Genomic DNA, 288358 nt, shown 5'->3' on the forward strand with positions numbered 1-288358 from the left:
AGGGTTAGAGACCTGCGAGGTGCAGGGTATGGAGGTGGCCATGCTGCCCGGAGGCCGTGCTTTTTCCAGCTCTTCCTACACTTGTTCTTGAATGAGAGAGAGAGATACATAGAGAGAAAGAGAGAGAGAAAACCCAGGCTGGTAACCATAAACCCACAAGTGGTTTTATGAGCCCCTTTTGTGTCTGATCCACATGCCAACTTTTGCAAAACAAAGGTGCCAGTCCTCGGGCACTTACTCTCCTAGAACATCTTTATAGAAATCACTCATCAATACGCAATGACGCAGGTTCAAACCCCTGGCCCCCACCTGCAGGGGGAAAGCTTTGCGAGTGGTGAAGCAGTGCTGCAGGTGTCTCTCTCCTTCACTGTCACCTCCTTCCCTCTTGGTTTCTGGCTGTCTCTATCCAATAGAGCGGGGGGAACTTCCAGACAAAACTGGAAGTGATTTTCATATTAAAAAGAAAGATCACCCAGCTGGTGAGCTGCTCTTCTGCACATCAAAGCATCTACCTGCGCTTCAAATCACAAATTCAGTAGCAGCCACCTCCCCAGAGCCCTGGCCCCACTAGGGAAAGATAGAAACAGGCTGTGGGTATGGATCTACCTGCCAACGCCCATGTCCAGCGGAGAACTAACTACAGAAATCAGAACTCCCACTTTCCGCACCCCATAAAGATCTTTGGTCCATATTCCCAGAAGGGCAGAAATGATAGGGAAGATGACCAGAGGGCTCTGAACTCCAACTTCATCAGGACACAGAGAGAGAAGAGAAAAAAAAAAAAAAGGAAGAACATTCGGAAGTAGAAATAGTTGTAGATGTGACTGAGAAAAAAAAAAAAGACGGCAGCACCATGGGGGGGAGGGCAAACATACATATAAATATAGACAGGTAGTTATAGAAGTAATAGTCAACCCATATCTGGAGAAGGAGGGGAGAGGGAGAGGGACTTGCAGCACTGCTTCAGGGCTCCTGAAGCTTGGTGGATGGGGACTTGAACTGGGGTCTCTGTCCACATTGTGTGTGCTCAACTGAGTATGACACCTCCTGACCCCAGGGCATGCACTTCTCATCCAGGCTGGGTTTGGGTTGTTTTATTTTATTATTTTTCTGCTTTGTAATCAAGCTGAATTTTTACCTTCACCTACAGATTAAAGAGTGTTCTCCTATCACTTTCAGCCACATATCAGCCTCCAGAAGCCCAGTCTTGCAAAACCTCTCCCCCAGCAAAGAGTCCACAAGAGTCAGGTTAAAGTCAGAATAGTGAAAAAAAAGTAACAGTTAAAAGGTTAAATCAAAGCAAAAAGAAGAAGAAGAAGGAGAAGGAGAAGGTGAAGGAGAAAGGAAGAAAGAAAAAAGAAAAAAAGAAAGAAAAGGTTAAAGCAGAAATACTGCTGGCTGGGCCCGGGTGGTGGCACACCTGTTTGAGTGCACATGTTACAATGTATAAGGACCCAGGTTCGAGCCCTCGTCCCCACCTGTAGGAGGAAAGCTTTGCAGGTGGTGAAGCAGGGCTGCAGGTGTCTCTCTGTCTCTTCCCTCCCTATCTCCCCCTTCCTCTCAACTTCTGGCTGTCTCTATCCAAGAAATAAAGATAATAAAAATTTTTTTAAAAACAAATGCTGCTGGAAATATAAACAGAACACTGAATTTAAAATGCCAGCAATAGAACTATTAAAAATAAAGTGAAAGGAAATATATCCAGCTAATTCATTTCAGGATGATGATGGGAGGGGTAGGAATTACTAAGTATCTACTGGGGCTTACAAAGTTGTATTCTGAGCTATTAGGCTCCCACCCTAACTCCTCACTCCAACAACCTAGTTAGCAACTGGACAAGAGAACTTTTCTGATATGTTTTAATTAACTAATTAATTGACTGATTAATAGGACAGAGAGAAATTGAGAAGGGAAGGAGAGAAAGAGGGAGGGAGAGAGAGAGCCCCCACATGCAGAGGGGTTGCTTTGCAAGCAGTGAAGCAGGTCTGCAGGTTTCTATCTTTCTCTCCCCCCTATCTTCCCCTCCTCTCTCAATTTCTCTCTGTCCTATCCAACAACAACAACAAAAAAAGGGGGGGAGCTACTAGGAGCAGTGGATTCATAGTGCCAGCACCGAGCCCCATCAATAACACTGGAGACAAAAAAAAAAAAAAGAAAAGGGGGAGGTGGTGGCACACCTGGTTGAGAGCACATGTTACAATGTGCAAGGACCTGGGTTTAAGCCCCTAGTTTCTACCTTCAGGGGAAAAGCTTTGCAAGTGATGAAGCAGTGTTGCAGGTGTCTCTCTTCCTCTCTATAATCCCTGGGGAAGGAAGGAAGGAAGGAAGGAAGGAAGGAAGGAAGGAAGGAAGGAAGGAAGAAAGAAAGGGAGGAAGGAAGGAAAGAAGGAAGGAAACAAGACTTCTTTCAATGTGGTGGAGGCCAGGAGTGAACCTGGTTCACACATGTGGCAAAGCAGCACACTATCCAAGTGAGCTATTTCACCGACCTCCAGGGACCTACTCTGTGGCACTGTTTTTTCCTTTACCTCCCACCTGCAGGCAAATCCCTTTTGATTTCTGGCTGTCTCTATCCAATAAATAAATAAAGATAATTTAAAAAACATTAGAGAGAGATAGACCTGTAGCACCGCTCCACTGCCAATGGAGCTTTACCCCTGCAAGTGGAGAAAGCTGGGGTCTTGAACCTGGGTCCTTGTGCATTATAATGTGTGCACTCAGTTGAATGTGCCTCTTCCTAGTCCTTCTGATACGATATTTTTAATTGAACTACTTGAAATACCTCTGGTTACCGTGGAAGGAGGGAGGAGTGGCCCTGGCATCCAGCCGATGGGAGGATACCCTTGAAGGACTATGAGGAAACTGTGTGATCTCGCTGATGAGAACAGTAGGTCCAAGGCCTGGAGTGAAGAACTCTGAGTACAGTGGAGGAATGATTAGTACCTAGGACCTAATGAGGACAGCCAGCCTCGGAGAGCTCAGACATACAATCCAACAATGCCAACAGCAGGAGCCCCTCTCCAGACAGTACCATGAGTCCAGTTTCTGGAGGATCTCAGAAAGGACCAGCCAACGAGGTGCTCTGAGTGGTGCACCCAGTTAAGCACACATAGTATTACATGCAAGGTCCTGAGTTTCAGCCTCTGCTTCCCACTGGCGGGGGAGAATCTTCACAAGCAGTGGAACAGCGCCTCTCTGTTTCTCTCCACCACTATCTCTCATCCATTGCCCTCTTAGTTTCTCTCTGTCCTATCAAAAGAAGGAGAGGATAAGGAGAAGAAGCGGAAAGAGAAGGAGAAATGATGAGGAAGGGGAGAAGAGAAAAAAAGAAACTGAAGAACTGGGTTAGAGGGAGCCAGGTGGTGGCGCACCTGATTGAGGGCACACACTACAGTGTGCAAGGACCCAGGTTCAAGCTCCTGGCCCCCACCCGTGGGGGGAAAGCTTGACAAGAGGTGAAGCAGGGCTGCAGGTGTCTCTCTGTCCCTCTCCCTCTCTTCCTCCCCTTTCAATTTCTGTCTCTATGCAAAAATAAATAATACTAAAAAAAAAAGAATTGGGTTGGGGAAGTGGCACAGTAGTGTTGGAGGGTCCTGGTCCCATTTTTGGAAGCTGGTCTTTTTTTTAATATTTATTTATTTATTCCCTTTTTGTTGCCCTTGTTTTTTTATTGTTGTAGTTATTATTGTTCTTACTGATATTATCCTTGTTGGATAGGACAAAGAGAAATGGAGAGAGGAAGGGAAGACAGAGGGGGGAGAGAAAGATAGACACCTGCAGACCTGCTTCATGGCCTGTGAAGTGACTCCCCTGTATGTGGGGAGCCGGGGGTTGGAACCAGGATCCTTAAGCTGGTCCTTGCGCTGGTCCTTGCACTTTGTGCCACTTGTGCTTAAGCCTCTGCTCTTTGGGAGCTGGTCTTGTTTTTGTTTTTGTTTTTAGATAGGGATAGGGGAGAAATGGGGAGGAAGGAAGGAAGGAGAAGGAGGAAAAAACAAAATTTTCTTCAACGTGGTGCAGACCAGGATCAAACCTGGGTCACACACCTGGCAAAGCAGCACCATCCAAGTGAGCTATTTCACCTGCCTCCTGGAAGCTGGTCTATGGCACTGTTTGTTCCTTCACCTCCCACCTGCAGACAGAGATCAAATACTTGCAGTTCTAACCCTGCTCTGTTTCTTGCACTCACCACCTTCTCTTTAACACTCTCCACCCCTGCAAACTGGTCTTCCTATCACCTCTGCCCTTCTCTTTATTATTCACTCTCCTCCATGCTGTAGGCAGAACAGTCTTTAGTCTTCTACAGACACCTATCTCCTCCTGCCCAGAAGGACCCTCTCCTAGATCTTCCCTTGGGCTTTAGGATCAAGTGCAAAGTGCTCAATGAGCCCTCTAGCCTCCTGCCTGCAGAAGGAAGTAACCACCCAGTCCAGCTACAGTGGCCTCTCCCAGGGAATTACAATGACTCCCTTGGTAGCTTGACCTGCTCTTTATTATTGAAGGAACTGATTAAATGTCACTTCCTCCAAGAGACCTTTTTTCACTCCCTTAAACCAAACATGTTCCTTTGTTACACAATCTCCCAATTCCCAGCACGCATCACAATAGAGCCTTAGTACATATCTTCAATTCTAAACTGTTTGCATCATATTGAAAGCTATCAGAAAGTGACATCGGCATTGTTATTGCCCTTGCCTGAATGCACCCAGACTTAGTTTCTCAGAACAGGACATCTTTCCGCTCAGTTTCACTTTGAGCTTTTTTTTTTTTTTTTAATATTTATTTATTTATTTATTTTCCCTTTTGTTGCCCTTGTTTTTCATTGTTGTTGTTATTGATGTCATCATTCTAAGATAGGACAGAGAGAAATGGAGAGAGGAGGGGAAGACAGAGAGAGGGAGAGAAAAAGAGACCCCTGCAGACCTGCTTCACCACCTGTGAAGCAACTCCCCTGCAGGTGGGGAGCCAGGGGCTTGAACCGGGATCATTACGCCAGTCCTTACACTTTGCGCCACATGCGCTTAACCCGCTGTGCTACCGCCTGACTCCTGAGCTTTTTTTTTTTTTTCACGGTTGGAGTGGAATTTAGGTTTGCAGCCCAACTGGAAGTTGTTAAGAGCGCAGATGTGCACATTATGTTGTGGGAGACAGAATGCAGAGCAAGTGAATTCATAAAAAGATGCCCACTGCTTGGTGACCCATGACGTGTAGTTGTTGAGACCATCATTAAAAAAAAAGTGGAGGGTTTGGGCAGTGGTGTACCTGGTAGAGTGTATACATTACTGTTTGCAGGGGTCAAGGTTCAAGCCCCATCTCCACCTTTGGGGGGAAGCCTCACTAGCTGTGGAGCAGAGCTGCAGGAGTCTCTCTTTTCCTTTCTCTTTACTTTTGTCTCTTTTTACAAAAAGAGGAAGACTGGAGGCATGGGGAGGTCATGGAAATGATGACGTTGTCCAACCGCACCCAGCCCCAGCAATAAAATGGTTGGAAACACACACACACACACACACACACACACACACACACACACACACACACACACACACACCCCAAATTCAAAAGGCCTGGAGAGGATAAGCTCTTGTCGATATACTTTGAGCAGAAGTCTGAACACATCACATGACCCAGGAGAGTCACATTTACCTGGGGAAAACTTCATTTCTAGTAAACTATCAGATGCTGCTAATTACCTTCCAGATAAATGTAATTAAAAAGAGCAGAACAAAAACCACTCAGAGATGCTGTCAAAATGCTCTTTCTTTTCTTTTTTTCTATTTATTTATTTTCCATTTTGTTGCCCTTGTTGTTTTTTATTGTAGTTATTATTGTTGTTATTGATGTCATCATTGTTGGATAAGACAGAGAGAAATGGAGAGAGATGGGGAAGACAGGGGAAGAGACCTACTTCACCGCCTGTGAAGTGACTCCCCTGTAGGTGGGGAGCTGGGGGCTTGAACCAGGATCCTTACGCTGTCCTTGCACTTTGTGCCATGTGCACTACTGCCGGACTCCCCAAATGCTTTTTCTTAGTAGCCTTGCAATGGCTACAAAGTAGCATGAGGGACTGGGCTGCCTGTGGGAGGGTGGGCAAAGGAGGAGCTCAACTGGTAGAGCATCTGACTTGCTTGCTTGTGGTTTCCAGGTTTAATCCCAGCACCACATGTAGTGGAGTGTGCTCTGGCTTCTCTCTCTTTCTCTCTCTCTCTCCTCTCTCTCTTTCTGATTTCTGTGAAACTGTCATTCATATGCAACAGATTAAAAAAAAAAAAAAACAGTCTTCTGAAGGTGCCCTTGCTGATACTGTTTTGTCCAAGGATCCAACAGTTACTATCATTCCTTTAGACAGATATTCACATAGCACTGGGAAATGAGGCTGTGGATAAAGCGCTGGAGACCCTGTCATTTCATATGCCAGTGATTGTCTGGTCCTTTCTTTAGATAGATAGACAGGCAGACAGACAGACGGACAGATAGGGGCCAGACAGTAGTGAATCTGGTTAAGCACACAAGGTACCATGCACAAATACCAGATTTGAGTCCTGCTCTCCACCTGGGACGGGGGATAAACTTCACAAGTTGTAAAGGAGATCTGCAGGTGTCTCTGTCTCTCTCCCTCTCTGTCTCCCCCTCCCCCTCTTAATTTATATTTCCTATCAAAGAAAGAAAGAAAGACCAATGAGATGGTGGATTTGTCCTGCAGGCACCAAGCCCCAGTGATAACCCTGAGGCAATTAATAAATAAACATACATAAATATGTAAATGGGTGCTCACCCTTCCCCCCCAAAAAAAAAAAAAAGACTAGATGAAGACCATAAACTCTTCATAGCAGCTTTTTAATAGTAGGTCCAGAACCAGAAATAATCTAAATATTCAGCAACAGGAGAATACAGATAATTGTGACCATTAAAAATAACGTGAGACAAATCATGGATATCCTCAACAAAATGAATTAACCTTACAGGCACTGGGCTGAAAGAGCCCTGACAGAAAGTGTGTGTGTGTGTGTGCATGTGTGTGTGTGTTGTGTGTGTGTGTGTGTTTTGTGTGTGTGTGTGTGTGTTTCACTGATGTGCTCACAAAGTTCCACAAACATGGTGGCTCAAGCTAAAGCATCTGTAATCTTAGCTCCGTGGGTTAGGAGTCCTATGAGTCTCACCCAATAGCAGTGAAGGAGTCAGCAGGTACACTCTTTCTGGAAGCTGCAGGACAGCCTCTTTTCCCAGCTTCTAGAAGCTAACCATTGCCTGACCATGGTCTATATTGGCTTTAGTGGGGAGAAGCGTATCATACTGACCCTCCTTCCTTCCTCTTACTGCTTTGACTTGCTTCAGATGTGATTTTTCATTTTTTAAAAAATATTTATTTATTCCCTTTTGTTGCCCTTGTTGTTTTATTGTTGTATTTATTACTGAGGCCGTCATTGTTGGATAGGACAGAGAGAAATGGAGAGAGGAGGGGAAGACAAAGAGGGGGAGAGAAAGACAGACACCTGCAGAACTGCTTCACCACCTGTGAAGCGACCCCCCTGCAGGTAGGGAGCCAGGGGCTCGAACTGGGATCCTTACACCAGTCCTTGCACTTTGTGCCACCTGCGCTTAGTGATTTTTCATTTTTAAAATGAATCTTTTTTTTAAAGATTTATTTATGAGAAAGATAGGAGGATTGGAGGAGACAATGTCTTGCGGACACCTATCTTAGGGAGATAAGAAATTGTACCTATGTGTCCTCTATCTCCCCCCCCCATATATATAATATATTACATATATTATTGGATAGATACAGAGAGAAATTGAGAGGGGAGGGGAAATAGAGAGGGAAACAGAGAGACACCTGCAGTCCTACTTCACCACTTGTGAAGCTTTCCCTCTGCAGGTGGGGACCAGGGGCTTGAACCTGGGTCCTTGAACACTGTAGTCAGTGTGCTTAACCAGGTGCGCCACCATCTGGCCCCCCCATATGTACTCTTTAGCAATGGCCTGGGTGAGGTGGGAAAGGGGGTTTTGTTTTGCCTGAGTAAAGAAAAGAAAAAGCGGGGCCAGGGAGATAATACTGTGATTTTGCACTGGACTTTCATGCCTGAGGCTCTGAGATCTCAGGTTTAATCCTCAGCACCACCATAAGCCAGAGCTGAGCAGCGCTCTGGCTTCTATCTCTTTCATTAAAATAAAACAATTTTTATATAAAAAAAGAAAAGGTAAGGTAAGAAGTGTAAATTAGCTCAATTGGATAATGTGTTGCTTTGCCATGTGTGCAACTCAGTTGGATTTAGATCCCCACTGTATTGGAGGGAGCTTCTCTTGTCCAATCTATCAGAAAGAAGAAAGAGGGAGAGAGAGAGAGAGACACAGAGAGAGAGGAGATAATGGTTATGCAAACAGACTCTCATGCCTGAGACTCCAAAGTCTCAAATTCAATCCCCACCACCCCTACCACCCCAAGTTAGAGCTGAGCAGTATTCTGGTAAAGGGGTGGGGTGGGGTGCGTTGAGCATTAGTGCAGTGGGTTAAGCGCATGTGGCGCCAAATGCAAGGACCAGCATAAGGATCCCAGTTCAAGCCCCTGGCTCCCCACCTGCAGGGGATTAGCTTCACAGGCGATGAAGCAGGTCTGCAGGTGTCTATCTTCCTCTCCCCCTGTCTTCCCCTCCTCTCTCCATTTCTCTCTGTCCTATCCAACAACGAACGACATCAACAATGATAATCATAACCACCACCACAACAAGAAAAATAATAATAATAACCACAACAAGGCTACAACAACAAGGGCAACAAAAGGGGGGGGGGAATGGCTTCCAGGAGCAGTGGATTCATGGTGCAGGCACTGAGCCCCAGCAATAACCCTGGAGGCAAAAAAAGAGAGAAAGAGAGAGAAAGAGGGAGAGAGAAAAGAAGGAAGACAGAGAAGAGAGAAAGAGAGGAAGAAAGAAGCAGGTCTGCAGGCGTCACTCTCTCTCTCCTGACCCTCTCAATTTCAATTTCTCTCTGTCCTATCCAATAAAATGGGAAAAAATGGCTGCCAGGAGCAGCAGATTCATAGTGCTGGCACAGAGCCCCAGCAATAACCACGGAGGTGGGGGGGGGAAAGTATGAATCAGGTATCTTAGGTGGAAACTCTTTATATTAATGTTCCCTACCTCTCCTTTTCCTAGTTTCCTGGTCACCTTTACTAATTTTCCCTTAAGATAGAGACAGAGAGGGAGAGGGAGGGAGTGTGGGATATAGAATGAGAGGGAGAAAGAGGGAGAGAGAATGGACACAACACTGAAGTTTCCCTCAGTGAGGTAGGGGCTGGGCTTGAACCTGGGTCACACAATGGCAAAGCAGCACATGATACAAGTGAGTTATTTCATCGGCCCCTTTACTATGTCTAATAACTTTTTTTTTTGCCTCCAGGGTTATTGCTGGAGCTCATTGCCTGCACTACAAATTCACTGTTCCTGGTGGCCATCATTTTTCCATTGTTGTTGTAGCTAATAATTTTTATTAGTAATTTATGACACATTGATGAGAACTACTAACCCTTAGAAACCTTGATTTCTAGTGAAAAAATGAGAAGTAAGCAAATGCAAATTTTCTGTTATACCAGCAGCCTCTGGTCAAAAGATCCAACCACCTTTGTTTCCTCTATAATGAGAAACCAAGTGCATATTTAATATTCAGTGTCAGTATTTTCTCTAACTTGGCAATGATCTAGATAGTCAATGAACTGTCCTCACTTGACGTAGCTTAGCAAAAACTCTGTGTGCGTGCATAATGAAAAAAAAAAAAAGGAAAGATCTTTTGCAGACTATTTTTAAGACTATTAACATAACTACCACTGGAACATTTACCTTAAAATTTTCATCCCATTTGCATCTACTTAACGTTGAAGCTAGTTTTCTCTCTGAGTACTGCTGGACCTTATGGTATTTCATATCCAACATGCATATAAGCATTCTGGAGTTTAGTTTTTTTTTTTTTTTTTAATGAATCTCCTTAACATTTCCCACAGAGGCTGCACACTTTGCATTCCCACCAGCAGTGCACAAGAGGGAACTCTTACTTTCAATTGCACTCTTTAAATCAACAATCTTGCCTAATTGGAGTGTTCCCTATAGTGGTCATAGTGAAGTTATTTTCTACCCAGTGATGCCAGTTCTAGTGAGCTACAGCTTCCAGGAGTAAGGTTCTTTTTTTTTATTGCTACTAGGCAATTATAACTGGGGTTCAGTGCCAGCAGTATGAATCCTCCACTCCTGGTGGCCATCCCCCCCCCCCCCCCGCTTTCTACCTTTCTGTTTTATTTGATAGGACATAGAGAAATTGAAAGAGGAGGGGGGAGATAGGGAGAAAGATGGACATCTGCTGCCCCCCCCATCGCCCAGCAGGTGGAGAGCGGGTGGGGGGTGGCTCAGACCCATGTCCTTGTGCATGGTAATATGTGTGCTTAACTGGGTGTGCCACCACCTCCCCCTACCCCCAGGACAGCAGTTCTTACAAAGCCCAATCCACTCGTCAAACAGACAGGATTTCATTCCTTTAGGTAGGCCTGTAGTTTTCTCAGGGACCAGATAATCATGGAAGTCCTACTTCAGCACTTTGGTGTCGAAGCAGTTGCCTTTACCTTTTGTGCCCAGGCTTCAACAATATGCAGAGAAGGGCACAGTGGAGTCTAGCAGTGACTAACCAGCAAGGGAATGGGAACAGGGTGGAAGCAGCAAGCCCCCAAGGCTGGGCCCTGCAGACTGCATCCAAACACACTGTGAGCTGCAGTGCTCCCACAACTTCCAGCATAGAACCTGGGGAGAGATTCCACACGGACAACTGCTGCCCTCCTCCATGGTGTTCACGTAGAATCCAGAACCAAGCCAAGGGCTGGGGGCTATCTGTTACTGCTAACTCAGTCAGACCCAGTCAGCTCAAGAATATTCTAATTTGAAAGGGCATATGCACCCCTATGCTCATAGCTACAATATTTACAATAACCTCAAAGAGCAGCAGCAGCCTTAGCATATGCCCATTGATAGATGACTGGCTACAGAAGCTATGGCATACATACTCCATGGAATACTACTCTACAATTTAAAAAGACAATATTGTGGGGGTCAGGCAGTAGCGCAGAGGGTTACGCGCAGGTGGCACGAAGCACAAGGACCTGTGTAAGGATCCTGGCTCCCTACTTGCAGGGGGTGTTGCTTCACAAGCGGTGAAGCAGGTCTGCAGGTGTCTGTCTTTCTCTCCCCCTCTGTCTTCCCCGTCTCTCTCCATTTCTCCCTGTCCTATCCAACAATGACGACATCAATAACAACAGCATAATAACTACAACAATAAAACAAGGGCAACAAAAGGGAAAATAAATAATTTTAAAAAATTTTAAAAAAAAGACAATATGGTGTCCTTTGGGAGAAAAGGGGTGGAACTGGAGGTGACAGTGCTTAGAGAAATAAGTAAAGAGACAACTAATGCATGGTTTTGCTCATATGGAATCTAGAAAACTACATATAAACTTGAAAACCAAGAAATAAACAAGAAAAATCCCGGAAGCAAATTAACTGTTTCTAAAACTTCGGGAGAACTGTGGTGGTTATCTTTGGGAGGTAGGAGGGTAGGGACACAGAACTTTGGTAGTGGGTATAGTGTGGAACTATAATCTTATAATCTTTTATTTATTTATTTTTTAACATCTATTAATTTTTATTTATTTTCCCTTTTGTTGCCTTTGTTGTCTTTTTACTGTTGTAGTTATTATTGTCATTGTTATTGATGTTATCGTTGTTGGATAGGACAGAGAGAAATGGAGAGAGGAGGGGAAGACAGAGAGGGGGAGAGGAAGATAGACACCTGCCGACCTGCTTCATCGCCTATGAAGCGACTCCCCTGCAGGTGGGGAGCTGGGGGCTCGAACCAGAATCTTTGAACCGATTCTTGTACTTTGTGCCACGTGTGCTTAACCCGCTTCGCTATCGCTGGACTCCCTATAATATTATAATCTTTTAAGTATTAGTCACAAATGAAAAAAAACAACAGAAAAAAAATACTGTGTCCTTGGGGAAAGAAGGGTTGAAACTGCAGGTGATTATGCTTAGTGAAGTTAGGAGGTGAAAGACAACTAAAAGATGGTCTCATATGTGGAATCTAGAGAACTGAAATACATGAACTTGTGAAAAGGGAAAGAAAAGGAAAGAAAAAAATACAGAAGTAAGCAAGCTGTTTCTGAGTCTTTGTGAGAATTGTGGTGGTTTATCACTGGAAGGGTGGTGGCACAGAGCTTTGGTGACAGGTGAGATATGGAATTATATCCTGTAATCTTATAATCTTGTACATCACTAATAAATCACTAATAAAATTTAAAAAGAGGTCCAGGTGGGTGGTGGCACACCTAGTTGAGCACACATGTTACAGTGCGCAAGGACCTGGGTTCAAGCCTCTGGTCCCCACCTGCTGGGGGAAAGCTTCACAAGTGGTGAAGTAGTGCTGCAGGTGTGTGTGTGTCTCTTCCTCTCAATCTCTCTCTCCCTTTCCCTATCCCTATCCCTCTCTCCCCCTTCCTCCTCAATTCCTTTCTCTATCCAATCAATAACAAATTAATTAATTAATTAAAAGGAGTCACTGAATTTGGAGTTTAATCCCTGGCATTCCATGACCCAGAGTGATACTCTAGTTCTATCTTCCCCACCCCCATCTTGTGTCAATAAATACATCATATCTGTAAAGAAAATATATCAGGGGTGATAGCTTAATGGCTACATAAAAAGACTTCTTTTATGCCTAAGGATCCCAGAGTCTAGGTTCAGTTCTCAGCACCATAATATGCCATAGCTGAGGGATTCTCTGGCCTTTCTCTCTATAGCATATATATACTGTTAACCCTGGACTTGGTGTCAAAGATCTCAGACTTGACTGCCTTGGTAGATTGCCCAGGTTGACTGCCTTGGTAGATACCTCCAATAGTTCACGAATGGACTAACTCAACAAACCCCAAGACTTCAAACCAGAAATGAGGACAGGAACTCCACCATGAAACTGGAAACTAAAGCAAGGGGGAGGATCTCCCAGTTAAACCTGGGATAGAAAAACCATTTAGCTCAGGAACTCCAAGCAAAGATTTAGTACAAACCCAGGGAAGCTTACTCCTGGTCCTCACAAACAGGGAAGAAGACAGAAAACAGAAAGCTGAGACCAAATCCTCAGGTGCCATGCCTGTGTGACTCTCTGTCCCCAGATGTCACAGGAAATTCACCTCAAATCTCACCTCTGCCACCAGGCTTATTTATTTATTTATTTATTTGTCACCTGGGTTACTGCCGGGGCTCAGTGCCAGCACTATGCTCCCAGTGGCTCTTTTTCTCTCCCCCCATCTCTCTCTCTCTCTCTCTTAGTTGATAGAACAGAGAGAAATTGAGAGGGAAAAGGAGACAGAGAAAGAGAGAGGATAGACACCTGCAGACCTGCTTCACCGCTCCTAAGCTTCCCCCACTGCAGGTGGGGAGCATGTGTTGGAACCCTGGTCCTTGCACGTGGTGATATGTGCACTTAACTAGGTGTGCAGCCGATCACCCCTGCCCCCAACCAAACTTTTAAAGAACAAAACTCACCAATGTAGAGGTCTAAGTGACTTTGTGAGATGATGCCAGAACTGAGGAGCGTTTCCTCTGACAAGTGGTTGGTCCTGCAAAATGCAATAGCAGGTGGAAGGTGTAAAGCAAGTCAGGCCAAGGTGGGTAACAGAAAAGAAAATTACCTCACCTAAAGTTACCTTCTCTGAGGAAGGCAGGCAGGGCCTAGCATGCAAATCACCTCAGGGACTCCAAATTAAGACTGGTTTAAGATTAGCCTTTGGGGAGAAATATTAGGGGAAGATGACTAGAAGGCTCTGAATTCCAATTCCATCAGGACCCATAGAGAGAAGAGGAAAAAAGGAAGGACATCCGAAAATAGTAATAGGTGCAGGTGTGAATCAGAAACGAAAGAGGGAAGGACCACAGAAAAAAATCCACAAATGTATATAAATATAAATAGATAATTATAGAAATAATAGTCAACACATATTGTGACTTTGGGAGAACTACTGCAGTTTCCAAAGGAGGGAATGGGGACACAGAACTCTGGGTGGTGGGAACGGTGTGGATTGTACCCCTTTTATCTCATAATTTTGTAAATCAATATTAAACCACTAATAATTTTTTTAGAAAAATGCTATGAAGATTACCTTTACTTCTTTCTAAGTAGCAATGGCCTCGCATTTCCGCTAGGAGTCGCCCTCCTGACGTCCCAGTCATAGCCCCGCCCACAAATAATTTTCCCCAATGGCAGCGCTGGACCCGCCTCCTGCAGGAGCCTTGTTCCTGCATCCGGGCCCGCTGGGCGGGATTTGAAACCTGGCGGATGCTAACATGGAGGTCCGCGGCGAGCCGCCGGCCAGCGCGAGCTGTCCTCCCCCTGCCCAGGAGTGCCCGGGGATCCCGGTGTCGCAGGAGCTGCTGACTGCAGGGAGCGGCGGCCGTGGAGGTGACGGGCGGGCAGCGTGCACGGGCGGCCCAGGGCGTGGGGCCCGAGCAGCCTGGGGTGGAGGCTCCAGGTCTGGGGCGGGGGGTGGTGGTTCCCGGCTGCAGCCGCGGGGTCACAGGGTCGCGGGCCCAGGTTGCGGCTCTGCTGCTCCGCAGCTTGCAGAGCTCCGCACGGAGACCACTGCCCTGATGGAAGGTTGGTGAGATGAGCCTTGGCACCATCACACCCCAAATGTGCGGGGAATCACCCCCTGATTATGGCTTGCTCCTAAGGGGTGACAGAGATCCTGGGAATGCAGACAGGATTTCAGACACTAGTTATTTATTTTATTATTATTATTTTTTACCAGAGCACTGATCAACTCTGGTTTATGGTGGTGCAGGGGATTGAACCTGGGACTCTGAAGCCTCAGGCATGACAGTCTGTTTGCATAACCATTATGCTATCTACCCCTGCCCTCAGACACTAGTTATAAGAGAGGATTTCAAAGCATGGGCTGGAATGCCAGCTCCACGAAGAGTGAACACTTAGCTTTGGGACTTGAGAGTTGCTCTGTCCTCAAAACCTGAATATTCACATTTGGAAAAGGCATTTCCTAAGGAATTTGTGTGTGCAGGGACAAATTGTAGTCTAAGGGCCTGGATATAGTCTCTTTAGGTAGGAAAAAAAAAAAAGCTTCTTGAAAGAGCTCAGACCTTGCAAAGTTGGTATAGTAATAATAGCTAAAGCTTATGTAGGGCTTAAGATGCACTAGGAATTAATTAAATGAATTGATTTAAAGCCTCATAATTCTGTCTAGAAGACCGATATCTCCAGTTTATTTATGAGCAGGCTTAAGTCTTGATCTATCATTACAGATAAATAACTTGTTGGACATCATGGTTGGGAAGTAGCAAAACTAGAATATGAAGCAAATTGCTCTGGCTCCAGAGATCTGGGAGTAGTAAGCAAGTGATGTTTACTGCATTCTCAATTGTGAGTGAACAGGATTTTTATATCAAAATGAGTGTTGGCCCATTTAGGAAGACAGGGTGTACAAGACTTTGAGCTTTGCAAGTCAAGTCCAGGTTGTCTACCTAATAGCTGCTATATCTAGGTTGGGAACTAACTGGGCAAATAGTTTGTAAATGAAGACATCAGTGCCAAACAGGTTGGGTCGTTTGTCCAATATTAACACAACTAACAGCCATTTTTGGCTTCGCCTAAGTATTATTGTACTCTATGCTGCTTCTTCCCTCTGTCCCTGAAGACTTGCATTTGTCACTGCTGGATTTCTTCTGATCAGAAGGTTGCGATCTAGTGTGCACTTACTACTTAGCATTGATGACACAGAGATGTGTCGGACAGACTAGCAGAAGGGTTAGGGGATACATACATAGAATTTTTTTATTATTATTTTCCTTTTGTTGCCCTTGTTTTTTTTAATCATTGTTGTGGTTATTATTGTTGTTATTGATGTTGTTGTTGTTGGATAGGACAGAGAGAAATGGAGAGAGGAGGGGAAGACAGGGAGAGAGAAAGACACCTGCAGACCTGCGTCACTGCTTGTGAAGCAACACCCCCCCCCCCATGCAGGTGGGGAGCCAGGGGCTCGAACCGGGACCTCTCTCTGGTCCTTGCGCTGTGTACCATGTGTGCTTAACCCGCTGTGCTCCTGCCTGACTCCCCACATACATAGAATTTAATATTGTCATAGAACCTGGAGATCCTCTTTTTGTAAAAAAAAAAAAAAAATGTCCCCAGGAGAACGTGCACTGGTCAAGACTTAAGAATCATTAAAAGAAGTTTGCTGATGGGCTCCTGTTTCTTTATGTGATAGTAACTTAAGTGTGTTTTCAGGCATATTGGACAGACTCCTCATCACCTCCAAGCCTAACTGCGGAGAGAATTCCACTCTTCAGACAGTTCGCATAGAAAGGAGTCCCTGTAAGTACCTCTCTCTCCTTCTCTCTCTCTCTAGGACTCTCAAATGTTATATTTGCCCAATTAAACATTTGCCTGGTTGGGGTAGTTTCTGCTTTTGGGATCCATGATCAAACCACAGAAAAGTAAGCTCAGCAAGTCTTGCTTGGGACTCACCTTATGAGGTCAGCGCACAAAAAATAGAATTTGGGGGGAGGTAGGGCTCAGAGCTCAGGTGATTCAGTGCTCAGGGTCCAGAGATCAAGGTCCAGCACCCATGGGAGCACCATGGATAGCACCACAGGATCTTGGTGGCCACAGCTATGGAATATGTAGGCACTAAAAAGGTGAGGAGTAAGAGAGACTAAGAGTGACAGAGCTTTAAAAGGAAAGTCAGGGGTATGTTACTAGAAAGAAAAGGAAAAGACGGGAGTAGCTTATCGGGTTAAGCGCATGTGGTGCAAAGTGCAAGGACAGCATAAGAATCCCGGTTTGAGCCCCATCCCCACCAAGTGGTGAAGCAGGTCTGCAGGTGTCTATCTTTCTCTCCCCCTCTCTGTCTTCCCCATCTCTCTCCATTTCTCTCTGTCCTATCCAACAACAACGACATCAATAGCAACAATAAAACAAGGGCAACAAAAGAGAATAAATAAATATTTAAAAAGAAGAAGAGGAAAAGATGTTAGGTAAAAAGAACAAATAACTCACATGTCCAGGGTAAGTCCCAATAGAAAGAGGTGGGATTGGGATTCTACTAGTTATCTTGTTAGTCTGACCCTACAGCCTATTGTTCTGAGCTATTAAGTCATATAAGTTCCTTCTTCAGGGCTTTTGTTGTTGTTGTTGTTCAGTGCCAGCTTTCTAGGAAATTCGAGTTCTGGGGATATTTGGAAATATTGAGGAACACTTACTGAATTGCAACTGTCATCCTGCGCTTTATGGATTCAGAAGAGGATGTAGTTTTCTTGTGGAAAGAATTTGGAAATCGTTATTATTATTATTATTATTATTTTTGCCTCCAGGGTTATCACTAGGGCTCAGTGCCTACACTGTGAATCCACTGCTTCTGGAGGCCATTTTCTCCATTTTGTTGCCCTTGTTGTTGTTGTTGTTATTGCATAGGACAGAGAGAAATCAAGAGAGATGGGGAAGCCAGCGGGAGGGTGAGAAAGATAGATACTTGCAGACCTGCTTCACGCTTGGGAAGAGAACTCCTCCCCCCACAGGTGGGGAGCTGAGGGCTCGAACCAGGATCCTTATGCCAGTCCTTGCGCTTCACACTATGTGTGCTTAATCTGCTGCACTACCTGGCCCCCGGAAATATTTTTAAATTATAATTATTGCTACTTTAAAATCTAGAAGTGTCACAGGAACTACTCTGGAATTTAAAAGGTGAAGTTTGGCAGGGGGGCAGATGGTGGTGCACCAAGTTAAGTGCACATAGTACAAAGCACAAGGAACCCTGTGAGGATTCCAGTTTGAGGCCCTGGCTCCCCACCTGTAGGGTGATCACTTCACAAGTGGTGAAGCAAATCTGCAGTTATCTACCTGTTCCCCCCACCCCATCTTCCTCTTCTCTCTCAGTTTCTCTTCTAGCCAACAACAAAATCAAAAAAATGGCTGCTAGCAACAGTGGATTTGTAGTGCAGGCATCAAGTTCCAGCAATAACCCTAGAGGCAAAATACAGAGATACTGATGAACTGTGTTCTCTCTCCTTAGTACTAGACCAAGTGCAGGCCTTCCTCCCACAGATGGCTCAGGCCAATGAAAAGCTACGAAGAGAAATAGCAGCAGCAGCACCTGGTCGTTTCAACATTGAAAAGCTTGACGGGACTGTTGGAGATGTTATACAAATGGTGACTATGCTTTATTTTCGTTTCCTTTCATAAAGTAAAAAAGAGGGACTTCTCCATTGTAATTCCGAGGTGTTTTTGTTTTGCTTTGTTTTGTTTTCCTTCCTGGAAAAGCAGCTTCTGTTTCTAGGACCATGTAGGCACTTGACCATGTTATGATTAAGTGAGCTATCAAGAATTAGTAATACAGACTCAGAGGGGGTTGTTTTCAAGTCACGTGTTATGTCTGTTGTCTTGAAGCATCAGTTTACTAGCTGTCTTACCCATGTTCCCTCCACCTCCCATCCAAGGCCTTAAAAATGTTTCTTATCATCTGATTCATTAAGAAATCAAAAGTAGGTGAGTCGGGTGGTAGCACAGCAGGTTAAGCGCAGGTGGTGCAAAGTGCAAGGACCAGTGGAAGGATCCTGGTTCGAGCCCCCAGCTCCCCACCTGCAGGGGAGTCGCTTCACAGGCGGTGAAGCAGGTCTGCAGGTATCTGTCTTTCTCTCCCTCTCTCTGTCTTCCCCTCCTCTCTCCCATTTCTCTCTGTCCTATCCAACAACAATGACATCAGTAACAGCAACAATAATAACTACAACAATAAAACAACAAGGGCAACAAAAGGGAATAAAGTAAATATTAAAAATAAATAAATAAAAAGTGAGGCTGGGGAGACAGCATAATGGTTTCCATAAAGATTTCCATGCTTGAGGCTCCAACATCCCAGGTTCAATCTCTAGCACTACCATAAGCCAGAGCTGAGCAGTGCTCTGGTAAAATAATAATAATAACAACAAAAAATAACAATAATAAATAAAAAGTCCAAAAATATGTTTTGTTTCAAAAATAGCAGAATTATTGATTAGCTAAGCGTCTTGTAAAAATTGTCAGTTGGGGTGCATGTCTTCTTCTGCACTGGAATTCCCTTGGTAACCTTTGTTCCTCATCAGAGCAGCCATTGCTGTTAACACTAATATCTAGCTCCTCAGCAGATCTGATCAACCTGTTTCCTTAATATTCCTGAGATCCAGCTACTTCACACAGCTTCCACAACTGCCACCACTGGTGAAGTGATACATGCGTCCTTGAGGCCATCTCAATCCAGCAGGTCCACTTGCTTCTGCACTTTCTACCCCCAAGTCTGCTCTTTACACAGTGCTCATACAATATGGCCTATGAGCTGGGAACCAGTTTTTTTTTTTTCTCCACCAAATACATATATATGTACATTCATTCATTTCTGTGCAGACAGAATTATTTTTAAACCTTTTTGAGGAGCAATGAAGGATTACATATAGTTATGGTGTTAGAATGTGATAGTTTAATAGACACATAGAGTATGAAATGACTGCCACGGTAGTGGCCATTACCTCTCACAGTTTCTAGTGTTCTGTGCTCGAAACACTTAGATTAAAAGCATGCAATATGTGTGGGGCCAGGTGGTGGTGCACCTGTTTGAGCACACATGTACACACATGTACAACAATCTGGGTTCAAACCCCCGCTCCTCACCTGCAGGGGGACACATCACAAACTGAAGCAGGTCTGTAAGTGTCTCTCTCCCTATCTCCTTTTCCCCTCTCAATTTCTCTCTGTCTTATCTAATATAAGAAAAACAAAATAAAATAGAGCATACAGTATGGCATTATTAACACCCTCTATGCTCCATGTTAGATTCCCCCAGAATTTATTTATTTATATGTACTTGAAAGTTTACCAAGTGACCCCAAACATTCCATTGTACTTAATCCCCCCAATTTCTGGCACCCTTCATTCTCCCCTCATCTTTCCTAAGTGCTTGGTCCCAGTTTTGTTTCATTACACCTTTTTAGGGAACTCACTGAAATGCATTTCCCATTTGGTGTTCTTCCTAGGATGTGGCCTTGTTCGAAATGAATGAGTCTAATCACAAAGGAGCAGCTGGCTCAGAAGAACATTCGCAAGATAGTGCAGAGGACAGTTCTGGATCTGAGGATGAAGGTGACAGCACCTCTTCTGAAGTCACCATAGATAACTTTAAGCTCCCTCATTCAGAAGACGCAAAAGGCAAGATAGAAGTTTTGGACACTCCTGCCAGTATAAAAAAGAAATAGTGAAAATAAACGCTCTGAGAACCAGGTGACAGATTCCTGCTAACGCTTTTGGAAAGAAGGTGGCTTACTGGTTATTTTGCATTTCACGTCTCTGTGATAGCCTAATGTAGTGCTAGAGCTATTTTGTTTCTCAGACACAATAACAGACTTTGAAAGAGTTGGACTGAGTAACATCTGGAGATCTTTGATGACTAGACTACCTTTGATTTCATGCTAAAGAGAATTAGAAAATATAACTACATACTGATACACACTACACACTGTGGTGGCACCTTCTTTCTTCAGCATAGCAAAGGCTTCAGAAACAGCAAATGTAGGGCAAGGAGGTAGCCCACCTGGTAGAGCACTTGCTATATGTGAGGGCACCATGGATGATGGATTGGTATGAAGGCTATTTCTTTCTCTCTTTGTCTAGAAAAAAAATGAAAGGAAAAAAAAGAAATACTGAGCCCAGGAGGCCACTGTGGTGGCACACGTGGGAGGACCTGAGTTCAGTTCCCAGTGTCTCATTAAATAAATAAAACTTATTTCGCTGTTTAGATTACCTGTTCATTTTTATTTGAAATCATTCTCTTGGATAAAACATCCTAGATTGTTTTTCATTTATAGTAAAGTCAAATTTTGTCACCATCAAAATGGGTTCACTGGGGGAATTTTTTTCTTTTCTTTTGATGGAGAATTATTCATACATAGCTGCTTCAGGCACACCTGCTTTTAGAGGGAAAAGTATCCCAGGTGGTTTAATCACTGTCCACACCTGCAGTTTTCCAGCACTCATTCCTTCTCTATCTCCTCTTTCCATTTCTTTATGTCTGTATCCAAAATAAATGAAACAAAGCTATTAAAAGGAAATAAATTATTTTTCTCTACTCACATTGCCTCAAAATGCTGGAGATCTCCATGCTTCTTTCTGGTATTTTTCTGCTGGAAACTGGAAACAGCTCTTCAGAGCTGCACTTTACTAAGAGTATGAAGAAATGGGCAGACTAAAGGAGATCTCTCAGTTGGAGAGGCTCTTATGCAACAGTCTGTAATGGCAACACAACTGTGATGAATTATTGGGTTAAATATTTATAGATTGACTCCTGTCAGATCTGCTCTGCCTTGTGGAAAAAGCTGTATTTGTTTAGTTCACTACTTAGCATGGTGCATGGCATAGAGCAGATACTACATAGTGTAAAAGTGAGTCAACTGGTATGTGAGGGTGTAGAACACATTTTAAGCCATGTAGACTGTTCTAGGTGGGCTGTGAAGGTGTAACTTTACAGGAAATCAACATCCAGGTAAAAATAACACTGGTCAGTGAAGGACTGGCTAGTCTAGAGAGATTAATATAGAGGATTTTAATATTACTTTCTTGATGTGACTATCCCATATTATACAACTAGGCTTGCTACAGTTTAGGAAGCCAATGAAATTTAGGTCTTGGGGATATGCTGACATGGAAGGGGGAAAAAAGAAACCCCAGTCTAAATACATGAGAAGTATATAATTGTAAGCAAAATATATGAATCATTTAATCTGTCAGGACAGTTTCAAACAAGGTTAAAGTCCAGTCTCAGACCATATCGTAAGCTAAAAGTTTAAATATAAACACATGAAATGATAAAAGAGTTCCATACATCAGATATGTATTTTGTGAAACAGTAAGTCTAGTTAACATCCATCACATTCCATAGTTACAAATTCTTTTTTCTTTTAAGATTTTTGATATTTTAGTTTTTTTTAATTGATTTAATAATGATTGACAAGACCATAGGATAGAAGGGGTACAATTCCACATAATTTCCACCACCAGAGTTCCGTATCCCATCCCCTCCATTGGAAGCTTTCCTGTTTTTTATCCCTCTGGGAGCATGGACCCAAGGATGGAGCTAGAAGGAATTATGTTAAGTGAGATAAGTCAGAAAGACAACGATTGAGTATGGGATGATCCCACTCATAAACAGAAGTTGAGAAAGAAGATCAAAAAGGAAAACAAAGAATTTGACTGAGTTTGGAGTATTGCACTAAAATAAAAAACTCTGGGTGGAGGATGAGGGTAGATTTTCAGATTTACTATAGGAGGTGGGGGTACAGACACAGACCTTTGGTGGTGGAAATGATGTTAATATACACTCCTATTAACCTATAGTCTTATAAATCACTATTTAATCAATCTGAGAGGGGAAAACATAGATTGACTGCCTCAAACTGTTTGATGTGTAGACCCCAGTTCTGAGTATATATTCCTTTACTCTAAGCACTTACAGCTTAAAATTGGTAACCTGATTGAACTTTAACAGTGGGCTTAAATTGTTAATTCATTTCGAATAATGGAATTTTCTTTGAAATATTAAATCACCTATTATCTTAGACCAGAGAGATCAGAAGCAACTGGCTGTGTCACTATATTAGCTACAGCTACATATAAATAGTATTAAACAACATAAATCATGATGAGGTCTTGTATGATACAGAAAATCCTAACAATGGGATTTTCAAAGTCAACCAGATTTCCAAATAACTTTAGTAATAACTATCTATTGCCTTAAACTCTAAGACAGCAGAAACTCTCCCCATTCTCTATAAAACAAATTCTCTTGTGATGAGAACTTTCAAGATTTGTTCTCTTAGTTCCTTGGCATCTCCCTTCCCATCACCACACTAAGAGCACTTCTATCTTCAGTCATGTCATAGATAGGTGCTTAGCAGATTCCCCAAAACCCCATGTAGGTAAGTGATGGAGCTAAGTTCTAAGTTTGGGCAGCCCCTCTTAGCCATCACGGGCCTGCTAGACCAGAAGCACACCCTTTGATGCTAAGCAGATAAGCTCCCAGCCCAGCCACCTACTTCAATTTCTCTGAAATGGGATTACACAGCCTCCCTCAGGGGGACTGGGTTCGTGATTGTACAGGGAGTTCATGTGCGTCAAGTGCTTAGTACTGTGCTCAGTGTTGGGAAGGACTAGACTGCTAGAGAAGTTAGACGTGCAGACCCAGAGGGTCTATGCAGAGTGCCTGCAGTGCCTTGTGCATGCCTCAGGTGTGAGCCTCTGCACTGCATGGGGGGGGGGGTGCTATTGCAACAGAGGAAGCTTTGATACTGTGGTGTCTCCCTGTCAGTTGCTCTCTGAATGAAAAAGGTGACCAGGAGCAGTGAAATAGTGCAAATGTGAGGCCCCAGTCCCATACATACACAAGAAAAAAAAAAAGTTAGACAAAACAATGGCAGATTTTGGTCATAAACCAGGTTGCTGTATTCTAGGAGTCCTTTACTAGGATTTATCCTAATAAATGAGCACCACTGTGTTCATAAATTTTTGTATGATTTATTGCAATGTTTAAAATAGCAAAAAGCAAGTATAAATGTCCAACAACTAAGATCAATGAACATCTGCTGATGCCTGTTGACACAAATGACTATAAAGCAATTGAAAAAAGCAATGTAACAGTTATGTACGGAATTAACTTTTTAAAAAAATATTTATTTATTCATTTTCCCTTTGTTTTTGCCCTTGTTGTTTTATTGTTGTAGTTATTATTGTTGTTATTGATGTCTTCGTTGTAGGATAGGACAGAGAGAAATGGAGAGAGGAGGGGGAGATAGAGAGGGAAGAGAAAGACAGACACCTGTAGACCTGCTTCACCGCTTGTGAAACGACTCCCCTGCAGGTGGGGAGCCAGGGGCTTGAACCGGGATCCTCTCGCCGGTCATTGTGCTTTGCGCCACCTGCGCTTAACCACTGTGCTACCGCCCGACTCCCCGGTATTAACTTTTTAAGTGTAGGTGTTTATTTAAAAAAAAAAAAAAAGAAAAGTCTAGAGCAAAACCCAAAAGATAATGCCTGTGGTTATTTCCATGGAGGGAGTTTATGGTTGAGTCTTCCTGTTTTGTGTGTCTTGTTTTATGTAGTTTGTTATTGAATCATTAAAATGGGAGCTTGGGGGGTATTATTTGCATATTGCAATGCTAATCTAGCCAGCCATTGTGTGCCATGTATGATAAACTTCTAGTCCAGGACTGACTTGACAGCTCTGATTTCCTGGGAGGCAGGTATGAAAGAACCCTGTTTGGTTCCTCACCTTGGCTCTAGCCCTTCTCAAAATGTTCTTGTAGGTAATGTCCATACTGCATAGTTCTTCAGTCTAGCACATCTAGTATGAATATTTGTTCATCACCCAGGGTCTGATATCGACATTGGCTGACAAAACTAGCTCAGCTTGGTGAAGAATGCTGGCCTCACTGCCTCAGTGCCACTTCATCATTGTGAGAGTTGGGCAAGTGCTTTGATTTGAAAACATTTATCAAGCTCCTGTGTAGTAGCCACTGGAGAGAAAGTAGCACCTGTTTGTAAAGTTGACCTGTTAGGGAGAGAGAAATGGAGGCATCCATTTCTGATAAGTCCTGTGAGAATTATCCAAGATACACAGAATAATGATAGAATAAATGAGATCTGGAGGTGGGAGATGCTTGTACTATTTGATATTTTTAAACATGGTGCCAAGGTTTGAACCCAGGTTCTCATGCATGCACAATCCCACTGCTTCCTTGGCTCAATCTTTTCTTTTTTGAGAGGAGAGACATCACAGGATTACACCACCTTCCGTGGAGTTTCCTATTGCTTCCCCTCCCCCTGCACTATCCATGGTGCTCCAGGTAGTGCCAGGGCTCAAACCCAAGACCTCATGCACAGCAAGGCCTGCACTCTACTGGTGGAATTATCTCCCACTCATGTGTGTTGGGACAGTTTCAGGAAGAGGCAGTGGCTGCTGGTGCTGATTTTCACATGCTACAACCATGCATGTCCTTCCCCATGTTCAGTGAAGTCCAGTTGGCACCGTGAGTTCAGTCTTGAGAACATTTTTATGCAGAAACCACCAATGATGCAAATTAGGGTCATTTCTTCCCTCAGAGAGTTGTCACTGGAAAGATGGAAGTGCAAAGGCCTTGGGTATGAAGAAGTGTGTTTGGCCCATATGGGTAACATCAAGGCTATGCAGAAGGAGAAGGAGCTTGCTGGGTGATGAGATCGGAGGTGACTTGGCATGCGTTGCGTACATACTTTATTCTAAGTGAGATGGGGGCTTTCAGAAGGTTCTGAGCAAAACAATGGTACCTTCTGACTTAAGCTGTTAACCCAGGAGGAGTCAGGCAGATCAGCTGGCAGGCTCTGGTGGGAATCAAGGTAAGACCTGACGGCATGATAGTGAAGGCATCTAGATTGATCCCTTCAATGAGCCATTGAAACCATTCGATTCATTCTTCTAGGCATTGTAATGACTCAAGATGGCTTTTTTTTTTTTTTTTTTTTTTTGCCTCCAGGGTTATAGCTGGGGCTCGGTGCCTGCACTACGAATCCACTGTTCCTGGAGGCTATTTTATCCATTTTGTTGCCCTTGTTGTTTATCTTTGTTGTTGTTATTATTATTATTATTGGTTTCATTGTTGTTGGAAAGGACAAAGAAGTTGAGAGAGGATAGGAAGACAGAGAAGGGAGAGATAGACACCTGCAGATTTGCTTCACCACCCGTGAAGCGACCCCTCTGCAGGTGGGGAGCCAGGGGCTTGAACCAGGATCCTTACACCGGTCCATGCTTTGTGCTATGTGCACTTAACCCACAGCATTACCATCCGGCCCCTTTGAGATGGCATTTTAAAGTGTCCTGCCTCAATAAATGACAGCAGAGTGTTTATCCTGAGTGAGGAAGGGATGCTCATGTCTAGTTAGGAAGGCAAATAACCTTCCTATAACCTTTAGCAACAAATGGCAAGCACGAGGCTCATGGCAAGTGAGAGCACAAAGGAGAAATACTTAAACCAAGTATTTGGCAGTAAGAGAGAGAGAGACCAGGGAAGTAGCTCAGCTGGTAGAGCTTAAGACTTCCATGCCTGAGGTTTCCAGTTTGATCCCTGGCACTGCATGTACCTGAGTGATGGTCTGGTTTTTCTCCACATAATTCACATGGAATAGATACAGTGACAGAAAAACAAAGGCCAGGGAGCTGGCTTGAGTCAAGGAGTCAGCTTTAGCAAAGGCAAGGGGATTAGAAGGCACATGGATCTGCCTGAAGTGTGCACGCTTCCCCAGCTTGCGTTACAATCAGACTGTACTTCATTGTTTGCTTGTTGGTTTCACCATCAGGATTATTACTGGGCTCAGTGCCTGCATGACTCTACCATTACCGTCACTTCCCCCCCTTCTTTCTTTTTGATAAAGGGAAGGGGGGAGACCAAGAGGAGAGATACTTGCAGTATGATCCACTGTTTGTGAAGCTTGCCCCTTGCAGGTGGAGACTGGGGTCTTGAACCCAGATCCTTGCACTTGGTAACCTGCGTGCTCTACTAGGTGTGCCACTGCCTGGCACCCAGCCTTTGTTCTTTCATAATTCAGTGATCCAAAGGAACAGAGAGCATTCCATAGCTCACTGTGTTAATCAGATCACTTAATGGACTATAGACCATTCCATCCCAATTTCAGTTCACTGGTAATTTCATTTTTTCTAATCAATGCTCACTTACAATAACTCAAGCCTTTATGATCCTTAACCTGGGGCCTAGGCACTGGATTTAGGTTTGACTCTCTAGAAGGTATTTGCAGAATGGGTGTGTGCGTGTGACCTTGACAGTTCAAGAGGGGTGGTGGTGTTGTGTCATGGGAACCACCAGGACCTGGATTGATCTGGATGGAGAAGACAAAAGCAACTTGGCATTTGAAAAATTCAGATGATCTGCAATGTGATCAAAATCCAACAATGACGAATCATTCAAAGGTATAAAAGGGTTAGAAATGCTGGTGTGTACACACTGCACACACATCCTGACCTCCCTCCTGGGCTCAGCGTGAGTGTTCTGGCACCTTGTTCCTCTTCAGGCTGAATAGTGCTGGGTCCCCAGGGTCTCCTGTTGGTCGCATGACTCTAATATTCCAGCGTCACCGTCTTGGTTTTGAGGTATTCATTAAGTGCTTCCTCACCTGGGGAAGAGCAAAGCAGGTAGATTTTATTTATTTGATAGTAAATTGAGAGGGGGTACATAAAAGGGGGGGAGAGAGAGAGACACCTGCAGCACTGCTCCACTGCTCATGAAGCTTCCCCTTGTGGGTGGGGACTGAGGGGCTTGAACATGGGTCCTTTCTCATAATAACATGTATGCTCTACCAGATGTACCACCACCTCAGTCTCTGAAGTTCATGTCCATTACCTGGAGCATGTATGAAACTAGTTTCTGGTTCTATACAGTGCAACACAGGCCTCAAGTGTGACAAGACTTTTAAAGAGATAGAAGAAACTGAAACAGACATCACAGCACAGCTCCATCACCCCTAGTGCCATCCATGGTGATCCCAGTGTGGTGATGGGGATCAAATCCAGGGCCTCGGTGCATGATAACTTGCCTTCCCTACCAGGGGAACTAACTCCTGATGCTGAATGCTGAATGAGGATTTCTGATCTCAGTCCTGGTGCTCACGGTCAGAGGACCACATTGTGAGGAATAAGGACTGAGATTAGCCAGCAGGCTAAAGACCAGAGTGCTAACTCAGGCCCTCTCCAGCCAACACCTTTTTCCTCTATTTCCTTTTTGATGACAAACTCCATTTCGACCCTTTACCCATTTAAGTTGAACGAAATGGCCAGGATACTACCTTTCAGATTATATTGATGAATAGTAGCTATATCATATTAACAGACAGTATAGACAAATATCTATGAAGCAGAAGTGAGCAAAGAATCACAAAGCAGTTTTTTTCTAGGTTTATTTATTTGGTAGGACAGAGAGAAACTGAGAGGGAAAGGGGTTAGTGATATATATATATATATCACCTCGGTACTTATTCACTACTTGTGAAGCTACCCCCCTATGGGGACCAGGGGTTCTTAAAACCAGGTCCCTGGGGGCCTGGCGGTAGCGCAGTGGTTGGGTGCACATGGCGCAAATTTAAAATGAGAGCTACTTTTAATTGCTGCAACTACGTTACCAAAAGTCATCATGAAAGGGGAAAGATAAAAAGAAAAAAAAAACTAGTCAGACATGTATTAGCAAACCACAGTCTCTCAAAAAAGTCATGGAAGCCAGGCAGTGGTACATCTGCTTAAGCACACACATGACCATGCTCAGAGATCCCAGGTTCAAGCCCTGCTCCCCAGCTGAGGCAGCAGGGAAGCTTCACAAGTGGTGAAGCAGATCTGCAGGTGTCTTTCTCCTTCTCTGTCTACCCAACCCCTCTCTATTTTGATCTACCAAACTAAAAAAAAAAAAAAAGCTACTAACAGTGGTGGATTTATTGTGTAGGCAACAGCCCCCAGCAATAACTATGATGGAAAATATATATATAAAAGGAAAAGAAAAGTCACAACCCTTTTAACTTTGGAAACAACATACCAGAATGGACCTGGGAATGACTATGGACTCCTGGTCTGGCTTTGAATACTCTCCATTTGAATTTCTCTCCATTTTCCTCCTTTGGAAGACAAGGCTGTTAACAGCACTTATGTCTCAGGGCTGCTGTAACAAATGCTTGTACACATACTGGTAAAGCAGAATAGTCCTGGTCTATACTTGGTGTTCAAATTCAGCTATTATTTGGGCACCGAGTGGTGGCGCACACAGTTGAATGCACACATTGCCATGTGCAAGAACCCGGGTTCCAGCCCCTACCCCCCCCTTCAGGGGGATGCTTCACAAATAGTGTCTTTCTGCAGGTGTCTTTCTCTTCCTCTACCTCCCCCAACCCCAATTTCTCTGTGTCCTATCAAAGAAAAGGGAAGGGAAAACAAACAAACTAAACAAACAAAAAAAGGCTGCTGAGAGCAGTCTATTCTTAGTGTAGGCACCCAGCCCCAACAATAACCCTAGTGGCAATTAGGAAAAAAAAAGTTAGCTATTATTCAAAACATGACCCCGCCACCCACTCCCCCATCCCCCATTAATTACATTTTGGGCTTTCTACAAACTCTAACTCTTGAGTTCCCAGACCCCTAGAAAGCCCTGCCAGTTCCAGTGTTGGCTCTGAAAGACTGTCAAGCAGCTCTGAGATGGGTTTACTCTTGGAGCTAACTGGTCATTCTTATTTCCACTTAGTTCCACACATTGTTCACATTAAATGTCAGGTTATCAAAACATAATTGAGCTAAAAGATGATAATCTTATTTTGTTATTTTAAAATTCATTTATTTTTTTTCTTCTTCCTCGTCTTCTCCTCCTCCTCTTTAGATAGAGACAGGCAAAAAGATAGTGAAAGAGACCACAGTACCGAAGCTTCCTTCAATGCAATGGGGGCCAGGTTTGAGCCTGGATCACATATGTGGCAAAGCAGTCCACTATCCAAGCGAGCTATTTCCCTTGCCCCGGATTTTTTTTTTTTTCTAAGAGATAAGAGAGAATTTGAGAGCAGAGCTCAGTTCTGGCATATGAGGTTCTGAGGATGGAAACAGACCTCAGACTTGGAAGCCATGGGAATCTACTCCTTTTGTTATCTTCCTGGCCCAGTCTTTAAAAACATTTTCGGCATAAACTTTATTTTAAACAACAACGTTTGACATTATGCTGGAGAGAAAGTTCAACCTATTAGAGTACAAGCTTGTGTGCCTGAGGTCCCAGATTCAATCCCCAGCACCACCTTATGCCAGGGCTGAGAAGTTTATTAAACAATTTGTCCTCCTTTATATCTTAATGCCTTTCAGCCAGTAAGTTGCAGATGCTATTATGATACCATTCTGACTTCCCTGGGCAGATGAACTCACCAATGTGTCCCAAAGTCTCACCTCTCCAGAGCCCTACCCACTAGGGAAAGGCAACGCCAACATCCATGTCCAGTGGAGAAGCCATTACAGAAGCCATTCCTTCCACCTTCTGTACCCCATAAAACTTTTGGTCAGGGGGTTGGGCAGTGGCACACCAGGTTAAGCGCACATAGCATAAAATATAAGGACCTGAGCAAGGATCCCAGTTTGAGCCCCTGGCTTCCTACCTACAGTGGCATCACTTCACAAGCAGTGAAGCAGGTCTGTAGGTGTCTCTCTTCCTATTGGTATCCCCTTCCCCTCTCATTTTTTCTCTGTTCTATCCTATAAAACAGAAAAAAAAAAAAAAAAAAGGCCACCAGAAGCAGTGGATTTGTAGTGCAGGCACCAAGCCCCAACAATAACCCTGGAGGCAAAAAAAAAAAAGAATTTTGGTCCATACTCCCAGAGAGGTATAAGAATAGGGAAGTGTCCAATGGAGGTGATGGGACACAGGACTCTGGTGGTAGGAACTGTATGGAATTGTACCCCTGTTATCTTACAATATTGTCAGTCACTATTAAATCACTAATAAAAAATTTTTTAAAATTAAACTAAGATAAAAGGTGTTTAAGATTAAAAAGAAAAGAAAGGAATGCCCTTATAAAACCCAGTTAGGAGAGCCTGTCTATAGCGCTGTGGGTTAAGCACACATGGTGTAAAGCACAAGTACTGGCCTAAGGATCCTGGTGTGTTTCGAGCCCTCGGCTCCTCCCCTATAGTGGGGTCACCTCACAAGCGGTGAAGCAGGTCTGCAGTCTATCTCGGGTTGGGCAGTAGTGCAGCAGGTTAAGCACACATGGCGAAGTGCAAGGACCAACGTAAGGATCCCGGTTCGAGCCCTCAGTTCCCCACGTTCAGGGGGAGTCGCTTCACAAGCAGTGGAGCAGGTCTGCAGGCGTCTTTCTCTCCTTCTCTCTGTCTTCCCCTCCTCTCTCCATTTCTCTCTGTCCTATCCAACAATGACAGCAACAATAACAACAACAATAAAACAACAAGGGCAACAAATGAACTAAAAAAAAAACCAAAAAACTTTAAATTAAAAAACAAAACAAAACAGTGGTCCAGGAGGTAGCGCAGTGGATAAAGCACTGGATTCTCAAGCAGCAGGTCCTGAGTTCAGTCCCCTGCAGCACATATACCTGAGTGATGTCTAGTTATTTCTCTCTCTCCTCCTATCTTTCTCATTAATGGATAAATAAAATCTTTTAAAAAATTTTAAAAAAAAACAGTTCAAACCAGTATGTAAGAAATACCCTTCAAAACACCTGTTGGAGCAGACTCAGCTGTGACAATGGTGGGGACCGGGTCCAGGAAAGAGAAACATACCTAAGTCCTTTCCAAAGCCAGACTGCTTCACTCCACCAAAAGGCGCTGCCACGTCTGTCTTGTTGTATGTGTTAATAAAAACAGTGCCTGCTTCCAGCTTTTCACTCACGTACATGGCTTTATTTATGTCTCTTGTGAAAACTCCTGAGGCCAGGCCGTACTCGGTGTTATTAGCTCTCTGCAGCACTCCTTCAATGTCTCTACAGGATGATTTTAAGGAGACAAAAAGTTTGGTTTATGTAAAGCAAAGACACATTTGTTGTTCTGATGGTTTGTGTTTGAAAACACCTTTGTGTTTTCACCTTTGTGTTTGAAAACAGTCCTGACAACCTCCTAAAGATTTTTTAATTTTTTTTTGGGGGGGCAGTTATAATTGGAGGTTGGTTTTCATAGACATTTTTCCTTTTTTTTTTAATTTCTATTTGATTTGATAGTACAGAGAGAAATTGAGGGTATGAGGAGGGGATTGAGAGGAAGAAAGAAGGCAGGGGGTAGATAGCATAATGGTTCTGCAAATAAACTCTCTTACCTGAGACTGCAAAGTCTCAGGTTCAATCCTCCACACCACCATAAACCAGAGCTGAGCAGTGCTCTGATTAAAGAAGAAGAAGGAGGAGGAGGAGGAGGAGGAGGAGGAGAAGGAGAAGAAGGAGAAAAGAAAGAAAGAGAGAAAGACTTGCAGACCTGCTTCACCACTTATGATGCTCCCCTCCTCTCTCAAGTGGGGATCTGGGCTTGAACCCAGATCCCTGAGCATAGTAACTGGATGCAAACCTTGTTGGGCTGAATTTCCTTTTGAGAGTCAGCACAACCTTCCACATGTCACTTTCTAAAGGGCTTTACAATGATAACCTTGCTTCTATAACATTTAAATTTTTTTAAATATCTATTTATTTCCTGTTGTTGCCCTTGTTTTATTGTTGTAGTTGTTATTGTTGATGTTATTGTTGTTGTCATTGTTGGATAGCACAGAGAGAAATGGAGAGAGGTGGGGAAGATAGAGAGGGGGAGAGAAAGATAGACACCTGGAGACTTGCTTCACCACCTGTGAAGTGACTCCCCTGCAGGTGGGGATCCAGGGGCTCGAACCGGGATCCTTATGCCGGTCCTTGAGCTTCGCACTTCTACAACATTTTAAACTTACACTGGAGATCTCAAAGCTGACTAGGAAGGAACAAAGGCTATGCTAAAACTTTCCTGGTCTTGGTGCAGTGAACACAGTAGGGATAAGAATATTGACTGGCTGGACTGAGGCAGGAAGATGACTTAATGCTGATGGTCCTGGAGGGTAGTCAGGGCTGTGCAGCTTCATGGCACATCTTGCCTGCTTTTGGAAATGTAACTAGTGTAATAATGGCCTCAGCAATAGCATCCAACAGTTAATTACCAGTCCTTAGGATGACTCACAAAGGATGACCCAAAACACAATTGGCAGTGAATAATCATGAGGGATATCTTTGGCTGAGCTTCAACCATATGGTTATTCTATGAAACTGTTAAAGAGTGAAAAGAACAAAAAACCTGTTAAAGAGTGTATTGTAATATAGTTTTCATAATAACCCTGCTTTATTTTTGTTTGTTTGTTTTTCCTCCAGGGTTATCACTGGGTTTGGTGCCGGGACTATAAATGTACCACACCCGGTCGCCATTTTTTCCATTTTCTTGGATAGGAGAGAGAGAGAAATTGAGAGAGGAAGAGGAGGTAGAGAGGGAGAGAGAAAGAGAGAGACATCTGAAGACCTGTTTTGCCACTTGTGAAGCATCCCCCATGCAGCTCAAAAGCCGGGGGTTCGAACCCAGATACTTGTGCAGGTCCTTGTGCTTTGTTCATAATACGTGTGCTGCACCCAGTGACCCACCACCCAGCCCCCATAACTCTGCTTAACAAAGCGAGCAAGAATCACTGGATGATTAGGTTCATTCCACAGCCATATGCAAACTCAGCCCACTGCACTTTATTCCCGGCTTTCTATGGTTATGCCACTGCTTCCTTGCCAATCTGTCCCATTTGACAATGAAATCAGTGTCTGAAAAATCTTACCCATTTTGGAACTTAGAAATGACCATAATAGGCCCAAAGGACTCCTCTTTGGCGAGGTACATGTGGTCTTCCACGTTAGTGAAGACAGTTGGTTCCATAAAGAAGCCTGTTTCAAAAACCAAAGAAAAGAACATCAGTTTAGGGTAAATACTTGTCTTATTTGGGTTCTAGTTCTCCTAACTGTCCTTTTTTTGTTGTTGTTGTTGGATAGAGACAGAGAGGAAGGAAGAAATAGAAGGAGAAACACAGAGAGACACCTGCAATACTGCTTCATCATTCATGAAGCTTTCCCCTTGCCGGGCTAGCGTGGGGGTGCCTCTTCCCAGGTGCATACTTTCTGGGTTGGAGAGAACACGACCAGAGCCAGCCTGGGCTGCTACTCACTCAGTGAAGCGAGGGAGATGACTCATGAACAGAGCTCGTGGTGGTGAGGCCATTCAATTCTTTACTGATCCGAGAGCCCAGGCTTTTAAGAGTCGGAACTGGAAGTGGCAAGTCAGAAACAGAAATGGCTTGACATGGTTTGGAAAGGGGAGGAGAAAGGCAAAAGGGGCTGGGAAAGGTAAGAACTTCCTTAGCAACTGTTGGGAGGGTTTTAACTGGTAGGATTAATAATACCCTGCAGGCAGGGAGGGTCTTGAGGATAGAAAGAAGATAGATCAAAGGAATGGAATGGGTGGGGATCTTTCAGGCAAAAGATTATGCAGATAATAAGGGAGCAGGCCATAGTATCAGGAATGCAGGGTGCTTTGTGAGGCAGGGAGTCTGATAAGATGAGGCAAACCTTGGGGGGTTGTGTCCCTGCTTGCTCAACCTCTCAGTAGAGAGAGAGAGAGACTGACAGGATGGATGTCCCCTCAAGTCAAACCCTGCCAAGCTCAACCACATTCTCACAATTTCCCAACATCCCCCTGCAGATGGGGATTAGGGGTTTGAACCTGCGCCCCTGTGTACTTAACCAGGTGCACATTGCCTGCCTCCCTAACTGTCCTTAATGTAGAATATTTTCCTTCTTTATTGATACCCCATTTCTTATGCCATCAACTTGTTAAAGACACCCAGTGTGCCACCCTGTTAAATATCTTGCTTCTTTCTTGGGATTCTACTTCTGTTCTTATCAATCATTTAAATTTAATTTTTATTTTGACATGTCAGAGAGAAATTGAAAGGGGAAGGGAAAATAGGGAGAGAGAGATGTATTCTACACTGCTTCACCAATTGTGAAGCTTCTTTCCTGCAAGTTGGGGACTAGGGAACCTGGACCCCTGAGCATGGTAACATATGCATTCAACTGGGAGTGCCATTTCTTAGCTCCAATTGTATTTCTCATTAATGGAGATTTTGACCTGCAGGCCTAATCAAAATCAGGTCAAATATTTTGGGCACTAAGACTTCACAGGTGATGCTGTATGGCACAAAGCATCCCACACACCTCTACCTGACTTCCCTGGGCAGACGACCTCACCAATGTTGTCATTGTTGTATAGGACAGAGAGAAATGGAGAGAGGAGGGTAAGACAGAGAGGGGGAGAGAAAGACAGATAACTGCAGACCTGCTTCACCCTTTGTGAAGTGACTCTCCTGCAGGTAAGGGAGCCGGGGGCAGGATCCTTAAGCCGGCCCTTGCACTTGGTGCCATGTGTACTTAACCTGCTGCGCTACAGCCTGACTCCCAATTACCTGTCCTTTTAACAAGTACTGCTTTAGACAGCAGAATGAAATCCATCCAGGATTATAACAGCAAAGATGAATTCTTTGAATGACAGCTTGAATGACAGTTGTCTACTATTAAGTTAACCTGATATGAATAACACATCCAAGTGCTACCTATGGAACTATTTGATGTATAGTTCAGGGCCCATCACATTCATTTTGTTTTTCACAGCTTTGTAAAACAGCAGTCCACATTCCATACCATTTTACATAGCAAGACTTACCCCAAATTGCCCACAGGAGATGAAAATATTAGTTCTTGAGGGCTGGGCAGTATTGCGGAGGGTTAAGCCACATGGTGCAAAGTTCAAGGGCCAGCTTAAGGATCCCTATTGGCACCCCAAGCTCCCCACCTGCATAGGGGGTTTGCTTCGCAAGTGGTGAAGCACGTCTGCAGGTGTCTGTCTTTCTCTCCCCCTCTCTGTCCTCCCCTCCTCTCTCAATTTCTCTCTTTCCTATCCAACAATAACAAGAGCTGTAACAACAATAACAACTACAACAAGGGCAACAAAGTGGGGAAAATGGCCTCTAAGAGCAGTGGATTAGTAGTGCAGGCATCAAGCCCCAGTAATATAACCTTGGAGGCAGAATAAAAATAAAAATAACTTAAAAATTATTAGTTCTTCTGTTCATAAAAATAAATGCTGCTATTGATGCCACAAGAACAATAGCTACCATCCATTATGACTTAAGAAGTCAGGTGCAGAGGCCAGGTAGTGTTGCACCTGGTTAAGTGCACATACTAAGAAGTGCAAGGACCCATGAAAGGATGCAGGCTCAAGCCGCTGGCTCCCCACCTATAGGGGTAAAGCTTCATGAGTGGTGAAGCAGGTCTGCAGGTCCCTCTCTGTCTCTCTTCCTCTCTCTCTCTCCCCCACCCCTCTCAATTTCTCTCTGTCCTGTCCAATAAAAAATGGGGGGGAGGGGTAATGGCTGGCAGGAGCAGTGGATTCATAGTGCAGGCACCGAGCAAAAAAAAGAGAGGGTTGGGCGGTAGCGCAGTGGGTTAAGCAGACGGGGCATGAAGTGCAAGGACCGGCATAAGGATCCAGGTTTGAGCCCCCAGCTCCCCACCTGCAGGGGAGTCCCTTCACAGGCAGTGAAGCAGGTCTGCATGTGTCTTATCTTTCTCTCCCCATCTCTGTCTTCCCCTCCTCTCTCAGTTTCTCTTTCTCTCTGTCCTATCCAACAACAACATCAACAACAACAATAATGACCACAACAAGGCTACAACAACAAGGGCAACAAAAGGGAAAATAAATAAATAAAATTAAAAAAAAGAAAAAAGAGAAAAGAAAATAAAAAAAGCATGGGTTGGTGTTGGTATGCTTCTAGTTCTGCTTCTGGGATCTAGTTCTGCTTCTGTTACATTGCTTGACATTGTGGTCTATTTACATAATCTTTTCTGTTACATTGGTTTGGTCTCACCCCCTCCCTGCCTCCGGGAGATTTGGTTTAGCCCTTGCTAGTTTTGCGCTTCTCCCTTCTCCCTGCCCCTTATCCTACATACTTCCTGAGTTCCTGACTCTGCTGCTGGAGGAGAAAGATGGAGGAGCACATGGTGTGGTGATTAGGTTGTTTGCCCGCTCGTGGATAAAGATTAAACTGCGTTCTCAGCTCAGCCATGAGTTTCTGGTCATCTGTTACCTGCCTGTGAAGCCAGCCGGGAGAAAACAACATATGGTGCTACAACGTGGGACCTGACCTGCGCATCTCTCAGATAAGTGAAGATTTGGCTACCTATCCATTATGGGATGCTTTTCTGCTTGTGAAGAGGTTTCCAAAGGCCTCTGCCCTTTCTTCATGAGACTGTTTTTCTGCTTCTGGAACATTTCTCTCTGGGCCATACACTGCTTTCTGCCCGCCGCCCACCTGCAGGAGCCGGCTCACCGCGGCATGGTGCAGGGCATTCAGCGTGGGCTCCCTCCACACTGCTCAGCCACTGGGAGCAGGGCGGCAGACATGGCGGGCAGGGGTGCAGCCCATCCTGGCCGCCACCCCGGGCCACCTTGGTCCATGCCTTCTGCACAGCCGGCCCGCCTGCCCTCCTGCTATGAAGTCTGGGCAGATCCTGGACCATCTGGAGACCGCGGGCTCCCTGCTGGGACTGGGCCCCCTGGCCGAGATACCCAGCTCGGCTCTGAAGGCAGAGGAGCTAGAATACGCAGAGATCCCTGCAGAGATGGCAACCTGCAATTCCTGGAGCTGAAGTTGGGCAAGAAGCCACTGCCAGACAACACACTCCCCAAATGGCTAAGACAGTATAGATCTAAACTCGTGTTTAAAATGACATGTCTTCATAACAAAAGTTTTTCTCCTTGTGTATTGAAGACCATGTTTATGTTTGTGTTTAAAGTTTGGTAAACATTCACTTTAAGGTTAAAAATGTAACTTTAAGGGGAGTTGGGCTGTAGCGCAGCGGGTTAAGCGCAGGTGGTGCAAAGCACAAGGACCGGCATAAGGATCCCGGTTCGAACCCCGGCTCCCCACCTGCAGGGGAGTCGCTTCACAGGCGGTGAAGCATGTCTGCAGGTGTCTATCTTTCTCTCCTCCTCTCTGTCTTCCCCTCATCTCTCCATTTCTCTCTGTCCTATCCAACAACGACAACAACAACAATAACTACAACAATAAAACAACAAGGGCAACAAAAGGGAATAAATAAATAAAATAAATATTAAAAAAAATTTTTTTAAATGTAACTTTAAGGCTACATTCTTACCAGGCAAAGTTAAGTGAAAAAGGTTTTCAACGTAGTTCTCATAAAGGTAAAATTAACTTACATTTAAAGTCTGAGGTAAAAATTAGTTAAAAATCAATATATTTTAACTAAGTTGGTCTAAAAAACCTGCGCACACCTAGGGTGTGTCTCCATCTTGAATGGGTGTAACAAAAGGTTAAATAAGACGTTATTGATATGTAAAGCTCTCAGATTCCTTCTCAATTAGAAACGGTGGATTGCACAATGGTTATGCTAATGATTCTCATGCCTGAGGCTCTAGCAGTGGTTCTTTGACTTACCACATTTTATTGTGCTTAGATTGGTTAGGAGTCTTAAAATAAAATGAAGAAGACGAAGACCTTCCAAATTTATAAAGATACCTAAACCAGTTATAATAATCGAGTTATCAATTGTGGTAAACTTCTAACCTGCTACAAGTTTTGTTTCATAAGTAAGTGAATTGCAGCTGTCAAGTTATCTACAGAAAAGCAAAATTCCAGCAGCTGACCTTCCTCATACATCTGTGGACATCTGCTTTGAACTGGCACTTCCATCGGACTTACTGGTACACAACACTACAGTGGCTTCCCTTTATGGTGCTGGGTTTCTCAAAGACTGACGGCAGCCAGCTGCCATGGGACTCTATAGGCCATACCCCCCCCATGCTAGGTAATGCCCACAGAGCCAAGAAATGCCCGTTGAGGCAAGAAACGCCCCCCAGAGGCAAGAGAAGCCCACAGAGGCAGGAAAGGTCCTTTATCTTGATAAAGCCTTGCCCACAGAGGCAAGAAACACCTCCCCTCAAGCCTTCCCTTGGCAGCACACTGGTTCTTGTTGCTCGCTTACTTGTTCCTCCATGTTTGTGCCAGTTTCTTTTTTGAAAATGCCTGTACGATATAGGTTTCTGTTCACCCCACACTCCTGATACTATGGTCAATTAGTTAAAAAGGAAAGGGGGAATTGTTGGTATGCTTCTAGTTCTACTTCTGGGATCTAGTTCTGCTTCTGTTACATTGCTTGACATTGTGGTCTATTTACATGGTCTTTTCTGTTACATTGGTTTGGTCTCACCCCCCCCCCCCGCCTCCGGGTGATTTGGTTTACCCCTTGCTAGTTTCGAGCTTCTCCCTTCTCCCCGCCCCTTATCCTACATATTTCCTGAGTTCCTCTCTGCTGCTGGAGGAGAAAGATGGAGGAGCACATGGTGTGGTGATTAGGTTGTTTGCCCGCTCATGAATAAAGATTAAACTGCATTCTCAGCTCAGCCACAAGTTTCTGGTCATCAGTTAACTGCCCGTGAAGCCAGCCCGAAGAAAACAACAGGTTGGGTGGTAGCATAGAGGGTTAAATGCACATGGCACAAAGCGCAAGGACTGGCATAAGGATCCCAGTTTGAGCCCCTGCTCCCCACCTGCAGGGGGGTTGCTTCACAAGCAGTGAAGCAGGTCTGCAGGTGTCTATCTTTCTCTCCCCCTCTGTCTTCCCCTCCTCTCTCTATTTCTCTCTGTCCTATCCAACAACAATGACAGCAATAACAACAACAACAATAATAACAACAACAATAAACAACAAGGGCAGCAAGAGGGAAAAGGTGGCCTCCAGGAGCAGTGTATTCGTAGTGCAGGCACTGAGCCCCAGCAATAACCCTGGAGGAAAAAAAGAAAGAAAGGAAGAAAGAAAGAAAGAAAGAAAGAAAGAAAGAAAGAAAGAAAGAAAGAAAGAAAGAAAACCTGAAGGCAGAAAAAAAAAAAGGTCAGGTGCCCTGTTTCCAGGTCCCCCTCCCACCTGCAGAACTTACCTGGCCTCTGGACTTGCCTTCCCCCGTACACCAAGGTGGCCCCTTCCTTCACCCCGGCTTCACAGTACTGCAGGAGCTTCTCCAGGTGGGCCTGATGGTTCTGGGGCCCGTGATCTGTAGATCTGTCAAGTGGATCACCAATTTTCATCTTTTTAATTTCTTCCACCTGTATGCCATCCAGTTCACAAAACATAAATGGCTGTTAATAATCACGAGGGAGACAGTCTGGTCTGAGCTTCTACTAGGTGGTGACTTTGTGAAACTGGTAAAGGGGAGGTGCTGGTGTAGCATGTGGTGTGGAACTATATATACCCTGCGCTCTACAAGCTTGTAAACCACTGTGATTCAGATAAGAAAATGGCTTGAAAAAAAGGGCCTCCAGTGTGCTACCACATACAGGGTAGACTGTTATTTAGTCTTCATGGTAGGTACTTAATATTTTTGTCTTACAGATGAAAAAACTGAGGCTTGGGAGTCGGGTGGTAGCGCGGGTTAAGCACACGTGGTGCAAAGTGGAAGGACCGGCAGAAGGATCCCGGTTGGAGCCCCCGGCTCCCCACCTGCAGGGAAGTCACTTCACAGGCGGTGAAGAAGGACTGCAGGTGTCTATCTTTCTCTCCCCCTCTCTGTCTTCCCCTCCTCTCTCCATTTCTCTCTGTCCTATCCAACAATGATGACATTAATAACAACAACTAACAACTAAAACAATAAGACAAGGGCAACAAAAAGGAAAATAGGGAGTCAGGCGGTAGCGCAACGGGGTAAGTGCACGTGGCGCAAAGCGCAGGGACCACCATAAGGATCCCAGTTCGACCCCTGGTTCCCCACCTACCAGGTAGTCACTTCACAGGCAGTGAAGCAGGTCTGCAGGTGTCTATCTTTCTCTCCTCCTGTCTTCCCCTCCTCTCTCCATTTCTCTCTGTCCTATCCAACAACGACGACGACAACAACAACAGTAAAAACAAGGGCAACAAAAAGGAAATAAATATTTTTTTAAAAGGGAAGATAAATAAATATTTTTAAAAGCTTAGGCTCAGGAAGTTTATGTATGCAGGACAAAATATAGGTAATAGTTATTTATTTTCCTTTATTAGTTTCTTTCTTTCTTTTCTTTCTTTTTTAACCAGAGCACTGCTCAGCTCTGGCTTATTGTGGTGTGGGGGATTGAACCTGGGACTTTGGAGCCTCAGGCAGGAGAGTCTTTTTGCATAACCATTATGCTATCTACACTCCATCCCTATTAGTTTCTTTTATATAGACGTGTAGTTTTTTTTTTTGCCATGAAAAGTTATAAATACACATAAAAGTTGACAAATAGGGGCTGGGTGGTGGCACACTGGGTTAAGCACACATAGTGCAAGGCTCAAGGATCCTGGTTTGAGCCCCTGGCTCCCCCACCTGCAGGGGACAGCTTCACAAGTGGTGGAGCAGGTTTGCAGTGTCTCTCTTTCCCTCTCTATCTACCCTTCCTCAATTTCTCTCTGTCCTATCCAACAACAAAGTGGAAAAAAATGGCCTCCAGGAGCAGTGGATTCGTAGTGCAGGCACTGAGCCCCAGCAATGACCCTGGAGGCAAAAAAAGTAGACAAATAGCATCATAAAATTTCAGATCTACTACCTGGGCTCAGTAAGTACCATGTGAGGTTTATTTATTTCCCTACGTGTCACTCTGTACTTTCTCCCCTCTTGGTTGATTTTGAAATAAATTCTAGATGTCATATTATTTAATCTGTAACTATGTCAGAAAGTAGTTCTAAAATATAAGGACTGTGTTGTTTTTTTTAATATTGCCATAACATGAAAACACAAATTCAAAAAGATATTGCACCCCTATGTACATGAAATATGGAAGCAAACTAAATGCCCAACAGCAAACAATTAGATAGAGAAGTTCTGGGAGATGGCAGAGGGTAGATAGCATAATAGGCATGCAAAGAGACTCTAATGACTGAGGCTCCAAAGTCCCAGGTTCAATCCCATGCACCAGTCATAAACCAGAGCTGATCAGTTCTCTGGTAAAAAAAAAAAAAAAAAAAAAAAAAAGTTCTGGGGGATATATTCAATGTAATACTATTATGTAATTCTAAAAGATGAGACTGTATAAGTTAGAACAAAATAAACTGGAGGTGATCATGCTAAGTGAAATAAGTCAAGAGTACACCTTACACAGGCTCTTGTGCTATGAATATATATGGGCCCTAGGTTAGATTGATGGGATAAACAACTTATTGCATTTATTTATTTTCTTTAAGTTTGGTAGCTCCTCTCTGTCCTTATCCAGCTTTCTAGCCCTATTCTCAACTCTGAGGCCTTCTTCCCAGATAATATTTTTTAGGTCATCTGCATGTTAACTATCAAGCTCAAGCAAAAATTACTAGTTTTGAGTCCCTAGGAACATACCTAAAATAGGCTTCCCAGCTTCTATCCATCCTAGGATCCCTATTGTCATCTGCTTTATTCCTACTTTATGGTTCCTGTTCATCAATCACTCTGTACTGCTCTATATCTTACTTCATTTTGGCCACCAAGTTGCAGATGCTACTATAATTCCATCCTGACCTCCCTGGGCAGACAACCTCACCAATGTGTCCTAGAACCTCACCTCCCCAGAGCCCTGTCCCACTAGAGAAAGATAGAAACAGGCTGGGGGTACGGATTAACCTGCCAACGTCCATGTCCAGTGGAGACAGAATCTGGACCTCCCACCTTCTGTACCCCATAAAGAATTTTGGTCCTTGCTTCCATAGGGGGAGAAATGTTAAGGGAAGATGACCAGAGGGCTCTGAACTCCAATTCCATCAGGACCCGAAGAGAGAAGAATAAAAAGAGGAAGAAAATTCAGAAGTAGTTAGTAACAGGTATAAATGTGATTTATAAAGGAAGAGAAGGCAGGGCTACAGAAAACAAAAGGGCAATACATATAAATATAGATAGCTAGTTACAGAAATAGTAGTCAATCCGTATTTGTGACCTTGGGAGAATTTTTGCAGTTTGTGGTGGGAACAGTGGGGAATTATACCCCTGTTATCTCAAAATTTTGTAAATCAATTAAGTCACTAATAAAAATTTCAAAAGATTTTTAAAAATATTTTATTTTATTTATTTATTCCCTTTTGTTGCCCTTGTTGTTTTATTGTTGTAGTTATTATTGTTGTTGTCGTCGTTGTTGGATAGGACAGAGAGAAATGGAGAGAGGAGGGGAAGACAGAGAGGAGGAGAGAAAGATAGACACCTGCAGACCTGCTTCACCGCCTGTGAAGCGACTCCCCTGCAGGTGGGGAGCCGGGGTTCGAACCGGGATCCTTATGCCGGTCCTTGTGCTTTGCGCCACCTGCGCTTAACCCGCTGCGCTACAGCCCGACTCCCTCAAAAGATTTTTAAAAAAGAAGTATATTAAGAAGCAAAAGACAACTACCAAATGACTTCACTCATGTAGGATGTAGAAAACTAAAACAAAGAACTTACAGGGGGTTGGGTAGTAGCACAGCGGGTTAAGAGCACATGGCAGAAAGCACAAGGACTGGCTTAAAGATCCCAGTTCGAGCCCCAGGCTCCCCACCTGCAGGGGGTTCTCTTCACAAGCGGTGAAGCAGGTCTGCAGGTGTCTTTCTCTCCCCCTCTGTCTTCCCTTCCTCTCTCAGTTTTTCTCTGTCCTATCCAACAACAATGACAGCAGTGACAATAATAACAATCACAACAACAACGATAAAACAACAAGGGCAACAAAAGGGGAAAAATAGCCTCCAGGAGCAGTGGATTCATGGTGCAGGCACCGAGCCCCAGCGATAACCCTGGAGGCAAAATAAATAAGTAAAATAAATTTAAAAATTTAAAAAAAGAACAGAAAACAATGGTAACTCATAGAACAGAAGGGAAAACACAAAGCAGAACTTGGACTGGGTTTGGTGTATTGCACCAAAGTAAAAGACTCTGGGGTGTGGGGAAGGGTTCAGGTCCTAGAGAATGATGACAGAGGAGGACCTAGTGGGGGTTGTGTTGTTATGTGGAGAACTGAGAAAGATTACATATGTATAAACTATTGTATTTTACTGTGGACTGTAAACCATTAATCCTCCAATAAAGAAATAAATAAAAGTGGGGGAAAAAGCACTGCTAACTCAACTGTTAGATTTTGTGAGAACTATGGTGGTTATCAGGAATTGGGGACAGTTACACAGAACATCTGTGGAGGATCTGGTGACCTACACACTACTGTATAAAATTATACACTTGAAACCTTTTAATTCTGTAAAACACTGTTAAACCACTAATAATTGTTACAGTGACTAGAGAAATGGCTCAACTAACTGGTAAAGTGATGGACTCACCTGCCTGAGGTTCCTGGTTTAATCCTCAGCACTAAATGTGCCATAGTTTCCTTCTCTCTCTCTTTTTCTCTCACATATGTAATCAATCAAATACTTAAAATAACATTGTTATTGTGCTTTTTAAAAAAAAATTATCAGAGTACTTCTCAGCTCTGGCTTACAGGAGTGCTAGGGATTGAACTTGGGACTTAAAGTCATAGTCCTTACACCACACCTAAAGACTCATTACAAATGTCAGGAGTACACTTTGGGTCAAAGCACTTTCTCTGCAAGTCCAAGGGCAAATCTGAAGCTGCCTTACCACTCTTGTCACAAATTCATCGTGGATAGATTCTTCTACAAACAAGCGACCAGCTGCAATGCAATTCTCTCCTTTGTTGAAAAACACGGCTCCCATACCCTTTGACAGCAGAAGAGGAAAATATGTAAGTCAGGACTGTCATGAAATTGCAAAACACAGAGATGAAGTCACAGAAGGAATTGGCCTACTTAGCAATGGCCTAGTTAGTGATGAGAACTGCTCAGAGATAGTTGATTATTGATTATACTGGGAAATAGGAATCTAGCTTTGATCTCTTTCTTTTTATTTTATGTTTTAAAGATTTTAAAAAATATTTATTTAGTTCCTTTTTGTTGCCTTTGTTGTTTTGTTGTTGTAGTTATTACTGCTGTTAATGTCATCATCGTTGGATAGGGCAGAGAAATGGAGAGAGGAGGGGAAGACAAAGAAGGGGAGAGAAAGATAGAAACCTGCAGACCTGTTTCACTGCCTGTTAAGCGACTCCCCTGCAGGTGGGCAGCCAGGGGCTCAAACCGGGATCCTCACGCCAGTCCTTGCGCTTTGCGCCACGTGCACTTAACCTGCTGCACTACCACCCGACTCCCGATCTCTCTCTTTCAAGGGATTTTGTTTTTCCTTTATTCCTTTTGTATAATGAGCACTGTTTAAAAGAGTACAATAGGAAAAAAAATTAAATGTCTAACAATAAGGACATACCTCCAAGGACAAAGTTGGTGCTGCAAGTCTATCTTACCCTATCCATTTCAAAGTAACAGATATCTACCAAACTCTGCTTTTTCTGCATTTGTTTTTAAAGATTATTTATTTATTTATTTATTTATTTATTTATTTATTTATTTATTTACAAGAGAAAAATAAAACCAGAGCACCACTCTGCCACATGCAATGAATGCCAAGGATAGAACTCAGAATCTCATCTTGAGAATCCAATGCCTACATAGAAGAATACATTGGTGAAACATTTCAGGAACTTCATATTAAAGATATATTTAGAGATTCCACCCCATGGGCAAGCAAAACAAAAACAAGAATGAATAAATGGGACTATATCAAATTGAAAAACTTCTACACATCAAAAGAAAATTCCATAAGGATAAACCGTAAATGTAGCAAATGGGAAAAGATATTTGCACAGTACACTTCAGACAAGTGGGTGATATCAAACATGTAGAAAGAACTCATAACATCTCACTCTGAAGAAAAAGAACAGCCCAATTAAAATATGGGCAGAAGATATGAATAGACAGTTCTCTAAAAAAAAAAAGGGGGGGTGTCGGGCGGTAGGTTAAGCGCACAGCAGGTTAAGCGCACATAGCGCAAAGCGCAAGGACCAGTATAAGGATCCCAGTTTGAGCCCACAGCTCCCCACCTGCAGGGGAGTCGCTTGACAGACGGTGAAGCAGGTCTGCAGGTGTCTGTCTTTTCTCTCCCCTTCTCTGTCTTCCCCTCCTCTCTCCATTTCTCTCTGTCCTATCCAACAACGATGACATCAAGAACAACAATAATAACTACAACAATAAAACAAGGGCAACAAAAGGGAAAATAAATAAATATTTTAAAAAATAGAAAAAAAAAGATACACACATTCCACAGACATATGTGGAAATGCTCCAATTCATTCATCATTGAGAAATGCAAATCAAAACCACAATGAGATTCCACCTCACACCTGTGAGAATGGGCTCTATCAATACAACAAGAGAAGATAAGTGTTGGAGAGGGTGTAGAGGGAGAGGAATTCTACTACACTGTTGGTGGGGGTGTAAATTGATGCATCCATTATGGAGAACAGTATAGAGAATCTTGGGGGCCCAACGGTAGCACAGTGGGTTAAGCACACATGGCACAAAGTGCAAGGACTGGTATAAGAATCCCAGTTTGAGCCCCTAGCTCCCCACCTGCAGAGGAGTCACCTCACAGGCAGTGAAGCAGGTCTGCAGGTGTCTATCTTTCTCTCCCCCTCTTTGTCTTTCCCTCCTCTCTCAATTTCTCTCTGTTGTATCCAACAACAATAACAACAAGGGCAATAAAATGGGGGAAATGGCCTCCAGGAGCAGTGGATTCGTAGTGCAGGCACCGAGCCCCAGCGACAACCCTGGAGGCAAATAAAAAAAAAGAGAGAGAGAGAGAGAATCCTTAAACAAATACAAATGGAAACACCTTATGAGTCAGCAATTCTACTACTAGGCATATACCCCAAAAGCATAATAACACTGATTCAAAGGGATATATGCACCCTCATGTTCATAGTGACTTTATGAACAATAGCAAAAACCTGGAAAACAACCAAAATGCCCTTCGACAAATGACTGGATAAAAAATATATATGGGACATATACTTAATGGAATATTATTCAGCAATAAAAAAAGATGATATTGTGTCCTTTGGAGTGGATGGAATTGGGGAAGATTATGCTCAGTGAAGCAAGTAAGGAGGGGAAGGACAACTACAGAATAGTTTCAATCGTATGCAGAATATAGAGACTTGAATATACGAACGTGGGGGGGGAAAGTCAACCTATATTTAAGACTGTGGGAGAACTATAGTGGCTATCTATGGGGCTGGGGATGAAGACACAGACCTTTGGTGACAGAAGTGATGAGAGAGGGGGAAAAAAGACTATATTGTAAACCATTAACCTCTCAATAAAAAAATAAGTAAGTTGGGGGGTAGATAGCATAATGATTATACAAAGAGACTGTCTCATGCCTGAGGCTTCAAAGACCCAGGTTCAACCCCTCATACCACCATAAGCCAGAGCTGAACAGTGCTCTGATAAAAATAATTAATTAAAAAGAGAGAAAATCCAATGTCCCATTCATTGTGCTACCTTGGCATCAATTTTCTGTAAATCATGATGCTTAGAGAGACTCTCCCTTAGCCACTACCCTGATCCATTTTTAAAAAACAATTTAAAGAGGTAAATTGTGAAGGTGTTATTTAAAAAATTAAGTTCTCAGGGTATTCTCTCTAAGCATATAGAGGATAGTTTCTAATTATGTATTTTTAAATGAAGTCTCATTTGGAGATTTCTGATAAGGAAGTGATCTGTGTTTTAGAAGCAGGCACCTAGTTTGTGGCTTAGACTGACTCTTACCATTCTCACAGCCTTGTCAAGTTCACAATCATTGAATATGATAAGTGGGGATTTGCCACCAAGTTCAAGGGAAACTTTCTTCAAGTTGCTCACAGCACAGCTAAAGAAAAATAAATTGGAAATGAACATTTAGTCTGTCGTTTTTTTTAACTGGGGATTAATGTTTTACAGTTGACAGTAGATACAATAATTGATACATGCATAACATTTCCCAGTTTTCCACATAACAATTCAACCCCCCACTAGGTCCTCTGCAATCATGTTCCAGGACCTAAACCCTCCCTCCTCACCCACTCCAGAGTCTTTTACTTTGGTGTAATACACCAACTCCAGTCCAAGTTCTACTTAGTGTTTTCCCTTCTGATCTTGTTTTTTGACTTCTGCCTGAGAGTGAGATCATCCCATAGTCATCCTTCTGTTTCTGACTTATTTCACTTAACATGATTCCTTCAAGCTTCAACCAAGATGGGCTGAAAAAGGTGAAATCACTATTTTTAATAGCTAAGTAGTTTTCCATTGTGTATATGTACCACAACTTGCTCAGCTACTCATCTTTTGTTGGACACCTGGGTTGCTTCCAGGTTTTGGCTATTACAAAGTGTGCTGCTATGAACATAGGTATACAAAGATCTTTTTGGATGGGTATGTTGGATTCCTTAGGATATATCTCCAGGAGAATTGTAGGATCATAGGGTAGGTCCACTTTCTAGCCTTCTAAGAGTTCTCCAGACTATTCTCCACAGTGGTTGGACCAATTTACATTCCCATCAGCAGTGCAGGAGGGTTCCTTTGACCCCACAACCACTCCAGCATTTGTTGCTGCTACCTTTCCTGATGTATGACATTCTCTCAGGAGTGATGTGGTATCTCATTGTTGTCTTAATTTGTCTGTCTTTTTTTTTTTTCTTTTAAAGATTTGTTTACTTATGAGAGAAAGAGAGAAAGGAAGAAAGGAAGGGAGAGAAAGAGAGAGAGAGAGAGATTGAGAGACCAGAGCATCACTCTGGTACATAAGATGGCAGAAATCAAACTTGGGACCTCATACTTGAAAAATCCAACACTTTGCCCACTTGTGTTGCTCTCTTGTGTTTTTATATTTTTTTGTAGGTGCTTGGCAAATTCAATTTTTTTAAATTTTTATTTATAAAATGGAAATACTGACAAGGCCATAGGATAAGAGGGGTACAATTCCACACAATTCCCACCACCAGAGCTCCATATCCCATCTCCTCCCCTGATAGCTTCCCTATTCTTTATCTCTCTGGGAGTATGGACCCAGGGTCATTATGTGGTGCAGAAGGTGGAAAGTCTGGCTTCTGTAATTGCTTCCCTGCTGAACATGGGCATTGACAGCTTGTGTTTTTATTTTATCTTATCTTATTTTATTTTATTTTTCTCTTGTGTTTTTAAATAACCACTTGGAATGGGAAACAAATCTCAAAGATGTTAAACCAATTCAAGACAAAGTATGAATGATAGATATTTGTCAAAAGTGAATTGTGAACACAATAGAGTTTATATTATTCTGAGTGTCTCATATATATTAGAAAATGTTTTGTAGCTGGGTGGTGGTGCACTGAATTGAACACACATATGGCTAAGTGCAAAGACCCGGGTTCAAGACCTTGGTCTCCACCTGTAGTGAGAAACCTTCGAGCAGTGAAGCAGGGCTGTAGGTCTCTTTTCCTCTCTCCCTATCTATGTCTCCTTCCCCTCTCAATTTCTCTGTCCTATCAAGAAATAAGTAACTTTAAACAATATTTTTAAAAGATTTATAAAACAGAGGCTGGGTGGTGGTGCACCTGGTTGAGTGCACATGTTACAGTGCGCAAGGACCCAGGTTCAAGTCCCTGGTCCCCACCTAAAGCAGGTCTGCAGGTGTCTCTCTGTCTCTCTCCCTTTCTGTCTTCCCCTCCCCTCTTGATTTCTGGCTGTCTCTATCAAATAAATAAAGACAATAAAAATATTTTTAAAAATAAAGATTTATAAAACAGAAAATGCGTGTAACAACAGTGTTGGTTTTTTTTTTTTTTTTTAATGTTGTGGTCACATAGTTAAAGATCCTCATAATTAAATTTAGGGGGTTGGGTGGTGGTGCATGCAGTTAAGTGCACATATTACCAAGTGCAAGGTCCTGGGTTTGACTCCCCCACTCCCTACTGTGGGGAATGGGCCCTCTGTCCAGGAAGTCCAGACCATTGTCTCCATGAGAGTCTGAGTGGATTCACCTCAAATTCACCCCCTCTCCTGGGGGAGAAGTTAGGCAGGTTCCTTCTGAGCTCATGAACTTGTGATGGATGGGCTTCCCCGGACAGGGTACCTTTCTATACATGCTACTCCATCCCCTTAAAACAAAGGCCATGAATTATTGTGTATGGCTGACTTGAAACCCACTGCAAATATCCTGATTTTACTCAAGTGCTCTCTTCCCCCCCTGCCCTCAAGTGCCTGTAATTTACCCTCAGAGAAAAATGCATTGTGAGCTCATGGCCAAGCCTTATGTGGTAACTTTACAGTTGTGATCAAATACTTTGTAGGTCAAGATGTAACTATATATTGTGTTTGGGTTAATGATTATCTCAACTTTCTCTCTGGACTATGGGTATGTCTGCTTGCTTGTATCCCTTAATAAGTAAGTCGACCCTCAGAGGCTTCTCCCGGAGCTGGCCAAGTCTGGTATGACTTTCCTCTCCGCACACATCACCCTCCACACTAGAGCCACCCTGTGACCCCCAGGGGCCGCTCTGATCCCCAGCCACTGCTGGCCAGGGAGGCAGGGGACCTGGAGTGACCCACACCCTACCTTTAGTATGTCCACTTCACAAGTGGTAAAACATTTCTACAGGTCTCTACCTTTTTCTCCCTCCCTCTATCTCCCTGTCCTCTCTCAATTTCTCTCTGTCTTATCTAATAAAACATAGAAAGAAAAAAAATTGGGAAAAATGGCCACCAGGAATGGTGGGTTCATAGCACTGGCACAGAACCACAGTGATAACCCTGGTGGCAATTAAAAATAATAATAAATACTTAAAAAGTAAATTTAGATCTCTTGGGTTCAAGGATTCTGTCTTAACACAAAGACTTGGCAAGGGATTGAGACTCCAACCAGATTACCAAAGCACTGAAACATTTAACAACTTCTGGAAGCACATTGTTTATTTTTTTCTTTCAAAAATATTATTATTAAAAATATTTTTGGGACAGGGCAAGGTTACATGCATTGCCATGACTAAGGACCTAAGTTCAAGCTACTTATTCCTACCTGCCAGAGAGAAGCTTCCTGAGTCATGAAGCAGGGCTTATGACTTATTCTCTCTCTGGTGCCTCCCTCAAGTTCTCTCCTCTATTCAATAAATAAATAACATCAAAAAATAAAACTTTAAAAAAATATGTCCAAACATGCAAATAGAAGAAAAAAGCAGCAAAACTTCATTTTACAGCTCAATGACCATTGTTTGTTTTGGATCATTTTAATATATATGTGTTTCTGGCTTGTGTGCTGCCATTCTTCCTGCCTTATCTGACAAAGTTGGACTCACTCAGCAGAGACATGAACATGACTATACTGCTATGCTGATGTTTTATCTACTGCCTTATGTTAACATCTAGAATGCTTGCAATTTTTAAGAACTAATGTATTATTGGTTTTTAGGAATTTGCTTTACAAATAACTCAGATTTCTCACTTATCTGTTGTTTTTGGGACTTACCCTCCCAAAACATCTATATCTATGACAAGTCTAGAAATTACTTTGTGCTACATTATCCTGGCTATGAGGAGGGTATAGCATTTCAGTATCTAGTGCTACTTTTCTTTTATTATTTATTTATTTTGGTTTCAAAAGTATTTGGCTTTGGAAAAGTATTTCATTACATGCAAAGATCATGACTAGCATATTCCTCTTTTTTTTTTAATCTATAGGGTTCTCTTTTTTTCTTTTTTTAATATTTTATTTATTTATTTATTTATTCATTTATGAGAAAGACAGGAGGAGAGAAAAATAACCAGACATCACTTTGGCACATGTGCTGCTGGTAATCAAACTCCAGACCACATGCTTGAGAGTCCAAAGCCTCATTACTGCGCCACCTCCCAGACCACCCTGGTTATCTTTCTATTGTTGTTGTTGTTGCTGCTGCTGTTATTGGCTAGGACAGAGAGAAATTGAGAGAGAAGGGGAAGACAGAGAGGGAGAGAGAAATAAAGACACTTGCAGACCTGCTTCACCACTTGTGAAGCAACCCCCTGCAGGTGGGGAGCTGGGGGGCTCAAACAGACACCCTTGCGCATTTCACTATGTACACTTAACTCCTGTGCTACTGCCCGCCCCACCCTGCCCCCGCATATTCCTCTTCTGTCTTGGTTGTGGTTCTCCTCTCTTCAAAGTCACCCTTAATTTGAAAAATCAAAACACACACATTTAACAGGAGTAACACCCATACCTCTTCATGATCTGTTTACCAATAGGCGTAGAGCCTGTGAAACCAAGCTTGCGGATATCAGGGTGTTCAGAAAGACGTTGTCCTGCCACACCACCTGCAGCATCAAGGAATACAAGATTAATCAAGGTCAAGGAGACAGCACAGTGGTTATGCAAAAAACTTTCATGCCTGAGGCTCCGAGATCTCAGTTTTAATTCCAGCATCACCATAAACCAGATCTGAGCAGTGCTTTGGAAAGCAAACAAACAAATACCAAACACACAGACATGCAAAATGACCAGTCAAGTGGTACTCAAAATCTTGGGGCTAGGTGGTGGTGTGCCCAATTGAACACAAGAATCCAAGTTCCAGTCCTGGGTCCCCACCTGCAGGAGGGAAGCCTCAAAGTGGTGAAGCAGTGTTGCAGGTGTCTTTCCTGTCCCTCTTTATCTCTCCCTCTCTACCACTCCTCCTCCTCTCAATTTCTCTTCGTTTTATCAAAGACAAGAAAGAAAAAAAATAAATGAAAAGAAAAAAATAGCTACTAGGAGTGGCAGATTTGTTATAACAAAGCCCCAGCAATAGCCGAAGCAAAAAAAAAAAAAAAAATATATATATATATATATAGATAGATAGATAGAGAGATAGAGAGAGAGAGAGAGAGAGAGGGAGAGGCAGATTTCTTAGATCCAGTTAGCTAAGTTCAGCACTTCCTTTATGAATTATGAGCAGACAAAAATCTCAATAATAGCCCCCTAAAGGATGGGTAAATCAGGCTGGGAAGACAGCATAATGATGATGCAAAAAACATGCATGGGGGCTAGGTGGTGGCGCACCTGGTTGAGTGCACATGTTACAGTGCACAAGGAACTGGGTATGAGCCCCTGGTCCTACCTGCATGGGGAAAGCTTTTTGAGTGGTAAAGCAGTGCTACAGGTGTCTCTGTCTCTCTTCCTCTCTATCTCTCCCTTCCCTCTCAATTTCCGACTGTTTCTATCCAATAAATAAAAAAAGATAAAAAATTAAAAGAAAAAAAAAGACATTCATGCTTGAGGCTCTGAAGTCCCAGGTTCAATCCCCAGCACCAATATAAGCCAAAGCTGAGCAGTGCTGGGAAGTGGGGGGTGGCAGTAGCGGGGGGGAATGAATAAACCTTGGGATTAAAAAAAATTATTAAAACAAGGGCAGGAGTCAGGTAGTAGCACAGAGGGTTAAATGCACGTGGCATGAAGCACAAGGACTGGTTTAAGGATCTCGGTTCGAGCCTCCGGATCCCCATCTGCAGGGGAGTCGCTTCACAGGCGGTGAAGCAGGTCTGCAGGTGTCTATCTTTCTCTCCCTCTGTCTTCCCCTTCTCTCTCCATTTCTCTCTGTCCTATTCAACAAAGACGACATCAGTAACTACAACAATGAAAAACAACAAAAGCAACAAAAGAGAAAATAAATATAAAAAAACAAGGGCAACAAAAGGAATAAATAAATATTAAAATAGATAAATAAAAATAATTATCTTTATTTATTTTATATAGATAGCCAGAAATTGAGGAGGATATAGAGAGTGAGAGAGACAGAGAGACACCTGCAGCCTTGCTTTACCATCTTTTTTTTTTTTCCTCCAGGGTTATTGCTGGGGCCTAGTGCCTGCACTATGATCCACTGCTCCTGGAGGCCATTTTCTCCCATTTTGTTGCCATTATTGTTATTGTTGCCATTGATATTGTTGTTGTTGAATAGAACAGAGAGAAATTGAAAGAGGAGGGGAAGACAAAGAGGAGGGACAGATAGACACCTGCAGACCTGCTTCACTGCTTGTGAAATGACTCCCCTGCAGGTGGGGAGCCGGGGGCTCAAACCGGGGTCCTTACGCTGGTCCTTGCACTTTGCACCACCTGCACTTAACCCACTGCTCTACCACCAGACACCCACTTTTTACCACTTTTGAAGAAGCCTTTCTCCTGCAGGTGGGGGCTGGGGGCTTGAACCTGGGTCTTTGTGCATTGTAGCTAATGTGGTCAACTGGTGCACCAGTACCCAGCCCCTAAACCTTGATTTTTTTTCATTTTCCAAGATTTGGCATAGCAACATATGGTGAGTGCATTTATCACTAAGTGTTGTTTCATAAACTATCTTAAGTATTAACAGAGTTATAATTCAAGACAAGATAGCAGTGGGCAAACAGCCACTCAGCGGTCCCTGCCCCTCTCATTAGTGCTAGAAAGCAGGTCATCTGAGGGCTTACCTGAGCCTGGAATGATGTTGATGACGCCCTTTGGGAAGCCAGCTTGAACGGAGAGCTCTGCAAACTTCAAAGCCGTCAGGGGTGTGACCTGAAAGAGATCAGACAGCAATTATCTTCCAGGACTCTGCCCAGCCCTTTCCGTGGTGCCCAGCTTTCTCCTTGGGCTGCAATGGAGCTTGTTTTGGTTTGTTTTTCCCTTTAATTGTGTGTTATTTGGATTTTGATTTGTTTTCAGACTTAAAACAAAGTGGCAAAAATAGCTCAAGCATTTTTTCCCCCTTTTTCTTTGATAGAGGAGAGGAAGAAAGATAGAAAACAGCACAGTTCTACTTCTGGTGAAGCTTCCTCCTGCACATGGGGACTGAGGGATTGAACCCTGGTCCTCGAGTATGATGATATGTGCATACACATCATGGGTGTGCCAGTGCTCAGCCCCAACACAAAAACATTTTACCCTCAGTCTCCTGAACCATTTCCCTAGATCACACAAATAACTCTTAAATCATCCAGATTTCTCTGGAGTAACCACTTGGCTACATTTACTTTATCTTGCATATATAGCCAATATTAATTTAGGAAATATTATTTACAAGATTATTATTGTTAAGGTATATATATATATATACATATAGATAGATAGATAGATAGATCTTTTTTCTGAATATTTGAGTGAGATTCTTTCAAGCTCCCAGCACCGCCCCCCCATAGGGTGGAAGTTTCATGAATGGTGGACCAAGCTACAGGAACCTCTTTCTCCCTTTTTCACCCTATTTCTTATTTATCATAAAAATGATAATAATAGTAGTATAGGGCCAGGGGGGTAGTGCACCCAGTTAAGTGCATATTGTACTAAGCACAAGGACCCGAGCAAGGAAACAGGTTTGAACCCCTGCAGGGGGACACTTCACTAGTGGTGAAACATGTCTGCAGGTGCATGTCTCTCTCCCTCTCTATCTCTCCCTCCCCTCTCAATTTCTCTCTGTCCTATCCTATAAAATGGAAAAAAATGGCTGCAAGGAGCACTAGATTTTTAGTGCTGCACTGAGCCCTGGCGATAACCCTGGAGGCAAAAAAAGAAAAGAAAAAAGAGAAAAGAAATGAAAAAGTGACTGCTGGGAGTAGTAGACTGAATCCATCGTGCAGGCACAAAGCTCCATAAAAAACCCTTATGGCAGAGAGAAAGAAAGAAAGAGAAGAAAGAAAGAGGAGAAATAAAAAGAAAAGAGGGCACTGAGGCAGTGGCACAGCGGGTTAAGCACACATGGCGCCAAGCACAGGACTGTCGTAAGGATCCTAGTTTGAGCCCCCCAGCTCCCCACCTGCAGGGGGGTAGCTTCACAAGAGGTGAAGCAGGTCCGCAGGTGTCTATCTCTTCCTTTCTCTGTCTTTCCCTCCTCTCTCCATTTCTCTCTGTCCTATAGAACAATGACAACAATAACGACAACAGTAATAACAACAACAAAGGTAACAATAAGGGCAACAAAAGGGGAAAAAATGGCCTCCAGGAGCAGTGGATTCGTAGTGCAGGCACTAAGTGATAACCCAGGAGGCAAAAAAGAGAAAAGAAAAGATTCTTCTACATAAACACCGTACAATGATCAAATATCAGGAAATTAACAATTTTAGAATACCTAACCAGTAGACTTCATTCAGCTTCCATGACTTGTGCCAGTCATGTACTTTTTCTTTAAAAATAAAAAGATTCATTGCTTTATTTATTTCTGGTCTTTATTTTTTATTATATTGATTTATTTATTGGATAGAGACAGTCATAAATTGTGAGGGAAGTGGGAGACAGAGAGGGAGAGAGACAGAGAGACACCTGCAGCAAATGCTTCACCACTTGCAAAGCTCCCCCCCCCCTGCAGGTAGGGACTGGGGTCTCGAACCCAGGTCCTTGTGCATCGTAACATGTGTGCTCAACCAGGTGCATCACCACCTACCCCCCCAAGACATGTGCTTTTTATAGCCAAAGAACATCTGAAATTATGTACTACCTTTAGTATTAGCATGCCTGTAGTGCCCCCTTCATCTTGATGAGTTTTTGAATTTTCTATATAACAGCATTTTTTGTGGGTTTTGTGTGTGTGTGTGTGTGTGTGTGTGTGTGTGTGTGTGTGTGTGTTTGTAAATAGAGAAAGAGAGGCCACAGCACCAACACTTATTTCAACATGGTAGAGGCTAGACTCAAACCAGGATCATGCATATAGCAAAAACATATAGCACTGTCCAAGTGGGCTATTTCACCTGCCCACTACATTGTCACTTTTGCTAAGGTCTGGTCAGTTTTTCTTTCATGCAGTTCTCCTGCATCTGCGTTTTGGTGGCTACACCTGATGATTAACTATATACTTTTGGGAAGAATGTCATGGAAGTGATGCTGAGTTCTCTCAGTGTGAGAAGAAATACAAGGCATGTTTTTAAGTTAAGAGGAGAGGAAATTTGCACCTGGCCTCTTGAACTCACCTGTGCAGGCTTGAGCACTAAGGTGTTGCCAGCTGCCAAGCACGCGGCACTCTTCCATGCCAGCATCATCAGGGGGTAGTTCCAGGGGATGATGATGGCACACACCCTGTGGGGCAGAAAAGCGATATCCCAGTGGCCTCAAGCTAAGGACTCCTCCAAAGCTACCCAGACCCTTTCTCCCTTGTCTTACCCAAGTGGCTCCTTCTTGGTAAAGGTCAGATTGCGATTGGGACGGGCCTGGTTGATTGGAATGGTAGAGCCCTAAAGAAAATAGAAAAGAAAGGTTAATTCTTAATTTAACTCATTTGAATTAATGTGTTTAAAAGGGATGGAATTGGAGGTGATAGTGCCAAGTGAAGTAAGTAAGGAGGTGAAAGACAACTACTGAAAGGTTTCACTCATGTGGAATAATCTATAGAATTGAAACACATAAAATTGCAACAAAAAAAATGTAGCCAATCTGTCTCTATAACCTTGGGGGAATGATGGTGTTTATCTTTAGGGGCTTGGGGGCACAGAACTTTGGTGGTAGCAGTGAGTTTGAAACTATATCTCTATAATCTTATAAATCACTATTAACTCACCAATAAACAGATTTTTAAAGTGCAGTTAATCTCAAAGAATCTGTTTCTAGTCTGTCTCTCTTGCTTTTTCTTGCTGATATGCAAAGGTAGCATGTCAACTCCACTGGGTGAGTTATCTTCCAGTCCCACAGTTAGTCTGTCTAGATTAATCCTTGTTGGTCACTTTTCCTTTGTGGATTTGTTTTTCAGCTTCTTTGTTTGGTTTTATTTATTTATAGATTAGAGAGAGAAATTGAGAGGGGAAGGGAAGATAGAGGGGGAGAAAGACAGGGTGGAAGCAAAGCAGATTAAGCACACACAGCATGAAGCGCAAGAACCTCTGCAAAGATCTGGTTTCAGTCCCCCAGCTCCCCACCTGCAGGGGGGGCTGCCTTACAATCAGTGAAGCAGGTCTGCAGGGGTCTATCTTTCTCTCTCCCTCTCTGTCTTCCCCTCCTCTCTAGATTTTTCCCTTTCCTGTCCAATAAAGGAAAAAATGGCCACCAGAAGCAGTTGATTCATAGTGCTGGCACCAAGCCACAACAATAACCCCAGAGAGGGGGGAAAGAGGGAGAGAGACAGAGACCTGCAGACCTGCAGACCTGTTTCACTGCTTGCAAAACTTCCCTCCAGCAGGTATAGAATGAGGGCTTGAACCCAGGTCCTTGCACATGGTAACATGTGTGCTCAGCTAGGTGTACTACTACACAGCCATTGTGGATGAATTTGAACATTGGGATGTACCTGAATTTTGTCACACCAGCCAGCAAAGTATCTGAATGTCTGTACAGACATCCCGATGTGAGTCTTCAGAGCCAGGGTATAGACTGCCCCTGAGTCCAGGGCTTCGATGGTTGCCAGTTCTTCTTGGTTCTCTTCCAGCAGGTCTGCAAGTCTGCATGATCAGTGAAAGACATCCACTCAGCAAATAATGGTTGAGTTTCCACTATGGTGAAAGCACCATCCCAAGGACTCAGAATGTGATCCACAGACACTAAAGGAATAGCTTCATGAATAATTTGTTTCAAGAGAGCTACAGAGAAAAAGCAGAGGGTGTCATTGGGAGCCTGGAAAGTTTGCCTCCTAACTGTCTAAGAAGAACAGTGCTTGAGTCACAGTACTCCACAGCGATTGGTGATGGAGAACAGTGGATGTGGATGGGTCATAGGGTTTGCAAGATGTGAGAAAGCAGTCTACTCCACTTGGAAACCAAATAAACCTGTTTGTGACAGAAGAGAATTAAAACACAGGAACTCGGAGGGAAAAAAAGTTGGGGGCTGGGCACTGGCACTGGAGGTTAAATACACATAGCTCGAAGTGCAAAGAAGCTGGCATAAGGATCCTGGTTCAAGCCTCGGGTTCCTCACCTGCAGGGGGTCACTTCACAAGTGGTGAAGCACTTCTATAGGTGTCTTAATCTTTCTCTCCCCACCCCCCGTCTTCCCTTCCTCTCTCAATTTCTCTGTCCTATCCAACAACAACAGCAATAGCAACAATAACAACAACAATGGCAACAAAAATGGGGGGAGAAAGAAAAGAAAAAGTCAGCCCATCTCCAAGACCTTGGGAGGGTCACGGTGGTTATAGCTGAGAGAGTGAGGACACAGAACTTTGGTTGTGGGTGTGGTATAGGGAATCTAGTAAATCACTAATAAATAGTACCAAAAGAAAAGAAAGCCTAAAATGAGATTTGTTTTTGGAAACGATGGTGTGCTGGACAATCTCCATGTCATTACTGACTCCCTATCCTGCTTGATGATGGAAAGATGATCAGTATAGGAGACACCCTCTGGATCTCTGCCTCTTTTTATTTTCCTTTTTTAATGTTTATTTATTTATTTATTCCCTTTTGTCGTCCTTGTTATATTGTTGTAGTTATTGATGTCATTGTTGTTGGATAGGACAGAGAGAAATGGAGAGAGGAGGGAAGACAAAGAGGGAGAGAGTGCTTTGCACCACCTGCGCTTAACCCACTGCGCTACTGCCCGACTCCCTGTTTTCTTTTTTTTTAATACACACACACACACACACACACACACACACACATACACTTTTTTTTTTGCCTCCAAAGTTATCGCTGGGGTTCGGTGCCTGCACTACAAATCCACTGCTCCTGGCAGACATACACACTTTTAATAAGAGAGAAATATAAAGATAAAGAGGGGCCAGGTGGTGGCACACCTGGTTGAGCGCACATGTTACAATGTGCAAGGACCCAGGTTCTAGCCCCTGGTCCCCACCTGCAGGGGGAAAGCTTTGCAAGTGGTGAAGCAGGGTTGCAGGCGTCTCTCTCTCTCCCTCTCTATCTCCCCCTACCCTCTCAATTTCTGACTGTTTCTATCCAATAAATAAAGATAATTTTAAAAAAAAGATAAGGACACAGAGAGAAAGACCAGAGCACTGCTCAGCTCTGGTTTATGGTGGTTCTGGGGATTAAACCCAGGACCTCACAGCTTCAGGAATGAAAATCTTTGGCGTAACCATTATGTTGTCTCTCCAGCATGATCCCTGCCTTTTTCTTTTTCTTTCCTTCTTTCTTTCTTTCTTTCTTTCTTTCTTTCATTCTTCCTTCCTTCCTTCCTTCCTCCCTCCCTTCTTTCCTTCCTTCTTTCCTTCCTTCCTTTCTTTTTTTAGAATTTATTTATTTATGAGAAAGATAGGAGAGAAAGAACCAGTCATCACTCTGATACATGTGCTGCCAGGATCAAACTCAAGACCTCATGCTTGAGAGTCTAGTGCCTTAGCCACTGTGACACCTCTGGACCACGATCCCTGCCTTTTTCATGAGAGGCCAGTGGGGTCCACCCCCCAGGGGATGGAGAACCGAGGAGAAAGCAGCCAGGTTCTCCGTTCTTGTGGCTCCCTTGTTGATGAGCTGTGGTTCACAGCTGCTGTGCCCTTCCACCAGAACCCACTGCAGTGGGTGGGGTCTCCTCCTCCAGTACAGACCTCACCAGATCCCAGTAAGAGCACCTGTGGCCATGCAGGCCTTGTGTTATAGCGACTCTCCTCTTGGTCATCCCTGCCTAGGCACTTGGTTATTCTTTGTGGGATTCCCTTGACCTTATCCAAATCTTTGTAAATAGCCGTTAAGTAAACCTCTTTCTAGCAGGGACCCTAGTGGATGGAAGCCATGATACAGAAACACACACCTGCTGTGTGGTTTCCTATGTTGCACATGAGAATACATTATAATGGAGATGTGTACTAGAGATGAAAACTTGACAGGGCTAGCCAGTAGTGAAAGGTAGCAGATGTAAATCTTTAAAAGGCAGATCTGGGGAGTCAGGTGATAGTGCAGTGGGTTAAGCTTAGGTGGCAGAAAGTGCAAGGACCAGCGTAAGGATCCTGGTTCGAGCCCCCAGCTCCCCACCTGCAGGGGAGTCGCTTCACAGGTGGTGAAGCAGGTCTGCAGGTGTCTATCTTTCTCTCCCCCTCTCTGCCTTCCCCTCTTCTCTCCATTTCTCTTTGTCATATTCAGCAATGATGATATCAGTAACTACAACAATAAAACAACAAGGGCAACAAAAGGGAATAAATAAATAAATAAATATTTTTTTTAAAGGCAGATCTGGTGCCAGGTGCTGGTGCACCTGCTTGAGAGCACACATTACAATGCACAAGAACCCAGTCCCTACCTGCAGGAAGGAAAACTTCATGAGTAGTGAAACAAGGCTACAGGTGTCTGTCTGTCTCTCTACCTTTATATGTCCTCTTTCCTCTCAATCTCTTGCTGTCTTTATCAAATAAGTAAAAATAATAAAATTTTTTTTAAAAAGACAGACCTGGGGCCAGGTGATGGTACACTTGGTTGAGCACTTTTGGTTGTGCAAGGACCTGAGTTCAAGCCCCAGGACTCCACCTGCAGGGGGAGGCTTCACAAATGGTGAAACAGTGCTGCAGATGTCTCTTTTTCTTGACTCTCCTTCCCCTTTCTCTCTTTTTATTTTTTAAAATTTGTATTCATTTTTATTTAGTTCCTGCCACCAGGCTTATCACTGGAGCTCAGTACCTGTGCTGTGAATCCATCACTCCTGGAAGCCATTTTTCCCATTTCTTTCTTTTCTCTTTTTATTTGACAGGGCAGAGAGAAATTGAGAGGGGTGGGGGCAAGAAATTGGGAAAGACAGATACCTGCAGACCTGCTTCACCACTTGTGAAGCGTCCCTGCTGTAGCTGGGGAGTGGGTGCTTGAACCTGAGTCCTTGGACATGGTGATATCTGCATTTGACCAAGTGTGACTCCGCCCACCCACCCCATCCCTCTTAATTTCTGTCTTAAACCCTCCCCAATCACTTCCTCTCTGTTATTAAAAAAATAAAAATAAAAACATAGTTATATATTGAGTATGACCCAATAACCCCCAAGCATACCTGTACATCAATCTTCCTCTTTCTCTTGCATTCATTCTTCCCCATTCGCCATTCTCAAAAGCCTCTTTTGCTGCTGCTACAGCTTTGTCAACATCCGCCAAAGAAGCATAGGAAACTTTGCAGATTGTCTGTTTCAGAGAAATAAGAATAGGTTACAGATTGTTTATAAAGAGATAAGTATGCTTCTCAAAACTTAGTTGGTATGTTACTATACCCTGTAATCTTACAATCTTGTAGCCCACTATTAATCACAGATTTTAAAAAGGCTTGGCAAAAAAAAAAAAAAAAAAGGATGCTTTTTGAAATTACTAAGCCAGACAAAGTATTGCTTTAAAATTCAAATAATTTGGGGGTCGGGCAATAGCACAATGGGTTAAGAGCACATGACATGAAGCACAAGGGGACCAGTGTTAGGATCCCGGTTTGAGCCCCTGACTCCCCACCTGCAGGGGGTTCACCTCACAAGCGGTGAAGCAAGTCTGCAGGTGTCTGTATTTTTTAAATTTGTATATATATTTATTTTCCCTTTTGTTGCCCTGTTGTTTTTCATTGTTGTTGTAGTTACTGTTGTTGTTACTGATGTCATTGTTGTTAGATAAGACAGAGAGAAATGGAGAGAGAAGGGGGAGACAGAGGGGGAAAGACAGATACCTGCAGACCTGCTTCACCAATTGTGAAGTGACTCCCCTGCAGGTGGGGAGCCAGGGGCTCAAACCGGGATCCTTACACCAGTCCTTATGCTTTGCGCCACATGCGCTTAACCTGCTGCGTTACCGCCTGACTCCCGGTGTCTATCTTTCTCTCCCCCTTTCTGTCTCCCCTCCTCTCTCGACATCTCTCTGTCCTATCCAACAACAGCAATGACAACAACAATAATAACAACAAAGGTAACAAAGTCAACAAAATGGAAAAAATAGCCTCCAGGAGCTATTTGGATTCGTAGTGCAGGCACCAAGCTGCAGAAATAACCCTGGAGGCAAAATAAATAAATAAATAAAACTCAAATAATTTAATGATGTAAAGTAATATATCTGGTAACATCACTAAGAAAAGGAAAAGACTACCCTACAGCCCACCAATTCCTTACCTGGGGATACAGCCAAAGGAAACAGAGATACCTATCTAAAGAGACCTATGTACACCTATGCTCAGAGCAGCACTGTCTGTATCAGCCCAGACTCGGAAGCAAGATACCAGTGACAAATGAGAGTACAGGACAGTTGTGGTATATAGACACAATGAAATACTATACAGAGGTTAAAACAGATGAACTCATCTCCTTTGCCTCATCATGGATAGAACCTGAAGACATTGCATGACCACAGAATGTGAGCTCAGATCTACAGGGATGCAGAGATCACATAGGCTCCTAAGCTGAATATGGGCCCCAGATCACATCAAATTGATGGGGTTTCCAGTCAACAATATTTATACACTTTTCCCATATCTGGGAGCTACTCTCCTCCCTGATCCAGTTTTCCGGTCCTTTTTCCAGCCATGACATCATCTCCCCAGAAAATAACTTGGATCCACCTGCATATCAGATTTCAGGCTTGGGGGGGGGGGACTAGTATAGCCACAGGCCCTTTGGAATGTAACTAAAATATGCCTACTAGCTATCTACAGAACAGAGAGAAGCCCTTCCCCCCCCAACTCTTCATCTGCATTACTCCAGCCTTTAGGTTCATGATTAGTCAACAACTTGCTTGGCTTTATATGTTAATTCTCTTTTCAACCACCAGGTTCCAGATGCTAGCATGATACCAACCAGACTTTCCTGGACAGACAACCCCAACAATGTGTCCTGAAGCTCCGATTCCCCAGAACCTGGCCCCACTAGGGAAAGAGAGACAGGCTGGGAGGATCAACCTGTCAATGCCCATGTTCAATGGGGAAGCAATTAAGACCTTCCACCTTCTGCATCCCATAATGACCTTGGGTCCATACTCCCAGAGGGTTGAAGAATAGGAAAGCTCACAAAGTGCAAGGACAGGCATAAGGATCCTGGTTTGAGCCCCCGGCTCCCCACCTGCAGAGGAGTCGCTTCACAGGCAGTGAAGCAGGCGTGCAGGTGTCTATCTTTCTCTCCTCCTCTCTGTCTTCCCCTCATCTCTCCATTTCTCTCTGTCCTATCCAACAACGATGACATCAAGAACAATAATAATAACTACAACAACAATAAAAACAACAAGGGCAACGAAAAGAAAATAAATAAATAAATATTTTTTTTAAAGAATAGGAAAGCTATCAAGGTATCAAGGGAGGGGATGGGATATGGAGTTTTGGTGGTGGGAATTGTGTGGAGTTGTACCCCTCTTATCCTATGGTTTTGTCGGTGTTTCCTTTTTATAAATAAATTAAAATAAAATTTAAAAAAAGACAAATACCAGATCATCTCACTCATAGGCAGAATTTAAGAATCAAGGACAGAAAGGGAAAATACAAAGTAAAGCTTGGACTGGGTATGGTGTATTGCCCCAAACCGAAGGACTCTGGAGAAGGAGGGCAGGGAGAGGCGTGGTGAGGGCCTGAGGTGGGGGGCGGGTGCTGGTGCCTGAGGTGGAAAAGGACCCAAGTTGGGGTGAACATGTTGTGCTCACACCTATGATGGGGAAATGAGAAGTGGGACCCATGTGTCAACAACAGTACTGTAGACCATTAACCCTGCAACAAAGTCAGTAAATAAATAATGAAAATAAAGAAGGAAAATCGTTTAACATGATAGCTGTGAGTCTGAACCCTGGTATTTCTCAAGTCACACTGCACTGTTGGACACGTTTATACCTACTGCCCCTAAAAACTTAGGGAAACTGATTTTTTTTTTTTCTGCAAAAGCTTACAAAAGCAAAAGTTGAAAATATTTTTTCTTTTCTTTTTTTTGCCTCCAGGGTTTTATCACTGGGGCTCAATGCATGCACTATGAATCCACTGCTCCTAGAGGCCATTTCCCCCATTTTTTGCCTTTATTGTTACCCTTGTTGTCATTATTATTATTGTCATTGTCATGTATTTCTCCTCTCACAGAGAAATTCCTATCACCCGCCCAAGCTGGTTTCCGCCCAGGAAGATCTACCTGCGAACAAGCCCTGGCCCTCTCAACTTACACTGAAAATGGATTCCAGAAGAATTTAAAGAGGGGTGCTGTCTTTGTTGATCTCACAGCAGCCTATGACACAGTCTGGCACTGTGGTCTCCTAGTCAAGATCTCAAGATGCCTGCCTCCATGGGTGGCCAACACTATATCGTTTCTTCTCCAAAACAGAAGATTCCAGGTGCATCTGGGTGACAAGTCTAGCAGATGGAGACTTGTCTAAGTGGCCTCCCCCAGGGCTCTGTTCTGGCTCCTACGCTATTTAATATTTACATCAATGACCTCCCAGAAACTTCTTCAAGGAAGTTCATCTACGCCGATGACATCTGCTATGCAACTCAGGCATCCAAGTTTGACATCCTCGAGGAAACACTCACGAAAGACATGTCTCTGATATCTGATTACTGTAAAAAATGGCAACTAATCCCTAGCACTGCAAAAACGGTATCATCTGTTTTCCATCTACACCATGCCTCGGCCTCGCGTGAGCTTAATGTGCAGCTTGGCGATACGAGAATCCGGCGTGAAGCCCAGCCAGTCTATCTTGGCGTTACTCTCGATCGCACTCTGTCATTTCACGAACATCTCATAAAAACTGCAGCAAAGGTGAGCTCGAGGAATAACATCATTGCAAGACTGGCCAGCTCCTCATGGGGCGCGAGCGCTTCCACACTACGATCATCATCTCTGGCATTATGCTATTCCACTGCAGAATACTGTGCCCCAGTATGGTTCTGTAGCCCCCATGTCCACTTGGTCGATTCCAAATTATATTCCTCCATGAGGATAATTTCTGGAACCATCTGTTCCACCCTGGTTCCATGGCTGCCAGTTCTAAGCAACATCGCCCCGCCAGATATTCCTAGGGATGCGGCATCATCTAAGTTCATTTCCCACATCTACGCTCTGCCAATATACGCGGATATCTTCGCCCACCCTGTCCAACGCTTGATGTCTTGTCACCCAATCTGGTCCCCTATGCCTACACTGAACTTCTCTGTTCCAGACTCTTGGAAACAGAGTTGGCAGTCAGCTGAGGTAAAGAACAAACACCTCATCACAGACCCCTGCAAGCGTCAACCCGGCTTTGACCTAGCACGTTATGATTGGGCCCTCCTCAATCGCTATCACACAGGCCATGGCCGGTGCGCCGCTATGTTCCATCGCTGGGGAGCCAGAGACGACCCGAACTGCCCCTGCGGCTACAGACAGACTATGACCCACATAGTCAACGACTGCCACCTCTCCAGATTCAAAGGAGGTCTCGAAACTTTACATCAGGCTCAACCTGACGCTGTTGACTGGCTACAGAAGAAGGGCAAACGCTAGAAGAAGAAGAATTGTCATTGCTATTGTTGTTGGACAGGGCAGAGAGAAATTGAGAGAGGAGGGGAGACAGAGAGGGGGAGAGAAAAAGACACTGCTTCACTGTGGGTGAAGTGACCCCCCCTCCAGGGATCCTTACGCCAGTCCTTGAGCTTTGAGCCACGTGCACTTAACCCGGTAGCTGTGCTACCACCGGACTCCCTAAAAGTATTTTTTCATATGTATACATTTATTTATACACACACACACACACACACACACACACACACACACACACACGGTCACCAGGACTTTCTGGGGTTCCAAGCCTACATGATTCCACCAGAGGACTCAACTTTTTATCCCCACCCACCACCACTCCCATAGAAGGTAAGAGTCAGAGAGAGCAGAGACAACATAGCACAACTCTATTGTTTGTGATACATCCCCTTGCCACAATGCTCTAATGTCGTGATTGGGGATTTGAACCTGAATACGAGCAGGGCAAAGCTTGCACTCCACAAAGTAAGCTAATCCCCCCAGCCGCTCAGGTATAATTCTAAGTAGAGGCATGCCTCTAATGTGTTCAGGTATAACTATCTACCTAAAGTCACTCCAAATATCCACTCTATAAAAGAGTTTTCTGGGATTCAGGCGGTAGTGCAGCAGGTTAAGCGCAGGTGGCGCTAAGCGCAAGGACTGGCATAAGAATCCCGGTTCCAGCCCCAGCTCCCCACCTGCAGGAGGGTCGCTTCACAAGCAGTGAACCAAGTCTGCAGCTGTCTATCTTTCTCTCCCCCTCTCTGTCTTCCCCTCCTCTCTCCATTTCTCTCTGTCCTATCCAACAACGACGACAACAATAATAACTACAACAGTAAAACAACAAGGGCAACAAAAGGGAATAAATAAATAAATATTTTAAAAAGAATATTTAAAAAAAGAATTTACCATAGATCAGTACCAGAAACTGGTAGAAGAATTGAAGATTTGAAAGAAATGACTAGAGAAGATGTATGGTAAAATGCCCAAGGGCAGAGCAGGAGAAGAAAGCCACTTTTTAAGACCTTTAATTGTGTAAGTCTTGTTGTAAAGTGAGAGTCTGTAACGGTGGTCATTACACACACAAAGCGATTACTCACAGATCCGTCTGTTGGGTTGATAGTGTCATAGGTCTTTCCATCATCAGCATCAGAGAACTGCCCATTTATGAAACACTGATAGGGCATTTTGACCGTCATCTCGTTGACTTCCTTTGAAACCTGAAGCACATGAATAGATTCAAAAGAATGGAGACACCACCATCTAGTGGTAGCATCTATGAAACACAGTCATTTTCTTTTCAATGCTTGAAATCGTCTTTGCCAACAGGTTTCCTTTTACAGTGATGTCTCTTGATGTGTTCTTTAGCTTTGTTCCTCTCCCTTTTCACTTTCTTTCTCACAGAATTAAGTGTTCTTAACTGAATCCTCTACTACTAGCTAGCAAGGGACATGAGCCTCAGCTGTTGCTTTTTCAATAATAAACAGCTTCAAATAGTTACTGCAAGAAATAATTGAGATAATATATATTTTCACAGGACTCCATCGTTAAATGGTGCAAATTTTTTCAAAAACAGAAATTGATGATACTTTAAAAGAATAAAATAAAGGTGGGTGGGAAGGGGACTGGGTGGTAGTGCAGTGGGTTAAGCACACATGGCACAAAGCACAAGGACCAGAGCAAGGATTGGGGTTCAAGCCCCCGGCTCCCCACCTGCAGGGGAGTCGCTTCACAGGCAGTGAAGCAAATCTGCAGGTGTGTATCTTTCTCTCCCCCTCTCTGTCTTCCCCTCCTCTCTCGATTTCTCTCTGTCCTATCCAACAACAATAGCAATAGCAATAATAACAAATAATAACAGCAACAAAACAATGTGAAAAAAAATGGCCTCCAGGAGCAGTGGATTTGTAGTACAGGCACCAAGCCCCAGTGATAACCCTAACCCTGAAGTAGTTGAAAAATAAGGACAGAAGGGAAAACACAAAGTGGAACTTGGACTGGAGTCGGTATATTGCACCAAAGTAAAAGACTCTGGAGTGGCAGAGGAGGACCTAGTGGGGTTTGAATTGTTATGATGAGAACTGAGAAATGTTACACATGTACAAACCATTGTATTTTATTTTACTGTTGACTATAAACCATTAATTCCCCAATAAAAACATAAAGGAAAAGAATCTCAACAGACTTCAAAATATGATAAACTCAAAGAGGAAATCTTGAACCAAGCGGAAGAGAAGCAAATCATCACATAAAAGTTCAAAATAAAATGACTTAGTCTCAGGAACCCTGGAGGCAAGAGGCAGCAGGAAAGTATATTCAAAATTTGCCTCAAGAAGTAAGTGTCAACCCAAAATTCCATGTACCGTAAAGGCATCCTCCCAATTTTTTTTTAAAAAAATGATTAAGTCATTCCCAAGTAAAACCCAAGAGAACACACTGTTCTTTAAAAGTATTAAAAGTAATTAAAAGTATTAAAGTATCTAATACTTTAAAAGTATTAAAAGTGGTTGGGAATGCTGTCAATGTACACTCCTATTAGCTTATAGTCTCACAAATCACTAAATAAAACTTTTGTTTGTTTGTTTTTTGCTTCCAGGGTTATCACTGGGTCTGTGTGCACAACAAATCCATTGCTCCTGAAAGCCATTTTTCCCATTTTGTTGCCCTTGTTGTTACCCTTGTTGTTATCATTATTATTGTCATTGCTGTTGTTGTTGGATAGGACAGAGAGAAATAAAGAGAGGAGGGGAGACAGAGAGGGGGAGAAAAAGATGCCTGCAGACCTGCTTCACCGCTCATGAAGTGACTGCCTGCAGGTAGGGAGCCAGGGGTTTGAACAGGGGGATCCTTACACTGGTCCTTGCGCTTAGCACCATGTGTGCTTAACTCGCTGCACTACCACCCAATCCCCATGATTTAGGTTTTAAACACCAGTTACATAGTGATAGTTACATAGTCCACCACCAGCTCTTCTTCTTGGTCTTCCCCTCTCAATTTTCTCACGACCTTCTGGATGAAGTCTTCAAACTTGGTGGCCATATAGACATCTTCATTCTGTAACTGCAGCCCGCCACATTTCTGCCTGATCTCTTCAACCAGCCTTAAATTAAGAAACAGCTCTGATTACTTACATTCTAAAAAGGACCTGTTTCTAGTGCATTTGTCAAGTTGCTTTGAAGTCAGGCTTATGTTACATGCCTATTTATACCGTGTGAGATTTTTCAATGATAACAGGGGAATTGACAATAATAAAACTAAGGAAAATTGTCTTGGAGTACTGTGTCTTTTTTTGTTTGTCTGTTTTGTTTTCAATTTTACGTACAAGTGAAAAGAAAAGAAGGGCAAAAACAATCATTTGATTTCTTTTCTTTCTTTCTTTTTTTTATTATCACTAGGTTTAATCTGGAACTCAGTGCCTGCACAATGAATCCCCATGGTCACTTTTTTCTTTTCTTTTCTTTTCTTTTTTATTTGATGGGAGATACATTGAGAGGGCAAGGGGTGATAGAGGAAGAGAGAGAAAGACAGGCACATGAAACATTATTTTGCCACTCATGAAGCTTCTCTCCTCCGGGTGGGAGTAGGAGGCTAGAAGCCAGGTACTTGAACATAATGTATGCACTCAAGCAAGCGTACCATTGCCTGGTCCCAAGGCAAAAGCATCTTAATTACTTGTAAGCAAGATAAGAGGAGATTGCATTAGTTCTTTTTCTTTAAAGGCATTCAAGAAAATAAGAAACAAAGGAAATTTTCTAACTGTAAATATTATGAGAAATGAAAGTCATTTAATAGAATGTTTTCTCTAGATCATGCCTAAGAATAGTATCTAGTTGAGAGCCTGGAGGGGAAGCAGTGTTGAGGGTGTTTCTCTTCCTCTGCACTTCTCCCTCCCAACTTCTCTCTGTTATATCAAACAAAAAGATAGGAAAAATATATGTATCTGTATTACATCATTAATATAAGTGTCAACTAGATCCAAGCAGTCAATATAATTTGTGAACCCTTTTTCAATTCTTGGGTTTTTCTTTTTCTTTCTTTCTTTTTTTTTTTTTTTTTTTTTTTGCTGCACTACCAACCAACTTCCCCTCTTACTTTAAAAAAAAAATCTTTATTTTATTTTTGAGAGAGATGTAGAGACACACAGAGAGAAACACCAGAGCACTACTCAGCTCTAGCTTATTGTGGTGCAGGGGTTAAACCTGGGAATTCTTGGGTTTTTATTTATCAAAAGTTACAGTTGTTATCAGACATTTCTTGAATAGTAATGGTATGCCAGATAGAGGATAGAAAGTCTACCAAATGGTACAGTCAATCATTCGTTCTCTAAATGAAATTCGGTGACTCTGTAGTTAAAAATAACGTTACCATATGCTTATGGTAAGTTACACAGGAAATAGGTAATTCTTGTAGGAGTATCTTACTAGAAACAACAACAAAAAACGGCATTAATAGCACAGTACCAAATATTTATGTGAGCAAAAAAGTTACCAGGAACTTGTAAATCATAGTTGAGAAATCTGTAATCATAATTCAAACCAAATTCTTGAGTTCTGGTATTGTAATTTGTGTTTTAGATTATCACTTTTAGTTACTGGAATAAACACTGCATAAGTGAAAGGAGTCTATAGCCTCAGTGTCAAAACTGATATGTTCCTGATATGTAACAAGTGTTCAATAACTTTTGTCAAGTAGGTAAAAGGAAGAACCATCTGTTCTGCAAGAACATTCATTTGGTCAGCAAGAAGGTTTATGTCAAAGGAGTGAATTTTTTTTTTTTTACATTGTTTGGCTAGTGAATGGTCATAGTGTTACCACCAGAGGGGAAAAAATAATTGCTGGGCACTGAGGGAGGTTTCTACAACCCTGATCATACTTTTTTTTTTTTTTTTAAGTTTTTTGCTTGGTTTTATTATCTTTATTTATTGGATAGAGGCAACCAGAAGTTGAAAAGAAGAGGTATGTAGAAAGAGTGAAAGGCAGAGAGACACCTGCATCAGTGCTTCACCACTTATTATCCCCTTGCAGGTGGGGACCAGGGCCTAGAACCCTGGTCTTTGCACATTGTAACATATGCACTCAGTCAGCACCACCGCAACCTGGTACCCCAACTTTGATCTTTCAATCTCCCATGAGCCTCTGTAGAGAAATTCTGAAGATAGAGTGATTACCCTTCTTCTTGTAAACAACCAGGCAGTCCTCCTCCTAGATATAACTTAGGGATCAGTTTTCCATGTGGGGAAAGAGAGATAGGAAATCAAGATTTTGAGAGGAGTATAACCTGGATCACAGCATATAGAAAATTTTCAATGAACATTCTCACACAGAACTTCCCATTTCCAGTGTTTTGACAGCAGGAAATCAGTTAGAAAATGTTAGGATGTGTTTTATTTATTTATTTATTTATTTATTTATTTATTTATTTTTGCCTCCAGAGTTATTGCTGGGGCTCTGTGCCTACACTATGAAACCACTGGTCCTGGAGGCCATTTCCCCCCATTTTGTTGTCCTTGTTGTTACTGTTGCCATTGCTGTTATTGTTGTTGGGTAGGACAGAAAGAAATCAAGAGAGGAAGGAAGATGGGGAAGAAAAAGATAGACACCTACAGACCTACTTCACTGCTTGTGAAGCAACCCCCTTGCAGGTGGGGAGCCAGGAGCTTGAACCAGGATCCCTGAGCCAGTCCTTGTGCTTTGTACCATGTGCGCTTTTTGTACCATCTGCACTACCACCCAACCCTCATGAGGACATGTTTTAAAAGAAATAAATTTAGGGCCTGAATGGTGGTGCACCAGGTTGGGTGCACACTTTGCCATGCTCAAGGACCCAAGTTCAAGACTCTGGTCCTCACCTACAGGGGAGAAGCAGTATTTCACCTCTCTCTCTCTCTCTTTCTCTCTCTGTTTCCTCTTAATTTCTTTCTGTACTAACAAATAATAGAAAAATAAATAAAATGGGGGAAAAATGACTTTTGGCACAGAACCATAGTGATAACTCTGGTGACAAAGAGAGAGAAAGGAAGGAAAGAAGGTAGGAATTGAGAAAGATGTTTGACCATGGAAACAATAAAGAAAAAAAAAGAAAAGAAAAGGTAAAGTATGGCAAAGTACAGTTGATGGGTATGATATTATTATAGTGATAGTCAGGGAGCCGAGCGGTGGCCCAGCAGGTTAAGCACACATGGTGGAAAGTGCAGGGACCAGCATCCGAATCCTGATTTGAGCCCCCGGCTCCCCACCAGCAGGGGGTTCACTTTACAGTTGGTGAAGCAGGTCTGCAGGTGTCTATCTTTCTCTCCCCCTCTCTATCTTCCCCTCCTCTCTCCATTTCTCTCTGTCCTATCCAACAACGACAGCAATAACAACAACAATACTAACAACAATGACAAACAACAAGGTCAACAAAAGGGAAAAAAAAAGAATAATGATACTCAGAATGAAGGATTTGGGTTAAATTTTCAAAGTCCAATTCCCTGGTGGATGAATATGTGTCAGTGAGACTCTACTTTACCTGACAACATCCATTGAGCTTGCTCCAGATTTAAAGAAGTCCGTTGAGTCTTCAATAACAGGAACGTTGCTTAAAATTCCAGCCCAGATGACCTAAGTACACAAGGGAAACTCCCATGAGGGAAGTGCCCCATGGAATGAACACCAAGGTAAAAAGTGGCTGGTTCCTTAAGCAAAACTCTTTCTTTTTCATCATGGGTATATGAGTTGACAACATTTTTCTGTGTCTCTTTAAATAAGTTATAGCCACACAACTCCCTTCTTTTTTTTTTTTAATATTTATTTATTTATTATCTTTTGTTGCCCTTGTTTTATTGTTGTAGTTATTACTGATGTCGTTGTTGTTAGATAGGACAGAGAGAAATGGAGAGAGGAGGGGAAGACAGAGAGGGGAAGAGAAAGATAGAAACCTGCAGACCTGCTTCACCGCCTGTGAATCGACTCCCCTGCAGGTAGGGAGCCGGGGGCTCAAACCAGGATCCTTATGCCGGTCCTTGCGCTTTGCGCCACATGCACCTAACTCGCTGCACTACCGCCTGACTCCCCACACAGCTCCCTTCTAACCAGTGAATATGAGTGCAAGTGACTTTCACCTCCCATCTTGGTCCATGAAAAACCTCCCTGACATGATTCCCTGTGTCCTTTTGCTCTCTGGACAGTCTGCAATGAAGACCCTCAGATAAACTTGAATATGGCTGAGCCTGGGTCTCTGAATGACCCCATCCCTAACCTTCACACCCCAGTCTCTCCCTGGCCCCTAAACCAATTTAGAACTGCCTGGGATTATTTGTGTGGGTAGGCACAAGTTTTCATAGAAACCTGGGGTTGATTCTCAAGTGCAATTAATACAAACAGGAGAAGAGAAAGCCCCCAATCCCAGTACTTTTGGGCTGGTAGGGCCAGGTCCAGGACTGCTTCTGTTTTTCTTTCTATTATTAATGTTGTTGTTGTTATTGTAATTATTATTACTTGCCTCCAGGGTTATCGCTGGGGCTCAGTAATAACTACGAATCCACTGCTCTTGGAGGCCATTTTTTCCCCATTTTTTGTTATTATTTTTATTGTTGCTACGATGTTGTTGCTGGATAGGGCAGAAAGAAATCAAGAGAGGAGGGGAAGATAGAGAGGGGGAGAGAAAGACAGACACCTGCAGACCTGCTTCACTGCTTGTGAAGCAACTCCCCTGCAGGTGGGGAGCTGGGGGCTTGAACCGGGATCCTTACTCCTGTCCTTGCACTTTGTGCCATGAGCACTTAACCCACTGTGCTATTGCCCGGCCCTTATTATTGTTATTCTACCACAGTTATCACTGGGCTCAGTGCCAGCGATGAATCCACCTCTCCTGGCAGCCATTTCTCCTTTTTAAAATTTTTTTATTAGGTATGACAAATAGAAATTGAGAGGGGGAGGAGGAGAAAGCGAGGGAGAAAGAGAGATGCCAGTAGATCTGCTTCTCCGCTTGTGGTAACATGTGCACTCAACCAGGTGTGCACTGCCTGGCCCCATTATTTGTTTGTTTATTATTGCACTAGAATTATCTGTGGGCCGCAGTGCTTGCACAGTGAATCCATTACTCCTAGCAGTCATTTTTCCTTATTTGCTCTTTTGGCTTTTTTAAATATTTATTTATTTATTCCCTTTTGTTGCCCTTGATTTATTGTTGTAGTTATTGTTGCTGTTGTCATTGTTGGATAGGACAGAGAGAAATGGAGAGAGGAGGGAAGACAGGGGGAGAGAAAGAGAGACATCTGCAGACCTACTTCACTGCCTGTGAAGCGACTCCCCTGCAGATGAGGAGCCAGGGGCTCAAAGTAGGATCCTTACACTGGTCCTTGCGCTTTGCACCACGTGCGTTTAACCTGCTGCGCTACCACCTGACTCCCCTGCTCCTTTGTTTTTATTAGATAGGACAGAGAGGAGAGGAAGATAGAGAGGGAAAGAGAGAAAGACATCTGCAGCTCTGCTTCACTGTTCGTGAAGGATCCCTGTGCAGTTGGGAAGCAGGGTCTCAGACAGTTTCAGTTTTCTATGGTAACTGGGGAGGTGAGGCCGCCACACTCACCTTGATGGTCTCTGACACCTTCAGCTCTTCAGCTGTCAGCTCTACCACAGATGTCTCACCCGCTGAGAAGTACTGGGAGGCAGGGATCATTTTTCCATCTTCGAACTGCAGATTTCTCACCATCAGCTGCAGATCAGCCAGCAAACACAAATAAATGGGGGCTAGGTTTGCATGGGAAAAGTCTTGAATGTTATGTGGGGAAAAGAACCAACTTATTTGGGAATGGAGCCAAGATCATCAAAGAGAAGATCTTGGGCTCCCTCCTCTCAGGTCAAACAGGATGGCCACAAGAAGCCATGGAGAAAATCAACACAGCAGCAGAGGAAGGAAAGAACCCTTCCTCCAACCTGGGATGCAGATAACTCAGGCGTCACACACCGCCCCCCACCACCCCCCAAAAGCCAGAGCACCTTGTAGAAATATTCTCTTATTAGGGTGTGGAGCTAAAGAGCTTTCTAGTTAGCTGCATAAGTTATCTTTCAGCTTAACGGTAACCAAGATAACCAAGAAAATCATATAGCCCATAGGCAACTGCTTTGAACACTCACAGCTTTTCCATCATTACCAAAAAGAACAAGGCCATTTTTGGTAATGAGACCAGGCTTCGTGGCACCTTTGACTTCCAGTGGTTGCCCAGGAGGCACGGAGCTGTGCAGCAAGGACGAGCCGTAGAAAGTGACCACCTGGCAAAGAGATTGAGTCTGGGTTGTGGAATGAGCAAGTGGAGGTGCTTCACAGGGTGTGTGTGCAAGCAGCACCGAGTACAAAAAAAAACTGGGATTCAAATGATTGTTTAGAATAAAATCAGGATGCCCCAGCTGTCTGAGGAAATAGCACAAAGCAAGAGATGAGAGTCTGCAAGTGGCTGATGAACGAGTACAGGTGCTGACTAGCAAACAAGTTACAAAGCTTTCTCTGCTTTTAAAAATTACTCCCTATTTTTATGAGCGAGAGAGACCAGATTCTGCTCCAGCATATGTGGCCCCAGGAATTGAGCCCAGGCACATGAAAGTCCTGTGTACACCCTGCTGGGCCACCTCCCTGGCCACCAAGCTTTCTCCACTTACTACAGGATTATTCTGAGATTACAACCCCATTCTCTGGTGAAAATATCATAAGCCAAAACACATTTATTTGGTCAAGATTTTCACTAGAATTTCATGCCTGGAGAATTCTACCACTCCTGATAAACTCTTTTTATCTTTATAAGATATAAGGGGAGAAAAAGAGGGGAGAGATAAACTGAGAGATAGAGAGACACCACAGCACACTGCTCCACCATTTGTGAGGCTTCCTCTTCCCATGATGTTTTTATGTGGTGGCCAGAAGCTCAAATCCTGATTGCTGTGAATCGGAAAGTATGCTACCATGTGAGGTAGTCCCCAGCCCCCCAAAATGCATGTAGTACACTTAACCTACCAAATATCACAGTTTAGCCTACCTGAATTGAAAAATGCTTAGAACAGTTTACCTACATTTACCTAGAGCTGGGCAAAACATTTAGTATCACATACCAGGACCTGGATTCAAGCCCTCAGTCTCCACCTGCGGGGGGAAGCTTCATAAGAAGTGAAGCAGGGCTGCAGCTGTCTCTCTTCCTCTCCTCCTCTCTATTTCTCCCTTTTTAAAATGTTTTTAATTTTTTATATATACATATTTTTAGATTTTATTTATTTATTAATGAGGACGATAGGAGAGAGAGAAAGAACCAGACATCACTCTGGTACATGTGCTGCTGGGGATTGAACTCAGGACCTCACGCTTGAGAATCCAGTGCCTTAGCCACTGCGCCACCTCCCAGACCACTACTTTTTTTTTCTCTTTTTTAAAAAATATTTATTTATTTATTCCCTTTCGTTGCCCTTGTTGTTTTGTTGTTGTAGCTATTATTAATGTCATTGTTGTTGGATAGGACAGAGAAATGGAGAGAGGCGGGGAAGACAGAGGGGGGAAAGAAAGATAGACATCTGCAGACCTGCTTCACTGCTTGTGAAGCGACTCCTCTGCAGGTGGGGAGCTGGGGGCTCGAACCAGGATCCTTACACTGGTCCTTGCTTTGTGCCACCTGAACTTAACCCGCTGAGCTACCACCTGATAGCCTTTTTTAAAAATTAGCTTTTATTTATTGGATAGAAACAGCAAGAAATTGAGAGGGAGGGGGTGATAGAGAGGGAGAGAGACAGAGAGACACCTGCAGCACTGCTTCACCACTCCCATAGCTTTCCCCCTGCAGGTGGGGACCAGGGTCTCAAACTCAGGTCCTTGAGCATTATAATATATGTGCTCAACTACTCTCCCTTTCCATCTCAACTTCTCTCTGTCCAATCAAATAAAGAGAAGGGAAAAAAAATGTCTGCCAAGAGTAGTGAACTTGTCATGCAGGCACTGAGTCTCAATGATAATCCTGGTGGCAATAATTAAAAAAAAAAAAAGTTTCTTCCTGCTCCTCCCTCCCCTCCCTGTTCACCTACTCCTCATGCCTGTAGCTCAGGCTTCACTGAAGTCCTTAGAAAGTCCTTGACCAGGAGTTGGGTGGTAGCACAGCGGGTTAAGTGCATGTGGCGTGAAGCACAAGGACCAGCATAAGGATCTGGGTTTGAACCCCCCGCCCCCCCGCTTCCCACCTGCAGGGGAGTTGCTTCACAGGTGGTGAAGTAGGTCTACAGGTGTCTCTCTTTCTCTCCCCCTCTGTCTTCCCTTCCTCTCTCCGTTTCTCTCTGTCCTATCCAGTGATGACATCAGTAAGAACAACAATAATAACTACAACAACAAGGGCAACAAAAGGGAAAATAAATATTTTTTTAAAATTTAATGTTTTTTTTTTTTTTTAAAAAAAGGAAGTTCTTGACTATGGCTCTTGTGCACACTCCTGCCTTAGCAGCTTTGCCTCTTTACCTCAGTCTCCACTTGCTGGCTGCCTCCCCCAAGCCCAAGTACAAGCAGAGCACTCAGCCTTCCCCCTTTTTTGTTGCCCTTGTTGTTGTAGTTATTGTTATTGCTGTTGTTGTATAGGACAGAGAGAAATCAAGAGAAGACAGAGAGAAAGACACCTGCAGACCTGCTTCACCACCCATGAAGTAACCCCCTGCAGGTGGGGAGTCGGGGACTCGAACCAGGATCCTTACGCCAGTCCTTGAGCTTTGTACCTTGTGTGCTTAACTTTCTGCGCTACCACCCAGTCCCCAACAATCAGTCTTTCTAAGGAGCCTCCCTGAGCACACCTGTGTGTGGGCCTCAGTTCCAGCACTGCTACTGTGTCCTGTATATGCACCCACCGCTCTCCACCCAACAGTAGGCTCTGGGAGGCAGAGACTGATTTAGGATTATGGATAAGTGGGGGAGGTAGCATATTGGTTATGCAAAAAGACTTTAGGGGTGGGGGTAGATGGCATAATGGTTATGCAAACAGACTCTCAAGCCTAAGGCTCCAAAGTCCTAGATTCAATCCCCCACACCACCATAAGCCAGAGCTAAGCAGTGCTCTGGTTAAAAAAAATTAACTAATAAATAAAAAATAATATAATATAATAATAATTTTTTTTAAAAAGACTTTTAGGACAGAGGCTGCAAGGTCCCAGGTTCAATCCCCAGCACTACCATAAGCCAGAGCTGAATAATGCTCTGGCAAGAAAGAAAAAAAAGAAGCGAAGGAAGGAAGGAAGAAAGAAAGTCAGTCAGTCATGGATGCTAAGTGAAAAAAAGGGAAGCCTCCCCAGAGCTGGCCTCACATACCCAGAATCACACACCCTACTCAGGGCCCAGGAAAGAGGTTACACCGATGACATGGGAGGGTGTAACTGACCCCTGGCACTTGCCTGCCCGTTTATCTCTGCCCAAGCTCCAGGGACTTTATCGTGACCACGAATCCAGTTGTGTAAACCTTCAGCAGACTGATCCCAAGAAATCTAGAAAGGCAGAGAACACAGGCTGTGAGTCTGGAAGGCAAAAGAAGCATTTCTGTCCCTCAGGGATGGGACAGACCGACAACAGAGACCAAACTTTGGGGGAAGAGATGGTACAATGGTAATTACTTACACACAGGGAACCATGAATTTTGAGCTGTGTGACTGAGATGCCATAAATACCTTGGCATTTTCCTTCTTCTGGATCCCTTCATATGTTGCTCCTTCTTCTGACTGGGGAACTCGAGGAGCTTTGCCATCTGCTATAAGCTGGACTGCTTCCACCTACAGGCACAGATATGACCCATGTTACAGCCCAAATAGACTACAATGGTGAGGTCTGTTCCTGCTCTGCAGGAAGACTGTATGTAAGTGATAATAATGGCCATTTTATAGGCCCAGCTAAGTATCAGAAACTGGGAAGTTGCTTTCTGTAAAATAGCTCCTGCTGGGGACAGAAGGGTGAGGCACTAGGTTGAGCACATGTTACAATACCCAAGGGCCCAGGTTCAAGTCCCTGGGCCTCACCTGCAGAAGAATGCAGGCTTCAAGAGCAATGAAGCAGTGCAGTATGTTTCCCTCCATCTCTCTCTTTCTCTCTCTCTCTATATATTTATATTATATATATATTATATATATATATATATATATATATATATATATATATATATATCCTATATATATCCTTCCCTGTAATTTTCTCTCTGGCTCTATCCAACAAATAAGTAGTTTTTTTTAAAAAATAGCTCTTGTGTATAGCATGCCCATCCTGCCAGGTGAGTTTTATTATTCCACCTTTACAGATGAGGACATAGAGACTTAGAAATGTCAGACAACTAGCTCAAGACCCCAGAGAGAGCTTGTAGGCTTACATGCTTAACTACCTGCCCACAGCAAGCACAATATGCTTTACCATATTGTGGTAAATTATAATATTATATAATATTGGGTTTACCATATTGGCCTACTTTTTTCAGGCAGAAAGAGAGGCAGAAGGAGTGAAGGGAAAACCACACAGCACTGAAGCTTCCTCCAGTGCAGAGGGCCAAGCTCAAACCCGAGTCATGCACGTGACAAAGCAGCTCACTATCGAGGTAAAGAACAAACACCTCATCACAGACCCCTGCAAGCGTCAACCCGGCTTTGACCTAGCACGTTATGATTGGGCCCTCCTCAATCGCTATCGAACAGGCCATGGCCGGTGCGCCGCTATGTTCCATCGCTGGGGAGCCAGAGACGACCCGAACTGCCCCTGCGGCTACAGACAGACTATGACCCACATAGTCAACGACTGCCACCTCTCCAGATTCAAAGGAGGTCTCAAAACTTTACATCAGGCTCAACCTGACGCTGTTGACTGGCTACGGAAGAAGGGCAAACGCTAGAAGAAGAAGAACTATCCAGGTGAGCTTTCTTGCTTGCTTACCTGCTTGCTTCATTTATTGGACATAGACAGAGAAAAATCAAGAGCAAAAGGGGGAGAGAGAGAGAGAGAGAGAGATGCAGCACTGCTTCACTGCCCATGAAGCTTTCCCTCCACAGGTGGGGACTGGTGGCTTGAACCCAGGTCCTTGTGTGTTGTAACAATGTGCACTCTACCAGGTGTGGCACCGCCGGTCCCACAGGTGAGTTACTGAATATCTTGCAGGCCCTGACAGCCATGTTCAAATAAATGTCAAGCTCCCTCTTTGTGATTCACTGGAAATTTCAGAAGCAGAATTGAATAATGAGTCATTGTGGGCTATTTCTTCTATTCATTAGGATGATTCTAGAAAATGACACAGTGCTATATGGAAGGAATTCAACTTCCTTTCTAGTCTGGGGTACGTAGAATTTCTTTTGGAAGTCAAAATCTGTGAGCTTGATTGCCTTTGTGATGGATTCTGTATTCTCTCCTGTGCTAATGTTCTTGTCTGCCTTGAGCTAAAAAAGCCTCCCCTCTTCACTGGGAGGTCAATGTGAGCTCAAGTTATAAGATTTCTTCCTAAGCACTCATAGCTGCTAACCAGTCTCCCCAGGAGCGCGCATGCGCGTGTGCATGTGTGTGTGTGCGCGTGTGTGTATTTTGGGGTGGGACAGAGGGAACCTTCCGTGAACAGGGCCAAGTTCACTACTACTTCTTTCCACCTTCTTCTAGCTGTGGTGTTGTCAGATACAGGATTCATGCTTGAGCCAATGCCCAGAATACACACAATGCTATCTTGATGGCAATTATTTATTTTATTGTTTGTTTGTTCATGTTTTTTTTTCTGCCTCCAGGGTTATCACTGGGTTTGAGTGCCTGCACTATGAATCCACTGCTCCTGTGGCCATATTTTTCTGATAGGACAGAGAGAAATTGAGGGAGGGAGCAGGGAGAGAGGGAGAGAGACAGAGAGACACCTGCAGACCAGTTTCACCACTTGTGAAGTGACCTTCCTGCAGGTGGGGAGTCGGGTCCTCGTACCAGGATTCCTTGAGCGGGTCCTTGCCCTTTGTAGTATGTGGACTTAACCCAGTGTGCCACCGCCCAGCCTTAATGGCAATTATTTTTACTGAGTATATTTTATAATGCCAAGTTTGTTGGCTCTCTCTTGTGTAGCCTGCTTTCAAACATTTTTGAAGGAAGCCCCAGTTCTCTAGCACAGTTTCTTTCTTTCTTTCTCTCTTTCTTTCTTTCTTTTTTTTTGCCTCCAGAGTTATCACTGGGACTCAGTGCCTGCACTATGAATCCACTGTTCCTAGAGGCCTATTTTTATTGGCCTTGTTGCTGTTATTATTGTTTTGATTATTGTTATTATTGCTGGATAGGACAGATAGAAATCGAGAGAGGAGGAGAAGGCAGAGAGGGGAAGAGAAAGAAGACACTTGCAGACCTGCTTCACCACTTGTGAAGTGACTTCCCTGCAGGTGGGGAGCCAGGGGCTCAAACTGGGATCTTTAGGTTGATCCTTGCACTTCACACCATGTGAACTTAACCTGCTATGCTACTGGCCCCCCTCTAGCAAAGTTTCTTAAGCTTCAGTAGGTTTCTTCAGAATCATTACAAATAATGCTTGGAGGTTCAAGTGATTGACAAGGTCAGTGAAGCTGTTCGATTACTATTTCATCCAACTGATAGGTGTTCTGTGAAGAACAAGGCAGTTCATCTGTACACCCTAAGTATTTCACCTTGTTGGTGAATACAAAATTCAATTTTGCTTTTCAGTTATATATTTTCACTTAAAAAAAATATCTACGTGGGTAAAATTCTCAGTAAATGAAAACCACTTCCCAAAACTGTAAAGGTTTTCTTAGTTCCTTATAATGCATAACTATACTGACCATGGCCTTGATCCCTTCAGGAAAGAGAAATCGGTTGTAAAGGGCATCCACAGTGTCACTGGGCTCCACTTCACATGATCTCTGGAGAAGAATGGGGCCTGTGTCCAAACCATCATCAGCCCAGAAAACAGAAAGCCCGGCTTTCTTATCTCCCATAATCAAAGTCCTGTGAAAAGAAGAGCTTTGGTTTAAGATATTAGCTAACCGAATCATCTAGTGATGAATTAGAGATTAGTTAGAAGCAATGGAGCATAAATTAACAGTGAGAGTACATAATGGTTCTGCAAAAAACTTTTATGCCTGAGTCTTAGAAATTCCAGGTATTAATCCCCAGCATCACGATAAGCCAGAGCTGAACAGTGCTCTGGATAAAAAAATAGTAAGTCTGTAACTATCCATTGTCTTCTTGAACCCCAAGACAGCAGGAACCTCACATTTCCACTACAGAGCCTATATTTCCCCCAGTCCTGGAACCTTAGGGTGGGGATCACTTTCCTGCATGCTACCAAAGGATCAAGTTGAATTTGCTCACCTGTTCTAATTCCTGCCTCACACTTAACCCTATAGGACACAGAGTAAGATAATAGAAGGCAAAACACAGTGGACATTCAGTGGAATAGAAAAAGGGAAACTAGAAGTCGGGTAGTAGCGCAGTGGGTTAAGCGTACTTGGTGCAAAGCACAAGGACTGGCATAAGGATCCCTGTTCAAGCCCCCAGCTCCCCACCTGCAGTGGAGTCCCTTCACAGGCAATGAAGCAGGTCTGCAGGTGTCTGTCTTTCTCTCCCCCTCTCTGTCTTCCCCTCCTCTCTCCATTTCTCTCTGTCCTATCTAAAAAAAAAAAAATTAAAAGAGAGAAACTAATTCTTGACTTAGGTGTTATAATGCAGGAGAAATATCAGGGGTTGAATGAGCTCTAGTTGGTCTATGTTAACAGTGGTAAAAGATGATTGATTCCTTCAATTATTTACATTTGTGCTCCTTGAAGCTTGGCTTAAGAGGAAATACTAGCCTTACAGGAAGGAGCCCATCACACAAACAAAAAACTGTATACATGGGCATATGCAGATAGAGTCATATCAATCAGAGAGCAGGAGATTTGAAGTATGAAGTGCTCCGTCAATCATGTTCATATTCATTTTTACTTCTCCAGGCAACTGATAGAGCAAAAACTCAAATCAACCTGGTTGTCTTTCTTTTAAAAAATATTTTATGGGTGTCTAGCGGTAGTGAAGCGGGTTAAGCGCATGAGGCATAAAGCACAAGGACCGGCGTAAGGATCCTGGTTGGAGCCCCCAGGTCCCCACCTGCATGGGAGTCACTTCACAAGCAGTGAAGCAGGTCTGCAGGTGTCTATCTTTCTCTCCCCCTCTCTGTCTTCCTCTCCTCTCTCCATTTCTCTCTGTCCTCTCTAACAACGACATCAATAACAACAATAATAACTATAACAATAAAAAAACAAGGGCAACAAAAGGGAAAATAAATTTTTAAAAAATTTTATTTGTTTATTTAATTAATTAATTTTTACCAGAGCACTGCTTAGCTCAGGCTTATGGTGGTGCAGGGGATTGAAACTGGAACAATGGAGCCTCAGGCATGAGAGTCTCTGCATAACGATCATGCTATCTACCACCCTGTTATTTTTCTCATTCTTCCTCTCCCATTAATAAATAAAAAATATATTTTTTAAAAGACCTCAACCAGTCAATATTTAGAAAAATGGAGAAAAATGGGGGTATGATCAACCTGTCAATGCCCATGTCCAGCAGAGAAGCACTTACAAAAGCCAGACTTCCTACCTTCTGCATCCCATAAAGATTTTTGGTCCATACTCCCAGAGGGATAGAGAATAGGGAAGCTTTCAATGGAGGGAATAGGACACAGAACTCTGGTGATGGGAACTGAATGGAATTGTACCCCTCTTATCCCACAATCTTGTCAATCATTATTAAATCACAGAAAGGAAGGAAGGAAGGAAGGAAGGAAGGAAGGAAGGAAGGAAGGGAGGAAGGAAAGTTGATCTGATGTTATCCAGAGCCTTGGCCTAATGATTCTGCATGTGGGAACAAGCAATGTGAAACGAAGACAAATGAATATTTACTTGCAGCTATTGATAGGACTATTTCTTTTTTTTTCTTTTTTTTTGCCTCCAGTGTTATCACTGAGGGTTGGTGCCTGTACTACCAATCCACTGCCCCTGTGGCCATTCCTTCGATTTTTTTTTTTCTGGGGGGGGGGGAATAGGACAGAGAGAAACTGAGAGGGGAGGGGAAGATAGAAAGGAAGAGAGATAGACACCTGTAGACCTGCTTCACTGCTTGTGAAGCAACCCCCCTGCAGATGGGGAGCCGGGGGCTCGAACCAGAAACCTTGAGCCAGTCCTTATGCTTTGTACTATGTGCGCTTAACCCAGAACGCAAACGCCCTGGTCCTCGATGGGACTATTCCCATGAGCTGTTCATGTACTCAGCATAGGTTGCATGCCCCCAATACTGAGAGGAATTGGAAGGTGTACTGGCCAAGGAGAGAAAATGGGAATGCGTCTTTTTGGTATCTGGCACCTACATACACCAGGCACCATTCTGGACGGCAGGAAATGCAGCAGTAAAAATGTCTGCCCATAGCCCCATCCTCAAGAAGCTTAGCAGGGCAAGACAAGCAACAAAAAAGACAGTCTCAGACAATTCAACATTTCCTGAAATGTAGTTGATTTTATTTTTAAAAAAATTATTATTTTTTCAGTTTTTATTCCCTTTTGTTGCCCTCGTTTTATTGTTGTAGTCATTACTGTTGTTATTGATGCCGTTGTTGTTGGACAGGACAGAGAGAAATGAAGAGAGGAGGGGAAGACAGAGACACCTGCAGATCTACTTCACTTCCTGTGAAGTGACTCCCCCGCAGGTAGGGAGCCGGGGCTCGAACCAGGATCCTTATGCCGGTCCTTGCACTTTGTGCCACAAGCGCTTACCCAACTCCTGAAAGATTTAAAATAAAATTTAAAGAAAATTAAAAAAATAAAATAAAAATTTAAAATAATAAAGCAAGCTTTAAAAAAAAAGTGCAACCAGGGAGTCAGGCGGTAGCGCAGTGGGTTAAACACACACGGCACAAAGTGCAAGCGCCCCGATTAAGGATCCCCGTTTGAGCCCCGGCTCCCCACCTGCCAGGGGGGTTGCTTCACAAGCGGTGAAGCAGGTCTGCCAGTGTCTTTCTCTCCCCCTCCTCCTTCTATTTCTCTCTGTCCTATCCAACAACGATGACATCATCAACAACAATAATAACCACAACAATAAAACAACAAGGGCAACAAAAGGGAATAAATAAATATTTTTTAAAAGGCGCAACCAGTAAAGCACACAAGTTATCATGCACAAGGACCTGAGTTCAAGCCTCCAGTCCCTACCTACAGAGGGAAAGCTTCATGAGCAGTGAAGCAGGGCTGCCAGTGTCTCTCTTCTCTCTCCCTTCCTATCTCCCTCTCTCACTCTGTTGCACTCTGTCTCTCTCATAATAAAAAAATTAATTAATTTAAAATAAAATAAAGGGGACCCAGGTGGGGGTGCACCTGGTTGAATCCACAAGGCCCTGGGTCAAACCCCCAGTCCTCATCAGCAGGAGGGAAGCTTCCAGCTCGATGAAGCAGGGCTGCAATTGTCTCTCTGTCTCTTGCCCTCTGTCCCTCCTCTTTCCTCTCAATTTCTTTCTTTGCTGCTATCAAATAAATAAAATATTAAAAAATAATAAAATAAAGGTTAAAAAATTCAGAATAAACCAAACTTGTCTGGCCATAGAATGATCATTTGCTTTTTTTTTTTTTTTTTTTTTTACCAAAGCACTGTTCAGTTCTGGCTTATGGTGATGTGGGATTGAACCTGGGACTTGAGAGCCTCAAGCATGAAAGTCTTTTTGCATAACCATTATGCTATACCCCCACCCTGCTCAATGTTTATAGGACATAGAGCCAGTACTCCAAAATCTGTTCTTGGAAAACACTGTTTTAGCTTGCACGGTCTGTTTAGACTCCAGGAGGGTTCATGCAATGGTATCAATCAATCAGGATCTCAAAACTTCTCAAGCTTCTCTTCTCTGGCATGAAACACTATCTCACCAGTTGATAGCAGAGGCTCCCCTGTGCCGGGGGAGGAGGGACGGGTGATAAATGATGGAGCCGTGCTTTGGGCTGTCAATGACATCCATGGGGATGAACTGTGTGCAGAAGGGGAGAACATTCAGCTCTGCACCCACTGATCTGTAGGCCTCTGCCACCTCCTTTATGGTCTTGCCCTTGACTCTCCATCTGGGGAACTTGAACACGGGGGTCCCATCTTTCTCGGCAGCTAAAGCTGAGCAGAAAAAAAAAAAGATGATCTTTGTTGTGATGTTACAAATTCATGAAAAATTTAAAAATACAACATAGTGAAGAATAGTCTAGATGGTGACCAGAACTTGACTGGCTACAACTTTTCCTAATCTATAGAAATAGGGTATGCTATACTTGAACTCAAAAGTTAGTGGTAAGATAATGTTTGAAGATTTTAATTGAAGTCTGTTCTTGTTGTAGTTATTATTGTTGTTATTGATGTAGTCATTGTTGGATAGGACAGAGAGAAATGGAGAGAGGAGGGGAAGATGAGAGAGGGGGAGAGAAAGACTCCTGCAGACCTGCTTCACTGCCTGTGAAGCGACTCTCCTGCAGGAGGGGAGCCAGCGGCTCAAACTGGGATCCTTACACTGGTCCTTGCGCCTCATGCCATATGTGCTTAACCCGCTGTGCTATTGCCCGGCTCCCTGAAGTCTGTTCTTATATAGACAAAAGATAATAACTTTAAGGGGTTGAACAGTAGTGTACTTGGTAAAATGCATGCATTACCATGCTCAAAGGTCCACCAGGTTCAAGCTCTAGTCCCCACCTGTAGGAAGGAAGCTTTATGAGCAATGAAGCAGTGCTACAGGTATGCCTCTCTCTCTCTCTCTTCTTCTCTACCTTCTCCTTCCTTCTCAACTTCTCTCTGGCTCTATCCAAAAAAGAAGAAGGGGAGGAAAAAAAAAAAAAAGGCCACCAGGAGTGATGGATTGATCATGTAGGCACTGAGCCCCAGTGATAAGTCTGGTGGCAAAAAAGAAAAAGAAAAGGGAAAAAAAAATGCCTTTCTAAAACAGTCATTTGAAGATCATTTGCTCATTGGTTTCTTAGATTGGAACCAAGCACCAGTCAATCATTGGCCACACTCAGCTTCCAGCACAGACAGGAAATCTCAGATTCATTCCCACTTCTGTTTCCTGGAGTGTGTGCGTGTGTGTTGGGGGGGGGGTGTTCCCTTTCATCACAGGACAAACTGTAGAGAACTCATTATTCCTGGAAAATAGGCAGAATCCCAAAAAATAAAGTGAGAAAGCTGCTTAGCCAAGCTAAGCATTTTTAGTTCCTCCTTCAGTATTTAGATAAGCAAATAGGAGAAAGGTAAAAAAAAATGGAGAGGACACACTCTCGGTAAGTGCTTGCCAAATGCAACAGAGCTAAGGCTCTGTCTTGAAAAACATGTTGTCCTTTCCCAAAGGAAGGATTCTATCCTACCTCTGGGGAAAGAGACTGACCCTCCAGACTGTCTGAGCTCATTTTCTTCATAAAGAAAAATCATATGAAAAGCATTTGTAATGGGGTATGACCTTCTCTTTACTCCTATTGGCATTTCTGGATCAGATATTATTCCAGACGCTCTTTAGCACCTTTGGAAAGTCCCAGTGCAATGCAGGAAAAACCAGCTGCCTGGAGATTCCTCTGATGAACCTGATGATCACCAGGAGGAAGGTTCTGTTTTTGTTTGTTCTTTTGTTTGCTTTGCCACCAGGGTTATTGCTGAGGATTGGTGTCTGTATAAAGAATCCACTGCTCCTGGAGGGTTTGCTTTTTCCTTCTTATCTTTCTGTCTGAAGGACAAAGAGAAATTAAGAAGGAAGGAGAAGATAGTGAGGAAGACAGCTAGACACCTACAGCACTGCCTCCCCCTACAAGTGGGGACCAGGGGCTTTAATTCCAGTTCAAACACATAATGACATGTGCATTTTACTGGATATGCCACTACCAAAGTTCTGGTTTGGGGTTTTCTTTGTTTTTCCATTTTACTTATTTTATTTTATTTTTCCATTTCTGGGCTTTCACTGCTGACTTTTTTTTCAGAGAGAGGGAGAGGGAGAGGGAGTGGGAGAGAGGGAGAGAGGGAGAGAGAGAGAGAGAGAGGGACACCGACCCCATAGTGACAAACTTTCTTTAGTACAGTAGGGGCAAGGCTTGAATCTGGCTCACACGCATGGCTGAGCAGGCACTCTATCTACGTGAGCTATTTTGCTAGCTCAAGAATTAGATTTCTAATAAAAACAGGGGCTTGGGCTCTTGTCTTGGGGTCCACAGAGAAGGAAAGGTTGGGAAGCTTGTATACGATATGCAAATAGGTTTAACCAGTCTCTTCAAGTTTTCCCTTCTTATCTTCCCTTCCTTTCTTTTTCCTTTTTTTTTTTTTTATTATTTTTAAACTTATTTTCCCTTTTGTTGCCCTTACTGTCTTTTTATTGTTGTTGTATTTATTGTTGCTGTTATTGTTGTCGTTGTTGTTAGATAGGACAGAGAGAAATGGAGAGGGGAAGGGAAGACAGAGGGGGAGAGAAAGACAGACACCTGCAGACCTGCTTCACCGCCTGTGAAGCAACGCCCCTGCAGGTGGGGAGCCGGGGGCTTGAACCGGGACCCGTACTCCAGTCCCTGCGCTTTGCACCACGTGCACTTAACCCGCTGAGCTACCGCCAGACTCCCCTCTTTTATTTATTTATTTATTTTCCACATATGGCTCCAGGAACCAAACACAGGGTCTCATGCATGCAAAGCCTGTGCTCAAGCACCTTGTCAACTCTTGTCCCTGCAGCCACCCCAGGGAAAGCCTTCCAGAGGCAGAGTGAACATGCAGAGGCCAGAGGGGAGGTGTATAATCTGGGGCATCGGGGCCTCTTGCAAAGAAGCAGATATGTGAAATGCAGCTGGAAGGTGTGGGCTGGGCCCTAGCTGGAGAGGAGAAAGGACAGTGCAGTCTTTGACTCAGGCATCCCAAGGTGCACTCACCTAGTGGGTCAGCTTTCCCATCCTTGTCTGGAACTGTGAACACCCCCACGACCCTGTGGCCCTGTTTGCAGAGATGGCTGTAGACTTCCTGTCCAAAGAGGCTCTGGCCAATAAGAGCCAACTTCAGCTTGTTTGTGAAATCAACCTATGAAATGATTCAGTAATGGCGGATGTTAGCGTGCAGACACATGGGTAAGAAACAGCCCCGTTTCAATCAGGCAAGATAACATGACGACTACAGAAGGCTCAGAAATCTACCAAAGTAAACATGTTTGACAACGATCACACACAGCAGTAAGAATAATCTCACACCTAAGCATTCTTCATTTTTTTCCTTTAGTCCCCTCCGTTATTATAATAATTGCGGTTGCAATACAAACATACACACATATACTTTTATTAATGTGGCATTGGAGAATGAACTCAGAATGTCTCACATGTACGATGGCACTGAGTTGCCACCCTGGCCCAATTTTTTTCTTTCCATCATTTGGAGAAGGGTAGGGTGGGGAAATAGAGAGACAGACATAGAGGAGAGACACTGCAGCATCTCTCCACCCACCACCCATGGGGCTCCCCCCAGTGCTATCCTTAGTTCCCATGTTGTACCAGAGCTTGAATTCAAGGCCTTCTTGCACACTACAAGGCATGCGTTCTACCAGCTGAGCTATCTCCCAGCCCTGGAGTTGCATGATTGCATGTAAACCACGTCAACATTTCCATGGCATGAAACCAGATGTTAAAAAGAAATAACTCTACATTTTATAGTCGAAAGGAATTAAATATGAGATCTATTTTAATATGATGATGCTTTTATGCCCCCATAGTACAGAGATGAAAATTGGAATAATCTCTGAGCTCCAGATGCAGTTAGGAGCTAATATTTAGTGTCACAGAGGAATTAAAAGCAAAGAGTCCAGAGTTAGATGACTGAGTGCCATCAATCATTAGTTAAGTAGCCTTAAATTAGTACTTCTACTTGCTTTTTTTTCTCCTGAAAAAATGAAAATAATAATACCAACCTCACACAACTGATTGGCTTACATGACCTAATATGCAAGAAGCCTGGTGGAGTATCTAACACAAAGTACTGGACAGTACTTTGTGTTTTTTGGTGATTTTTGTTTTAAAAGGTCTTAATGTGTACTGGACACTTTTCTATATTTTTCTCACATAGTCTAGAATTTCAAAATCCTTGGCAAGTGCACTCAAATCTTAGATTGATCTAAGAGAATGTTCTTTATAGTTCTTACAGGTTTCTTATAAGTTTGGAGCAAAGTATTTCGGGTTAACTCTGACCTGAATTGACACAATCCTAAATATAATCTTTACCTGTAATATTTATAAAAACTATATGACTACCCATATGTTTGGTTACAGAAGAATCAATGTATTTGGCTAGAGATACTATCCTGGAACCTGCTGGGAATTTTATGTAATACACTGCCCATGTGCTTTCTATAATGTGGCTAAGTCTTTTAAATGTAATTTAATTTAGTTTTATTTTAATGAGATAATAGAGATCAAAACCAGAGCAGCACTCAGCTCTGGCTTATGGAGGGGCAGGGGACTGAGCCTGGGACCTTGGAGTCTCAGGCATGAGAGTCTTTTCCACAACCATTATACTGAATGTGACTAATTCTTAACCCCTAAACACACTTGAGACCAAAAGTTTTGGAAAAGGCATATACACCATTTCATTTCATTTAATCCAAGTATCCAACTTTATTTCCCATATTTTGCACTATTATCTGAGTGGAGAAGCCAAGGCTTAGAAACGTCAAGTATATCTCCATGGTCATACTGCCAGAGCAGGAAGAAGCGGGATTTCTCCAAAGCTGTCTGACTCCAAAGTTTTTAAAAAATATTTTATTTATTTATGAGAAAGATAGGAGGAGAGAGAAAGAAGCAGACATCACTCTGGCACATGTGCTGCCAGGGATCGAACTTGGGACCTCATGCTTGAGAGTCCAAAGCTTTACAATTGTGCCACCTCCCAGACCCCACAATAAGGTTTTTTTTTTTTTTTTTTTGCCTCCAGGGTTATTGCTGGGGTTCAGTGCCTGCACCATGAATCTACTGCTCCTCGAGGCCATTTTGTTGCCCTTGTTTGTAGCCTTGCTGTGGTTATTATTGTTATTGTTGATGTCGTTCGTTGTTGGGTAGGACAGAGAGAAATGAAGAGAGGAGGGGAAGATAGAGAGGGGGAGAGAAAGAGAGACACTTGCAGACCTGCTTCACCTCCTGTGAAGCAACTCCCCCTGCAGGTGGGGAGCCGAGGGGCTCTATGCCTGTCCTTGCGCTTTGCCCCACCTGTGCCGCTGCGCTACCGCCCAACCCCCGACTCCAAAGCTTTTATCTACTTGAAAAGAAAATAAGTGAGGGGGCCAGGCAGTGGCATACCCAGTTGAGCACACACATTACTATATGCAAGATAGTAATGGATTCAAATCCACCTTCCCCACCTATAGGGGGGAAGCTTCATGAGCAGTGAAGCAGGTCTGCAGGTCTATCTCTCTCACCCCTTCTTTATCTCCCCCCTGCTTAAGTTCTCTCTGTTCTATTCATTAAAATAGAAAGAAGAAAAAAGAAAAAGGGGGGCATTGGAGTTCAACTTTTTAAAATTATTTTATTTATTTTCCCTTTTATGTTGCCCTTGTTTTTTTAATTATTGTTGTTGTTGTCATTATTGTTGTTGTTATTGATGTCATTGTTGTTGGATAGGACAAGAGATAATTGGAGAGAGGAGGGGAAGACAGAGCAGAGAGAGGGAGAGAAAGATAGACACCTGCAGAGCTGCTTCACCGCTTGTGAAGTGACTCCCCTCCAGGTGGAGTTCAAGTTTTTAGGTACTGTCTTTAAGCATTCTATTTTCTATAAATCTCCCTCAGGTGGAGCCTTTCCGCAGTGCCAAAGATAACAAGTTTGGTGGCACGACTATTGAGATGCTGAAAAGCCATCAGTGAAGCAGGCTGGACACAGGAATCTGGGTGTAGAGTTCATGACTCTTTGCTTTCTAGGATCCCGGTTTGAGCCACCAGTTCCCCACCTGCAAGGGTTCGCTTCACAGGTGGTGAAGCAGGTCTGCAGGTGTCTCTCTTTCTCTCCCCATCTCTGTCTTCCCCTCCTCTCTCCATTTCTCTCTGTCCTATCCAACAACAACAACATCAATAACAACAATAATAACTACAACAATAAAACAAGGGCAACAAAAGGGAATAAATAAATAAATAAATAAATAAGGCATGGATAACATCCTTTTTAAGGCATGAGCTTGAGTTCACACCTTCCATGTAATTGAGCTGATACTTGTAAGCAAACAGACCAACTCTGTTACAGCAGTACAGTTTGCCCACAGATAATACATGACTATCACAACTATTTTACTTCTTCTCAGCAAAAAAAAAAAAAAAAAAAAACCCACAAGGGGCCAAGGAGGAGTAACTCTCCAGAGAGGGTGTGTGCCTTGCCAGGTACTCAGCTCAGGCTTGAACCCTAGGACCATAGAGAAATGCCACGGCACTGGGGTAGTGCTTTTTTTTTTTTTTAATTTTCCCTTTTGTTGCCCTTTTATTATTATTATTATTGTTGTAGTTATTGTTGTTGCCGTCATTATTAGATAGGACAGAGAGAAATGGAAAGAGGAGGGGAAGACAGAGAGGAGGAGAGAAAGATAGACACCTACAGACCTGCTTCACCGCCTATGAAGCGACTGCCCTGTAAGTGGGGAGTCAGGGGCTCGAACTGGGATCCTTATGCTGGTCCTTGCGCTTCGTGACATGTGTGCTTAACCCGCTGCGCTACCGCCCGACCCCCAAGCTCTAGTACTTTGTGTGTGTGTCTCTCTATCTGAATGAAAAAGCAGCCCAGAAATGGTAAAAATCAGGCATTCACAAGCCCAGCTTATTTAAAAAAAAAGGGGGGGGGGGAGTCTGGCGGTGCACATGGCACAAAGTACAAGGACCAGTGTAAGGATCCCAGTTCAAGCCCCGGGGTCTCCACCTGCAAGGGAGTTGCTTCACAAGCAGTGTCTATCTTTCTCTCCCCCTGTCTTTTTTCCCCTTCTCTTCGATTTCTCTCTGTCCTATCCAACAACAATGACATCAATAACAACAATAGTAATAACCACAACAATGATAAAAACAACAAGGGCAACAAAAGGAAAAAAGTAGCCTCCAGGAGCAGTGGACTCATGATGCAGGCACCGAGCCCCAGCAATAACCCTCGAGACAATAAATAAATAAATAAATATTTAAAAATATCTTGTCCACATCCTATCATACTGTCACTTAAGATATATATTTTCCCTTTTATATATTTTCCCTTTATTTATATATTTTCCCATTGTTATTTTTTATTGTTGTTGTAGTTATTATTGTTGTTATTGATATCTTCGTTGTTAGATAAGACAGAGAGAAATGGAGAGAGGAGGGGAAGACAGAGAGAGGGAGAGAAAGATAGACACCTGCAGACCTGCTTCACTGCCTGTGAAGCAACTGCCCCCTGCAGGTGGAGAGCTGGGGGCTCGAACCGGGATCCTTAAACCGGTCCTTGTGCTTCGTGCCATGTGAGCTTAACCTGTTGCGCTACCACCCGACTTCCGAAATATACCAATTTTTATATGGTATATAAGTGGTATGGGGGATTGAACCAGTGACCTCAGAGCCTCAGGCATGAGAGTTTGCATAACCATTATGCTATCTTCCCCACTCCCAACCTATAATTTTTTTTTAAAGGAAGGATGATTTATCATGACTAAGTGAAGTGTATCTTCAGAATGCAAAGTTATAAATCAGTGAATACAATTCACTAAATCAAAAAAGAACAAAGGAAAGCCATATGATGATCTCAGCACATGCAGAAAAAAGGTATTATTTAAAATTAACTGTGGCTGGTGGTAATGTAAAATAGGACAACCACTTTGGAAAACTATTGTGTAGTTTGTTTTTTTAATCAAGTTAAATATGTATCTACTACTATACTAAGTGATTTCAGCACTCCTGGGTTTGTTTTTTGGTTTTTGGTTTTTTTTTTTTTTGCTTCCAGGGTTATTGCTGCCCATGATTCTTAAAGAACACAGTCTAGAGGATGGATCTTCTTCCTCCTCCCCCTCCTCCTCCTCCTCCTCCTCCTCCTCCTCCTCCTCCTCCTCCTCTTCTTCTTCTTCTTCTTCTTCTTCTTCTTTTTGTCTCCAGGGTTATCACTGGGATTCGGTGCCTGCACTACAAATCCTCTGCTCCTGGAGGCTATTTTTTTTTCCACTTTTGTTGCCCTTGTTGTTTATCATCGTTGTTGTTGTTATTATTGTTGTTGTCATTGCTGTCATTGTTGTTGAATAGGACAGAGAGAAATGGAGAGAGGAGGGGAAGACAGAGAGGGGGAGAGAAAGATAGACAGACACCTGTAGACCTGCTTCACCGCTTGTGGAGTGACCCCTCTGCAGGTGGAGATCCTGGGGCTTGAACTGGGATCCTCATGCCAGTCCTTGTGCTTTGCGCCATGTGCGCTTAACCCGCTATACTACTGTCCAACCCCCTGATCTTCATTTTTTAAAAATTTTTATTAATGAGAGGGATAGGAGGAGAGAGAGAAAGAACCAGACATCACTCTGGTACATGTGTTCCCGGGGACTGAGCTCAGGACCTCATGCTTGAGAGTCCAACACTATATTCACTGCGTTACCTCCTGGACCACTGGATCTTCATTTTTCTATGGAATGAAATATCTCAAAATCTTCACTTGTCATTTAGTGTACTCCCTGGGGCTGTGGAAGAAACTTCCTTTCTGTTAGCCACATGCCACTGTCTTCCTGAGAACTGTCAGATTCAGATTCTGACTGCTGATCACACCTGACAATTTTCTGCATTTCTGTCACTTGTCATCTGGGATGGTAACCTTTAGTTAGGAAAAACCTCTGTAAACCCTGGACTGTAATCTATTTTATGCAAACTCTTCTGCTCTCAAAAAAAGAAAAAAAAAAAAGGAGGGGCAAGGGAGGCAGTCCAGTGAAAAGAAGTGACAAAGTAACCCAACAAAACAGGCAAGCTCTGTGCCATCCATCTCATGTGCCACGTGGCTGGGGGAAACTGAATTCAACAGGAGTTCAGAGCGTTGCTTAGGAGAACACTGCAACAACTCCAGGGGAAAAGGAAAAAAAAAAAAAAAAAGCCAGTCTTTTTGCTCCTTCTATTTTCCAAAAGATGAATGTGCCCTAAAGTAGCTAGAACTCACTGCATCATGTAAAGTGAATTCCCATACTTGGGACTGTCTAAGGGGATTTTTAAAAAGTTTCCATGTATGCAGCTTTAGGCCAGTTATTAGTGCTACTTAGGACTACTCTCTGCTTCCAAGTGTTTTTTATCTGGCTACTTCTTAGCCATCTATGCACATGTGACTCTGGCAGAGAAGAGAAGCCAAAAGGCAGTCTCTCTCCTAACCCAACAAACGTGAACTTCCGATAAAGGAGAAATGTACACGGTCTGGATTTTCCCCCCTCCCTAAACAGCCTGCCAATTTGGCATCTGCCAAATGCAGAGGCATTTCTCTTGAGGTCCCCCGAAATGCTGAAGGCAGCGCCCCTTGCAACGTGTCTGTTCTCGTTCCCTTGCTGGAGGAGCTGATGCAATTCCAAGAATCCCAGGCTGGGGTTGGCCAGGGTTGGCTTCTGGCGCTACAGTTTAATAATGTTCCAGGCTGGCTGCTGCTGCTGCAGCGCTTGATAATAATCCTAGAAACCGTGCCGCCTGCAGCTCAGGAATAAAAAGCTTGCAAGCCACCAGCTCCTAGTGTCTTCATTTATCCGAATGCGCTCACACCTCTCCCTGTTCCTTGCTTCTTGCTTAGCTCTGCCCTGAAAGGAGGCATCTCACAACGGGGGGGGGGGGGGGGTGGTGGTGGTGGGAAGTCCACTCTGTCTCCCTTCACCAAGCAGCTGCACACACCGTCAGTTCAGTCAGCCCTCAGGCAAACGCTAGAAGAAGAAGTCAGCCCTCAGATGCTCAAGGCCTTTTTTCCTCAGTTCCTCCCCAATAGAAGACAATGGTTTCTTTGACAAGTGCCATTCAAGACCCTCCTAGCACTCTCTGTGCAACCTCCCAATTTTCAAAAAACGCTGTCTTGGGTTTTTGCAAAAATCTAAGTCTCGCGCTCCCCACCCCCCCAGCCCCTACGCCTCAGCCTCGGGTTCTGGAGACCCGCCCTGAATGACAGCTGGGACCCTTGGTTCGGACTGGACTCACCCGGCCGGTGGAGAAGCGCCGGAGCGCCTGGCTGCCGCGCCACAGCATGCTGGCCTCACAGCAGAACCTGGGCGCGGCCTTCAGCCTGTGGTCCCGGAGATGCCTTGCTAGCTACTCAGCTTCGGTCCTTTGCAAGTCCGGAGATCTGCCCCCGCCCCGCCTCCTCAGAGGCCAGGGCCTCACCCCCTCCTCCCGGGCAGTGCTCTTTTAGCAGCCAAAGCCACACCCCCCAGTCCCAGTGGCCAATCGCGTGTGACGGGGCGTGTGGACAGTGGTGGTTGAAGCCAGGTTGGGGCCCAGAGGGGCAGCTTTTAGCAGCTGTTAGCGTCTAGTCATGGTCCAAAAGTAAAATGATTGGTTGTCAGGGATTTACAATGCTCCTGGCAGAAAGTAAAGGTAAAATATATGTTGCTATAATGTTTACCATCACTCTTGATATCTCCTTTACTATTTCCTAGTTATTCCAGGTTTCTACCTCACATTGTTAATCACAGGTTAATGGTATATTCATTTACATATCTGATGACCAGTACCTGAGGCTAGGAAAGGCAGGCCTTGAATTGGATGACCAAATAAATAGCCAACTGTGGACTGGTTATTTATTTATGTATTTATTTTATTGCCACCAGTGTTGTTGCTGGGGCTCGGTGCTAGCACTACAAATGCACTGCTCCCAGAAGCCATTTTCTGCGCGCGCGCACGCACACACACACACACACACACACCCACACACCCCTTTTCTTTCTATTTTATTTGATGGGAAAGAGAAACTGAGAGGGGAAAGGGTCATAGGGAGAGAGAAAGGGAGATACCTGCAGACCTACTTCACTGATTGGGATGCATCTCCCTTGCAGGTGAGGAAAAGGAGCTTGAACCCGGGTCCTTGTGCATAACAATGTGTATGCTCAACCGAGTGTGCCATCACCCACCCAATTTAAAAAATATTTTATTTATTTATTCTTTGATGTGAGAGATACACATAGATAGAGACCAGAACACTTCTCAGCTCTGGTTTATGGTGGTGCTGGGGACTGAACCTGGGACTTTCAAGTCTCAGGCAAGATAGCTTTTTGCATAAAGACTATGCTATCTCTTCAGCCCCACGGGCTGGTTTTTCTTAGAGGGATAAAAGAACTATCTATCTTGGGGAGTCGGGTGGGAGCACAGCAGGTTAAGCGCATGTGGCGCAAAGCGCAAGGACCAGCTTAAGGATCCCAGTTCGAGCCCCCGGCTCCCCACCTGCAGGAGAGTCGTTTCATAGGCAGTGAAGCAGGTCTGCAGGTGTCTATCTTTCTCTCCCCCTCTCTGTCTTCCACGCCTCTCTCTGTTTCTCTCTGTCCTGTGCAACAATGACGACATCAACAACAACAATAATAACAACAACAATAAAACAAGGGCAACAAAAGGGAATAAATAAATTAATTTTAAAAAAGAATTATCGAGTTGGCTTAGATTGTGCTGTGTTCCTCATGAATAAAGACTGATCTGAGTACCACTCAGCCATGAGTCCCTGGTCGTCTGTCTCCCACCCGCGAAGCTAGTCCAGCAAATATTATTTTTGTGTAAATCACAACCAGAAAGACATACAGATACAAACTTCAAATCTTATGACTCAGAGAACCAACTGAGAAACTCAATGCATGGGCAGGAGAGCAGGTCTTAGGAAAAGCCCATTTATCCATGCGTCTTTAGTAAGATTCTAAATAGAGAAACAAGTGACTGCAGTAGATGGTGTCTATAAAGATGTCGACCTCCTCCCACACGTGGGCGGCACAACCATTAAGAATGCTGCTGAGCTTGATTCTGACGCTGCAGCAACTCTTCAGACCTGTTTATGAAGCTGCTTTCCACTTTTTACTAGACAAGTCTCACTGATATGGGGAAATATACACCTCACTGAAAATATGCTAAAAGCTCCACTTATACATTGGCATGACTGACGTCAACAGTGAATCAGAAAAAAACTCCTAGTGTCTTCTTGACAATGGTCTGCTCACAGTTTCAAAGTCTGAAGAAGCCATTCATTAATCCTTCAATGTTTGCCAGAGCTACGTGTGAGTTTTCAGTCCTACAATACTTCTTTTTGAAGTCGTGGCATAACCAAGCCAACCAGGTCTTCACTTAAGCCTTTTATTTATTTATTTTTTTTGTATTCTGTGTGCACTCTGAAGGTGTTTTCTGTAGGCTTTAGATTTTATTCAGTTGTATAATTAAAGACTGAATTCTTTATTTGGAAAAAAAAAAGAATTATCTATCTTGCCCAGTATGGGAATATCACAGAAGACATAAGATCTGAATTTTAACAACACTATAGTTGGTAAGGGAGACCAGGTCTTTAAGGCAAACTCTTACTGAGAGATGGGTCTGCAGAAATTCAAGAGGCTGGGAGCTGGAGGAACTGTGTGAGAATCTGAAAACTGTTTGGTGTCCCAACAGAAGAGAGTGAGTGTAAGTTAGGGAGAGGGCAAGGTAGAACTTTTAGATAATAATCAAAGAGCAGACTAGAAGAAGCATTCTGTGAAGCATGAGGGTACCGACCAAGAAAAATGGGATTCTCCTAAGGGATTTAAAATGGGATATGAGCTGATCAGAAAGGACTTGAGAGGCTTTACTCAGAGAACAATATAGACCATGCAAAGAGATTTATAGTGTTTATATTACATATATACGTATATATACATATATACATATATATATACATATATATATATATATATATAGAGAGAGAGAGAGAGAGAGAGAGGGAGAGGGAGAGGGAGAGGGAGAGGGAGAGGGTGTGTGTGTAAGGTTGGGAGACAGCATAATGGTTATGCAAAAAAGATTGTCATGCCTGAGGCAATGAAGGCCCCAGGTTCAATCGCTAGCACCACCATAAACCAGAGCTGAACAGTGCACTGGAAAAAAAAAAAGGTACATAACTGTTTATAGTGATTGACCAGGTGAGATAATTCTCTACAGAAATGCATAAAAGGGAGTGAAGCAGTAGCGCAGCGGGTTAAGCGCAGGTGGCGCAAAGCACATGGACCAGCGTAAGGACCCCGATTCGAGCCCCCCGCAACCCACCTGCAGGGGAGTCGCTTCACAGGTAGTGAAGCAGGTCTGCAGGTGTCTTTCTCTCCCCCTGTCTTCCCTCCTCTCTCCATTTCTCTCTGTCCTATCCAACAATGACAACATCAATAACAATAATAACTACAACAATAAAACAAGGGCAACAAAAGGGAATAAATAAATATTTTTAAAAAAGAAATGCATCAAATAATGTACTAATCATCTTTTTGACAGGTAGACCCATGACCCTGACAAATTTCTAAATGGAATATCATTAGTGAGTTATTACCACAGATTTATAAGAATTTCTACCAGGGGGGCTGGGTGGTGGCGCACCTGGTTGAGCGCACATGTGCAAGGACCCAGGTTCAAGCCCCTCGATCCCCACCAGCAGGAGAAAAGCTTTGCAAGTGGTGAAGTAGTGCTGCAGGTGTCTCTCATTCTCTCTCCCTCTCTATCACCCTCTTGATTTCTGGCTGTCTCTGTCCAATAAATAAATATAATTAAAAAAATTTAAAAATTTTTTCTACCAGGATTATTGCTGGGGTTTGGAGCCAGTACTACAGAATCCACCAATCCTGGATGCCATTTTTCCTTTTCTTGTTTTCCCCTTTATATTTTATTTGATAATTAAGAGAGAAATTGAGGCGGGAGAACAGAGAGGGAGAGAGAAAGATAAACATCTGTAGACCTGCTCACTGTTCATGAAGCATCCCCCCTACAAGTGGGAAATGGGCTTGAATCTGAGTCTTTGTGCATGGTAATGCGTACACTCAATGAGGTGCCCCACCCCCCACCCCCAGTCCCCAGACTTTCTACGGTAAGAAGAATACTTTAAACATATATTTAAAATTAAAGGCATTAGGGGCCAGAGAAATAGTACACAGGTTATTATACACCAATCTTGATGACCCAAGGCCCCAAAGGTCACAGGTTCAATCCCCAGCACCACCTAACCAGAAGTGAGAAGTGCTCTGCTTGGTCTCTCCCTCACTAATCCTCCATTAAAGAGAAATAAATACTTTTTTTAAAAAATGAAATAAACAAGTATATAGAGAACTTAGATTTATGATATGCATAAAATGTTGGCATGTCAGCTAGGGAAGTGAGCACATGCTTTGCAAACCTGAAGTCCCAGGTTCGATTCCAGCAACCATATACACCAGTGTGAAGCTCTGATCTTGCTCTCTTTTTCTCTTTTTAAAGGATTCCTAGATGTTGGCAAGCAGTCATTTTCTGTGAACAGCTAATCTGTTCTTCCATGCTCTCAAAATAACATAATCTTGTCCACACAAATGTTTCTCTATTTCCAAGTTTTCTTTCAGAAAGTACTGTGAATACAGGGTAGTTCATTTCTTAAAACGATAGTCTTCCATAGGCCAGAGCTACAGAAGGTAAGGCCTTTATTGGAGCAAGCAACTTCCAGGTAGTGTCTGTCACCTTACTTGGAATGTGCTTTACAAGCAGTATCTAACTAGTGAAACTCTAGAATGTTCCATTTGGTTTAAAGATACATGAAATCAAGACAGGTAAACTCTGAAATGATTGTATGACACTGTCTCTTGTAGGCTCATTAACTTGAATAAATTTATATTAATAAATTAGTGACTTTGCTGATCCAAATTGCTCTGATCTGTAACTACAATTTAAAGATGTATTTTATTCCAATTTATCATCATAAACTGTTGGAAGATTAATGCAAATGGGAAGAATGCAGTAAAATTGAACTGGTGATCACAGTAAATGAAGGCATGAAGGGGGAGAAGTGATCAGCCTTAGGCACTAATGTTTCTGCTACTTTCAAGTTTTTTATCTTTCTTTCTAAAATATTCTCTTAATAGATACCATGGAGGCAGGCTGTGTGTGTGTGTACACACGTGTGTTAATGATTTTTGTCTCGAGCACAGTGCCTGGTATCCAATGAGCACTTAACTACAAAAAATTACGGATTTACTGGATTCAAAAAATGCTTTTCAGGGAATCTTTTCCTGTTTTAAGTGAGTTATCGTTAATCTTTCTTAAGATTACAGAGGCCTTGGGGGCCAGGAGGTGGCGCCCAGGTTAAGTGCACATGGCACTTATCAATGCAAGGATCAGTGCAAGGATCCTGATTTGAGCCCTTGGCTCCCCACCTGCAGGGGGGTCGCTTCATGGGCGGTGAAGCAGGTCTGCAGGTGTTTATTTTTCTCTCCCCCTCTCTGTCTTCCCCTCCTCTCTCTATTTCTCTCTGTTCTGTCCAACAACAACTGCAATAACAATAATAACAAGGGCAATAAAAATGGGAAAAAGATGGCCTCCAGGAGCAGTGGAATCATAGTTCCGGCATCCCAAGCCCCAGTGATAACCCTGGAAACAAAAACAGATAAATAAATAACACACAAATAAAGACTACAGAGGCCTTAATTTTTTTATTTATTCCCTTTTGTTGCCCTTGTTTTATTGTAGTTATTATTATTGTTGTTATTATTGATGTCGTCATTGTTAGCTAGGACAGAGAGAACTGGAGAGAGGAAAGGAAGACAGGGGGGGGGGGTAGAGAAAGATAGACACCTGCAGACCTGCTTCACCGCCTGTGAAGTGACTCCCCTGCAGGTGGAGAGCCGGGGGCTCGAACTGGGATCCTTACGCAGGTCCTGACTCTTTGCGCCACGTGCCCTTAACCCGCGGCGCCACAGCCTGACTCCCTCCAGAAGCCTTAATATGCTCTTTTTAAAGATTACGTAAATGCACTACAGCTTGAAAATTTACAATTTTTATCTTTTTAGTGCCCTCAGTATTACTGCTGTGGCTCAATACCAGCACAACAAATCCACTGCTCCCAGAGGCCTTTTTTCAGTCTTTCTATTTTATTTGGTAGGACAGACAGAAATTGAGAGGGGTAGGGGAGATAGGGAGAGAGAGAGACAGATAGACAGACAGACACCTGCAGGCCTGCTCCAGTGCTTGTGAAGTGTCCCTCCCCCCTTCAGGTGGAGAAGTGAGGGGCTCAAACCCAGTGTCTTTGTGCAACCAGGTGCGCCACTTCCCAGCCTGAAAATTCACTTTTATTTTTTGCCTCCAGAGTTATTGCTGGGAATCAGTGTCGGCACTGTGGATGTTTGATATTAGTGTCTGGTGTGTGATATGCAAATATCTTTTCCCACTTACTAGGTTGCTTGGTTATCCTTATGTGGTTTGCTTTCAATATGTAGAAGCTTTTAGTTTCATGTAGCCCCATTTACTTACTCTTGTTTCATTTCCCAGTCCCTTGGGGTTGAGTCTCCAAATGTCTTTGATATGAGGACCCTGCAAAGTTTCACCAGCATTTTCTTCTATAAATTTTTAGTTTCAGGAGTCGGGCGGTGGTGCAGCGTGTTAAGCACGCATGGGGCGAAGAGCAAGGACCAGTGTAAGGATTCCGGTTCAAGCCCCCGGCTCCCCACCTGCAGGAGAGTCGCTTCACAGGCGGTGTCTTTCTCTACCCCCTCTGTCTCCCCTCCTTTCTCCATTTCTCTCTGTCCTATCCAACGACGACATTAACAACAACAACAATAACTACAACAACAATAAAACTACAAGGGCAACAAAAGGGAAAATAAATATAAAAACATAAATAAAATGAATTTTTAGTTTCTGGTCTAATATCCACATCGTTCATCCATTTTGATTTGATTTTGGTGTTAGGTGGGGTGGTCTAGTTTCACTTTTCTACATGTGGTTGTCTAATATTCCCTCTATCATTTGTTGAGGAGACCTTTACTTCCTTAAAAGGGTTTTGTCTCATTTGCTATATGTTGTACATGTGTGGGCTCATTCTGCTTTTTTTCCCCTTCTTCTTTTTTTTAATCTTTATTTATTAGATAGAGACAGCCAGAAATGGAGAGGGAAGGGGGTGACAGAGAGGGGAGAGAGACAGAGACACCTGCAGCCCTGCTTCACCACTTGTGAAGCTGTCCCTCTACAAGTGGGGACTGGGGGCTCAAACCTAGGTCCTTGCGCACTGTAACATGTGCGCTCAACCAGGTGCGCCACCACCCGGCCCCTTTTTTCCCCTTCTTAAGAACAATCTGCTAGTGGCAGGAGTTCCAAAGGTGACGAGGAAGGACTTGGAAGATAGCTACACAGGGGCTTAGTCCTTTCCTGTTAAGCTTGACATACCACTTTTGCCTACTTTTAGGCCACACTGAGAGAGTTCATCCCTAGGCATTTTAAATGTCCTAGAAATAGCTAAGAGAAACTGAAGGTATAAGTGTGGCATAAAAAGTTGGTGAGGGTTGAGTTGGTGGAGCAGGATAAAGCACCATCGCCACCATCAAGGCACCATGGAGGCTGCCTTGCTCCACTGCAGAGAACTCGCTTTCCCAGCGTCCCCCGCGGCCCGGGGGTGTGTGTGTGAGAACGGGGCGACACCGGAAGTCACGTGTTGTCCCAGCGCCTGTGCTTAGGCAGTTGTAGTCACCTGGTCTGTTCACTTCTGTGACTGTGGGGCGCCAACGGGGTGATGGCGGTGGAGACGCTGTCCCCCGACTGGGAGTTCGACCGCGTTGACGACGGTTCGCAGAGTAAGGGCGTGTGGGGATCGGGTCAGGGCGGGGGCTGCGGGAGGGCTCTGCCCGGCCGCGTCTGCAGGGGCAGCGCTCTTGAGTCGCGGTGGTCGCGCGGCTGCCCGGGACACTCTGGAGCCCCCGGGGGTGCGGCAGGGTTGCGCGCGCTCTCCCGAGTTCCCGGGGAGCAGGCTGGCCCCGCAGATTGGCTGGGGTGCTGCGGCCCCAGTGGGGGGGGGCTGGGTGCTGCGGTCCCCGGGGGGGGCCACTCTGCAGCCCCAGGCAGGGGCGGGGCGGGGCGCGTCTGCAGAGCCCCAGTTTCTGGCCCTGGGTCTTGCGCCAGATCCTCGGAGCGTTCAGCTGTGGAAGAGGCTCAAGTCCGGGTTCCTGTTTCGTCTTCCTGTTTTTCATCTTATCCTCTCCTACCAACTTTTGGAGTTTTTTTTTTTCCTTTCGTCTTTTCTGCATTTCCCTTCCTATTCTTAGAACTACAAAAGAGAGTAAAAAAGGGACGTTTCCCATTTGAAAGAGAAAACACGTGGATTTCCCTTTATCTTCTTCCGTGCTTCTTCCCCACCTCCCAGGTGTACATGCTATTTCCCAGTGATGTCCCACAGTTTACATTGCTGCCTCTCATGCCTCCAAAGTCCCAGGTTCAATCCCCCACACTACCATAAGCCAGAGCTGAACAGTGCTCTGGTTAAAAAAAAAAAAAAAAAATGCATACACTACATTGCAGCTAGAAAGGTTGCAAAAGTTACAGCAAGACTGCCTCAGATTTTGGATTGCAAAATTGTGCAGCCTCATTTTAGAAGGCCACACGGAGACACTTTTAACACCTTCCCAGCAAACTTCAGAGTTCGACTTTTTTAGCGAAGTGCTCAAGATTAATAGAAGTTAGCAATCTGTTCTTTGGAGATATTAATCTGTGCAAGTGATTTGAGATAATGGGTGTGAGTTGCTGTTTTCAATGCAGTGTCCCCAAAGGGTGAATGTTAATTTTTTAAAACTTGCATGTGAATTTTGCTTATTTATACAAAGAGAGAGAAATGTGTACAATCATTGATGAGTTAGGTTGTTTTGCTCTTGTTAGTCTCTCAAGGCTCTGAATTTATACTCAGGATGGTTGCAGGTTTCCATAAAAGGTTTCATAAGGTACTGAGTCTTGCACAACAAAAAACAAAAACCCAGGTACAGACACAATCCTTTATTGCTCTTACTGTTTTTATTATTACTTTGGGCAGAAGCTTCTGTATTTACTGTTAAAAAGTGAAATGCACTTGGTCATACGTAAGTTTTTTTTTTTTAACTTTTATTTAATGTGACAGGACAGAGTAATTGAGAGGGAAGGGGTTAGGTAGGGAGGGGGAGAGCCGGGAAAGAGCAATTAAGGCACAGACACCTGCAGCAATGTTTCACTGCTTGTGAAGCTTTCTCCCTGCATGTGGGGATCAGGGTCTTGAACTTGGGTTCTTGCACATAGCAACATATGCACTTAGCCAGGTGCGCCACTACCTGGCCCCCCATGTGTAAGCTTTGTGGACAAAATTTTCCTCCTCTGGTATCTTAAGAAATGGGAATGAAATGCTAGTAGGTTTGAAAATAGCTCGGTTTTGAGTATAATGATCTAATTCACTTATCAGACGGTTTTCCTCATACTAGGCATTGTGCTAGGCACTAGGAATAGATAAAAATAGGAATGTGGTTTGTTGGAAGAGAAGCATGTACATAGGATTTTGGAAATTCACTTTTGAGGAATCAAACCATGTAATTCTTAAAATTTTTTATAATCACCAGGGTTGTCACTAGGGCTTAATGCCTGCATGACTAACGCACAGCTCCCATAGCTTTTCTTTGGTGGAGAGGGAAACAGAGAGACCTGCAGCAAACACAGCTCTGCCACTCATGAAGCCCACCCTCCCTTCCCCTCTAGGGGCCAGGGTTTTGAATCCAGGGTTTTGAATTTGGTTAACTTGTGCACTTTACCAGGTGTGTGATCTCAGACCTTAATTTAACTTTTTTTTTCTTTTTTTTCTGTCCGCGTTATTACTGGGGCTTCAAGCCTCCCCAAGTAGATTACAAATGCCGAGCTTTTCATTTCTTCTCTTCTTTCTTTTATGATAAAGGGTGAGAGACAGACAGAGTCACCTGCAGCACTGCTCCACTGCTGTGAAGCTTCTTCCTTGCAGGTTGGGATGGGGGTATTAGCACTCTAGTGGGTGCACCTTCTCCCAGTGTTTTTGTTAATATTTATTTTTTAATGAATCATTTTTTTTTGAAATTATTTATTATTGGGTAGAGACAGAGAGAAGTTGAGAGGGGAGGGTGAGGTAGAGAGGGAGAGAAACACCTGCAGTCCTTTTCACCACTCATGAAGCTTTCCCACTGCAAGTGGGGACCAGGAGCTTGAACCTGGGTCCTTGTACATTGTAATGTGTGCGTTTAACCAGGTGTGCCACTGCCTGGCCCCGTTTATTTATTTTTAAGCTAGTTTACCCCTTTTCTCTTCATCAAGGAACCTTAATGCTATTACAGGTTTTCTGTTGTGTGTTACTTTTGTGAATTTCAAAACAGACTAAATGAGTAGTTTGTTGGCATGCTTTTCTAGCATTGTCATTAGGAAATTGTTGGTTAACTGGAGCCTTGGCTGGTTGCTTTTTCTCTAGCTGAGAATAAGACATCAACTTGAGAATCTGTAAGGAAGAGAAAACATCTCACTTGTATGTGTCTGGTTTCATTAATTTCTTTTTTTTTAAATTTTCCCTTTTGCTGCCCTTGTTTTCGTATTGTTGTAGTTATTATTGTTGTTGTTATTAATGTCGTTGTTGGATAGGACAGAGGGGAAGAGAAAGATAGACACATACAGACCTGCTTCACTGCCTGTGAAGCGACTCCCCTGCAGGTGGGGAGCTGGGAGCTGGAACCAGGATCATTTTGCCGGTCCTTGCATTTCGCGCCACCAGAACTTAACCTGCTGTGCTACCGCCCGACTCCCTTAGTTAATTTCTGGACTACAAGTGATAGCTAGAATTACCGTTTTCCGAAATTACCTAACTTAATGCTGTAATGTGACAGGGACCTTAAGCCAAAGGGATCCACTTGATTGACAGCATCAGCTGCAGAATAAGGAGGAATGGAGAACTAGTCCTTTTGCAGGAGTGAATCAGAAAACATCTTTTGTTAAGACTTGTTTCCACGGCTAATTTAAAGAAAAACATTATCTCTCTTAGAGGATAAAGATCGAAAAATTTATTCATATCAACACAGGAAAAAGTTGGAGTTGAGTTTTCTGTCTCTGAAAATAATTAGTTATTATGTATCAGGTATTGTAATGTTTATTTTTATTAACTGATGAACAGGCACAATTTTATTTTTCATTTCATTTCAGTGATTCTTTAGAATGATCTGATAAATGTGTAAAATTGTGTAAATAGCAGCATAATGTTTTGTACTCAGTGTCTTTAATGATTTTTCCCAACTCTATTGTAATAGTTAAGTAATTAAAACAGGATATCTTGGTAAACTGTGGGCATTATTGAAATAGCTTTCATTATGAAAGATCTATTTAAAGCCATTTAAAAGTATTATTAAGTGCATTTTTAGGCACTTTTGTGTAAAGTTAAACTTAGAAAAAAAATTTTTTGGTTTTATTTTTTTACTTTGGATGGAGAGAGGAAAGTTGAGAGGGTAGTGAGGGAAGAAGGAGGGGGGTACCTGCTGCACTGCTTTACTATTAGTGTAGCTTCCCCCCTAAGTGGGGACTGGGGGGCTTGAACCTGGGTGCTTGTGCACTGTAATGTGTGAAGTCAGCTGGGCGCACCACTACCTGGCCTGTATATTTTTAAGTTTTATTTCTGTGATAATACAGATTTCTTTTTTAAAAAATATTGATTTATTCCCTTTTGTTGCCCTTGTTTTATTGTTGTAGTTATTATTGATGCTGTCGTTGTTGGATAGGACAGAGAGAAATGGTGAGAGGAGAGGAAGACAGATGGGGAGAGAAAGAGAGACACCTACAGACCTGCTTCACCGCCTGTGAAGCAGCTCCCCTGCAGGTGGGGAGCCGGGCACTAGAACCAGGATCCTTGCGCCATTCCTTGTGCTTTGCTCCATGTGCGCTTAACCAGCTGCGCTACCACCCGACTCCCAATAACACAGATTTCTGTACCCTCTTTAAGTCATGAGTTTTTCCTTTCTTTTCTTTTTCTAACTTATTCATGACTAAAACATAGAATCAGGACATTGGAATTGTATGAAACATTAGTCAGAGAGTGGTAAAAGCCACAGACCATGGGTAAATAAGATAGTGATATTTCTTAATAATTTAAAGTCTTTAAAGCTAAAGTCCTTAAAGTTAAAAATCTTTGTATTCTGTAGTAATGATAATTTTAAAATTAATTATTTTTTGATAGGACTGAGTGAAATTGAGAGGGGAGGGGGAGATAGGAAGGGAGAAAGAAAAAGACACCTGCAGTCCTGCTTCACTACTTGTGAAGCTTCCCCTCTGCAAGTGGGGACTGGGGGCTTGAACCAGGGTTCTTGTGCTCAACTGGGCATGCCACTGCTTAGTCCCACAATTTAATCTACTTTGAAAAAGATCGAAGACTCAGTTATTGTTGAACTTGGAAGGATGCTATTTTTGAGAAAGCTCAGACATTCCAAATTAATATAGTTAATAGTCTCTACTTAGTAATTTTTGAGATTATTCAATATAAAATTTCTGTTTTTCATTCTTGTACCTCTCACATACTGTTTTAAAATTTAACTTTAGAAATTCATGCTGAAGTCCAACTTAAGAATTATGGGAAATTTCTTGATGAGTATACATCTCAGTTGAGAAGAATTGAAGATGCACTGGATGATTCTATTGGAGATGTTTGGGATTTCAATCTTGATCCTATAGCATTAAAGGTTTGGTTTTTTACTTTTACATTTATGTCTATAATTTTAGAAGGTATTGTATCTTGAACATAACTTTTTAAAATTATATTTTTTAAATTTGGAATCTGGAGAAAAAATAAAGTTGGAGAAAAACTGTTAATTTCATTTTTCTCAAGCTGTATGCAGATGTCTTTGTTTAGCTTTCTTAAAGAATGATACTACCTGAGGGCCTTTTTCCTACCAGTAAGAAAATGGAAAAAAAAGAATATTTTTTAGTAGAATATTCAACTTTGATTTGTTAATGAGGTTATGTTACATGCAGTGAAATGCATAGATTTCAACATACTAATACTGTTTTGCCATGCTTGCCAGACATATGTATCCATATAACTCATGTCCGAGTCAAGAGAGAGAATTATATCAGTACCTGGGCCTTACCACATTGAGCCAACTGAGAGAGAGAGAGAATAGAAAAAGAGAACAGAACATAATGGTTATGCAAAGAGACTCTCATGCCTGAGGCTCCAAGGTCCTAGGTTCAATCCTCCACATCACCATTAAGCCACAACTGAGCAGTGCTCTGGTTAAAAAAGTCAGAGAGAGAGAGAGAGAGAGAGAACACACTAGAACTGTGTCCCCCCCCGTGCCTTAGAGCTCATATGTGATGTGTATTGTGGGGGTTTGAACCTGTGTTGTGTGCAAGGCAGGTGCTCTCCCAGCTGAGCTATCTTACCAGCCTACTGATTTTTTAATGTATAAAATCATTTGTTCTCTCTTTTTAAAAAATATTTATTTATTGTTGGATAAAGAAAGAAACTGAGAAGGGAGGGAAAGACAGAGAGACACCTACAGTGCTGCTTCACCACTTGTGAAGCTTCCCTCCTGCAGGTGGGAACCAGGTAGGGGCTTGAAACCAGGTCCTTGCACACTGTAATGTGCCACCACCTGGTTCTCTCTCTCTCTCTCTCTCTCTCTTTTTAAAATCATTTATTCTCTATTCCATTTTGAGGAAGGTCTGTCTTGTTTTTTGTTTGTAACTGTAGCCTGTTTACCACTTGAATAATAACTAGCACCTACTGAGCATTATTATAAAAGAGATTTATTATTAATAAATAACAGAACCAGGGAATCATTCTGGTACATGAGGTACTGGGTTCAAATTTGGAACCTCAGGTGTGAGGGCCCAGTGCTTTATATACTGCTCCACCGCCTAGGACCCTCTTGAACAGTATTTGATACTGTCCTGAGTGACATACTGACTCCTTCAGTAACAGCTTTCTTAGTCTCATTCACATGTCATAATTTCTTTTTACTTTCACAGAATTGTGCAGTCGTTTACCACAGTCAGTTAGAGAACATTTTACCACCCGGAAGAGAAATCCTGTACACAGCAGTAGTTAGTTACTCTCTGTCTGGTGTGGTGGTAGAACTGAGTAGAGGATTTAAATCTAAATGGAATGGAATTAGCCTCAGTTTGTGTAATTAACATGTCAATGATTTTAATGAAATTAAAAAAAGAAATGTTCTTTTTGTTTCTATAGCTTTTGCCTTACGAGCAGTCTTCCCTCTTGGAACTCATAAAGACTGAAAATAAGGTATAGACTCCCAAACTCCAAGATCTATTTTTACTGTTCATGCTCATGACTTTCAGAAAATCTAAGTTTAAAATATTTTAGTTTTATGCTGTGATTTATTCCTTCTATGTTTTTGCCCACGAACTTAGGTCCTAAACAAAGTCATCACTGTTTATGCTGCACTTTGTTGCGAAATCAAGAAGTTAAAATACGAGGTAATTACATGTACATTTTCCCCAAGAATCTAGAAATGTGACTTAAAAACAAATTTGTCCTTATATGTGTGCGATAGACAAACAATTGTTGACTGACTTATTTAAAATTATAGTATCAGTAGTGCCTCCATTAGTAGGTATTAAACATCAAGCTAATACTGTTAATACTTATAGCAACCCAAAGAGGTACATGAGTTGAAAAGTAGATGAGGAAACTGATTCAGAGTGAATATCACTTGCCTCACAATTTACTGATCATGTGAATGGGATCTGTAAACCTTCACAGTTTGTTACCAGTGTATATTTGTGCATGTATATTAGCTTTCTTGATGCAACTGGTTTTTAAAAAGATTTGTCTTTTTTTTTTTTTTTGCCTCCAGGGTTAACACTGGGGCTTGGTGCTGACGCTACAGATCCACTGCTCCTAGAAGCCATTTTTTTCATTTTATAGGATAGGACAGAGAGAGATTGAGAGGGGAGGGAAGATAGGGAGAGAGAAAGGTAGACACCTACAGACCTACTTGTGAAGCGACTCCCCTGCAGGGATCCTTGCACTTTGTACTATATGCACTTAACTCAGTGCACCACCGCCCAACCCCCCATTTGTGTCTCTAATAATGCATTTTGTCTTACATTTCTGTGTGCACAAACCTCTAAGATTCTGATAGAAACTGCTAAACTTCATTTTCTTCTTTTGATACTATGTAATGTGGGGCACTACAGTATCCAGATAAAACAAAGTAAAGGCTAAAGGAATAACGAATGTTTCCCCCAAAATAATTTCAATCCACACTCCCAGTGGAGGAGAAACATTTGGGGGAAGATGACCAGAGGGCTCTGAACTCCAATTCCATCAAGACCCGGAGAGAGAAAATTGTAATTTTGTAAATCAATATAAAATCATTAATAAAAAACATTAAAAAAGAAATAACTTTTCATTAGTCATATGTCCAGGGTTCTAAAATAAATTGAGCTTAAATGTGTTGTAAGTAGTTCATGAATTAAGTGAATTTGTCAGTGATGTAGTCAGTCCTCTGCTTAATAGTTTAGGGATTGAAGAAATAGTAGCAACCTTTAACCTTTATTTTGATTTTATTTTAAACAGGCTGAAACTAAATTTTATAATGGCCTCTTGTTTTATGGAGAAGGAGGTAAGTTTTAAAATTTTACATTGTAATGTGTGGTGCCTTCTTTTGAGACTGAAATGAACCAAAATAGTACTGTAGTTTGATGAGAAATTTACTTGAAATTCATTAGTGGCATAGATGGTGGATTTTGTGTGCTTAAGAATCGTCTTGTTTCTTTTCAGTGTCAAAATGTTTGTAATATAATACAGATTAGAAGATGTCCTTTTGAATAAAAATTACATTTTTTTCTCTTTTGATGTTGAGTCTAAATTACAAGATTAAACTGTCAATTTTTGTGTTCCTTTTTCAAGCTACAGATTCCAGCATGGTGGAAGGTGATTGTCAAATTCAAATGGGTAGATTTATTTCATTCTTACAGGTAACTTTTTTTTTCTCAAGTCACTTTATTCTGGGGAAATGGTGATTTGCAAGGCTGTTGTCACCTGTGTACTAGCACATGTCTCCCTGATAGTTGTCAGTGTAGCATAACCTTCCACAACTTGTTTTCTTCTTCTGGCATAGGACACTAGGTCTTCAACTTCCTTTTAATGCGAAATCCCGCCTTCCCTCCTTGAGAATCTTGAATCTGCCATAGCGTGTCATAGCTGATTCGATTTTTCACTCTGTAGTTTCCCTTTGTTTTTCTTAAGTCTTGCCTATGAATGAGGTCATCTAATATTCATCCTCTTTCTGTCTTATTTCACTGAATGTGATGTCTTCAGACTACTTTCAAGTTCTAGCAAAAGAAGTATCATTATTTTTTATAGTTGAATAGTATTTAGTTGTGTGCATACCACAACTTTTTTATTTCTTTATGTTGAATATATAGAGAGAAACTGAAGGGAGAAAATGGTTTAGAGAAGGAGAGAGAAAGAGAGACATCTACAGCACTGCTTCACCACTTGTGGAGCTGTCCCCTTACAGGTGGGGACCAGGGGTTTGAACACTTATCCTTGCATGCTGTGATGTGTGTGCTCAACCCAGCTTGCCGCCACCCAGCCCTATAATACAGCTTCTTTTTTATTATTATTACTTATTTTCTCTTTTTTTGCCCTTGTTTTTTATTGTTGTTGTTATTGATGTCGTCATTGTTAGGACAGAGAAATGGAGAGAGGAGGGGAAGACAAAGAGTGGTAGAGAAAGAGAGACACTTGCAGATCTACTTCACCACTTGTGAAACGACTCCCCTGTAGGTGGGGAGCCAGGGGCTCGAACCTGGATCCTTACACCGGTCCTTGGACTTTGCACCACATGCGCTTAACCTGCTGTGCTACCACCTGACTCCCTCTTCTTTTTTTTTTTTTTTTTTTTTTTTAATGGAAGCTTTATTTCTTTGTCTTTTTTAAATTTATTTTTATTTATTTATTTTTAGAGACCGAAATTGAGAGGTGAGGTGGGTAGAGTGGGAGAGAGACAAATACCTACAGTACTGCTTCATCACTCATGAAGCTTCCCCCCCTGCGTTTGGGGAATGGGGACTTGAACCCAGGTCCTTGCATATTGTAGCATGTGTGCTCAGCCAGGTGTGCCACCACCTAGTCCTTAACACAAGTTCTTATTATTATTTAAAAAATTTTTTAAACATTTTTTAAATTTTTATTTATTTATTTATTACTGGATAGAGACCAAGAGAAATTGAGAGAAGAGGAGAGGAGACACAGAGAGAAATCTGCAGCCCCTGCTTCACTTGTGAAGTTTCCCCCCTGCAGGTGGGGACCAGGGGCTTGAACCCAGGTCCTTGTGCACTGTAAGGTATGCACTTAACCAGGTGTGCCACCGCCTGGCTCCCAACAGAAGTTCTTTTTTTTTTTTTTGTACAGTTCCTTTTTTTTTTTTTTAATATTTATTTTATTTATTTATTCCCTTTTGTTGCCCTTCTTGTTTTATTGTCGTAGTTATTATTGTTGTTGTCGTTGTTGGATAGGACAGAGAGAAATGGAGAGAGGAGGGGAAGACAGAGAGGAGGAGAGAAAGATAGACACCTGCAGACCTGCTTCACCGCCTGTGAAACGACTTCTCTGCAGGTGGGGAGCCGGGGTTCGAACCGGGATCCTTATGCCGGTCCTTGTGCTTTGCACCACCTGCACTTAACCCGCTGTGCTACAGCCCGACTCCCCCAACACAAGTTCTTAAGCACTAATCTTGTTGTTGGACTTTGGGGTTGTTTCCAAATTTTGCCTATTAGGAATAGTGTTTTGATGAATGTAGGTATGCATAGAGGTCTTTGAATATATATTTTTCTTTTATTTGGATACATACTTAGGTTGCCAGATCATATGGTAGTTTCCATTTTAAGTATTTTGAGAAATCTCCAGACTGTTTTCTACAGGAAGTAGACCAATTTACCACCCCCACCAGCAGTGTAGAAGCATTCCTTAGCCCCCTGCATCCTCACCAGCACTTGTTCTGTCCTTTTTATTGTCTGGCATTCTCATAGGTATGAGTTGGTATTTTTGTCTTGATTTGCATTTCTCTGATAATCAGTGACTTAGAACATATGCCTGTTGGCCAGCTGAATGTCTTTGGTGATCAGTTTGTTCAAATATTTTTCACTTTTTTTTTTTTTAATTGGATAGGACAGAAATTGAGAGGGTTAGGGGAGATACAGAGGGAGAGAGAAAGAGAGACACCTGTAGACCTGCTTCATCTTTACCACTCCTGAAGTAGTCAGAAATGATAATCATTCCTGACAAATGAACTCTTATCATTATGTGATAATTGGTGAGGATTTTTTTTTAAGCTATGGTAGTTTCCATATATAGAATGTTTAATAAAATATAATTATGTAATAGTTAGAAATAGAATTGCCAATAAGGTATTTTGCCAATAAGGTAGTTTTTTTTTTTCATCTTAAAATTTTTTTTTCAACCTTTCAATGACGTTTTTGTTGTATTTCTGTAAAACTATATAAGTGTGTGTATATATTAATTTTTTGCTTTTTTGTACTCTGAAAATATCTTTTAATGAATTAACTTACTTCTGTCTTATATGTCTGGTCATACATACACACATATCCATGTGTCTGTGTATATAAAATCTGTTTTGGGGGAGTCAGGCGGTAGCACAGTGGGTTAAGTGCAGGTGGCGCCAAGCACAAGGACCAGCGAGTGTAAGGATCCCGGTTTGAGCCCACGGCTCCCCATCTGCAGGGGAGTAGCTTCACAAGCAGTGAAGCTGGTCTACAGGTGTGTCTGTCTTTCTCTCACCCTCTCTATCTTCCCCATCTCTCCATTTCTCTCTGTCCTACCCAACAACGATGACATCAATAACTACAACAATAAAACAACAAGGGCAACAAAAGGGAATAAATAAATGAATATTTTTTAAAAATCTGTTTTTGCCTTTTTGCTTTGTGCCTTTTTCTTGTCCTGCATTTTCTGTTCTGCGTCTGCTCTTATAAACCTTCCAAAAGCTTTAAAAACTAGAATTGGCTAAGTAAAATTGTAATGTATCATTTCATGTTCAGAAACTCTTCAGTCGGTTTTTTGATGTCACATTTATAAAATTCCCATCTTTACATAACCACAAGTGTCTTATTAACCTGGGATATGTTAGGAACTTTTCTTGGTGCAGTTGGGAATATGACAGTGTACAAAATTTATAGAAAAACTCCCTCTCATTGGAAGCTTAATACTTAAGACAGCTATAGGTTTAATCAGATCTCAGATATTTTATGATATGAGTCTTCTATAGGCTTAAAGACCCAGAGCTTCTTGAAATTCTCATAAGATGTAGAACATGGTAAGTTTAAGATAATTATTAATGACAGGCATTTCTGGGGAAATTGATACTTTACTTGCTGTGTGCCAAAGCTGTTTGTAAATAAGTTTGATGATGATAAACATTTGAAGTTCTTTCAGAGTGAATTTAAAGGCAGTTTCCCCTCATCAGCCTTGTTAACTATCATTAAATTGGCAGCTTTTGAACTTCTTTACTCACTCAAATGGTCATTCATTAAATAAGATGACCCTTTATTATTGAGAAGCAGGTGAGGGTTATCCACTTTGCTAGGTCAGGAATATTTTAAGAAGAAGTGATATACTCCCTGATATTTAGGAACATAAGATAAAATTGAAATTTTTATGAAATCACGTGGGTGCCAACAATTAAAAACGACCCTGAGCTGCAGGGGATAAGTTAATCTTGATGGAGATTTTACTGAAAAACTGTTTTGTTTAGTCTGGTGTTATTGCCATAAAATTCAATCAGAAGTGATGCTTTTTATAAAAAACAACTTTGTAACATAAACTCAACTTGTCATTTCAGGAACTGTCTTGTTTTGTTTCGAGGTGCTATGAAGTGGTGATGAATGTAGTCCATCAGTTGGCTGCCCTCTATATCAGTAACAAGTAATGGATTTTAGAAATATTTTTTGCACTTGGAGTACAGATGCAGGAAACGTTTTTCTGAAATTAGCTAATTACTTAAAAATAGTTTTCCCTTGTTCATTTACTCCTTCATTCGCTTAACATGCAACTGAACACTTATGATATCTTAAACACTGCTTAACATGTTGTAATATAGGTTCATAAGAGATGTAATGGTGAACAAACTCATTATCTATTTGGATAGGAATATTGGCAGAATAAATCTTAAAAATCTTTTTTTAAAGGGGTTGGGCGGTAGCGCAGCAGGTTAAGCGCACGTGGTACAAAGCACAAGGACCAGACCAAGGATCCCAGTTCAAGTCCCGGCTCCCCACCTGCAGAGGAGTCACTTCACAGGTGGTGAAGCAAGTCTGCAGGTGTCTATCTTTCTCTCCCCCTCTCTGTCTTCCCCTCCTCTCTTCATTTCTCTCTGTCCTATCCAACAACGAACGACATCAACAACAACAATAATAACCACAACAAGGGCAACAAAAGGGGGGAAAATGGCCTACAGGAGCAGTGGATTCATGGTGTAGGCACAGAGCCCCAGCAATAACTCTGGAGGCAAAAAAAAAAAAAATTACATAAAAGGCTAAGAAGTATATGTTGAAAAAATTTGTAATTCTGATAATATTCCAAGTTAGGAGAATACTAAAAAAAAATATCAAATTTTCATTGAACTTATTCTTAGCTACAGGGTAACACCTGGCATATAAGTAATACTAATACTTTACACTTAGAATTTTATTCCCTATGTACTTAAAACCTTATAGTAACTTAGATTAGGTTAGTGCCTAGGGATTCCCAGGTATAAGAAGAGATAACAGATCTAGCGGAATTATTTGCCTGTATTTTGTAGCAATTTTAGGTACTTTTAATTTAACCTCCAGGCTGTTCAGTGCTGTTACTATACCATATTGTATCTTAACTCTGTCTATAAAAAAAAAGAAGGACTTTGTTAACTGTTTCTTGTTGTGTTCCCCCTTCAGTTAGGTATTTATTTTATGTTCATCCTTTCGCTGAAACTTCTGGCCAAAGGGCATTGACACAGCTCCTCACCACTCTCACCCCTGTAGTATCTTATGTGTAATGCAGAGGACTCTGCACTGCCACACACTTCTAAGCAAGATAAAAATTATTTGTATTTTGTGTTTGAATTTTTAAAAAAGCTATTCTAATGGAATATCTATTTGTGCTTGACATACAAGTACTAAAATTATTTGCTGTAGAGTATATTGAATCTCTAGGAAGTAAAATTGATTTATCCAGAGTCTTTTGACCTCTCTACTATCCTAGTTACATGCATTTTCAGTAGGAACAAAAACTAGTCCCCAGATTCCATTTTCTTTTTCCTTTTTTTTTTTTTTTTTTTAACCAGAGCACTGCTCAGCTCTGCCTTATGGTGGTACGGGGGATTAAACCTGGGACTTTGGAGCCTCAAACACGAGAGACTCTTTACATAACCATTATGCTATCTACCCCCGCCCCCCCAAGTTCTATTTTGGAAAGAATAACAAAAATTCTACTTAAAAGTTGAGAAATTCTGATAGATTAAAAATGAGTAAGATTTACAAAAGAAATTACTATTAACAGGAGAGTTAAAGACAAAGAATCAGAGTATTACTTTTGTATTTATATTGCTGAGGACTGATCTCAGGACCTCATGCTTTCCAGACTTGCACATTAGCCATTGAGACACCTCCTAGACTGCAAAACATTGGTTTTATTTGTATCTGTACCCCATACTAGGTCCTCTGTGTGTCAATGACTATAGTTATTCATAGACTGTATATGGTCATAGTCATATCCTTACCCACTGACTTGAGTACAAGGCAGGGGTAACTCAAATTCTTTAAGCACAACTTAGTTCCATTCTTGGGAAAAGTGGAATATGGTTAGTAATTACTCAGAGCTCTTCAGTTTTAGTGAGTAAAACTTAAATACGTGTCAAAATTCAAAGAACGTCTACTGCTATTTAATATCCTTAAAGTAAAAATTGACTGACAGAAGTTTTTGTTTTGCTTTATTTTGTTTTGTTTTATTATAACCTGGTTGTTATTTTATTACAGGATTGCACCCAAAATTATAGAGACAACTGGAGTTCATTTTCAGGTAAAAGCAATTTAGCTTAACATGAAGTTAGAATTTTACTAAATTGTTTTTAGTTTTAGAAATTTTATTTATTAATTAGTGATAATGTTGAGAATCAGACTTCACTTGGGCACATTTGAAGCTGGAGCTTGATCGTGGGACCTCAAGCTTGAGACTCCAGTACCACCATCTTGGTTGCAATTTTTGTTGTAGTCGCTGCTTTGGCATTTATGTGATTGGGGAATAAAGCAAGGATAGCAAAAGTCTTAAGGTTTCTTTCACATTTGTTCTCTTGCATCTCAGGTTAATGAGGCGTTTGCACTGTCAGTTTAACTCGTAGTTTCTCTCAGTGACTTGTCAGTGCAATTTTCCAAGTTCTCTCTTTCAAGGTTGTGATAAGTTTGTAATATCATAGCTAGAGAGGAACGATTCGGTGAAGTTAAGACTAGTTGTTGCGTCTGAGGACAATTTCATCTGTATCTTAGACTGATTTATCCATTGCTTGAACTGTTTTAGTAATCATCTCAAATGTATTTAACCTAAAGAATTCACATAAAGCTTGACTTGTAGCTAGGGATTAAATGGTAGTCATCAAAGGTCTTTTGACAGACTATGTATGAGCACCTGGGAGAACTACTAACCGTTTTGCTTGCGCTGGATGAAATTATTGATAATCACATCACGTTGAAAGATCACTGGACTATGTACAAAAGGTGAGCCACTTACAATATTTAAAACAGTTCTCTTGTTTTGCATCTCTAATCTAGGAAAATTCAAGTTCTGGAGACCTGTATTTAGAAAGCTTTATGTCATATACATTTATGAAGTCAGTAATCATTCTTCATTTTAGATGGGTTTGACAGTATGCTATATTAGATAAAAAACATCTTCATTCTTTTTTTTTTTTTTTAATTTATTTATTTATTCATGAGAAAGATAGGAGAAGAGAAAGAACCAGCCATCACTCTGGTACATGTGCTGCCAGGGATCAAACTCAGGACCTTATGCTTGAGAGTCTAGTGCCTTAGCCACTGCGCCACCTCCCGGACCACAGCATCTTCATTCTTAAAGTTTAGTACATTATTAATCTGACTGCAGCTCAGATTTATTATTTCCATGAGTTCTATTCAGTGGATGATTTGTTAATCCTTAAGCTTGGTTTTATTTCATTATTTGTGGTGAGACTTAAAAGTCAAGGCATTTATAGCCACGAAATGTCTGGTATCTAGAGAGCATGAGGTATCTGAATTCTAAGAAGAGATTAAAAATATGATTAGAAAATTAGTGTGGCACGAAGCACAAGGACCAGCGTAAGGATCCCAGTTCGAGCCCCCGGCTCCCCACCTGCAGGGGAGTCACTTCACAAGTGGTGAAGCAGGTCTGCAGATGTCTATCTTTCTCTTTCCCCTCTTCCCTCTCCATTTCTTTCTCCTATCTAACAATGACGACATCAGTAACAACAATAACTACAACAATTATAAAAAACGAGGGCAACAAAAGGGAAAATAAATATATATATAAAAAGCAAATTAGGTTTGTTCTTATTTCAAACATTCAAATGTATAGAGCCAAACAGGAAATAGAAATGAAAAATTTTAATCTCTGGAGAGTTTTTTAATTTGAGAGTTTACTAGGCAAATTTAAGGTATTCTAATTTTCCATAAGGTTACTGAAATCTGTCCATCACAATCCTTCAAAATTTGGAATTCAGGAAGAAAAGCTAAAGCCACTTGAAAAGTTCTTGCTGAAGTTAGAAGGACAGTTGCTTGATGGAATGATATTTCAGGTAAGAATGGTACCATGCTATTCTACATATACTTAATGTTAGGCAACTCAGCTCAAAATTACAATTTTCTAGCATAATGCTGAATATGTTTTCCTTTTAAAAAATTTTTTTAAAGAGTCTCTTTTTCTTTTTTAAATTTATAAATTGTCTTTATTTATTTATTGGATAGAGAGCCAGAAATCAAGAGGGAAGAAAATGATAGAGAGGGTGAGAGACAAAGAGACATTTGCAGCACTGCTTTGCCACTTGCAAAGCTTTCCCCCTGCAGGTGGGGATCAGGGGTTTGGACCCCTGTCCTTGCATAATGTAACATACTCGCTCAACCAGGTGTACCACCACCCGGCCCAGCAATTTATATCTTCAGTGCAACATTATTCAAAAGAAAAAGAGTCAATGTCCAATGTCATATACTGTGTTATTCCATAACACAGATATTCTTGAAGAGGGCTGGAGCTGGGGGTTAGGGGGCAGCAGTGGTGGTGGCACATAGTATGAAGCGCAAGGATCCGTGCAAGGATCCTGGTTCAAGTCCCCTACTCCCCACCTGCAGGGGGGTCGCCTCACAAGTGGCGAAGCAGGTCTGCAGGTGTCTTCTTCCCTCTTTATTAAAGAGTCTCTTTTTTTAAAAAAAAATACTTATTCTTTTGTTGACCTTGTTGTTTTATTGTTGTACTTATTGATATCGTTGTTGTTGTATAAGACAGAGAAATGGAGGAAGAAGGGGAAGACAGGGGGAGAGAAAGACAGACACCTGCAGACCTGCTTCACCGCAGGTGGGGAGCCAGGGGCTCGAACCAGGATCCTTATGTTGGTCCTTGTGCTTTGCGCCACCTGCGTTTAACCCACTGCGCTACTGCCCGACTCCCTCCTGACTCCCTCCTTTAAAAATTTTATTTGTTTATTTTTCACCAGAGCACTGCTCAGCTCTGGTTTATGGTGGTGCTAGGGATTGAACCTGGAACCTTTGGCGGCTCAGGCATGAAAATCTTTTTGCTTAACCAGTCTGCTATCTCCCTAGCCCAATATTTTTTCTTTTTCTTTTTTTTTTTTTTTACCAGAGCATTAATCAGCTCTGGCTTATGGTGGGTTGGGGGATTGAGCCTGGGACTTAGGAGCTTCAGGCCTGAAAGTCTCTTTGCATAACCATTATGCTGTCTACCCCACCCCTAATATTTTTTTTGTTTAAAAATGTCTTGCTTGGCTGGGGATGTAGTTCATCTCCATACTCCTTGCATGTGTGAGAATCTGGATCCCATCTCTGACATTATGTAAAGAAGAAACTACAGTGAATATTTTAGTGACCGTCAGTATTACACAATCACCATCTTTGTTTTCTAGAACCTTAAGAAAAAAGGTATTTGCCTCAAATATACAGATATCAATATATATACACTTTCTACTTCTTAGTTGGACTTAGTTGATTAAATTAAGGTAAAAACATGAGCCTATGTAATAGGAAAATATAAGTGATGAATCTAAAAGTTTATCACACACTTAGATTCTCAATAATATTAACTGACTCAGTTTCTCTTTGATTGTTTCCTCTCTAGGCTTGTATAGAACAACAGTTTGATTCTCTCAATGGAGGAGTGTCTGTGTCAAAAAATAGCACTTTTGCTGAAGAATTTGCACATAGTATTCGCTCCATTTTTGCAAATGTGGAAGCCAAACTTGGTAACATAAAATATATTTTTTCTTTTTCCCTATAAAATTTACATTTGCAAAAAGTAGAATTTTAAGTATATTTATTTTGCTTTTCCTTCATGTTACTACTTTATAAGGAGAACCTTCTGAAATTGACCAGAGAGATAAGTATGTTGGAGTTTGTGGACTCTTTGTACTGCACTTTCAAATTTTTCGAACTGTCGATAAAAAATTTTATAAGTCTTTATTGGATATTTGTAAGAAGGTAAGAACTTAGGACCTTGTTTTTCTATTTGAGTAGATGAAAGATTTTTGATGAAATTGAACATTTTTAACTATGTATTTTTCCTGATTACATAACATTCATTTTTTTGTGATGATACTTTGTAATAATCATAATTGTGATCATAAATACCTAAGACAATGATTAAAATATTTTATAATTTAATAATAATCACAAAAATGTCATGTTACACATTTTAAAGAGAAATAACAGAGTAGGTGAAGCTAGCCCCTATTTCCTTATCATATGCTAATGTTATTTTCCCATATGTTTTCTGGCTTATTGCTGCTTCTGCATTTTTTTTTCTTTTTCTTCTTCTTGCCACCCATTCTCATTAATGTAGAAAAAATGTTAAAGTATTCATATGTTTTTGCTGAGCCTCCATCATATTGTACCTGATTTCAAAATTGAAGATTTAGTTTGCTTGCTTATTTGTTTTTCTTATGGGGGGGTTAATGATTCACAGTACACTGGCACATAGGTATAATTTCTCATTTCACTATGATAGGTGTGTGCAAAACACTCTTACTACCAACTTAGGTCCTTTTCCATCATCAGGCTCCAGGACCCCAAAGCTTCCCTCCCCCAACCCCTTCTCCAACTCCTACCCCAGAGTCCTTTGCTTTGGTGCAATACTCCAAAACCCAGTTCATATTTTACTTTGTGTTTCCACTTTCTGTTCTTGTTTCTTAAGTTCTACCTACAAGTGAAACCATCCCATGCTCATCTTTCTCTCTTGCTTATCTTTCTTGCTTAATATGATTTCTTTTGGGGCTAATAGTGGTGCACCTGGTTAAGCACACACACTACAGTGTGTAAGGATGCAGGTTCAAGTCCCTGGTCCCCACCTGCAGGCGGAAAGCTTCACAATTGGTAAAGCAGGACTGCAGGTGTCTATCTCCCTCTCAATTTCTCTTTGTCCCTATCCAATAAACTAAAAAATATATATGATTTCTTTTTAAAATTTATTTATTTATTAGATATAGATAACCAGCAATTGAGAGGGAAGGGGGTAATAGAGAGGGAGAGAGACAGAGAGACACTTGGATGACTGCTCACCACTTGCAAAGCTTTCCCCCTGTAGGTGGGAAAAGCCAGGTGCACCACGACCCAGCCAGCCCCCTTAACATGATTTCTTCAAGCTCCAACCAAGATGAGATGAAGAAGGTAGCTTCATTCTTAATTAGCTGAGTAATATTCCATAGTATATCTTTACAAGACTTTCTTAGTCATTCATCTGTTGGAACCTATCTTGCTTCTAGGTTTGAGTACAAACTGTGCTGCTGTGAACAGAGGCATACATAGATCGATTTGGATGGGGTTTCCTTTGTTAAATCAAGTGATTTGTGTCCATAAAACCCCAAATATCTTGGGTATTTTTTTACTTAATAGAATGAAAATATAGGCTATCAGGATTCAAATTTCTCTTTGCATTTTGCATAGTTTTATTCACTTTAGCAGCTTTAAAATTGTCTATAGGTCTAATAGATTGTTGCATCATATTTAGACAGAATAGTCATTATCATACTTCATATACAGAAATGCCTTAATTCTGCCACAGTAAGATAATTTGTCTCATTGAGTATTTCTTTTTCTTGAAATAGTTGTGCACTATGTGTTATATTAAATGACTTAGCTTGCATTTAAAGATTTCCCCCCCCCCCTTTTTATTTCAGGTACCAGCTATCACTCTAACTGCTAATATTATTTGGTTTCCTGATAATTTTTTGATCCAGAAAATACCAGTAGCTGCCAAACTTCTAGACAAAAAAAGTCTTCAAGCCATTAAAATACATAGAGAAACTTTCCTACAGCAGAAAGCTCAGTTGCTTACCAAGTAAGATTTAAAAGTACCTATAATAAAAGTATTTTTATATTTTATACTTTCACATCTTAATTCTAAATACAAATAATTCTAAATGAGAGAAATTGAGTTACAAGAACATACATACTTACTCATCAAGAACATACATACATGTTAATGTCAGAAAATGTTGGGCAGTGTCAGAGATTTATTTTGTAGGAACTTTTTTTGCTTTAAATGTTTTAGGTTTAAACAATTTGAGACAGAGGCAGAATATATTCTGTGTAGATATGAATATTGAAAATAAGATTTTTGATAATTTTTTACTCATAAATAAGTAAAATACATTTCATTCATTTAAAAAAATATTCCCTTTTGTTGCCCTTGTTGTTTTATTGTTGTAGTTATTATTGTTGTTATTAATGTCATTGTTGCATAGGACAGAGAGAAATGGAGAGAGGATGGGAAGACAGGGGGGAGAGAAAGATAGACACCTGCAGATCTGCTTCACCGCTTGTGAAGTGACTCCCCTGCAGGTGGGGAGCTGGGGTCTCGAACCAGGATCCTTATGCTGGTCCTTGCGCTTTGTGCCATGTGCGCTTAACCCGCTGCACTACCGCCTGACTCCCTCATTCATTTTTTTATTAGTGATTTAGTTGTGGTTTATAAGATTAGTAATTATAAGTTATAGTTCCACATCTCACCCACCACCAAAGTTTTGTACCTCCCACCTGGAGAATTAACTTTTTTTTAAAATTAATTAATTAATTTATTTTCCTTTTTGTTGCCCTTGTTTAACATTGTTGTGGTTATTAATGTCGTTGTTGTTGGATAGGACAGAGAGAAATGGAGAGAGGAGGGGAAGACAGAGAGGAGGAGAGAAAGACAGACACCTGCAGACCTGCTTCACCGCTTGTGAAGCGACTCCCCTGCAGGTGGGGAGCCGGGGGCTCGAACTGGGATCCTTACGCAGGTCCTGGCAATTTGCGCCACGTGCGCTTAACCCGCTGCGCCACCGCCCGACTCCCGAGAATTAACTTTTAACTTGATGTGCTTTTTTCTCTTTTTGAAAGTAACACATTCACAAGTCAAAAATCATTACAGGTTAAAGGTAAAAAAAAATAACAGATCCCTTTCTAACTCCTCCCCCACACGAACACTTTTAATATCTTATATTCTGATATTTACATTCTTAAATTTCATTTAACTTGCGTAGATTTTCAGCTGTATGTAAAATAGAGATAGTAGTACAGAGAGCTTGCATGCTCCCATTACCTACCCATAACAATTAAATTGAGAATACTGCTAAAATCACTTGCTGATCTGGAGGATGACACAGGACAGTCTGTCTACCATTGGCCTATGCCAGTTATAATTTTTACCTGTTAATGACTAATAGAGATACTTATTCACATACTATTAGTTTATTAGTTTTAACTTTAGGGGGAAGTTGCATCACTACTATATAATAAGGGAAGGAACAGTATGTCTGGATTGTTTGAGAACCTGAGTTCTTGTGTAACTAAAATCCTGTTATTAAAGTGAGGAAAATGACAAATTAATTCAGGCAGGACTACTCACAGAGATTTTAAGCTCTAATAGCTTTCAGAAATATAGGTAAGTTGGGAAGTTAAGAGATGAATTTCAGCAAGGATCAGGGTGAGGGCATAATGTCTATGTAAAAGGACTTGCCTGAGATTCTGAGGCCTCAGGTTCAATCCTTGCACCACCATAAGCCAGAGCTTACCAGTGCTCAGGCTTAAATAACACAGAGATGAATTTCAATAAGATGGAGAGATAGGGGTTAGGCTTAGTAAAAATAACTAAAAGGTAGATGTCATTTTAGTATCTAGAAGCATGTTTTTTTTATTGTCTTCAAATCTTAGCTCAATGTAATTTTTATAAATGAGCCTACTTTGATCAGTATATTTGAAATTGTTCCTGCTAGACTGGGGAGACAGCATAATGGTTCTACAAAAAACTTTGATGCTTGAGGCTCCCAGGTTCAATCTCTGGCATCATCATAAGCCAGATCTGAGCAGTAACTCTGGTCTCTTTCCCTATCTCTCTCTGTATACCTCGCTCTCACTTTCTCTCTGTCTCTCTTAAAAAAGAAGATACAACAATTGTTACTGCTACCACAGCCCTTATTCCTTTAGCCTGCTGCATTTTTTTCATAGTGTATGTCATAAGACATTTCATTAAAGTATTAATTTATTATTATTATATAGCTCTTTTTTCTAGAAGGCACAGGAATTTTGTCTATTTTGTTTACTGCTAATATCAGAAGAATGAAATAACTTCTGCAAGGAAATATTTTTTCCCAAGCAGTATGAACAAGTGGAAATCAGTCTTCTTTCCTGTACTGAGTAACTGCAATGTTTTGCTTTCTTAGAGATGTACAGTCTTACTACGTCTTTGTGAGTTCATGGATGATGAAAATGGAATCTATTTTATCCAAAGAGCAGAGAATGGATAAATTTGCTGAAGATCTCACTAATAGATGTAATGTTTTCATACAGGTAATTAAATCTTCTCACTAAGAATGTTTTAGTTAGGAGTAATTTCTTTGTTAAATCAATTTACAAAAGTTATACTTGAGGAAAAAAAATGAATAGGATATGCTTCTGGTTTTCATTTTAAAATTGGTTTTCTTTGCTTTTTTGCTATCTCTGGGGTTCGGTGCCTGCACTAGAATCCACTGTTCTTGGAGGCTAATTTTTCCCATTTTGATGCCGTTGTTGTTATTGTTGCTATTGTTGTTGGATAGGATAGAGAGAAATTGAGAGAGGAGGGGAAGACAGAGGGGGAGAGAAATAGACACTTGCAAACTTGCTTCACTGCTTTTGAAGCGAACCCCCTGCAGGTAGGGAGTTGGGGGCTCACACCGGGACCCTTGCACTTTGAACTGTGTAAGTACCGCGAGCTATCTGATTGCACCACTGGAACTCCGTTGCACTTTGAACTGTGTGTTTAACCCAGTGTGCTACTGCCAGGCCCCCAAAATTGGGGTGGTTTTATGTTGGCATTTGTATGACTTAGATTTTTGTAAATGTATTTAAAATCAATGATCCTTTCAAAGCATGACTTTTTTTTGTTTGTTTGTTTTTAGATCTGTCTGTAGTCATGTTATTTTCACTGTCCTTTGGTTCAAAATATTTTCAAGTTTTTATTATGATTTGATTTGTGGATTATTGAAACATTTCACAATTTTCATATATGGAAAATTTTTGAGTTACCTTTTCACTGTTAATTCCCAGCAAGTTTAAGATACTTTTAGTATTTTGAAATTTGCTTTATGTCTCTGCTTATGGTTGTCTTTGGTAAACATTTCACATGTACTTGAATGTATAATCTACATTTGTGGTAGTATTCTGTATATGCCCAATAGGTCATATTTGTTAATGCGTTGGTCTGTATATTCTGCCGGTTACTAAGAATTGGATTAGAATCTCCTATGGTAGTGGATTTCAACATTGTTTGCTTCGTTTTGTTTTTCAATGAAGCCATTTTTTGATTTGTGATTAATAGTAACTACAAGATTGTATAAGATTACAGCATGTGATTCCATCCAGCACTTAACACCAAAGTTTTGTGTCCCTCACCCTCTCAAGGATAACTACCGTAGTTCTCAGTCTTTAGAGACATTTTATTTGCATGTTTGACTTTTTGAAAGGTCATGTTTATCATGAACTGTTAAATGTGTCATAATTGAGAAAATTTGACTTAAAAATTACTTGATTAGTTGCTGTCTACTTTAAATTTTATTATTTTATTTTTGTTTATTCTACGTTATTTTACTTTAAAAAAAAAAAAAAAAAAAAACCAGAGCACTACTCAGCTATGGTGGTGGGGGGGTAGAACCTGGGACTTCGGAGCCTTAGGCATGACAGTCTCTTTGCAACTTTTTTTTTTAAGTAATTACTCTGGAGATTTTCAGTTGTATCATTTACTCATTCAATTCCAACATAAATTAGTAGTTTTACTACTTTTCAAACAGTTTAAGAAGCCTAAACCACTTGAATTCTATTTATCTTATATTCATGTTTCGCATTGCTGTTGTATATTTTGACTCTTTCCATATATATGTGTGTATATATATATGTCCACATATATATATATATATATGTGAATAATTTTTAACACTCACAGGACAGTGTCATAGCTGTTATTTTTGTAGTCTGTTCATTTTGATTAACCCACATATTTGTCCATCCTGTTGCTTTTCACCCTTTCTGCTTCTGTGAGCTTTTATCTTTCCACTTACGGAATATGTATTAACTGTTTCATGTACAATGACCTTCTGTTAGTAAGTTAACAATTTTTCTCTGAATATGTCTTTATTTCAACTGCATTTTAAAAATATTTTATTTATTTATTAATGAGAAACATAGGAGGAGGAGAGAGAGAGAGAACCAGACATCACCCTCGTATATGTGCTGCTGGGTACTGAACTCAGGACCTCATGCTTGAGAGTCCAGTGCCCATCCACTGCGCCAGCTCCCAGACCACTCAACTGCATTTTTTAAGGCATTTTAGCTACATAGGAGTTTCTAGGGTGGCAATATTCTTTTGCCCTAAATATTTATTTTTACCAACTCTAGCTTATGATAGTGGTGGGTTGGAGGAGCAAGGTTGAACCTGAGACATTGAAGGCTCAGGTATGAGAGTCTCTTTGCATAATCTTTATGTTATTTAACCCCACCTCCATCCTAGTTTTTTTTTTTAATTATTTTTTATTTTTTATATTTATTTATTTTTCCCTTTTGTTGCCCTTGTTTTATTGTTGTAGTTATTATTGTTGTTATTAATGTCATTGTTGGATAGGACAGAGAGAAATGGAGAGAGGAGGGGAAGACAGAGGGGGGGAGAGAAAGATAGACACCTGCAGATCTGCTTCACTGCTTGTGAAGTGACTCCCCTGCAGGTGGGGAGCTGGGGTCTCGAACCAGGATCCTTATGCTGGTCCTTGTGCTTTGTGCCACCTGCGCTTAACCTGCTGCACTACCGCCTGACTCCCTCTATCCTAAATTTTAAAGGTATGATTTTACTATCTTCTGGTTTTCTTTGTTGAGTAGTCAGTTGTTAGGTTTGTTGTTTATATTTAGTTCATATTGCTTCTGAGATTTACTTTTTTTGTTAGCAGAATAACTTTCATACATGTAGGAGTGTTTTGTTTTTTTTTTGTGACTGTTATTCTGTAGCATTTTTATAGCTTTTGGAATTTGTGGAAAGTTCTCATCCATTAGCTTTTCAAGTACTATTTCTATTCTGTTCTTTTTCTTTTCTTACTCTCTTTTGAGCTGTGTCAAATTTACTGTTAAACCTAACTATAGAATTCTTTAATATTTTACTTTTTTAAAAAATATTTTTGTTCTTTGAAATAATATTGTATCTTACTTCCTTCAACACATGGGACATAATTGCCTTAAGATATATAGAATCCTTTCACTGTTACACTGTTTCACTGATGATGAACACTTTCTCTCATGTACAAAGAGAAAGTGGATGAAAATCATTGGCCTGTAGTGTCTACTCTAGCTCCTTGTATGTGTCCATAATAGCATAGTTTAGGTTCACCTCTAAGATGTTGCTTTTTTTTTTCATTCTTGATAAACTCAGAGAATTTCTATCATCACATTTGTGTTTCCTGTGTCTTTCATTGGTTGAAATGAAAATAATACTTGAAAGGTAATATCCAATTTTTTACTCTCTTATTCCATGCTGTTTCCCTAAGATTACTAGCATTTAACTTAAAAAAAAAAATAACTTCACAAGACCTGTGTGCTTTATGAATTGAAAGGTAGGAGAGAAACTTTCCTTAATGAGCTGGAAGGAAAGAAATTTCAATTAGTACCAGTGTAGGGAGGGGGCAGTAAGGATTTGCCTGGCAACTGAGAAATACCTTTTTTTTTTTTTTTTGGCTAGAGGGCAGCTCTTTCTCCTCATTTTTCAATCCTAGAGTCTTAGAGCCCTAAATTCTTGTCTTAAGCTGCAGCTGATAGCAATCTTTAACCTCTTGGTTAACAGATAAGAAAGACAAGTCTGGATAGCTATCTTCCTGATATCCAGATAATTTCTCTGAATTCTTTTTTTTTTTTTTTTTCCTTCTCCAGGGTTATTGCTGGGCTCGGTGCCTGCACCATGAATCCACCGCTCCTGGAGGCCATTTTTTTCCCCCTTTTGTTGCCCTTGTTGTAGCTTCGTTGTGGCTATTATTATTGCCCTTGTTGACGTTGTTGGATAGGACAGAGAGAAATGGAGAGAGGAGGGGAAGACAGAGAAGGGGAGAGAAAGATAGACACCTGCAGACCTGCTTCACCGCCTGTGAAGCGACTCCCCTGCAGGTGGGGAGCCGGGGGCTCGAACCGGGATCCTTACGTCGGTCCCTGCGCTTTGCCACATGCGCTTAACCCACTGCGCCACCGCCCGACCCCCCTTTTTTTTTTTTTGACAGAAAGATTCTTAGTTATCATTCTAACACTGTAATTTCATCAGTATTAAACTCTTGGTATATGGAGAGTACATAAACTTTCAAGGGTTGCTTTGAAACTTCACCACCATGTGTAGTGATATTGTGTGAGGGGAAAACGTTTTAAAATCTTCAGAGTTACTTTAAAATGAACTTCAGAAACGTTGACAAGTTAAAGAACTGTTATTGTTATATAGAGATTAAAATTTGGAGAAGTGCAACCTTGTGATTATAATCAATGTTTTATTCTATTTTTTTAGGGCTTCTTATATGCATATAGTATTAGTACCATTATTAAAACCACAATGAATCTCTACATGTCCATGCAAAAGCCAATGACCAAAACTTCAGTTAAAGCATTATGTAGGCTTGTTGAACTTCTTAAGGTAGGTTTTAGATTATTTCGCCTTGCCATTATAATAGAAAAATGATCTTGGCATAAATTAGGATGGTCTTCTAATATTTAATTAAAAATAATATGAACTATTATTTGAATATGCATATTAATATTAGAAGTTAGTATATTTGAAAGAATAAATGAAAAGGTTAAATACTAGTAAAGTATATGAAAGTTTTAAGTATAATTGCCTGAGTTTAAAACAATGCTCATGCAAAAAAAAAAAATGCTCATGCGACATTATCCTTTATTTAGGTGTTGAAATGTATGTGATGTAGTCAGCACATTTCCTGCTGTAATGTAGAAAAATTCTGTAATCTTGTGATGTAGGCAGATTATAAAATGCTGGTCAAATGAATTAAGAAATTGTATAATCTAGAAATACGGTAAAAGGTTCATTAGCAGACTACATAAAAAGACCAACTTTATTTTTTGGAAACCCGACCCACTTTTTGGGAAAATTGAAGTTAAAAATTTTTGCTAGTAAATTTCTGCTAGTAATGATCTTTAGTTTTGCTTGGGAAGTATTTTGAGTTTGTGCCTTTGGAATGTTAGTCTTTTTTTTACTTTATGACATCAGTTATACTTAAAAAAAAAAAAGGTGGGGGGTTTCACATGAGACAGAAAGTCATACCAGAGCACCACCCTGGTACATGGGGCAGTGCCAGGGATCAAACCTTGAACATTGGGGATACAAGTTTGATGCTCTACCAGGTGATCACATCCATAGCTTCTAGTTACATTTACTTTTTATGAAACGCAGGTGAGATGAAACACATGTTCATGCTTAAGCAGGTATGTACCTGACACCTAGGCTAGAATATAGTCTGTTGGCACAGCCATTGTATATGCAGTCAATAGTTGACTGAAACATCATTAAGCAATCAATGCACACTTTGGTTATATCAGTTATAGACTTGCCACAGTATATTAGATCTCTTACTGCCTTCCACCTGGCCAACATTGCTATTATTGGGCTTCATTTTGAGGGGAGGAGGCAGGTTAGTGAGTATAGTAACTTTGCTTATATATATATTTTTTCTTTTATTTATTTATTTTCCCATTTGTTGTCCTTTTAATAAATTGTTGTTATAGTCATTGTTGATGTTGACGTTGTTAGAGAGGACAGAGAGAAATGGAGAGAGGAGGGGAAGACAGGGGGAGAGACACCTGCAGACCTGCTTCACTGCCTGCGAAGCGACTCCCCTGCAGGTGGGGAGTCAGGGGCTGGAACCGGCATCCTTATGCCGATCCTTGTGCTTCGTGCCACATGCGCTTAGCCTGCTGCGATACCACCCGACTCCCTGCTTATATTTTTTAATATTTGTTCCCCTGATTGTTAATGTTTTTCCAATTATTTATTGTGATTTCTTTGTGGAAAAAAAAAAGAGTCATTTATTTTGTTTGAGTTTCTGCTGGATTATTTGCTATCAGTAAAACCTTTCATTTGGGACTTTACTATATTTGTGCATACTAATATTGTATGGGGCAGATACCTTCTGATATGTTTTTAGTGGGGTTTTTGATTATCAGAAATTCTTGATTTTAAATAGTTGAATTTACCAGCTTTATTCTTTGTATAAGAAGTGCATTTTGCGTCTCATTTATAAATCCTTTACCTAGCCCAAGGTCATAACGATAGTCTATATTTTTGTCTCATTTGTCTAAATTGATTTTCACAATTACATCTGTGATTCTTTTTAGGCAATAGAACATATGTTCTACAGAAGAAGCATGATTGTAGCTGACTCAGTTTCACATATAACACAGCACCTTCAACACCAGGCTCTCAATTCTATTTCTGTGGCTAAGGTATGAATGTTACTGTGTATTCAGCATAGTTTTATTTGTTTGTTTATTGGTGATACGGTTTTGATGTGTCTGTCTCTATCCTCCCCTCCCTCACTCATTCTCCCTTACTTTCTACCTGAAAAAAGTCAATCCACAGAAATGAATGCTATTATCTCGCGCGCGCACACACACACACAAAAAAAATGGAAATATTTTCTTTGATGACCATACAAAAAATGTGAAATGAGCAACTATGTTAATTAACTTATTTATTTTGCAGAATCAGAACTTTGCCTTTGCACATGCTTGATTTCACTCCCCCAGCCAATTTTTTCATTCAGAGAGACAGACAGGGAGAGACACAGTAGCTCTAAGAGCTTTCTCTGATGCTGAGCATAGTTAGATTTAAAATTTTAGTTCTGGGAGCCAGGTGGTAGCGCAGTGGGCTAAGTGCAGGTGGTGCAAAGCCAGTATAAGGATCCTGGTTCGATCCCCTGGATCCCCACCTGCAGTGTGGGTCATTTCACAGGCGGTAAAGCAGGTCTGCAGGTGTCTATATCTTTCTCTCCCCCTCTCTGTCTTCTCTCTCCATTTCTCTCTGTCCTATCCAACAACAATGACATCAGTAATAACTACAACAACTAAAAAAAAAAAATGCAACAAAAGGGACAATAAATAAATAAATATTTAAAAAACATTTTAGTTCTTTCTTGTTTTATATGTTCTTAGTTGAACTTGTTTATTCCATTCCTTCAAACATAGCATTCTGAGTGTTTTGTTATTTTTTTACTTAGAGCAATCAGGGTTATCTCTTCACAACACAATTTTAAGATCTACCACCACATTGGAGGAAGCTTTGGTGCTGAGGTGTCTTTTCCCCTCTTCAACTCTCTCTGTCCCCACTTCTGTCCTCTCTACCTGAAATTGTTGGCCTGGAACAGTGAAGCAACAATAAAAATTGTTGTATACAGTTTTAAAATATGCATATCTCTTCAGCAATGACTTTCAGTTAATAGACATTTTAAAACATACCTAATACATTTGCAGTTCCTAATGGTGCTGTTAATGCTGGAGGAGTAAAACTCATACTATCAGAAGAAATACAACAAGAAGAGTATTTAAGCTCTCAAATCACTGACAAAAAAAGTAACTGGGGTGCCAGGTGGTGGTGCACCCATTTAAGCGCACACATACCACCATTGACAAAGATCCGGTTTCAGGCCCTCTGCATGGGGGATGCTTCACAAGCAGTGAAGCAAGTCTGCATGTATCTATGTTTATTTCTCCCTCTCTGCCTCCTGCCTCTCCCTCCCCTCTTGATTTCTCTCTGTCCTGTCAGTAAAGGGTGAAAAGATGGCTGCTGAGAATGGTGGATTCATAGTGCTGGCACTGAGCCCCAGCAATAACCCTGATGGCAATATATGATAAGCTGGATAAAGAAAGAGTAAGCCTTCAAATCGAGTCATAGAAAAGATAATTGAGAAATTTTCTTAATTCTCTGTTACTGTCCTTGAGATAAAACTAATAGTTCCTGCTTTCTTTTATCTTTAAGAAAAGGGTAATTTCTGACAAAAAATATAGTGAGCAGCGCCTTGATGTGCTTTCTGCTCTAGTTCTGGCTGAAAACACCCTCAATGGACCAAGCACGAAGCAGCGACGACTTATTGTCTCTTTGGCACTAAGTGTTGGCACACAAATGGTGAGAGTCTTGCTGTTATCTGGAATTAAACTCAGCTCTATGGCTGCACAGTTCCTTTGTCGTTGAACCAAGAAACTTGTCTCAGCTTTGACCACCACTCCTCTGCCTTTCTCCCTTTCCTGATAGAAAACATTTAAAGATGAAGAACTCTTTCCACTTCAAGTAGTCATGAAAAAGCTGGATCTTATCAGTGAACTTAGAGAAAGGTATGTCAAGGTGTGTTTGTGTGTGTGTGTGTGTGTGTGTGTATGTGTGGTATTCAAAAGAATACATGGTAGGTATTCAAAAGATAGGACTAACAGCAACACCAAGTTTCATTTTAGCATAGCAAGAGAAGAAATACAACCCAGCTAGATCAGTAGTTGCTTTCTAATCCCTGTAGTGTAACCAAAATGCAACTATGACTAATGACTAAGGATTCTATGTCTTTATCTTTCCTTCCACAGTGAGGATATGGCTTCTGGGAGAACTCACATGAGAAAATGGGATGTAGCTCTTAGAGCATCTGACAGACCTTGGTGCATATTGTGATTGTTGCTGTGGGTCTTCCTAATGGAATTTAATATAACAGGCTTCTCTGTTTGTGAGAAACATGGAAATCTAGGTCATAAAGTCATCTGTGGTTTTTAGAGTTGAATCTGAATTACATTATTGGTAGCCAGTCACTTAAGGTAAATTGGTATTTAAAAGGTATATTGTTTACGCTGAATAGACAGTAAGTTTGTGATTTGAGGAGAAAACACACTATGGCTTATGATTCCCAAACAAACAGTAAACTAATTTTATGATGGTATTTATGACAATATTAAAAAAATTTTAATTATCTTTATTTATTGGATAGAGACAGCCAAAAATTGAGAAGAAAGGGATATATATATATATATATATATATATATATATATAGAGAGAGAGAGAGAGAGAGAGAGAAAGAGAGAGAGACTGAGACAGACACCTGCAAACACTGCTTCACCACTTGCAAAGCTTTGCCACTGCAGGTGGGGATCAGGGACTCGAACCCGGATCCTTGAGCATTTAACATGTACGCTCAACCAGGTGTGCCACTACCTGGCCCCTATAACTTAATATTTTTGTTGCTCTGAAAAGCTGGCATTTAGCTTTTTATTTATTTATTTTTTAATTTTTATTTATAAGTTGGAAATACTGACAAGGCCATAGGATAAGAGGGGTACAATTCCATACAGTTCCCACCACCAGAACTCCATATCCCATCCCCTCCCTTGATAGCTTTCCTATTTATCCCTCTGGGCGTATGGACCCAGCATTATTGTGGGGGCTGGCTTCTGTAATTGCTTCCCTGCTGGACATGGGCATTGGCAGGTGGATCCATACTCCCAGCCTCTCTCTCTCTTTCCCTAGTGGGGCAGGGGCCTGGGGAGGCGGGGCTCCAGGACACATTGGTGGGATCATCTGCTCAGCTAAGTCAGATTGGCATCATGGTAGCATCTGGAACCTGGTGCCTGAAAAAGAGTTAAGATAGAAAGCAGAGCAAATTGTTGACTAATCATGAACCTGAACAGAAGAATATTGCAGATGAAGATTTGTGGTCACAGTTTTGGAAAAAGCTAGTAGGTTTATTTTAGATAATCCAATGACTTTATTTTAGATAATCCATGACTTTACTTGTTTTTGCTGAGCCTGACATCTAATACGCAGGTGTACCCAAGTTATTGTCTGGGGAGATGGTTGGAAAAAGGACTAGAAAGCTGGATCAAGGAAGAGAGTAGCTCCCAAATATGGGAAAAGTATATAAATATTGTTAATTAAACCCCATAGATTTGACCAGGAGCCCATTCTCAGCACAGGAGCCTATGTAGCCTCTGCATCTCTGTAGGTCTGAGCTACCATTCTGTGGTCATGGCTAGGAACATTCCAGGCTGCACTGATCTTAGGACCCGTCTTCCTCAGGTGGTGGGGATAGTATGTTGTCCAACCTTCCTTTGCAGAATGGAACAGGGAGTACCTACCATTTTTCCACACTGAGGGTAAAGTCCTATGGGGGCCCACAAAAGGACCCATTTTGTTGTTGTTTCTGATGGAGATAACCAGTGACAGCGGGATCTATTAGAGTTCTAGGACCATCATGTTTGTGTGGGAATCTCAGGACTCCCTGAGTAGGGCCCCAGGTGATAGGGTGGCCTGATAGTGACTAAAGAGTCCTCATTAAAGTATGCTGGTCTCTTGCCCTTATTCAGCTTTTGTAGTCTTTACTTTGACAAGGTTAGCTTTGGAGTGATTTAGGGACATGTAATACGAGGTAGGTGAGGAGGGTTTCTAGGTCTAAGTAGAAACTGTTTCATTAGGTACTTTATGGTGTCTTTTTAGGTCTTTCTACTTCATTTTTTGACTCACTGCAAACTGTTGTGCACTTTTGCTTTCGGGTATATATTTTCCACTAACTTACAGTTACATGTACATATGCCCATAAGATAGGGCCCTGGTGTATATCTAGGTCTTGAAGCTGAAAGGTTGACATTCTATACCTGACATCTGCTTTTCATCCTTGTAGAAAAGACTAGGCTTACGTTATAATAAGATATGTGCTGATTGTTCTGCTGTTCTATAAAGTATGAAATTGTCATTTGACAAAACTTGTATGTTAATTGTCACTGAGGTGTGTTTGGTTAGAGATTTTCTTTGTTGTGTTAACCAGGACTTCACTGCTCTGAGCTGACTCTTTCAGATAGAAACAGAGACAGAGGGAGAGGGAGGGGCACCTAGTGGGGCCAGGCTTAAACATGCTCGTGTGCATGACACTGTCTTGTCAGAGACTTGTAGAAGGTTCTGCTCTGCAACTTTGCACATATTCTTAGTCTAGCCCTCCCACCAAACGTTGACAACAAAGTTATTTTAACTTTCTATTTTTAAATGTTAGATTGTTTTCTAAGTAATGCTTTCAAACTAAAGCATATGTACAGAATTTTGACAATGCCAGGTGCTGGGATATTTTATTACCTTTGTTCTGTTTAAAAAATATCTATTTTGTGGCTTCTCTTTACTAAAATGAGTTGAAGTGATGCATGAATGAAAAAAGGAATGAGAATTTTTACCCTAGTAGTATATAATGTAATTCAGGGGTGGGGGAGAAGGCGGATTTAGTATTGGTACCACTAATTACTACTTTACATTGTAGAATCCAAACACAGTGTGACTGTTGTTTTTTATACTGGCATCGAGCTGTCTTCCCAATTTATCTAGATGATGTATATGAAAATGCTGTTGATGCAGCCAGATTACATGTAAGTAAAGAATAGTACAAAGAATGGATCTATCTTTTTAGTTACTGTACAAATCATTCTAGTTTTAAAAAGATCACTTGAGGGGTTGGGCATCAGCGCAGTAGCGCAGTGGGTTAAGCGCACATGCTGCCATGCAAGGACAGGCGGAAGGATCACACCTGCAGGGGAGTAACTTCACAAGTGGTGAAGCAGGTCTGCAGGTGTCCATCTTTCTCTCCCCCTCTCTCTTCCCCTCCTCTCTCCATTTCTCTCTGTCCTATCCAACAATGACGACATCAACAACAACAATAACTACAACAAGGGCTACAAAAGGGAAAAACAAAACATCACTTGATTTAACAAGCCATTTAGAATTGATTTAATCCTCTTTTGCATAATGCCATGAATAATAAAGATTCATGTAGTCTGTAGTTAATATACTAAATGATTACTGAATACCATTGAATTAATTTCAATATTAACTCTTCCCTTATATTCTTAACCATCACTTTTTTTTTTTTTTTTTTTTTACTTTAGCTTATGTTATAGTAGTCTGAGATTTATCAGCAAGGTATATTTTGTTCACTCTTTATTTCCTTGTGAAAATAAAGTGTGATTTTAAAAACTTCAGATAGGACAGCCTAAGCAAATAAGATTTTTTTTGTTGTTGTTTATTAAAAGAATATGTTTTCTTTTTCTTTTCTTTTCTTTTTTTTTTTTTTTGCCTCCAGGGTTATTGCTGGGGCTCAGTGCCTGCACCATGAATTCACTGCTCCTGGAGGCCACTCCCCCCCCCCCCCCCCCCCCCCCGCTTTTGTTGCCCTTGTTGTTGTAGCCTTGTTGTGGTCATTATTGTTGTTGATGTCTTTCATTGTTGGATAGGACAGAGAAATGGAGAAAGGAGGGGAAGACAGAGAGGGGGAGAGAAAGATAGACACCTGCAGACCTGCTTCACCACCTGTGAAGCGACTCCCCTGCAGGTGGGGAGCCGGGGTCTTGAACCGGGATCTTTATGCCAGTCCTTGCTCTTTGCGCCACGCGTGCTTAACCCGCTGCGCTACTGCCTGACCCCAAAAGATTGTTTTCTACAGTGCACAAGTTCCCGGGTTTGAGCCCCCAGTCCCCACCTGCAGGAGGAAAGCTTTGCGAGTGGTGAAGCAGGGCTGCAGGTGTCCTTCTGTCTCTCTTCCTCTCTAGCTTCCCTCCTCCTCTCAATTTCTGGCTGTCTCTATCCAATAAATAAATAAATTCTTCTTCTTCTAGCGTTTGCCCTTCTTCCGTAGCCAGTCAACAGCATAATAAATAAATAAATATAATGAAAAAAAGAATGTATTTTCATGTTCTGGGAGGTGGTACAGTAGTAAAGCTGTTGGACTCTTGAACATGAAGTCCTAAGTTTATAGTCCTTGGCAGCGCATGTACCAGAGTGATGTCTGGTACTCTTAATAAAGTCAATAAACAAAATCTTTAAAAAAAAAAAAACCTTTTAGAAAATAAGATTGAATTATTTTAGATATTAAAATAGTTTTGATAAAAGCCAGTTATCATTTAGCTTATAGAGGTTTTCTTTTAGGTAATTGACCTTTGTGATATTACTTAGAGTGGACATATGCTTTTTCTAAATTCATATATACCCTAATTTTTTTCTTAGTACATGTTCAGTGCTTTACGTGACTGTGTACCTGCTATGATGCATGCAAGGCATTTAGCATCCTATGACCTTCTTCTGGATTGTTACGACAAGGAAATCATGGAAATTTTAAATGAGGTAATGTTATATGTAAGATGGAAACGCTTAAAGTATATTTGGAATACACTGTTTGGAGAAACTGGATTGAAGCAGGCTTTCACTGAATTAAAATTCTCAGTCACTTTGTAGAACAGAGGAAATATTTTTAGTTAGTCTCACTAGCATGTTGTTGATAAATCCATCTTTTTTCCCTGCTACAGCGTGTGTGGGGGATTGTTTCACATCTGAGTGACCATCACTCTGGTGGACTGTCCCCCCCTTTTTTTTTTCCTGTTTGGACAGAGAGGAGAGACATCCTAAAGCAACATCCCTCTGCCTACTGAAGCTTTTCCTGTGCATGGTGCTTCTGTGGTACTTCCAGTCCTTGCAGGTGCAAGGTGTGTACTCTGTTGGGTGAGCTATCACCTCTCTGCCTGAGTTGGCCTTTTAATTCCTAATTTTTATATTGAAATCCAGAAGAGTGATGTGGAATCGTCCCATCTTTAGTATGTAATATATTTGTATTTCAAGTTCTTTTCAGGATCAAAGAGATAATGACTAGAGCACCTGCTTTGCCATGTGCATGACCGAGATTTTGAGCCCCAGAACTATGTAAGAGCACCACAGCACACGGGATAGCTGTGTACTTTACCCTCTCCCTGTCTCTTGTGGTCAAAGTCAACCAGTTCATGGGGAGAGCGGAAGCCACACATGCTGAGGCCCCAGCTTGGAAGGGGAAAAAAATTGGTCTGTTGGAATGCAAACGCAATGTTGTCTTGAATATTGTTTACTGCTAATGAAAATAGTTAAAATAACTGAACTATCAATGTTTTTATGACTCCCAAGTGGGGGAAATTATATATTTTTTAAAAATTTGGGGGAGTCAGGTGGTAGCGCAGCGGGTTAAGTGCACATGGCGCAAAGCGTTAATGGATCGTTGTGAGGGTCCCGGTTCAAGCCCCCGGCTCCCCGCCTGCATGGGAGTCGCTTCACAGGTGTCTTTCTCTCCCCCTCTCTGTCTTCCCCATATCTCCATTTCTCTCTGTCCTATCCAACAATGATGACATCAGTAATAACAGTAACTACAACAATAAAACAACAAGGGCAACAAAAGGAAATAAATAAATATTAAAAAAAGTTTTTTAAAAAAACAGTCTGTGTAATGAAAATGGTGTGAATGCAGTGTAATATGTTTTAATGAAGTGTGTTGTATGTACTGACATGGAAGGAGAGATTAAGAATGAGTGAACTTCTCAATATAAACCTACTCATGTTTGATAAAATCATGAAAACTTATATATGAATTCTTAAATTAAACAATACTGCATCAGTTAAAATTTAGAAAGTAAGATACATTTCAAAAATGACTTATTTTTGTGGAGGAAGACCTAGGCTGGGGGATGTGACATTTTGTAGAAAGCTGAGAAATGTTACTGGTGTCAACATTATGCTATCTTCACAGCCCCCAATATAGTTTTAACATTTTGTAAATATTTAACTATATATTTAAGCAGGAAAGAGGGAGAGGTAGAGAGAGAGAGAGTTTTCTTTCTGTTTTTGATAATGAGCAAGAAAGATAGACACACCTTTATAACTACCCTGTCACTTGTGAAATTTCCCCTCAGCAGGTGGGGACAGGGACTTGAACCTGGATCCTCATTAGTACTAACGTGCGCTCTGTTGGTGTGCTACCATTTTTATTTCCTACATATTTTAACCAGTGAGTTTTACAGTTTCATGACTTTTTTCATTATGCTTTATGTTTGTGCTCTTTGTAACAAAACCTTGAGATATCAGGCTTTTCAGTGTATCAATCTGAAAGTATTCCTGAAAATCAGTGCTTAGAATTTAACAGGGTGGGGGACTAGCATAAAGGTTATACAAAAAAACTTTAATGCCTGAGCCTCAGGTCCCAAGTTCAGTCCCTCAAACCACCATAAGCAAGAGCTGGGCAGTGCTCTGGTAAAAGTAAAATATCTTCTATTCCTGATGTAAAGAAATCAGTGGTTTAAAATGTAGTTCTGTGGTAGAGTATATAACTTGCACATGTGTGGCCTTGGGCTGATCCCTGGCAACACACATGCAGAACAAAGTAATTTTGACTTTTCCAATAATAATAGCCTTACTTTAATGTAGAGTATTTAGACTTTTAAACCATTTTGTCATTTTTTTTTTTCATCATTGCACTGATTATAAAACTCTAGCTATCAAAGCATTATAAAGGAACAGTACAGTGGACATAACATTTTGAAAAACTAAGACATCAATTCTTTTGTGAATAGCATTTGCTTGACAAGTTGTGCAAAGAAATAGAGAAGGATCTGCGACTTTCTGTACATACTCATTTAAAGCTGGATGACCGAAACCCGTTCAAAGTTGGCATGAAAGACCTGGCACTTTTTTTCTCTCTGAATCCAGTTCGATTTTTCAATCGCTTCATTGACATTCGAGGTAAGTATTCTGCTTCCTTCTTAGAGTTACTTGTTGTAGTGTTTTTTGTTTCACATGAGCATTTCTAAACTGAAAATCTAAAGATATATTTTTTCCCCCTAGCTTATGTAACCCACTACCTAGAAAAGACTTTCTATAACCTAACTACAGTAGCTCTTCATGATTGGGCCACTTACAGCGAGATGAGAAATTTAGCCACTCAGCGTTATGGATTGGTTATGACAGAAGCTCATCTTCCTAGTCAGACTTTGGAACAGGTATAATATTAAATGTTTCTAGAATTATTATAACATGATGACAATAATTCTCTTAAAAAATCTTTTTTTCCCCTTATTACTTAGTATGTATTTTTAAAGAAGACATTTACTGTGTAAAACTTACTTGGGTTTACAAATGAATGGAGTAGAGGCCTCCTGTTTATCCTCCTTTTGTTGAGGTTTGAAATATACATAAGTTTAGATAGTCTTTCAGAAACATTGGGATAGTGAGGTGACTCCTGAAGAATTATAAATAGTTTAGGTCACAATAAAGGATTTTAAGCTTAGATACAATATAATATGACATAATAAACAAAATATGATAGCTTTAATGTCTTTTATGTCTTGGGAAAAATAGTTAAATTTATACTATAAATGTTCCTAAAGTGAGGAATGCAGAGGTATGTTTAATGTCAGTAATCTTGTGAATCCTGATCTGTACTATGGCAGTATCTGATAAAACCAACAATTTATTTTTCATTAATTTGTATGTAGTTCTTTCCATGCTATGTAAATAATGCTTATAAAAAAATTTCCAAAATTTGAGAATCATTAGTTTTTCCTTCCTCTTATTGCATTTGGGGACCATTTCTGGGATCAGTTTGTGTAGTTTTTCCTTCACTTATTCACATATTTAATAATCACTATAAGTGTAGGCACTGACCTATGTTTAAGAACAAGAATAATATACTAGGAGAAGAAAAAAATAAGTTCACAAATTTTTAGTTTAAAACATGAGGAAAGCTATCAAAATCTCAAAAGGGTGTGGTGAGTATTTTGAACCTTAGAAAAGCTATATGCCAATTAGTATTACACCATTAAGTACTTGAGTAATTGAAGAGTGAAAGACAGGTTACTTGTTCTTTAAAGATAGGCTAGCCTAATGATACTTTAAAAAAAAAAAAGCATAAGGGTTTGGTATTGGACTTTCTAAAATTCCTGGGTTCTGCCTCTTCCTAGTTATTTGACCTTGGAGAACTCCCTTAGCTTCATTTTCTTCACCTGTGGGATTTAGAAGACTAATACCTCATTTTTTGAGAATTACATATAAAGAATCTTGCACAGTGCCTAAAAAAAATAGTATGTATTTTATAAATATCACAACATAACTTATCTGTTAGAATTTGGTTGTTCATGTTTTGGGGAAACAATGTATAGAAAAGATCGATGGGAAGACAAACAGATGTTATTTATCAAGGATGGTGGGGGGAAATGACTTTGTGTCATGAATCTTTGCATGTTTGAATGTAACTTTTCTTGTCTGCACAAAGAAGACACAATAACAAATAAGCAGGTTTCAAAGCTAAGGAGACAGTCCTGATTTTATATATCAGAAGTCTTCCCCCCCCCCTTTTTTTTTAACCTTCAGGCATATGTTCTGACTATTTCTTTTAAATAAAAAGTTGGGAAACTTAACCTAAGTGGCAAGTCTTTCTGATTATCTTAAACAATAGGATTTCTGTATGGATTGTTTTACAGGGCTTAGATGTTTTGGAAATTATGAGAAACATCCATATATTTGTGTCTCGATATCTCTATAATCTCAACAATCAGGTAAGTCAGTTTTAGAAATATAATTTAATTAATTGTGTAATGAGAGAGAGGTAGAGAGCTAGAGCATTATTCTGGCACTGGCATATTTATATGCATTTCCAGGTATCAAATTCAGGACCTCATTCTTAGTAGTTGAACACTCTGCTGCGAAAACTGTTTTATTAATATGAGTGCACATTGAGAAGCCCCAGGTTGTGTAAATTGATTTTTAAGAGTGAAACTTAGGGGGCCTGGGCAGTACTGAGCCAGGTTAAGTGAACATAGTATGAAGCGCAAGGATTGAGCCCCTGGCTCCCCACCTGCAGGGAGGTCGCTTCACAAGCAGAGGAGCAGGTCTGCAGGTGTATCGTTCTCTCTCCCTTTCTTGTCTTCCCTCCTCACTCGATGTCTCTGTCCTGGCAGCAGCAGCAACAACAACAACAATGGAAAAAATGGCCTCCAGGAGCAGTGGATTCATAGTGCAGGCACCGAGCCCCAGTGGTAACCCTGGAGGCAAAAAAAGAGTGAAAATTAGTAAAATAGCAACATTAAAAATAACTATTTAGAGATCATCTTTTTTTTTTTTTTTTTTAATTGCCTGCATAATGAATCCACCACTACCAGCAAGGAACTATTTCCTTTTTCTTTTTGATCAAGACAGAGAAGCTGAGGGGGGTGGGGATGGAGATACACACATGCACCCGCGCGCATTGCCTGGAGTACTTTGGTACAGATTGTGAAGCTTTCCCCCTGTTGGTGGGGATGGGGGTTGAACCCAGGTCCATGTGCATGGTAATATGTATACTCGGCTGGGTGTGCCACCATGTAGTCCCCCACCACCTTGTTTATTCTGCTGCTTCAGTTATATGGATCTTCTTTAGTAATATTTTAATAAAATAGATTTAAAATTTTCTTAGGATAACAGCATGGTGTTTGCTAGGGATTGTGTTATTGTTGTATTTTTACATTTGTTTCATTGCAGATTTTTATTGAGCGGACCAGCAATAATAAACACTTAAATACTATTAATATTCGGCATATTGCTAATTCAATTCGAACACATGGCACAGGAATCATGAATACAACAGTAAGAACCTATAATGGGGTTGGGTGGGTAATAAGCCTCTTTAATTTGGTATTTTGGAAAACTGTTTTATCATAAAATATTCTGGTAAATATATACTAGTACCTGTTCTTATTTTACTTGATTTTTTTCCCTCTTGATAAAATTCTGCCACTAAAATTGTCTTGGATGTGATAGGAAAAGAAACTGATACTTAAAGTATTTTGACTATCATACCATCTCAGGGTTATCATTATGAATAGCATTGGTGATCTGAGGACATCTGCGTGTTTGTGTGTATTTATATGGACTATCTATATATGGATTTGTCTGATACTCTCTGAAAGTTGCTTTTGAGGTCAATTGTTTATAGCAGCTTAACATCAGTTATGCTTTTTTGGGTAATCTTACTAACTGCTTAATAACCTTATAAGTAGAAATTAACTAAAACATTTTTAATCTTTTTTTTAATTTATTTTTTAATATTTATTTTCCCTTTTGTTGCCCTTTTTAAATTTTATTATTGTTGTTATTGATGTTGTTGTTGGATAGGACACAGAAATGGATGGAGGAGGGGAAGATGGGGGAAGAGAAAGATAGACACCTGCAGCTCTGTTTTTACTACCTGTGAAGCGACTCCCCTGCAGGTGGGGAGCCGGAGGCTCGAACTGGAATCCTTACACCAGTCCTTGCACTTTCCATCACGTGCACTTAACTGATGCCCTACCACTCAACTCCCTTTTTTAATCTTCAAATGACCATTCCACTACTCAAAGAAAGCTTAATTTGTATGTTAGATATTTTTTTCCTATGGTCCGAGTCCCTGGTCCCCACCTGCAGCGGGGAAGTTTCACAAGTGGTGAGGCAGTGCTGCAGGTGTCTCTCTGTCTCTCTTCCTCTCTATCACCCACCCCTTTCTTTCCTCTTGATTTCTGGCTATTTATATCCAATAAAAAAATAAAGATAATAAATTTAAAAAAAAAAAAAAAAGAACTGAGACACCAAGAATATCCTTCTATTAGGATATAACAGAATGCTGTTTCCTTTTACTTTGTACCCCGGATGGAGTTTATTTTATGATCTTGAGTGTTGATCATTTTTGCACTGTAAACTTTTTTTTGTCATTAGACCTGAGTGGTATTTTTTTTTTCATTACAGTGGAAATCTAGGAAATGGTACTGGTGTAGTTGGCATTTTATACTTAAGGGGGGGATTATTAAAGGTAGTCTTAAAAATTGTTTTTCAGGAGTTGGGCGGTAGCGCAGCAGGTCAAGCACACATGGCGCAAAGCACAAGGACCTGCATAAGTATCCTGGTTCGAGCCCCTGGCTCCCTACCTATGGGGGAGGTCACTTCACAAACGGTGAAGCAGATCTGCAGGGGTCTATCTTTCTCTCCCCCTCTCGGCCTTCCCCTCTCTCCATTTCTATCTGTCCTATCCAACAACGATGACATCAATAACAACAACAATAGCTATAACAACAGTAAGAAACAAGGGCAACATAAGGGAATAAATAAATAAATATTAAAAAATTTTAAATGTATTTTTCTAGTATCCTTTTGAAAGAGCATGCAGATATCTAAATACCTATTTAACTTGAGAGCAGCCATAGGTCTTTGCATGCAAGAGGTGCTCATAATATTTATGAGTACTTTATATTTATATTTGAATACTTGCTATCTTCCTTTATGAAAGTTCAGAGTGAGCTCCTTAAGGATCATTCTAGATAAGTAGATTAGCAATTGTATAGATGGAGGAATGTAGAAACTTCTAACTGGTTTATGACTGAAAAACTAGCATCTTGAATCTTGTTTTGTGATTTCACAACTCATAGTCCTCCTATGAAAACATTTTCTGTTTTTTCTTTTATTCCATTTGTAGTTAAAATATTTAAAGGGAGCTTATAGAAGATTTTATAAACTTGAGCAATAAAATACTTAAGGTTCAGTATTCTTATTTATTTATTCCCTTTTTTTGTTCTCCTTGTTTTTTTATTGTAGTTATTGATGTTATTGTTGGATAGGACAGAGAGAAATGGAGAGAAGAGGGGAAGACAGAGAGGGGGAGAGAAAGATAGACACCTGCAGACCTGCTTCACCGCCTGTGAAGTGACTCCCCTACAGGTGGGGAGCCGGGGGCTCGAACCGGGATTCTTAACGCCGGTCCTTGCGCTTTGCGCCACGTGTGCTTAACCTGCTGGGCTACTGCCTGACTTCCAAGGTTCAGTATTAATTAGACTTTATAAATACTAGGTTTTAAAAAGTTTAATGCAACTTAGACATATAGGTACATACTTGTTACTTGTTAACATTGATTTGAAGTTAATGTCAATTAACATTTTGAATTTTAATTTTACAGGTTAATTTCACTTACCAGTTTTTGAAAAAAAAGTTCTATATATTCAGCCAGTTTATGTATGATGAACATATCAAATCCAGATTGATTAAAGATATTAGATTTTTCAGGGAAATCAAGGACCAAAATGATCACAAGGTATTTTGGATAACTTTCTGAAACTTTAATTCAACTATTTAGTTTACAATGTTTATATAATATACTGCATAGCCAACATCTGTGCTGTAGTTAAGTCTCTACTGGGACTTTAATTTTCTTTTATTATTTTTTTTCTAAATATGTCATAGCTCTTCTATGTAGATTTATACATACATATACATATATATATGTATGTAGGTAGGTAGGTAGCTGTGTATATTTGAGTAATTAACTACTTGTATTCTCTGTAGGCAAAAGTTTTAACAAAAATTAAATGTTTAATATAACCAGGCATACTTATTTTGGGATAATACAAACCCTATAGATGCCCATTTACAAAGTATTGTATATAAATTTAAGTTATCCTTCCTCATTTCTCTTTTCCTTCCAGTTCCATTTTCAGGAAGCAATTGATGCTAACAATCTAATGCCATACTTTTTAGATGCCAGTATTACATATAGTTGTATGTATGTGTGTACATAACCTTTTTCCTAGCAAAAGTGGAATAATATTACACATAGTTTTGTTGTAGACTCTCATGTGTTCACTACATGTGAGTACATACAGAACACCTCATTTTAAGAATTGGCCGTAAATACACATGCTTTAACTTAAATTTTTGACTGGCAGGTATTTCAGCTTTTTCTCACTTCTCACTGTTCCAGTGTTAGAGTTAACGTCCTTGCACAGATTTTCTTCATTTGTAGGTCTCTTTCTTTTTTTTTTTTTTTTTTGCAGAACCAGGGCCTTACATATGAGTTATTTCACTGCTCATGAGTTAACTTTTTTCAAATAGAACAGAACAGGGACACCACAATACAGAAGCTTTTCCTGAAATGTTCTTTGAATAGAAATTTCTAGGGCAAAGACCACGAGTCTTTGGGAATTTGTTGCATATTGAGAAACATCCCCCCAAACACTGCATCAGTTGACACTTCTGCAAATAATTTATGAGAATGCTATTTCCTCTTTACCTTGTACCCCGGATGGAGTTTATTTTATGATTTTGAGTGTTGATCATTTTTGCACTGTGAACTTTTTTGTCATTAGACTTGAGTGGTATTTTTTTAATTACAGTGGAAATCTAGAAAATGGTACTGGTGTAGTTGGGATTTTATACTTTGGGGATGCCATTATTAATAAAGGAAGTCTTAAAATTATTTTTCTAGTATCCTTTTGAAAGAGCAGAGAAATTCAATCGAGGGATCCGGAAGCTTGGAATAACCCCAGAGGGACAGAGTTACCTTGATCAGTTCAGGCAACTCATCAGCCAGATTGGTATGTTATTATAAAAGTACAAATATAAGTATAAATAAAGTACAATGCCAAGAAACTCTTACAAATACCTTATGTGAATAAACAGTTTAACATGTGAATATCTGAGTTCAACTTTATTCCACTAGAGTAGATTTCTTGTCAAGTTTTCAAGTAATTAGACTGTTCAAATGATTTTGGTGCAGAAATAATTGAGAGACTGTAAGCTAGTGTAAGTCAAATAAAACCTTTTCAGTTATAGTCAATAATTAATTCATCTTAGAGACCATAATCATAGTCAACTGTTAGTTACTTCTAGGTCACTGCTCTGGACAAGGTACTGCCTTGGACTTTAAAAGGGGTTCCCTTAGACAACTACCAGGTTGATTTGCTTATATGTGGAATATAGATGACTAAAATAAATGAACCTGAAAAAATGGTAACTGGGAGTTGGGTGGTACCGTAGTGCGTTAAGCACAAGGACCGGGTAAGGATACCAATTCAAGACCCCGGCTCCCCACCTGCAGGGGAGTCGCTTCACAGGCGGTGAAGCAGGTCTGCAGGTGTCTTATCTTTCTCTCCCCCTCTGTCTTCCCCTGCTTTCTCCATTTCTCTCTGTCCTATCTAACAGCGACGACATCAATAACAACAACAATAACTACAACAACAATAATAAACAAGGGCAACAAAAGGGAAAATAAATACAAAAAAAATTTTAAAAAAAGAAAAAATGGTAGCCAAACTATCCCTCAGACTTTGTGAGAACTTTTGATTATAGGGGGCACAGAACTATGGTGGAGAGTGTGGTGACTTTTACACACGTGTGTGCATGTGAAATTTTGCCCTTAAAATCCTAGAATTTTCTAAAACACCATTAAATCACTAATAAAAAAATGAAAAAAGAGGGTCCCTTAAAGATACAGCCTAAATGCAGTTATTAAATATTTATATGTAAAGTTAATAGTAGCCAGTGTCATATAAATTTATTTAAAGATGAAATATTGAATGTTATGAGTTGGCATTATATAGAAAAAGTATATAATGTCTTGTCCTTCTACCTTATATGTTGAACTTGTGTTCTGAAATATTAGATTATACTTAAAGGCAAAGACTGAATTTAAAAATTATCATAAATAACAAAACATCATACCCATTTGAGCTTTCTACACGTTATTGCTAAAATGTTCTCAATAAGGCCTCTAATAGGCATGTAGTCACCACTTCAGAGATTTAAAAAAAAAAAAAAGGCCTCAGAGAAATAAGGCAGCTTCAGTGATAACCTACTCTGAAGTTGAGTTGTTAAAAACATCAGAGGAGGGATTTGGGTGGTAGTGCAGTGGATTAAGCGCATGTGGTGCAAAGCGCAAGGACCAGTGTAATGATCCCGGTTTGAGCCCCTGGCTCCCCACCTGCAGGGGAGTCACTTCACAGGTGGTGAAGCAGGTCTGCAGGTGTCTCTCTTTCTCTCTCCCTGTCTCCATTTCTCTCTGTCCTATCCAACAACAATGACATCAATAACAGTAGTAACTACAACAGTAAAACAACAAGGGCAACAAAAGGGAATAAATAAATAAAAATAAAATAAAAAACATCAGAGGAGACATAAATAAAACACATATTACTGTCCTGATCATAAAATGTCAACTGCCTCTTAGCTCTTAATGTTCTTCCAAATGATCTCTGTTCAGTTAATTAATGTATTATTAATTCCTACTCCATGTTAGGACATGTTGGTATTAGGGATAGAACAGTGGAACAAGCAAAAGGTGTGTCATGTTTGGGTCCCATTGGGGGAGACCCAAACAGAAAGATTCATGTTAGTGATCTGCTGGAGAAGAAAGGTAATGGGGCTGGGAGTGCTCTTCTAGAAGTTTACGGGAATTTCTGAGGAGATGACATTTGAGCAGGAACCTAAATAATATGAAAGAGGAAGCCATCTGCACACCTTGGGAAAGGATATACCAGAGAGGGATGACATCTAGTACAAAAGCTGTGACTCTGCTTAGCATTTTTTTTTTTAGTCAGTAGGGACCAAAAATATGGTCAGTGAACTCCTGAGTAGTAGGAACAGCAGTAAGGAGGTAGGGTCATGCTAGTCTGTATTGAATGTGTTTAAATTTTATTCTGAGATGGAAAATCATTGTGGAGTTTCCAGAAAAAGGCTCCACATTATTTTTGAAAAACTGCTTTATAAATGAAGATAGAGGCTTGGGGTTGGTTGCTAGAGGTGGACATAAGGGTGGTATAGGGCAGTGATCGTGGTTCAATTCTGGCTACAATTTGAAGGTAGAAGCAATATATTTTTGCCCACCAGCTAGTTGTAAAGCATGAGAGAAAGGAGTTAGGAATGAAGGAAGATAGAGAATATAATTGATATATATAAATATAATAATATATAATTATATATAAATATAATTTCTGAGATAGAGGATATAATTGGGGCTGAAAAATCTTAAAATTGATTTGAACATACTAAAAAATTCTCTTAGGCATTGGATAAAATCAGGTAGTCCAGACTGAAGGTACAAACTTGAGAAACATAAATTAAAGTTTTCCTGTTAATCACTTCCAGTGTGTGTGGGGGGGCAGGAGGTGGGGGGCTATGAGAGAGCAAGAGAGAGAATGTATGGTAATGTGAGTGAATGAATTATCAATATGTAATTTTTAAATAAAGTGTTTCTTTATTATGAGGAAAGAGAAGGAGGAAGAGAGAAAAGCATTGCTTAGCTCTGGCATAAGGTGGTACCTGGCATTGGATCTGGATTCTCTGGAGCTTCAGGCCTGTGCTGTAGTAGGTTGAGCAGTCTCCCTCAACCCCACGTGTTTATAGTGCAGTTAACACTTGATGTATTTATCAAAATGAGTTGTACTTTTTTTTTTTAACATTTGGCAGAGGTGTATATAAGTATGTGCTTTCATATTTTAAGTACAGAACATATGTTTTACTTTTTGGAGTAAGAATGGAAATAAAATACAGCCCTTTTTTTGGTACTCAAGAGTTTGAACCCTTGTAATTGAATGCTGTATGTACTTGTGTTTGGGAGTATTCGAGTTCTCTATAAATAACTCACTTTTCTGGTTTGCTTTTTTTTTTTAAGGCAATGCTATGGGCTATGTGCGAATGATAAGATCTGGTGGTCTTCATTGCAGCAGCAATGCCATTAGGTACGAATGCAAACACATTTTGACCTTTTTCCTGCCACAGAAAATTTTACATCATTTAAATCTATCTTCAGTGTTGTTGTTGTAGAGTATTCTGTTTTTCTTGTTTTGACATACTTTTAGATAAAATAAGAAAATTATTGATTTCACTAATTTTTTTTTCCATCTTGCTTTAAGAACTACACCAAACATTTGATACTCTTTATTTTCCTTAAGGTTATATTTTTTCAGACGAGACTGGGCGTGTTCAGGGTGGTATGGCCACAGACAGGCTATATTTTCCTCAGAATAGTTCTAAGATTATGAAGTTCTTTACAAACACCAACCTGAAAACTTTAGTTCTTCACTGCCACTTTTATATTTCTGTCCGTTGTATATACTTAATAATTTCCCCCAAATTCTTAACGTAGATTTGTGCCTGATCTTGAAGATATTGTAAATTTTGAAGAGCTAGTGAAAGAAGAAGGGCTTGCAGAAGAAACCTTAAAAGCTGCAAGGTAATCTAATTTTGGCATAATCTAAATTTGGAGATTTAAAGTAGATGTTTCTATACAATAGAAGAAAAAAATTAGTGGGTGAAATGTTAATGTTAATTGTCAGTGCTTTACTATGCAAATTATGGTCTCGGTTTATGAACTGTAATTTCTTTCAAGGAGACAGTATTTTGAGATCTTCCCAGTTGTACTAAAAACGGATCTGCCGTCTGATGTGCACGCTCCTTAGCCACATGTGGTACCTGAAATGTGGTTCATCCAGACTGGAATGTGCTAATTTATAGAGTCCACAGCTGATTTTGATTTCAGATGAAAAAAATAATACCAAATATTTCACTAACATTTGTTTTACATGCTTCTTTGTACTTTTAAATTTTTCTAATTCCAGCATGTCTCAGATACCAGTCTTTAATCTCATGCCATCTAGAGCATCACTGTCTGCTACAGTAGCCACTACCATGTATAGCTGTTAATTACCTCAAAATAAGACCATGGAACTGGCAAAGTGAACCGTGAGACCCTGAGTTTAATCCCCGGTACTACATATAACCAGAACAGTGCTCTGTGCTGGGAAATTGTGCAGATGCAGTCACAGCCACCATGTTGTCCCCTCAGGGCATTGTCAATTCCCCAAGTAGTTGGAGTGCTTTGGTTATTCCTCCCCCTTCCCATTCCCATGAGAGCTATTATCCTACCCTGGAGTGCTTTGGTTACTCCTCCCCCTTCCCATTATCCTATCCCCAAGTGCCTTATTTCCTAGCCAATCATGTCCCGACTTTCTCCCATTAAAAGCTCTTCTCTCTTTTCACCTCAGTGAAGGGAAGGGTGTGGTGGTGCAGAGCAGGAGGGGGTCATTTTGGCTAGCTCCACGTGGCCTGAACTGCTGCTCTCACCCAACTCTAAGGTGCCAGCGGGAATAAAGAATTGTGTTCCCTCTCCGCTCCGGATCTCCTCCCTCTCTCCTCTGCGCAGCCCGACAGCTCTGGTCTCTTTTTGTCTTTTGTAAGATAGATAAATATAAAAAGAAAAAAAAAAGTTATGGTAAGGTGTAGAAGAGCAATAATAAATTTTAGATTAAAATTTTATTTGTAGTTGAGTTCTACAGGAAAGTAGTCAGAAGTTCTTTGAAGTTTCAAGATGTTTTACAGACTAAGTTGATTAAATAGTACTGATGAGTTTCTGTCCACAAAGAACTAAGTTCCATTTGAACTCAGGAAATTTGTTTAGAACTGTCTTTAGTGGGTAGGTAGTAGCTCAGTCAGGAGAATGCACACGGTACCTTTGTTCAAGTATGCACAAGGACTGTAGTTCAGGCACTTGGACCTCACTTGCAAGGAGGAAGGAAGCTGTATGAATAGAGGACCAGTGCTGCAAGCACCTCTCCTCTGTCTTCTCTCTTCTTTATTAAAAACAGAGAAAAGGGGAAAATTAAAAAAGAAATGGTGGGGAGTTGGGTGGTAGCACAGCAGGTTAAGTGCACTTGGTGCAAAGCACAAGGACTGGCGTAAGAATCCCAGTTCAGCCCCCAGCTCCCCCCACACCTGCAGGGGAGTCGCTTCACAGGCAGTGAAGCAGGTCTGCAGGTGTCTGTCTTTCTCTCCCCCTCTGTCTTCCCTTCCTCTCTCCATTTCTCTCTTTCCTATCCAGCAATGACGACATCAATAACAACAACAATGCTACAACAATTAAAATCAACAAGGGCAATAAAAGGGAATAAATAAATACGTAAAATAATAATAAACAATGACAAATGGTGGTGGCATGTAGGCACTGCGCTCAACATTAACCCTGGTGGAAATAAATAAATAAATAAATAAATAAATGTCTCATAGCACTTCATATTTTTGAGTCTTCTTCTCTAAACTGATTGAGGAGTGGATGGAAAAGCCTATACCTTCTTTTGACAAAAGAAGCAAGTAAATTTTTGTATCCTAGGCACTTGGATTCAGTCCTCAGTGATCACACACGAAATTCTGCAGAAGGTACAGAGTATTTCAAAATGCTTGTAGATGTTTTTGCTCCAGAATTTCGAAGGCCAAAGAATATACATCTCCGAAATTTTTATATCATTGTCCCCCCTCTGGTAAGTATTTTTACAAATTTAAGGTATTTAAAATGAATTTTTGAAAAGAACATTAGTAACCTATCCAGTTCTTTTGCAGCAGGGGATGCTTACAGACAGTATTTTACTGACTTGGTTGTAAATTAAACAAGTTAAACTAAATGTGATTGCAGTGTATTGCATAGAACTTTTACATATTAGTTAAGCAGTGCCTAACTTAATACTTTAGATTGTCAGTAATATCCACAGAAAGTATAGTATAATTTTAAATTACTTAAGTGTGTATCATTACACATAAACTATATGATTTTTGTGCTAAATTATATATTTATTATAAATGACAAATATAGACTATTTTACTATCAAGTTCTTTATTGAACCCAGGTCCTTGTGCACGGTAACATGTGAGTTCAACTGGGTGTAACACTACTCAGTCCCTGAGCAGTTTATCTCCCTGTGAAAAATGGTTGCACTCCACTTCTCTGCCATCATATTCTGGGTTTCCAATCCCCTCTCAAACTCCTCTCACCTTTCCCCCATGTCCCTCCCAGAGTCCTAGACTATTGCAACAGTCACACCCAGTCTAAGTCTCTCACCCTGTGTTTTTCCTTTTCTTGATTAAGTTCCTATGTGAAATCCATCTCTCTGACTAGCCCCAATCAAAATGATTTATTCAAGCTCCATAAAGCTTTTCTTTTATTTTTCTAATAATGAAGTTTTATTAAATTGTAGCAGCCTAGTAGTTTGTATGGCAACTAATAATAACTGCTTGCAAGCATGAGACACTAAATTCAAACAATCTTGAATTTGATTCCAGTATCTCATGTGCTAGAGTGATGGCTCCAGTCCCCCCACCCCTTTCATTAATAAAGGAGTAGAAAATATTTTAAAACTTATGCAAATGGTTAGCTCTAAAAATCTTAAACAAACAGATAAAACTGATTACATTTGGGACTTGGGCGGTAGCACAACGGGTTAACCGATCGTGGTGCAAAGTGCAAGGACCAGCGGAAGGATCCCAGTTCGAGCCCTCAGCTCCCCACCTGCAGGGGAGTTGCTTCACAAACGGTGAAGCAGCTCTGCAGGTGTCTCCCCCTCTCTGTCTTCCCCTCCTTCATTTCTCTCTGCCCTATCCAACAACGACGACAATAATAACTTCAACAATTTAAAAAAAAAACTGATTACATCTGACTGTGAACAAATTATTTGTATTATTACAAAATTGCAAACCAACAAAAGCCTGAGTTATAGCCATTATAATTTATTGGGAATGGCTGGTGGTCAGTGAGCAGCTCTTTTCTGTGTGAATTTTCTCTTAAATTGTTAATGTCCTGTCATAATAATAATGCTCCATGAGTTAGCAGATGTCCATAGTCACCTGACAGAACTATCTTTTCATTTTTTTAAAACTTTTCTATTTATTTGTTTTTTTTTAAATATTTATTCCCTTTTGTTGCCCTTGTTTTGTTTCTGTAGCTGTTGTTGTTATTGATGTCGTCGCCGTTGGATAGGACAGAGAGAAATGGAGAGAGGAGGGGAAGACAGTGGAGGAGAGAAAGATAGACACCTGTAGACCTGCTTCACTGCCTATTAAGTGACTCCCCTGCAGGTGGGGAGCTGGGATCCTTATGCTGTCCTTGTGTTTTGCACCCCGTGAGCTTAACCTACTGCACTACTGCCTGACTCCCTATCTTTTCATTTTAAGGTAGTGTCAAACTTGAGGCAAATCTGTTAACATTTTTGCATAGTCAGGATGAGTAATTTACATATATCAGGGCACTGCTTGGCTCTGGCTTATGGTGGTACGGAGACTGAATCTGGGACCTGAGCCTCAGGTATGAGAGTTCATTGTTCTTTTTCTTTGTGTATTTTTTGAGATAGGCCATCTCTTTGCCCTCACCACATTTATTTTGCACAGGAAGTCCTCAATACATAATAACAGTAGTGGGAAAACCATGTTTGGGGAGTAAAAGAGTTTTACAGGGCAGTTGTTAAAATGAACTAGTGGTGAAGATAAAATGGATTAAGGGCACTACAAAAAATGTGTAGGATATGGTGTCTGTGCTCAAGTCTACATTCTGATTCCAGAAAAGACATAAAGGAGATATCTGTTCAAAATCTAATGAGCTGATAACAGGTTTCAAAAGAAGGTGATTTACTGGCAATTAAGTTTATAGGCAACATAAATGAAATTTGACATTTTGCTTCCAATGTAGGCTATGAAAGTACTTACCAAATCTCTCATTACTCTTCTATCCATACATAGCCACAAGGAATCGCTTAAATTTAAAGTAATTATGGTTTTACAAAAAGAAGATTCAGTTGCTCAGTAGCCACATTTCAAGTGCTGGTGGCTGTATGTGGTTAATAGCTGACTGTTCTGGACAATGCAGATTATTGTTGAGAATACTGAGTAATTAGTAATGTCTGTAAACTATATAGTAAGCTTCAGTAAATATTTTTTTAAGATTTCGTTTACTATGGATTTATAATATTTTATTGTCTTGTTGAATAAATGACTATTATTTATACATATATGTGTATTTGTTTCTTTTTTGTTGATAGAGACAAATTGAAAGGGAAGGGGGAGATAGAAGAGAGAGAGAGAGAGAGAGACACACCTGCAGTACTGCTTCATCACTCATAAGCACTGGGGGCTTAGACCCTTTTCCTTGTGCATAATAATATGTACATTCTACCTGGAAGGCCACTGCCCAACTCCATGACTCTATATTTTAGAGAAGATAAATTCTTAGGGAAGTGCTGTTCGGGGTAGTTTACTTATTCAAATGGCCGCTGATCTTTCTAAACAAAGACTTATGATTTGGGGGAAAACAGAAAAATAAACTTTGAGGACCAGGCGGTAGCGCAGAGGGTTAAAGTGCACATGGTGCAAAGTGCAAGGACCGGGGTAAAGATCTGAGTTCCAGCCCCTGGCTCCTCACCTGCAGGGAAATCACTTCACAGACAGTGAAGCAGGTCTATTTCTCTCCCCCTCTCTGTCTTCCCTCCTCTCCATTTCTCTCTGTCCTATCCAACAACAGCAATTGCAACAATAACAAGGGCAACAAAATGAGAAAAATAGCCTCCAGGAACAGTGGATTTGTAGTGCAGGCACTGAGCCCCAGCAATAACCCTGTAGAAAAAAAAAGAAAAAAAACACTTTGAATTGAACCTGGGTGGGCTTCTGCCATGCTTATGAGCATTATAAAAGCTTTCAGCAAAGCAGACTTACTTTTCAGACTCCACTATTCACAATACACATAACTTAGTACTGTCAAGCCACAGTGCCCTCATTTGTAAAGTGTACACGAAATTTTGCAAGGAATGATAATACAAGACACTGTGCTTGGCTAAGTGGTAATTTAGACAATGCACATACTCAAAAACAAATTGAATGACGTACTTACACAAGTTGTGACCCCATCAGAGAACTCTGTTTATTTGGGGCAGTTATTTTGAATCTGGAAGACAGGAATCTAGAAGACATAGTATTTGAAATACCTGTTTAAGAACTAAATTCTGAGACAATTCTCTAACCTATTACTTCTCTAGACCCTCAACTTTGTAGAGCATTCCATTAGTTGCAAGGAGAAACTGAATAAGAAAAACAAAATTGGAGCTGCTTTTACTGATGATGGCTTTGCCATGGGTAAGCTTAAAGCAAATGTATTTACATTCAGTTTATTCTCACTTTATACTGGGTTGTTAGAGACAGGTCTGTGTGCTGTGCAGATTTTTTCCTGAACAGCAGATATTTTTTTCTAAGCTGAGTCATCTGATTCATAGTACTTATTATTATTTCAAACCCCCCCCCTTTTTTTTTTTCTTTTGGTCCTTTGTCAGGAGTTGGGGGACTAACAGTTTCAGATAGAGAGAGACAGAGTAAAAGACATCACGACACTGAGGCTTCCTCCGGTGTGGTGAGTCTGGGCTTGAATCTGGATTATGTGCCTGGCAAAGCAGGCACCCTCCCAGCTGAACTATCTTGCTGATCCCCTTTTCTGTTATTTTTACCTGTAGCTCCTACCTTCTTGATCTTATAATCATTTAGTCCAGAGAGACCTAATCTTAGACTTGTCCTTGTGTTTTTACACTGTTAGCATTTCTATTTAGTTACCCTATAGCTTCCTCAGTTGCTTTCTTTTTCACTGGAAAGTTTTTACCCACCTGTACAGCTCGATACAGCATATGTTACCTTGGGGTGATTTTTGTGGTCATTTTATTTTATTCTTCTTGATTGACTTGTCTTCAGTTCTGTATATTTTCGCATTTAGATTTTTCCTTATTAATCTATTGGGTAGAGAGAGAGAGACACCCGCAGCACTACTTCACTGCTCAAAAAGTTTTTCCTCCTGCAGGTGAGATTGGGGGCTTGAACCCAGGGCTTTTCACATTGTAACATGTGCTCAACCAGGTGCACTACCACCCTGTCTCCATATTTCCACATTTTTTAAAGGGAGAATTAAGCTTATGTTGCTAAACATAATCAGTTATGTTGTAAAATGTCATTTGAAAGGAAGTTAATTCAAATAACCAGCTTAAGTAGTAGGAGTGGTGGAGGAGTACAGGATAAACTTTTGATCTCATTAACATTTACCTTTGGCTTTGTTTATGACTTCAGGTGTGGCTTACATTCTAAAGCTTTTGGATCAGTACCAGGAATTTGACTCACTGCACTGGTTCCAGTCTGTTAGAGAGAAGTACCGGAAGGAGATAAGAGCAGTTGCTAAGCAACAGAATGTACAGTCAGCTGGTCAAGATGAAAAACTACTTCAGACCATGAATCTCACTCAGAAGCGGCTGGATGTCTATTTACAGGTAAAGGAGAGTAGTTGTCACATCTAATTTGACTTTGATAGCCACTATTTCCTGATAGCTAAATTGTAAATTATAGGAGAAGTCCCCATTATAGCTTTGGGGTTTTTGCCATCGCTTGGGCTTCACCACGCTGGGATGACTTTTTCAGATAGAAAGGGGGGCAGAGAGGGAAACATTGTGTGTGTGGTGGTGGTGGGGGGGCGCGGCTAGGTGTTCAAACCTAAGTGCTATGCATAACAAAGTTGGCACCTTCCCACCTGAGCTGTCTCACCTGCCCAGTTCCCCCATTTTAACAAGTGAGATGAATGGTCTAAAAAGACCATACTTAGGAGTGATGGACTTTGGCAGCTATTAGACTCAGATTATTAAAAATAGATGGGCTACTTAGTTTAGTTTCTGTATTTGATTTCCAATAGAGCTTTTAAAATATAGTAAAAACGTCAAATATTGGTATTTTGCTACTTTCACACTTTTCATTTACTTAGGAATTTGAATTGCTGTACTTCTCACTGAGCAGTGCAAGAATTTTCTTCAGAGCTGACAAGACTGCAGCTGAAGAAAATCAAGAAAAGAAAGAAAAGGAAGGTTGGTGAATCAGTTAAATCTCTAAACACTAGTAAATCTTTCTTTGACAGTATCTACTGGTGCCCAACTATAGGTGGTCAGACTTGTAGGCTCTTGTTCCTTTTGAAAAATAATATTGATATTGAAATTAGTCTTTTTTTTTTTTTTTTTTAGTATTCCCTTTTGTTGCCCTTGTTTTATTGTTGTAGTTGTTATTGATGTTGTCATTGTTGGATAGGACAGAGAGTAGTGGAGAGAGGAGGGGAAGACGGGGAGAGAAAGACAGACACCTGCAGACCTGCTTCACCGCCTATGCAGCGACTCCCCTGCAGGTGGGGAGCTGGGGGCTGGAACCAGGATCCTTAAGCCAGTCCTTGCACTTTGTGCCACGTGCCCTTAACCCGCTGTGCTACCGCCCAACTCCCAGTTAATATATATATTTCCCTTTTTATTTCTGTTTCATTAATGAAGGCATAAAACACATATTTCACTTAAAATTTAAAATGTGTTTTTGTTTTAGTTCTACATTGAACAAAAGTGATTAATTTGGGTAGACCATATACATGGTCTTAGTCCCTGGTAGGGAATACCTTGCATAATTAAACATTGCATAAATAAATACCACTTAATAGGAGATGCAGTCATTTTTGGAATCTAGACCGAGTAAGTAATAATTGTGTACTTAAAAGAAGACTTCTGGCTTTCACCTGGAAAATGTTCCATATTTATCAAGTGAGAATATGTCAGATAGAAAAATCTGACTAAATATAGTATAAATTGTGTAGATGCTTAGTTACTGCTTAGGTTCCTAAATAGTAAAATTTTGTTCCCAGCCCTTGTGATGGGCAACACTTAGCAGATAGATTGGATATTTGCTTTAAGGCCTAAAGCATTAAGCAAAGTAATCCTTTGAGACTCAGTGTGACCCCTTGCTCTGAACTTGTTTTAGGGAAGTCTCTAGGTTAGTGATTGTATATCAGCTATGTCCCTGAACTTTTTTTATTTCAGGATTATGTTTTAGCTAAGGTTGTTCAAAGATGTACTCAAAGTGGGTCAATAGATTTCTTAGTCAGATAGTTCTCATTTAATGAAATATGTGCATGTGACATCTTTTGCACAAAAGAGCCAGGAATTCATGCTACCACAGTCAAATAAAAAATTTGCTTGAGGGGTCAGGCAGTAGCACAGTAGGCTAAGCAAACATGGCACAAAACATGGCTATAAGCTCACACACACACACAAATTGTCCAGAATTGAGTATCTTTTCGTGTTCTTTATGCATTATTTTTACAAGCAAAAATTTCTTTTTTGCCTCCAGGGTTATTGCTGGGGCTCAGTGCCTCCAACACAAATCCACTGTTCCTGGAGGCTATTTTTCCCCTTCTGTTGCCCTTGTTTTTGTTTTTTTTTTATCATTGTTGTGGTCATTATTATTGTTGTTATTGATACCGTTGTTGTTGGAGAGGACAGAGAAATCGAGAGAGATGGGGAAGACGGGGAGAGAAAGATAGACACCTGCAGACCTGCTTCACCACCTGTGAAGCGACTCCCCCTGCAAGGCTAAGGGGCTGGAGGCTCAAACCTGGATCCTTAATGCTGGTCCTTGCATAAAAGAACACGAAAAGATACTCAATTCTGGACAGTTTTTGTGTGTGTGTGAGCTTGTAGCCATGTTTTTGTTGGAAGTCGCAGTGCCCTAAAGCCATTTTTTAGGGCACTAAAGCCATTTAGTTGGGGGAACTCACTTTTAGGAGGCTCACCTTCAGACCTACAGCGTGAAGCCCCACCCTCGAAGCAGTTCTGCATCCTCGCTATGAGCCAGCTAAACAATTGCTTTTACAATTTTTAGCCTAGATTATTTTTTCTTTTTTTTTTTTTTTTATCTTTTGTTTATTTGTTGGATAGAGACTGTCAGAAATTGAGAGGGAAGGGGGTGAGAGACAGAGAGACACCTGCAGCACTGCTTCACCACTTGTGAAGCTTTTCCCCTGCAGGTGGGGGCCAGAGGCTCGAACCTGGGCCCTTGCGCACTGCAACGTGCTCAACCAGGTGCGCCACCACCTGGCCTTTAGTCTAGATTATTAAAAGTACATAGTTGATGTTATCGGTGACAGAAATATTTGGTAGGTGCAACAGTTTTTTAATTTGAAATGAGCAGTATATGACTCTTCTTACTTTTATCATTTGCTTCTTAGTTTGTGTCTTTTAAACTAACATATGTGTCTGCTCTTATTTTCCCTGGTTCTTTCAGAAGAGGCTAAAGCAAGCAATGGAGACTTGTCTGACAGCACCGTGTCTGCAGATCCTGTTGTCAAGTGAGACTGATGGTGTGGGCTGCCCTCAAGGAATCATCAGAACTGTGTTAACACCATTGCCAGTGAACTGGATGTTAGTAAGCTCTCGATGAAGTATTTCCTGGTCCCCGTCCCTGGGAAATATTTAGATGTGGCACCTTTTAAAGGCAGTGCTCTCAATTCACTTCATTCTTCTTCCAAAGGTTCTACTTTTGAAGGCTGAGAATGAGATTTTTTTTTTTTTCCATTGGCATTTTGCCTGGATTTAGTCTAGATGTTCCTAGGGACAGTAACTCGAAGTGAAGTCACAGAAGGGCAAATGCACATTCCCAGACTGCCACCTCAGATCTCTTGTAATCCCCATGAATGTATGTAACTTGTACTTGCTTAGATCTCTGATCTGTACGTGTCTCTGTTATTGGCACCACAATACAGATCTACTATGTGCAGCCAGTAAATACACTAGACACAAAATTGAGCCTGAAATTGATGAAGCGTACGTTCTCAGTATCCTTCAGAGAGACGTTCTCAGTATATTTCAGAGAGGAATACAGGAGGATGGTTCTGCTGCTTGAGGGGGAAGCACATGATGCTGTGTGCCTTCTATGGACAGTGTAAGCTGGTTCCTTGTTAATTTCATGTGACTTACAAGGGCTGCTGGTGCCATTGGCAAGACATTGCTGACTAGTTTACATGGCTTTGACCTCCAACATTTAACCTCCAGCAGCTGCTTTCAATTTAAGATTAATTTAATATTCCAGTTGAAAGAAAATTGAGATAAAGCCATAGAATCCTGCTTGAAGCTTTTCTTTTGGTTGAAGACACTACGTGTGATACTGGAGAAAACGGAATGAATTCTTAGTCTACATCCAAACTCAGGTTTTTTTCTGATTTAAGTTGAATTGAAATCTTATCAATGGCAGACGTTCTGTAAAAGTATAATTTAAGACATCAGATTAAGCACTGTGCAGGCTTTTAAAAAATTACCACTGTGAGAACAAAGTTCTAATCAATAAATCATTTATTGATTTTAAAAGTACAGAAAGATTTTGAGTAAATTTAATTCCCTTTAGACTATTATCTTTACTTTTATAAAGATTGTCACATAATAGACAATGGTTAGTTGCTATCTCCAGTCTTTTAATATAATACAATGATACCTTTACAGCTAGGAAAAAATGTTTAAATTTACATGTAATATGAACTCTCGTGGAAATATTTGATTTTTCCATTGTATTTGCCTACGAAGCATTTTGTTATATAAATCCTGCAAATCTAACATTGCTATCTCATTCTTGCTTTTAGAATTGGCACACAATGCCCTCTCCATATATTCTGGATTTGGTTAGAGTAGCTTTTCCACCCTTTAAGATAAATCTTTTACTTTTAAAAGTGAAAAGAAACAGTAGGAAATGTTATTGTCTATTATGTAAACAGGACATAACAGAACTGTGGGTGATGGATTAATCCTTATAAGGCACTTAATATTAGTAATTCATATTCACTGTAGAGGTGGCCCTAAAGCATGCTGCATAATTAATAATTTATATTTTTATTGTAAATGTTTATATTAATAATCTTGAGTTTGAGTGTATCAATTTTATTACCATTTCTTAGCCAACTATATTTTGTTTTGTTTTTATTGTCTAACTTCCCTAAAATCATCTCATTATTTAATAGGTGTAAAAATGTAATTACAAGATAGTCACATGTCTGTTCATGAGCCCTGTGTGTCAGTTATTTTATACTATACAGAAGATACTATACAGAAGTCCTGTACTATCTTCATGGATACCTACAAATGAGAAGAAAGTGACAGGTTACTATTTCGCCTTTAGTACAAAATAATGTCACTGCAGACTGGATAGTTTTAATAAGTATAGGTATTTGAAATAAAATACCTGAAAAGGTTCAGCTGCAAAGGAAAAGGGCCTGAGTGTATCCATACTTAATAAGCAATTTAGGGTGATGGTTTGACTTGCTAACACATAATGTTGATATTTTCATTTTTTAGATATTCTGTAATTTAAAAATGGGGAGCAGTTGTTGAAAGTTCTCAGAAAACTTAATAGTGTTCAAATTCTCAGGAATTAAGGACTAACCATAGCATTGTCACTTCTAATTACATTTTGTAAAAGATGGCAAGTTTGTTATCCCACTTGAGTGGGCCCCCCCCCCCACTTCTAAGAGAAACAATATGTGTAAGAAAACATTAATAAATACAGTTTCAAATACTTATTTGCCCTGGATATTTATGCTCAAAATTGAATGTCTTAAACCAGCAGTTCTCTGTGTTAATGATTTTTTTTTTGTTCCATTTAACAAAATACTGAATATTTTTAAATAAATGTTTGCATGCATGTAGGCTAACATTTTCTAGTGTAAGATTGGTATTGGCTCCTCTCCATGCATACCAGGTGAAGAACTTGCAAGACTGCTTAGTTTTAGACTCTGATCCTTGGCAGGGTGTATTAGTTTGCAGGATTAATGTTATACATAACTCTAGTACCACTAGAAGACATGAATTGAAGTCAAACAATAATAAGAGCCTTTTCATTTCTATACTTGGAGTCAAGAGACATGAGTCTTTCAAATACCATACATTACCACAGCAGGTTTTTTGTTTGTTTGTTTTTTAAATTAGATATGGTGGGGAGTTGGGCGGTAGCACAGCTGGTTAAGCGCATGTGGCGTGAAGCTCAAGGACTGGTTCCAGCCTCTGGCTCCCCACCTGCAGGGGAGTTGCTTCACAAGCAGTGAAGTAGGTCTTCAGGTGTCTGTCTTTCTCTCCCTCACTCTGTCTTCCCCTCCCCTCTCCATTTCTCTCTGTCCTATCCAACAACGATGACATCATAACAACAATAATAACTACAACAATAAAAAAACAAGGGCGACAAAAGGGGAAATAAATAAAAAATTAGATATGGTTACTGTTCCTTTTTTTTTTCTTCTACTGAGTAGTAACTTTGTAAGGATGTGGGAAAGGTAATACTGTCACCTGTGTCATGTTATTTTATACTGACTGTTCATTGTAAGAGGTAGACATTAACTAATTTTTGTTTTTATTTTACTTGTTTTTTTAAAGATTTATTCATGAGAAAGATTCATTTATTCATGAGAAAGATAGGAAGAGAGAGAGAGAGAGAAAAAGAACCAGACATCCCTCTGGTGCATGTGCTGCTGAGGATTGAACCAGTCTTGGGACATTTTTATTTTTGTTTCAGAAAGAGACCCACAGCATTGGAGGCACTACAGTGGTGTTCCCACCTATCACCAGGATTTGAACCCAGGTCCTGGGGATGGCACAGCATGTGAGCTATCTTGCACACACACCCCTTTTTTTTTTTTTTTTTTACATGTTAGGAACAATTTAATAGATTGCCAGACTTCAGATTTAAAGGAAGAATTTACGTGAAAATGTTTTAAATACTATGTGGAGTCAGGACTATGTAGTAAACTCAGGGTGGTGGCCAGGTTAAAGTTTATTCAAAAATGAATTTTTACATAATGTTTTAATAAAATCAGATTGGGCAAGCAAATCAATAACTTGTTCTATTTTAATAATTTTGTTCTTTCTTACCATCTATCTAGTTTACCTAAGAGATAAGTCCAGCTGTTTTTATTAATGGAAACACTCAGGAAAATGGATGAAATTTACCTTCCAACCCATATAGATATGGTGTTGTAAGTTTGAGATTATCTTTAAGGACTGTATTTTTTATAACATGATGTGTGTGTACCATAAATTGAGTTCATTTGTATAAAGCTCCTTATTAAGAAACAGTGAATTACTAGGGACTGGCGGCTCACCTGGTAGAGTGTACGTCCTACTATGTGTGACGACTAAGGCTCAGGTTCCCCCTTCCACCTCCAAGGGGAAGCTTTGAGCTGTGGAGCAGTGCTGCAGGTCTCTCTCCTCTCTTGTCTCTCGCCCTCTATTTAAGAAATAATAAATTACTATAAATAATAGCTTTTATAAAGAGAAATATACTTGGCATGTGCCAGCTGCTACATTGTTTCATGTGAAAAATTAAAAAAAATTTTTAAAAAAATATTTTATTTATTTATTCCCTTTTGTTGCCCTTGTTGTTTTATTGTTGTAGTTATTGTTGTTGTCGTTGTTGGATAGGACAGAGAGAAATGGAGAGAGGAGGGGAAGACAGAGAGGAGGAGAGAAAGAGACACCTGCAGACCTGCTTCACCGCCTGTGAAGCAACTCCCCTGCAGGTGGGGAGCCGGGGTTCAAACCGGGATCTTTATGCCGGTCCTTGTGCTTTGCGCCACCTGCGCTTAACCCGCTGGATTTTTAAAAATTTAATTAGGGGTCAGGTGGTGGTGCACACAGTAGAGCACATGCATTATCATGTGCTTTGGGTTCAAGCCCCAGCCCCTACCTGCAGAGGGGGAGTTTCACCAGCCAGGATGGAGCAGTACTCCAGGTACCCCTTTCTCCCTCTATCAATAACCACCAGGAATGGTAGAATTATCATGTAGGCACTGAGTCACAGCAATAACCCTGGTGACCAGAAAAAAAAAATAATAAAGATTGATGTTAATGAGAGGAACAGAAGGAAGCCACAGCTTCACTCTGGTATGTGTAGTGCCAGGGATCAAACTTAGGGCCTTAACCTCTTAAGTCCTGTACTTTCCTTACTAAGCGACATCCCCAGGCACTAGCTACACAATTTGAATGTAAGTAATCTGTATCTGGCTTAGTGGGTCTTATAAGAACAATCCCATTTTATTTTGTTTAAAAATGTTTGACAGGTATGCATATGATTTTTATTATCTTTTTGGAGAGGGATAGACAGAAATTGAGAGGGATGGGGGAGATAGAAACACCTGCAGCACTGCTTCACCACTTGTAAAGCTTTCTCTGAACAGTGATCTGGTAAAAAACAAAACAAAATCTTCATTTTGGGGGGTAGATAGCATAATAGTAAAGCTTTCCCCCTGCAAGTAGGGACCAGGAGCTCGAACCCGGGTCCTTGTGCATTGTAACATGCAGTCAGCCACGTGCACCACCACCTGGCCTCTGGTATATAGTTTTCTTAATTGCAGTATAGTTGACATTTGTAACAGATCATCTTTCCATTTAGGTTGCCTTTCACTGGATGATTCCCTTGACTGTGCAGAACTGTTTTAGTTTTGGCATCCCACTTGTTTTGCCTTTGCTTGTGATATCACATCAAAAAAAAAAAAATACTGGGTGGGGGAGATAACATAATGGTAATGCAAATAGACTGTCATGTCTGAGGCTTCAAGGTCCCAGATTCAGTCCCTGCACCACCATTAGAGCTGAGCAGTGCTCTGGTTAAAAAAAAAAAAAAATATATATATATATGTATATGTATATGTATATGTATATGTATATGTATATGTATATGTATATATACTGCAATATGTATCAAAGGACTTTTTCTAGTTTTATGGTTTCTAGTTTTACGGTCTATGCATGGACTTACTTCTGGGCCCTCCAGAAGTAAGTTGATCTGTGACGGTTTTTGTGTCAACACCAGTGTTAGTTACTATAGATTTTGTAACATGGCTTGAAGTCAGGGAGTATGACATCTTTAGCTTTGTTCTGCTCAAGTAACTTTGGCTTTTATGGGGTCTTTTGTGGTCCCATGCAAGTCTTAGGGCTGTTCTACTTCTGTGAAAAATACCATTGACATTTTTGATAAGAATTATATACAATCTGTAGACTGTGTGGTTAGTGTGAATATTTTAATAGTATTCTTTCAGTTCATGACCACTGACAGTCCTTGGATTTATGTCATCTCCAATTTTTTTTATCAATGTTTAGACTAAAAAATGTAGTCTCTAATCTCCATGTTTAAATGTACTCCTAGGTGTTTTTTTGTTTGTTTTGTTTTTGGTACAAATGTACACAAGAATCTCCTTGATCTTTCTTATAGTTGCTAGTGTATAAAAAAATGCAGCTGGTATCTACACATTGATTCTGTATGCTGGCACTTCACATTCTAACAAGTGCATGCACGTGCACTGCTCAAGTTTGTTTTTTTTTTAAGATTTTTTAATATTTATTTCCTTTTTGTTGCCCTTGTTTTTATTGTTGTAGTTATTATTCTTGTTGATATCGTTGTTGTTGGATAGGACAGAGAGAAATGGAGAAAGGAGGGGAAGACAGAGGGGGAGAGAAAAATAGACACCTGCAGACCTGCTTCACTGCTTGTGAAGTGACTCCCCTGCAGGTGGGGAGCCGGGGGCTTGAACCGGGATCCTTAGGCCGGTCCTTGTGCTTTGCGCCATGTGTGCTTAACCCACTGTGCTAACGCCTGACTCCCTTAAGTTTTTTTTTTTAATATCTGTGTTAATGCCAAGAACACATTTAAAAAATATATTTATTCCCTTTTGTTGCCCTTGTTTTATTGTTGTAGTTGTTGTTGATGATGCCATCATTGTTGGATAGGACAGAGAGAAATGGAGAGAGGAGGGGAGGACATAGAGGGGGAGAGAAAGATAGACACCTGCAGACCTGCTTCACTGCTTGTGAAGCGACTCTTACAGGAGCTCGAACCAGGATCCTAAGCTGGTCCTTGCGCTTTGCACCACCTGTGATTAACCTGCTGTGCTACCGCCCGACTCCCAAGTTTTTGTTTTTTAATTTAATTAATAAGAGGGAGAGAGACTCAGCATCAGTCTGGCATATATATTGCTGGATACTAAACACATTCTCCATCGCACCACTTGCTGGGCCACTGTTTAGGGTTTTTTATACGTACCATTTCATCTGCAGATATTGTTTCACTTCTTCCTGTAAGATTTGGGTGTCTTTTATTATTTTTTTCTACCTGAGAACAATGATAGGATAGGACTTCCAGTATTTTTTTTTAAATATACTTATTTATTGGGTAGAGACAGAGAGAAACTGAGGGATGGGGATAGAGAAGGGAGCGACACACCTGCAGCCCTGCATTACCCCTGCAGGTGGAGATCAGGGGCTTGAACCTGGGCCCTTGCACACTGTAATGTGTGCACTTAACTAAGTGTGCCACCAGCTGGTCCCACTTCCAGCATTTTTATTGAATACAAGCAGTCTAAGTGGGCATTGTTGCCTCATTGCTGAAGTCACTAAAGAAAACTTTTTAGTTGTTCACTGTTGGATATGTTAACTATAGGCCTTGTGCAAGGTAAGAACTACTTTTTCAACGTCAACTACATGTAGACAATGTAAGTGAGGTCCTGTCTTCCCTAAAGAAGGTAGTCTGCTGGGGATAAACAAACATGGGTAATGCTGGGACATAAAAAAAAAAAGTCCAAGGGGAGTCGGGCGGTAGCACAGTGTTGTTTAAGCTCACGTGGCGCAAAGCGCAAGGACCGGCGTTAAGAATCCCAGTTCGAGCCCCCAGCTCCCCACCTGCAGGGGAGTCACTTCACAGGCGGTGAAGCAGGTCTGCAGGTGTCTATCTTTCTCTCCCCCTCTCTGCCTTCCCCTCCTCTCTCCATTTCTCTCTGTCCTATCCAACAACATCAGTAACTACAACAATAAAACAAAGGCAACAAAAGGGAATAAATAAATATTTTTTTTAAATGTCCATCTTTATACCTTCCATCTTCACACCTTATAGTGTTTAATGGCACATATGAATGTTTAATGGCATTTGCTAATGTTTCAGAGTGCTTTTTATTTTTAAAGTTTTTACTGTATTTATTGGATAGAACAACCAGAAATCAAGAGGGATGAAGGTGATAGAGAGGGAGAGAGACAGAGAAACAACTGCAGCACTGCTTTACCACTTGCAAAGCTTTCCCCATCCAGGTGGGGATCAGGGGTTCAAACCCAGGTCCTTCCTTGCACATTGTAACATCATAGTGCATTCATACATCTGCTGATAGTATGCATTTCAGTAATCTGAGAAAAAAGATATCCAGTGTTTCTAAATTAAAATTTTTTATTCAAAACATAAACTGCATTGTAAAGGACATATACTATCTCCATAGTGTTTAGAGAATAAGTCTGGAACACTCAGGTGTTCGCTGTGTCGGTGGCGAGACTGTTAACTGCCATAACTTCTGGACACTCCATTGTTCCCTTGCACATTTCAGTTCCTTCTTTCCAGTGGAAACCATGTGCAGAATTTTGGTGGTAAGTATTCCTTTGATTTTTCTTCAGTATTTGATGTATGGCTATCTTTCTAGGTAGTGTGGTGTTTTGCATGTTTTAATCCATGTGAGTGGATTCTTTGTTGTATAACTTCTTTAATTCTTACATTGGAGAATCACCCACATTGCTTTTTTCCCCCTCTAGTGTTCATTCTGTTACATAAAAACACAAGACTATCTAACCTCTTGGTTGACAGCATTCAGATTACTTCCAAGTTAGGGATACTGTGAACAGTCACAGTCATGTGTGTTTCTGGTTACATGTTTAGGGTCTTTCCATATTAAGTATGCTTAAGTGGAGCAGCTAGGTAGTAGGGCAGGTATGCTTGCAAGTTTACCACATAAAATGCCACCAGTGGACAAGTGCTCCTTGAGAGTCCCCACAGCCAAATGTCTGCAGCCTGGCAAATACTGAGCTATAGGCAGAGTCATGACCTATTTCCTATGCAAAAATGCATCATGACTTTCCTGACAACCCAGTGTATCTCAATGTGACTTTAATTTTATTCTCACTAAGAGAGTGCACATATGTTAAAAGCTGTTTTTTTTTTTCTCCTGCTGTGGTCCAACTGTGTCTCCCCCCCCCCCCCCCCAGATAAGTGAGACAGAGAGAGGAAGACACAGCACTGAAGCTTCCTCCAGTGTGGTGAGGGCTGAGATTGGACCTGTGTCACGCACATGGCAAAGCAAGTGCAGTATCCAGATGAGTCATCTGCCAGCCCCAGTTTATCTTTTACTGATATATTTTATTTTATAAGTTTATACGTTCTGGATGCTAGTTTTTTGTTGGTCATGTGTGTTTACTCAGTTAATTTTCATTTCATTCTCTGTAGTGTTTCCCCCCCAGAGCGCCGCTCAGCTCTGGTTTATGATGGTGCTAAGGATTGAACTTGGGACTTCAGAGCCTCAGGCTCAAGGGTTTTTGCATAACCATTATATTATCTTCCCTCTCTGTAGTATTTTTAATATATGGAGTTCAGTCTTTTGGTATCAGATTTGCATGTTTAAGCCACATATTTTTAAAAATATGTATTTATTTATTTTCCCTTTTGTTGCCCTTGTTATTTTATTGTTGTAGTTATTGTTGTTGTTACTGATATTGTCGTTGTTGGATATGACAGAGAGAAATGGAGAGGGGAGGGGAAGACAAACACCTGCAGACCCGATTCACCACTTGTGAAGCGACTCCTCTGCAGGTGGGGAGCCAGGCCTTGAACTGGGGTCCTTACGTGAGTCTTTGCGCGAGTCCTTGCGCCTTGTGCCACATATGCTTAACCCTCTGCGCTACCACCCAACTCCTGACATATTCTTAAGTGTGTTTTATCATTTAATCTTTGTTTCCAACCTAATAGTTGCTTATGACTCAAGATGCTTCCCCTCCACCCTAAACAGTTTAAGGGCTATGGATCTTACTGTCAGTTGAATTTACTGATCTCGTAAGAGTTATGTATAACCTCATACTGGTTTAAACCAGTTCACTGTCTCTGGTGGTGTAGTAGTGGGTTGTTTTGATACTTTGGGGTTGTTTTTATTAATCCACCTTTTAAAACACTTGGTAATGGAATCACATTATTTCACTCATGTTTACTAGAATTATATGCTGTGCAATGATTTCATTAGATTTACAGATATAACTTCAGTTTTTTTCCATGGATGAAAATAACCACAAACAGCCAAAAAAAAAAAAAGTTACATTTTTTATTTGCTAGCATTCATTGCTAGGTTAATTTATTATCCTTGAACTTGGTTATAATCAAACACACTGTACCAATTCAAGACCATTGTAATTTTCACAAGAGGGGATGATGGAAGGGCTGAGATGCCAGAAACCACATGTATTAGGGTGGAGAGAAGAACTTTGTACCAAGCCCCACAACTAGCTGTGCTTCAAGTGAGTTTTAAGATTATCCCTTCCTTGAGGAGGGTCTGGCTCAGAAGACAGAGGAACTGGTAGAGCTACCCTGTCCATGGCAATCCACCACTAAAGTTAGTGATCAATATCTAAGGACTGTAAACTTGAGTGTTGGTTCACTAACGCCCCAGACTAAAATTAGAAGTCTTGCAGTACTCATCTGTTAGTCTGTTGATGGCATGATGTAGCAGTAGACCTGTATTTATGCTAGTGTTTGGGCCTCACAGCAGGCTTGTTCCCTGACTGCATAAATGAATGCTAAAGTCCAATGATGAGACAAGCTAGATTATAAATAGTTTTCAGAATGAGAGGCACTTAAAGCTCATTAAGTAAAGTACAAAAATAGATTACATTAATAGGAAATATTTAGTGTTTATCAAATTACATATCTAGGCCTTTGCCATTTTTAAAAAAGGATACTGGAAACCAGAGATGACATTCAGATAAAGTGAACAATGCATTCTAAGAAAAGGACTTACCACAAAGCACCTAAAATGACATGTAGATGGGTAGGAATGTTGCCAACTATTTCCTACTGTTTCCCTCCCAAGTCTCAGTATCGAGGCATCAAGAGTACATTTCACAAACGACTGTCAGCATTCTAAAGCCAGGTGGAGTGCCTGTATGTCAGAGAAGTTGAGAGCCCTTAAGGAGGTAGCTCTCCTTCCTGGGTGCTCTTCCCCCAGAGGCACAACAGAGTTAAGCTTCAGATTCTGTGCCTCTATTTCCACTTGAAGTTCCATCATTGTCATCTGGTTGATCATTTAATAGTACATATTTTCCATCACTGGTTAGTGGTATGGACAGCATTAATTGAGCCAATGCTTCTGGATCCTGAAGTTACGGGGATTTGAGGAGGAGGAGGAGGAGGAGGAGGAAGAGGAGAAGGAAAAAAAAAAGCTTACGATGCACTTAAACCCCCTTGGTTTGGTATTCATCATGATCTGAAGTCTAGCCTCCTCCCTGCTCTTGTTTATATGTGCCTGCAAGTGGGTCTCCTTGCTTCTGTGAAAAAATTCAACAGCATCCCTTCTCTAGGGTCTCAGCCAAAACGTCACCTCATGACCAAATCACAGTCTTCTTCTCCGGAGTCCAGAGAGGAACTTGCTTTACGATCTATGTCTTTACAGTTTCTCCAGATGTATTGTAAGTTGGCACACTGCCCACTTGGTCACTAAAGTGTCATGTCTATTCATTTATTCACTGGCTTCCAAGTGACAGGCTTACCATCTGACCATTGATAGTTTGCCAATTCTGATCGACACCACAAAATACTAACTTGCAGTGGTCCTTGATCCTCCTGCGTTCATTAGATTAGTCTGTATCCACTAATATTACTAAACTTAAACTAGCTAAAGTGGGAAATTCAGAGCTGGTAAGACAGCTCACTTGGATAGTGCACTGCTTTGAAATGTGCACAACATATTCGAGCCCTATCTCCATTACATTGAAGGAAACTTTGGTGCTGTGGTCTCTTTCACTCTTATTAAAAACGAAGATCTAATTCCTCACACTAGCCACATTCAATCTGCATATTAAACAATGCAGAGAAATCATTTCCATTACTGCAGAAATTTATAGATAATGAATTAGAAGCCTCCTGGAGCAGAGACTGTATCTCTCTTGCCCACAGCTTTAATTCCAGGGTTTTACTTATAAAATAGGGCTCAAAATCTTTTGTGGGGTGAGAGATCAAGCTGCTAAAAACCATGCAAGTCAGAATAGTGCTAGTCACTGAAGTAGCCACTCTCATGAGCTAGGCATTAGAGCGCAAGGTTATTAGCTAAGTAAGTTTGCACCATATTAACTGGAAAGACAGGAAACCTAATCAACAACAGCATGGGGGGAGGGGAGAGACAGGTGCAGCAGTTAGAGCTACTTAGAACTCTGCACGTGTTACTGGTGAGCATAGTAGAAACTGATCACAGATGCCTGGTGATTAGCGTACTGCCTATGATCATTTATCTTGAAAGAAACTTTAAACCTCTCTAAAATATGCCTTACCTTCTGAACTTCAATGATTTCTTTTCCCAGATTAATAGCGTAACATATCTGCAAAAGACAAAGGCAGTATTTAGCAAAGGACAAAGCATTTCAGAAATAAAAATACATAATCACGAAAGAGTGAATTAGGTCCCTGTCCATTCATGTCCACCTGGGGAAAAGGACCTGGCTGAGAGACTCTTCCCACAGGGCCATTTGTGTCAAGTGAAAGTGAAACTGAAGTTACTGCAGTGTTTAAAATTCTTAGGACACCTGTCCTTTCCTTCTTAATTATACTTAACTGCTGCATGTTCATATACCCAGTGGCAAACAGGTAACTTGGGGAAAGGTAAGATGATTGAAAGGGTTGGTTAAGTCTTTGCAGTAAATGCAGTTTTCACACCAAACACAAGAACAGCTTTGCTGTATTTCCCTCATGTTTGTTCCATTAGCTAGAATTTCTTCGTAAATTTTGCTTTAATTAAAAACAAATTTGAGAGAAACTGCTTTTAATGTTTCCTACTAAACAATTACATTCCACCATTAAATTCTTCATTCACTGTTTTAATTTAGTTTTCTTTTGGTAGAGGCTTCCTAGAAAGTAATATCAAAGTTCTCAATAGAAACATGCAGAACAGTCAACTATCTCTCCAGGAAGCAGATACAGAAAGCCCTTAAGGGGCCGGGGTGGTGGCACACCTGGCTGAGTGTACGTTACAGTGCACAAAGACCCGGGTTCAAGCCTCCAGTTCCTACCTGCAAAAGGAAAGCTTCACAAGTGGTGAAGCAAGTGTCTCTTTTTTCTCTCTATCTCCCCATTCCTGTCAATTTCTGGCTATCTCAATCTGGTAAAAACAAAGATAATAAATAAAAAAAAATAGTAAAAATAAAAGGCCCTTTTAAATTAACTTGTCTGAAACATGATGAAATATGATTTAAAAAAAATAAGACCTTTTCTCCTTCTGCATTGCTTTCAAAAACATATGTGCTCAGAGACTCTCCACCCGTGGATTCAGGCATGCGGACCACAAAGCCAACCAGTCTCTTGTTTTCTTGATGAGCAGCGAACTGGGTGACACTGGTAAGTTCAAACTGGGGGGAGAGAGAAAAAAAAAAAGGAATAGACAAGGCCATTCTCTGTGGGAAAAAGTGTACCATCAGTGACAGTCACTTAATTTGGCCAACAAAGTTTAGACCAGGACCATTTTGTGTTTCAAGATGAATTAAAGGATAATCACTACAATGAGCATGTGTGAGGGTACTTACATTGGCCCTTGTTACTTGAGTCTGAGGATCTATCAACCTGGAATTGCAAGAGGTTCATTATGCCAAAAATGTTAGATAAACTTAACATTCACAACAATGTTCAAGCATTGCCACTATCTAGTCCCAGATCATCTGTTGCCTGTAGAGGGGATTCCACACCCATTAAACAGTCCCTATCCCTCAGCTTTGGGAAACAACTGATCTGCTTTCTTATCTCAACATTTTTGTCTATTATGGACATTTTTGTCTATTTTGTCTATTATGGATTTATTTTATATAAATCTTATGTAATATAGGGACTTATTTCATTTAGCATGTTTTCAAGCTTCTTTTTGAGGCTGAATAATATCCCACTGTAAGTATACACCACATTTTAATTTAAAATTTAATCATTGCACATTACTGCTGTAGAGGGAGAAAGACACCCCAATACTGAATCTTCCCCATTGTGGTAAGGGCCGGGCTCAAACCTGGGTCACACACATGGGTAACACATTGTGTTTAGACACTTGTATTACTTTTACTTTTTGGCTGTTGTGGATAGCATCTGTCCTCAAATGTCTTTATTAATGAGAAAAGAATACTGTTGGCTTTCAGCCAGCACCACTAACTGGGATTTGCACAGCCTTATGTGTTTTTCTGTGGGTGCTCTGGTTCCTCCCACATCCCCAGGTATGCATGGTAGCCTCATCGGCCTGTCTGTATGTCCCAGTCTGAGTGAGTGTACGTATATGTGCAAGTGTTTCCTGCAATGGAATGGTTTCCTGTCCGATGTCAGTCTCATACTTCAGTCTTTTTCCTCCCCTCCTCTCCCTTTTCATTGTCACCAGGGTTATCGCTGGGGCTCAGTGCTGGCACGACAAATCCACCACTCCCAGTGGTCATTTTTTCCCATTTTAAATATTTGATAGGATGGAGAAAGAGGGAGGGTGACAGAAAGAGACAACTACAGACAAGCTTCATGGTTTGTAAATCATCTCCCCTGGAGGTGGAGAGCATGGGCTCCAACCCGGGTCCTTGCACATGGTAATGTGTACACTCAACCAGGTGTGCCACCATCTGGCCCTACATCACTACTTTCAATCACTAGTTTCCCCCTCCCCAACCTCTAAGAAAAAGAAAAAAAAAAGTGAAAACAGGTAGGTGAAATTTAGTTACTAAATTTAAAATAGGCATGTTATGAGGGTAAAAATTGACTTAGTGTGCATTCTTTTTTGGGGGGGCATGAACTTCTAGACATGTGGCATGTATTCCATACTTGAACGCAACTCGGTTCAACAGTAGTCATGTTTTCAAGTCTACGTGTGACTACAGTGTTAAGACAGTGCAGCTGTTAATATAGTCTAGCCTAACAGCCATTTGCCATCATTCACACAACTCATTACCTAAACCCCAAGTCCTTTCATTGATATCACTTGGATTATTTATTTTTTAAATTTATTTTCCCTTTTGTTGCCCTTGTTGTTTTTCATTGTTGTAGTTACTATTGTTGTTATTGATGTCATCATCGTTGGATAGGACAGAAATGGAGAGAGGAGGGGAAGATGGGGCGGGGGGAGAGAAAGACAGACACCTGCAGACCTGCTTCGCTGCCTGTGAAGTGACCCCCCTGCAGGTGTGGAGCCAGGGGCTTGAACTGGGATCCTTAAGCCAGTCCTTGTGTTTTGCACCACGTGCACTTAACCTGCTGTGCTACTGCCTAACTCCTGGATTATTTATTTTTACCCTGTCAACAAATACCTATCATTTTATTTGTGGTGATCTATTATAGTTATCTCAGGTTTCTCTTTCTCATTTTTTTTATTATTGTTTTTTTTTGAGCCAGCTCAACTTTGGCTTATGGTGGTGCGGGGGATTGAACTTGAAGCCTCGGGCATGAGTCTCCTTGCATAATCATGCTATCTAGCCCCGCCCAATTGTTAACTTTTATTAATATATAAATATTACTCTTGGTAATAAGTAGAAACTGGATGGAACTGGAGTTGATTGTATTTAGTGAAGGAAGGAAGTAAAACAACTGCTGGATGATTTCACTCATTTGTGGATGCAGATCAGAATTGAAGTGCACATGAACTTGTAAAAAAAAATCAGCTGTCTTCAACCTTTGCAAAAACTCTGGAGGTTATTCTGATGGGAGACACAGCTTTGGTTGGTGGGTGCAAGTATGGAACTACACCCCTGTAATCTTATTCACTATTATCAGATCATTAATGTTTTTACTGAGAAATATAGAGACCAGCTCAGGGGATTGAACCAGGGTGCTTGGAGCCTCAGGCATGAAAGTCCTGCAGAACCATTATGCTGTCTCTCTAACCCCCAATAATTTTTCAGAGTCTACCATTTCAAAGCTGTGAACCACAGGAGTGTAACTTTCACATGCCAGCACCTTTATCTTTAAAGGAGCATCTTCTATCCAATATATCTTAAAAGGAGCTGGGGTAGAAACTAGCAGCATCTTCATTTAATACAGTTGGATGCTCTAGTCTGAGCATCCTGGAGGGCTTAACTGTGCTAAAGAGTTGGAAATGAGTGGGGGCCAGGTGGTGGTACACCTGGTTGAGTGCACAGGTTACAGTGTACAAGGACCCGGGTTCAAGGCCCCAGCCCCCACCTGGAGGGGGAAAGCTTCATGAGTGGTGAAGCAGGGCTACAGGTATCTCTCTCCCTTTCTATCACCCCCTTCCCTCTCAATTTCTGGCTGTCTCTATCCAATAAATAAATAAAGATAATTAAAAAAAAAAGTCAGAAATGAAAGTGACCATACCTTAAAGTTTGGCTGGTGACCATCAAATGAGATTCTGTCATACGGAAGATGTTATGAATAGCCCGAGCAGCCAATACTTGTCTCATTGCTTCATAAATCACTTCAGTGGTGTTGTCTGTTTTAACTGCCATTGATCCCAGAAACCGAACTATAAACATCTGTTGCAAAAGAGAATCTGCAAGAGAACGTTTCCTGCTCAGGATCACACACCTTCTGCCAACCATTGTTCTGCATTCCTGTCAGTGGTCTGACACAGTCAGGTTTGGCTTTTCTTCCCCCCCCCATGGAGAGCTTTCTAGCAAAAGTTCTCAATGCTGTGCTTTTGTAAGCCTAAAATTGCCACAACTCTGACTCTACTTGGAACTGCTTCTGCATTGAACTAGAGAGGCATCTTTTTTTTTTTCATCTAGAAAATCAAAAAAGTGGTACCAGACATGTATTATAGATCTAAAGCTTCGAATGCCTACATACAGGTGGCAGCATTTGCATTTATACTTTTCCATTAAATAGAAAATAATTACTGTGACTCGCTAATAAAATCCTCTTAAGAAAATTTGGTTGAAGGAAAAAGACCTGAGGTTGGGTCTCATACAATCCATATTCATCTTGTGTTACTTTAGGGCAGGTATGACAACCTATAAACAGGTCTCAAACTGGCCCTAGTAAGCTGCCAGAACAGACATATTTTTGCCTTCAGGGTTATCGATGGGGGTTTGGTGCCTGCACTATGAATCCACTGTTCCTGGAGACCATTTTTTCCCCAATTTTGTCACTAGAAGTCCAATGCACTTATCCATTGCACTACAGAGCCACCTTATTTTTTTCCATTTTTGTTGCCTTTGTTGTTGTTGCTGGATATGACAGACAGAATTGAGAGAAGAGGGGGAGAGAAAGACAAGACACCTGGAGACCTTCACTGCTTGTAAAGCAACCCCCCTGCAGGTCGGGAGCCAGCTCGAACCTGGATCCTTATGCCAGTCCGTGTGTTTCGGGCCATGTGCGCTTAACCTGCTGCGCTACCACCACTCACCACCACCACCCCCACAGACTTCTTGATAATGGTATACATGACCTGGCAGGGTTGAGTAATAGCATACATTTTTTCCCCCTCTGAGAACAGTAAACTAATTTACACATTTTAAACTAAGAAGCCTACCTTTTCCTAACTAGCCCTTTTATTAGTATTGCTGCCCCTAAAAATAATGTAAGGGTTAAACTGGGAAAGCATAACTGAAAATTTTCCAAGTGGTATTAAGTTTGAAATTTAAAAAGTTTTTCTATAGAACAGGGACTCGGGAGGTAGCGCAGCGGGTTAAGCGCACGTGGCGCAAAGAGCAAGGACCAGTGTAAGGATCCCGGTTTGAGCTCCCGGCTCCTCACCTGTAGGGGGGGGTTGTTTCACAGGTGGTAAAGCAGGTCTGCAGAGGTTTTTCTCACCACCCTGTCTTCCCCTCCTCTCTCCATTTCTCTGTCCTAACAATGACAACAACAATAACTACAACAACTATAAAAAAACAAGGGCAACAAAAGGGAAAATAAATAAATTAAAAAATTTTAAAAAAGAATAATTACAGTGTGGACTTTATGAAAAGCCAACTAAATCTAAGTGCAGACACAGAGCTGAGGCATTGCACTGCCTACTCAAAATTTCCCCCTAAAGATGTGGCGCGCCAATCTGTTAGTCCTGTTTTTAAATTTGTTAAGTGTTGTTTCATTTCAGTGATCTTTCTAGGCTCCCTTCATAAAGCTATGTTAAAATGAGATCTCGCTAGCACCTCTAGCTATATAACTGCCTCGGCGGAAGCTCCAAGTCCTGCTCTGTGGAGTAGTAGGTTATCGTCAGCTCTGTTGAGTATGTTCTTAGGCCCACTCTTTTTTTTTTTTTTAATATTTATTTATTCCTTTTTGTTGCCCTGGTTTTACTGTTGTTGTTCTTGATGTTGTTAGATAGGACAGAGAGAAATGGAGAGGAAGGGGAAGACAGGGGGAGAGAAAGACAGACACCTGCAGACCTGCTTCACCACCTGTGAAGCAAAGCAACTCCTCTACAGGTGAGGTGCGGCGGGGGAATGGCTCGAACCGGGATCCTCACGCCAGTCCTTGCATTTTGCGTCACCTGCGCTTAACCCGCTGCACTACCGCTCGACTCCCAGGCCCACTCTTAAAAATGTAAATCAGCAACAAAAATCTGAATTTGAACCATTTAAATTCCATTTACCTTTGCACTTCAAAATGAGTTATGTTTTTGATTTTCTAAAATGAAATAGCATGTTTATGACTCAACAGGATTGCATTTCAATGTGACTGTTACATCCTTTTTGAGGCTGTTTGTAGTAATGTGTTCTTAGATTTAGATCTGGCAGCATTCTGTGCAGGAGCTATAAAAATGGTCCAGATGTGGCTAATGGTGAAGTAATTGTAGAAAAATTGTTTGGTTCTTCCCGCCTCCTGATCCCCCCACACTTATTCAAGTCCTGACCTAACTGCAAATTTCTTAATGAGAAAACCAACTTGTAGGTCATCATTTCAATGCTATTTCAAGTCCTACTTCTCAGAGCATGACTTCACTCACTTCAGTGGCCCTGAACATCTTGTGCAGGGGAAAGAATAAGCACACCAAACTGGTCACTGACCTTCTGCTTCTGGAAATGTCTCATCCTCACTTTCACCAAAAGGGTTGGTCCGCCTAGGGGAATAGTCAGTGTCAAACAATCCAGACAGCTTTAGCTAAAAGGACACTTAAACATGTGAACAGTCTTTGGAGGTGGGTGGAGACAGAAGACAAATGTATTTTCATTTCTCCCAGAGACAATCTCCCTTAGCCAATACCTGCCCACTCTGTTCTGATCAAGGAATTCTGAAGCTGGAAGGACGATGTCAAATTGAATCGGCGTTCCGGGTGCTATCAGCTGGTCAGCCTCAGGTATACTGACTGCTGCTTTGGGGACAACCTTGTCATTTTCTGTCTCTGGACTTTTCAGGTTTTGGCTGGAATATAAAGGAGAGAAACAAATATCTTAATCTCATATCTTTACAATCAAATAAATGACTGCTGATGTGACTTTTGCAAACTAAAGGATAATATTTCAACAAATCCTTAATCCATTTTACAGGTAAACCTTTGCAGTGCCTCGTTCGTGTTCATGTTTAAAATCCTGCATAGCTCATGCAGATCTGCTGAGGACTGGCACCACAGCTGGACACTGCTGGCTGTGGTTTACCCCAGTGCCCAGAAGAGGGCACAGGAAGGTGCTTCTTTTACTCATTTATTTTTTAAACTACAACTCCCCAGAGCGTCTAAAGGGAATGCCATCAGGCAGGATCTGAGCTTGACTGCAGTATATGGAGCCACTGAAGGAATGGAGTGACAAATATTACATGTGATCTTCATGCCACTAACTCTTAATGGAGACACTCTCATCATCCTACTAGTTTTCTCAACACATCTAACATAAGTAAGCTTTCCTCTGAAAATCTTTCCTGGTTTGTGCTTCCCCATCTTGTAGGTATATATTGGGCTGGGGTGGAGGGGAGCCAATAGGTCATTATATATATATATCTGGGGATGGGGGTGAGGGGGTGAGGGGGTGACTGTGGCAGCGGTGGCAGTGGATGTGACTCCCGTACTGTGTTTTCACTCAGAGAGAAATGAAGAGGCACCACACACTGGTACTTCCCTTGGTGCCACGGCAGTGAACTCTCTTACACGGTGAACTCTCTCCCTGGCCTTTTCCTACTTTGCTGTTTCTTCTAGGTCTTTCGCAGGCTCTCCCTCCTCTGTTCCGAGTGCTGGGTTCCTTGGGGTCCTCCTAGGTTCCATTCATCTCCCTCTACACTCTCCCTGGTTGATTTCTTTCTCTGTTGCTCCCCTCCTGATGAGTTGTGATTCACAGACTCAGTTCAGACATTTTCTTTGCATGCCAGACCTGACAGTTCACTGTGGTGTTTCCCAACCCTTTAATCTTATGCCAAGAACTGAAACCCTGATACCATCTGCTAGGTGCTCCGCTGGACTGTGGTCATCCCTGATTTGCCTTTTTTCTTCTACTGCATGTTTCCTCTCCAAAGTCAGCTGCTAATCTCTCCATCTCTGCCACTCTGTCCTCTTCTGTGGAGTGCTGTTCCTGCCTCCTCACTGGATTCCTGCATGTCCTGCTCTGTGATCTGATCACAGCCAGAGCTGACCTTGAGGACTGCAAAGGGAGCTCTCTCTCTCTCTCTCTCTCACACACACACACACACACACACACACACACACACACCACCTACCTTCTTCCCTCGATTTCATCTGGCTCCACCATCTCTCCTTCCACTGGCTACAGTTACACTGACCTCTTTTTAGTTTGTCACAGACACTAAGCTCATTTCAACCTGACAGCCTCTGTAACTGCTATCAGGAACATACTATCATTGGCTCTTTGCAGGAGTGACTTCTCTCAACTTCTGTCTAAAAATTATCCTCTTAGCCAGGCCCACTTGGGTCTCTTCCACACCACACCCTCCATGACAGCATCCTCAATACTAACAGTGGTTTTCTCCATTTTAAGTAGTTGCTTGCTTTTTCTTTTTTTTTCTTTTTCTTTCCTTTTCTTTTCTTTTCTTGCCTATCTTCCTCCACAAGTCTTAAGTTTCAAATGTCTATCTAGCCCAGTGCCTGAACACATAGCAATCTAAATACCTGTTGAATAGCCACATAGATGAGTAATAATTGCTGAGTAAGGGGAAGGCTGCCTGTGCTACTACCACAGAAGTGAATAGCAAGTTGTTTCTAGGAACAACTCTTGGCTTTCCCTTAATGTCAGAAAAGCTATTCTGAGCTGACCTCAGAGAGATTTCCTCCTCCCCTCGTGGACCATCTGGTGCCACATCTGTCACCCTTTCAAAATATTTCTCTTTCTCTCTTCCTTCTGTCTGGGAATATGATTTCCTTATTTTAGAACAAGGGCAGAAATAAAAAACCAAAAACCTAGTAACTGAATAGTGAAATCTGAGGCACAAATAGATTTTTAGAAAATGAATCACGCCTTCTAGTTACTAACACTAATTAGATCATACATTGGTGCCCTAGAAAGATAGCATGCTGAAGCTGGAAGGGGCTATGGAACTCGTCTAGTTTCTCATCATCTTATATAAAATTAAAGATAAGCCCGGAGACTTGACTGGCTCACTTGGGACATGTAGTTGTACTCAAGATGGCACTATTATTAGAACATCTCCTGACTGGAGGGAGTCTAGTTCTCCACGGCGACCAATGGCCATCAGCTTTACAAAGAAGGCCCTGACATTTACCCAGGGAGGCTCATGGACTAGACCCATTGACTGGAAATTATCACCTAGTGCTTTCCCCAAAGCTGTGTTAATACACATGTTACTTGTGTGAACTGCTACAGCTTGAAATTACATTACTGAGATGTTCCTCAGTCTTGTCTCTTCTCCATTTTAATTACTTTTCCTGCTGTTCAGTTTCTCATGTTCTGTTTTGCAGCTGCTATGATATTAACATGCCCTTGGGTCTCTCTGCCATGCCTGTTCCCACCTGTCTTGCATAAGTTGCAGAAAGAGCTTTCTACACTGGCTTTAGTTATAGCATCCCTTTTGTTAAAGTCTTCACGTTTGCTCCACTTTCTATGACTTCTAACCTGGGCAGCTCTTTCACAATTGGATTCAAACCTAGTTCCTGGCATTATCTTCTGTGGTTCCTTCTCATGTAGACACTGCAGGTGCCACACACCTGGGTCTACACAGAGGCCGAGAAGTTACTTGGATCTTTATGACTTTTTTTCTGCAGCCATTAGGTTACATCTGTGCAACATGTAATGGGGTTCTTTCTATCATGCTACTAAAGATGAATACCAGTCATCACTTTTTTCTTCATTGCCACCGAGGGGGTGCTGGGCAAGGCTCCACATCCTCAGGACAAATCTAAAGCTCCCAGTTGGCCACCCCTCTCTGAATTTTTCTCTTTAATAGAGATTGAGAGAGAAGGAGAAGACAGAGACACCTGCATCACTGTGTGTGGAGTTTTCCCACTGCAGGTAGGGACCGGGGGCTTGAACCTGGGCCCTGGCCCAGTCCTTGTGCATATATCTGCTCTACTAGGTTCACCACTGCCAGGCCCCCACAGTCACAATTTTAATTTATCCTTTGATACCATGATCATTAACATGGAGAATGTTACAGTCTTCTGCTTAACTACATGGGAAGGCTGGAGGGAGTGGGAGGGGAGATTCTAGAATCAATCCTAAATGAAGGGATATGCATGAACATACTCACACTAGGAGCAGAGAGACAGTTCACGGGGTGCCATGAATGCAGCCCAGGTTCGCACACTGGCACCCGCTGGGAGTGCTATGAAATCACGATTCACACAAGAAACTTCCAGTACAGAGTTTGGTTGCTTGAAAGCTAGTTTTCCCCTTTCTCATTCAGTTACCTGGGGCATGGACTTTCTTGCTTTTTCCCAAAACTTGTAATGGGAGTCACTGCCTGGAGGGCGGTCTGGTTCAGCTTGATGGCGACAGCCTATGAGTGGACAGGGAGGCAGGTTGAGGCCCAGGAGGAGGATGCTCACCTTTCAGAAGGGAAAGGGCTCGGGGCTGTCCATTACCTCTGGGTTGTCAGTCAGGTAGATCTGCCTGGAGATGTTGTTGATCGCGCAGATCCACTGCAGAGGACATGGAAAACCTGCTGAATCCCAGTCACCCACCACACTAGGAGTGAAATCAAACAAACAAAACCTTTACCTCTTCGTTCTCCTTTTTGCTTTCCGCCTGCAGGATTATTCCCCTGAAACAAAGTGCAGCAGAGTAAGTGCCTCCCAGATCTCAGTGAGTGACCTGAGATTATACTACAGCAGCTGGGCTCAGCTGGAGGGCCTGGAGACATGGCCAGAAGGCAGCATGAGGGGAAGGGAAGATGATGGGGTTCTGGCTCTTGTCACTCACTCTCTATGTGATCCTGGATAGATGCTTCCTTACCAGGAGCTTTTCTAGTTTATAAAATGAGTGTCCTGGACTCAGACCTATGAGTGCAGGTCTGTGATTGTGTGGCCTGTACATTATCTTATTGGGCCTTCTTGAGTGATGGAAGGCAGTCCAAACTCAAGTGCAGACACTCCTCCCAACCACACCCAGAGAAGGAACTAGTCCTTCCACAACTTCCCCCAAACTGGAAAATCTACATACAGAGGGCCAGGGAATATTTCACAGATTGTGCAGCTCTGCCTCTATAAAGATTCAACTCTTTATAGAGACTCCATGTCTGCTAGTCCACTTGTTCCTCCTAGCAGCTGTGGGAGGCAGGGGACATGAATCCATTCCTGTTTTGTATGTGAGGAAGCAGAAGCCTGGAGAAGTTAAGTGCCTGCCTGTGCCAAGACTACAATCCAAGCATCCTCATCATTAGGTCACTTCCTATGACCCAGGGGAAAAAAACCACGTCTACAAGTGCTGTCTGTCTAGGAGAGGAGACTGCCTCTGCCCCAAAGAGGACAGTGTACAAATAATGTCTTCTTTGTGAACCCCACACTGACAGCAAACACAGGTGAGGAACTCTTAACTGGGGGGTCAGGCAGTGGCCCACCCGGCTGAATGCACACATTATAGTGCACAGAGACTCGGGTACAAGCCTTTGCTCCCCACCTGCAGCAGGGCACACTTCAAGAGTGGTGAAGCAAGTTTGCAAGGGTCTTTCCCTCTCTATCTCCTCCTTCCCTCTCAACTTCTCTCTATCAAATGAAAATAGGAAAGAGAGGGAGAAAGGGGGAGAGAAAGAGAAAGGGAGGGGGGAGGGAAAGACCACAGGAAGTAGTGGATTTGTAGTGCTGGCACTGAGCCCCAGTGACAACCCCAGTGGTAAAACAAACACAAACTGAATAATAAAAATCTCAGTTAAAAGGCAGGATTATTCCTCTATCTTGGAGCACAGCCTGATGGAGAGGGGATCCTACCAGGATGGCTATTGCCAATTCTACAGCAGATTCTCTGCTGGGTACATTGGGGTGTGGGGAGACAGATGCTAATGCCTGACATGCTGCAGCTGAGCACATGGCTCACATCTACTGGGAATAGGGCCTGGCCCATGGGGGCTGGCCCGCAGGAGTGAGCTAGGAGGCTTTTGGCTGGGACAGAGTCACTGGTTCTCCTCCCCCAGGAGACCCAGGCATACGATTTTCCATTGGGTGTGGTGATCTGGAAGCAGTAGCGCCGGTCTTCACAGTCCACTGCCATCACTGAGCAGTTGTCCAGGTCCTGGATCAAGCCTCCAGCCACGGCACCCCTGGGCTGACACATGAGGTTCCCGCCTTGGGTGAAAAAGTAAAGCCTCTCCCAGGTGGTGGTAACCAGGCCCGTTTTACTGAAAGAATTGGAGTTAGAAAAGGCTGATTAATTCCAGGAGGTATGAGTGACCTCTCCAAGTCTTGCTGTTTTTGAACAGGAGTTGATAAATACTTTCTTTTAATTACTACTACTATGAAAAGAAGTCAAGGGCGGCAGCAAAAGGGGTGCAGTTTCACATAGTCCATACTAGACTCTCCTGTAAGTGGATGCCAGTGGGTGCCATTATTCCTTTGTGGGCTAGTCACAAGAGGAAGATCCAGTTCCTGGCAAATAACACCATAATTTTAGGAAGTTTTTGATCTGTATAGACTTAAAGTAGTTATTTGCTGTAATCTCAAACACGCATATTGAAGGAGCCCTCTCCTGGAGAGAGGAAATGGCTGCCATTCCTCTAAAGCCACCACTGGGGGTCAGAAAATGAACCAAGTTCCCTGACCCAGTGACTAACAGTTCCCCCAGGGCAGGAGAGACAGCACAATAATTATGCAAAGAAGACTCTCATGCTTGAGGCTCAAAGGTTCCAGGTTCAATCCCCAGGTTCATAAACCAGAGCTGAGCAGTGCCCTGGTAAGAATAAATAAATAAATATCCTTTGTGCCAGAGTCATACTTTTTTTTTCCCTCTCTCTCCCTCTCCCTATATGTAAGTAAAATTATTTTTAAAAACAGCTTCTTCAAAGTAGTAATAACATTTGAGGAATGACCTCATTTATCCTGATTAACAACATTTTAAAAATATTTATTCCCTTTTGCCCTTGTTTTATTGTTGTAGTTATTACTGTTGTTATTGATGTCGTCGTTGGATAGGACAGAGAGAAATGGAGAGAGGAGGGGAAGACAGAGGGGGAGAGAAAGATAGATACCTGCAGACCTGCTTCACCGCCTGTGAAGCGACTCCCTGGCAGGTGGGGAGCCAGGGACTCGAACCCGGATCCTTTAGCCGGTCCCTGCGCTTTGTACCACCTGCACTTAACCCGCTGTGCTACCGCCTGACTCCCTCTGTATAACAACTTTATGAAGATGTTATCAGCTCATGAAATGATGGAGACCTGGCCCAGCTGGGTGTCTCACTGATGCTAAAGGTCTCCCCACTGAGGATGCAGTTAAATGTGGTGATGCCTCCACTTCAAAATGCACATTTGAAGACCTGAGTGTTAAGTGTGTGACTCAGCCTACATGAGCCTGGATGGCTCTGAAAACTCCCTGCCCTCAGACGCCTGCCTTAGTGGTGACTCTCTACCTCAGCTCTCACTCTTCAGGGCCTGGAGAGGGTGGAAAGGAGGGAGGGGAACAGCTTTCAATGCTACAGGATGATGACAGTCAGGAGCAGTCCATCTGCAAATAGCCATGAAATAGCCATGGTGACCAGAGAGAAGCAGGGTGTGTGGTGGGGGAGGTGGGGTGGGGGGAGACACCACACACCAAAGCTTCCTTCAACACGACAGGAACCGGGCTTAAACCTGGCTGCACATATGGCATTGTGATCTGTTTTGTAGGCCCTGCACACATTGGTTTTAGTCATAAGTTTAGTTCAGACCACATGTCTCAGCACAGTTTGGAGCTTGGGCCCAGAGGCTTCCTGTTCCCACTGTGCAGGGTGCTGTGTGGGAGTCCTCCCCCACCCTATAATGGGGCACCAAGCAAGTGCTCTTCTGCCACCTCTTGGGAAAACAGACTTTAGACAAAGCAGCAAGCAATGGCATTCTCACTTTCTCAGATTAAGGTAGCCAGCTTTCTGGATGAGGTTCCTGTTGGCCTCTGGTGTAGACACATCGAAGTCTGGAGTATAAACTGACTCGTCAACAGAAAGTAGTTCTTGCTGAGACACCCGCATCTTCTCTGCTTCAGCTTCAAGCTCCACCTGGATGCTTGAGACAGAAAGTGGTAGGTTGGGCTCTGGTCAGCAATGAGAAGCAGCAGAGGACAGCCCTGTCACCCACAGCTCAGTCCCTGCTGCATTCATGAGTCTCTATCCTTCAGCTCATACCCCAAGCTCAGGAGCCTGCTTGCTGTTGCCCTTGGGATGAACTATGCCTGGTCAGGCAGCAGAGGAACAAGTCAGCCCCAGCCCTGCAGAGAAGGCTGGCTACCCGAGGCTTGGACAGCTGGTGTTTGGCTGGTGGAATGACTGTTGGAATGATTGGTCTTATGACAAGGAGGGAAGACAGAGGCTCAAGATAGGCAGAACAAGTATACTATGATTAGATTTTTAAAAAGGGTGGGGTGGCTGGCATGGGGAGGAGGGCACAAATGTCCCACAGTGCAGTAATAAAAATATATAGTACTTGAAAAAAGAAAGTTAACAGGGAGTCGGGCTGTAACACAGTGGGTTAAGCATAGGTGGTGCAAAGCACAAGGACTGGCGTAAGGATCCCTGTTTGAGCCCTGGCTCCCCACCTGCAGGGGAGTCGCTTCACAAGTGGTGAAGCAGGTCTGCAGGTGTCTTATCTTTCTCTCCCCCCTGTCTTCCCCTTCTCTCTCCATTCCTCTCTGTCCTATCCAACAATGATGACAACAATAACTACAACAATAAAAAAGGGCAACAAAAGGGAATAAATAATATATATATATATGACATTCTTTTTTTTAAAAAAAAAGTTAACAATGGTTCTCCCAAGATAGAGGTAAGCCACAGAATTCTGAGTTCAGGCAGAAAGAGAAAGATACTGTGAAAGATTAAGGGTGTGGGGGGATATTGCTTTGAAGTGACAATTGAATTGGTGCCCCTCTTCACTTTCCCTTACTGACCCCAGGGGGGGTATGGATCAAATGGAAAGGCAAAAAACTGACACCAGGTTTCACGGATTGCTCTCTACGTAAGTGCACATCCACTCTCATCACTCACTGCCACCAGTGCTGGGGAAACCAGCGCAGGCCTTGTGGGGGAGGGGATGGGTTCTCATGAGCTCCAGCTCTGCCTGGGCTGAGATGAATGTTCAGCGCAAGTTTTTCCTGGGACTCACTCTTTACTTCCGAGCAGTTTTAAATAGGCATCTGCCTCAATAGATTCTGCTAGTTCGTTTTTTGAAATGCAACATCCTCAAGATAAGCAGCTTCCTCTTTGTTAGCCAATGCCAAATAAAATCCTCATAGTTCTTACGTATATTCTGTGTATTTAAAGCAAATACACAGAGACACTTATTTCTATACCTCAGAAACTTTGAGAAGTACTCCAGGAACTACATGTTTGGTGTCTAGATGAGATGAGGTTGGTGTTGGAGGGGAATGGGACCACCTCTGAACTCTCCACTGAGGTCAGGAGACCAGAGTCAGAACCATGGCATTAAATGCTGAAAGGGCAGTTTGGAGAGGTGAGGTTTTGTTTGTTTGTTCTTTTTTTTTCTTTCCCCTTTGTTGCTGAGGAATTCTTCTGATGCAGTCTCCGCCCCCAGGTTTTACTACACCCCTGCGAAATCCTAGCAGTGCCCCCTTCAACCAATCCTGGCCCCACACGTCACCCCTGGTTGTCGCCCAATAAAAGTGGCTGCCAACCTTGTGAGACGCATAAATCTCATAAGGTTGGCAGCCATTTAAGCCTTTCCTCCTCCACAGAAAGTCCTACATCTTCCCACCTGAGCATGGCATTCCTTAAAAACATTTAAGCCTGCTCCATTCCATTTTTCTTTACTGTGTCCATTTAGATATAAAGGGATAGGAGGAGATGTTGCTGAGGAATTATTCTGATGCAGTCTCCACCCCCAGGTTTTACTACGCCCCGCGAAATCCTAGCAGTGCCCCCTTCAACCAATCCTGGCCCCACACGTCACCCCTGGTTGTCGCCCAATAAAAGCCCCCTCACCCCCTCTCGCTCTCTCTGGGCTCTCAGCTCCCCCCCTCTCAGATCTCTCTCTCTTCTCTCGCCCCGTGGTCAGGTAGTGGGGACGGCCATTGTGGGCTGACTCCACGTGGCCTGAGCCACCACCCCCCCATCCTATAATAAAGATTTGTATACTCCCTTGCTCTGGACGTCCACTCTCTTCTCTGCGGTACAGCCCGACACCTGACCGCTACAACAACACCCCTTATAATTTCAGATCGAGAGAAAGAGACCCAGAGAGAAGAAGAGACACCACATAATTTCCCCTGGTGCAGTGCCCTGTGGTCTGATACGGTGCCAGGGCTTGAATCCAGATGGGTGTGCAATCTCCCAACCCAATGTTGTGGTTTTTTGTTTTTAATAAGCACCTAAAGGCTACACTATAATTTGTTAAGTTAAAAAAAAAGGCTTAAGTTAATTATAAAAGGGTTATCTACTGTAAGTGAATGTAATCATTTCTTGCAAAGTGGTAGCACTTCTGGCTGCTGACCTAGTAGCTCTCAAAGAAAAAGCAGGGGGCCAGGTCATGGCACACCTGGTTGAGTGCACATGTTACAATGTGCAAGGACCTTCGTCCAAGCCCTGGTCTCCACCTGCAGGGGGAAGCTCTGTGAGTGGCAAAGCAGGGCTGCAGGTGTCTCTCTCCTCCTCTATCACCCCTTCTCTCTCAATTTCTGGCTGTCTCTATCAAAATAATTTTTTTTTAAATTAAGAAAATTTAAAAAAAGAAAAGGAAAATAACTCTTCTGAATCTACAGAATATCTAAACTGGAATCATAGGTTTTTAACTCATGAAATGTGCAGAGTAACAAAAGGATAGAAACTGAGTTTAATGTGTGATTTTTTAAAAACATTTATTCATTCTCTTTTTTGCCCTTGTTTTATTGTTGTAGTTATTATTGCTGTTGTTATTGATGTAATTGTTGTTGGATAGGACAGAGAGAAATGGAGAGAGGAGGGGAAGACAGAGAGGGGGAGAGGAAGATAGACAACTGCAGACCTGCTTCACCGCCTGTGAAGTGACTCCCCTGCAGGTGTGGAACCAGGGGCTTGAACCAGGATCCTTATGCTGGTCCTTGCACTTTGTGCCACCTGCACTGAACCCACTGTGCTATTGTCTGACTCCCAATGTGTGAATTTTTTAACTTTTCATTTAGACTTTTAATATAATGGGTAAGATCTTGGGCTCTACAGAGATAAGGAAGCACAGAAATCATTTCTTTTCAACCATGATACTCACAAGGCCAGTTTCTGAGAGTTCACAGAGTGGACAAGGGCTTTATGGGACCCTCAGCAGGTGGCCTGAGGCTTCACCCACCTCCCAGAGAGGTGGATTCAGCAGGAAAAGTAAAAGGCACATGAGATACACAAGAACACAGCATTACCTCTGAACCATGTCTGTGACAGAAGACAAGAAGCTGTCCATACTTTGGGAAAACATCTCTGCTCCCTTCTTAAAAAAGTTAATCTGAAAGACAGAACAGTTATATTCTGAAATCTTGTTAAAAGGAACTGGGTGTCTGAACTAGTCTTAAGTGCTTGGAACAAAGCAGTTGCAGCAATATTGCCGGTAACTGTTTTTTTAATAGTCTTGTCATTAGTATTTTTCTTGTGTAATTTTCTTAAGAGTGAGGAGTAGATCTTAATCATCATTACATCTCAGGGCCCTGAGAAATGCCCTGCACTAGCAGGAAACAGACAAGCACCTGATGTGTGGCTCTGAATACCTTGAGAGACAGACAGTGACTTAATGCCAAGGGAAAGCTGGGCTTAAGAGGCTTTTAACATCAACCTGAAGTGTGTTGTGTATGGGAAGGACGCAGCAGGGCCCTGGTGAAGTCCAGCAGCTCTATCCAGGCGAGATGCCCTCTTGCTCCTGACATTCTCTAATGTAGGAGCTCTGCCTAGAGGAGAGTGCATGTAGACCTGAGGACCACACAGCTTAAAAATGAGCTACTCTCTTCCCTGATCCAGCTTTCTAGTCCTATTTCCAACCCTGACACCATCTCCCCAGATAATACCTTTGGCTCACCTGCGTGTTAGCTGTCAGGCTCAGGCCAAAATTGGTAAAGTCATGGGCCCCTTGGAATATACCTAAAATAGACCTGATAAATTTTTCCAAAATGGAGACCCCAAATCTCATCTGCTGTAGTCCTGCCTTTAGGTTCCAGATTATTAAACAATTTGTTCTTCTTTATATCTTAATGCTTTTTCAAACACCAAGTTGCAGATGCTACCATGATGCCAACCTGACTTCTCTGGGAAGATGATCTCACCAATGTACTTTAGAACCCCATCTCTCCAGAAACAGGGAAAGACAGACACAGGCTGGGAGTATGGATCAACCTGCCAATGCCCATGTTCAGCAGAGAAGAATTATGGAGGCCAGACCTTCCGCTTTCTGCACCCCATAATAATCCTGGGTCCATGATCCCAGAAAAATAAAGACTCAAGAAAGCTTCCAGTGGGGCAGGGGTAGATAGCATAACGGTTATGCAAAGAGACTCTCATGCCTGAGGCTTCAAAGTCCCAGGTTCAATCCCCTGAACCACCATAAGCCAGAGCTGAGTAGTGCTCTGGTAAAAAAAAAAAAAAAAAAGAGAGAGAGAGAGCTTCCAGTGGATGGGAATGGGATGGGATGCAGAACTCTGGTGATGGGAAATATGTGGAATTTTACCCCTCTTATCCTATGGTTTTATTGATATTTTCTATTTTTTATTTTATAAATAAAATAAATTAAAAAATAAAACTAGCTGGGGCTGGGAGGGTGGTGGAGTTGGTTGAATGCACATGTGACCACACACAAGGACCCAGGTTCAAAGGTCCCAATCCCCACCTGTAGGGGAGGGGGAACCGTGCTACAGGTGTCTCTTTCTCCCTCTTTATTTTCTCTTTCAGATTTAGTTTCTTTTTGTCACTACTCAATAATAATTTTTTTTTCTTTATTGGGGGATGTTTTACATTTGACAGTGAATACAACAGTTACTACATGCATACATTTCTCAGTTTTCCACATAACAACACAACCCCCACCAGGTCCTCTATCATCAGTTTCCATACTCTACCCCCCACTTACCCACTCCAGAGTCTTTTACTTTGGTGCAATACACCAACTCCAGAATAAATATATATATTTTTAATGAAGCTAGCTGCTAGTTTTGGGGAGCCAAGAGAAGGAACACCTTTCTTCCTGTGTATTCAGAAAGTCTGGATCTGCCAACAAAACTTGAAGTGGTGAGCAACAGGCAAGTGAGAACATTTCTATAAACAAGTCTCACCTGTGACCATCCTACCCTGAAAAGCTCAAGTTTTCATTTCTTTTCAATGGACAGGTATTTTTTAAAATCTGATTACTGGATATGAACTATTTCATGATGATAGCAAAGATACCTGATGATAGTAATAGTTGAAAACCTAAGTCATGAAAAAAAAAGAAACGAGGGGGCTGGGCAGTAGTGCATCCAGTTAAAATTATACTCTACTAAGCACAAGAACTCACACAAGGATACAGTTCCGAGCCCCCAGGTCCCTACCTACAGGGGGAACACTTCACGAGTACAGAAGCTGGTCTGCAGGTGTCTATCTTTTCTCTCCCTCTCTACCTCCTCCTCCCCTCTAAATTTCTCTCTGTCTTATCAAATAAAAAAAATGGAAAAAAAATGTCCACCAACAATAGTGGATTCGTAGTGCTGATGCCAAGCACCACTGATAACCCGAGAGGCAAGAAAGAGAGAGAGAAGCCATTTTACTTGGACTTGAGTTCTCTGCTGTGCTTAAGTCCAGCTGGTCTGTCTGACCTGGAAGCAGCTCATGTCCTGCACAGAAACCAACCTCTCATCCTGAGGAGGTCAGTCAGTGCTATCAGCTGGCAGGTGACTCCAGACACCCTGAGGAAGCATGGCTGCTTTTTACTGTACAAAAGCAGATGACTGGTACATGTTAGGATATAAAGGGAAATGATCTCCGTCTTATGATCTTGCTCTACAAAATTCAGTAATATAAATACCATTCTGAATCCCTGAAATGCTAAATATCAAAGTCTATTAAATAATCACTCTGCATTTTTAGGGACACAAATGTCTTTCCTTAACTCCCTGAATTTCTTGAAATAATGCTTATTGTTAATTATTGGGGCGTTGGAAAAGTCATGACATTATTTTTCTATCCAAAACTGCGCCATGACTTTTCTGACAACCTAGTAAAACTCTGATATATTTTTTATAATAACAGAAGGCAGAAATCATGGTATTATTTGATATGACTGAAGCTATTTGACATGGCAAAGATAAAGGGATGCAAGAAAACTACAGTTAGTTCTTCCTTAAAATCACTGCAACCCACACCCACTAAATAATGAGGGTGTGAATTGAAAACATGCAATGCACATCCCTCCAATCACTGTGTCAGGAGTGCTTCCTATGTGAGGTCAGGGTCCCAGCACCATGAGAGATGCTATGGCAGCAGGGAAGCTCCAGACCTGTGTTGTTTCTCCCTCCTGCTCCCAAGTGGAAAAGATGATCCAGGAGCAGTTAAATCACAGATGTGTGTGGCCCTGGTCACACAAAAGAAAATAAAAAACTAAAACACACACACACAAGAATGGAATGTTTAATGAATATCTATTTGAATTTTGGTCAAAATATAGTTTTATGAATGCTCTATTGAGACATTTTGTGAATTTAACATTTTTAGTTAATAAAATTGAATAGCTTATAATGTGTTAAGGAAAGAAGGCGGTAATTCAGTGGCAGAGCCCATGTCTCACACACACGAGCCCCTGGCTGTGACCCTCAGCACATGCCCCACCCACCCACATACATACCCTGATGAGTGAATAAATGGAAGAGAGGGATGTGATACCAGCTTTCATAGCAACATAACTTAGTACTTTATCAATATTATACTGGGACTCATTTGTGTGCTCTCATTAACCTGTAGACAGTTTGTTTGCAGCATGATGACTGAATCATGATTTAACTGAAAACCTGTTGAACGAGAGCCAGCAAAATCAGACATGGAACCAAGCATCCTCTACTAGGTGGGTGGTACAGAGAAACATGACTCTGTGCAACATCATCCAAAGTTCCCATGCCTTTGAGAACAACAGGAAGTGCAAGGGACATGTGAACACCTGCTATGTGAACACCTGCTCAATCAACACTGATGTGAAAGGGCTGATGAGGCAGAAGAGCCTGGGCTTCAGTCATCCAAAAGATTCATGGGGCTAGACAGCAACTGCTCTAGGAATGGATCTATAATTTTCATTGGGATCTTAAAGGTTGGCAGAGTGAAGAACTATGTGGCCTTATGTCTTGGAATCTGGTGCTTTTTCACATGAAAAATGAAAAAGCATTACACTTAGTCCTCAAAAAAAAAAAAAAAAGCTGTTGCTGCCACCAGTGATAAGTGTTCTGCTCAGCAAAGTTCTGTTGTTTTCCTAGATCTGGGGGCTGCATTTGTGCTTCTATACACAGTCTCCTCTTCTCCCTTGTGGCCACTGTTCACTAAGTCCATGTACACTGAGAGAAGGGGTGTAGTGGTTGGCAGAATTTAACCCATCCTCTGGGCCTTGTGAGAATCTTTCTCAAAACAGCCAAGCTCTCCATGCACTAACCTAACAGGCTGGAGCTGCCCATCCTTCTGAGGTGCTCAGTCTGGGACACTCCCTGACCTGGAGCCTCTGCTGAGCAGGGATCACTGCTCCCTTGTCAATTCAGGGAGGACAGACATGATAGGAGGTATTAATTAGAACAAAGAGGGAATGGACTGGCATTTTCTAACCAAGTTAGGTCAACCATCAGGGTAGAGGGTGCTTTACTTAATGAAAAGAGAGTGAAGGGCAGTGGAGAATGAGTGATAGACTCATGTTGGCATAGTGCCCATCAGGAGGAAGCTGAACAGCACCAGGGATCTGCTGAACACTGGTGCCATAGCTGGACAGTGCTGGTTTTGGGTTTACCGCAGCATTATGCAGAGGATGACCGTGCCTTATTTAAACATTACCTCTGAAAGCACAGCTAACTCTGATGTGCCCATCATTTATCAACACGACCACCTGAGTAAGGTGACAATTGAACTTTGATGTTTATAGATTTCTTCTTGTGCCTCTTTTGCCTGAATGGCAATGATATCTTAAAAGCTAAACAAAACAAAAAAACCTCTAGGGGGCTGGGTGGTGGCACACCTGGTTAAGCACACACATTACAGTGTGCCAGGTCCCTGCCTGTAGGGGGAAGCTTCTCAAGCAATGAAGCAGTGTAACAGGTGCTTCTCTTCCTCTCTCCCTTCCCTCTCAATTTCTATCTCTATCCAAAATAAAGAAGAAAAAAAGATACCTTTACTTAAAAATGTACTATAAAGGGGCAGGAGATGGGTCACTCAGTATACCTAACCATGCACAAAGTACTAGGTTTGAACCCTGGCGCCACATGGGAACACCACAGTACCAGAGCGAACTGCACAAGTAGTGGGGCAGTTTCTGATGTCTCTCCCTGTCTCTTTTTTTCTCTGATTTAATTAGTGAAGAAATATCAAGAAAAAATGCCCACATGTTTGAAGTTGCGGAAGAAGGGATTGCGTCCCTTCTTAACATTTTACTTTCTTTTTAAAAAATATTTTATTTATTTATTGGATAGAGACAGAGAGAAACCGAGAGGGATGGGGGAGGATAGCAAGGACCAGAGACAGAGAGACACCTGCAGCCCTGCTTCACCACTTGCAAAGCTTTCCTTCTGCAGGTAGGGACCAGGGGCTTGGACCTTGGTCCTTACATACTGTAACATGTGCGCTCAACCATGCGCCACCCCCTAGCCTCCCAACATTTTGCTTTCTACCATGCCTTCCTCTCCCTAGATCACCAACTATAAAGTAGAGATGTAGTCAAGGCCCCATCCTGAAAGTGCAGCTTCCCTGCAGACAAATGTCCAGGACACTACTGAATAGGGAAGAGGAAGCCAAACAAATCTAGTACAGAGACTTCATAAATCAGCGGCAACATTTCCCCACCTCCTACATGCAAATTGCTGGTAACAAACCTAGCACATTATCAGTTTAGGAGTTACCTCACCAAACAGGGCAGCAAAGTAATGTGCAGAGTCCTAGTTTGTGAGCCTTACTCTACCTAACAGAGCAGTCCAGCTGCTTCTCAGAAAACTGGAGCAGGCTTGGCTTTCACTTGGATCTGAGACAAAGGACCACACTGCGTGCTCCCCATGGGAGCTGGGGATCAAGGCCTTTGCATCCTGTATTTAAAGCTTAACAAATCCAGCTAGGGATTATTCAGCCACCCTGGCTGCTGTCCAAGTGCTGAATCTCAGAGCATTTCCAGGGAGGCTGTGCATTCATGTTCCTTTCTTTGCTGCTGCTTCAGTTTTTACCTTAGAGCTACCTCACCAAAATATTGTGCTATTGTTCACCAGTGGCCCAGGTCTTAGCCCTTAGGGGAAGGGACTGCCTGCCCTACCTGTCCGTGAGCAAAGCCAATCATGGGCTCCATCATGGCTACACGTTTTCTGTATTGTAGTGCGTTGAGAGCACAGTAGTACTGGAGGGATGAAAGGTGCTGTTTCCGCCGTGCAGCTGCTACCTCTTTCACAACCTCACTCTTCGCCTGATTGGAGAGAGAGGTGAAAGGAAGGTTTCAGTGGTCTCACAAACATGGCAATTCTGTAAAAGCATGTAACTTAAAAACATGTTTAAGGGAGTCGGGTGGTAGAGCAGTGGGTTAAGTGCAGGTGGAGCAAAGCGCAAGGGCCAGTGTAAGGATCCCTATTTGAGCCCCTGCTCCCCACCTGCAGGGGAGTCGCTTCACAGGTGGTGAAGCAGGTCTGCAGATGTCTATCTCTCCCCCTCTGTCTTCCCCTCCTCTATTTCTCTCTGTCCTATCCAACAACAATGCCATCAACAACAATAATAACTACTACAATAAAACAATGAGGGCAACAAAAGGGAATAAATATTTAAAAAAGGAAGAAAATTAAAATTAAAAACATGTTTAATCAGAACCTTTTTTATGACAAATACAGTAAAATGTATCTGGAATTTTTAAAAAATCCAGCACTGAGGTAAAGTCAGTCTGATAACACTACAATCCTTTAGGAAAGTAGCCTGGCAGCATGTACATTGTGGCTCACTTGGAAGATTTTATTTCAAGGAAATCATGTAGCAGCATATGCATGTAAATTGATGGGACAACAATTAATAGAGTGATCATATCAAGTAATATGCCAATACTCAATATGATATGCTGTCACTACCTTTTTGCTTCAATATGATATGTAATGGCAAATAAACCAAGAAATAAGAATTACAGGAGCAGAGCCAACAAATCAGGGATGGGAGTTCAAGTGACATGAATGCATTTGACTATTATACAAAGCATGTGCTTCATTTTAAAGTGCTATGTAAGGGTTGGGGAGACAGCTCAGCATTGGAACACTAGACTTGCATGCCTGAGACCCCAGAGGTTCCAGGTTCAATCATGAGTACTGCGATATGCCAGAGCTGAGCAGTCCTCTGATCTCTCTTATAAACATAAACAAATCTTAAAACAAACAAACAAACAAAACCCTGTTAGGGAGCTAGGTGGTGGTGCATATGGTTGAGTGCACATAGTACTATGGGGAAGGACTCATGCAAGGACCTGGGTTTGAGCCCCTGCTCCCTACTTGCAGCAGGTCTTCAGGTGTCTATCTTTCTCTCCCCCTCTCCATCTTCCCTTCCCCTCTCAACTTCTGTCGTATCAAATTAAATAAATAAAAAGGAAAAAATTGCTGCACGGAGCAGTGGATCTGTAGTGCCAGCCAGTACCAAGCCCCAGCGATAACCCTGGAGGCAAATAAGTAAATATATATACATATATATGTATATATATATTTTAAGATTTTATTTATTAATGTGAAAGATAGGAGGAGAGAGAAAGAACCAAACATCACTCTGGCACATGTGCTGCTGGGGATTGAACTCAGGACCTCATGCTTGAGAGTCCAAAGCCTTATCATTGCGACACCTCCCGGACCACATAAGTAAATATATTTTAAAAGATCCTGTTGTATAACTTTATAACAATTCCAAGCTGGTTTTTAATAAATAAGTTTGAAAGGGTAGATTGCAGAAGTGGAAACCTACTTATAAGACTCAGAATAAAAATTTAAAATACACATATGGGAGGCAGGCTACTCAAGAGCCTGGATTCAAGTCCCTGATCCCCACCTGCAGGAGGGAACCTTGATGAGCAGTGGAACAGTGCTACAGGTGTCTCTTTCTCATTCCCATTCAATCCCTCTGTCTCTATTTAAAAAAAAAAAAAAGGCCACCAGGAGCAGTGGATTCATTCTTCGTGGCAACAAAAATAAATAAAATTCATGTACAGAAAAACAAATTCACCAAGGCACCATCAGTGCCACAAAGTTATATTAGGAAAGTATACAAGGTGCTTAGTAGTAAACAAACTGAAAAACACCATATAAGGTAGGCACTCTTACCTTCTCATTCTCCTTTTTTTTAGGAAGTCTGCTGTATTTTGCCATCGAGAGGTCATGCTCTAAAAATAAAGAGACATTTAGCCCCCAGAGAGAAGGCTGACAAGTGAGAATGTTTATTCAGTGTCTCTGACCACAGACATACTGAGCCCATCCACATCTCAAAACCGTAGCCATCAAAAACAGAAGGAATGCTCACCATTGCTGGCAATTCCAAAAAGATCCTTTAAGGTGCTTACTTCTAAGTAAGAGAAAAGAATAATCTCAGTGCAAAGAAAAATAAAACATGTACTCAGAGCTCTATACTTTTCCAATAATAATAATAATAATAATACAAAAAGTTTACCCATGGAAGGGGAGAAGACTCTGTAAATAAATGCCTCCCTTCCTGCCTCGGCTCCCCAGCTCTGGAGGAACCTCACTTAGTAGCTGAAAATCCTGGTCTCAGTGGAATTTGTGACTTCAGTGGTCTCTCACCCTTCTAGAACCTGCCTGCCCATGGAGCCAGTCTTCTTGACTTCTGTGAATGAGAGGGTACCTAGGAATGTGGACTGGAGCATATGCTGGTACTATACATGAAGACCTGGAGTATAACTGTAACTGACCTTTTTTTTCTCTTCTCCAGGGTTATTGTTGGGGCTCAGTGCCTGCACTATGAATCCACTGCTCCTGGAAGCTTTTTTTTTTTTTTTTTTTACCCTTTTGTTGCCCTTGTTTTTTATCGTTGTGGTTATTATTATTATTCTTGTCACTGATGTCATTGTTGTTAGGACAGAGAGAAATCGAGAGAGGAGGGGAAGACAGAGAGGGGAGAAAGATAGACACTTGCAAATCTGCTTCACCACCTGTGAAGTGACTCCCCCTGCAAGTGGGGAGTTGGGGGCTCGAACTGGGATAATTACACTGGTCCTTGTACTTCATGCTGTGTGTGCTTAACCTGCTGTGCTACTGCCTGACCCCTGTAACTGATTCTTAAGTCCCCAAGTACAATGTTTTAGCATGTCATTCTGAATAATTTCCTGACTATACCCAGAACCTAGAAATTTCCCATCCTTGCCATTTTAACACCTAACAATGTCACTTGTGACAAATATAAATATAAAGCACCTGCTCTAATTTTTTTAAAAAAGTCAGAAGCAATATATAGAACACTGTACTTGCAAACCAACACCAGTAAAATCAATGAGCAACAGCTAATCAGGATTAAAGACTTTAAACAGAGATACTTCAAAGAAGTGATACTTTCTCCAGTTCTAAAACAATCCATTTTGCTTTATCAAATAGCACAAAACAGTATCATGGTAATTTTTCTTTTTGCCTTAAAACTGTCTCCAGCTATTAAATTTCTCTTCAAATAATTCTTAAACTTTCTCATATCAGATTACTTTCTATCTTTGTTTTATTGCATTTTAATTTTTCTTGCCTTTTACTTCCTGTTGGAGCAGAGTCTCGGGGTATTTCCTTATCATTTCTACTAGTCCCCTTAGTATTTCTTGTGTTCTATTCATTCAGACAGTTTACACTCACATTGGTGAGTAGACTAGACAGGCAGCAAAGTGTAAAGTCAAATGCCACTGAAGGAACTGGGCTCAAGCCTCCACTTCCCACCTGCAGAGGGAAAACTTCACGAGCAGTGAAGTAGTGCTGCAGGTCTCGTTCCCACTTGATTTCTCTCTGCCTCTATCCAATACATAATAAATAAATAAATAAATAAATAAATAAATATATATATAAATAAAATAAAATTTTAAAACATCACTGGGCAGAGGGATGCTAGGATTTTTTTTTAAAATTGATCCTTGTGTCTAATAAGTATGATCTGTGTTAGACACTTCAAATGTTGGTATTAATGTCATCAGAAAGGAGACTTTGACTTTTTCTATAGATATTAAGAGACTTCTCTTGAACAGTTTTAGTCTCATACCAGAAAAAAAAAAAATCACCATCATGGACCAGTACTACTAATCCACACGCTGAGCACTTCTGGGTGAATGGAGGCCTGTCACTACACTGGGTCTGCATGAGCACTCACTCTCACCATAAACAAAGCTGAAAGGCAGAAGTCTGACAACATGGATCTTAAGGGACAAACTAGTTTCTACCTAACAAATTTGGAGTTTTTTTTTTTAAGATGATATCACCACAGATTTTTAAAAAATATTTATTTATTTATTTATTCCCTGCTGTTACCCTTGTTGTTTTACTGTTGTAGTTATCATTGTTGTTGTTATTGATGTTGTCATTGTTGGATAGGACAGACAGAAATGGAGAGAGGAGGAGAAGACAGAGAGGGGGAGAGAAAGACACCTGCAGACCCGCTTCATCGCCTGTGAAGCGACTCCCCTGCAGGTGGGGAGCAGTGGGCTCGAACTGGGGTCCTTACATCAGTCCTTGAGCTTTGTGCCATGTGCATTTAACCTTCTGCACTACTGCCTGTCTCCCAGCTTTCCTATTCTTTATCTCTCTGGGAGTATGGACCTAGGATCATTATGGGTTGCAGAAGGTGGAAGGTCTGGCTTCTGTAATTGCTTCCCCGCTTCTTCTTCTAGCGTTTGCCACTTCCCCGCTGAATATGGGCATTGACAGGTCGAGTCATACTCCCAGCCTGTCTCTCTCTTTCCTTAGTGTGGCGGGGTTCTGGGGAATTGGAGCTCCAGGACACATTAGTGGGGTTGTCTGTTCAGGGAAGTCTGGTTGGCATCATGCTAGCATGTGGAACCTATCACCAGAGATTTTTAGTGGCAGCTTTCTAATGAGGAAACCACTAAAATGCACTCAGTGAGGCTTTCACCTAGTGCTGGGTAATCAGCGCACAACTACACCCAGCCGGTTTCAGCTTTTGATGCTTGAGGAAAAGGTGGCATTTTTCAACATACTAGACTTTAAAGATATTAATGCAATGATAATAATAATAATTAAATTAATTAAACAGTGTCTTGAAATTATTCACACTAAAATCAGTTACTTTACCTGTGAGATCCTTTTCTCGAAACTGTATAATAGGTAGAACCATTGTGTCTGCCAATTGTTTAGCCAGCTCTGTATGGAGAACATTAAGCTGAAAAAGAGATAGAGAGCAAGAGAGAGAGAAACCTAATAAAGAAAATTTTTTAAAAACATTGTTATTCTAAAAAAATTTTTATTCTTTCTTTTATTTGATAGGATGAAAAGAAACTGAGAAGTGGGAGAAGGTAAGGAACAGGAGAGACATCTGCAGCACTACTTCACCATTTGTTAAGCTTCCCTCCTGCAGGTGGGGACCAAGGACTTGAACCCAGGTCCTTGCTAATGGTAACATGTGCACTCAACTGAGTGTACCATTGCCCAGACCCTTTAATGAAGAAATTTCTTTTAAAATCTTTTAAAATTTATTATTGGATATAAACTGAGAGAAATTGAGAGGGGAAGGAGATAGAGAGACACCTGCAGTCCTGTTTCACCTCTTGTGAAGCTTCTCCCATGCAGGTGGGGACCAGGGGCTTGAACCTGGGTGCTTGTGCACTGTAATGTGAGTGCTTAACCGGGTGCACCACAGCCTAGCCCCTAATGAAGAAATTTCTACCATCACATACTGCTGTTTTTGTTTTTTTTTTCACCCAGAAGTCACAATGAACACTTCGGTGTGGTTAAAGTGCTCAGTCAGAATTCTATACCGAATAAACACTCTTCATTAAGTAGTAGATAGGACTAAAGGTATTATATGCAATATTCTATATGCCCTGAATCACCAGTAAAGCTTACTAAAAGGTCTCCCAGTCCACTTATGGTTTACTGTGCAAACTCTGGATCCAGGTCTCAATATGAGTGACACTGCCTTTATAAGTGCTCAGTCCAGGTCACTGTGCCACCATAACACTATGAGCTCTCTCACCCTCAGAGGGGGCTGAAGTCACACTTGAAAGACAAACCTGTTGGGAACCTTCTAACCCCAAGCCACATTTAGCAGTAGGCTTGAGAATTGCTCTGTGAGAGCAGAATGGGAACATTAACAACAACAACAAAAAAGCACTCAGAACACAGGGTTTAACAAACTCAGCAAATGGAACCTGTAAATATAACACCCTGTCTCAGGTGCATCCCAGGAAGTGACCTAGAAACTCTGCTTTTTGAGAAATCACCCAAGGGGCCAGGTGGTGGCACACTTGGTTAAGTGCACATGTTACAGTGCACAAGGATGCAGGTTCAAGTTCCTGGTCCCCACTGCAAGTGCCCCTCTGTCTCTCTCCCACTCTCTATCTCCCCCTCCACTCTCAATTTCTCTCTGTCTCTATCCCATAAATAAGAAAGAGAGAGAGAGTGATAGAGAAAGAGAGAGAGAGAGAGACCACCCAGGATTAAACTCTGCAAGCCTGGCACAAGAACAATCTGGATCTGGGGTATTCTGTTCAATATGTGCCACAACATCTCTACTTTGAGCTGGATGTTTTCTCTAATGTCTGAATCTAATTACTCATTTTGAAATTTTCTCAACCTATTTATGCATTAACAGAAAACATAAAGAGAACCTCTTCATTTCACCTAAGCTAATTCCTTTCACTTGCACAGGTCTCTACATTAAAAGGTTAGTTTGAAAACTCTTTGCAGTGTTAAGCTTCCAGCAGATCATGATACTGCTGATAACATCATATTTCCAGTTGTATAGAGCCATTTGCAGTAAGTCAACTGTGCTCCCTCAAGAAATGTTCACTAAGGAAATCCAAGAGGTGCTGCACGGGACAAAGCACTGGATTTTCAAGCATGAGGTCCCCAGCTCCATCCCCGGTATCACTTGTACCAGAGTGATCATCTGGTTCTTTCTCTGATAAACAAGTGAATACAAATTTTAAAGTAAATGTCCACTAAGCACATGTGAGGCTTTAGAAAAAAGGTCTTTGGGGCTGGGTGGTGGCACACCTGGTTGAGTGCATGTGTTACAATGCACAAGGACCTGAGTTTGAGCCCCCGGCCCCCACCTGCATGGGGAAATCTTCATGAGTGGTAAAGCAGCACTACAGGTGTCTCTCTGTCTCTCTCCCTCTATATCTCCCCCGTCCTCTCAATTTCTGTCTGTCTCTATCCAATAAGCAAATAGAGATAATAAAAATTAAAAAGAAAAAGGGTCTTTGCAGACATAGGTGCAAGGAAGGACCTCAAAATAAAATCATCCTGTACTATCCAGATGGGTTTTAAATCCAACAATAAGTGTTCTTATAAGAAAAAAGTCAGTAGGAGAAAAAAAAACACAGGTGTACATTGAAGAGAAAGTGATGCCAACCTTGCCACAACACATCAAAGACTCCCTGGAGCCATTAGAAGCTGGAAGATGGGAGAAAGGATTCTCCCCTCATGCTTTTGGAGAGAATATGGCCCTTTCAACAACTTGATTTCACACTTCTGACCTCTGAAACTTCCAGAGAATAAATATCTATTTATTAATATTAATATCTGTTAATACCACCTGTTTTTTATGTACTACAGCAGCCCTGAGAAACAAATCCAGCCTCCTGAGGAAACTGAATTCCCAGAAATCTCTTTTTGTTCACTGTTCATATACATCAAAGACTTTTTTAAAAAAAACAGAAACAAACACAGTAGCATACAATCTATTTTACTAAACGAACCTGGGAGAATTGACAAATTGAGATAGCTTTTCAGATATGAATAGAGATCTAAAAATGGAAACTGGGTCAATATAAAGATGAAAGAAATAAGCACATAAAACTTTGCCAAGTTGTTGGCTTACCTTATCTACCACATTGGAAAAATAGTGGAGTGTGGAAATTACTTCTTCATCACCTTTGCCAAGAGCAAAATTCTAAGATGAAAGGAATAAAAGAGCCAGGTGTTAGGTGGGTGCTAGGAAAGTCAGCACTATGGCAAGCCCCTCAACAGACTTCCTGCTGCACTGCCTTTCTTGCCCTGCTAAGAGCACATCATGTCAGTCTGGACAGAAAGCTGGAGGTCTCCTGTTGTGCTGCCCCAGAGACGCACTCAAACCACTCCATCAGAGCTTTTCTTTTGATGGTTACCACCTTCTGTCTGGACAAAATGCTGTGCTCAAATTCATTTCCTGGAATTCTAAGTGTGGGTTCACTTTAGTCTCTTAGATCCAGAGGATGGACCCTTAGGGCAGATAATTACTTCTGTAGGCTAATTAGAAAACATCACAATGACTGTGGGATAATCAACAGTTAAAATTAACCAGTTGAAAAGGAAAAGACTAGACAAGTGAGAAAATGAAAATAGAATAAAGAAGGAAGGAAGGAAGGAAGGAAGGAAAAAGGAAAGAAAAAAGGAAAGAAAAAAGGGTGGGAGGGAAGAGAAAGAGAGAAAACATGAAAGTGTCCATCAAAGAGAAAACACAAGTAGAACCTGAACTGGAGTTGGTATATTGAACCAAAGTAAAAGAATCTGGGGTGGGTGGGTGGGAGAACACAGGTCCAAAAAGGATGACAGAGGACCTAGTGGGGGTTGTATTGTTACATGGAAAACTGGGGAATGTTATGCATGTACAAACTATTGTATTTACTGTTGAATGTAAAACATTAATTCCCCAATAAAGAAATTAAAAAAAAGAAAGTGTCTATCACATGCCATATAAATATCAAGTTACCTGTTTTTCATAGGCCAGTAGTTGCCTAGAAAGCTGCTGAGTGGCCAGGCACATTTCATTCTGTAGGGAGAAAAGAAAAGCATGTAAATCTGACTGCTACATATTACAGGCACTGAAAAATGCCACCTCTGACAACTTCATAAAATGATGTGTGTCTATAAATTAATAATGAATTTTTCTCAGAGATTACTTGGAAAACAAGACCCAAACACATTTGCACTTTAAAGGCGGCTACTTCTTTACCCCCTATTTACAAATACTCCTGCTCCTAATGATTCATCTGGTGAGAAAACATATTAAGGAATTATAGTGTGGTCAAAACAGACATGGTCCTGTGTCCTTACAAGGGAGCAGACATTAAAAAACAGTTACAAGCATGATGAGGACTGTCCAGGAAATACTAGATGCACTAGGAAGTTCTGATGGGGGGGAGTCCTAGATGGGATCTAAAGAAGAGAGGTCTTCAACGAATCCCAGAAGAAAGTCTAGGAGTTTCATCTGGGGCTGAGCTTTCTAGGAAGACGGATCAACATGCGGAAAGAACGCACAACCTGGGGAGTCAGGGCAGTAGCACAGCAGGTTAAGTGCATATGGCGTGAATGGTTCGAGCCCCTGGCTCCCCACCTGGGGGAGTCACTTCACAAGTGGTGAAGCAGGTCTGCAGGTGTCTTTCTCTCCCCCTCTTCTCTTCATTTCTCTCTATCCTAACAACGACATCAACAACAACAATAATAATAACTACAACAACAATAAAAAACAAGGACAACAAAAGGGATAATTAATTAATTAATTAATTAATAAAAAAGCATGCACAACCTGTTCGAAGAGCTATAAAATGTAAATGTGTCAACGGGTAGGTGAGGAGGAGAGACAGCTGATAATCCTGACAGAGTGAGAGCATGACATACTCGAGCCAAGCGTCAGATTTCACTTGAAGTGAAATGAGAACTTTAGAAGCCCCATGGCATGATGAGATGCCACCAAACTTGGAGCACCAGGCCAGTAATGATGATGGTAACACAGATGCACAGTTATAATATTATCCCTGGAGATGGCAGGTGAGGTGGGGGTGTTGGTGGTGGGTTTTGTGCTGTTTCTCATAGGCTACCACTGTTCACTTTTCCCTTCTTTTTATTATTCCTCAAATCTCTGGCTGTACAGGTTTTTTTTTTTTTTTACCATCTACACACTTTCTTTTTAGTAAGGAAACACACGCTGTAATTCTAAAGGTCAGTTTTAGACTGTCTTTGGATTCAAGGCTTACTCTTAGAAGAGAGGAGGGTCCATGGAGTCTGACCAGGCACAGAAGAAAGAGGACTGGAGCACCTTGGCCCTGGCTCCACATACTAATTGTCCTGGGTTTTGTTGTTCCTGTTGTGGTTAAGATCTGAGCTCTACAGAAGCTTGTTTATGTGATTCTATTAGGAACTTGTTTTAATTTTATGCAAGACGAATGAGAGCTTAATCCCACTTTTTAAATTTTTGATTCTGCAGACAACTGGCAAACTATCCTGTTCTCTAACTTTCTTGTCTGCCCTAAGTAACAGTATTAACAGACCCTGAAACATGATTCTCGCCCTTTTTGTCTCTGATTAGAGCCTGGCAAGTCACAATAAAAGTTCCTAGCTTTATCATCCTGCCAGGGTGCTACTCTTTTCAAAATTAACCAGACTTAAGAAGCCACGTAGTCACGAGGAAGGCAAGCAAACAAATCCACAGCACTAGGCCCTGCATTTGATATGGGTGTGCTACTATTCCTTGCACATAGCAGGCTCTCCACAAATATTTGATGAGCAAGTGAACAAACAAGGTTGGAACATTCATCTAAACCCAAGCTGAAAACAATACCTGGAATCAAGGTGTGAGAGGAAATATATCTCCTAATTCCATAAGGCAACAACACGGATGGGAGGTAATAAAATGCTAAGATTAGCCAGGGCTGGAGTGAGCAGCCAGGAAGTGCTGCCTGTGCTCATCTTCAGCAGTGCTGTTTCAGAGAATCACAGGAAAGGGGGTCTTAGCCAGGTCACTGGGATAAAACTCTGAGAGATCAGAAACCTCTTGCACCTCTCGTTTTTTCTTTAATATTTTATTGACTTATTTATTTTAAAGAGAGAGCCCCAGAGAGAAAGAGAGAACAGAAGAAAGAAAGAACAAGAGAGAGATAACAGAACAGTGCTCAGCTCTGGGTTATGGTGGTGATGAGGATAGAACTTGGGACCTCAGAGCCTCAGGCATGAAAGTCTGTTTGCTTAACCACTATGCTATCTCTTCAGCCCCCTCACCCTCCTGTCTGAGTACTCAGCCATGCGTTTTTGTCAGTTACCCTGGCACCTGCTTTTGGGCAACACCATGTAGACTGAGATTCAAAGGCCCAGAGAATCCTCATAACAGCAGCAGCTAACATTCACAGAACACTTAATTCTTGCTGAACATCACACAAAGTGCATTCTGTAGAAAACCTCATTTCATTCTGACAATCCTGTGAAGGTGGGCTCTAATCATTACTTACTAGCTTTGGCTTATGGTAGTGCCAGGGATCGAACTTGGAACCTTGAAGACTCAGGCATGAAAGTCTGTTGCATAAACCACAGCACTATCTCCCCAGTGCATATTCTAATTATTAACTCAATAACACAGCCATACAAGCTGAGGCACAGAGACATTAAGCCACATACCGAAAGTCATAAAGTTAGTTAGTAGCTGGACTGGGATAAGAGTCCAGACCTGGCTGATGCTAAAATCCACACTCTTAAACACTACTTTCTAAGATCCATGTCTAGTGAAGCAGGAAGAGCTGAGAAGGTCTACACTGTAGATTAGAGTTGACAACTTTTTCCTGTAAATGGCCAGAAAGTACTTTTTACTTATGGGATATATGCCCTCCATCACAACTACTAACTCTGCTGTGATAAATAAGTAGCCATAAACAACACACAAAGTCCTTAATTCCAATTACACCTTATTCACAAAAATAAGAGGCCAGAACCAGAACCTCTGTGAACAGCTGATCTTGCTTGAGATGGTGGGTTTCACCACTCTCCCACCACATCTCCAGCAGGAGTGTCTGCATTAAGCTATAGCATTTCTGTTGAGCATTTTCTAGTCCTTATCTAAGTGAGTCTTTTCTTAAGTCTAGTGAAGCCTGAAATGTAACTTCCTGTACCTATATCCTTTAGAGAATGTCAACAGACATGACAACCACTCTCCCAACCTTCAAACCTGAGAGCCACAGGTGACCTGAATTCTCCTTGCTAGAGTTTACTGGTAAATGCTCCGAATGTGGTGGGAAACCCAGTGTGTGCCAGAGAGCACCTCAGCTGATGCTGGAGAACTCCTGTACCATGCACACAACTCAGAGGAGAAGAGGGTACAGCTGTAACTCAGGGGAGAAGAGGGTACAGCTGTAACTCAGGGGAGAAGAGGGTATAGCTCACAGTGGCTGCTTCCCCAAAGACACTGTCCACAGCTGGATTCTGCCAGGTCTCTCCTAGAAAGAGCTCAGGAAAGTGGGGATAGATAGCATAATGGTTAAGCAAAGAGACTCATATGCCTGAGGCTCCAAATCCCCAGGTTCAGTCCCCCACACCACCATAAGCCAGAGCTAATCAGTGCTCTGGTAAAAAAAAAAAAAAAAAAAAAAAAAAAAAAAAAAAAAAAAGAGGGAGGGGAGGGGAAGGGAGAAGAAGAAGAAAAGAAAGAACAAGCTTAGGAAAATGGTGTTATTTTCAAATGTGTGTGATTCAGGCTGTGAGTTCTTTTCTGGCAACATGATTTCACTAGGTACAAACCATACATACAAAAATGGCTTGTCAAGGGCCAGGCACTTGCACACCTGGTTAAGCACAAGGATCCAGGTTTGAGCTCCCACTCCCCACCTGCAGGGGGAGAGAGGTGCTTCACAAGCAGTGAAACAGGTCTGCCTGCAGGTGTCTCTCTCTAAATCCCCCTCCTCTCTCAATAAAATGGAAAAAAATAGCCACCAGGAGCAGTGGATTAGTAGTGCTGGCACTGAGCCCTAGCAATATCCCTGGAGGCAAAAAAAAAAAAAAAAAAGAAAAAAGGCTTGTTGCTTGCCAGAAATAAACAAACAAATAAATAAATAAAGGAACCTTTCTGGTACAGGGCACACTACATGGATTCTTTTCAACTGGGCCAACTTTAACCTTAGTCATACTTAATCTACTATACACAGAAGTTTTATGAAATGCTTTCCCAACAGCAGCTAATTAATCCACACCCTGTGAGGTAAGCCTGGACAATTATCTCTGCAATAAGAGTTGCAGAACTGGAGTTGGAGTTAAGCATAAATATTAGTAATGACAATAATAAAGATAGCTGCTGACATTAACCAAGTGTTTTCTGGGTAACTATCATTGCTATTAAACTTTTTGAAAATAGACTTGCAGATCTGATCCCTCTAGTGAATTTGTGAAGTGAGTAGTAGTATCTTCACTTTACAACCGAGGAGACTAAGGTTCAGAAAAGATAATAGCTAAAAACCATACAAATAAAACTTGGCACTGCAAAGACCCAACCTGGATTCAAAATCTGAAGCCTAAATTCTTACTACTATAGTATTCTGATCCAAACCTTTAACTTCATTTAGTTAGTACTCTGGGGGTAGGCCTTGTAGAGCCTGCAGACAGAAGAATAAGCCCTGTATTTTTCTGCAGTAATTCAGCAAAAAATATGGCTAAAAATGTAGATTCAGGGTTGGTGAAATAGCTCACTTGGATACTGCATTACTTTTTTTTAAAATATTATCTTTATTTATTTAGTGGGTAGAGACAGCCAGAAATCAAGAGGGGAGGGGTAACAAAGAGGGAGAGACAGAGAGACACCTGCAACACTGCTTCACCACTCGCAAAGCTTTCCCCCTGAAGGTGGGGACTGGGGGCTCGAACTTGAGCCCTTCAGCATTGTAATATATGCGCTTAGCCAGGTGCACCACCACCTGGCCCCGATAGTGCATTGCTTTACCATGTGCATGACCCAGGTTCAAGATCAGACCCTGTCACAACGATGGAAGTCGCCATGCTATAATCTCTCTCTATATATATTTCACTCTCCCTCTGACTTTGTTTCTATTAAAACAAAATATAGATTCCACATAAAGTTCTGTAAGATTCCTTTGAAACTCTGGAATGTTGTTCTGGCTACTATTTGATGCCTCAGAAGAGTCCTACAAAAGAAGGCTTGATGAAGGGTTGACTGGCAGCATCTGTGATATTAACCAGAAGACTCTCCCAAGCTGTCACCAAGGGAGGAAAAAAACAGTGGTTCAAAAACCTGAAAGGAAAATCAAGATTGTGGCAAAAAGGATATTTACCCTATGGTGGCACAGGGTACCCCCGTAACAGCAACTATCACCTGAAACTACCCTAAGTTCTCTGTGGTTTGCAACATTCATGGTGAACTGAATGGCAAGGAAGGGAGCAGGGGAGGAGAAAATCCCCACAGAGTCAAAACCACAAAGAAGGTATTTGCTTCAATACATACCAGATGTTTGATCACAGATAGTGCCTAGGGCCCAGTGGTTAACACACTCCTTCATCTCACAGAGCTGGGGTCATGACTCTGGTGGAACATTCTATGACGTATACACATTATGTATAGTTGTGAAATTATATCCCTGAAAGCTTATGATTTTTAAAAACATTGCTAAATTGCTAATTAAAAAAAGATAAAAGTCCATCAGCGGGGGGGTGGGAGGGAACTTCATGAGTGGTGAAGCAGGGCTGCAGGTGTCTCTGTCTCTCTCCCTCTCTATCTCCCCTTTCCTTCTTGATTTCTCTGTCTCTATCTAATAAACAATTAAATAAAATGGATAAATCTGAAAAAAAGATAAAAATACAGTTGCAAAGCTGTGACTATGTTTGAACAAGCCTGTTTTGATGAAGAGAAGTAAAACAGCCTTTATCTTGATACTCACTCTACAATTTTTAGTCATCTGGCAACAATTGTACTATAAACCATTAACCCCCAATAAAATGATTTTAAAAGCCTATGAAAAATTTACTTGCAAAAAGAACAAAACAACACAGCTCCATCTGGACTAAAAGTATTATCTGTAGAGGCTTGTTACCTATTTCAGGAGAAAGAGATTCCAGGTTTTACTAACATCTCTGGGAACATCATTTCACCTGCCTATCCTCTCAGTATGCTGAGAAAAGAAGATTAAGTAAATTTAACTGTAAAATCCTACTATATCCATTACTTCTCTGTGATGCTGAGGGTCAAACTCAGGGTCACTAAGCTAAATCACAAGTCCCCAGCATTCATTTTTTAAAACTTGAAAACATGTTGCATCTCTCTAGGAAAGAAACAATGCTATGGCAGATACTTACAGTGTCATATATTTCAGGTGCAAAATGTAAACAGATTTAATTGAATCTATAGACATGTGCATATATAAACACTGTGGACATTTTAAACTTATTTAGACAATAGTTCGAAAGATGATAGCTTTTATCTGTGACCATCTCCCCTTTGCTAAAGCATAATAAATACAGCTTCCTTTATTCAAATGACTCACGAAGTAATACTGTTTCTAGCACGTGCAAAGGCTTATCTGATAGTAAAAAGACCAGATGTGACTCCAGGATCTTCTACAAGATGCTAAAAGCAGCTTACAGGCCATAGCTTCATTCTAGCACTTAAGTCAAACGAAATTTAAAAATTTTCCCAAACCAGCTACAATCAGCAAAACTGCTGACAAGATTTTCCTCCAGTATTTTTTTTTCTTCTTTTTTGCTCTTCCTGTTCCTAAAACTGAGGGTTGGAGAACAGAGCATTCTCTATATCAGAATCCAGAAGCCTATCTACAACCATGTGGCTGGATTTAAAGTATATTTTTAAATGGACATCTGTCAGTTTATCAGCAACATAAATCTGTTTTTTAATATATCCTGAAATTATAAGACTCAATCTAGATATGCAGATGGAAAGTATTTAAGAGTGAACTAAAATCAAGAAAATCAAGAAATAAAATCAAGAAAATGTAACTAAAGGGGCAAAAACTTGAATGAAAATAATGAGAAGTTAAGTGTAGATGTATAGATAGGTATAGACACAAACACATACAAATGGTCAAAGAGGAAGTTTGGAAAGTTTACCTTTTATTTGTGCTGTTCTAAAAGAGAACCCCAATTTTCTGACTTGTCTTAATTTTTTTAAGGGTTTATTTTATTCATTTCACATAGTTGTATATGACAGAGAAAGAGAAGGGAACCAGAACACCATTCCGGCACACGCAGTGCTGAGCATTCAGTCTTTGACATGTGACTCCTGCACTCTATCAACTGAGCAAATTCCATATTAGTAGTTTCGTTTCTTTTTAATTTTTGAAATTAAAAATTTGAAGTTAAAAATAAACAAAACAGAGAACCTAAGTTTTCAAATAAAGTTTGAAAAGCCTACTGACCTGGGCCTGGCTAATGACAATGCTCCCGCCCACTGCTGGAATCTGTCGCTGAGCTCAGCAGCACTAAGCAGATTTCTCACCAGCATCTGCTGCAGGAAACACTGAGGCCTGAGGCAGGATTTCTGGCTATGAGGACAGCTCATGTGATGGTCATGTGGTGTGAGTTAAAAGCCAGCTACAGCCTGTTGGTATGCAAAACCCACTTAATTTTGGCAAAATCCAGTTTCTGACTCAAAGGAAAACACAACCCTAAGAGAGTACTTGGGTATTTCCACATGGATGATTCTGACAGACATGGAAAGGCAGAGGAAGGATGCTTAGGAGTGGCAGACACAGAGCTTTAAAACTTGGGACTTTTTTTGTGTGTGTGTGTGTGTGTGTGTGTGTGTGCGCCTTCAGGGTTATCACTGGAGCTCAGTGCTTGTACCACAAATCCACTCCTGGAGGCCATTTTCCCCATTTTGTTGCCTTTGTTGTTACTCTATTATTGTTATTGTTGCCATTGCTGTTGTTGTTGGATAGGACAGAGAGAAATGGAGAGAGGAGGGGAAGACAGAGAGGGGGAAAGAAAGATAGACACTTGCAGACCTGCTTCACTGCCTGTGAAGTGAACCCCCTGCTGGTGGGGAGCGAAGGGCTTGAATCGGGATCTTTGCGCTGGTCCTTGCACTTCACGCTATGTGCGCTTAACCTGCTGTGCTACCACTTGACCCCCTTGCGTTGGGACTCTTAAGTCTTAAAAGATAAGGCACTTAATGACATACACCATTCAAATTACTAAATAGTAAGCAAGTTCACCGATAAGCCCCGTAGAGGAAAATTCTATTTTTTTAAATTTTGAGTAATTATGGAAAATACAAAAACATACAATATAGATAAATAAGAAGGGCAGGGGAGATAGTTTAATAGTTACATGCAAAGAGACTCTCAAGCCTCAGGTTTCCAAGTCCCAGGTTCAATTCCCTGTACCACCAGAAGCGAGAGCTGAGCAATGCTCTCGACTTTGGTCTGGGAGGTGGGATAGTGGATAATGTGCTAGACTCCCAAGCATGAGGTCCTGAGTTCACTCCTGGGCAACCTATGTTCCAGAGTGATGCTCTGGTCTTCCCCACTCCTCTTCTTCCTCCACCTTTCTTATTTTTTATCACCCTCCCTTTTTTTCTCCCTCTCTCATAAATAAATAGGACTTGTTAAAATAAAATAAAATCAGCAAAGTACATCCCCAGTGTCTGAAAAAAAAAATCTTACAGGGCGGTAGTGAAGTGGGTTAAGCACACATGGTGCAAAGCTCAAGAATCCCAGTTCAAGCCCCCCGTCCCCCACCTGCAGAGGGGTCACTTTATAAGCGATGAAGCAGGTCTGCAGGTATCTTTCTCTCCCTCTCTCTGTCTTCTCCTCCTCTCTCAATTTCTCTCTATCCTACCCAACAACAACAGCAATGACAACAACAATAATAAAAACAACAACAAGGGTAACAATAAGGGCAACAAAATGGGAAAAATGGCCTCCAGGAGCAGTGGCACCAAGCCCCAGAGATAACCCTGGAGGCAAAAAAAAAAAAAAAAAAAACTTACCAAAGTAAGTAAAATCATAAATGAATAAGCATGTGATTCTTTTATAAGTAGATCTGATTAAGAAATTACACTTGTATAATATGGTACAGTTTGCAAACCTGTATCTCTAACCTGAGCTCTGGATCTAAACTTTGAACAAGATCTCTTTACCCACTTTGATGTCTCATGGAGACTTCCAATCAGCCTCTCAAGAGAGAAGTGATTACTACCTCTGTACATATACATATACCCAGGTCTCCTCATTCTGCTACCTCCCAACACTTACTCTGCCGTTCAAGTGAAAAGTCCGGCAATCATTCTTTATTTATCTTTCTACCACCCAACCCCAAGCCAGTCAATCTTCAATCTGACTTCTAAAGACCTTTGAAATTCATCTCTTTCATTTCTACCTCCACTTTCCCAGTGCAGGCCACAATCAGTTTGCTTAGGTAGTTAAGAAACTGGCCTTCAATTTCAGAAATCCACCTTGTGGTGACATGTATTGGGGTGTAGGGTGAGGGGAGCTTGGACATGTTACTCATCATCAGAATCCTTAATTCTCTTGGCCTATGAAATGGAGATAATCTAATACTTCAAACAATTTAAATTAAGTGATCAGTGTAAAGCTATTGAGTAGTGAATAAACCTCAACTATCGCAACAAGCTCTTCTTTGGGGTGCTCAGCACAATTCCTCTGGACTAATCAGTGACCTCTTCACAGTACTCCTAACACTCTTTGGTAATTTTTCTGTCTCCCAATCTAACTGTAAGCACCTTAATGTCAAAAGTCTGAGTTCTTTTCCAATATATGAGTAAATGACTAAAATAACAGTGGGAAAAAAAAAGCTGGTTATATATAACTAGTAAAAGCATTATACTACTGACTGTAGAGATGAATGATGAGGCGAAGAAACATATTAACTGGTACTAATTTGTTTTGTTTTGGTGGTGCTTGGGCCTTATTGCTCTGAGCTACTTTATTACTCAGAGACAGAGGGAGAGAAGGAGAGACACTGAAGCACTGAAGCTTCCTCAGGTGCCAAAGTAACTCCCATGTGATAACCATGGTTGGAACCTGGGTTGCGTGGCCTGTCAGTGAGTTCTCTCTATGGCCTAACAAGTACAGACTTATGTTATCAAAGAATCGATAACAGAATGTGTCAGTTGTTATAACAGTTCCATATGTAATATAATGAATTTTATTTTTACGTAGCTCACAAGTGTTCTCTTAGAAAGCAACATACATAGCTGAGCCCTTCTTAGTTTTTAAAAGATTCACTCTTACTACTCAGCAATTTATTTTCTGTGATTTTTGCAAGCCAGAGATGTCTCTTCCTCAAAACAAAGAAGCCACCCAATAGTTTCAGAACTATGACTCAAGTCTTTTCAGAAGAAGCACTTGGAAAAAAAATCTCTACCCACCCGCAGTGACATCTAAGACTGCCCATTTATGAGAAAGACAAAGAATATGTTTCTGAACACTGAACCCACTCATTCACAAATAAAAAGAGGGCTGAATTAAAAGAAGGAAAGAGAGAGAAAGAGAGTGAGAGAAAGGAAGGAAGGAAAGCAGTTATGTGGTTCTTTCTCTACTTGTTCTACTTGTTACAAGAAAAAAAGACCCTCTTTATGAAGCAAGGAAGGCTATCCAGAGTATTTTTGAGGTGATCAGAAATAAGGAAAGCAACTATGACTTTATTGCAAGATATTAAATAGTGGTGTCCTAAATCAAATATCCAAATCTCCTAGAGAGTTTCAAGATGAAGACAGATGCTCTGCTCCTCTCCAGGTGAGAGGGAAGCAGGTAGACAGATAGATACCTGGGCTCCATAGACACGCTGCATCGCCTGGAGCAGCTGGTTGGTATAGTCCGTGAGGGTGCCAGCATCTTCTTCAAACACACTTAGCAGAGAGCGAGTCTGTAAGAAAAGAGGTTGATTTGATTTCTAAGTGGAGAAGTACCAAAGGAGGCAGAACTCAAGAAACACCCACACACTGAAATGTGGAGGGACGGTGTCTAGTCTCTTTGCTTTATTCTCATTGCTAGTCCTAGTACTTGCTGACTCCTGGAGCTTTCATTCAGAACTCCTTTCCTAATCCTTTACACTACCCTAATCCTTTACACTACTGTGTAGAGGCAAAGTGAATATAATTTCAGTATCTAGGCCAGAGAAGGAAAGTCCATTTTTAAAAACTTAAAAGATTCAAAGGCTGTTAATCTGTCTTGACTTTTGCCTCTAAGTACCAGTTAGGTTCCCTCAGCAAGAGAAGTGTTTAAAAGGGTAGCTTCTATCTTCAAGTCCGTAAACTGAACACAACACCAAGCCTGCCTGTGAACCTGGGCTGGTGTCAGCCAGCAATGTATCATGTCAGGAGTTTGCCATCTGTCTGGTTTTCTGCACTCTTGGAAATCTTGCAGGAATATGTCATTCTTTCCTCTCAGGATACCACAGTTGATTCCTATGTCTTTCGTCAGTTTATTCAAACACTTTTCAAACTCATGGTCAGGAAACTTTGTGTACTGGAGGCCTATGACCAGCGGTAGGTCTGGGCTTGCTACTCAAAACAGCAAGAATGCTAGTTCTGTACCTTCAGGCAAGACTAATTAGCAGTGTTCTGAAAGCAGCTGAGTGATGTCATCAGAGGAAAGGAATTTTCTATAATTTTCTTCTTCTAGCGTTTGCCCTTCTTCTGTAGCCAGTCAACAGCGTCAGGTTGAGCCTGATGTAAAGTTTCGAGACCTCCTTTGAATCTGGAGAGGTGGCAGTCATTGACTATGTGGGTCATAGTCTGTCTGTAGCTGCAGGGGCAGTTCGGGTCATCTCTGGCTCCCCAGCGGTGGAACATAGCGGCGCACCGGCCATGGCCTGTTCGATAGCGATTGAGGAGGGCCCAATCATAACGTGCTAGGTCAAAGCCGGGTTGATGCTTGCAGGGGTCTGTGATGAGGTGTTTGTTCTTGACCTCAGCTGACTGCTAACTCTGCTTCCAAGAGACTGGAACAGAGAAGTTCAGTGTAGGCATAGGGGACCAGATTGGGTGACGAGACGTCAAGCGTTGGACAGGGTGGGCGAAGATATCTGCGTAGATTGGCAGGTCCGGTCGAACGTAGACGTGGGAAATGAACTTAGATGATGCCGCATCCCAACGAATATCTGGCGGGGCGATGTTGCTAAGAACTGGCAGCCATGGAACCGGGGTGGAACGGATGGTTCCAGAAATTATCCTCATGGAGGAATATAATTTGGAATCGACCAAGTGGACATGGGGGCTACGGAACCATACTGGGGCACAATATTCTGCAGTGGAATAGCATAATGCCAGAGATGATGATCGTAGTGTGGAAGCGCTCGTGCCCCATGAGGAGCTGGCCAGTCTTGCAATGATGTTATTCCTCGCACCCACCTTTGCTGTAGTTTTTATGAGATGTTCGTGAAATGACAGAGTGCGATCGAAAGTAACGCCAAGATAGACTGGCTGGGCTTCATGCCGGATTCTCGTATCACCAAGCTGCACATTAAGCTCACGCGAGGCCGAGGCATGGTGTAGACGGAAAACAGATGATACCGTTTTTGCAGTGCTAGGGATTAGTTGCCATTTTTTACAGTATTCAGATATCAGAGACATGTCTTTTGTGAGTGTTTCCTCGAGGATGTCGAACTTGGATGCCTGAGTTGCACAGCAGATGTCATCGGCATAGATGAACTTCCTTGAAGAAGTTTCTGGGAGGTCATTGATGTAAATATTAAATAACGTAGGAGCCAGAACAGAGCCCTGGGGGAGGCCACTTGAGACAAGTCTCCATCTGCTAGACTTGTCACCCAGATGCGCCCAGAATCTTCTGTTTTGGAGAAGAAACGATATAGTGTTGGCCACCCATGGAGGCAGGCATCTTGAGATCTTGACTAGGAGACCATGGTGCCAGACCGTGTCATAGGCTGCTGTGAGATCAACAAAGACAGCACCTGTCTTTAAATTCTTCTGGAATCCACTTTCAATGTAAGTTGAGAGGGCCAGGGCTTGTTCGCAGGTAGATCTTCCTGGGCGGAAACCAGCTTGGGCGGGTGATAGGAATTTCTCTGTAAGATGAGAAATACGTGACAGAAGCAGCCTCTCCAGGAGTTTGTAATACACGGAGAGGAGAGAAATTGGTCTATAGCTGGCAGCCAGTGTTGGGTCTTTCTTTGATTTCAAAACCGCTATAATCTTAGCATGACGCCAAACTTTGGGCATAGACTCAGATTCCAAGATGTGGGACAGGAATGAAGCGAGCCACTTCTTTGCCGCGGGACCCAGGTTAAGAATGAGTTCTGGGGTGATGTTATCATAGCCAGCAGCTGTTCCCAGTTTAACCCTCTTCAAAGCGTCTTCCAGTTCAGACAGTGTAATGGGAGAGAGTTTTGGAGATGGACAAGATAACTGGAAGTGGGATGACCACTCATGGGAAATTTCTCTTTTCCAGACTGGGTCGATCTTAGCACGTCCAACTTGAGATAGGTGACTAGCCACTGAGTTTGGAGATACGGGAGGATGGGAGACGGGAGAGGGTTAGCTACCGGCACCCAGTCTGTGAAGAAGCTTCCAGGCCTTCCTACTTGAGTGGGTGAAGTTCAGACTTTCCGTGAGTTGTTGCCAGCGGGCTTGGCGTGCTGCATCCAGGGAGGCAATGAGATGGTCAGCCACATCTGGGTTGCCCGACTCATCATACTGCTTTAGTAGTTTAATATCATTTTGTGTGTGTGTTAATAGTGTCTCACACATGCTGACTGCTGGAGAAATTATTTATTGTGTGGTGTCTTAAGAGGTATCACATAAGACCATAGCTACTCATGGGACTTACATTAATGTGCCCAACAATACAGTGGGGATTTAAAATACCTCAGTAGCTATCTGATATCCTTTTCAGAAAATAATCTACTAGGTATTGAATGTAGAGTACGTTAAAGAGATGCATTTAACAGGTGACATCAAAGCACTTTACAAAGAGAAATCCATGAAAACTCATGATTCCCCTGCAAATAAATTTCAGTTCCATTCTTTTTTCTAACTTAGTAATTAGTTCCAATGAACTTTATGAACTGGGAGCTGGGATCAGCTTATACCTGATTTTGTTTTGCAAGCTCTGGTGTACTTGTTAGTACTCACTTATCCTAGCTTTACTTGAGGTCTTTAAGGCTAAAACTACCTGCTCAGAGACCAGTGTACACTCTAGAGATCTGTGTCAATAGGAAAACAAGAATACAGGGGCCAGGCAGCAGCACACAGGGTTAAGTGCACATAGTGTGAAGGGCAAGGATCCCAGCCCTCAGCTCCCCACCTGCAAGGGGGTCACTTCACAAGCAGTGAAGCAGGTTTGCAAGCGTCTATCTTTTCCTCTCCCTCTCTGTCTTCCCCCCCCCCCTCCATTTCTCTCTGTCCTATCCAACAACAATAACAGCAGCAACAACAGTGGGAAAAAAAGATGGCAGCCAGGAGCAGTGGATTCAAAATGCAGGCACCGAACTCCAGCGATAACCCTGGAGGCAAAAAGATTGCAATAGATAAGATGTAAGACACGCTTTAAAAATATTCTCAGTGAGATCAAAACATCAGAGACATGTGTCACAACTAAGTTATTTTCACCTTTTAAAAATGAAACTCCACACTACAGAATGTATTTTATCAAACAGTATTCCTCACTCATTTGTGCATACACACTGATTTTTCTGCTCTACTCTTTTTTATTGTCACTATGTAGCTAGGGCTTGGTGCCTGCCTGACAAACCCACCATTCCTGTTGTCCATTCTTCACCCCATTTTTCTTTGTGTTGATAGACAAACAAAGAGGGATGGGGGTGATAGATTTCTACAGCACTTTTGCAGATCATGAAGCTTCCCACTCCTGCAAGCAGAGACTGGAGGCTCAAACCTGGGTTCTTACACAAGGCAACAAGTACACTCTATTAGGTGTGTCACCACCTGACCCCTATGCTCTGCTATTTTCCATTCTATTTATAAACAAAAATTGCAGTTGTGAACCACCTGATTTCATAATCTATTAACGGATGCCAACCAGTAGATGAAAAATGTTGTTTCTAATTTATTCATCACAACTCTTTAAATCTTTTTTTTTTTTAATTTGGAAAAATGAGGAATATAAAAGACATTCTCGGGTAGAGGGTAGATAGCAAAATGGTTATGCAAACAGACTCTAGGGGCCAGGTAGTGGCGCACATGGTTGAGCACACATGTTATAGTACGCAAGGACCCAGGTTTGAGCCCCCAGTCCCCACCTGCAGGGGGAATGCTTTGCAAGTGGTGAAGCAGTTTTGCATGTGTCTCTCTGTCTCTCCCTCTCTATCATACCCTTCCCTCTCAATTTCTGGCTGTCTCTATCCAGTAAATAAAATAAAGATTTAAAAAAAAATCTTAAAGAAAATAGACTCTCATGCCTGAGGCTCCAAAGACTCAGGTTCAGTCTCCTGCACCATCACAAGCCAGAGCTGAATAGTGTGCTGGTATAATAAATAAATATAAAAGACATTCTCAGAACTCACACTGAATGGTTTATTACTCTATATTCATTAAGGCATGCATGTGTGCATCTTTCCTAGCTTCCAAATTCTGATGAAATGTTGTGCTGAAAACCAGCTCTGCTCTTGGGAGCTAAGAAGCTGCGGGGGCCTTTTGGGGTCTTATCAGTGTGAGTTCCAAATCAGGGCTCTAGTGCTAAATTGTAGAGTTAATGAGATCATAAAATATATACAAAAAACTTACTAGAGTCAACATACATTTATTAGCAATTGATGTTGATTACAAAGAGGGTATTCAGATTGTTTCTAATATGCTGGGTACTACAGGCTTTATATGTATAGTTTCATTTTAACACTATTATCAACATAATTAAGTGTCACCTAATAATATGTATCTAAGAGAATGTGAAGTAAAGAGAGTGGTACAACAGGACTGAGGATACTCAATTTTAAAAAGATGCTACGTGCTGGAGCACCAAGCAAAAGGGGAAGTTGCACAAGCAATGAAGCAGTGCTGTGGTGTCTCATCTTTTTCAGTCTCTTTTTCATCCTTTCTTTTATCCTCTATTGAAGAGAAAATAAGTCCACCAAGAGCAGAACTGTGCAGGCATAAAGCCCCACTGAAACCCTAGTGGCAAGAACATGGGGTGGGGGGAAATGACATCTAATTGTATAATGACACAATTTTAATAACCCTGGTTCTTTAACACAGGCATTTCATAAATATAAATGTGACTATATGTAAAAAGTTTGTATATATAGTAGATATATAGATACACATACGTAGATTATATAGGTATATAATAGAATCTATTAACGGGAAAAACGTATAATAAAAATCAAAGAGCAGGACAAAACCGCTGGGTTCTTTTTTAGGTAATCTGATTCAAGAAAGTTCTGATTTGGTCAGTAAGGCCTATCCCCAGTCACTCACTGCATAATCTAGAAACTAAGTCTTTAATTTCTCTGTGCTTCAGTTATGCCAAGTGCAAAGGAAATGGAAAAAATGCAAACATCAAAAACAGAACGGCAAGAACAGAATTTTTGTGTATACCATATCTCAAAAGCATATGACTTACAGGAGAGCGAACCAGGCCCTGAAGGAGTCTGTCCTCCTATCACAGATGAATTCACAGTTCTAGAAATGCTGCTTCCCTTATCTGCCTCCTGGAACAGACTGTGACCTAGGGGCAAGCAGGCACTCTGTATCTTCTTTGTCATTACATTCCCAGCACCTAGCAGTGCCTGGTGACTAGCAGAAACAGTGCAAAAAGGCAGGCCTCTTCAGCCCTAAAACATTCTGCCTCTCACAGACCAGAGGTAACCATAAATAGTAAGTACACACACAGAGACAAGTCTTATGAGACAATGGTCAACACCACAAACTAAAGAAGTAAGCAGATGAGGCTGAGGTCAGTCAACTGCCATTGCATTCTTCTTGGGTCACTGGGTTCAAATACAAAAGCTTTTGTGTTCATTTAATGAATCCTGTGCAACCAGGTTACTGTAGCAGCCCTCCTAACTACTCTAATTAAAACTAGAGGCAGCAAACAATAGATGGTTTCTTAAGATCATTTCCTTCAGTGAAGCATTTTAGGTCACTGATGACAGAAAGCCAGGCGCTAGGTAGCTGGGTTAACTTGAACGAGAAAACAGACTGCTGGGTTCCAATCCTGGTCCTGTCACTTCAGAGAGTATAATCTTAGGCAAGTAACTTAACTTCCCTGCTCCTGACTGATTTCAATAAAAGACCTACTTCAAAAGCTTGCTGAGACAAGAATGTGAGTTGGTAGCTATAAAGCACTGAGAATAGGGCCGAGCTCATAAAACATATGCCTAACAAAAGTGCTTGCTGTTTTATTCCTTACAGATAAAATGATGGAGTTTGAGTCTCTTTGGGAGTACAGTTGCATAGGCATATGTCTCATATATAGGAACTCTAAACAAATATGCCTTGATGATTTTCAAAGACCATTCTAGAAATTAAGTCTCTAGATTCTCACTGAGAATGCTGGGAGGGTGACAGCCAACCTTCAAAAGCAATGACAAATCCCCTACAGTAAGAGGAACATTGAGTGGGACTGGCAAAGACACTCAAGCTCAAAGTCATAATCCACATACACATAATGGAGTTTTAAGTTTCTTTCTAAAAAATTTTAAATTATGTTAATTTATTTCCTGGATAGAGACAGGCAGAAATTGAGAGGGAAAGGCGTGATAGAGAGGGAGGACAGAAATACACCTGAAACACCGCTTCACCACTTGTGAAGCTTTCCCCCTGCAGGAGGGGACTAGGGGGCTCGAACCTAGGTACTTGCACATTGTAATATGTGTGCTCAACCAGGTGCACCACCACCAGGCCCTGAGTTTTCTGTTTCTAAAGCGACTTTATGATGACTGGCTCTAGGATAGTACAAGAGCTCATCTGGAAGAGTGTCTGGTCTACCATGCCTGTGAATGAGGTTTGAGCCCAACCCTCACACCATGGGAAGCTTTGATGCTGTAATCTTTTGCTCTCTGTCTGCTCCTCTCTAGAAAAAGAGGTTGATCCACAACAGTGAAAATCCAATGACAGAAGAAAAAAAAAAAAGCAATTGGCTCCAAGATCCTGATTTTGCAGAGGAAAAAGCTGAGGCATTCACAGAGCAGGGATAAGTGACTTGCCTAAAGTACATGTTTAGTGTTAGAGCCAGCATCAGGATCCAGTTCGCCTGTCAGTCTTTGTCCTACTTCCTCACAGCCAAGCAAATCCTGTAACCCACTTAGAAGTGGTGCATATTCATTTACATGTGAGCCAATAATTCAGAATGTGGTTTATCAATGAGAGCAACATGGAGACACAGTGAGTGTAACCACTCTAATTCTGGTTCAGTTACCACCAAGTTCATGTTTCTTTGTATCCTGTTGCTCCAACTACAACTACAAGTTGGAGTTGATTTTCCAATTACAAGTGGAAATTTCTATTAAAAAATTATCTTGATGGGCTGGCTGTGGTGCACCCAGTTGAATGCACATGCTATCATGCTCAAGGACCCAGGTTCAAGACCTTGGTCCTAACCTGCAGGGAGTGGGGAACTTCCCCAATGGTGAAGCAGGGCTGCAAACGTCTCTTTCTCTCTCTCTAGCCTCCGTCCTTCACAATTTCTCTCTATCCTAAAAAAAAAAAAAAGTAAAAAAGGTTGTTAGGAGCCATGGATTAACCGGGGATAAATAACCCTGCTGGCAAAACACAAGTGCTATTGTTAGAAATCCTTCATTGTCTTCAAATCCCAAGAGAAGTGAGGGTGGGCTCCGCAGTGTGGCTGCAGGTTAAGTCCACTAGATGACAGATCACCTCAGGAGGTATCATTCATTAAGAAGAAAATAGGAGAGCCACCCACAAGAGAATAGGAACCGCCAAAAGAAAACAGGTTGATCTTATTCTAATTTTTCCATTTGAGAAAAAAAAAAGAGCTTTATATCTGGGATGGAGAAGCACGAGAGTGAAAAGGAAGCTGGGGAAACCTAATGGAGAACAAGAATGCCTTGGGGTGTGGTGCACTGAGATTCTCCTGCACAGTGGCTCTCATTTGCAAGCCTCGGGGGACCTGACACATCTCCCGTGGGCTAAGAATTGCTCCTGTCGGGACCAGTGGGACAGGTGTTGTAGTTTTCTCGCTACACACCTGTGCTTCCAGAGGGAGTCCTGGGATCTGCTTCCCTTTCTGACCTTAAATCTGCCATGTCTACCCCATGTCAAAAGTCGGAGCAGGAATGATTTTTTTTTTTTTTTTTTTTTTGCCTCCAGGGTTATCGCTGGACCTCGGTGCAGGTAAGACGAATCCAAATCTCCCAGCGGCCATTTTCTCTCTCTCGCTCTCTTTTTTTGTTGTTGTCTTGTTTTTGTTTTCTTTCTAATTGTTTAGGACAGAGAGAAGTTGAGAGGGGAAGAGAACTGCAGACCTGCTTCACCTCTCACGAAGCGTCCCCTCTGCAGGTGGGCAGCCAGGGGGTGAGGGTGGGGGGCCTCAAACCTGGGTCCTTGCTCCTTGCGCTGGGTTATCTGTGTGCTTAACCGGGTGCGCCCCCCCACACACACACACCCCGAGTGATTTTAATAAGACAGGCGGCTAGAGGGGAATAGCTCGGCTGGTGGAGCGCGGGACTTGCACCTGAGGCCAGAGTGGCTGACTTCTCGGGTCTTATAGGGAACAAAAATAAAAACATAAATCGGACTTCCTAGTCTGTTGTCACTCTGTCCGCCAGCAACTCCCCACCCCACCCCACCCAGGGATTTCCCTAGGGGATTCTGGCCACTCTCCTAGGCAGCGACAATGACTGTCCCTATTTGACAGATGTCAAGACTGAGACACAGAGGGGGCAGCCCCTGGGCCCGGTGGAGCAGGAGCTGAGGGCGGGCCGCTGAGTCTGGAGGAAGGTCCTGACACCGACTCCAGCCTGGGGACGTGGGGACGTGGGGACGTGGGGACGTGGGGACGGGGCTCCCGGGTTCGCCTGCTGGGTCTGGGGGTGCTCCCTCCCCGACAGTCCCGGGCTGGGCCCGCCCCGTTGTCGCCCCCTGGGGGCCGCGTGGCCCCGGCCTCCACCCCGGCAGCTCTGGGTCCCGCCCGCCGCGGGGGTACCTGGGGACTGTCCTGCAAAGCCTCCTCTAGCAGGAGCTTGTCCACGGCGGGCATGGTGCCGCACGGCGGGGCCGAGGGCCGGAGGGAGGACGGAAGGCGAGAGGCGCGGCTGCCCAGGGCGCTCCGGAATCAGGCGACGAGGGGACGAGGCAACGCTCTGTGACCGCGCCTGGCCAGTGGCCACTGCCGCCGCCGCCCTCAGCGCCCGCCCGCCGGCCTGCCCGCCCTCCCCTCAGTCCGGCCCTCTGCTGAGCAGGATCAACAGGAAGTGTGGCGAGAGCCCAGCAGGCCACCGGAAGTGTGGCGACCCCGCTTCCGGCGCGCCCACGCCTCGCGGGAAGCCGCAGACCCTCGTGGCCCTCCAAGCGGCTGCTGTTCTGTGTCCTGCTGGCCCGTTGATCTCCGCAGCCAGTCAGTGCTTTTAAAACCCCCAAAAGGGGAACTCGAAACGAGAAAAATAAGGCTTAGATTTGTGCATATTTGTGGCTGTTTTCCCCTCTCCTCATCCCACCCTTCCCAAAAAACTTTAGAAATCAGAGAAAGGAACGAACAGACTTTGCTCCTGTTATTCTTGTCACTTTTCACATGGAGGACGCGCCTCCTCAACTGAACCCCTTTTTCTAGATAAATCGCGGAGTCTCCTTGCAAAGAGATCTGAGCAGAGAAGGGACCTTCTGCTAGAGATAATTAGATCGCGGAATCGGCTGTGCTATTCGGAAACAGTCGCTTTGGAAATCGCAGCTATAGGGTTTGGGTGACCTGATCAGATCTCAGAACTTGTTATGTCTTGTCGATGGGCTAAGTCCGTAAACTTGTAGAATTGCAGGGACAGGGAGTCGATGTCAGGGATGCTTAGAGGTGAGAAATGGGCTGGAAGCGAATAAAGGCCTGGGGTGAGTCTAAGTCAGAGGAAGAACAGGAAGGGTTGGGGGAGACCAGTGAAACTGTAAAAGTGAGAATTGATAAAGTCACGACATTTCGGGGTTACTGGACACCTAGGGGTTACTGGAAAACAGTTTTTATTTCTGGTATGCCAGACCCAGAATCGGCCAATGCCAAAATGCTTCTGGGCCTTGATGTGCTATAAGATTTCCCTTTTATAGATAAAGAAAAGTTGACAATGACTCACAATTATGCGTACAAGGACTAAGAGATGGGCAGAGTTCATAAAGGTCGAAGGCTGTCAGGACTTTTACAAGCACCAGAAACTGGCTTTACTCTGCCAGGGTTTTTTTTTTTTTACAAACAATAGAAGGATGAGGGGGTTTGGTTTAGAATTTATGGGTGGCCTGGAGGAGCCTGGTACAGTTGCCACTAATTTCAATATACTCTGCTTCAGAACTAGACATCTTTTGAGGTCAAAGGTGAGGGTTTCAGACCTTCCAACTTTAGGAGAATTTAGGAAGGACAGATGTCTCCAGTAGGACTTGGGCCACCAAAATCAACAAGAGGAATCCAGTAAAATGATATAAATCCTATAGTCTACAGAAACGCCTCTAAGTTTTTTTAAGACACAATTTCCAAACTCCTCAGAACAGCTGATGACATGCCACTTAAGCACCTGAAAACTTTGATGAAGGTCTTTTTTTAAAAAAATATTTATTTATTCCCTTTTGTCACCCTCGTTTTATTGTTGTAGTTATTATTGTCGTTGTTGTTGGATAGGACAGAGAGAAATGGAGAGAGGAGGGGAAGACGGGGAGAGAAAGATAGATACCTGCAGACCTGCTTCACCACTTGTTAAGTGATCCCTTGCAGGTGGGGAGCCAAGGGCTCAAACCGGGATCCTTACCTGGTCCTGGAGCTCTGCGCCACGTGTGCTTAACCCACTGCCCCACCCGCTACTGCCCAACTCCCCTTCCTAGTGCTTTCTGCCAGTGCCAAGCTGTTTTATATCCTTTATGGAGAAAGCCACCTGGCAGCCTTTCTCTTGTGCTCTTTTTTCTTCTTAGTAGAATCCTGCTCACACCATCCTCCCTTCCTGTATTTTCTGTCCAGTAAGCAAATGGTCAGTTGATTTTACCTCATGACACTCTTACCTGTTGCCAGACTGATGTCCTCTTCCACAAGGCCAAACTCAAGCTTTTCCTCTTCCATCTGGCCCCAGTGTCCCTTCTCTATCACCTTGATTGTCATCCAGCAAGTCTTATTTAGCAGTGTTTTCTCCATGTGTAGGTCTGAGCCCTCTCTATAAACAACCATTTCTACCAACCTACCTCCCAATTATTAAGTTTTGTTTTTTTTAGATAGAGACAGAGAGGTAGAGAAAGACCATAGCACCAAATCTTCCTTCAATGCAGTGGGAGTGGGACTTGAACTTGGGTCATGCACATGACAAAGTAGCGCACTACTCAGGTTAAGGTATTTTGCCAACCCACTTCTCCAGTAATTTAAGAAAAATTTTCTCTCATTCTTCTATCTTGCTCTGTCCTACCCTTCCATACAACTGGGAACACAAGCTACTGATAGCCTACAAGGTGAACAGTGATACCTCCAATTCTAAGAATAGTTTAAGGTTGTACCAAGGAAAGAACTATGTGTATTTAAATGTGAAAATAGATGTAAAAAGCAACCAGTACCCTCTAGGATTCTTGAAAGATTTTAGAAGTCTCTTTGGGAATCATGATTTTTCATGTACCACTTCATCTTCTACTCAGTTTTCCTCAAGCACATTACTTTCCTGTTTTTTACTGTTACATCATTGACCAAACAACCTTGGTGGGATTTCTTGGAACTTATGTGCCATTTACAGCATTGTTTCTATGGGAAAATATATCCAAAATTCAAAACAAGTTAAAAAATAAGCTATAAAATCAACTCTGGGACTGCAGTAGATTTTAGATTGTTAATTTGATTTAATTTTATTGTTAAACAATCATTCAATAACTTGATAAATACCTACTATTCAATGTTAAATGCTGTTTCCCACTTATTTTGCTGTCCTTATTATGATTTTCATTTAAATCCTAGAGCTAATTGTTTGTTTCTTTGGCAGATTGTAAACATCTGTCAAGCTGTATCTGAAATTCTTGGACAGATTCTAGGTTGGTAACAGGAAAAACAAAGATAGACTATCAGAGAGTTGAATTCTATGGATCAACATGCAGGATTTGAGCCTTTGAAGACCAGATGGACAGAGGACACCTGAAGAAATAATTACTCAGGTGGGAAGGCCAGAGAAAGTGTGGGACTTTCAGAGTGAAAGAGTTGGAGAAGAGAAGTGGATTTTGAGAAGATGCTCAATATCCAGTAACACACTCTCTCCTCCTCTATTTGACAAGCCTAGCCATGTCCAGTCAATCTCAGATTAATCCAACAGTTGGGTGCCTTTTGCATCCCTGTTTCCTCAGGCAAAATACATCTTTCTTTCCTTTAGTAAATATTGGTAACACTTGGCTAGATAATTCTAGAAAAGCATCACCTCTATTCCCACCCACAGCCTCAACTGGAGTCACTTCCTCTCACTTGTTTCTATAAATGGCAGTGGCTAATGCATTACCTAGCTCAAAAACTTGAGACAGGCTTATTACAATAAACTGTATGTTATTATAACTTATATATGATTAATGCTCCAGTTTCAGGCATGATTTCATAAATCTCATTTCTTTGATTTTTTTGTTGTTGTTGTCAGTTATTCACTCACTATTTATAGCCACTGTGTACCAGACTCTTCCCTAAGAACTGAAACTTCTGAACCCTTTAGAAAACAAAAGATTTTTTTCTTCCTAAATGGTTTTATCTCCATCCTATGCCACAATCCAGAACTTAGTCAGAGAGTCATACATAGACTAAGGAGAGCTGGAAAGTCAACTGTTTTCCGGGTTTAGAGTGTCCAGCTAAAACCCAGAGTCCTTATCTTTTTTTTTTTTTTTTTTGCTGGCAGGGATGTAAAATTGTGCAATCACTGGAAAATAGTTTGGCAGCTCCTTGAAAGGAGAAGCATGAAGTTATACAAGCTACCAAGTCACTCCCAATATATACCCAAGAAAATTGAAAATCTCTGTCTACACAATGATTTATTCTTTAATACTCATAGCAGCCAAAAAGTGGGAACCAACCCAAATACCCATTGACTATAGGTGGATAAACTGTAGTGTTGTAGTATACCCATACAATGGAATAGTGTAATTATTTGGCAATAAGAAAGGTTAAGATATGGGCCCAGGTGGTGGCGCATCTGGTTAAGCACTCACATTACAGTGCACAGGAACCCAGGTTTAAGCCCCTAGTCTCCACCTATATGTGGGAAAGATTCACAAGTGGTGAAGCAGGGCTGCAGGTATCACTCTGTCTCTTCCTCTCTATCACCCCCTTCCCTCTCAAATTCTCTGTCTCAATCCAATACTAAAAATAAATGAAAATATAAAAAGAGAATTTAAAGACAAGGAAGGATAAAATACTTACGCATGCTACAATGTGAATGAGACTTGAAAACTCTATGTTAAATAAAAGGAGTCAGACACAAAAGGCCAGCTATTATATGACTGACTACATGAAATGCCCAGAATAGGAAGATCTACAGAGGGAGATTGGTGGATAATAGAAGGCTGGAGGGATGGAGAGAGCATGCAATTTAGTTAAGTAATAATGAAATAATCTGAAATTAGTGATGATGGTTGCACAACTTTATAAATTTCATTTAAAAATTACCTCATACACTTAAAATGATGAATTTTATGTGTGTTATAACTCTTGTTTGACTATGTTTGGGTGTAAGGAATAGAAGAAAAAGCAGTTTCTTAGAGGACTTTCCAGTAAACAGAAGATATTTATATAGAGTTACAGAAAGTTCTGAAGTCTTGGACTCAGTTCGTTATCACCTCCTTGCAACTTGCTGGTGACTTGACTTTCCATTTGAACTCATAAAATGAGACAAAGTTTAGGAAAATAAGGTCCTGGTCATAAGGTCACTGAGTTTAAACATACAAAAATAGCAACTAGGCACTCTGTTACCAGTGGACTTTTAAAATGGGAATAGTCAAAGCCCGGGAAATGCTCCAGGAAAATCATTGTCTGGACTTCATAGCTTTTGGACACTAAGCAAGAAACTTGGATAAGTGGTAGTATGAATTTTCCTAAAATTGAAGCCCTGTGTGTATAGAAAAAAGTGCTAAGTACAAAAGCAGGTTAGGAAGAAAATGTGACATCATAGAAAGATCTTTGTCAGGTGGGGGAGATAGCATAATGGTTATGCAAAAAGACTCTCATGTCTGAGGCTCCAAAGTCCCAGGTTCAATTCCCTACACCACCACAAATCAGAGGTGAGCAGTGCTCTGGTTAAAAAGAAAGAAAGGAAGAAAGAAGAGAAAAGACATATTTCCATCTCTTCCTCCTATTCTGGCACTAGGGATAACATTACCCAGTCGTAGAAGTCAGAAAGCTGGAAGAAAAGGTGTATTTCTCTGTCTGACTTACTTCCCTTTTGGAATGAATCACCAGCCCTCCTACTCTCCCCCATGAGACCCATTTCTGTCTATCCTTCCTCTAGTATAGAACTCACCAGCTTTTGCCTGGGTTCCTTCTTGTGCCTCCCTCTGTTCTAACGTGCACATTTGGGTAAGACTTGTTTTTCTATGACCCAGGAGATGGCACAGTGGATTAAGTGTTGTATTCTCAAACATGAAGTTCTAACTTTGATCCTTGGCATCACATGTGCTAAAAGAGATTCTCTGGTTCTCTCTCTTCCTCTCTTATTGAAAAGTAAAAACTCTCAAGTTACTTTCCTGAAATGAATCAGTGCAATGAATCTTTTGTGTTTCTGCTCTGATCAAGGTTTTTTATTTTTGGTATTTCTTGTGTTTCTTTGTACTCTGGTAGAGCATGTGGTCATTGCACTTTGTTGTTGTTGCCCTTGTTGTTATCTTTATTGTTGCCATTGCTGTTGTTGTTGCTAGATAGGACAGAGAGAAATCAAGAGAGGAGGGGAAGACAGAGAGGAGGAGAGAAAGATAAACACCTGCAGACCTGCTTCATCGCTTGTCAAGCGACCCCCCTGCAGGTGGGGAGCCGGGGGCTCAAACCAGGATCCTTATATGCCAGTCATCCCATGCTTGTACATGTGTACTTGTACTTAACCCACTGCTTTTGCTTGCCCCCCCTTTTTTCTTATAATCAGAGCACTCCTAAGCTTTAGCTTATGGTAGTGCTGTGGACTGAATCTGGAATTTTTAGAGCCCCGGGTATGAAAGGCTTTTTGAATAACCATCATGCTATCTCCCTATCCCTGGTCATTGCATTTTACTAGGGGTTGGGTGGGGGACTTATCTCCCTAAGACTCTGAAGTTGTTTTTTTTGGATAGGAACTAGCTTTTTTTGGGTGGGCGGGGGAAACAATTTTTTTTTTTTGTACAAATACACCAAAGAATCTTGCAATACTGCCAACATTGGATGCAATCCTGGGCTATAAGTCTGCATGCTCCTTTGCAACTGGTCTTGTGATGGAAGAACCTTTCATTTCTCCTTTATTGTTTACAATAACCCTCACATTGTCTTCAAAATGTAGAAATACACCATCTTTTCTCCACTATGTCTTTTGTTGTCAAATTACTATTACTGCATGTGCCTTCTTTCTGAGCTCTGGTTTGCCTCTTTTGACTGTGGCCATCACCATGTCACCCACACCAGCAGCAGGAAGCCTGTTCAGTCATCCCTTGATACCCGTCATGGAGATGATATATTAATTTTTGGCTCCTGTGTTGTCAGCATAGTTGATCACAGCCCCTACTGGAAGTCCCAAGGAAATCCAGAATTTGGCCCCAGAGGACCTACCACGACCTGGCTTCAACGTCTTGAATGCCAGAAAGAGACAGAAATGAAGTTGTTTTGTTTTTTTAATTCTCATTTTCCAGGCAGAGTGTAATAAAAAAAAATCCATACTATAGCTCAAAATTAACCAAAGAACAAGACCTGAGGCCGCAGGGAGTTACGTTTATTTTACATTAATGGGTTACAGGCCAATTCCCACCAGACCTGCACACCCTCATACTACAGTACTCAGCCTTTATCAGTTTCAAACTGGGCGTAGCACAAGCTAATTGGTTACAGAGTCCATCAAGGTGTTGACAATAAAGGTGAGAGCAGGTTGGCTACAATCAGAGCCCACCACTCGGGACACTGGAATGTGGAAGTGGGGGTCCACCAGAAGCCTGTGGAATTTTCATTTCAAGAGTATCTGATAAATAATGAGACACTCAATATAATACTTGCAAGAATGAAGCAATGCCAGATATATGGCAGTTATTCCTTAATTTAAAATACCTGGGGATGGGTGGTGGTGCACCTGGTTGAGTGCACTTGTTACAATGCACAAGGACCCAGGTTCAAGCCGCTGGTTCCCACCAGTAGGGAGGAAACTTCACAAGTGGTGAAGCAGTGCTGCAGGAGTCTCTCTGTCTCTCTCCCTCTCTATTACCCGCTTCCTTCTTGATTTCTGGCTATCTATATCCAATAAATAAAGATAATTAAAAAAGAAAACTTACCAAGTGCTCACTATTTAATGGAATTTGTGGCATGTCTGTTCTTCCTTCAAAAAACACTTATGAAGTGTCTCCGTGCCAGGGCCTACATGGGGAACAGGAATGGGTCCGTGAAGCAGGAGGTCCACTTCCAGCTATTTACATTCTAGCTGACTCTCAGTGAATGTCATTTCATGTGCTTCCTTCCCCTTAAGCCCTCCAAGAGGTAACTGAATAGCTCATAGATATTTTAAGACTTTCTCTGCTTCTGCCTTCTGCTCAGGATTCTCTTTCTCTGCTCCATTATCAGATAGCAAGAGATGGTTGTTTAATCTTGCCAGAGTTGTTTGTTTTCAACCAGTGCAGAAATCAACATACAATGAACATGAAACCAGCCCTGGAGTCCTAGCACCAGCCATGAAGCTTCTCACTAAATTCTCCCAAAGATAGTTCCCCAGAGGCTCAAGGAAGTACTCACTCAATGTTTTCCTGTTTATTTTATTTTTCATAATTTATATTTATTTGACTGTACAGGCTACATTCTGTTTCAATATTTGTATCCTATTTTTTGTATTTTTAATAGATGTTTGTATGCTGGGGGTCAAATCCAAGACCTCCCGCGTGTAAAGCATGTGCTTTGCCACTGAGCCAGCTCCCTGTCAAGAAAGTCACTGAATGTTGGTGATAATTTTCAATCTCTCCTCTTCACCTACTTGCTTCTCTCACAAAATTGAAATTTGTGCAGGCTGGGTGGTGGCACACCCAGTTAGGTGCACACATTACCATGCACAAGGACACAGAATTGAGCCCCTGCTCTCTACCTGCAGGAAGACGTTTCACAAGTGCACCCAGGTCTACAGGTGTCTATCTTCTCTCCCTCTCATTATATATCCCTTCCCTCTCAATTTCTATCTTAATCAATAAAAAAAATAAAGGGAATGGAGTCAGGCAGTAGCACAGCAGGTTAAGCGCAGGTGACAAAGCGCAAGGACCCGTGTAAGGATCCCGGTTCCAGCCAAGGGCTCCCCACTTGCAGGAAAGTCACTTCATAGGCGGTGAAGCAGGTCTACAAGTGTCTATCATTCTCTCTCCCTCTCTGTCTTCCCCTCCTCTCTCCATTTCTCTCTGTCCTATCCAACAACAATGAAATCAATAATAACTACAACAATAAAAAAGGGCAACAAAAGGGAATAAATATTTTTAAAAAGCGGGGGGGTGGGGGGATGGTGTGTGTGTGTGTGCCAGGAGTGATGAATTCATAGTGTTGACACTGAATCCCTATCCTAATCAATAAAAAAAAGGAAAAAAGTGGCACGTGTGTGTATGTGTGTGTGTGTGTGTGTGTGTGTGTGTGTGTGTGTGTGTGTGTTCCAGGAGTGATGGATTCATAGTGTTGGCACTGAATCCCAAGGATAACCCTGGTGGCAATTAAAAATAGAGAGAGAGAGATTTGCCTTCTTGTAATACACACCACAGCTAACTCACCAAATCTGCATGTATTTCCTTTGGAATGAGTTGACCTCTGAACTCCAAGCTCAAGCTAAGCAAAGACAGAACAGAGCTATGTTTTGGATGCTTGAGTTCTTTGTGACTTGGACCTATTGTCCTTCCTCCCTCCTCTGCAGCCCATCCTCCATGGACCTTCTGCCCTTATGTAATCTCTCAGTGTTCTTTAAGTAGGGGAGAATGTCATGAAGGTCTTCCTTATAATAATAACCTTACTCATGCAGAGCTTATTTTCCCTGATGTTCTCCCAACAGAGATAAAATTTTTTTTATGCTTAATCATGGCTGAAAGAAGACATATTTTGGCAAATCTGAGAAAGCCGCTTCAGGAATGATTTATGATTCAGAGAACTGAATCATAGATATCTATTTTATTGATTTATTACTTTGCATGCACAATTTCACTGCTCCTGGACTGAGGTTTTTGTTTTTGTTTTTTTAATTAAGAAATACAAGCTGCCCCAGTATCAGGACCCATCTTCCTCAGGTGTAGCATAGAGTGTATTGTCCAGCCTCCCTTCAGAGGATGGAACATTCTCTACCATTGTTGATCCAAGTTAAGGGCAAGGCCCTTTGGGGGTCCACAAAGGGGTCTGTTTTGTTGTTCCTGATATAGATGACCGGTAACAATGGAGAGAGGGATTTATTTGAGGTCTAGGCCCATCATGTTTGTTCGGGAATCTCAGGACTTCCCAACTAGGGCCCCAGCTGATGGGGTGGCCTGATAGTGATTAAAGAGTCATCCTTAAAGTATGCCAGTGTCTTGTCCTTATTCAGCTTTTGCAGTCCTTGCTTTGATAAGGTTATCTTTGGAGTGAGTGAGAGAACTGTAATAGGAAGTAGGTGAGGAGGGTGTATAAGTCTAAGTAGACATTATTTCATTATGAACTTTATACTGACTCACTATATACTATTGTGTATTTTTGCTTTCAGGTATATATTTTGCCCTAATTTATGGATACATGTGAACATATGCTCTATCTTGTGGAGCCTGGTCTATATTTAGGTTTTGGGACTTTGTTGGGAAGTGAACCACCTGGAATGGAATTAGTGAATCCTATGAAAGGAAAGGTCTCACCTGAGTAAAGAGGGTGAAGGGCTGACATTCCATGCCTGATGTCTCTGGACACAGTCTGAAGTGAAGCATGCTGAGTGGTACTCATTTTGTTGATTTGGTTGGGATCGGTGGATGCAATATCATTTGGTATGAATTGAGAGAAGCATCAGGAAAGTGAGCCCCACCCTAGAGGTTCCAGGACTGGGGGAAATATAGGCTCTTGTTGTAAATTAACTTAAAAAAAGGTTGGTGGGGGGGCTGCTGCTTGTGGGCATAAAAGGATTCTCAGTGGGGTCTTGGAACTGGTTTAAACAATACAAGGTTTATTAGGGTGAAACAGGTAAAAGGCAAAATAAGCACTTATCACCAAGGATTAAGAGTACGCTAGGTCCATAAAGTCTAAGCATAGTTATCAAAAGTTTAGTCTCATAAGATAAACAATTATAAGCTCTGGTAAAGGTTGCTCATGGCTGTAGAGGGGTCTAAAAGTTTACCAGCTAGCAGAGTCACATGTGCTCAGTTCCCAGGAGAAGTAGACATGGCTGGTGGATGGATGCCTGGAGCACCTCTGCTAAGATGCATGTTACCAGGAGAAGAAACCTCAGCCAAAGAGAGCTCACATGCTCACAGTTCCTTGCTTTTATACATTTCCTTCTCTTCTTCTTCTAGCGTTTGCCCTTCTTCCGTAGCCAGTCAACAGCGTCAGGTTGAGCCTAATGTAAAGTTTCGAGACCTCCTTTGAATCTGGAGAGGTGGCAGTCGTTGACTATGTGGGTCATAGTCTGTCTGTAGCCGCAGGGGCAGTTCGGGTCGTCTCTGGCTCCCCAGCGATGGAACATAGTGGCGCACCGGCCATGGCCTGTTCGATAGCGATTGAGGAGGGCCCAATCATAACGTGCTAGGTCAAAGCCGGGTTGACGCTTGCAGGGGTCTGTGATGAGGTGTTTGTTCTTTACCTCAGCTGACTACCAGCTCTGTTTCCAAGAGACTGGAACAGAGAAGTTCAGTGTAGGCATAGGGGACCAGATTGGGTGATGAGACATCAAGCGTTGGACAGGGTGGGCGAAGATATCCGCGTATATTGGCAGGTCCGGTCGAGCGTAGACGTGGGAAATGAACTTAGATGATGCCGCATCCCAACGAATATCTGGTGGGGCGATGTTGCTAGGAACTGGCAGCCATGGAACCGGGGTGGAACGGATGGTTCCAGAAATTATCCTCATGGAGGAATATAATTTGGAATCGACCAAGTGGACATGGGGGCTATGGAACCATACTGGGGCACAGTATTCTGCAGTGGAATAGCATAATGCCAGAGATGATGATCGTAGTGTGGAAGCGCTCGTGCCCCATGAGGAGCTGGCCAGTCTTGCAATGATGTTATTCCTCACGCCCACCTTTGCTGCAGTTTTTATGAGATATTCGTGAAATGACAGAGTGCGATCGAGAGTAACGCCAAGATAGACTGGCTGGACTTCATGCTGGATTCTCGTATCGCCAAGCTGCACATTAAGCTCACGCGAGGCCGAGTCATGGTGTAGATGGAAAACAGATGATACCGTTTTTGCAGTGCTAGGGATTAGTTGCCATTTTTTACAGTAATCAGATATCAGAGACATGTCTTTCGTGAGTGTTTCCTCGAGGATGTCGAACTTGGATGCCTGAGTTGCACAGCAGATGTCATCAGCGTAGATGAACTTCCTTGAAGAAGTTTCTGGGAGGTCATTGATGTAAATATTAAATAGCGTAGGAGCCAGAACAGAGCCCTGGGGGAGGCCACTTGAGACAAGTCTCCATCTGCTAGACTTGTCACCCAGATGCACCCAGAATCTTCTGTTTTGGAGAAGAAACGATATAGTGTTGGCCACCCATGGAGGCAGGCATCTTGAGATCTTGACTAGGAGACCATGGTGCCAGACCGTGTCATAGGCTGCTGTGAGATCAACAAAGACAGCACCCCTCTTTAAATTCTTCTGGAATCCATTTTCAATGTAAGGTGAGAGGGCCAGGGCTTGTTCGCAGGTAGATCTTCCTGGGCGGAAACCAGCTTGGGCGGGTGATAGGAATTTCTCTGTAAGATGAGAAATACGTGACAGAAGCAGCCTCTCTAGGAGTTTGTAACACACGGAGAGGAGAGAAATTGGTCTATAGCTGGCAGCCAGTGTTGGTTTCAAAACCGCTATAATCTTTGCACGACGCCAAACTTTGGGCATAGACTCAGATTCCAAGATGTGGGACAGGAATGAAGCGAGCCACTTCTTTGCTGCGGGGCCCAGGTTAAGAATGAGTTCTGGGGTGATGTTATCATAGCCAGCAGCTGTTCCCAGTTTAACCCTCTTCAAAGCGTCTTCCAGTTCAGACAGTGTAAAGGGAGAGAGTTTTGGAGATGGACAAGATAACCGGAAGTGGGATGACCACTCATGGGAAATTCCTCTTTTCCAGACTGGGTCGATCTTAGCAAGTCCAACTTGAGTTAGGTTAGATTTCCTTCTCTGAAGCACTGCCTCAGGGTGACACCATATGTATGCTAATAGTCCCAAACTCCTGCTGGGGTCACCACAGGCTCTATAGAGGAAGCAAGAGGTTCCTGCTGTTTTAGGATTTAAGACAATAGATAATTATTGCTATAATCATATTATTTGGCAATTGGATTACCTTTGAAAAATCCTTTTGTTAGGGTTTTCTGTATAATACCCAACATCACTATAATTTATGTCCTTTGACATTATTTGTATATAGCTGTGTCACCGGTTGTTTCTGTTCTCCCTGGTCTAAACTTTTAAGAGATCAACATATCAAAGACTCAGCCTATGTATTAAAAAGACTCAGTCTGTGATTTTAAAAGTTTGAGACATTCAATCAATTTTTCTCCTCTCATATTAATTAAATAGTGATTTATCTGACTACAAATTGATAGGAGTGTACATAAATGCAATTCCCACCACCAAAAGACTGTGTCCCATCCCATCCCCCACCCCCCACCATGTGAAGCTGAGCATCCACCGTCACCCTCATCCCAGGGTTTTTACTTTGGTGCTCTACTCCAAATTCAGTCAAATCCTGCTTTGAATTTCCCTTTCTGTTATTCTTTTTCAACTTCTGTTTATGAGTGGGATTATCCCATACTTATCTTTATCTTTCTGACTTAGCTCACTTAATATAATTCCTTCTAACTCCATCCAAGATGGGTCAGAGAAGGTGGCTTCATTGTTGTTCATAGCTGCATAGTATTCCATTGTGTATATATACCACAGCTTTCTCAGCCACTCATCTGTTGTTGGGCACCTGGATTGCCTCCAAGCTTTAGCTATTATGAATTGTGATGCTATGAACATAGGTGTACACATTTCTTTTTGGTTGGGTATTATGGAGTCCTTGAGGTATATCCCTAGGAGAGGGATTACTGGGTCATATGGAAGGTCCATGTCTAGCCTTGTGAGAGTTCTCCAGACTGCTTTCCACAGAGGCTGGAACAGTTTACATTACCACCAGCAGTGCAGAAGGGTTCCTCTGTCCCCACAGCCTCTCCAGCATTTGCTGCTGGTATCCTTTTTGATGTATGCAATTCTCACAAGAGTGAGGTGGTATCTCAGTGTTGTCTTTATTTGCATTTCTCTGACAATCAGCGACCTGGAGCAATTTTTCATGTGTTTGCTAGCCTTTTGGATCTCTTCTGTAATGAATGTTCTGTTCATATCCTCTGCCCATTTTTGGATGGGATCATTTGCTTTTTTGTCGCTAAGTTTGCTGAGCTCTTTGTATATTTTGGTGATTAGTCTCTTGTCTGATGTATGGCATGTGAAGATCTTCTCCCATTCTGTGAGGAGTCTCTTTGTTTGTCTGATAGTTTCTTTGGCTGTGCAGAAGCTTTTCAATTTTATGTAGTCCCACTGGTTTGTTTTTGCTTTAGTCTTCTTTGCAATTGGGTTTGTTTCATCAAAGATGTCCTTGAGGTTTAGGTGGGAAAGTGTCCCATCAACATTTACCTCTAAGTATTTGATAGTTTCTGGCCTAACATCCATGTCCTTCTTCCATTTGGAGTTGATTTTTGTTTCTGGTGAGATAAGGTGGTTCAGTTTCATTCTTCTGCAGGCTTCAACCCAGTTTTCCCAGCACCATTTATTGAAGAGAGCCTACTTCCTCCATTTAATACTTTGGCCCCCCTTATCAAAGATTAGATGTCCATAGGTGTGGGGGTTTAGTTCTGGGTTTTCAATTCTGTTCCACTGGTCTGTGTGCCTATTTTTGTTCCAGTACCAGGCTGTTTTGATGATGATGGCCTTATAACATAGTTTGAGATCTGGGAGTGTGATGCCTCCATTTCTGTTTCTTTTCCTCAAGATTGATTTGGCAATTCTAGGTGTTTTCTGGTTCCAGATAAATTATTGTAGTTTTTGTTCTATTCTCTTAAAGAAACTTGGTGGAACATTGATGGGTATCACGTTAAATTTTATATGGCTGGGGAGAATATTCATTTTGATGATATTTATTCTTCCAATCCATGAACATGGGATGTTTCTCCATTTCTTGGTATCAGTTTCTATTTCCTTGAATAGTGACTCATAGTTTTCAGTATACAAGTCTTTCACTTCTTTGGTCAGCTTTACTCCTAGGTATTTTATTGTTTTTGCTGCAACAGTGAATGGGAGTGATTTCTGGATGTCTTCTTCTTCAGATTCAGTGTTTGCATAAAGAAATGCCACTGATTTTTGTACAATGATTTTGTAGCCTGAGACCTTGCTATATTGCCTAATAACTTCCAGTAGTTTTCTGCTGGATTCTTTAGGTTTTTCTATGTATACTATCATATCATTTGCAAATAATGAGGGCTTGAATTCTTCCCTTCCAATCTGTATTCCTTTGATTTCTTTCTCTTGCCTGATTGCTATGGCAAGAACTTCCAATACTATATTGAAGAGTAATGGTGATAATGGACAGCCCTGTCTAGTTCCCAGTCTGAGGGGGAATGCTTTCAGCTTCTGTCCATTGAGTATGATGTTGGCTGTAGGTTTGCTATATATGGAATCCACTATCTTGAGGAATTTCCTGTCTATTCCCATTTTTGTAGAGTTTTGAGCATGAATGGGTGTTGGATTTTGTCAAAGGCTTTCTCTGGATCTATTGAGATAATCATGTGGTTTTTGGTTTTGCTTTTATTGATGTGGTGAATGACACTGATTGACTTATGTATGTTGAACCAGCCTGCATTCCTGGGATAAATCCCACTTGGTCATGATGAACACTCTTTTTGATATACTGCTGTACATGGTTGGCCAGGATCTTGTTTAATATTTTGCATATATGTTCATCAGAGATATTGGTCTGTAGTTTTCCTTTTTTTTGTGTGTCCTTATCTGCTTTTGGTATCAGGGTGATGTTGGTTTCATAGAAGGTGGAAGGTGTAACTGTTTCTTTAATCTTATAGAAAAGCTTTAGAAGTATAGGTTTCCTGAAAGTTTTGTAGAATTTGTTTGTGAAGCCATCTGGTCCAGGACTTTTATTGTTGGGAAGATTCTTAATAACTCTTTTGATTTCTTTGTCTGTATTTGGTGCATTTAGGTTTTGTAGTTCTTCTTGGTTCAGTTTTGGAAGGGCATAGGTTTATAGGAATTCTTCCATTTCTTCCAGATTCTCTAGATTGGTGGTGTACAGTTCTTCATAGAAGTTTCACATGATTTTCTGGATTTCAGTGGTGTCAGTTGTGATCACTCCTCTATCGTTTACAATTCTATTTATTTGAGTCTTGTCCTTTTTTTTTGTTGTTGTTAGTGAGTCTGGATAGAGGTGTGTCAATCTTGTTTAATTTTTCAAAGAACCAACATTTGGCTTCATTGATATTTTGTATGGTTCTCTTATTTTCGATTTTGTTTATTTCTGCTCTAATTTTAGTGATTTCTGTCCTTCTGGTTGCATTAGGGTTCCTTTGTTCCTCTTCCTCTAAGTCCTTAAGGTGTGCAGTAAGGTCATTTATTTGAGTTTTTTCTTGTTCTCTAATATGTGATTGTATGGCTATGCATTTCCCTCTCAGTACTGCTTTAGCTATGTCCCAAATATTTTGATAGCTTGTGTCTTCATTTTCATTTGTTTCCAGGAATATTTGAATTTCTTGCTTGAGTGTCTCTGACCCAGCAGTTCTTAAGCGACATGTTGTTCAGTTTCCAAATTCTGTTACTTTTAATAATTTTCTGTTTGTTGTTAAATGTTAGCTTTACTCCACTGTGGTATTACAAGATAGTTGGGATGATTTTAATGCTCTTGAATTTGTTGATACTGTCTTTGTGGCCTAGCATGTGGCCTATCCTTGAGTATGTGCTATGTGGATTTGAAAAGAATGTGTATTCCAGTTTTTTGGGATGAAGAACTCTGAAAATGTCCAGGAGGTCTAGTCTGTCCATCTTTTCATTTAATTCTCTTGTTTCTTTGTTGATTTTCTGCTTTGTTGATCTAAGTGTGAGAGTGGGGTGTTAAAATCTCCCACTATTATTGTATTGATATTCATGTATTTTTGTAATTCATTCAGTAGGTGTTTGATGTATTTAGATGGTCCCTCATTGGGTGCATAGATGTTAATAATTCTTAAATCCTCTTGGTTGATTGATCCTCTAATCATTATGTAATGGCCTTGCCTATCTTTTATTACTTAAATTAATTTAAAGTCATTTGTATCAGAGATGAGAATGGCTGTTCCTGCATTTTATTTATTTATTTATTTTGGTCCATTAGCCTGTATGATTGTTTTCCATCCTTTCACTTAAGTCTGTATTTGTCTTGTTGGGTCAGATAGGATTCTTGCAAGCAGCATATGGTTGAGTTGTGTTTCCTGATTCATCCTCCCACTCTGTGCCTTTTAATGGGTGAGTTTAAGCCATTGACATTTAATGATATTATGGAATTAATGTATTGTAATGCCATTATTCAACAATTTTTTATTTGTTCTGATATATGGCACGTATTATGGTGATGTTCTTGTTTATAAGAAGTCTTTTAATATCTCTTTCAGGGCAGGCTTGGTGACGATTGCCTCCTTTAACTATTGTCTGTCTGAGAAGGTTTTGATCCCTCCATCTAGTTTGAATGAAAGTCTAGCAGGATATATTATCCTTGGCTGAAACCTTTTTTCATTCAGGGCTCGATAGATATCTTGCCATTCTCTTCTGGCTTTTAGAGTTTGAGTGGAGAAGTCTGCTGATAATCTTATGGGATTTCCTCTGTATGTGACTTTTTGCTTTTCTCTTGCAGCCTTTAGGATCCTTTCTTTATACTTATTTCTTTTCATTGTAACTATGATGTGTCTTGGTGTCTTCAGGTCTGGGTTGATTGTGTTTGGGGTTCTCTGAGCCTCTGAATCTTCTTCTTCTTCTTTTTTTTTAAAATTATCTTTATTGGATAGAGACAGCCAGAAATTGAGAGGGTAGGGGAGATAGAGAGGGAGAGAGAAAGAGAGACACCTGGAGCACTCCTTCACCACTTGCAAAGCTTTCCCCCTGCAGCTGGGAACCTGGGTCCTTGAGTACTGTAACATGTGCACTCAACCAAGTGCACCACCACCAGGCCCCGATCCTCTTGAATGTCCTTTCTTTGTTTATGTCTTAATGTCCTTTCTTTGTTTATGTCTGGGAAGTTTTCTTCTACAATTTCCTCTAGAATGTTTACTTTCCCTTCCTCTCTTTTCTCCTCTGACAGGCCAATTATACAAATGTTACTTCTTTTGAGATCATCCCATATGTCTCTGTTGTTGTTTTTCAGTGTTTCTCAATCTCTTTTTGAGTTCTTTTACCTCTTTCTTTGTTTTCTCTAGCTCGTCCTCTGTCTGGCTAATTCTGTTTTCTGCTTCTGTTAGCCTGCTTTCCCTTCCCTCAGCTTCTTTCTTCAGTTCAGTTATAGTATTAGCTTGCTCTGCTAATTGACCTTTTCAGCTTTTTCAGCTTTCAGTTCTCTAATTACCTCAAGGTAGCTTGTGTTTTACTTAAGGGTCTCATCTGTTGTTTCCCTAATTCTGATAGCCCTTTCCTCCATAGTTGTCTTCATTTCTGTCATTATTAGGTTTATTATTGCTTGCATACTTTTCTTATCTTTGGTTACTTCTGACTGATTTGGAGTTTCTTCTGGGCTCCTGTCTTGATTCATTGTGGTAACAGTTTTATTTGCTCTGTATTTAACCATTTTATTTTTATTGATGTGTTTTTTACTTTTATGTTCTGTCATTCTTCAGTTGTTGTGTTTTGAGTACAAGCCACACTATATTAAATACCTTTATGACAAATGTAGTCATCCAACTTCAGAAATTACAACAATAGTGAAGCAAGGATTGATGTAGTTCAATCAATATCAGTTAGCCAAACACCTCCAGTCCAAGAAAAAGTAGCGACCAAATCCAAAGGAAAGAGAAAGGAAAAAAGGGAAAGCAAGAGTAGACAATTAGCAAATCTATTGTCTACTATAAATTCTAGGGATAGCAAGAGGAGAAAGGGAAGTAGAGAAGAGAGACACACACACACAGAGACAGTCCACTCTGAGTCAGATTTCTTCCCCCAAATAATTCACAAATGAGTACCAATGAATTCAGAAAGCAAAAGAAGGAGGAAGGAAGAAAAGAAGTCAAGAACGAGATAAAAAAGAGCAGTGAAAGGAAAAAGTTTTTTTTTTTTTTTTTTTTTTTTAATTAGCTAGGAGGTGGGAAAAAGGCAAGTGAGGAGAAGAGGTAGAATCAAGTTCCTCTCACACTGGATAGGACACCCAGTCACCTAGCAATGGAAAAAACAACAACAGTTAATTTTGGTCAACCTGAAGAAGGAGGGGGCAAAAGGTACACACATATATAATAATAGTAAGAATAAAATAGAATAGAGTAAAAAAAAAAACACAAAACCCTAACAGTCAGTCTGTAGCTTGGACTGCTCCAGATGGATTGGCTGCAGGCAGCCTGAGCAAAGATGGCCAATTGTAAGAAGTAACCAAAAAAAAAAAAAAAAAAACCTTCAGGCAGGGGTGAGGCTCTGATTGGTCAGATATTTTGTCACTCAAATAGAGCTCCAGCCACTTATAAAAAAAGAGAAGTAAAGCAAAAGGCTTGGAATGACACCCCCTGGTGAGCCAGGAATCTTGGTAAAGAAAATAGCTCAGTGGAGAGCCTGCTAGGAGCAGCTGTCCCGCCCCTGGGGGCTGGTTCTGAGGTGGGGGGAGGGGTGAGCTTCAGAAATAATCAAAAGATTTCCTTTCTTTTTCCTCCTGGCCTCTGTTTTCTAAACCAAGAGTGTTCTTACCCTTAGGACCCCTTATTCACCCTCCTGCTAATGGCCCAGTATCTTGCCCTATCCAGAGAATCCTCAGTCACAGGCTGCTGCTTGTTGGAGCTCACACCAGCTGCGTTCAAGTTGCCATCTTGGTTCCACCCCGAGCTATAGGATATTATTAATTAACTACGGAGGAGACTGAGAAATATTTTCATTCTTTTTTTTTTTTTTTCCTCCAGGGTTATCACTAGGACTTGGTGCCTACACTACACTGCTCCTGTGGCCATTTTTTTTTCAATTTTTTTTTTGGTAGGACAGAGAGAAATTGAGAGGGGAAGGGAAGATAGAGAGGGAGAGAGAAAGATAGACACCTTCAGACCTGTTTCACCACTTGTGAAGCGACCCACCTGCAGATTGGGAGCTGTGAGTCTTGAACCAGAATCCTTACTCAGGTCCTTGTGTTTCATAACTATGTGCACATAACTCAGTGGACCACTGCTTGGCCTCCTATTTTCTTTACTGACACATGCCAATCCCAAAGCCAGAGGTTCCATTTAAATTGGAAAAAAAAGGAAAATGAATACTGAAAATAATCTTTGCCTCTCAAAATCCACCCTTTTGTCTTTATAACATTCATATAATCAATGAAATACCTAAAGTTTTATTGTATCCTGTTTCATGGATTCATAAAATAGGCTCAGAATTGTTCCTGGCATTTATTGACATGCAAGGCATTTAGACACTGGGAATACTAAGATAAAAAAAATCTACATCTCCCAAATAAAAACTGTACAATGGTCTGTATGCTGTGCCAGTGGTGGTAACAATGTGTGATTAGAAAAAGAGGGAGGGAGATCACATCAAATCGATGGGGTTTATAGCCAACAATACTTATACACCTTTCCCATATTTGGGAGCTACTTTCTTCCCTGATCCAGCTTTCTGGTCCTTTTTCTAGCCATGACATCATCTCCCCAGACAATAACTTGGATCCACTGGCATATCAGAATTCAAGCTTAAGGGAAAAAAGAAAAAGAAAAAGAAAAAAAAAAAACTAGTATAGCCACAAGCCCTTTGGAATATAACTAACATATGCCTACTAGCTATCTACAAAACAAAGACACCACCCCAACTGTTCATCTGCACTATTCCAGCCATAGTCCATGATTGGTCAACAATTTGTTTGCCTTTGTATGTTAACTCTCTTTCAGCCACCAGGTTCCAGATGCTAGCATGATACCAACCAGACTTCCTTGGCTGGACAACCCCACCAATGTGTCCTGGAGCTCCGCTTCCCCAGAGCCCTTCCCCACTAGGGAAAGAGAGAGGCAGGCTGGGAGTATGGATTGACCTGTCAACGTCCATGTTCAGCAGGGAAGCAATTACAGAAGCCAGACCTTCCACCTTCTGCATCCCACAAGGACCTTGGGTCCATACTCCCAGAAGGTTAAAGAATAGGAAAGCTATCAGAGGAGGGGATGGGATACAGAGTTCTGGTGGTGGGAATTTTGTGGAGTTGTACCCCTCTTATCCTATGGTTTAGTCAATGTTTCCTTTTGATAAATAAAAAAATTTAAAAAAATTAAAAAAAAAAGAAAAGAAAAAGAGGGAGGAGGCCAGATAGTGGCGCACCTGGTTGAACGCACATGTTACAATGCACAATGACTCAGATTCAAGCCCTCGGGTACCCACCTGCAGGGGGAATGCTTCAGGAGTGGTAAAGCAGTGCTGCAGGTATCTCTCTGTCTTTCTCCCTCTCTATCTCCCTCTCTCAATTTCTGGCTTTCTATTCAATAAATAAAGATTTTTTTAAAAAGAATTAGAAAAGGAGAGGGGAATGTTGAAAACTTCTGAAGGATAGATTTATAGAGATAATCTAATCATCTCTCACTGATAGTTCAAAGCATAACTTTGTTTGCGACGTTGACAGATGAAGAGAAAATGTAAAAATGAAGATAGACAAGCCAAAAATGCTAGTGGGAATGTACTCAGCCAGAAGCAAGAGATTTTTAACTCAAATGATTGAATTCAGGCAAAACAATTTTATAAAAATGGAAAGAAAAACCTCCTACCCCCTCTCCTATGCACCCTCGAGTGAAAACAAAAACAAAACAAACAAAAACAGAAGGAAACAATGGTATATTTGGAGACAATGGAGCAATTATTCCAAATCTCAGTGATGTAGCTCAACTAGAGTGCTTACTGCCTTCATCCAGCTTAGCCCTGAAATATTGGATACTTATTTTTTCTGAATAACAAATGTGTCAGAAAGTCCTTTTAAAAAGAGACAGTTAAAGCACCATATTGTTGAATTAACTGGTAATGGCATGATATGAAATTTCTGCAGAATTAATGGGAAATAATCTCACTGAGGGAGTGATCAGAGCTGTGGGAAGAGGCCCTAGAGGTAGCAACAAAAGCTTTTTTTTCCACCTAGTTTATTATTACAAGTGGGGAAATGGAGCTGTAAAGTCAGTTAACATTCCCAAACCATGGGGCTGCTTGCCATTGTGGAAAGAACTCAAACCTCATTCCTGACAATGTTTGGTTCCCTCATTTGCTACACTTTTTCTGAACATGGAAATGGAGTTATTTTCTATACTGTTTATTTGTGGTGTTTTAGATTAATTTGTTTGCTATTTGCTCTAGCATTTATTTATTTATTTATAAACAGGAAGCACTGACAAAACCATAAGATAAGAGGAGTACAACTCCACATAATTCCCACCACCAGAACTCTCATCCCCTCCCCTGATAGTTCTCCTATTCTTTAACCCTCTGGGAGTATGGACCCAGGGTCATTGTGGGATGCAGAAAGTGGAAGGTCTGGCTTCTGTAGTTGCTTCCCCACTGAATACGGGTGTTGACAGGTCGTTCTATACTCCCAGCCTGCCTCTCTCTTTCCCTGTGGGACAGGGCTCTGGGGAATCAGAGCCCCAGGACACATTGGTGGGGTTGTCTGTCCAGGGAAGACTGGTTGGTATCATGCTAGCACCTGGAACCTGGTAGCTGAAAAGAGAGTTAACATATAAGGCTAAGCAAGTTGTTGACTAATCATGAACCTAAGGACTGGAATAGTGCAGATGAATGAAGAGTTGAGGGGGGGGGTGTCTCTGTTCTGTATATAGCTAGTAGGCATATTTTAGTTATATTCCAAAGGGCCCATGACTATACTAGTCCCCCCCCCCCCACCCCTGACACCCAGCCTGAAATCTGATATGCAGGTGGATCTAAGTTATTGTCTAGGGAGATGATGTCATGGCTGGAAAAAGGACCAGAAAGCTGGATCTAGGAAGAGAGTAGCTCCCAAATATTGGAAAGGTGTATAAATATTGTTGATTGTAAACCCCATCGATTTGATGTGATCTGGGGCCCATATTTAGCTTAGGAGCCTATATGACCTCTGCATCCCTGTAGATCTGAGCTCACATTATGTGGTCATGAGTAGGAACATTCCAAGCTGCCCCAATATCAGGACCCATCTTCCTCAGGTATAGCATAGAGTATGTTGTCCAGCCTCCCTTCGGAGGATGGAACATTCTCTTACCGTTATTGATCCAAATTGAGGGCAAGGTCCTATGGGGGTCCACAAAGAGGTCTATTTTGTTGTTCCTGAGCATGCATATATTCTAATATAAGTCCACATATATAGTTAGGAAAATATTACAATAAATGCTGAAAGACGTCTTGACAAAGATTTCATCTGGATAACAATTTAAATAGTGTAAATAGTGATGTACCTGGTAGAGTGCACAGGTTAAAATGCATTAAAGACCTGAGTTCAGAACCCCATTCCCATTTCATAAGCAGTGAAGCAGTGCTGCAGTTATTTCTCTCTCTCCCTCTCTCTCTCTTCCCCTCACTGTCTCCCTCTTTCTTTTCAATTTCTGTCTCTAATATAAATAAAAAAATAATATTTTAAAAAAGAAAGTGATGCTACAAAGCCATCATTTTATTTATTTATTTTTTATTTTTTAATTTATTTCTTTATTGGGGAATTAATGTTTTACATTCAACAGTAAATACAATAGTTTGTACATGCATAACATTCCCCAGTTTCCCATATAACAATACAACCCCCACTATGTCATTTATCATTCTTCATGGACCTGTATTATCCCCACCCACCCACCCCAGAGTCTTTTACTTGGGTACAATACGCCAATTCCATTTCAGGTTCTACTTGTGTTTTCTTTTCTGATCTTGTTTTTCAACTTCTGCCTGAGAGTGAGATCATCCCATATTCATCCTTCTGTTTCTGACTTATTTCACTCAACATGGTTTTTTCAAGGTCCATCCAAGATCGGCTGAAAATGGTGAAATCACCATTTTTTATAGCTGAGTAGTATTACATTGTGTATATATACCACGACTTGCTCAGTCACTCATCTGTTGTTGGACACCTGGGTTGCTTCCAGGTTTTGGCTATTACAAATTGTGCTGCCAAGAACATATGTGTACACAGATATTTTTGGATGGATGTGTTGAGTTCCTTAGGATATATCCCCAGGAGAGAAATTGCAGGGTCATAGGGTAGGTCCATTTCTAGCCTTCTGAGAGTTCTCCAGACTGTTCTCCACAGAGCTTGGACCAATTGACATTCCCACCAGCAGTGCAGGAGGGTCCCTTTGACCTTACACCCTCTCCAGCATTTGCTGCTGTTACCTTTTCTGATGTATGACATTCTCACAGGAGTGAAGTGATATCTCATTGTTGTCTTTATTTGCATTTCTCTGACAATCAGAGACTCGGAGCATTTTTTCATGTGTTTCTCGGCCTTTTGGATCTCTTCTGTGGTGAATATTCTGTTCAAGTCCTCCCCCCATTTTTGGATGGGGTTATTTGTTGTCTTGTTGTTGAGTTTGGCTAGCTCTTTATATATGTTGGTTATTAAACTCTTATCTGATGTATGACATGTGAAGATCTTCTCCCATTCTGTGAGGGGTCTCTTGGTTTGGGTAGTGGTTTCTTTTGCTGTGCAGAAGCTTTTTAATTTGATGTAGTCCCATAGGTTTATACTTGCCTTAGTCTTCTTTGTAATTGGATTCGTTTCATTGAAGATGTCTTTAAAATGTATGCGGAAAAGAGTTCTGCCAATATTTTCCTCTAAGTATCTGATAGTTTCTGGTCTAACATCCAAGTCCTTGATCCACTTGGAATTTACTTTTGTATTTGGTGAAATACAGTGATTCAGTTTCATTCTTCTGCATGTTTCAACCCATTGTTTCCAACACCATTTGTTGAAGAGACTCTGCTTTCCTCATGTAATAGTCTGGGCCCCTTTGTCAAAGATTAGATGTCCATAGGTGTGGGGCCTCATTTCTGGGCTCTCAATTCTATTCCACTGGTCAGTGTATCTATTCATGTTCCAGTACCAAGCAGTTTTGATGACAATGGCCCTAAGCCATCATTTTAAAGGTAGACACCATCACATGTCAAAACTGAATTCAAAAGAATTTGAAGAAGCTTACTTTATCAGAATATAGAAAATATATTTAGCCATTAGAAGTACAGCTGAGCACTGGAGGCTTATAAGAAACTCAGGGTCCTACCAAGAGAAAATTAGAAGGTACTCTAATATGCTACTCTCAGCTGGGAAAACAAAGACAAAATAACAAGAAAGTAGCAATTGCTTTAGGCAAAATCCTCTCCCAAAGGGAGAGGATTTTTAATGCTAATAAACTTGAATGGCTTGTTTAGAAATAGTATTACAAACTAATTATCAAGGAAAATGCAATATAAGCTTCACAGACACTACAAATCATCTCTAGCTTGTAAAACTTCTTGTCAGTGGCTTTATACTCTAAATAGCTTGATGTCTTTTTTTCTTTTTTCTTTCATAAATGTATTTACTTATTTGTTTACACCAAAGAGAGAGAGAGAATCAGAGAATTACTTGGGCACATGTGATGCCAGAGAATGAACTCAAGACCTCATATTCCAGAGGCCAAAACTTTATTCATGGTGCCACCTGTCAGCCCACTATATTTTCAATTTTAATCCAGTTCTGCTTCTGTGTTTTTGATAGAAGGTTTGTCATTTGTTAAGTCAGATACAATTTTGCTCTCACTTTTTTGGTCTTTTCAAGTTCTGGGAATTTCTGGTTTTGATTATGTTGGGGTGTTGGGAAAATCTCCTACTTCTCTAGGTTTTCAGGTGCTGAATCAAAACAGTATCTGTTGGATTGGAATAATGTAGACTCATTTCTGTGATACACACATGGAGAGCTCATATGGCTATATGTTCTAAAGTCAAATGGAGTGAACCAGTGAAATATGCCCTATGCTAAGGAGCCTAGGGAGTCAAGAAGAAAGGAGGGGGGAGACTTCCCATGATAAGGCAAGGATGGCTTTGTTTTTATCCCAAGAGTAAAAGGAAAAGCTTCTCAGGTAGGGAGACATGTTCACTGATAACCTTATACCTGTGAACTACATTCTTCTAGATCATAAACATTAACAGGGCAAAGAATTGCAAAGGAACTTCTCTGACTCAGCCTCTAAGGCCTTCACTGCTTTTACTCAAAATAATCTGCATTTTTAAAATGATAGTAACAAATTTCTTTACACCCACAAGGTCTCAGTTGGCTTTTAGTTCTGCACCAAGGGGACAATTATGGAAGAAGCTCAATGTGGACACAAAGAAAAAGGCCTTCCTAACCATTTGGGTTCCTAAGAATCCGTCAGTCTCTTAGCCAGGGTCTTTCTTCTTCTTCTTCTTCTTCTTCTTCTTCTTCTTCTTCTTCTTCTTCTTCTTCTTCTTCTTCTTCTTCTTCTTCTTCCTCTTCCTCTTCCTCTTCCTCTTCCTCTTCCTCTTCTTCTTCTCCTCCTTCTCCTCCTTCTCCTCCTTCTCCTCCTCCTCCTCCTCCTCCTCCTCCTCCTCCTTCTCTCCTTCTTCTTCTTCTAGTGTTTGCCCTTCTTCTATAGCCAGTCAACAGCGTCAGGTTGAGCCTGATGTAAAGTTTCGAGACCTCCTTTGAATCTGGAGAGGTGGCAGTCGTTGACTATGTCTGTCTGTAGCCGCAGGGGCAGTTCGGGTCGTCTCTCCTAAGAATCTGTCAGTCTCTTAGCCAGGGTCCTTCTTCTCCTCCTCCTCCTCCTTCTTCTCTCCTAAGAATCTGCCAGTCTCTTAGCCAGGGTCCTCCTCCTCCTCCTCCTCCTCTTCCTTCTCCTCCTCCTTCTTCTTCTTCTAATATTCTTTATTATCTTTATTTACTGAATAGAGATAGCTAGAAATAGAGAGGATGGGGGAGATAGAGAGGAAGAGAGATACCTGCAGCCCTGCTTCACTACTTGCAGGTCTTTCCCCCTGCAAGTGGGAACCGAGGGCTTGAACCTGGGTCTTTGCTCACCACATAGGTGGTCAGCCAGGTGTTGCACCACCCAGCCCGCCAGGATCCTTCTTTTCCTGAGCCAAATTCTGGGTTTCCAGTCTGAAGGGAAGTAAAGTAGCAAGTTCTGTTAGCCTGAGGGGCTAGGTGGTACTTTGCAGTCACATGACTTTCAGCAGGCTACTTGACCGGTTATTTAACCTCTCAGTTGAAAAAAATGGAAATGAATGTCCTTACCTTATAAGGTGGCTGAAAGAACTAAATAAGCACAAGGTGTTAAAAAAATTAAGCTGACTGAACCAAGAAGAACTACAAAATCTAAATGCACCAATCACAGACAAAGAAATTGAAACCATTATTAAGAACCTCCCCAACAACAAAAGTCCTGGACCAGATGGCTTCACAAATGAATTATACAAAAATTTCAGGAAACAGTTAGTACCCATACTTCTTAAGATTTTCCATAAGATTGAAGAAACAGGAATACTCCCTTCCACCTTCTATGAAGCCAACATCACCCTGATACCAAAAGCTGATAGGGACAGAACAAAAAAGGAAAAACTACAGACCAATATCTCTGATGAACATAGATGCCAACATATTAAACAAGATCTTGGCCAACTGGATACAGCAACATATCAAAAAGATTGTTCATCACGACCAAGTGGGATTCATCCCAGGAATGCAAGGCTAGTTCAACATCCGTAAGTCAATCAATGTCATTCACCACATCAATAAAAGCAAAGCCAAAAACCACATGATTATCTCAATAGATGCAGAGAAAGCCTTTGACAAAATCCAACACCCATTCATGCTCAAAACTCTACAAAAAATGGGAATAGATGGGAAATTCCTCAAGATAGTGGAGTCTATATATAGCAAACCTATAGCCAACATCATACTCAATGGACAGAAGCTGAAAGCATTCCCCCTCAGATCGGGGACTAGACAGGGCTGTCCACTGTCACTGTTACTCTTCAACATAGTATTGAAAGTTCTTGCCATAGCAATCAGGCAAGAGAAAGGAATCAAAGGAATACAGATTGGAAGGGAAGAAGTCAAGCTCTCACTATTTGCAGATGATATTATAGTATACATAGAAAAACCTAAAGAATCCAGCAGAAAACTACTGGAAGTTATTAGGCAATATAGCAAGGTCTCAGGCTACAAAATCAATGTTCAAAAATCAGTGGCATTTCTTTATGCAAACACTAAATCTGAAGAAGAAGACATCCAGAAATCACTCCCCTTTACTGTTTCAGCAAAATCAATCAAATACCTAGGAATAAAGTTGACCAAAGAAGTGAAAGACTTGTATGCTGAAAACTATGAGTCACTACTCAAGGAAATAGAAACTGATACCAAGAAATAGAAAGATATCCCATGCTCATGGATTGGAAGAATAAATATCATCAAAATGAATATTCTCCCCAGAGCCATATACAAATTTAATGCAATACCCATCAAAGTTCCACCAAGTTTCTTTAAGAGAATAGAACAAACACTACAATCATTTATCTGGAACATGAAAACACCTAGAATTGCCAAAACCATCTTAAAGAAAAGAAACAGAAATGGAGGCATCACACTCCCAGACCTTAAACTATATTATAAAACCATCATCATCAAAACAGCCTGGTACTGGAACAAAAATAGGCACACAGACCAGTGGAACAGAATTGAAAGCCCAGAACTAAACCCCCACACCTATGGACATCTAATCTTTGATAAGGGGGGCCAAAGTATTAAATGGAGGAAGTAGGCTCTCTTCAATAAATGGTGCTGGGAAAACTGGGTTGTAACATGTAGAAGAATGAAATTGAACCACTTTATTTCGCCAGAAACAAAAATCAACTCCGAACGGATCAAAGACCTAGATGTCAGACCAGAAACAATCAGATACTTAGAAGAAAACATTGGTAAAACAGTTTCCCACCTACACCTTAAGGACATCTTTGATGAATCAAACCCAATTGCAAGGAAGACTAAAGCAGAAACAAACCAATGGGACTACATCAAATTGAAAAGCTTCTGCACATCCAAAGAAACTATTAAACAAAGAGACCCCTCACAGAATGGGAGAAGATCTTCACATGCCATACATCAGACAAGAAACTAATCACCAAAATATATAAAGAGCTCAGCAAACTTAGCACCAAAAAAAGCAAATGACCCATCCAAAAATGGGCAGAGGATATGAACAAAACATTCACCTCAGAGGAGATCCAAAAGGCTAACAAACATATGAAAAACTGCTCTAGGTCACTGATTGTCAGAGAAATGCAAATTAAGACAACACTAAGATACCACCTCACTCCTGTAAGAATGGCATACATCAAAAAGGACAGCAGCAACAAATGCTGGAGAGGTTGTGGGGACAGAGGAACCCTTTTACATTGCTGGTGGGAATGTAAGTTGGTACAGCCTCTGTGGAGAGCAGTCTAGAAAACTCTCACAAGGTTAGACATGGACCTTCCATATGATCCAGTAATTCCTCTCCTGGGTTATACCCCAAGGACTCCATAACACCCAACCAAAAAGAGGTGTGTACTCCTATGTTCATAACAGCACAATTCATAATAGCTAAAACCTGGAAGCAACCCAGGTGCCCAACATCAGATGAATGGCTGAGAAAGCTGTGGTATATATACACAATGGGATACTATGCAGCTATCAAGAACAATGAACCCACCTTCTCTGACCCATATTGGACAGAGCTAGAAGGAATTATGTTGAGTGAGCTAAGTCAGAAAGATAAAGATGAGTATGGGATGATCCCACTCATCAACAGAAGTTGAGTAAGAAGATCTGAAAGGGAAACTAAAAGCAGGACCTGACCAAATTGTAAGTAGGGCGCCAAAGTAAAAACCCTGTGGTGAGGGGTAGACATGCAACTTCCTGGGCCAGTGGGGGGTGGGAGTGGGTGGGAGGGATGGGTCACAGTCTTTTGATGGTGGGAATGGTGTTTATGTACACTCCTAGTAAAATGTAGTCATATAAATCACTAGTTAATTAATACGAGAGGGGGAAAATTAATTGTATGTCTCGAAGTTTTTCAAAACACGGACTGAATCTTTTTAATATATAGGCTGTGTAATTGATATGCAGACTCTCTCAAAAGCCTAGACCAAGTAGATTAGAAGAATCCAATAGCACAGCTATATACAAGATACTGAGTACTGTACAGCAAACCCTAACAAAAGGACTTTTCAAAGTTAACCCAATTACCAAATAATGTGATGATAACATTAACTATCGATTGTCTCTTTGAACCCTAAGACAGCAGGAACCTCACATCTCCACTATAGAGCCTCTACTTCCCCCAGTCCTGGAACCATTGTCTAGAGCCCACTTTCCCGTATGCCTCTTCCAATCCATATCAAATAATATTGCATCTGCTGATCACAACCTAATCAATGCAACAATGGCCACCTCAACATGCTTCACTTCAGACTGTGTCCAGAGACTTCACGTGTGGAATGACAACCCTTCAGCTTCATTACTCGGGTGAGACCTTTCCTTTCATAGTATACTCTAATTCCATCTCAGGTGGTTCACTTTCTAACAAAGTCCCAAAACCTAGATATACACCACTTTCTGTGAGAGAGAGCATATGTTCACACATATCTGTAAACTACTGCAAAATATATACCTGAAAGCAGAAGTACACTAGAGCTTGCAGTGCGTACCCCCCTAACACTTCCTCTCCACTATTCCAAGCTTTGGGTCCATGATTGCTCAACAATTTGTTTGGCTTCGTATGTTAACTCTCTTTTCAGTCACCAGGTTCCAGATGTCATCAGGATGCCGGCCAGGCTTCCCTGGACTGAAGACCCCACCAATGTGCCCTGGAGCTCCGCTTCCCCAGAGACCCATCCTACTAGGGAAAGAGAAAGGCAGACTGGGAGTATTGATCGACCAGTCAACGCCCATGTTCAGCAGGGAAGCAATTACAGAAGCCAGACCTTCTACCTTCTGCAACCCACAATGACCCTGGGTCCATGCTCCCAGAGGCATGGAGAATGGGAAAGCGATCAGGGGAGGGGATGGGATATGGAGATTGGGTGGTGGGAATTCTGTGGAATTTACCCCTCCTACCCTATGGTTTTGTTAATTAATCCTTTCTTAAATAAAAAAAAAAAGAAAAAAAAAAGAAAAAAATTAAGCTGAGTATAATTTAAAGATCTTACTGATTCTTTCAAGTAATTCATGAATTGGGCCACTTCCAGTCTAGCAGTGTGGATGCAGCTCTGAATACAATGCAAGACAGCAATTTCATTGGCGGAAAGAGAAGAAGCAAGGAAGTCACATTAGGCAAAAGAGCAGATTGGATGGCAGGGTGTTGCTCAATGCTGATAGGATACTACCTGATTTGTTCCATTTCTGGAAGACTTGAAATTGTGATTAAGTTTCCAGTCAGTTTGGTGATAAGGGACTTAGCACAAGAGACTCCATTTTTGGACCTGCTGTTTTGTGTTTCACACTAGCATGTGGAGATTGCTCCAAGAAATGTTAGCTATTGTCATTGTCAACAAGGTTTTTGATGTTTGTTATAAATGTTTTGGCAATATTCCCTTGAATACAGTGTGTACTGATGTGGAGAGTTCAGTTATCAAAGTCAAAAGATCTAAGTTTGAAACTCAACTTTGCCATAATGTGTAGAAGAACCCCAAACAATTCTACTTGGAAGAGTAATAGTATTTGCACATGTAAAATGTTGAAAGCAATCATGTAGACTTTGAAGTATTAAGTATTAAGTATTCACAAATATTTGTTGAATAAATTATGGAGAAATTATTCAGTTGCATATATCCCACATACTCAACTCACTTTAAGGTTAAGGAATCTAAAGCCCAAGACAATTCTGTTTTAGCCCAGGTCATACATGTTTATAATATGGTAAAGCTGAACTTTAAATTCTAGATTTTAGGAACAGTTTATTAAGAAATAAATATACATACATACATACAAGATACTGGGTACTATACAGCAAACTCTAACAAAAGGACTTTCCAAAGTTAACCCAATTACCAAATAATGTGATGATAACATTAACTATCCATTGTCTTTTTGAACCCTAAGACAGCAGGAACTTCTCATCTCCACTAGAGAGCCTATATTTCCCCCAGTCCTGGAACCATTGTATAGAGCCCACTTTCCCGTATGCCTCTCCCAATCCATATCAAATAATATTGCATCTGCCGATCGCAACCTAATCAATGCAACGATTGCCACCTCAACATGCTTCAGCTCAGACTGTGTCCAGAGACTTCACGTGTGGAATGATAACCCTTCAGCTTCATTACTCAGGTGAGACCTTTCCTTTCATAGTATTCTCTAATTCCATCCCAGGATGGAATCCTACTTTCTAACAAAGTCCCAAAACCTAGATATAGACCAGGTTCTGTGAGAGAAAGCATATGTTCACACTTATCCATAAACTAGTGCAAAATATATACCTGAAAGCAGAAGTACACTAGAATTTGCAGTGAGTACCCCCCCTAACACTTCCTCTCCACTATTCCAACCTTTGGATCCATGATTGCTCAACAATTTGTTTGGCTTTGTATGTTAACTCTCTTTTCAGCCACCAGGTTTCAGATGCCATCAGGATGCCGGCCAGGCTTCCCTGGACTGAAGACCCCACCAATGTGCCCTGGAGCTCCGCTTCCCCAGAGACCCACCCTACTAGGGAAAGAGAGAGGCAGACTGGGAGTATGGATCGACCAGTCAACGTCCATGTTCAGCAGGGAAGCACTTACAGAAGCCAGACCTTCCACCTTCTGCAACCCACAACGACGGTGGGTCCATGCTCCCAGAGGGATAGAGAATGGGAAAGCTATCAGGGGAGGGGATGGGATATGGAGATTGGGTGGTGGGAATTTTGTGGAGTTGTACCCCTCCTACCCTATGGTTTTGTTAATTTATCTTTTCTTAAATAAAAAATAAATAATAAAAAAAGAAATAAATGTGTTGGGGCCAGGTGGTGGCACACCTGGTTAAGTGCATGTATTGCAATGCTCAAGGACCTGGGTTCGAGCCCCTGGTCCCCACCTGCAGGGGGAAAGCTTCATGAGTGGTAAAGCAGGGTTGCAGGTATCTCTCTGTCTTTCTCCCTCTCTATCACCCCCTTCCCTCTTGATTTCTGGCTGTCTCTATCCAATAAATGAAGATAATAAAAATTTCTAAAAAGAAATAAATGTGTTTTATTTAAAATCACATTGTATTGAAAATCAGTGTGTGTGTGTGTATTATAATACATTGAGGTCACCTTTTAAAGTTTTATTCTACTCTTCATTATGTAATTCTTCCCTTTATCCTAACATACCCACCTCCCTTGCCCCTACCCTTCTGGTAATTGGGGAATGAAAAGTTTTAAAAATATGAACTAGATCCTCTTCCTCCCATGTTCAAGTTCTTGAATATTTCCATGTCACGCTGAACCATCCAAAGTCTTTTCCATGGCTTGCAAGTTTCTGACTCATCATTCCTCTCCTCTTTGTGTTCCCTGTCCACACTCACTCCTTCTCCAGCAATGCCACCCTTCTATTTTCAGACACAGAAAGCTGATTCCTTTTCCCTCTGCTCTGGGATCTCATATCCCAGATCTTCTGTGGAATCTCTGCTCACTCAGTTCTCAGTCCTAATGTGACCACTCACTGAATAAAAAACAGCTCCCCAGACACACTTTACCATTTATATTAATTATTTCCTGGCATTTATCACTATTTCTTTTTTCTTTTCTTTTATTTATAAAATTAGAATACCTACAAGACCATAGAATAAGAGAGGTACAATTCCACACAATTCCCACCATCAGAGTTGTGTCCCATTCTCTCCATCGAAAGCTTTACTATTCTTTATCCCTCTGGTAGTATAGACCCAGGATCTTTATGGGGCATGGAAGATGTAAGGTCTGGCTTTTGTAATTGCCTCTTCACTGGGCCACTATTTCTTGTTTGTGTGTATACTATTATTGATTTCAAACCTAAAAGAGTGTAACTCCCATGAAAATGGGAGAGGTCTTGCCTATTTCAACCTCTGCTGTTCTCTCTCTCTCTCTCTTTTCTCTCTCTCAATACTTTTTTTACTACTAGGTTAGTGCTGGGGATTGGTGCCTGCATGATGAATCCACTGATCTTAGCAGCCATTTTTCTCTTTTTTTTTTTGATAGGACAGGGAGAGAGGGAGAGAGACAGAGAGACATCTGCAGTACTTGCTTCACCACTCATGAAGCTTCCCCCCTGCAGTGGGGGTTTGAGGGGCCCCTGAAACCTTGAGTAGTTGTACATGGTAATTTATGCATTTAAACATCAGCATCAGCACCCTACCCCCCTCTCTCTTTTGTATTTACTTATGAGAGGGGGGAAGAAGAAAGTGACATCTATATATCTATATCTGTATATATATATATATATATATATATATATATATATATATATATATATATGTAAGTGCAAGAGAGAAAGGAATAGAGTAAGTAAGCTCTCTTGCACATGCAATGTCACAAATTGAAGGTCCAATGCTTTATCCACTACACCACCTCCTGGGCCACTCTGATGTATCCTCAGATTTAAGCAGGGTTTTGTTTGTTTGTTTGTTTGTTTTTGCCACCAGGGTTATTGCTGTGGCTTGGTACCAGCATTATGAATCCACCATTCCTAGCAGTTGTTTCTTCCTTTTCTTTTTCTATTTTTTATTATTTTTTATTTTTTTATTTTTTTAAATTTTTTATTTAAGAAAGGATTAGTGAACAAAAGCATAAGGTAGGAGGGGTACAACTCCACACAATTCCCACCACCCAATCCCCATAACCCACCCCCTCCCATGGTAGCTTTCCCATTCTCTAGCCCTCTGGGAGCATGGACCCAGGGTCGTTGAGGGTTGCAGAAGGTAGAGGGTCTGGCTTCTGTAATTGCTTCCCCGCTGAACATGGGCGTTGACTGGTTGGTCCATACCCCCAGTCTGCCTCTCTCTTTCCCTAGTAGGGTGTGTCTCTGGGGAAGCTGAGCTCCAGGACACATTGGTGGGGTCTTCAATCCAGGGAAGCCTAGCCAGCATCCTGGTGGCATCTGGAACCTGGTGATTGAAAAGAGAGTTAACATATAAAGCCAAACAATTTGTTGAGCAATCATGGATCCCAAGCTTGGAATAGTGGAGAGGAAGTGTTAGGGAGGTACTCACTGCAAACTCTAGTGTAATCCTGCTTTCAGGTATATATTTTGCAGTAGTTTATGGATACGTGTGAACATAAGCTCTCTCTCACGGAAACTGGTGTATATCTAGGTTATGGGACTTTGTTAGAAAGTGAACTACCTGAGATGAAATTAGAGTGTACTATTAAAGGAAAGGTCTCACCCGAGTAATGAAGCTGAAGGGTTGTCATTCCACATGTGAAGTCTCTGGATACAGTCTGAGGTGAAGCATGTTGAGATGGCAATCATTGCTTTGGTTAGGTTGTGATCAGCGGATGCAATATTATTTGGTTTGGATTGGGAGATGCATATGGGAAAGTGGGCCCTATCCAAGGGTGCCAGGACTGGGGGAAGTAGTGGCTCTATAGTGAAGATGTGAGGTTCCTGCTGTCTTAGGGTTCAAAAAGACAATCAATAGTTAATATTATTATCACATTATTTGTTAATTGGGTTAACTTTGAAAAGTCCCTTTGTTATCTTTTTCTATTTTTATTATTTAATAGAACAGAGAGAAATTAGGAGGGGAGGAAATAGAGGAAGAGAGAAAGACAAACACCTGTAGACTTGCTTCATCGCTCAAGAAGCTTCACCCCTGCAGGTGGGGAGCATGGACTCAAACCTGGATCCTTGCACTTTGTATCATGTGCATTCAACCAGGTGTACCGCCACTTGGCCCCAAGCAGAGTTTCTAGCACATAGTTGATGTGTAGTGAAAAGCTATCAGCTGGGACTAGGCAGTAGTGTAATGGGTTAAGCGTGCCTGACACAAAGCGCGAGGACGGGCGTGAGGATCCCGGTTCTAGCCCCGGGCTCCCCACCTGAGCGAGGTCGCTTCACAAGCAGTGAAGCAGGTCTGCAGGTGTCTCTCTCCTCCTTTATGTCTTCCCCTCCTCTCTCTATTTCTCTCTGTCCTATCCAATAACAACTACAACAAAGGCAACAAAAATGGGAAAAATGGCCTCCAGGAGCAGTGGCTTCGTACATAGTGCATGCACCGAGCCCTAGCAATAACCCTGGAGGCAAAAACAAAACAAAACAAAAAACCTATCAGTTAAATATATAGATGAATAAGTGAGTGAGAGAAGATGGTAATAAAGAAATTCTCCCTCTTCTCTATTTGAATTTCATGCTATGATCAGAAGGAAGAGCTTGGGGAATGAGGAATTATACTGAGAAATGTGAAATGTCTCAATGGCAAAGTGGTGTGTTGTAGTGAGGACGACAGAATCTGGAGTCAGACTGTCAGTGTTCAGTTCCCAGCTCTGTTGCAATGCGATCTCTGGTAAACTCTTTACATTCTGCAAAACAGGCATGAGAGTAAGTACCAGTTGTTGTTTTGAGTGTTAAATGAGATAACATACACAACTCTTAGAAAAGTGTCTGGCACCCAATAATTCCTCTCCTGGGGTTATACCCCAAGGACTCCATAACACCTAACCAAAAAGAGGTGTGTACTCCTATGTTCATAGCAGCACAATTCATAATAGCTAAAACCTGGAAGCAACCCAGGTGCCCAACAACAGATGAATGGCTGAGAAAGCTGTGGTATATATACACAATGAAATACTATGCAGCTATCAAGAACAATGAACCCACCTTCTCTGACCCATCTTGGACAGAGCTAGAAGGAATTATGTTAAGTGAACTAAGTCAGAAAGTTAAAGATGAGTATGGGATGATCCCACTCATCAACAGAAGCTGACTTAGAAGATCTGAAAGGGAAACTAAAAGCAGGACCTGATCAAATTGTAAGTAGGGCACCAAAGTAAAAACCCAGTGGTGAGCGATAGACATGTAGCTTCCTGGGCCAGTGGGGGGTGGGAGTGGGCGGGAGGGATGGGTCACGGTCCTTTGGTGATGGGAATGGTGTTTATGTACACTCCTAGCAAAATGTAGACATATAAATCAGTAGTTAATTAATATGAGAGGGGGAAGTCAATTGTATGTCTCAAAGGTTCTCAAAAGACAAACTTGAATCTTTTAAATAGATAGGCTACATATTTGATATGCGGACTCTCTCAAAAGCCTAGACCAAGTAGATTAGAAGCTTCCAATAGCACAGCTATATACAAGATACTGGGTACTGTACAGCAAACCATAACAAAGGGACTTTTCAAAGTTAACCCTATTAACAAATAATGTGATGATAATATTAACTATTGATTGTCTTTTTGAACCCTAAGACAGCAGGAACCTCACATCTTCACTATAGAGCCCCTACTTCCCTCAGTCCTGGCACCCTTGGATAGGGCCCACTTTCCCGTATGCATCTCCCAATCCAAACCAAATAATATTGCATCCGCCGATCACAACCTTACCAAAGCAACGATTGCCATCTCAACATGCTTCACCTCAGACTGTATCCAGAGACTTCACGTGTGGAATGACAACCCTTCAGCTTCATTACTCGGGTGAGACCTTTCCTTTAATAGTACACTCTAATTTCATCTCAGGTAGTTCACTTTCTAACAAAGTCCCATAACCTAGACATACAACACTTTCTGTGAGAGAGAGCTTATGTTCACAGGTATCCATAAACTACTGCAAAATATATACCTGAAAGCAGGATTACACTAGAGTTTGCAGTGAGTACCTCCCTAACACTTCCTCTCCACTATTCCAAACTTGGGATCCATGATTGCTCAACAAATTGTTTGGCTTTGTATGTTAACTCTCTTTTCAATCACCAGGTTCCAGATGCCACCAGGATGCTGACTAGGCTTCCCTGGATTGAAGACCCCATCAATGTGTCCTGGAGCTCAGATTCCCCAGAGACACACCTTACTAGGGAAAGAGAGAGGCAGACTGGGAGTATGGACCGACCAGTCAACGCCCATGTTCAGCGGGGAAGCAATTACAGAAGCCAGACCCTCTACCTTCTGCAACCCTCAACGACCCTGGGTCCATGCTCCCAGAGGGCTAGAGAATGGGAAGGCTATCATGGGAGAGGGTGGGTTATGGGGATTGGGTGGTGGGAATTGTGTGGAGTTGTACCCCTCCTACCTTATGCCTTTGTTCACTAATCCTTTCTTAAATAAAAAATTAAAAAAAAAAAAAAAAAAAAAAGAAAAGTGTCTGGCAGCGGAAGTCAGGTGGTAGCGCAACGGGTTAACTGCAGGTGTTGCAAAGCGTAAGGATCGCCATAAGGAACCTGGTTCAAGCCCCTGGTTTCTCACCTGCAGGGGAGTCACTTCACAGGCGGTGAAGCAGGTCTGCAGGTGTCTTTCTCTCTCCCTCTCTGTTTTCTCCTCCTCCCTCCATTTCTCTTTGTCGTATCCAACAAGGACAACAATAAAACAAGGGCAATAAAAGAGAATAAATAAATATTAAAAAAAGAAAATTAACTGCTCATAATTTTTTACAGAACTTATTTTAATAGAATTCTTTTAAAAAAACTTCTTTATATTTATTTATTTTCCCTTTTGTTGCCCTTTTTATTGTTGCGGTTATTATTGTTATTGATGTCATCGTTGTTAGATAGGACAGAGAGAAATGGAAAAAGGAGGGGAAGACAGAGAGGGGGAGAGAAAGATACCTGCAGATCTTCTTCACCGCCTGTGAAGCGACTCCCTTGCTGGTGGGGAACCGGGGGCTCAAACCGGGATCCTTATGCGGTCCTTGTGCTTCGCACCACGTGGGCTTAACCTACTGTGCTACCGCTGACTCCTTTTTTTTTTTTTTTTTTTTTTGCCTCCAGGGTTATCGCTGGGGCTCAGTGCCTGCACTACAAATCCACTACTCCTAGAGGGCATCCCTTCCCATTTTTGTTGCCCTTGTTGCCTTGTTGCCCTTGTTGTTGGCCATAATTTAATACTGAGTCTGCTGGCGAAACTTTCAGCGTCTACTCCCACACTGCCCCCACCCCACTTCTGTGGTCATACCAAGTGCTGAGCATTTCCTGGTATGACTGGAGCCTTCCTCAGGGCTCTCAAAACTCCCTCATGGCACTCCCACATCCTACAGAAGTTTCTTTGCCTCTTGGACTTAGCTATGAATCCATTTCTTTTATTCTTATTGAAGAAGGCACACTGGAAAACAACAGCTAGTATAGTCATTAGAAGCATAATCTTGAATCACTCCAAAACTTAAAAACAAAAGTATACATCTTTAGAGAACTTAGCAGACACCCAATGATCAAGTTAGTTGAGACTGAGAAACACAAATGAAATGAAAAAGAAGGCCCAGAGCTGGTGCCTGGTCATTGCTGATATCACCTGGAAGTGTCATGGATCCATGTCCTGAGCCCCTCCCAGAAAGTCACATGGAATTACATCCCTTTTATTTCTGTGAGGAAAGGTCTAGAAAAACATCAACAGAAGGCAAAGCCATTCCCTCTGCAGTAAGCAGTCAGTATTTGACTCCTTGTAGAAGACAACCTATTCAGCAATATATTGATTAAAGATCACAGTGGAGGGTAGCGCACCGGGTTAAGCTCACCTTGCGACACAAAGCACAAGGACCAGAGTAAGAATCCTGGTTGGAGCCCCTGCTCCCCACCTGCAGGGGAGTCGCTTCACAAGCTGTGAAGCAGGTCTGCAGGTGTCTGTCTTTCTCTTCCCCTTTCTGTCTTCCGCTCCTATCTCCATTTCTCTCTGTCCTGTCCAACAATGATGATGACATCAATAACAACAACAATAATAACTACAACAATAAAACAAGGGCAACAAAAAGGGAATAAATAAATGAATATTTAAAAAAAATCATAATGGAGTTAAACTTTAGGGGAAAGGCTACTAGGTTGATCATGATTAAAAGGAGACTCCCTCAAACAAAAGTAAAATCCCCCAGACCCGTAAAATAATTAATGTTGATGCAGAGATGCAGAAATGAGAGTGGTTAGACATTCTGAATCAGCGGGGATATAAAATGACAAGACTGCTATAGTACCTAGATAGCAGGCCCTTAAAAAATCTAGACACAGAGTTAGTATATGACTCAGCTATTCCTCTTCTGAGTATATCCCAACAGACTCAAAAAGAAAGACTCAAATGGAGAATTGTACATTCATGTTCCAGCAGCATTATTCACAACAGGCAAAAGTTAGAAGCTACCTGAGTGTTCTTTGATGAACAAGGAACTGTGGTATAAATAAACAAAGAAAAAGAAAGAAAAGAAGGAAGGGAGAAAGAAAGAAAGAAAGAAAGAAAGAAAGAAAGAAAGAAAGAAAGAAAGAACCCTGCAATTCCTCTCCTGGGGATATATCCTAAGGAACCCAACACATCCATCCAAAAAGATCTGTGTACACATATGTTCTTGGCAGCACAATTTGTAATAGCCAAAACCTGGAAGCAACCCAAGTGTCCAACAACAGATGAGTGGCTGAGCAAGTTGTGGTATATATACACAATGGAATACTACTCAGCTGTAAAAAATGGTGACTTCACCGTTTTCAGCCGATCTTGGATGGACCTTGAAAAAATCATGTTGAATGAAATAAGTCAGAAACAGAAGGATGAATACGGGATGATCTCACTCTCAGGCAGAAGTTGAAAAACAGGATCAGAAAAGAAAACACAAGTAGAACCTGAACTGGAATTGGCATATTGCACCCAAGTAAAAGACTCTGGGGTGGGTGGGTGGGGATAATACAGGTCCATGAAGGATGATGAATGACATAGTGGCGGTTGTATTGTTAAATGGGAAACTGGGGAATGTTATGGATGTACAAACTATTGTATTTACTGTTGAATGTAAAGCATTAATTCCCCAATAAAGAAATAAATTTTAAAAAAAGAAAGAAAGGAAGGAAGAAAGGAAGACAAAGAAAAGGAAATGGTGGTATATAGTATAGGGGATACAGCAGGATGTGCTTAGTGTAGGTGCAAATGGGTTTGGTCATCCAAAGTGGTCCTGTAAACAGCCTTTCTGTGAATACTAAGGGTAGCTGTATTACCATCACATTGGGAGAGGAATCACCCACTTGTATGTCTGAACATCACTACATAGTTGGAAGTACAAGCAAGAGCTAGATCATTCCCAAGCTTGTTATTATTTTTTAATGCTACCAAGTCCTCATGCCTTCACAGCTCCAGGTGTATATATATATATGTCCCATTCTCTAAGTTCAAACAGAGACAGAGAAGAGAGTGACAGGGGGAGAGGAGGAAAGAAGAAAGATACCACAGCACCATTTGCTCTACCATTCTCGAAGCATTTCCTGGTGCCATCCATGATGCTCTTATTTGATGCCAGCATTAACATCAGGGTCCTCATGCATGCAAAATGTGTGCTCCAGGGGGTTGGAGGAGAAAGAGAGAGAAGTGTGTGGGTGTGGGAGGGACACTTGTGCGTTGCCCAATCTAACAGTTGATGATGCTGGGTACTGAACCTGGAACCTGGGTGGGGGGTAGGGGCGAATCAGGCATGCAAGTCTGGTGAGCTACCACATCTTCCTGATTCCTTTAAGCAATTTTTGAATAACATGGGAGATCTCTTATGACTTGGCGATGACTTTCTGGCTGTCTATCCCCAGCCTCTGGTTCAGTCTCACTGGTAAGCCGCAATACAAGCCTTCCAGGTCCTGGGTGTGTGCGTCTTCTCCCTTTGGCAGTAGACATGAGGAAGGGGGGCAATCAGGTGCAGGTTTCCAAGGGAACTGTTTATTCAGGGAGCCAACAAGACCTCCATGTTCTCTTCTCAGTTTGTGGCCACAGTCACTCTATTGCTAAACAGTGATATCTGTGCTGGACAATAGTTCTTTTATTGAAAGGAGAATGCTGTCAAAAGACAAAATCTCCATTGTTTTGCAAAATCTCTAAAAATAAAATAAAAAAGCCAAGCCAAATATAAATTGTTGATTTGCTTATGTTCCTGTTTTTCACACTGAAAAATAAGTGTCTTTTAAAAAGTTATCTCTCATACAAGGCAATTGACATTATACAGGTATTTCTTTTTTCCTTACTGAATGATCTTACTGACGATAAAAGCTCTGTTTCATGACTTTTTTTTTTTTTATTCAAAGGACTGGTTTGAGTGGTTCTTGAGTGATTCTTGAATATCAGGGTGAGAATTGGATTTGGATTTTTAAATCAATCAGTCTTCCAAGCAACATGATAGAATATTCACTTTTCAAGAGTACAAGCTAAAAGAAGGCAAAATATTTAGTAAAAGTAGATGACTGTTGGGTTTGCAAAAGAACATCTAGCAATTATTTTTGGAAAAGAATTTGTAGCATCTTTAGAATATCTTAAGCAATGGAACAAAATTTGATTTCTGGTTTGATATCAAAGTAGTTTGAGGGGGTTAAGTAACATAATGGTTATACAAAAAGACTCTCATGCCTGAGGCTCCAAAGTCCCAGGTTCAGTCTCCCACTCTGGTTTAAAAAAAAAAAAATCTTCTCACATCAAAGTAGTTTGAACCAGAACCAGAAATTATAACCCCTCTACTTTTTGGCCTCTTCTTACCCTATGATTTTATCTCCTGACTGCAAAAAGAATATCTTGGAAAGTTACAGTTTGGAGTTCTCCTTTCAGCACCATTAGTATTATTGTTTTGTTGGAGACTGGTTTCTTTCAAGTCCAGAGAGTTTATTTTTTCCCGTACCAATTTTTCCTTCGATTTCTTTTTTTTTCCTGTTTGTTTGTTTCTCACGATTAATGTTAGCCTTTCTTAATTTTAGTTTTTCTTAACACAGTCACCCGATTATCTACTACCTATATTACCCAAGGTCTTTTACCTCATTCTACTCATAGATGACAGAAAATTCAAAATTTATTGCTTTTCATCTAAAAACTCATTTAAGCTCTGCTAAACTGGGACAGATTTTTGTTGTTGTTGTGATACATTACAGTATAACATGACATCACTTTCAGGTGTATATCATTGTGTTGGTATGCATGAGACCCCTTCTGTTTCATTTGGTTTAAATCCTGCTTAACACTATTCTATTTACATAACCACTTCATTCTATTTACATAACTGCTGTTAACAAGCACCTCCCTCCAGGGCATTGGTTCAATCCCCACTGTTTCATGATATGTTTTTGCTCCACCCCCCCTCCTTGTCACACCCTGATCCCTTCTTTGTCACACCCTGATTTTCTCCAGTCACTTTTCTCTCCAACCTCTCTATGTCACATCCTGTTTCCACCCTACTTGGGAAGTATATATAAAGACAGCATTGTGAGTTTTAGAGTACCGTACCTTGAGTTTAGCTTAGCTCGTCTTAGATTGTGCTGCATCCTGCATGAATAAAGAGATACTGCCTACAGCTCAACCATGAGTCCCTGGTCGTCTGTTGCCAGCCCGGCGAAAACAACATCATTGAAATGTAAAACATGTATATAGTACAATGATGTGTATATAGTTCACCACTACAAGTTAGATTCTATCCTTTATGATGCACTTGTCTCCTTTGTACTGATTTACCCATTACTCCCACCTTTGATCATCTCTATCTCCTTCCCTTCTTCTGTCTTCCCTTTCTGATGAAACTGATTCTTTTTGCCTCCAGCGTCATCGCTGGGGCTCAGTGACTGCGTTAGGAATCTGTTGCTCCTGGAGGCCATTTTTCCTCATTTTATTGCCCTTGTTATTGTTGTTGCATAGGATAGAGAGAAACTGAGAGAGGAGGGGAAGACAAAGAAGGGGAGAGAAAGATAGACACCTGCAGACCTGCTTCACTGCTTGTGAAGTGACCCCCCCCCCCCCCCGCAAGTCTGAACCCTCATACTTGTGTGAGTCCTTGAGCTTTGTGCCATGGGTGCTTATCCCGCTGTGCTACTGCCCGGCCCTGAAACTTTGATTCTTAATGACTAAATCTTTGGTCCCAAAGTACATACATTTTCCTTTCTAATACAAACCTCTCTAGTTGGATGTAAAATGAGAGAGAGAGAGAGAAGGAGTTGTCTTTTCTAATGTGATCAGTGGTGGTGTAATTGAGGTCAAGAGGAAATATATAGCAAATGGCCAGTAGTAATGTGAAGTGCTTGGAACTGATTGGGATGAGTTTTTTTAGAATCTTAAAAATATTTTATTTTTAAAAAAATTTATTTATTTATTATTTTTTCTATTTTATTTGTTTTTGAGAGAGATGCAGAGAGAGGAAGACACAGAGAAACACCAAAGCACTGCTCAGCTCTGGCTTATGGTGGTGCGGGGGACTGAACCTGGGATATCAGAGCCTCAGGCATGGCAGTCTCTTTGCATAACCACTATGCTATCTACCCCCGCCCTAAAAATATTTTCATTCTTTACCTCTTCTGGTCATTTTGGAGTCCCTTTACAGAATAACATTCATTATTGCTTTAATAGTTTTCCTTGCCATCATTGAAACATCTTGTTCCTGTAGTTTCTCTAGTAAATAAATCACATTTGAACAACATCAAGGTACAAATAGGCCCTTGTGTGTTGATCTGAAAGTCCTGTCATTTTTATGGTTCTATGAGAAAACGTTTTCCAGTTCTAAACAAACAAATAAATTAGAACACAACCCTTTTGTACATTGGACATGGCTAGCTTGTACCAGGTTAAGAGCATGACTTGGCAATAAGATTGACCAAATTCAACTCCTGACAGCTCGTGGAGTCATCTTGAGCAAGTTTCTTACTTACCTATTTTCTCTTTACTAAGTCAATGGAAAAGAACAGTATTCTCTGCAGAAGGTGTGAGACAAGAATAACGAAATCTATGTAAGTACATATGAAATGCTCAACAAATATTAGCTGTTACAATCATTTTCAAGGACTCTTGGCCTATGCAAACTGAGAATTAGTAGGAGCAGAAATCAGGCCAGAAGTCCTTTCTGGGGAATTCTGGAGGTGGGGCTATGGAGCAGCAGCAGCTGTGTTTCTCTCCTCTCCAATCCTCTCCTCTCTTCTCCTGGGTCAACTAGGAATGCCAAGGGAGACCACCTGGGGCCACAACAAGACAGGACTAGAATGACTTCAGGAACCCACCAAATCACTGGTGAGTGCAAACAAGTGTGGCTCATGGACAAAGAGGAGCCTAGGGAGAGATTAAGTGGCTGGTAACAGTCCGGCACTTTACCAGTTGAGACACCACCTCCAGTCTGTTTCACCAACAAGGGGACAGCTGAAGGGAGGAGAGGACTCTCCTGAGACTCACCAAATGCAACTGTGAGTCTCCATTGCTACTGCCCTCAAAATCTGGAGCAGCGGCAGGGAGGCCCTGTGCTGACACCAGGGGACAGAGAACTAACAAGGAAACTCAGGAGAAGAGCTATAATTCGGTGGCCTAGCAGTAGGGCTGTGAAAGTCTCTTTGCATAACCACTGGATTATCTCTGCCCCATCCTGCATTATCTCTTGGTCAGAAGTCAGTGATTAAGCTAAGAAGCCTACTTATAGTTTAAAAGTCCTCAGGCTCCCATAGCCTACAGGGAAGAAAAAGCACAAAAGAGGCTTTTAAGCCACTGAGCTCCAAATCAGGGATTAAAATACTATTGAAACAACTGTCAATTCCACATGTGAACCCTTTAAGTACCTTACTTAGACACAAGTTAAACCAGGCAAGAGTGATCAGTAATTTGAAAAGTACTGAGAGAGATGCCTTATAATGTACTATATAAAATGGCTAAACCAACAAAAAGAAATATTGGAGAAATGAACTAGGACAAGAGTCCAGCTAAAGCCTCCCCAAAGGGTGAAGCACAAAATAATGAGGTCAACATCCAAACACTAGTTAAGGAAATAGTCACAGGAGTGAGCAAAGAGTTTGAAAGAATTGTCATCAGAAATTCAGAAACAACAAATGAGATTCTGGAAGAAACCATTGATTATCTTAAGGTTATTAGAGAGCTGAAAGCTGAAATAGCTGAGCTAAGAACACAACTAGCTGAGCAAGCTAAAATAGTATCAGAACAGGGTAACAAAATAGATGAAACATCTGAAAACAACAACAGAGACCTATGGGATGACTTCAAAAAGAAATAATATATGCATTATTGGCTTACCAGTGGAAGAAAGAGAGGGAGGGGAAGAAAGCATTCTTCAGGACATAATTGATGAGAACTTTCCTAGTCTAGACAACGTAAAAGACACAAAGGTTCAAGAAGCCCAGAAGGTCCCAAACAAAATTAACCCAGACTTAAAGACACCAAGACACATCATATTTAAAACGGAAAGGAATAAGGATAAAGAAAGGATCCAGAAGGCTGCAAGAGAAAAAAAAAAGAGTCACCTACAGAGGAAAACCTACACGATTAGCAGCATACTTCTCCACACAAACACTACAGGCCAGAGAGAATGGCAAGATATCTATCAAGTGCTCAATGAGAAAAGCTTTCAACCAAGACTACTATATCCTGGTAGACTGTCATTCAGACTAGATGGAGGCATAAAAACCTTCTCAGACAAGCAACAGTTGAAAGAATCAACGATCACCAAACCTTCCTTGAAAGAAGTTCTGAAAGGTCTCCTATAAACAGTCAGACCACCATAAATAGGCCATATATCAGAACACTCTAAAACTCTACAAGAATGGTGGTAAAATATCTTCAATCTTTGATATCAATAAATGTCAATGGCCTGAATTCACCTTAATTCACTTACTAAAAGGCAAAGAGTAGGAAGATGGATCAGAAAACACAATCCAACAATATGCTGTCTACAGGAAACCCACCTAACTCAACAAGACAAACACAGACTCAAAGTGCAAGGATGGAAAACTATCATACAAGCCAATGGCCTACAAAAAGGGCTGGAACAGCTATGCTCATATCTGACATAATAAACTTTAAAATAAATAAAATTAAAAAAGATAGGGATGGACAGTACTTAATGCTCAGAGGATCCGTTAATCAAGAGGACTTAACAATTATTAACATCTATGCACCCAATGAGAAGCCATCTAAATACACCAAACATCTACTGAAAGAGCTACAGCAATATATTAACAGCAACACAGTCATAGTAGGGGACTTCAACACCCCATTCTCTCAACTTGACAGATCATCCAGGCAGAAAATCAATAAAGAAATGAGGGAGCTAAATGAGGAGACAGATAAACTAGTACTATTTGACATTTTCAGAGTAATTCATCCCAAGAAACTGGAATACACATTCTACTCAAGTTCACATGGGTCATTCTCAAGGGTAGACCATATGTTAAACCACAAAGGCAGTATCAGCAAATTCAAGAGCATTGAAATCATCCCAAGCATCTTCTCAGACCTCAGTGGAATTAAACTAATACTTAACAATGAACAAAAGATTAGTAATAGTCCCAAAATGTGAAAGCTCAACAGTACACTACTTAACTCCTGGGTCAAAGAGGAAATAAAAGAGGAAATCAAAATGTTTCAAGAGTTCAATGAAAATGAAGACACAAGCTATCAAAATATTTGTGACACAGCTAAGGCAGTACTAAGAGGGAAGTTCATAGCCATACAAGCACACATTAGGAAATAAGAAAAAGCATAAATAAGCAACTTGATTGCACATCTTAAAGACCTAGAAGAAGAAAAACAAAGGGACTCTAAAGCAACCAGAAGGACAGAAATGACTAAAGTTAGGGCAGAAATAAATAACATTGAAAATAAAAAGACCATACAAAACAGCAATGAAAGTAAATATTGGTTCTTCAAAAGAGTGAACAAAACCTTTAGCCATACTCAAAAAAACAAAAAAGGGAGAAGATCCAAATAAATTGGATCATAAATGAAAGAGGAGATATTACAACAGACACTACAGAAATTCAACATATCATGCGAGGCTTCCATGAACAACTATATGCTACCAAGCTACAGAACCTGGAAGAAATGGACGATTTCCTAGATACCTAGGAACTCCCAAAATTAAGTAAAGAGGAACTATATAATATGATAATATGAACAGGCCTATCACAGCTAATAAAATTGAAACAGTTATCAAAAATCTTCCCAAAAATAAAAGTCCTGGACCAGATGGTTTTACAAATGAATTGCACAAAACCTTCAAAGAAGAACTAATACCTCTACTTTTAAAAGTCTTCCAGAAGACTGAGGACACCGGAATACTCCCTTCCAGCTTCTATGAAGCCAACATCACTTTGATACCAAAAGCAGACAGGGACACAACCAAAAAAGAAAACTACAGACCAATATCTCTGATGAACATAGATGCTAAAATATTGAACAAAATTCTAGCCAAATGGATACAGCAATATATTCAAAATATTGTTCACCATGACCAAGTGGGGTTTATCCCAGGGATGCAAGATTGGTTTAACATACGTAAATCAATCAACATGATCCACCACATCAATAAAAGCAAGACCAAAAACCACATGGTCATATCAATAGATGCAGAGAAAGCTTTTGACAAAATACAACACCCCTTTATGATCAAAACACTACAAAAAATGGGAATAGATGGAAAATTCCTGAAGATAGTGGAGTCTATATATAGCAAACCTCCAGCCAACATCATACGCAATGGTGAAAAACTGGAAGCATTTCCCCTCAGATCAGGTACTAGACAGGGCTGCTCACCATCACCATTATTATTCAACATAGTGTTGGAAGTTCTTGCCATAGCAATCAGGCAGGACCAAGGAATTGAAGGGATACAGATTGGAAGAGAAGAAGTCAAACTCTCCCTATTTGCAGATGACATGATAGTATATGTAGAAAAACCTAAGGAATCCAGCAAGAAGCTTTTGGAAATCATCAGGCAATACAGTAAGGTGTCAGGCTACAAAATTAACATTCAAAAGTCAGTGGCATTACTCTATGCAAACATTAAGCTAGGAGAATTTGAAATCCAGAAATCAATTCCTTTTACTATAGCAACAAAACAGTAAAATATCTAGGAATAAACCTAACCAAAGAGGTGAAAGACTTGTATACTGAAAATTCTGAGTCATTACTCAAGGAAATTGAAAGACACAAAGAAGTGGAAAGATATTCCATGTTCATGGTTAGAAGAATTAACATCATCAAAATGAATATACTGCCCAGAGCAATATATACATTTAATGTTATCCCCATCAAGATCTCAACCACATTTATTAGAATAGAACAAATGCTACAAATGTTTATCTGGAACCAGAAAAGACCTAGAATTGCCAAAATAATCTTGAGAAGAAAGAACAGAACTGAAGGCATCACACTCCCAGATCTCAAATTGTATTATAGGGCTGTTGTCATCAAAGATGCTTGGTACTGGAACATGAATAGACACACAGACCAGTGGAATAGAATTGAGAGCCTAGAAGTAAGCCCCTACACCTAGTAAAACATCTAATCTTTGACAGGTGCCCAGACTTTAAATGGGAAAGCAGAGTCTCTTCAACAAATGGTATTGGAAAAAAATGGGTTGAAACATGCAGAAGAATGAAACTGAACCACTATATTTCTAAATTCTAAGTGGATCAAGGACTTGGATGTTAGACCAGAAACTACCAGATACTTAGAGGAAAATATTCACAGATCTCTTTCCTGCATAAATTTTAAAGACATCTTCAATGAAACGAATCCACTTACAAAGAAGACTAAGGCAAATATATTCCTATGGGACTACATCAAATTAAAAAGTTTCTGCACAGCAAAAGAAACCACTATCCAAACCAAGAGACCCCTCACAGAATGGGAGAAGATCTTTACATGCCATATATCAGATAAGAGACTAATAACCAGAATATATAAAGAGCTTGCCAAAGTCAACAACAAGAAAACAAATAACCCCATCCAAAAACGGGGGGAGGACTTGGACAGAATATTCACCACAGAAGAGATCCAAAAGGCTGAGAAACAAATGAAAAAATGCTCTAAGTCTTTGATTGTCAAAGAAATGCAAATAAAGACAACAATAAGATAACTTTTCACTCCTGTGAGAATGTCATACTTCAAAAAAAGGTAGCAGGAAGAAATGCTGGAGAGATTGTTGGCTCAAAGGAACCCTGCTGCACTGCTGGTGGGAATGTCAATTGGTCCAACCTCTATGGAAAACTCTCAGAAGGGTAGAAATGGACCTACCCTATGATCCTGCAATTCCTCTCCTGGGGATATATCCTAAGGACCCAAACACACCCATCCACAAAGATCTGTGTACACATATGTTCTTAGCAGCATAATTTGTAGTAGCCCAAACCTGGAAGCAATCCAGGTGTCCAAAAACAGATGAGTGGCTGAGCAAGTTGTGATATATATACACAATAGAATACCACTCAGCTATAAAAAAATGGTGACTTCACCGTTTTCAGCCAATCTTGGATTGGACCTTGGAAAATTCATGTTAAGTGAAATAAGTCAGAAACAGAAGGATGAATATGGGATGATCTCACTCTCAGGCAGAAGCTGAAAAACAAGTGCAGAAGAGAAAACACAATTAGAACCTGAACTGGAATTGGCTTATTGCACCAAAGTAAAAGACTGGGATGAGTAGGGGGGAGAATACAGGTCCTTCAGAGGACCTAGAGGGGGTTGTATTGTTACATGAAAAACTAAGAAATGTTATGCATATATAAATTATTGTACTTACTGTTGAATGTAAAACATTATTTCCCAATAAAGAAATTAAAAAAGAAAGAAAGGAAGGAAGGAAGGAAGGAAGGAAGAAAGAAAGAAAGAAAGAAAGAAAGAAAGAAAGAAAGAAAGAAAGAAAGAAAGACGTCCTTTCTATGGCTGGGGTGAGGGCATAATGGTTATGCAAATAGACTTGCAAGCTTGGAGCACAATGGTCCCAGGCTCAATCCCCTGAAACCATAAACTAGAGCTGGGCAGTGCTCTGAGAAAACAAACTAACAAAAGTTTTCTAGCATAAGATCCAGTGATTTTATTCTTTTCCCCTCTCCTACTCTTCCCCCTCTGCCTCCCATCACCCCTCCTTTCCTGTCTTCCTTTCTCCCTCTCTCCACCCACCCTCCCTCCCTCCCTTCCTCCTTTCTTTTTTCTTTTTCTTCCTTCCTTCATTTCTTTATTTCTTTTTATTTCACTTTCTTCTTTCCTTCCTTCTTTTACTTTTTACTTCTTTATTTCTTTCTCTCTCTTTCATTCTTCATTTTTTCATTCTTTCTATACACTAAGCTATGAACCTGAAAAATCCAGTGGTTTCTCCCATTCAAGTACTAATCAGGCCAACCCTGCTTAGCTTGGGAGATGAGGTGAAATTGGGTATATTCAGGCTGGAAATGACTAGACATCACCCAGTGTTTTCTTACACAGAGATTTGCACTTGTAAGGATTCCATGTCTGATACTAGAAAATTTCACAACTTCTACCCTCTAGTTTTCTCTTCTTTAGAATAAGTTTAAGAAATAGTACAGCCTGTCTCTGCTTTTTCTTTCTAGTTTTATTGAGACATAACTGACATATAACAATTCTGTACATTTCAGGTATACAAAAGTAATCTTTAACACATTGTGCATTGACTACTATAATAAAGTTAGTTAACACCTCCATCACGTTACATAATCACCATTGTTTTGGTAGCGATAACATTTAGAATCTATGCTCTTAACAATTTTAAATATGGACGGGAATGTGGGCTCAATTTCAGCCAGAGTAAACTATGTCTCAAAGGAACCTGCTTTGTACAGTGATCAGAATGCTGGGCGTCCTTGCACAGCTGCTCAGTTGCCTATTTTCATCATGTAGACAAGACAAAGATGGTCAATGTACCTAAAACCTGAAGAGCTATCTGCAAGAAGTGTGGAAAGCATCAGCCTCACAAAGTGACCCAGTATAAGAAGGGCAAAGATTTCCTGTATGCCCAGGGAAAGAGGTGATATGATTACAAGCAGGGTGGCTATGGTGGGCAAACAAAGGCAATTTTCTGGAAGAAGGCTAAAACCACAAAGAAGATTGTGCTTAGGCTTGGACGTGTTGAACCCAACTGCAGGTCCAAGAGGATGCTGGCCATTAAGAGATGCAAGCATTTTGAACTGGGAGGAGATAAGAAGAGAAAGGGCCAAGTGATCCAGTTCTGAGCTTTGGGATTCCAGTTTTGTGATGAAAATGTTTAAATAGGAAAATTATCTGTGTAAATAAAATATTTGTATGCACAAGAAAACAAATTTCAAGTATGTACTTTTTAAAAAATATTTTTTATTTAATTTATTTATTTTCCCTTTTTGTTGCCCTTGTTGTTTTTTTTAATCATTGTTGTGGTTATTATTGATGTTGTTGTTGCCGAATAGGACAGAGAGAAACGGAGAAAGGAGGGAAAGACAGAGGGGGAGAGAAAGACAGACACCTGCAGACCTGCTTCACCACTTGTGAAGCGACAACCCCTGCAGGAGGGGAGCCTGGGGCTTGAACTGGGATCCTTACGCTGGTCCTTACGCTTTGTGCCACATGCGCTTAACCCGCTGTGCTACTGCCCAACTCCTAAAATTTTTTTTAATTTACTTATTATTGGGTGGAGACAGAGAGAAATTGAGAGGGGGGGGGAGCTAGAAAGGGAAAAAGACAGAAAGATACTTGCAACCTTACTTCACCACTTGTGAAGTTTTCTCCCTGCAGGTGGGGACCAGGGGTTTGAACCTGGGTCCTTGCACACTATAATGTGAGTGCTTACCCAGGTGTGCTTAACCTGGTTTCTATGTACTTGTTTTTAAAAAATGTTATTTTATCAGTTATTTATAATGGTTTTTCAAGATTATAAGATTACTGGAGTACATAACACTGTACCCATTCAAAGTTCTGTGTGCCCCAAACCTCATAATCACTATAGTTCTTACAAAGTCTAAGAGACAGATTGGTTACTTTTTTGTATCACTCTGGGCCACTTTCTTCATTCAGTAGATAGAGAGAGGAAGAGACACAGCAATATAGGACGCTCCTCTCCTGCCTCAGCACTTTCTATGTGGTACTGATGCTCAAACCTAGGCCGGGCACATGGCAAGGTAAGCTACCCTTCCCAGTGAGTGGTCTGTCTAGTCCACAGATACCTACCTTTCCAAAGATTTATTTCTTTATTAATGGTAAAGAGGGTGGAAAAGAGAACCAAAGCATTACATTTCATTCCTCATATTTGATGCTGGGGTTGGACTCATGATCTCATGCCTGAGAGCCCAATGCTTTATCCACTGTGATAACTCCCAGGGCAAATATATGCCTTTAAGAGGTATATAAGGGGGCCGGGAGGTAGCCCAGTGGGTTAACCTGTGGCGCCAAGCACAAGGACCAGCGCAAGGATCCTATTTTGAGCCCTTGGCTCCCCACCTGCAGGGGGTCACTTCACAAATGGTAAAGCAGATCTGCTAGTATCTGTCTTTCTCTCCCCTTCTCTGTCTTCCCCTCCTCTCTTGATTTCTCTCTGACATATCCAACAACAATAACAAAAATACTAATAACAACAACAATAAACAACAAAGACAACAAAAGGGAAAAATAGCTTCCAGGAGCAGTGGATTCATAGTACAAGCACGAAGCCCCAACAATAACCCTGGAGGGGGAAAAAAGTATATATAAAAGAAATATATATATATATATCCAGCTCAGGAGGTGATGAATTTTTTTTTTCCAATTTTCTATTTTGCTATATATGTTAGAGAAAAACTGAGAAAGGAGGGGGAGATAGAGAAAGATACTTGCAGACCTGCTTTACCACTAGTAAAGTGTCCCTGTTGCAGGCAGGGAATGGGGGCTCCAACCCGGGTCCATGTGCTTGCTACGTTGTGCACTTAACCAGGTGGACCACCACCCGCCCCCCGCACCCCCTTTAGGCTGTGCTTTTTGATATTGAATCTTCACTTTCTGATAGTGTCTTGCCTATAGCTTCCATGTCCTGAAGGTAGCAGAGAAGGGTGGAAAGTACCCTTCAGAGTGGGGAAGGTAGCATAATGGTTATGCAAAGAGACTCTCCTGCCTGAGGCTCCAAAGTCTCAGGTTCAATCTCCTGCACTGTCATAAGCCAGAGCTGAACAGTGCTCCCTGTTTTTTTTTTTAAACAAAAAACAAACAAGCAAACAAACAAAAAAACTCTTCTTTTTGCAGAAAGACTCAGAAAAGTAGCAGGCTGACACTCATCAACCTCAGTCCAGTCATATGCTCACCTCCAAGCCAACCAGTTAGAAGAATCCATGGCACATTCTCATTGCCATCTTTGCGTCACATGTCTGCCTAGGGACTGAGAACGAAAGGCAAGTTCTCTTAGGTGAACATGGATCCTAGAGCTAGGAAGGGTTGTTATTGGACAGGAAGATAAAGGAACTGTTCCAGGTGGCCAAACAATTGGGGAGTGTTATGCCCTGTGGCTATAATCTCATCTTTCTTCCAATTCACTCCCTGAGTTCTTATGAGGGAACATTGTGCATAAGGAATTAAAAAAAAAAACACAGTGCTTTGGAATAAAACAGTCTGTGCTTAAATTCTGTTTTTGCCGCTATCTTGGTGTGTCCTTGGACAAATGACTTAGCCTCTTTGGATTTCATTTTTCTCTTTTCTAAAATGAAGATGTTCTCATTAACATTATTGGCTTCTGAAAATATTACAGGAGATAAAGCTAAAACAACATCTGAGTTTTTTGGACTTAGTTCTTAAACTTGCACTTGGTTCCAAATCTATTTATTTCAGTTGTACTTTTATAATTACATATGCAATTACATAATTAAGTAGCACTAAGCCAATAACTATAAAAAAGAATAATTTCTTCAAAATGTCTTTTGAAGGTGTTATGAATTTTGAAAATACTTGATAAAAGTGAATTGCATAAAATAACTACTACAAAATTTGGTTTACACAAAAAAGTTGGGGAAAATGGTAAAGCTATAGAGGAACTCTACTTGTAAAATAGTTTTTGAGTGTGGTTGATTCAAGAGATTTGGTACAGCACTCTAATCATAAGCTTTTATTCAAAAGGTTAAGTCACAGTCAGTGTATCAACTGTTTGATGACTGCACATACAATTATATGTTTAAAATGTCTAAGATATTTACATACCTGTCTTGATCCCATGCTCCCTGGAACATTTTTTTAGTTGATTCAGCAACTACAAGCCTTTCTTGCTTTTTATTTTTATTTTTTTTATTCCTGGCTGGGGCTTCATGATTACAAGTTTCCCCTACTCTCAGCAGATGCCTTTTCTTTTTCAGTTAGAAGGTGAGAGATGCAGGGGTGTGGGAAGGTGGGAGAAGGAAGTGCATCACAGCATTGCTTCACTGCTCGTGGAGCTGCCTTTCTGCATGGTGCTTTTATGTTGTGTCCCAAGGTGACAAGCCACGCCCTTGTACAGGTAAAATGTGATTCTACTAGGTGAAGTATTTATTGGTCCCTCTGCTTCTTTAAAATACTATTTATTGTCCAACAAATTAAACCAAACAAAGCCAAAAATCTGTGGTATTGAAAATTTAAGGAATGCGTATAACCGAGATGCTTTATGTTGTAGTTTAGTGCTATTAAGAACTGTTCTGGTCACTTGTGATTGAATTTAAATGAAACATGATTCCTAACACCATTATCAAGTGATCTACAGGTTAACTGCATGGAAACAGGAAATAATCTGTAGTTTAGAAGGAATGCAGTGTCTTCTGAACTGAGTATTAAGAATTTCTGTTAGAATTTCTGAGTGCTTGGGCCCCCATAGGACCTTGCCCTCAACTTGGATCAACAACGGTAAAGAATGTTCCATCCTCCAAAGGAAGGCTGGACAACATACTCTATGCTACACCTGAGGAAGATGGGTCCTGATATTGGGGCAGCTTGGAACGTTGCTACTCATGACCACAGAATGTGATCTCAGATCTACAGGGATGCAGAGGCCACATAGGCTCCTTAGCTGAATATGGGCCCCAGATCACATCAAATCGATGGGGTTTACAGTCAACACTATTTATACACCTTTCCCATATTTGGGAGCTACTCTCTTCCTAGATCCAGCTTTCTGGTCCTTTTTCCAGCCATGACATCATCTCCCCAGACAATAACTTGGATCTACCTGCATATCAGATGTCAGGCTCATGAAAAAAAAACCTAGTATAGCCACAGGCCCTTTGGAATATAACTAAAATATGCCTACTAACTATCTACAAAACGGAGACCCACAAATCTTCATCTACACTATTCCAGCCTTTAGGTTCATGATTAGTCAACAATTTGTTTGGCTTTATATGTTAACTCTTTTTTCAGCCATCAGGTTCCAGATGCTACCATCATTCTTTATCCCCAGGGATAAAGAATAGGAAAGCTATCAAGGGAAGGGATGGGATACAGAGTTCTGGTGGTGGGAATTGTGTGGAGTTGTACCTCGCTTATCCTATGTTTTTTGTCAGTGTTTCCTTTTTTTTTTTATTTATAAAAAAGGAAACATTGACAAAACTGTAGGATAAGAGGGATACAATGCCTCTTAAAGAATTATTAAAGAACAGCTTTCCTATTCTTTAACCCTCTGGGAGTATGGACCCAAGGTCATTGTGGGATGAAGAAGGTTGAAGGTCTGGCTTTTGTAATTGCTTCCCCGCTGAACAGGGGCATTGACAAGTCGATCTATAACTCCCAGTCTGCCTCTCTCTTTCCCTAGTAGGGTGGGTCTCTGGGGAAGCAGAGCTCCAGGACACATTGGTGGGGTCATCTGTCTAGGGATGTCTGGTTGGCATCATGCTAGCATTTGGAACTTGGTGGCTGAAAAGAGAGTTAACATACAAAACCAAACAAATTGATCAACAAATTGTTGATCAATCATGGACCTAAAGGCTGGAATAGTGCAGGTGAATAGTTGGGGGAATCCTCCATTTTGTAGATAGCTAGTAGGCATATTTTAGTTATATTCCAAAGGGCCTGTGGCTATACTAGTTTTTTCCTTTTTATAAATAAAAATTATAAAAAAATTAAAAAGAAGAATTTCTGAGTGCTTGTATTTATGACAGTTTTACTTGTTTGAATTTTAATTAAAGATATATCAACTTCCCTCCCATTTACACTGCTGCAAGAACAGAATTCACAGCAACTACAGTAAGATGATTTTCTGTTTCCACCTTGAGAAGCAGCTGGCAGCTTTCAAAAAACGGCTTCTCTTTCTCACTTAACCAGGTACCACCCACCTGAAGATCACAAACTGGCTTTCCATATTCTTTGTGGACTTCTTTGAATCTTGAATCACCCTGCCCCATCTGTCCACTCTCTTGCTCTCTTCAAGTGAGGCCCTTCCTTACTTATCTTTAGAGTCTCTGAAGGGCCTGATCTGTACCCTTGCATCTGGTGCTTGAAAATGTTTGTGGGGCTGGGTGGTGAGGCACCTGGTTGAGTACACACATTACAATGCTCAAGGACCCCTCCCCCCTTCACCTGGGGCCCTAGTCAGGAAGTCCTGGGATTCCACACAGACATGATGGGCCTAGACCTCTTACAGATCCTTCTCACCACTGTCACTGGCCATTTCCATCAGAAACAACATAATGGACCCCTCTGTGGGCCCCTATTGGACCTGGCCCTCAATGTGAATCAACAATGGTAGAGAATGTCTCATTCTCCAAAGGGAGGTTGGATAGCATACTCTGCCTACCACCTGAGGAAGATGGGTCCTGAAATTGGCGCAGCCTGGAATGTTCCTAGCAGTGACCATGGAATGTGAGCTCAGACCTACAGGGATGCAGAGGTTACACAGGCCCCTGTGTTGAACATGGGCCCCAGATCAGATTGATGGGGTTTACAGTTAACACTACTTACATACTTTCTCCATATTTGGGAGTGACTCTTTTCCCTGATCCAGCTTTCTGGTCCTGTTTCCAGCTACAATCCAGAAAATAGCTTAAGTCACCTGCATACTAGATGTCTGGCCCAGGCAAAAACTAGTTGGTTCATGGGGCCCTTGGAATATACCTAGAATAGACCTATTAGCTTTTTCCAAAATGGAGACCCCCAAATCTCCATCCTCAATATTTTTGCCTTTAGGTTCATGATTAATCAACAATTTGTTTGGCTTTATATGTTAACTTTTCTTCCAGCCACAAGGTTCCAGATGCTACCATGATGCCAACTGACTTCCCTGGGCAGACAGCCCCACCAGGTGTCCTGGAGCCCCGCTTCCCCAGAGCCATCACCCCACCAGGGAAAGAGAGAGACAAGCTGGGAGTATGGATCGTCCTGCCAACACCCATGTTCAGTGGGGAAGCAATTACAGAAGCCAGACCTTCTACCTTCTGCACTCCATAATGTCCCTGGGTCCATACTCCCAGAGGGTTAAAGAACAGGAAAGCTATCAGGGGAGGGAATAGGATATGGAGTTCCAGTGGTGGGAATTGTGTGGAACTGTACCCCTCTTATTTTATGGTTTGTCAGTGATTCCATTTTATAAATAACAAAACAAAAACAAACAAACAAAAAACAATACTCAAGGACTCGGGTTTGAGCCTCTGGTCCCTACCTACAGGGGGAAAGCTTTGTGAGTGGTGAAGCAGTGTTGCAGGTGTCTCCCTGTCTCTCTTCCTCTTTATCACCCCCCTTCCCTCTCACTTTTCTGGCTGTTTCTATCCAATAAATAACGATAATAAAATAGTAAGAAGAAAGAAAGTAATTGCTGAATTCATTTCATATCAGAGGACAATCAAAAATGGAACAATCACCAGCAGTGACCAAGAATCACAACATATATTGGGCTGCTGAAAATTTAGAATTAAAAAGAACTGTAACCATCCTCTAGTGGAGAAATTAAGTGGGAGTGGCGGCCATCTGTCAGCAGTGGCTTCAGATGTCCCCTCTTAATGCCAAGGCCACTGGTTCCCTCCCTGCTCAAAGGGATCAACATGGGCCTACAGTCCCAAGGGCTTGCACTGACACTTGCATCAGGAATGGGCCTTGACATGAAAAAAAAAAATGACTAAAACTTTGTATCATTTCAAATTGGGGACATACTGAACTAACAAGAGCCGAGTGATTATGAGAAAAATAATAACCTGGCACTTGCTGTGCAGGGAATTCTAGATAAAGAGGAATTTATCCTGTAATACCATGAGATTCCTTTTTAACCAGCACTTAGTGATCCCAGAGAAGATTAAAAATACCACCATAATATTTTTTTCCATGAAACTAATCCCCAATGCCATCACTTTAATGTAGAACACATGGAGACGACCATTCTTCTGAAATTTATTTTTACCATGGCAAAAAAAAATAAAAATCTAAGAACATTGACTATACATGGTCATATCAGTGAGGTTCTTTGTATAGACATAAATGAAACAATATTGAATAAGTGAACAGCTTCCACTCATCTTTGGGAATGTCAAATTTAGAACCACAGACATTTAGAATCAGAGCTGGGATTATCGGCCTTCTAGTTTAACACCAAGGAGAAACACAATCAGGTTCCAGTATCAAAAGAAGAGACAAACTAACAGCTGTCATTAATTGGACTCTGTCAAAGTCCTTCAGCCAAAGGCACTTGCTCTGCCTACCAGGAAGAACCCAGGGATTCCTGAATACACTGGGCCCCATGGCAGTCAAGGAGAATCCCACCCCCACCCCCGCCACCATGGACATGCACTGAATGTTAAGGAAAAGCCCATCATAGGATTCGAGCTTTGGTTGGGTAATCTTGAGGAGATGAAACTCACCATAGGTTGGGTATCACCAGAAAGCAAGAGCAGGCCTATGACTGAGCATCTCAGAAGATCGGATAACTAAGGAGGGCCAGTTAAAGTATGGGGTAGGGGCCAGGAGGTGGCGCCCCTCTTTAAGGGCTCACATCACAGTGCCCAAGGACTCGGGTTCAAGCCTCTGGTCCCCACCTGCAGGGGGAAAGCTTCGCAAATGGTGAAGCAGGGCTGCAGGTGTCTCTCTCCCTCTCTCTTTCTCCTCCCCTCTCAATTTCTGTCTCTATATAATAATAAATAAAAATATTTTTTAAAAGTGTGGGGTAAAGCTATAGCTGGTGAAGAATAGTAGTGACTCATTTGAGCAGAGGGAGATGTTTGGCATTGTGTGGGCAAGCAAAGCAGCCTTGTTTTGTTCACTTTACCATGGTCTCAGAGTGACCTTGGCTGATGTCAGTGCCCAGTGAGATTTTGTATGTTCTATAGGAGATCAGCACAGCCAGGAGTGAGCATTAGACAAGCACCTGAATGTAAAAGACCTATCACTCCCTTCTTTCTCTCCTTCCTTCCCTCTCTCCTACTTTCCTTTATTTTTCTTTTTTAAAATATTTTTATTTATTTATCATTAGATAGAGACAGAGAGAAACTGAGAAGGGAGGGAAGATAGAGAGGGTAGGAGACAGAGAGACACCTGCAGCCCTACTTCATCACTCGTGAAGCTTTCCACTTGCAGGCGGGGACCAGGGGCTTCAACCCAGGTCCTTACGCACTGTGATGTGAGCACATAACCAGGTGTGCCACCTCCTGGCCCCCCTTTCCTTTCTTTTTCTAATCAGATTTAATTTAATTTAATTTAATTTTTACCAGAGCACTGCTCACTCTGGTGGTGCAGGGGATAGAACCTGGGGCTTTGGAACCTCAGGCATGAGAGTCTCTTTGGGTAATCATTATGCTTTCTACCCCTGTTGTATGCTCTCCCCCTGCCAAGAAAATTGGTTCAGTCCTGCTAGTTTTCGGGGCCGCTTGTCCCCGCCCCAAGGAACCCGCCAGAGTTCCAGAGGTCCAGAGTTGGAGAGTGCTTGGCTCCGCTGCGGGGGAAGGAGGCAGGAGAGTTCTGTTTGGTGATTAGTTTGGGTTAGTTTATGAATCGTTGTTCCTGAATAAAGAAATACAGCTTCCCTGCCCAGCCGTGTGTCCTTGAGTCTCTGTTACCCGCCCGTGAAGCTATCCCGGCCTGCTGGAGCCCCCGAATTTTAACAACATACCCCTGCCCTCTAATCAGATTTTATTAAGCAGACTGTATGTTATTTGGCCTTCACCTTGAGCGCACTTGATTAAGAACACCAACATCAAGTGCCAGAATAAAAATTCAGTGGTGGTATTTAGTTGTAAAATGCTTATTCTAAACTAACTGGGATGCATTTAGATAAATTGATTTATTTAGATGATTAGTCAAAGGAAAATACAGAAGGCAGAAAAATTTCACATCAAACTCATGACTCAGTCTATTTTTAAAAAACATTTATTTATTCCCTTTTGTTACCTTTGTTTTATTGTTGTAGTTATCGTTGTTATTGATGTCATCATTGTTGGATAGGACAGAGAGAAATGGAGAGAGGAGGGGAAGACAGAGAGGGGGAGAGAAAGATAGACACCTGCAGACCTGCTTCACCACCTGTGAAGTGACTCCCCTACAGGTGAGGAGCCAGGGGCTCAAATCGGGATCCTTATGTCGGTCCTTGTACTTTGCGCCACCTGCACTACTGCCTGACTCCCTGAGTCAGTCTATTTAAAAATTATTTATTTATTTATTTATTTATTTATTTATTTATTTATTTATTTGTGAGAAAGATAGGAGAGAGAGAAAGAGTCAGATATCTTTCTGGTACATGTGGTGCCAGGGATTGAACTCAGGACCTCAATACTAGAGAGTCCAATGCTTTATCCACCACGTCACCTCCTAGACCACACTAAGTTTTTTTTTCTTTTTTTTTTTCTTTTATTTCTTTATTGGGGAATTAATGTTTTACATTCAAAGTAAATACAATAGTTTGTATATGCATAACATTCCCCAGTTTCCCATATAACAATACAACCCCCACTAGGTCCTCTATCATCCTTCATGGACCTGTACTCTCCCCACCCACCCACCCCAGAGTCTTTTACTTGGGTGCAATATGCCAATTCCATTTCAGGTTCTACTTGTGTTTTCTTTTCTGATCTTGTTTTTCAACTTCTGCCTGAGAGTGAGATCATCCCATATTCATCCTTCTGTTTCTGACTTATTTCACTCAACATGATTTTTTCAAGGTCCATCCAAGATCGGCTGAAAACGGTGAAGTCACCATTTTTTATAGCTGAGTAGTATTCCATTGTGTATATATACCACAACTTGCTCAGCCACTCATCTGTTGTTGGACACCTGGGTTGCTTCCAGGTTTTGGCTATTACAAATTGTGCTGCCAAGAACATATGTGTACACAGATCTTTTTGGATGGATGTGTTGGGTTCCTTAGGCTATATTCCCAGGAGAGGAATTGCAGGGTCATAGGGTAGGTCCATTTCTAGCCTTCTGAGAGTTCTCCAGACTGTTCTCCACAGAGCTTGGACCAATTGACATTCCCACCAGCAGTGCAGGAGGGTTCCTTTGACCCCACACCCTTTCCAGCATTTGCTGCTGTTACCTTTTCTGATGTATGACATTCTCACAGGAGTGAAGTGGTATCTCATTGTTGTCTTGATTTGCATTTCTCTGACAGTCAGAGACTTGGAGCATTTTTTCATGTGTTTCTCAGCCTTTTGGATCTCTTCTGTGGTGAATATTCTGTCTATGTCCTCCCCCCATTTTTTGGATGGGTTATTTGTTGTCTTGTTGTTGAGTTTGGCAAGCTCTTTATATATGTTGGTTATTAAACTCTTATCTGATGTATGACATGTGAAGATCTTCTCCCATTCTGTGAGGGGTCTCTTGGTTTGGGTAGTGGTTTCTTTTGCTGTGCAGAAGCTTTTTAATTTGATGTAGTCCCATAGGTTTATACTTGCCTTAGTCTTCTTTGTAATTGGATTCGTTTCATTGAAGACGTCTTTAAAATGTATGCGGAAAAGAGTTCTGCCAATATTTTCCTCTAAGTATCTGATAGTTTCTGGTCTAACATCCAAGTCCTTGATCCACTTGGAATTTACTTTTGTATTTGGTGAAATACAGTGATTCAGTTTCATTCTTCTGCATGTTTCAACCCATTGTTTCCAACACCATTTGTTGAAGAGACTCTGCTTTCCCCATGTAATAGTCTGGGCCCCTTTGTCAAAGATTAGATGTCCATAGGTGTGGGGCCTCATTTCTGGGCTCTCAATTCTATTCCACTGGTCAGTGTATCTATTCATGTTCCAGTACCAAGCAGTTTTGATGACAATGGCCCTACAATACAGTTTGAAATCTGGGAGTGTGATGCCTCTGGTTCTGTTATTTTTTCTCAAGATTGTTTTGGCAATTCTAGGTCTTTTCTGGTTCCAGATAAATATTTGTAGCATTTTTTTTATTCTCCTAAAAAATCTTGATGGGGATAGCATTAAATTTGTAGATGGCTCTGGGTAGTATATTCATTTTGATGATGTTAATTCTTCACAGTAAGTCTATTTTTTAACAGT

The 288358-nt window shown here is 41.5% G+C and overlaps 4 protein-coding genes and 2 pseudogenes across 11 annotated transcripts; 3 read left to right on the plus strand and 3 right to left on the minus strand.

Annotated features, from left to right (window-relative positions):
• Positions 1–14329: 14329 nt before the first annotated feature.
• NOPCHAP1 (NOP protein chaperone 1) lies at positions 14330–20344 on the plus strand. The gene is made up of 4 exons (XM_007533033.3): positions 14330–14487; positions 16327–16413; positions 18110–18246; positions 20100–20344. Exons 1-4 carry the CDS (start codon positions 14373–14375, stop codon positions 20316–20318), a joined length of 558 nt encoding a protein of 185 aa, XP_007533095.1. The 5' UTR covers positions 14330–14372; the 3' UTR covers positions 20319–20344.
• Positions 20345–24102: 3758 nt separating this feature from the next.
• On the minus strand, positions 24103–96205 carry ALDH1L2 (aldehyde dehydrogenase 1 family member L2). 3 transcript variants are annotated; one of them, XM_007533032.3, is made up of 23 exons: positions 96023–96205; positions 88785–88929; positions 85782–86016; positions 81675–81840; positions 78555–78656; positions 78285–78374; positions 75018–75152; positions 74470–74595; positions 72409–72500; positions 68853–69000; positions 67004–67123; positions 61469–61596; positions 57840–57990; positions 56723–56793; positions 56533–56638; positions 54067–54154; positions 51849–51942; positions 47407–47506; positions 44309–44407; positions 39680–39845; positions 33450–33555; positions 31409–31608; positions 24103–27273 (listed from the first exon to the last, which is right to left on the minus strand). In XM_007533032.3, exons 1-23 carry the CDS (start codon positions 96068–96070, stop codon positions 27218–27220), a joined length of 2772 nt encoding a protein of 923 aa, XP_007533094.1. In that variant the 5' UTR covers positions 96071–96205; the 3' UTR covers positions 24103–27217. The 3 variants fall into 3 exon arrangements, with proteins under 3 accessions (XP_007533094.1, XP_060050302.1, XP_060050303.1); XM_060194319.1 differs by lacking the exon at positions 31409–31608; XM_060194320.1 differs by lacking the exons at positions 85782–86016; positions 96023–96205 and having other exon boundaries at positions 88785–88922.
• Positions 96206–103479: 7274 nt separating this feature from the next.
• On the plus strand, positions 103480–163373 carry WASHC4 (WASH complex subunit 4). The gene is made up of 33 exons (XM_007533031.3): positions 103480–103611; positions 108365–108504; positions 110016–110069; positions 110198–110263; positions 111369–111414; positions 111702–111769; positions 115657–115739; positions 117827–117869; positions 118458–118561; positions 119514–119634; positions 121185–121308; positions 121416–121543; positions 123238–123398; positions 125761–125887; positions 130098–130223; positions 131939–132046; positions 133578–133724; positions 133851–133930; positions 136876–136981; positions 138612–138728; positions 140972–141140; positions 141243–141397; positions 142877–142951; positions 143913–144017; positions 146353–146487; positions 147658–147766; positions 150841–150907; positions 151315–151401; positions 153334–153481; positions 157016–157112; positions 158085–158281; positions 158767–158866; positions 161097–163373. The coding sequence occupies exons 1-33, from the start codon at positions 103551–103553 to the stop codon at positions 161162–161164; spliced, it is 3522 nt and encodes a 1173-aa protein (XP_007533093.1). The 5' UTR covers positions 103480–103550; the 3' UTR covers positions 161165–163373.
• A 7577-nt stretch (positions 163374–170950) lies between these two features.
• APPL2 (adaptor protein, phosphotyrosine interacting with PH domain and leucine zipper 2) lies at positions 170951–225791 on the minus strand. Of its 6 annotated transcripts, XM_060194331.1 has the most exons (24): positions 225531–225551; positions 216217–216315; positions 212844–213025; positions 210920–211010; positions 208855–208907; positions 205418–205477; positions 204548–204619; positions 201796–201883; positions 199025–199066; positions 198829–198887; positions 196809–196955; positions 190732–190814; positions 187239–187397; positions 185358–185546; positions 183935–183977; positions 183799–183855; positions 183625–183713; positions 180021–180179; positions 179825–179877; positions 177192–177366; positions 174428–174464; positions 174113–174253; positions 173183–173230; positions 170951–172012 (listed from the first exon to the last, which is right to left on the minus strand). In XM_060194331.1, the coding sequence occupies exons 4-24, from the start codon at positions 210972–210974 to the stop codon at positions 171878–171880; spliced, it is 1944 nt and encodes a 647-aa protein (XP_060050314.1). In that variant the 5' UTR covers positions 210975–211010; positions 212844–213025; positions 216217–216315; positions 225531–225551; the 3' UTR covers positions 170951–171877. The 6 variants fall into 6 exon arrangements, with proteins under 6 accessions (XP_060050314.1, XP_060050315.1, XP_060050316.1 ...); XM_060194332.1 differs by lacking the exon at positions 212844–213025 and having other exon boundaries at positions 225531–225549; XM_060194333.1 differs by lacking the exons at positions 208855–208907; positions 210920–211010 and having other exon boundaries at positions 225531–225550.
• A 5967-nt stretch (positions 225792–231758) lies between these two features.
• Positions 231759–233041, minus strand: LOC107523053 (large ribosomal subunit protein uL14-like; annotated as a pseudogene).
• A 43686-nt stretch (positions 233042–276727) lies between these two features.
• Positions 276728–277226, plus strand: LOC103122425 (large ribosomal subunit protein eL42-like; annotated as a pseudogene).
• The last annotated feature ends 11132 nt before the right edge of the window (positions 277227–288358 follow it).

This window comes from Erinaceus europaeus, chromosome 7 (genome assembly GCF_950295315.1).
Source record: "Erinaceus europaeus chromosome 7, mEriEur2.1, whole genome shotgun sequence".
In the NCBI taxonomy this organism is placed as follows: Eukaryota; Metazoa; Chordata; class Mammalia; order Eulipotyphla; family Erinaceidae; genus Erinaceus; species Erinaceus europaeus.

Excerpts from the sequence above, each read along its gene's own strand:
- NOPCHAP1 (XM_007533033.3), top strand. The coding sequence starts at position 14,373 with ATGGAGGTCCGCGGCGAGCCGCCGGCCAGCGCGAGCTGTCCTCCCCCT. Across the intron at positions 14,488-16,326 it reads AGGGAGCGGCGGCCGTGGAG|GCATATTGGACAGACTCCTC; the intron begins GTGACGGGCGGG and ends GTGTGTTTTCAG. Across the intron at positions 16,414-18,109 it reads TCGCATAGAAAGGAGTCCCT|TACTAGACCAAGTGCAGGCC; the intron begins GTAAGTACCTCT and ends CTCTCTCCTTAG.
- ALDH1L2 (XM_007533032.3), bottom strand. The coding sequence starts at position 96,070 with ATGCTGTGGCGCGGCAGCCAGGCGCTCCGGCGCTTCTCCACCGGCCGG. Across the intron at positions 88,930-96,022 it reads GGCGCTTCTCCACCGGCCGG|GTTGATTTCACAAACAAGCT; the intron begins GTGAGTCCAGTC and ends ATCATTTCATAG. Across the intron at positions 33,556-39,679 it reads AAGGCAAGTCCAGAGGCCAG|GCTTCTTTATGGAACCAACT; the intron begins GTAAGTTCTGCA and ends TTTTTGAAACAG.
- WASHC4 (XM_007533031.3), top strand. The coding sequence starts at position 103,551 with ATGGCGGTGGAGACGCTGTCCCCCGACTGGGAGTTCGACCGCGTTGAC. Across the intron at positions 133,931-136,875 it reads ATCAGTGAACTTAGAGAAAG|AATCCAAACACAGTGTGACT; the intron begins GTATGTCAAGGT and ends TTTACATTGTAG. Across the intron at positions 158,867-161,096 it reads AGAAAAGAAAGAAAAGGAAG|AAGAGGCTAAAGCAAGCAAT; the intron begins GTTGGTGAATCA and ends TGGTTCTTTCAG.
- APPL2 (XM_007533029.3), bottom strand. The coding sequence starts at position 225,584 with ATGCCCGCCGTGGACAAGCTCCTGCTAGAGGAGGCTTTGCAGGACAGT. Across the intron at positions 205,478-216,216 it reads AGCGTGTCTATGGAGCCCAG|AATGAAATGTGCCTGGCCAC; the intron begins GTATCTATCTGT and ends TTCTCCCTACAG. Across the intron at positions 177,367-179,824 it reads GACATTTCCAGAAGCAGAAG|ATTCTCTTTTGCAACAGATG; the intron begins GTCAGTGACCAG and ends GTTCTCTTGCAG.